Here is a 276,962-nt window from a genome sequence, read left to right on the forward strand (position 1 = left end):
CAACATACAGACATAAAAAATAACACCTCATGTTTTGAGAGGTCCCATCCTGGGCTAATCCTCATACTGTTGCAGCTGACAGGGTGTAGCAATTTTAGTTTTTATGCAGTTAGTGCAGACACACTTGATTTTCTTACTACATGAAAGTGGCAGCATGTCTACCACTTGACCAGAAGTGTTGACCAGAAGTTTCCCACTGGAGTTACTTAACATCATCCTCCAGCAAAGGAAAATTTTTTTCCTTCAAAATTAATATTTTCAGGAGAAAAATGTCCACTACTGGAAAACACTGATTTTTCCATCAAAGTGGAGAACAAGCACAGGGCAGATTTCTATTTTAGAAGTATAGTCACTGCAGAAGAGCAAGAAGCAGTAGAATTTCACTTTTTCTAAAGATCTAATTTTAATGTTTGGGTTTTTTTAAAAAATATGGTTTCATCTTTTATCCTGCTGTGGATGGAAGGGGGAAGCAGGTGTTCTTCAGCTTCCTGTGTACCCTAGAGCATAGCTCCCAACCACTTGAGAAGCGCACATACAAATGCAAAGCAGGTGGGCAAAATGAAAAACATGAACAGAATTGCAAACGTACGGCAGGACCATGAACTGAAGGAATCCTGCAGAATCTCTCCTTGGAGGAGCAGCTCTCCTTGCAGATCTACTCCTGCAGAGATTGGTTGGGGTGAAGGGGATTTTTTTGGTCTCTGTTTTTAATCCATTTCTTATGTCTCCATGCTTACTTACTCCAGCAATTTGGGAAGGACGTCAGGGGAAAATTGCAAGACTGGGAGTGTAATAAAAGTAGGACACACAACAAAGCTGATGCACGCTTCTTCCTTCAAGACCTGGATGTAAATGAGAAAAGGTTAACAACACTATCGAACGGCACTTGCGCAAGATTGACAAAGCTTGGCTCCGCTAGCGAAAATTCACGGTGTCATTTTTTTGAGTTTGTGGCACCTTTTTGAGAGTTCAGGAAGTGCAGAGTCAAGTTGCACTTCTCAAAACAGCACCCAGATTTAACTCCTTGCCCACACAGACGCCAACCCACAGGTCTGGTTTCTCTTTGGGTAAATTGCTTTGCCAAGGCAAAACAAACATACAGGCACCAAGGCCTCTTACAAAGTCCTCATAAATATCAGCTACCTACATGATCTGTTGGGAATTAGGACAACAAATGCTTTGTATTTCTGGATGTGACTACACAAGTGTGGGGCAGGAGGGGGAACCTGGCACGCAGGGGAAGAAAATCCACAGATGAACAGCAGATCGCTGTAGAGCTTTGTGTTCTTTCTCCTACGTCTCTACTGCAAAGAACAGTGATTTACAGATGGAGGAGGAGGGGAAGGTGGAAGATGAATTCTGTGTATTACCTGTCTGTTCGGTTTTAGTCCTAGGTGGTAAGATGGGAAAAACAGAGGATAATGGGAAAGATTTTAGGCAGCTGGAGACATTTATGTTCATATTCTGAGTGTGATATGCTGACATTTGGCTCCAGTCTCCTGCAGTTTGGTTGCTGTGGCTTCTCTCCCACTCCGTGACCCTGGGTAACTGATCAGCAATTTGTTGATGAGATGCAGTTTCTGTGCAGGGCTCCTGAACCGAGGAAAAGGATATGCTTGGAGCCATGTCCCTGCAGCTGGTGAGCTGATGTGGTGGGGACTGGATACCCGAGACACCAGCAACGCTGTTGATGGTTTCATCAGCATGATCAAGCCTGGTACGCAGATGTTTTCTGCAGGTTCTGCTGCTGCCTGCACGTGGGCACAGTTATTTTGGAAGCTTTAAAATAAAGATTTTAAGGAATGCGTCTTACCCTAGCTCCCACCCTGAGAGAGCAGAAATCTGGGGTAGACAGCGGAGAAGTGGTAGAGAAGGGCTGCACTCTCCTGGGTGAAGCAAGTGGGAATCAAGCGATTCAGGCGGTAGTTTCAGCCTTGCACTGATTTCTTTTTGTCATCTTTGGCAAATCGCTTCACCTTTCTGTGCTTCTGTTTCTGCTGTCTTACCTACTAGTAAATTTTGCAGAGCTGCCATCAACAGGATGACCCAGCAAAACTGGGGAGTTCAACCATACTACAAATTGCTAAGAAATGCCAGCCCTTACAGAGATGCCAGGAGGCCTGGCTCCCTGCTCCGCGTTGCACGTATGACATGCTGTTTCCAGGAGGTAATATCATCAATGACATAATTACTAATGAACTCACTCTGGTCCTGGTGACTCTGGAAGAGCAGCTCACTCAGCCCTGGGACCTGAGTGGACTCTGCTGCCGTCTGGGGCCCAGGAAAAACAGTCCCACCACATTTTTGGCACACAAGTTGCCCCACTTCTAACCCTCCCCAGTGCTCTCTCCAGTCTGCTCCAGCACACCCCAAACCTCTCTTTGCCACAGCAACTCCCCCAAACACATTCTCACCCAGCTCCTGCACCCCATCCCACGGCTGCACAGTCTGTCCTTTCCCTCCATTCTGAGCCCCCTCCCCAGCTCTCCTCAATCCCCAGACCCCCAGCCCTACCTCCCCCCAAAACACCCTGTGTCCCCAGATCACCTTCCCAGCATCTCCCTGTGTCCTACACCAGTTTCATGGGCCCCTCCAGCCCCCCCCTACCTGCTGTCAGCACCCTGGCTTCTTTGCACTAGTGCCACCACTACCCCCTCCCCACGCACACACCAGTGACCCCAGTATCCCTTCCCACACTCCAGTTCCCCCAAAGACCACTTTCTCACATGCTCCAGTACCCCTTCCCCACGCACCAGATGCCACCTGCCCACACACACCAGTGCCCCAGTACCACATTTGCATACACCAATGCTCCCAATATCCCCCTCCCACCACACACCAGTACCCTCCTCCCCACATACACCAGTCGCCCCAGTACCAATTCCCCCCATACAGCAGTGTCCCCAGTACCTGGTCCCTACACAAACCAATGTCCTCAGAACCCCTCCCACATACACCAGTGCCTCCAGTCTCCCCACACACCAGTGCCCCACACTCATTCCCACTCCAGTCTCCCCAGACACCCGTTCCCCCACACAGCAGTGTCCCCAGTACCCCCTCCCCACATACACCAGTGTCCCCAGTACCCCCTCCCCACATACACCAGTACATTCACTACCCCTCCCACCACACCAGTGTCCCCAGTATCCCTTTCCACCCCCAGTCCCCCAAGTACCCTTCCCACATATACCAGTGCCCCCAGTCCCCCCTCCCCCATACACCAGTACTTCCAGCAGCAATCCCAGTCTCCCCCCAAGTCCCCCCTCCCCCCATACACCAGTACTTCCAGCAATCCCAGTCTCCCCCCCAGTCCCCTCCTCCCCCCATACATCAGTACTTCCAGCAATCCCAGTCTCCCCCCAAGTCCCCCCTCCCCCCATACATCAGTACTTCCAGCAATCCCAGTCTCCCCCCAAGTCCCCCCTCCCCCCATACACCAGTACTTCCAGCAATCCCAGTCTCCCCCCAAGTCCCCCCTCCCCCCATACACCAGTACTTCCAGCAATCCCAGTCTCCCCCCAGTCCCCCCTCCCCCCATACACCAGTACTTCCAGCAGCAACCCCAGTCTCGCCCCCCAGGCAGCACCCCCTCCCCACACACACCAGTACTCCCGCACCAGTGCTCCCAGCAGCCCGCCTCACCCGCGCCGCCCGGGGCACTACAACTCCCGGCGGCCGCCGCGGCCGGAGCCGGGGGCCCGGAGGCGGAGCGGGACGGAACGGAACGGAACGGGACGGAGGAGGCCGGAGCCGGCGGGCCCGGGCCATGGAGAGCCCGGCCAGCAGCGGCTCCCTGCGGGGCGAGATCAGTGCGTGGGTGGCGGCGGCGCGGCCGTGGGGCGGTTGGGCTCGGTCCGCTCCGGGAGGAGACGCGGGCGTTGAGACTGGGGGGGCCGGTGTTAGCGTCGCGGTTTGGGGGTGGGCAGGATGGGTTTTGGGGTGGGCAGGGTGGTTTAGAGGTGGGCAGGGTGGTTTAGGGGGTGGGCAGGGTGGTTTAGGGGGTGGGCAGGATGGTTTAGAGGTGGGCAGGATGGGTTTTGGAGGTGGGCAGGATGGGTTTAGGGGGTGGGCAGGATGGGTTTAGGGGGTGGGCAGGATGGGTTTTGGAGGTGGGCAGGGTGGGTTTTGGAGGTGGGCAGGATGGGTTTTGGAGGTGGGCAGGGTGGTTTAGAGGTGGGCAGGATGGGTTTAGGGGGTGGGCAGGATGGGTTTTGGAGGTGGGCAGGGTGGTTTAGGGGGTGGGCAGGGTGGTTTAGAGGTGGGCAGGATGGGTTTAGGGGGTGGGCAGGATGGGTTTAGGGGGTGGGCAGGGTGGTTTAGGGGGTGGGCAGGATGGTTTAGAGGTGGGCAGGATGGGTTTTGGAGGTGGGCAGGATGGGTTTTGGAGGTGGGCAGGGTGGTTTAGGGGGTGGGCAGGATGGTTTAGGGGTGGGTAGGGTGGTTTAGAGGTGGGCAGGATGGTTTTGGGGGTGGACAGGGTGGTTTTGGGAGCGAGCGGTCTCTCCCAAGGCAAGGGATGAGAGGAAGGTGGAGATGCTCTCGGGAGAGCCCCTGCTTCTGAGCATGGGGAATTATCATTGTTCCTCCGTGAACTAGCCTGCGTGTGTGATCCGAAAAGGCAGCATTGGGGAAGCTGGAGGAGAGGGGATGGCTCCCTCCTCGGAGGGAGATGACGGGTGGGAGCCATGTAACACCCCAGAAGACCCAAACCCTGCCTCCTCCTACTAGGTTAACTCCGCAGGGCTGGAGGTGACAAAGCTGCTTGCACGGCTGCTGAGAAATCGTGACCCTGGGATGGGGCACAGCAGGCTGGAGCAGCGGGCCAAGCCCACGGAGGGACCGTAGTGGGTGCAAATCCGTGCTGCACGGCTGGTCCCCTTGTAGGGATGCTCTCGAGTTGCATCAGACACCGGCCGTGCTCCCCTGTGTCGTGCTTCAGCTGGCAAGGCTGAGCCCTTGAGTCTTGAGTGATGCTGTGCTGCAGATTTAGGAGGTCTGGCCCCAGCTGCAGTCTCCCTCCTGCTCCGTAACCCCAGGTGGAGCTGGCTGGATTGTGGATGTGTGAGCGGCATCCTTAGGGACTGATGATGTTATCTCTCACGTGAGCCTGCCCCGTAAGGAATTGTGCAGTAGGAGGGAAAAAAATCCGAGGAACCTGCAGTTTGCAAGTTGGGTTTTTTTGTGCTATATATTAAGCCCTTAATGCAATGCTGCTGGAGCTTATTCCTCCTATTCTTGGTCCTGTTGGTGACAAAGTGATGCTGCTCGGTGGCTGGCAATTTGACAGCTCCATCCTCGTTTGGACTTCTTGCTTCTCCTGACATAAACCGCGAGAAGCTCCAGGGAAGGAAAAACAGCCTGCCCAGGGATATTGGCAAAGGGAATGAGGATCTAACAAGCAAATAAAAAAGCCTGCACATACTGTGTGCTGTGAAAATGAAAATGCTGGTGCTCGTGATTGCCTTTCAGGAGGTGGTTTCAGTCCACCGTACACCTCAGCATTATGTTATTCTTGGACTCTGTGCCATCTTTCATAACCACTGGCTTCTGTTAGCATTTGCTGCTTTATGCTGGTAAATAAAACGCTGTGTTTAGGGATGGAGAGAGGAGGGATGGTCAGTGCAACTGAAATAAATAACAAGGTGTTTATTTTTTAAAAAATAAGGCAAATCATCCTTTTTCTCCCACTCCACAGCTGTGAGTGCCTGCCTTGAAATGCGGGTCTTACGGACCTTGTATTCAAAGGGCAGGAACTATAGCTGTGAGGTCTGTTTTGCCGATGGTTTTTAGTATTGACCTGTATGCAGACAGTACTACACTGTTCATATAACGCCTGCTTTTGCAGGGTACCGAGGCCTGTGTTTTTACAGGGAGGATGCATTTATCTTGCTGAAGGATGTGTGAAAATGTGCAGGGCTGTTCTTTACTGATTGCTTCCTTCAAAGCTAAACACACCTGAAAGGAGATGATATTGTCAGTTAGTACTGGGAAGCTAAGCCCAGACTTGCCCCGTGTAAGTGTAGATGCTCAGCGAAGACGTTGAAGCTAGCAACTTCGCTGTCGAAGCTCCGTTGACTTTTTGGGAAGGTAGTTTTTAGGTGGGCTGAGTTGCTCTCTGAAGGTGTCCTGTTCCAGTGATTTTAGATGGAGCCAGGAGGACCAGTGCTCCTAATGCTAAACAGTTAAGAGCTCGGCGGGATGAATATGGAGCTAATGAACGGTGCTGGGTTTGTACTTAGATAAAGTTTCAAGCAAGTACAGCAAAGCATTTCAGAAACTGTAAGGGAACCCAGCATTACAAACAGTCCCTGCAGGGGTAGTAGTCAATGGGGAACGCACAAACATGAAGCACCTAACTTAAAATCACATGCCGAGTGGGGACATGGTGTGGAATAAGTTTCTCGTTCCCAGCTCTCTCTTCTAGCTGCCCACCTGTGTTCCCCATCTGCTTTTCTCCAGCACAGAGACCGGTTTGCTCCACATGTATGCATTGTTTTATTTATTTATGTATTTATTATTTCCTCGCTAGGCTTCTGGGCCGATCGAACACCGGTTCATGAAGCAGCCAGGCGGGGAGAAATCCTGCAGCTGCAGCAGCTGATAGAGAGCGGAGCCTGTGTCAACGCAGTCACCTACGACTCTATCACCCCGTTGCACGAGGCGAGCCTGCGAGGGCAAACGCAATGTGTCAAGCTCCTGCTGGCTGCAGGCGCCCAGGTGTGTGTTCGGGTCTGATCCAACTGGGAACTTCATCTTGATGTCTGAAGTTATTTCTGAGATCTGGATTCTCCCCATCTAGGCTCTTCTTCATCACCCTGGGCTTTCTTGACAGTCAGCAGAGGATGGCAGGCCTTTTCAGAAGGTGTTTGAGCTTGATGAGGACTTAAAACAACTGCCTGGAAGTACTTCTGTGTCTCCTTCTCTCTTCACTGACTATCGACAGAGCCCGGGGTGACTAGAAATCTAGTTTAGATGACTCAAGTGTGTAAAGCTAACTGGGATGAATCAAGGCGCCAGAAGGGTAGCAGGGGACACGTAGCTCCCAGAGGAGACTTATATTTATTCTTTCATTTCTTCTGTTACTTTTATTTTTATAATGGAAACAAAAATCAGCCAAACAGAGTCTCTGGATGTAGCTGGCGACAACTGTCTTCAAGGGCTTGTGACTTCTCACACGCTGAAGACAGCTGTGCTCCGAGCAAAGCTGGCGAAGTGGAGGACGTGTACTGTCCCTAGTCCTTCTCAGTGCAAAGTCAGCCAGCTTGGCTGAGTCCACCGATGAAGCTGAGCTTTGCACTAAAGCAAACAAGGAGTTGCGTTGTGTTACTCAGCGCAAGGCTTGTAACCTTCAGCCAGAGAGTGGGAGAAAAATATAATGATGGAAATAATAGCCTAAACTTGTGACTTTAATGTGCGTCTGTGCCCTGATGGGAACAGCGTGAACCAGGTTGCTGGCAGTAGCAACCAACTCTTTCCCTAGCCCAGAATATTTCTAGGATTAAAAGAAGTGGAAATGTAGGCAAGAGAGTACTGCCACACAGCAGCCTGCAGGTACCTAATTTTTTTTTCTGCCTTGAAGGTGGATGCCAGGAATATTGATGGCAGCACTCCGCTCTGTGACGCCTGTGCCTCGGGTAGCATAGAGTGTGTGAAAGTGCTGCTGTCCCACGGTGCCAAGGTGAACCCTCCCCTTTACACAGCATCTCCTCTCCACGAAGCCTGCATGAATGGTAAGCCTACGTGGTCTTATCTTTACATGGTTATTTGCAACTTGAGGGGGAAAAAAAAGCAGCTGCCAAGTATCCTAAATTGACTGTAAGCTGTTGCTGCTCATCAGACCATTACAGCTTGCAAATATGTCAGCCTTACGTGGGCACATCTCCCGTTGAATTCCGAATGCAAAGTGCTGTGGTATCGCGTGAATAAAGCCAGCCGTTGTGTTGGGTGCTTTTATCCTGCATGACAGACACGGGATAAGATCTGAGGCAGATAAAACGCCAGCTTCTTGGTGGTCTATTAGAAAACCTTCAGCCAAACAAGTAGCTTTGCTCTTGTGAGCAGAGGGGAGTTTGCATCCTTTCCCTCTGATCCAAATTGAGATGGAATAAATTGCTCTGATTAAGACACGAGACCGTCTTAATCAGGTAGTCCTGTCCTAGACCCCTCCTGGTTGTTCAGAGCTCTTGGAGGAGGCTGTCAGGTGGAAAGAAGGTGCCAGGGACTGCTGGGCAGTGCTGCTGCCTGTACTGCTCCTTGTCCCTCTGACAGCCTTTTCCAGCTGGAGGGTCTATCCAGGGGATAAGAGAAGACTGCAGGGGCCAAAATAATGTCCCAGCTGGTGCATGCCAGCTGCTCTCTGCTCCCCCCGTCCTCTACTCAAGCCTCTTCTGGACATTTGGATCTGGGTTACGGAGCACGAGGAAGCATCAGGGGTGGCTGTGACAGCAGCAGAGGGGTCTTTAAGTGTAATTCCTCCCCTGAACTTACACTTGCATGGACTCAACAGCAGGAAAGCCTGGATGTGAGAGCAGCAATGTCCCTGTTAGATGACTGTGACCAAATATTTTAATCTTGTGCCTCGGTTTCCTCTTTGTAAGATGTAATACCTCCTCTCTCCTCCCCTTCACTGTTTTTGTTGTATGCTGTCCTGGACAGAGTTTCCCTTCGACTATGAAGGCTGTGGGAGACAGCATTTTTGACAAACAGGTAGTTACTTAAATACATAGCTGTGAGCTCTTGCTTAGCTTTTCCTCCTTAAGCCTTTTTCCTAAGGCTTGATGATGACAACTGCCTGCTTTCTGTTAAGTGATATTATTAGCATTGGAAAAAGTAAAGCTGGAGTAGTCTTGAAGGTGATCTAATCCACCCAGGGCAGGATCAGCAATACAACCAGCTCCACGAACAACAGATGATTTAGTACAAACCCTTGAATTCAGGTTTGTTTGACCTGACTCCCTGTGAGACCTGTTAGCTCTAGCTCAGTGCCGTGCAGATGTGACTCTCTTTCTTGTGTCCTGGTCTCCGTCTTGGTCCTAGGGAGTATTGTGTTGGCTCACAAGCATTTCTATTTTGCAGCCATCACCCCAAATACTAAACAGGCTGTTTGTGGGTCAACCTGATCTCAGCACGCCATATGCTCTCATTTGAGCTGCGTTCTTTCTTTTCACTCACGTCTTCCCTTTCTAAAGGTAGCTCAGAGTGTGTGCAGCTCCTCATCGATGTCGGTGCGAACTTGGAGGCTCACGACTGCCATTTTGGGACTCCCCTACACGTGGCCTGTGCCAGGGAGCATCTGGACTGTGCAAAGTTGCTGCTCAAAGCAGGTATGGCAGCCACAGGGTTTGCTTCTGGGTGGGCAGGAGATGGTGGTGTCTGTGCACGGCATTTCCCTCGGTGCCCCGCTGTGGCGTCCTTGTCGAAGAGCTTATTCATTCACAGCATAATATAGATGGCAAAGGTGAAAGGTTTTTGCCTTTATGCGAGCAAAGCTTAACGCTTAAGGTTTTTTTCAGTGTATGCCTGTCAATATCCAGTTTGTGATGTTCCCAGTGACATTCCCATTCTCTTATTTTAATAAAATTCAGATCTCTTCATCCCCCTAGAGCAAAGTTTCAACTTCTTCCCAAAAGTGGTATCAACTGGTGGGCATGTGTTCAGCTTTGGTAGCACAGTCTTACCGTTTTGGATAGGTGTTAGGAAGAGATGTTAGGATTTGATGTTGTACAGGAAACCAGAGATGAAGTCACTTCATACCTCGGGGAGATCTGGTCAGTGTTATGCCCAGGTGAGTTCGCTGGATGTTCAAATCAGCATTCTGTGCTCCAGGTTTCACATCCCAGTTTTCTTGCTGCTAACTCTGGGGAAATTTGAAGTTGGACTTCTTGTCTTTGCCTGTGCTTACCAGGGGGTGATTTGGCCCAGGGGTGGGGATTTGTTTTGTTGAACGTTAGTTGTTTAAAAATTACTCATCTAAGCTAGCCTGTTCCCAGCCCCTCCAGTTTCTTGTCTTGGGCACCCTTTAATTAATTCCACAGAAATGCCTGTTTCTCCTCATTAGTTATAAATGGAGTTCATTGTGGCTACACATATCTAAAAGTCAGTTGTTTGAATTCAGTGAGGTTCAGCTCACCTCCGCTGAACAAATCCACTGATAAAATGCAAGCGGTTGTGGGGGGGTTGGAAGAACTTTTTCCTGTCAGCTTATAAAAGCCAAACTTTCTTAGGAAAAAAAATCTGTAACTAAGACTTGATCCCGCAGTGATGTCTGATGGCGAGCTGCAACTTCTCATGGGTCCGGGTATTTCTGTTAAAATAGTTAACAAAGATGTCACTGTTAGCCGTGAGTGGGAGCACTCCACTGAGACAACTGGGAATGGCTCTTTGCTGGCTTTGGACAGCACAGATCAGGAAGCAATTCTGAACTTCGCACTCAGCAGCTTATTGACTCGGTAAATGGACTAAAATCCTTTCTCTGCAAGGAAAACATAAAGCCAGAGAAGAAAACTCGTGCATTGCCAGCACCGAGAACGTGGTCAGCAGTTTGGTTTCCTGTTTGTGCTGTTTTGTTTGGATCTCGTTCTAGTTGCTTGTGCGTGTTTTAACAGCATTTTTTTCTCCAGTCAAACCACTCTTTACGTTTGGGTCAAGGAAGGCTTTCATGAACAGGTTTATTTTTCTTTCTGGCCTCAGGGGCAAATGTGAATGCTGCTAAACTTCATGAAACAGCCCTCCACCATGCAGCAAAAGTGAAAAATGTAGATCTTGTGGAGATGCTGATTGAATTTGGAGGAAACATTTACGCAAGGGACAACCGAGGAAAGAAGCCGTCGGATTACACCTGGAGCAGCAGTCCCACAGCAAAGTGCTTTGAGTACTATGAAAGTAAGTGAGATATGATTCCCTGCCCCAGGAATTCAGTGACTGCCAACTCCATTGCTCCACATCATGATTCTCAGTCCACTTTGATTTGTAGGTCCCTGATCATTTTTCTGTGAAGGTGTAGAGTTCTTGGTGGGAAATGTACGCCAGCTGGCTGTAGCCTAGCTCTGCTTAATTGTGGTTGAATGATAGTGGTAAGATGGTCCAAATCATGCCCTCACTGAATTCAGGTCCCTCTCATGTGTCAGCATCAGCATTTATGCTTTGGTGCATTAAGTCATGTCAAGGAAATTGTCTGGTTGAAAACTCATTTTATTTGGGGCAGGAAACGTGTTAAACTTTAGCTGTGCTGGCTGTGTGATTTTTGGAGGAGACATTTGACTGACGTTTGAGGGTGGCTTTAAATCAATCTTTGTCTTGGTTACCCTTAAAGGACCTCAGAGGAGTAATTCACAGACCCTTCTGAGCATTTGCAGACTGCTGCTGCGCTACATGATCCTAAACATCATAGAGTCACAGAATCACAGAATGGTTTGGGGTGGAAGGGACCTTTAAAGGTCTTCTAGTCCAAGCCTCCTGCCATGGGCAGGGACATCTTTCACAATGTCAGGTTGCTCGAAGCCCTGTCCAACCTGACCTTGAACACTTCTAATGATGGGGCATCCACAACTTCTTTGGGCAGCCTGTTGCAGTGTCTCACCGCCCTCCTCATAAAAAAATTCTTCCTTATAGAATGAAAATTTTCTTCCTTATAGAATAATAAAAAATTTTCTGGCTTTGCAGTCCTTTGTGTGGTGAGCACCTTATAACTCCTTCTCCCCCTGACTTCTCTTCTTCCTGTAGCAGTCTCTCCTCCAAGTTATTCATTGCTCTCTTTTCCTAGAGAGCGGTGAAGTGTGCTGGTCTGGCTGCAGCTGAGCTGGCTGAAGAGGTTGCATCCTACGTGCCCATAAATACTCCTTATATCTTGCCAGAGTTTACTGCCCACTAAACCCAGCTGGCAGAACTGCACGTGTAGTTGCTTTTCAACGCAGACTGTTGCGTTGTAGCTTTATTAGTATTTTTTTTTTCTTTTGATTTGTATCATTAAAGTTGGGACTAGATCCAGAACAGATGCAGATCTTGGAGGCTGGTGATTGCCAAGGCTGTGGGGGTAGGGGTAGCAGCTTCTTCGAAATGACTGCTTCCAGAGCAAGGTGCCCGACTGTCACTGTAGGTCCGTGCATGAGCATCGACACCCAGTGTTGAGGCTGTGGGCTGCGGATTGGGGGCTGTTTGGAAGGGGCTTGGCGAGTTTTCTTGGAGATCTCAGCAGAGTGCTGAGTGAAAAGGGTTAATGCAGTCCCTCGATGGAGAAACAGAGCAGTAGAGAAGTGTTGGAAGCAGGTTTTGTACCTATATACAGTGTGGCTGAGGCTGAATACAGCATCACTAAGGGAAATCTGAAAGTCTTGGATAGCCCCAATGGATCAGAGCAGTTGATCCAGTGGGCACCGCTGGGCTTCAGGGGGTGCAGGCAAGGAAGGGAACTGGGAGAAGTGCACTGCAGCTGCGCTCGGGATTTCTGGTGGGATTCGCATCGGGATGAGCCTTGGGAGAGCGTGCCCGTGGCTCTGCAGTGCCTTCCTTGGGCCTGGGTGCTGCGGGAGGTCGAGCGCTCGTGAGCAGAGCCAGGCTTGTGACCGCAGCAGGGACGACGGTGCCAGGCGTCACCCTCCTGGGAGGTCTGTGCTCTTGTGGGAAGATCAGCTGTCCGCTGAGCTGCAGCCCTGACTTTGGATCCTCTTTTCTCATTTTAGAAACGCCTCTGAGTTTGTCACAGCTCTGCAGAGTTACGGTGAGGAAAGCTGCCGGCCAGCGAGCACTGGAGAAGATTGCCAAGCTAAATATTCCTCCGCGATTAATCCAGTACCTGTCCTACAACTGACAGGGGTGAAGGTGGCCAGGGAGGACGATAGCTTTAGCTCCCACAGTATGAAGTATCTGTCTCTTCTACCTCCCCCCAAGAAATTAATTTTAATTTAAGCAAACTGGTGTAAATAGTATTTATGAGGCAGCACTTCCTCTTCTCCGTGGGCAAAGACAGGCTCAGGGAACGTGTAGCACTGGCTTGAAGTTGTCATGTCTCCTGGGGTGATGCGTTAGACTGTCACTGTGTTTGAGGCTGTAGCGCTCGCTCTTTGAGCGGGATTAATCTTGCCTAATTTTACCTGTCTCTAGCATCTCTGTATGATCTAGCCAGACTCCCTTTGCAGCCAGCAAAGAGAAATAGATACTTCTGGAGCAGGGTTCATCTGTCCTGTTTTAGATGCCTGTGCTGGGATGACACGGTATGCCTCGGGAGTGCCTATCTCTGCTGACCGCGAAGGGATTTGGAGGTGATACCCTCGGGTACGGATGTCTGTGTTTCTGCAGTGGGAGCGCTGGATCCCACCTTTGCGTTAACAACTCAAGTGACGACTGCCTTGAGAGACCTGCGTGCTCTAGCCGGAGGCAAATTAAGTCCCCAGCAAGCTCAGGACTAATTAGAGGCACTGCAGCCGGTTACTGACTTTCCATGAACGTCAGCAGGCTTTGGCTCAACGCCAGCAGTGAGGACAAACTGCTGCCAGATCAGGGTTGACTTTGCCCATGCTCCTTCCTTGCTGAAGGTGAGCCAGCTCTTACCGTAGTCTTCCTCTAGGGTATCACCACGTCTAGTTCTCAAGCCCAAGCAGGAAGCAGGTCTCTCTGCACGTCCAAGGATGCTTCCCTCCAGATGGCTGGTCCCAAACAATATCTCTCCACTTGCTCTGAGCCACTGTGGCCACTCTGTTCGTTTTATGTGCAATAAGTGGCAGAGCTGCTGCCCGGTGGTGCCTGAGGTACGGCGAGGGCACGTCCCTTGTGTAGAGGTGCAGCAGATCCCTGTGGTATATACACACACGTGAAAGGCAGTAGGAGGGCTGGGCTCTGCCTTGGGTTTTAAGATTTTTATTTTTTTATTTTCCCCCCTCTGAATTTCTCTCTCGATGCTGGAGCCTCTCCAGAGGTTGGCAGCCCTGAGCCGCGTGCTGCTGAGCGTTGTTCTCGAATCCTTTGGCTTCAGCAGATGCAACTGCAGCTTCATCATTCGGTGATTTAAATCTTCAGGATGACATTTGTATGAGCAGAGCCAAAATTGTCAGCTGTCTTCCAGATGAGACGTTACATGTTGTCTGAAGGCAGTAAACTACCTACAGGATACGTGGTACGAAGGGGATGGAGCTCCCCGGTGCCCCCATGGCAAGTCTTAGCACTGTGATGAGAAGAAATCCCTCCTCTGAATGACAGCAGATGTTACAAAATCCGCTGTCTAATGCGGCATCCAGCTAACTCGGGGCTCTCAACATCCTTCACGCCGTGAACTAACGATTGAGAGCAGACGGTCGCCTGCAAGATCTCGTGCTCCCCCAGCCAGCACGATGGGGCTTGGCCTCGGGAGAGAGGGCGAAAATAGCGTAAGCACAGGGTTGAAGAGCTGAGATGGAATTGAATGCACTTTAATGGTGACCAGCAAATCACTTTGTTTTTTAATTTTTGGTTGGGTTTTTTTCCCCCTTCACCCCTTTGTTGGGTTTTTTTTGCTGTGCTGTATCCTATAGAGCTGGACAGAAAAAAAGTTCAGATCCTGCTCCTTGGGGGATTGTCTGTTTATAATTCTGATTTTTGTGTTTAAAGTATCAGAAATGTGAAATAGCCGAGAAGCTCAGGGAAGCCCTAGAGATGTTTATTGTGGGATTCATCCCTGTGATTGATAGGATAAAGGTTTTGTATTGTATCTTTCAAGAAAAGCTTCCTCTGCCCAACGTGCATGTCCTTACAGATAAATATGTATTAGGAAAGTGCACCTTTTGGTAATCTAGGGTGAAAACCTTCCCTCTTGGTTCAAATTCAAATCCCTTGTTAGGTTGCTTTTTTAACATTGCCTAAGCTGGTGAAATAATGAAATGGTAGAGTCCAAGTTTCCAATGTAAGAATAAAAGACTCCTCGAACAACCGAGAATAAAATTACAAGTTCCTATTTATGTGTATTGGGTCTGCGTGGCAAGGTTTTGGCAGTGCGGGGGGGGGGGGTTACAGGGGTGGCTTCTGTGAGAAGCTGCTGGAAGCTTCCCCTATGTCCGACAGAGCCAAGGCCAGCCGGCTCCAAGACGGACCCGCTGCTGGCCAAGGCCGAGCACATCAGCGATGATGAGAAAATATTTAAGAAGGGAAAAAAAATGTTGTTGGGGCACAGAAACTGCAGCCGGAGAGAGGAGTGAGAACATGTGAGAGAAACAACCCCGCAGCCCCCCAGGTCAGTGCAGAAGGAGGGAGGAGATGCTCCAGGTGCCGGAGCAGAGATTCCCCTGCAGCCGTGGGGATGAAGACCACGGTGAGGCAGGCTGTCCCCCTGCAGCCCAGGGAGCTCCACGGGGGAGCAGATCTTCACCTGCAGCCCGGGGAGAGAGGAGCCCACGCCGGAGCAGGGGACGCGTGATGAGTCCTGCCCCTGAGGAGGAAGGAGCGGCAAGAGACAACGGGTGATGAGCTGACCCCAACCCCCATTCCCCATCCCCCTGCGCTGCTGGGGCAGGGGGTAGGTAGAGAATTTGGGAGTAAAGTTGTACCTGGGAAGAAGGGAGGGGTGGGGGAAGGCGTTCTAAGATTTGGTTTGATTTCTCATTACCCTACTCTGGTTTGATTGGCAATAAATTAATTTTCCCCAAGTCAAGTCTGGTTTGCCTGTGGCAGTAATTGGTCAGTGATCTCTCCTGTCCTTATCTCAACCCACCAGCCTTTCGTTATATTTTCTCGCCCCTGTCCACTGGAGGAGGGGAGTGACAGAGCAGCTTTGGTGGGCACCTGGCGTCCAGCCAGGGTCAAGCCACCACATTACATCATCTTTATTTTTTTCCTCTCTTTTAAGTCGCCTCTCTGGTAGGTCCTAAAGTTTGTTTTGGTTTTTTTTAAAATCTCTTTTAAGAGGTCCTGCCGAGCTAAGCACGTCTTATTTGGTGGTGATAGCCAGACTCCTTCAGTAGCAGTTTTCTTAAGACACCCACTTGTTACAGCCCTGTCTGGAGGGAGAGGTGTTCCAGAAAAGTCCTTTGAGAGCCAACGAGCTACAAAACAACACCCAAGTCGTTCCCCTGCTACTGAGGCAAGTGGCCAGATCATGCCATGGCTGTTGTTGACCCAGTGGGTGTTTACTTGTGCATTTCTGGGTTTCTAAACTGCAAGTGAAAATTGAGAGTCAGATTCTTTTTAATCTTTTATCCAACCTGTCTAGCCCTTAGTTCTTTTAATCCTGCAGGGATTTCTCAGCTGGTTGTGAAGCATCTTCTGAGCTATTGCGTTTTACAGCTCGGAATAAAGGCAAAGTAGGTACCAAATTAAACCGATGTGATGTTTTGGCTTCCCTTAATATCTCAGGCTGCAATTTTTGTGGCAGTTCGTTACTGCACAAGTAGTGGCATCATCCTTGCTGCAGGTATAGTCTGGAGAGCTGGGAATGACTCAAGCCGTCTCAAATGAAGAAGAAAATTAGAAGCTTTGGAGGTAACATAGCACTAACAGGGGGGCTGGGGGCTACACTGGGGGTCAAATTTGGATTACGGTGTCTCCTGGCCTATGAATTGCTGAGAGTATCTCCACTTAATAATACAAGAGGCCGTGACAGGTCGTCGGAGAGCTTCTGCTAACCCGTTGCACTGCGCTGCCCTGCTTCACGTGAGCCACCGAAGTGGACAGCTCGGGATCACCCACGAGACATCCCAGAGGCCGTGGACACACCGTTCTGTATCCCATTAAGCTGTACCCGTCTCTCGTTGCACCATCACATCGCAGGTATGGGTTGGGAAAGGCAGTTGTGGTTGCCCCCAAGAGATTCCTCCTCTGGTTATTTTTTGCACTGGTTGTGGTTTTTTTTCCTACGTGTATAAGAAAGAAGGTCTCAAGAGGACCTTACCTTCTGGAAGTTTTATGCATCTTCCCTGGGTGATGTACCCTCTGGCCAGGTAGAATCGATTTCTCTCACTTACGGGTTAAAAAACTTGGAGATCCCAAGCAGCCAGTTCACTCTGAGTTTATAGGGAGCGGGTGCCTTTGCTGCAGCTGAAGGACCCGTGGGTTTGTAAAGAGTTTGGGGCTCGTTGGGAATGAAAGAGGTTGTCTGAATCACGGGTATTATTAAGTGAAACTCCTCGACTGACTCTGCTTGGGTTACACCCTCTGCTTTATTTTAAGTCAGGTTCTGGCTATTATTTGACTTCCTTCACCCTTTAATCTGAATGTCAAATCAGGGCATGAATCCAATGCAAACAAACCCAAACCCACCAGGCTGGTCCTGCTTTCATCCCTCCCCTTCCTGGGCTCCCCAAACTGCAACCCCAGTTGAGCATTTTGGGCCACCTTCCCTCTCCTGTGGGTTTCTCCACCAGCTTTGCTGCAGGTCCAGCAACACAGGGAGCGGTCTGAAATAACCCCGCTGCTTCGGGGAAGCCCAGGTGAGAACAGGGCTTTGCTTTCATGGGTGAAAAAAATCACCTTTTGGACAGTTAGCCTCGCTCCTGGGTGCTGCCGGCCGGGCTTCTTAAGGTTGGTTTGCAAGCAGGGAGCTTGATCATAGCAGCTTTTCTCTAACTATATGAAGTTTGTCCAGAAAAAACAAGGTGTGACTGAAGCCGATGCCTCGGAAGAAAGCCTCGCGGCGCTGAAGAATTAACTCCTTGTAACGCCAGCAGTCCTTTCTTTCCCTGGACGAGGCGGAGAGGAGCCACCCTTCCCCTCCGTGCACGAAGGAAGGATTTGTGCCGTTGGTTGCAGCTCCCCAGGTCTCAGCGTAAAGAAATAGCGGCGAAGGGAAGACATCAAACACAAACAGCGTCGGTGTTTCTATTTTTTAATATGTTCAGGGGACTTTGTACCAGAGAGTAAACCCCAAGAGCTGCCCTAACCTTAGCAGCAGCAAACAAAGACCTCGGTGTCCTCTGGAAGGTGACACCTGAAGATGAGTAATGCAGTGGTTGCATCACATTTAGAGCAAGCATGAGCATGAACTATCTGTTCTACCTCTTGATTTTAAACAAAAACGCTGAAGACCTTGAGTATTTCCTTGAGCTTTCACACACCCTGTTCATCACTTCCCTCCTTTCTTCACGGGAACAAGTGATCTTGTATGATCTTGCACGTGCAAGAAGATGGTCCCTGTCCCGCACGCTCGAGTGGGAGCCAGTGTCAACCGAGTTGGGGGGGTCTCTGCTGACTTGCGCTCGCTTGAGGTCCAACCCTGGGCAGCTCAAGAGGCTGGAGAACGTCCTGGTCCCTGGCCTGGGGGAGACCGGAGCACTAGTTGTTTTGAAATCAGGGTTTTTAAGGCCAAAGTTATTCTTTTCTAACTTAAAGCCAGCACCTAAATCCATAGCAAGGTAGCGAAGCATAAGGGATGAAAAAACCCCTACTGATATTTAGGACCTGTGGAAACCTTGACTGTTTCTACGTGGCACCTTTAGGTTTGCCTGCGCTGTTAGTTAACCCTAGGCTCTCCTCCCTGCCTGCCACCGGGGACAAAAACCTCATGTGTGCTGCAAAAAAATCCCAAACCAACTCACTTTTTCACCCAACAGCATAGATGCAGCTTGTACTTCAGTAGTTCCTCTGTAACGGTGATACCCTGATGCTTCTCTGGGTTTAGGCACCGAGACATCAAGCTCAGAAAGCGTTGACCTCTGTTTGGAAAGAGTACAGCCCGCTAGGAAGATGCTATTTATATTTATACGCAATTGTCTGATTTTTAATCATTCCTAGCACGCTGTGACGGTAAGATTTGGGCAGTTGCGAATGTGCTGGAGTGTTATTTGTGATGAAAATTAGCTCTGAAAGGTTTCATCTGTGCCCGACTGTGTTTCTTGCATAGACGGTTGTGGTGAGGGGTCTGTGCATTGCAGGGGGCTTGGACTAGGTGACCTTTAAAGGTCCCTTCCAACCCCAACCGTCCTGTTATTCTATAAAAATAGACTTGTTTTCATAGTGGTTACAGGCTTTTAGGGGCACACTGGCTGAGATTTTTGAGAGGACACCGAAATGGTGAAAAACAAGCCCTGCCATACCCCTCCCAAATTTTAGTCCTTGTTTCCCAGGGATGCTTGCTACATCTCCCTGAAACCTGGGGAGACGGGCTGCAACTGGGGAAACCTCTTTCCCCTGGGCAGCTTGCAAAGGGATTTGGGGAAAATCCCGAGTCCCGGAAGAAAACAGAGGCTGGAAACAACATCCCAAGGAAATTGGGAGGAAGGTGAGGTGGTCTGGGGACAAAGGGACAGTCCCTTCCCTAAGAGAAGCTCTCCAGCCATCCTGCTCACCAGGTCCTTCTTATGGACCGTGGGAGCCAGTTGGGGTGGGGAAAAGGTGCCTGTGGATTTTTGGGGAGGTGTTTTTGGGGGGAATTGGCACCGATTTGTGATGTGAGCGTGAAAAATCTTTAAAATCTGCAGGTTTTGTTGCAGCTGGGGTTGCGGGGAGCCTCTTCCCCCCGAGGTACCGCTTGGCGGTGCTGCTCCCCCCAGTTAAGAACAGCAAAACCTCCCTGGGGAGTGGGAAATATTTAACCAGCTGGGTCTGTACCAGTTTTTGCAGGAGAAAGACAAATCCTGGAAAAGCTTTGAAAAATCTGCTCCCCAAAACAAGCCCGGGCGGTTTTCTGTGGGCGGACAGCAAAGGCATCGTGGGTTGCCCCGAGCCAAGATGTTCTTTTTTTTTTCCAGCAAAGCTCTTAAATCTGCAAACACGGGCCCCATTTCACCTGTATTTGAGGTTCCCCCCCCCCCCCCCCTTATCCTGGGTAAAAATGAATAGCAACAACAAATCGCCTCCAGACGGCTCAATTCCTACCTCCGGGCTTCAATCCTCCCCATTGCAAAAAAAGCTTTTTTGCATTCCCCAGATCTGTCAGTAATAAAATTCCTCTGATCTCAGCTCGGGAGGGGGTATGCATTTTTAAGGAACAAAATGGGAATTGAGGGAAAGACATGCAAACCCAGCTTGGCTGAAGGGAGAGGGGGACCATGGGGCAGCCTCCCTGGATAGGATAAAAATAGGGCAAAAAGTAAGAACGGAGGGGTTGCGAAGCAGTTATTTTTTCCTTTCAGCTTTGCCTGGGCTCTTTTTTTTTTTTTTTTTTTTTTTGGCATCTCTTCTTGTGAGGGCTGATTTGGGGCTAGTATGGACCAAAGTGGGAAATTAAGGGTTGGTGTTTTTTTTAAGGTATAAGGAGGGGAATGTGCTGGGCTTTAAAGCTGCAGAGGTTGGGATTTTTTTTTTTTTAATTGTTTGTTTATCTCTGGGGGTGTTATAGAGCTACGGCACCATCGTCCTGCCTATCCTGGGGCAGAAAAGAAGGAGAAGACCCCAAAACCTCCTCCGGCTGGGATATGGTGGGCTGTGGTTACGTGGGGCCGCCGGCACGCCAGCGAGCAGGGCCGCGTGCGTGGCGGCTGAGGTCATGGTGCTATTAATTTCCCGTTAAAAGCCCCAATGGCTCCGGCACTGCAGGGATGGAAAATGAAGCAGCTCCGATTGCGGCTGCTGCAGTTAACCCCTGCAGGGATGCCTGACTTTTTGGGTTGAGAAAGCCAAATCCCGTGGTGCCGATGGTAGACTACATCCCTTGAAGGTTGATGGTCACCACCTTGGCCACCCTACAGCTGCTGCAGGTCCTTATCTGGCTCCTGAGGGACTCAGGATCCCTTCAGATGTCCAGGAAACCCTCCTGGCGCCTGTAAAGACCTCATCTGATTTAATCCCCCGCCAGCCGGCCAGGCTGGAGCCACATCTGCCCACCCTGCGATGCTGGAAACCTGGCCATGGCCGAGTGCCTGGGGGCCGGCGGCTGGTTGCATTTCATGCTCGAAAGCCCCCAGGGCTGACACGGGGGGCTTATTTTGGTAACTTGAACTTGGGAAACCCCTCGGCTGTGGAAGGGGGAGAGAGGAGCCCTGTGAAATGCGGTGGCAGCTGGGGGGTCCCGGCGTCCCTGCAAGGAGCCCCAAGCATCTTCTCAAAATCCCTTGGGGCTTTATGTTGAGCCTTGGGAACGCCGGGGAAATGAGATGGAGGGGCTGGGGAGGTGTTCCCCTCCTTGCAGTGAGGCACAGGGTGTTAGAGCAGCCCTGGGGCTGCTCTCGGCTCAGCTCATGCCCCCCCCAAACCTACCTGGCATTTGCAGAGCATGGGGGCCCCTGTCCTGGTCCCCTCTCCTGGTCACACTTGTCCCCATCTCCTGGTTGTTCTGGTCCCCTCTTCTTGTCCCGCTTGTCTCCTCCTCCCGCTTATCCCCAGTCCAACCACTTGTCCTTATCTCCTGGTCCCTCTTGTCCTTGCCCCCTGGTCCTACTCGTCCCTTCTCCTGGTCCGCTTGTCTCCATCTCCTGATCTCACTTGTCCTTTTCTCCTGGTTCCACTGGTCTCTTCTGGTCCAATTTGTCTCCATCTTCTGGTTCCACTTGTCCCTGTCTCCTCACGCCACTTGCTCCATCCTTTGGTCGCATTTTTCCCCTCTTCTGGCTCTTCTTGTCCCCAACACCTGGTCCCATCTCTTGGTCATGTTTGTCCCCAACTCCTGGTCTCATTTGTTTCCTTCTCCTGGTCCTGTTGGTCTCCTGGTACCATTTGTCCACTGTCCTTCTCCTACGCATCCCCATCTCCCTGTCCCACTTGACCCTTTCCTTGTCCCACTTGTCCCCTCCCCTGGTCCTGCTCTCAGGGGCAGTTTTGGTACAGACCCAGTGGGATTCAGTGCAGCCTTTTGGGGGCAGAGCCTTTCCCCATCAGGTGAAGCCCAATGCACCCCCCCAAGATTCATCACCAGATGTCCTGGCAAGTGCAGCCGAGAGGGTATCATGATTTTGGCCCAGCTGTGAGCTGAGACTGGGGAAACTCGTGTCATGCAAAGCAGCTCCATGCCTCGGATGCTGCTGGGCATCTGCATTGCAACGGTGCTTGTAGTCCCACATGGGGCAAAGGGGCTAATGCCAAAAAAAACCCCCACCGCTGGGTAAAACCAACTGCTCCAGTCCCAAAATCAGGCACTTTGCCCCAAAACAATTCCCCATCTAGTGCAACCTCAGGCTCGGCACTGGGTCTAGCCCCAGATGGCTCCGTTCAGCATCATCTTGGCCATCCCTGGTCACCATGGCCCATCCCGCCCCATACGTGGTGCCTAGTTGTGGGGCAATTTGTGTTGTGGGTTTGGTTTTTTTTTTTTCCTCCCCCAATACAGTGATTTCTCCTTTCACAGATGACATGAAAGTGGAAAATCAACGAGAAAAAGCACTTTAAAACAGGTTAAAAACCGCCCCTGAGAAATGAAACAGTTTTCTGCCAAACTAAATATTGGAAAGACATATTTGCAAAGGTGTTTTGGGGTTTTTAGGGGTTTGTTTAGTTATTTATTCCCCCATGCAGAACCTGGATTGCTGCAAACCAACTGAGCTTTCCTCTGCGGCCATCCCCTAACCCCTCACCTCACCAACTGGGATCAACCCCACTGCAAAAATCCTTTTTTCCCCACTTTTTTACAGCAGTCGGGTGTCGAGGGGCCTCCCCTTCCCATGGGCAGCAACATTTCCCAGGCAATACGTCATGTTTACTTAAGAGCAGAGTTATTGCCAGGGAGGAGGCAGGGAGCCGTGGCCCTGGGGGGCTGCGGGAGGGGGGGGGGAAATGGTGAAAATGGGGAAAAAATCCTGCCCCTCTTTTCAACATCCTTTGGGAGGGCTCAGAAAAGCTCCTTGGTCTCTCTTGGGGGGTGTCAGTATTGTTTCCCCAATGTTTAATTGATGTGTTTTTAAAGCCCAGTTCTTCAAATGTTATTTAAATGTCTTGTTTTGCTAAAATAAAAGGGATTGGGGAGAATTTGTGACTGATTCAGTAACCCTGGAGCAGAAGCATCTCCGGTCCCCATGGTGGGTGATGCTGGGGGGTTCATGAGCTGCTTTTCTCCTAAAAAAGTATCATTTTAGAGAAAAACTATGTCCAGGTGAAGCAGAACCGTGAGCAGGGAGAGGGGAGCGATGGGGGGGGGTTTTACGGTTGGACCTCTGTTATTGGGTGGTGCTGGAGTCCTTGGTGGCTTTTTTGTTGGAAAGGCTGGCGGAAAATATATGGCAAAGTGGTGGAAGATTGTTTGTCAGCCGTGGAGATGGGATCAGCTGCTACAGCCCGGATCCAGGCGATCCCCCCCAAGTCCCATTCCAAGAGATCTCCCACGGCCCATCCTGCAGGATCCTCTGTGTCCCACTCTAGATGGTGGCCATGTCCCATCCTAGATGAACCCCCAGGTCCCCAGGTGATCCCCCACGGTCCATTCTAAGTGATCCCTCCTCTGGCACCCCATGTGGTCGCCCCTCAGGTCCCATCTTAGATGATCTCCCAGATACCATCCTAGATGATCCCCCAGGTCCAATCACTTGGAGGACCCTCCAAGCTCCATCCTAAGTGATCTCCAACGTGCCATCCCTGGTGACCCCCTCCCAGGTCCCATCTCAGGTCACCCCCCACCCCCGGTCTTATTCCAAGGGATCTCCCAGGACTCATCCGAGATAATCCCCCAAGCCCAATCCTAGATGGTCCCTCATGTTGCATCCCAAGTAACCCTCCTCTAGGTCCCCTCTTGGCTGATCCCCCAGGTTTTATCCCAAGGGATCACCCAGGTCCTAGCCTAGATGATTCCCCAGGACCCATCCCAGGTGACCCCTACCCAGGTCCCATCCTGCAATCTCCCTCCCCAGGTGCAGGGGACCATCCCAGTTGGGTTTTGGGGTGGAATCGGCCAGTCTCTCCCTTACCACCCCATGCCCCCATTTTCCACCCTGCATGGATTCCACCCCCCCCCCCCCCCCAACCTCCCAGGCACCACGTGCACCTCCCATACTCGCTCAATTAATTTAATCATTAACCAACGCCTGATCCAAACTGCCCCGTGAGTCGTGGCTCTGCTGTGCATGGCAGGAGGCAGAGTGCGAGTGCTGGGCCAGATCCTGCACACCCCGTCAGCTCCTTCCCCTCCCAGCAGGGCAATTTGAGCCTGGAAAGCTGGATTTGGGAAGCAAAATCCCCTCCCTTGGCACTGCTGAAGCAAACGGGACCTTCCTATCCGTCCGTCTGTCCATCCCGAGCGATGCCGGCAGAAACCTTCCCGCCATGTTCCCGACCATAAAATTGGGGGAGAAACGGGCAAATGTTTCCAGTGCCAAAGCACAAATAAACTTTCTTCTCCAGGCCAGTGCTGCTGCTGCTGGGGCTGCGGGGCCAGCGCTTCTGGCCAGGGTCCAGCCTGCCGTGAAAGGCCGTCGTTAAGAAAAACCAGCTCAGGATAAGTGGCGTGAAAAAATACTCTGGTAATTAACCAACCCCAGAATAGAAGGAGAAAAGGTCAAGCCTAAAAATACAGGGTATGGTTTTGCACTGAAACATGGCATTAATAAATAATCATGTTTTCAGGAAGGTCTAATTTTAGTGACTCGGGTACAATAGTCTAGCGTGACCCCTTCGCTTGATCTTGCGGGATTTGGGGCTTTTTTTTTTTTTTTTTTTGCCTAGCTTTGCCCCGTTCTTGTCCCCTGCAGAGCTGCAGGCAGGTTGGATGCGCGAGCAAGAGGGCAGCACGTGGTGAGAGGTGCTGGGTGCTGGGCTGGGGGCCGTGCCTGGGGTGGAAGGAGCGTGGGAGTGCTCAGCCCCGCCAGCCGGCATGCAGGTACCTGCCTGGTTTTCCAAGCGTCGGGAAAACAACCGGGATTGCCAAAGATTCCGGCCCCAGGGATGGGCTGGAGGTGGGGGTTGAAGTCCTCGTGGTGGCTTGAACATCCCCGGAGCCACAATGTCCCCCGAGAAACAGCTATGCCCCACTCACGCCGCCTCCCTGCTTGCTCATTAGTGACTGAGCATTAATAAGACCCATTATAATTAATTTTCCTTCAAACCCCTCTGTGTAGGGAATCACCCCAGCCCGGGGCGGAAGGGCTGCTGCAATTGGGTTTCACCCTTTTTGTTGGGAAACTGAGTCACGCAGAGCATGACGGGGTGGATTATGGTCAGGAAAGGTGAATCCTGCTCTAACTTATCTTTGGGATGGGGATTAGGGCTAAATCCAGCTGCCAACTCTCCTCTTAGCTTGGGGGGAGGGAGAAAAGGGCCCCCAATACCCCGGGGGCGCAGACAGCAGACCCCAAAAGTGATGGGGATTTGGGGTGGGGACGGCCACAACCCTGGGGGCTGCAGCTGGAGGGTGCCCAGCACCCACGAGGGGCATTTTTCCAGCTTGTAGGGAAGAAGAATGGGGGGAAAGAGGGTGGGGGTGATGTGGGGCTTGACCCTGGCTGGGATGCGCTGATGTCAGTGATTTGGGGGGGTTGTTTTTTTAGCAGGGAACCCAAAGAGAAGCCAAAGGAAGAAATGGCAGCCACCAGGACACGGCGGGGGGACGACATTTCTTTATTGGACTCGGCGTGGTGCCGGGGGATGCGCGACGGCCACTGGCACCTCTATGGACATGAGAGGTGCGTCTCATGCGGGGGCAAGGGGAAGAGACCCCCCCCCCGTGTCCATCTGCACCCTGAGCCCCATCCTGCCAGGTAGGATGCCCGCATCCGATGCAGACGCTGGCTGGTGACGCTCCGGCTGGGATAAAAGAGGATTTTCCAGCCCAGAATGGCGGAGGGAAGGCAGCATGGGATGAAGGGGCTGGGGGACCACCACAACCTCTGTTTCCTATGAAGAAATTAAGTAAAAAAAAAAAAAAAAGCACCATGAACATAGATTTTTCCAACCGCCAGCAAGAGTTGCAGGGCGGGAGGTGGTCAGGATGGGGGAGATGCAAGATTTGGGGTGGCCATTGCAATGGGTGGGGTAGACCCCATGGTTTGGGACTTTCCATCGATGCTGGGTTGGGCATGAAGCCTCATCCCAGTGAGTTACCTGTGGGATGGGGTTGGAGGTGGGTGGCGGGGGGGCTCACTTCTCCGTCATCATCCTCACAAACTCCTCGTAGTTGACCTGCCCGTCATTGTTGCAGTCGGCCTCCTTGATCATCTCATCCACCTCCTCGTCCGTCAACTTCTCACCCAAGTTGGTCATGACGTGCCGCAGCTCCGCCGCGCTGATGTAGCCGTTGCCGTCCTTATCGAAGACGCGGAAAGCCTCGCGGATCTCCTCCTCGCTGTCTGTGTCCCTCATCTTCCTCGCCATCAGCGAGAGGAACTCGGGGAAGTCGATGGTGCCGCTGCCATCGGCATCCACCTCCCCCACCATGTCCTGCAGCTCCGCTTCGGTGGGGTTTTGCCCCAACGACCGCATGACGGTGCCCAACTCCTTCGTGGTGATGCAACCGTCTCCATCCCTGTCAAAAAGGGAAAAAGCCTCCTTGAATTCAGCGATCTGCTCCTCCGACAGCCGCTCGGCCATGGCGCTCCCCGCTCGCACGCGGCTCTGCCCCGGCACGCCGCGGTGCCGGCGGGGAGGCGCAGACGGGGCCTCCTCCCTCCAACCTGCCTCTCCCCGGATGAGGAGGAGGAGGAGGAGGCAGGAGCTGGGGCACACGGGAGAGGCTGAGACATGGGGTCAGCAGGAACTGTTCAGCCGGACCCCGGCGGATCGGGAAGGAGAGTTTTGGGGTGCTGGAGAAGAAGGGTGACCGCCAGCCCCCTTGGGCCACCCTGGCTGCCGTCCCGCTTGCTCCGCTGGTGGCATTTCGTGGGGCCGGCTCCTGACAAACCCCCTAATTAAGGGATTTGCGCTGTGGCTTGCAGCAAAGCGGTGGTTTCAGGGAGAGGCAGGGCGCTGGTGGAAAGGGGGGGGGTGATACTATTTTTGGCTGTTTTAAGGCAATTTTGGTGGGGTTTGGAGTTGTGCAAAAGCCTCCAGCCCCACATGGTTGAGAGGGGTCCCCTCAGTCTCCCCAGCCCCAGGGCCACCAAGAGCGATGCTGGCAGCGTGTCAAACCTGCCGAGAGAGGGTTCACTTGTGCAGGTCCAGGCAGAGCCTGGATCTCCGGAGCTGATGTGCTCCGCGCTGAGGGAGACCTGAATCAGCCATGCTGCCTCTTCCGGGCTCCCCAAAACCAGCTCCACAGTCCCTGGGGCAGCTGACGTGGTGGTGGTATCAGGTGAGCAGTGTCATGAGTCCTGCCCTGGTTAGTCAGGGGTTAACCCGGGGGCTGAGTGAGGGTTAACCAGGTTGTAATGGCCTGCTTTCGTTTTTACTCATCTCTTACAGCAGGGAGTACAGGAGGGTTCAGAGGCAGCTGATGACGAGGGCTATTTCTCTGTCCAACTGTCCATCCATCCATCTATTCTCACTACCTTCCATCCAACCCTCCATCCACTTATCCGTTCACCCATCCATGCATGCATCTACCCAGCTGTCCATCCATCCATCCATCCATCCATCCATCCGTGTGTCTATCCGTACACACAACTACATTACCAACCACCCATCCATCCCACCAACCAGCCCATCCATCCATATGTGCATCCATCCACCCAACCACATTATCATCCATCCACCCAGTTGCCCAATGATCCTTCCAGTCAACTATCCATCCACCCGTCCACGCGTCTGTCCGTCCATCCATACATTGACATTACCGTCCATCTACCTGTCCCTCCGACCATCCATCCCTCTTTCCTGTGTGCCCATAATGATCAAGTGACTGTCACCAGCCAGACCAAGGAGCTAACAGACCAGATGACCAGGCTCCACAGCAGAAGATAGTTTGACTTTCTCAACTACAGGAAAATGGCACCAGTTTACCCCAGTTTAACCCAGCGAGGAATTAGAGCTGTGGGATTTGGAGGGAAGGCCACAAAAAAGAAGCCAACCCATGGGACAACTGAGGAACACATGGGAAATGGGATATCCAGGTGGGACAAAGTCCGGGGGTGGATCACCGTCTTGAGGAAAACCTCATCTGGAAAAAACTCTGGGCACGTAAAACGCTGCAGTTGCAGGGAGGAAGCGGCTGAGCCGTGCCGAGAACCTGTCTGGCGAGAGGCACGGCACTACTCGCCCCGCGAGCGCGTTTCGGGGAGGGGAGGCCCTGGCAGCTCTTCTTGTGCAACAAGCTGCTTCCTAATTGTCTGTCTAATTGCCCACGCTTGCTGTTCTGCTCCAGATTTAATAAGATCGAATTAAAATTGCTGTGAAAGAGCCCTGGGCAGGCGAGCAAGGAGCCAAGAGGAGGGGGAGCTGGCTCAAACCCAGCTGGGAGAAGCAAACACCAACATTACCTGTGTTGTGTTTTCAAAGCCCGGGAGGGTTAAGGTGTTTGTTCAAGCTGTGGGGGGAGTTGTCTGAGCTCCAAAATGAGGGTGGGCTGGTGGGGAGGACCCTGGGTCACTCTCCTAAGGATGGAGGAGTTGCTCCATCCTGGGTGTCCCTTGGTGCTGAGCGAAGCTGGAAGCTGCTGGGGTTTTTTTCCCCCTTCACCACCACCATGATCTCCCCATCACGAGCACCTATCGCTTCCTCATCACCTCCCCATGACAAACACCCATGACATCCCCATCACTAGCACCCACTACCAGCACCCATCACCTCCCTGTCACCTGTACCCATTGCCTCCCACGTCTGCAGCAGCCTTTGGGAGAAGGTCAAGCCAACCCTTGATTTAGACTCTGCTTAACTGCACCTTCATTAGCACGGCAGGATAATTAACCCAATAAAACTTCCTACTGGCCCATAAAATCCTGCAGTTTATGGCCAGGTCCTATTTACGGCATCCGAGATGGGCCGTGGGGTAGGATGGGAAAGCGGTGAGGCCACCACGGTGGGAGGCAGGAGCACGCAGCCGCCGGCTGACGGGTATTTTGGCAGCTGATTTTCCCAGGATGTCTCCAGCCGGAGCTAGAGAGGTCGATGCTTTGACGAAGGATGTTGCAAGCGGCCAACGTTAAAGCCTCACACAGTGTTTTCCAGGCAGCGTCTCCCTGCTCAACCTCAGCGCCTGGCTTTGAGCGGTCTGATCCAGGTAATGGCTGAAAAAACCCCCCAACAAACCAGACCAGATGGTTAAAAGCACCCAGTTGGATTATCCTGAGCCCGCACGGCTTGTAACGCAAGCCCAGATGTGCGCAGATGTGTGCAGCGACGTCTGGATTTGCATTTGCAGACCAGGCAGTGGGGGCGAGGCTGATGAATTTGTGGAAAAAGAGAAAGTTGGAGGCGGAGAGGGAAACCGCTCCGACAGGGAAACCTCGGCGGGGCCCTGTGCCCCCCGCATGAGCCCAGACGCGCCGAGGCCGGCCGGTCCCGTGAGCACCCGTGGGGACGGAGAGGAACCTCCACAAAGCCCGGCGTAAATTGCGTCGAGGTTTAATGTGGAAAATGGGATTTTGCAGAGGCTGAGCTTGGCTATGATCCCGCAATGGCTGCGGGGAGCTCCAGGGGATAGCTGCTGGGTGTAAAATTTGTGTTTTAGTTTAGGCATCGTTTTAACGGAGGTTTCCAAAGCTGAGGGGGCAGCTCCTAAAGTCAGGCTTTTCTAGCCCAAGCGAAGGGACCCCAGTCCCACTTTTGGACCTGCCAGATGTCACCGTGGCAGAGGAGGGAGGCCGGCATCGGGGAGATTCTCAGGAGAGGGATGTGCCCAGCTCTGGACCCCGACTCCGGGAAGGTCTCACCTGTAAATTGGGACGGCGTTGGCTCCTCTTGGCACGTAGCACCTGAGCTGGGTGGATCCCCGAAGGTAAATTCGGGACCGGGGAGCTTCTTACTGAAGGCAGAGGTGCCCACATGTCCGCCAGGCATGGACACCGTGACGGGGACGTCACTACGGCCAGGGTGGCTGAGGACGGAGGGGCTCAGGTCCCCGCTCTACCCTTGGGTATTTCACCCCACTGCATCCCTGGGTCCCCCCGAATCTGGAATGGAGGGGGGGGGAACTCGGCTCAGCAGTTTAGCAGCGCGGGCGAGGAGAAGGTTGGCCGGGACCCGATGGGAGTTCGGCATGGGAGGAAACCAGGAAAGCCCGGCTTGTTTAGTCTAGCAAAGTGAGGGCTGAGGAGGCGGACGGCTGTGGTCTCTACATTCCTCCCGGAGGGACGGAGCGGGGATAGGAACCACCGGGAGTCGGGGTGGGGTGGGTTGGGATTTACTTTTAAAGGGAAGTTAAGTTCTTGGCTAATTTGCTGTTGTCTACAGGCCAACCAGACAGAGGTTTGGCCTCGGCCTGACATGCGGGAGGATAAGCAGGATCTCTGCAGGATTTCCTCTCTGTTGAGGACGAGCTGCGTGCCCCGGCAGCTCATTAATACCTTTTTATAAATGGCAAAAGGAGCCTTTTTTTCCAGCTTCTCCCTGCATGGGAAGGGCTGATCCTCCTCCAGATCAAAACTTGGCTTCATGGGTCAAAGCTCAGCTGTAAACCCTGTCCCTGTAAACTGAGCTGAGCCTTCCCTTCCGAGCAGGGCCCCGGGGGTGCAGGGGGGATGACCCAAGGAAGCACAGCCAGCCCGAGGGAGCTGGCCTGGAGCTGGGGCCGCTCTCCCCAGGAGCTGCAGCCATGCCCAGACATCCCCCTACAGCGTCAGGTCACAGCTTTTTGGGAGGGCTGCGGAGACCTGATGGTTTCGTCACGGTGCTGATCACCCGCTGCTCCCCACGGCCCCGGGAGAAGCTGCCCCAGTGGAGGGGAGTCTGCCCCGCCAGGTCCACCTTCCGCTCAAGGTTCTGAAGGCTCACCAAGGAGAAGACATTTTAAAATTATTTGCTAAATGGGGACCATTTCAGTTCTGAGGGGGGTGGTTTCTTTTTTGTAGCAAGGTGGTTTCAGTGCCCCAGGAGTGCAGGGATTATTGCCATTGCTCCTTTTTGCCCCAGAAAAGGAGAGTGATGCAAGCGCTGCAGTGAGTCACGCAGCTGCACCCTATTTTACAGCCACCGCCTGTTGCACACAAAGGGCAGCGGCTGCCAGGCCCCACACCGCACAAGGAGCTGTAAACCTCGGGCTCTTGTCCTGCCCGGTCACGGCGGCGCAAAGGGGAATCATGACAGAGAAGAGGGTTTTGAATAAAGCCACGGCTTCCTCCTGCGAGCTACAGCCCTACGAGCGGAGCGTGCGCTTCAGAGAAGTGCAGGTTCGTGCTTATCTGCTGCCATCCGGCAGCACCCACTGCACAAGCGTGTCCCTCCCAGGCAGCGACTCAGACGAGGCAGGCAAGAGGCTGTCAGGAATTTAATTGTACTTGGCACTCGAAACTGTACAATACATTTACAGAGAACCACACGTCTGTGTCTATGTACACCCTCTTCCCATTTCCAACGTTACTGGCCAAACATGTGACAGGCAATAACCCTTTGCATCCGAGTTACGGCTCCTTAAGCACAGATTTTGGGTAACGCTCAAGGACAGGTACGATGGGATTGCTGTCCTCGCCCCGCCATCACCAGTCGAATGACAGGAAGAACCTGTTGGCTGTGCTCAAAGCTGTCATCGCTTTGTTTCCTACAGCAGCGCAGTTACCAAGCTGGCATCTCTCACACAAATCTTTGGACCGCTAGAACATGGCAGTGTCGCCGTGACGAGTATATACAACCACTATCTCTTCTCTCCTTAAACCTTATCAGCTTCAGACGCTTTCTTTTCTCTACCTTTCTACCACATGCAATAAACCCTTGGTTGCCTCCAGTCCTGCCTCCCTGTGGAAGGCGTTTCATTTCCAAGAGGCAATAGGAACAAGAAAAATCTACCTTCACTCCCTGCTATTCCCCTCTAGCTGCTGCTCCTCTTCCCTCCCCAAACCCTTTGCAACGTGCCTAAAACCTTCCTAAACCCTGTTAGCAATGCAGTTCTCTTTCAGTAGTCCGGGGCGCACACAAGCCATTTATGTCGCTCATCGTTAATGGGGTACATTGGGCGTCTCCTCCCAGCCACCGGTTCGTTATGGCTTGCCTGCGCTCCGCAGAACTGTGGAGTGATGTGAGAAACGGTATGTACACGCACACCTCAGAGCAAGAAGGATCAAGTACTTGAAAGGAAATGCCAAGTCTGAGCAACAACAACAAAATACAAAAATAAAAAAAAAAAAAAAAAAAAGGAAGAAGAAAACCAAAAAAACCCCCAAACAAACCTGAAACAAAACAACTAATAAAAAAATTAAATATCTGGCAGGTTACAGGAGTGAAAATGAGGAATGTACAAAGAACACACTAAGATGAAAGATTCCAGTAGGTAAATTGAAAACCTGTTGAACCTGGGGTCTGTTTTTTTTGTGGTGTGCCCCCCCCCCCCCCCCTTTTTTAACATGTAAAGTTGCACAGATTATGATAATCATACACTGCAAAACGTGCTGTACAAGACAAGAAGAAAACATGAATTCAGGTTTCGAGTCCACTCTAAAAGGACCCTTGCAGTGTCAATCCAAACCCCCCCCCCCAAAGGGAGGTGCTGCCAGGGTTGCAGTGACGGCCCAGACTTCCGCTTTAGCTTTAACGTTTTCCCACCTCAAACACCACACGTGGAAATCTTTCAGAAACCAAAGTTTGCTCTTCAAATCTGCCATGGGCAGCCAAAAGCATGAGGGCTTGCGAATCACTCACAGCTTTAAAACCAGGTTCAAAGTGGCCACGTTTGTAAAAACAGACTCCAGTTCAACAGTGTTAACTGTATACCAGTAGCTGCCATTACAACATAAAAAACAACAACAAAAAATATTCTGTTCAGTAGAGTGAATCCAAACATGCTCACATTACAAGAAAAATGTACACGTTATTTATAAATAAACAGTCTTCCACCAGGATGTTGCTGCGCTCCTCTTTACACTAGCGTTTCTTTCCGCTTGCCGCTTAGCTGCTTCTCCCTCGTTTTTCTGTGCCCAGACGGTGTTCTGTGTGTTTTCAAGCCCTTGGCTTCCTCCGAGTCCAAGATGGAGCCACACTCGGATGTGCTTTCGTCTAGCTCCATCTCGGTTATGCCAGACATGGCAGACTGCCTCTTCTGGGCTTTGACGTTGGGCGCGGAGGGGTTGTTCTCCTCCGACTCTTCGCTCAGCTCCGGCAGCTCCTTCAGCTCTGCTGCAGCAGCAGTCCGCTGGAAGGGAGCAATGGCGGTTCGGATGCAATTAACCCATTGCTGCTTGTGGAAGACATCGTTGGCCTGCAGCGTGTGGGACTGGCCTGGGGAGGGATCTTGGAAACGAACTCGGAAGATATTTTTAGCTGAAGATAAACATAGGAAAAAGCAGATCAGTTTCTAGCTCAGTATTTAGATTCCATTGCTAGACAAGGGACCTGGACTGCACTGCTCTGCTTCAGTGAAAGCGTTCAAAGTCCCACCAAACCCCACCCCCCCCAACCCACCACAGACACGTTGAAATAGATGTTTTCTAATCTGAGCACCAGCTGCAAAGCACCATATATAATTTTATGGCCACCAAATATAAAACTGCAGGGCCCAGCAGTGACAGTCTACAGGTAAATGCTAACACGTGTCTGCTATCCTAAAGGAACCCCAGCCCATGGGGATCTATGCCCAGGTGTAATCTCTCCTCACCAACAGATTCCTGTGCAGATGAACCGGTTTGGTCCATACCTTTATCGGAATTGCCAAAAGCTCCTCTGAAGGATCCCCCCATTTTCACATCGCCATCCTGCAGGTCTTCAAGAAGCAGCTCCTGGACAGGGATCGGCTGCCTGTACACTTGGTAAGCCTGACGCTCATTGCGAGTGACCGGCCGGGTCAAAACCAGGATGTCTTGGAAGAGGAAAACGTAGAGTTTCTGAAAGAGAAAACACATTTGAATATGAGTAAAGCATTGTACTCTGTAGTCAAAGCAGTCACACACCTTCTGGGATTCAAGGTCACGTTATCTGAAGTTTCACCCATGTTTATTTTCTGTCAGTTTCCTGTTACAGCAACACAGGGCCCTGGCAGTGGTGGCACAGACCACAGTTGTATCAACAGGTTTATTGTTTTACAAGACCCTTAAAAAGTGAATTATCATTTACAGATGACAAGAATAGGATGATTAGAAGCAATATCTTTTCTGACAATACAAAACACTTCATGTGTATGGAAGTGTAATGGCCAAATTAAACAAAAAACCCCCTACCAAGCTAAAAAAAAACACCAAAAAACAACAACAAAAAAAAACCAGAAAAAAGATTGGAGGTTTACAACGAGGTTCCTCCTGCAAGCCAGAACAAAAGGCAACAGAGCCTTGAGTACAGCAGGGTCTTTCAGCACTGCTACAGTGGGAGATAAACTTCTGGCAGTTCATCTCAAAGCCAAACAGGCTTTTGCAGGAACACTTTTGTTTGGAAAAGCTGTGCGCCAGCGCTCATAATGGGGAATGTCAGAGCACCTGAAAGTAAACAGCCGGCAGGAAATCCCTTTTGATGGAGTGCTTGGGCACAGAGCACACTTTCTATGGTAATTTTGTGCTAATTATTTTCCAGCTTCTGAAGGCCAATTGTAAAGCTGTCAGCAGGAAACTTTCCCTTACACCCTGAAATACAGACTGCCATCAGGTGCTTTCTCTTCTGCTTTTTAAATTTAGCTTATTGTCTAAACTACCCCTACGGATGGAAGGGGCTCCTGGTCCTGCTATGACAGACAAAGAGTTTTAACTACCTCTGAGGGAACGTTTTCAAACTTGAGAATTAATTACCATGAACACGAGGGACTTACATGTCCATTTTTATTCTTCAGCTCCCCATGGCACAGTAAAGCTTTGCTGCCTTCAATCCTTGGGTCCTTCTGCTTCTCATCCAGGTACTCCAGCTTGTCAATGTAATACTGGCACTCCGACTCCCCCTTCTTCAGGTTGATGTCAGAGAGGACTCCTTGGATTATAGATATCTATAAACCAAAACATTTACAAATGATTAAATAGTGACGTCTGCTTCTGTATCCTCCCTTTAAGTGCTATTCAAGAACTCCAGATGATGGAATCCATGTGGACAGATCTCTTGTTTGCTTTCATGAGGGGTTACAGTCACAGATTTGTGTCCATGAAGAAAACCACCCCATAAAATTGCTGAGGGTTTAAGAAAGGTTTCTGGACCACCGGAATGACATGCTTATGTCAGAACAATGATCGTGACAGCACTATTACTTACGGCTTCTTCCAGAATCTGGATATCGGGATGGTCTTTGGGAGTGTGTCTCAGGATCTCTTTTAGGAGCAGCGGGTATTTGACCAGCCGACTTCGAGGAATGTCCAAGAAGCTCCAAAGGTCTAGCTTGCGGCTGAAAGGAGACTCAAGGCAGCGCTGAAGGAAGTCCTGCACTCTCCGGTCCTGCTTCTTCTGATCCAGAAGTGCTTTGGCTGCCAGCTGATTGCTACAGTAACCTTTGTAGGCATGGAGTCGTGGTAACTGCAGGAGAACAGAATAATATTCAGGAGTCAAATTCCATGTAGGAAAAGCAAATCAAATTAACTTGTCAAAACTCGGAGAGTTCTACTTCCCTTACTGCGATACTCTGCCCAATTAAAAAAAAAAAAAAAAAAAGCAGCTAACAGACTATCTTGTATGTAGCTAGTTTTTTGTGAGTAGAACAAGGGCAACCCGTGTGTGATGCCTTTGAAGTTCAGATGTTTGAGATTAACAGCAATAACGTTATTGAAATCACCTTAGTGACAAACAGTCCAGAAGATACAGACATTTCAAACATAAATCAGCAAGTAATTGCAGTCACACTAGTGTAAGTCTCCAGGGTGAAATCGTGGCCCATTACGGCTGACAGAGTCCCTTTGTTTTCAATGTAGCCAGGATTTCCGTTTCAATCTTTCGCTCAAGGCCACAAAAGCCCACAGCTTTTCGGCTTCTAGCTTTAAATGTTCTTTAAGCTCATTTTTAGCCCGCTGTCTCCAAGTTATGTACTCACCCACTTCACAAGAATGGGCCCAATCTGCTCCACTGTTCCATCTGGTTTTGTTGCTTCTCCTAAACTTGCCAACAAGTCTGGAATTGAAACACAAAAATAGAAATTGCAATAATGCCTCAAGTAAGCTGTTCTAACATGAGAAAGCATAGAGTTTAACTCTTAGTCAGCACATGATGTGAAAATGATCCAGTTGCTCTTACCTTCATGCAGAGGAATATAAGAATCCAAGTCCCCAAATATGTGGGTGAGTTCCTCCTCAGACATGATAGAGAGTTTCAGCATAGGATCATGATAAGCCTGTCAAAGAACATCAGTATTAAAATATATTCAAATCTCCCAAGCCCAAAAGCTGACAATTTAAATATGAGGGGATATATCACGTGCAGGACAGATAAAAAGTGAAGCCAACAGGAACAGTAACATCAACTTTGATCACGAAAAGATTCACCTCTGTACGAAGGTATCAAGACCTTCAAATGAAAAGGTCTTTCCTGTCTGAACTGTTCTCATCTGGGAGAGAAACTCCTCTCCCAGATGAGCTCTGTAACTCAACTCTCCCCCAACTAGCTCTGCAGGACTGCAAAGTGCAATCCTTTTTTGGCTGGGTTTGTTGCAATCAAACCAGTGCTGTAGGACTGCTCACGTCAACTTTCCAGGCCAGTTTTCAAACTGTGGATTCTGGGCCTGATAAAGCTGATATGTAATCTTTGCAGGTGCAAAGAAACTTCATTATTATCTGTAATATGATTACTGACTGCAGGAAAAAAGACACTCACCTTTCTGGCAAGCTTCAGGTCTTCGATTAGGTCCTGCTCTCCCCTAGACATTTCATATATTGCCTGTGAGGAAGGAGATAAAGCATCAAGAGTCATTTTTAATCCCAGTCTTCCTCTGAAAGAGCCTTTCAGCTCACATAATGTACATCCTGTCTCTGCAGCTTGAATAGGCGGCTTTGCCATCTGAATCACTGTATGCCACCTGGGCATGACAACCTCAAGTAAATCTGCTAGCTTTCCCAGCTCCAAGAAAGCAACATTACTTACAACTGTGTGAAAGCTCTGACGCTCATGCACAAGCCAAATTAAATATTAGCGCCTTTTAAATCACTGCTTTTACACAGGCAAGTACGAAAAAAACAAAACCCAGAAAACCACAGAGGTCAAATCCCAGGCGTCTTTAGTCAGCTTCTGTGTTGTCACTAGAAGATTTGTCTAAGAACTACAGGAAAAAGGCAAGCCAAGGCCTTGCTATTTGGCTTTCAACCAATTGTCAAGAGCTTTAAGAGAAAGACAGCTGGCTTTACAAGGAACCCGACTTTGGGTCTGCTGCAAAGCAACCAGGGTGGCTGGGTCTTGAATTTCAGAAATGCTGAGCGCCCCCACGCAAAGAGTTTGGCATCTCTGATCGTCAAACTGGGGAGATGAACTCCCTAGTCAAGAGAGAGAAGCCTACGTTTTCCCATGCCTAATGCAGAAATAAATCTAGCGGTTTAGAAATGAAGGTGCACAGGAAGATAAAGTCACCCACAGATGCTCATTACTCCCTTCCCTGCCAAGGAAACGGCACAAGCCAAGGCCTCGGCTGCCTTTCTCAGTCCTGCTGTTTAACAGAGAGCCTACCTCCTGGCGCTTAATTTCTTTGGTGCTCAAGGACTCTTTCATGTTGACATCTAACATCTCAGACCAAAGTACACTGTTTCTTCTTTTAGGAGGAGTAGGAGCAGCAGATCTGCTACATGACTTCTGGGCACAGCCAGGAGACTTGCTGTCACTGCGAAGGGCAAATGACTATAGGAATTAAAAAAAAAAAAAAAGAAAAAGAAAAAAAATAAAATAAATGTAGAGCCAACATTTTAGAAGTACAGAAGTATTATAGTATTATCCATACCCCTCCCAATCCTTCATCCTCCTCTGTTGTACAGGGCAGGAAAACACACCCAGACACTTTTCCTCAGAAAAAGGAACACTTTAATCAAGCTGCTGAGAAAGCCCCGAGAGCCCAGAGATTGGCAAGCTTTTCCATATGCCTCTCCCTGCACTGATCCAGCAGCAGCACTTGGGAGGAGGATGGGAAGGTAAAGCTTGGGTCTATTTCCAAGGTATGAGGAAGTAAATAAACTAGGATCATAATTCTACCTATAATGGGGCTAATCAGGAGCCACTTGAACTTTGCTCTCATGATTTGCAATGTTCTTAAAACACAGACACAGGAGCGCTCTTATCTGCAAGTGTGGAGTATAGTGTTCCTTAGAAAACACTTCTCTAACATTATTGAAAGGTCACTGAACAGCAGGGTCAGTTCACATTTAAGCACATGCTCCAACACATGTATCTTGAGTACTGAACAGTTTATCAACTAATTCTCCCTATCTGAATCAGTTTATTTTTTTTACTGCTTAAACCTTCAATAACCTGGTTATCTAACAAGCTACCTCTGAACTCGTGAACTCTTCTTCATCCCCAAGTCCCAAACAAGCTTTCTGTCCTTGCATAAATCATAGAGTAGATTTTCAAGAGATGCCTTGAAATCCCAGTGCCTGTTTTACCCCCATACAGCCAGTACCTTCCCCATATCTCTAGACGTCTAGGACGAGAAGGCTCTGCTATTTACCTGAATTGTCTGCCCAAAGCGCCGAACTGCACCATTTCTTACAGGAGAGATCAAGTTTGCCAGGGATGTGACCCGTGCTAAAGGCCGAACCCGCTTATTGCTTGGCTCCTGTAAATAAAGCAGAGAACAAATTGTACTGGCTGTGACTCCCACTTCATTTCTCAAGCTGCCCAGGCAGGTTTAAAAAGCACGAACACACTTAAGGAGTGGGAAACACAGCAAAGAGAGTGTTTTGAAGTAGCCATTCATCTTAAAAGGAAAGCAGAGGCTGTAAATATTTGTCTGAACTTTAAGGCTGAAATTAAACTGCAGAGACTTTGCCCAGTGTAAAAGAGGCAAGATAACATACACATCAGTCAGAATTCAAAATAGGGCTCGAGCAGGGACCGTTATGGTTTGAACATAAATAGACTGAAGCGTTCTCCTCTGCAAGGCAAGCGACTGTCATCTAAAGATGGAGCTGTGATCTGCCTCTCCATTTTATCATGTTTTCCTTTGTAGAAAGAATGTGTTTTTCCATTTTAATTTTATTTTGGAGAGAAAAGTAGCAGTCAGAGCCCAGGACAGCCTCAGCAGCTATTCTAACAAATAGCAAATGACCACATGCTGAACATTCCTGCAAGGGACATGCACACACGAAGTGGATAAAGTTTAAAACCGTCAGTTTACAAAGCTTCCTCCCCCTTCTGCTCCCCCACCCCCACCCCCGCAAGTCATTGTAATTTTTCTTATATGTTGTTTAGATTTGAAAGATAGAGCTTCTGCTTTTCTACACCACTAATCCCTGCTGGGAGCCCAGAGCATTTTCAATTCTGTCCTGACTAAAATGCTGCCAAGAAAGAGGAAACGCCCCATGGAAACCTCCTGCTGCTTAAGCTCAGATGAGTTTTTAAAATCATGCTGGCAACTCTACATATTTTACATCAAAAATACTGTATTGTAAGGACTGTACAGGAAAGGCGTGCACAATGGGATGCCAGGAAGAGATGGACTCGGAGCTTAAGGCTAGGAGAAAGACTAGATAAGGTGCCCTGGTGCTCTTAAACATCTGGCAGATGGTTGGACGTGACTCATCATCACAAGGAAGTTTCTTAGCATGAAGTTCAGATGAGTTGATGGAAGCAGCCTCTTTTTTGAGTTCATCTCAGCAGAAATTTTACCAAAGCTTTATTAGGCATTTTTGGTTAATTACATTTGACTCCCTCTGCCTACATTTCAAAAGGCTAAAAGGCGAAGACTGAGAAGAGTGCTTAGGACAAGCTCTCTGCCGTCTCTATTTCCAGTCCAAGATTGCAAGATAAGGTGCCCAAATGCTTTGCTTCTGTGTAGCAACAGAAGTGACAAATGCTGAAAACAAAAAAGGGGAATAGGAACACAATGGATTCCAGTCCAGAGACTGAAGAAGCATAAAAGCTACGTATGTAAGATCTGATTTCAGCAACATGACCCAAGGAGTGGCCTGTCTGTCTGCCTACACACAGAGTTAAGCAACAGAGGAGGTTAGCTCACACTGAATTAAGCCTTCAAAGTTGCAGGGGGGAAACATGAAAAGAAACAATTTATGAGCAATGCAGAACAGAAAGACCTCTTGGCACAGCACACAGCCTGTTCAAAGCTATGCTTGAAATGTTTTGGGTAATCTCAGAACTATGAGGGTACTATAGAAATGAAGAAAAGCTGTAAGAGAGTGCCCGCAGCCCCAGGACCCCAACCCTTAGCTGGGTTTAGGTACAGCACTGGGAACATTGCAGTCGCTTCTCTGCTTTGCCAACCATGAGCCACTGTACTCAAGACAGAGTCTGTCAGGAGAAGGATTACGCAGAAGGCTAGAAAGTTAGGCTGGGCTCAAAGGAAGACGAGGAAACTTTAATTATTCACGTTTCTGAGTGGAGGAAAAGGATAGGTAATTTACTTCTAGAAAAAACATGTATCAGTGTACTAAAATAAAGGGACACAAGCCAAGAGAAGCTTAAGAAACTGGAAGAATGTAAGCAAAAAATATACAGACATAAGCTACACAGCTCTGTCAAGGCCATTGATATAAATAGCATGGAAAAGAAAAACGTTGACACTGCAAATTAATAGCAAGAAACCTCAGTACTTTAAGACGCTTGTACAGTCTTTTGCGGCTTGCTGTTAAAAGGGTCAACTCTGCAGCCTTTCCAGATAGGAGATACAATGACACACTATCTGTGCTGAGGGACATGTGTGAATGCCTTCCCAGCACATCTGTGCTAGGCTGAAGCGACACATGCATATGCACAAGGTCTGGCATTCCTGCCTCTCCGTTTGGGACAGGCGGTACAAAGGGGCTCCCTGGGATTATAAATCGCCACTTTTCTCAACAGCCCATACATACTGAGACATGCAAAGGCAGGCTTGAAGTGAAAAGCACCGCTCTCTTGACAAGAGAGAGCACGGCTCCCAAGGAGCCCTCTTCTGCTTTGAGGAGGGAGGGATTTCACACAGATCAGCATGACCAGAGTGCTTTCTGTACATGCGATGTGCTCCCCTGGGGTGTTTGGCCAACAGAAAAACTTCTGTACGCTATAAATTCAGCTTAGCAAAAGGCCATTTCCTCTCTCTTAAAGAGAAACAAATTCCACTTTCTGTCCTGTGAGTGCTCTCATACATGAATGGCCTGACTGCCAAAAAAAAGCATCTGTTTCTTCTTCTTCTCCTTCCAGCGATATTGTTTGATCCAAGGTGGGTGGGTGGGGAAATATCCCTCTCCTTAGAAACCTCACCTTCTCCAAGATCTGCATTTCAGCTTGGGGTCATGTACTCCACTTACAGTCAAACTCAGTTGTGGTGTAAGCCGAGACTCAGCACAGTTCATACTATGGATAACTTTGGCTCAGTATTTTTTTTTTTTGTTCTGTACTTGCAAACAACGATTAGCCTGTCTCCACACTGTATGACTTACAGAAGCCCAGATTAGAATGAAGTCTGCAAAGCTTCTGTAACAAGCTAGCCGTGTTAAGCACTACAACACCGACAGATAATTAAAACCCCAGCAATTTCAACAGCACTTCTGCTTCCATTCATCATTTTTTTTTTTCCAGGGGTCTCTTTATTAAAAGTGAATATAAATATATCAGACATACACAAAAGCTAAATTTGTGCCTTGGTGCCTCAGCTGGCAGGCAAGACTTCACACCAGTGGAATTTCTTCAAGTGCTTCTAAGTGCTGGTTAACTCTTCGCATTGTGAAAAGATTGCACCTTGCTGCTCAAAAGAAAACCAGGCTCTACTTTTGAGCAACAAACAATTTCCTCTAGCAGCACGCTAGTCCCTACCTGGCTACAACCTTTCCCCCTGTGCTAGGTAATAATTAGTGGTTTTTACAAGGATCACTTACTAGAGAGCAATGTCCTACGTGCCAGTTCCATACCAATGCATACAAACATGGTGACAAATCTAAAAACCATGCACAGCAAAACTTTTCCTATTAAGCCAAATAAGCAGAAAGGGATTTTAGTCACCAGCTCAAATAATTCCTGCCAGAAATCGCCACCTGACTGTCTTATTTTAAGATTCACATGCAAGGAGCTTGCTGAATCTCAAGCTCTGTCCCGAAAACAGCTGTCTGCACTCAAAACTGAACCACCAGACTCTGGCTTGACACATTGGTACAGAGATTACAGCCCTCGCCTTTCTCAAATTCAAGAGGCTGTTCGTGACCAAGGGGGAAATCTAGCCTGGCACTCCGCTTATAAGTTCAGTGGCTCTTGATAGCAACTCAACACCTAGCACCGATAGGAGTGTTGGCTTAGGAGTCATTACTCAAGCCCAGACCCAAATTTTAACTTCAGATACCCAGCATGCTGGTTATACCCTACAGAAAATACACGTTTTAAGAATTAGAGGTGATTTACTCCCCCTGAAGAGATCTGGTTTATGTTATTTCTCTCCCAACATGTGGTTTCCCTTTTGCACAATGAGATTGCCCAAGTTTGGCTGGTTTAAAGCCAGGATTTCAAGAGGCTGGCGACTCAGACTGGAGCCCTCAAGCCCCAGAGCTGTCGGGAGCCTTTCTTTTTTTTTTTCCACCTCGTCTCACCGCTAATCTCGGCAATAAAACCCTGCCCAGTGCAACCGGTCCCTACCTGGCTCCTGAACTTTTGCCTTCTGTCGCAGCAGGAGGCATGCGAGCATCTACCAGGAATGCAATTATTCTCATCTACATAACAACAGATGATAAAAATAACAATGCTCCAAAAAAAAACCAAAAACCCACCTCAAAACCCCAACCAACACCCATGATTTTTTTTTTTTGTTTATGCAGCAAACGAACTCCCTAATTCGGAAAAACCTTGTCAGTGGAAAGAGCGCACAGAGCAACAGGCGTTTTTTAATGACCTCCCCGCTGGGAGGAGCGGGCTCAGGTGAGGCGCCGAGTTGGGTTTCGGCTCCCTGCTCCCGCTCCTCCACGACAAACCCCCTCCAGCAGGGGCTAGGAAGTTGTTGTTTCTTTTTAAAGACTTTTTTTTTTTTTTCTTCCCCCTCCAAAATCGCTGCCTGCACCTCACTCCGCGACCGGTTCTCCGCGGGCAGCGCACCGGGCTCGTCACCTCCCCTCAGGCACGGAGAGCGGGAAGGTGCGTGTGTGAGGGAGGCGTCTCCCAAACCCACCGTGTTCCCCTCAAAACCCAAACCCACAACCGACCCTTTTCTCCCCTCTCCGACGCCGCTCCTCCTCACCTCCTGCTCCCTGAAGGACTGGTTCTGCGCGTCGATCACCCGGATAGTCCTTTTGATGGGCAGCAGCCCCCCGAGCTCGTCGTGAGCCACCATGGCCGCCGTCCGCGGCGCCGCTCCCCCTCACTCCCTCCCTCGGCGGCCGCCGCCTCAGCCCCCGCTCATCGCCGCTCTGCGCCCGCCGCCGCGCCGCGCCCCGACCTCACCGCCGGGGGCGGGGCTACCGTCATGGCCACGCCCCTCCCGCGCTCAAAGCCACGCCCATTGGCGACTAGCGCCTCGTCGTAGCCCAGAGGCAAGCGTGCCCGGGGCGGGGCTGCCGTCGTGGCCACGCCCCCCCCCCGCCACGCCCACTGGCTGCTAGCCCTTCGCCCTGTCCCGGGGGCCGGGTGCCCAGGGAGGGAGAGGAGGCTCTGGGCTTAATTCCTGGTCGTTATTTCCTCCTAAATTCCCCAAAAATGGGACCTCCGAGAGGCTCCCCTTCGAGGCAGGGCAACGGGGGCACCCACTGAGGGTCGAGGGGACTGTTCCACCGCACCCCACAATGGAAAGCGGTTTGAAAAACGCAGGGCTTTTGCTATTTGCCCTGAAAAGAGACAAAGCCAAACGCATGTTTTGGGTTTTTTTTCCCCCTTTTCTCTTTTTCTTTACTGGCACTTGCAGCACTGAGGCCCACCGCTGCCTACGGCTGTCTCACAAGTGTGGTGGTGGGACGTGCTCCTCCTGATGGCGGCTCTCCTTGCCGCCGCTGGAGCATAAATTGTTTGCCACTGCAAGTCGGTTTTTTTACCAGCCTCAGCCCTCCTTGCTCAAAAAAAAAAAGAATTCTTGTCTAGACCTGTGCTTTTAAGTCTGCTCTCAGCTTTAAAGGTTGTGCTGGCACAGCTCTGTTAGCCAGGGGCTGGGCTGAGCCTCTCCCCCTCTTCTAACAGGGGAGCCTGTCCCAGCAGGCCTGGCTGTAGATGCAAAGGGTTTGTATTTTTTGTTTGTTTGTTCAAGTCATATTATTCCTGGCACGGCTACAAATCTCCAGAATAAAAGGTCTCTTGTGCTGGTAAAAAGAAACTGAGTTTATTTGGCGATAGGAGGGCAGCTGCGTTGCTGCCTACCTGTGCTAACCAACCTCCTTCTCAGAGGAGAAAAATTTGGGGTGGCTGGGAGTACTGCAGCGTGCCCGCCGAGCTGGTCCCTGGCTCCCATGTGGCCGCTGCGGGACCGGCAGAGGGTTTGCAACAGTAATGGACAAGAGGAAAGTCCTGCTGTCCCCTCCCCTGGCTTTTATTTTTTTTAGCTTTGTTTGCTTCTCTCCCATGGGGGGCTGCTTTCAGCAAATCTGCGCCTGTTTAACCTCTGCGTTGCGAGATCAGGACATTTAGGTTCCTCCACCACAGGATTCTCAGAAGCTCAGGATACAGTGAGTTTCTGTACCCTTGTTGAATGGACAGACTGTGACTCTTTCAGATATGGGTAATCCTTTTTGGGATTAGTGAAGTCAACCACTTTTAAGACAACAAAAGACCAAAGGGTGATGCCTCTGGGGAGGAGCAGGCAAACCCGTCACTGAGTCTGAGCATTTTTTGGGGGAGTATCAAACATACCCATTTATTTCTCCTACAATCTAAGATCAAAAATTTGTTAAACTTGGTCTAAATATTCAGGAACGCTTCTTGACCCTGACAGCGCATCTCTTTTCAGTGAGATGTAGACAGGCTGTGCAGAGTCAACTAAAAATAGGGGATGAACAACCAGGACCCGAGAGGGAAGGTGTGAAGCAGAGTCATGCACACAAAGGTGGCACTTAAACGCTTCTTGTTAGGACCAGAACGTGATGTCCTGCGTCCTGAAGCACTTCATGCCATATGAAGTGTTTTCTGTGACGTAAGTGTTAAATAGTCCTTCTCCTTCCCGAGCCCTCGGGGAAGGGACCTGCTGCTGGGCACCTGATTCACCGACGGGAGATCCCTGACTTTCTTCGTGACACCTTGTGAGGCTAACTAATTCATGGTGATGCAAGCCCCAGCTGATGCAGCCTGCTGATGTCACGTTGTGGACATGTAAAGCTCTGGCCTGATGCAACAGGGCCTGATGCAACAGGGCTCCCCGTCTGCCTCCTGGCATGGCACGTGCAAAGGGTTACGTGCCCTGGACACCTGCCCATCGTTCAAAGCAAGGGGTGGGTAAGGCCTTATAGCAACAAAAGAACCTAAGACAAGCGGTTCACAGCTGCCCCTATAGCAGATGGGATGATTTCTGTATGCCCTCTATATCTGTATAGATCATCAAGCGCCATTTCCAGGCAAAATCCACCCTGAGCAGTGGAGACACACACTGTGCAATGGGTACTCGCTGGCCAACATGCAACGCAGGGAAGGCAATAAATCTGGAGAAGCCTGAAGGCAGCAAGGGTAGAAGGTGATCTTGCACAGGTAAAGTAATCATTCCCCATGCCCACAGCATCCCGTCTACAACAATATAATCGGCACGGCCCTAGAGTGTCTCAGAGTGCACTGCAATACCTGCACGCTACTTACCTGCCTCTGCTCTACTTACGACACAGGGGAGAGGCAGGGTGACTATGACCTTTAAGTCAGTAAAGTTCATTGTAGTGTGAACGCCACTCCAGTGGGCAAACCATCCTGAACAAAGCTGTGGTACTTGGGAACCCTCTGACGAAAGCCAAAACAAATGGAAAAAGAAAGGAGATTGTTCCTTGTGCAGCAGAAGCAACAAAGACGGACTTAAGGGTTTTTACCCTATACACCCTGCACCATAATCCCATCTTCCCTCTAACTCAGGACGTATTTTTCTACCCAACACCATCTCCCTGTCTTCCCAGTGCCCCCTTACCCCTCTGCGCTGGCCCCAACCTCCTTCGTGCCTTCCCCTGCCCCTCCAGCCCACTGGGCAGGGATCAGCCCATGCCAGGGCAGCTCTGAAGCCACGAGAACGCAGCCTGGCCGGTCGCTGCGCTGAGCGATGGATAACAGACCAGTTCTTCCTGCTTTCCTGCTAGTGGGTATTAATAGCATTCCTCCCCTATACTCAGATGGGGATTTTCACTTCTAGGAGCAAAATACCTTGGTGACTCCTATCCTACTATCAAATTAGGGAGCTGGGAAGAGTTCAAGTGACAAGAGGAGTCACTCAGCCCTCATTGTTTTACTCTTATTTTTAGCTTGGGTTTTCATTTCCACGGAGAAGGGAGGACTGCTGTTACACAGAGCTGTTTGCCTGAAGTCCTGGGCGGCCTCATACCTGCAACATTCTTTGCTCCTGCAAGTTATTCTGGGTAGGGCTGCTACTAAGTAAAAATGCTCGCCGGGGTATTGACATGCCATTTTGTTATTTCAGCCCCAAAGCATGATCAAATAAATTTTAGATTAACAAATGATGAATTCCTAAGAAAACATGCATCCAAATTCCAGTGTGCAATTCCAGACTGATGTAAGTTTTCATAGTTAAAAATACTCAGTTGTTTAAGCGACACATGGCATCTGGCTAGTGCCAGGGGTTGCCAAGCGTGGCATGCAGGAATGCTCCCCTAACAGCTGAATATGTCCTCCAGCACCTGTGTCCAGGGTGGTCAGAACTCACAACCTGATCCTCCCTCTTCTCTTGGCAGTATTCGAGCGAATCATGTGCAAGAACAGCAGGCAGATACAGTTAATACAAAACCCTAGCAGGCCTGGATTGTGATTTTCAGCCTACCATCAGTGGAAGAGAGTCATTACAGCACCCTCAATATCCTCGTAGTTCAGGTCTGGCCAAGTTACACAGCCCAGGACGCTTCAAGGTTACTTTGTTTTATACCTAACCGTGCACGAAGGACGTTTGCTGCTCCTAACAAAACCAATGACAAAAGATCTCAGTTCTACCACTGGCTGAAGAGGAGAAGACTTGAGCTGGTGCATTAACAGAGCCTGGAGGCAGGGGGGTATTCCTCAGTGGGCAGTTTTCCCAGTTTTCACAGATCCTGGATGCCTCTAATGTGCTTGACATCTGGATTCAATTTCTTCAAAGAAAGAACCTGCGACATTTTAATCCCTTTGGCGGCTTGAAGTCTCGGGGAAAATGAAAGCATCCATTACATTCATAGCATATTCATTTTCATTGTTGTGCATGTACATTTTGAAATCCTATTTACTAGGAACTGAAATCCACCTAAAAACTCACTTTACAGCTATTCTTAATGTGGTATATATAGCATAACATGCAGAACACTCGACAACTGGAATAAATAAGATCTCCACATGCAATCATCTTCTCCCATACATGTTCATGCACCCAGGGCAGTCAGACCCCCTCTGCTGTACACAAAGTTGTTTACTGTCCATGAGCTGTGTTTAACATTCCACTCCCAGATATTTATATTCAGAGCCAAATTCAGAGCAGTATTCTGGAAAATGAGCAAAAGTAGGCTATGACCCATCAAGAGACTATTGGGTCATCTGAAAAGTTTATGAGCCGGTCTGGAATCCAGCATTTATTTTGGATGGTGGGAGGTCACTATAATTAGCTGCCATTCAACTCCATTATACAGTTACAAATACAAAAAAACGCCCAAACCCAGCCCACAGTGCTGAGGCACTTTTACTGAAATACAACCTATGACACTCTGTAGACCTCTGTAGATAACGAGTTACGTCAACGATCTCTGAAGTGAACATTTGTGTGCTCAGGCCAGAAAAGCAATTTCCATCTTATGAATATGAATGCAACACCAGAAAACATGAACTGTTGAATTTTGTGATATTATTAAAATAACATCTACCCTAACAACAGAGAAATGGAGCAAGAAGCTACAGTTGACTTCAGCTCATAACCTGCTCACGTGCCAAATGTTGTTTTTCAAAGTTGCCTGGCATAGTCAATGCCAGAGATGTTCGTTTTGATCAAAGTCTATTTGCAAATACAAATTTGTAACTTATGCATGGGCACGTTCTTGCATGAATCAGACACGCCAATAAAATTCCCATAAAAGTCCTCTAGAGCAGTTCTATATTTGGGAGGGGGAAGGGAAGAGGAAAGGAAGGTTTTTGTTGTTTCTTTAAAGCTTGTGGGTATATATTCCAAAGGAAGGAGTTACCACTGCAGTTTCTTGCATTATTTAGTGATGGTCTTTAGGCTGTGTTATCCTTGCCTGAAGCCAAGCTGCTTGTGGCGACTCTGACCATGGAAAGACACTCACTCACTGATGGTTTCAAATGATCTGGACCAGCAAGAATGCAGACACAGGGATTCTCTCTCCCCCTCCTCTTTTTTTCCAAGTAATTTTAAATATAAAAAAAAATTCAGTGTTTATCTGCTTTCCCTGGAGAGTTTGTCGCTGTCAGCTTTATTGTCGCAGTTTGTCTCTGCTGCCAACACTAGTACAACTCTAGGGCTTGCTTGGGCTGAACTCCTGTCCAGACTGAGTAATATTCACAGAATTGGTCCCCAAAAGGTAAGGCATCAAGAAGGACACAGCATGGTAGTTCATAAAAAGGGTCCTCACTATGACTTCACTTCCTCTCTGAAGTCCCTCTTCCTAAACCCTTACAAGGACATCCCATAATGAACAGAAAACACCATCCAGACGAGACGTGATTCTTACACATTACTCAGCCTGGCTTCATTTTGCCTCTGGTAAAATACACCATCACATCCGTCTGTTCCCTGTCATATACTGAGAAGTATTTATCTAGTTGCTAACAAACATCAAAATACACACACCTTCAAAAAAACACAGTACTGCTTCCTCCCATGAATCATTCAACACCTTACATAACTGTGGGGGTAATATAGAACCGTTTCATATGTGATCACTTAACAAAAAGTTGGGCATAAACCTACCTGAAATGCAAAAATACTCTCAGTTTTAAAGCATAAAGATCTGCTTAATAAATTCCTGTGCTCAATTTCTTGTTTCTGTCCCTGCACTGCAATTCACTCCCCCTTCTGTCTTACCCAGACAATTATCAACAGCCCACGTTGTAGTATGGCTCCAGACATGATCTGGGGAGAAAAAACCTTCTTTCTCCCAAAAGGAGGGTGTTTTGGCACAAGAGAAGGGGTGGCTCAGTGCTGAAGGAAGTGGATGCTGTAACTATGGTCTCAGGTTGTAACTTCCCACTCATATTTTGGTAATGTTTGGAGGGTTTTAGGCGTATGTCAAATTAGAAGCTTAACAGACCTAACAGATCTGGTTTGTTTTTGAGTAGGACTCTGGGCAGCAAGGAGGAGGTTAACAAGCCAAAAATAAACAAGAATAGCCGGGGCATTGCAGTCCGTCTGGACTGGCGTGATCTCCCCTGCCATTTTGCATACCATCTTCCTGGTATGCGGAACGACGATCTAAAATATATGAGGCTTAAACACCGTTAAAGGACTGCTCAACCTTTTCAGAAAGACAGGTACACATCCAAATTAAATAATCCCTTGCCCCTACCTTTACTTTAAAAACATACATTGGGTAGGATGCCAAGTCTAGGATACTAGGGTGCAGCTCCCTGCTCCAAAGCAGCCCTTCATGGGATCACCATGTACATGGCAGTTTTATCAGCACAATTATGCCTAGTAGGAGCACGAATGCATTATGCTGGCAAAAGTCCTCCATTATTATAAGTATGGTGACAAAACAACAGCTTGTTAGCTGAGCTATATTTGCTGGGGGAGATAGTGGAACTGAATAACAGTTACGCTGTGGAATTAGACACTTTATAGAGACAAACTCTGAAAAATCAGTTCCCCTCTCTAAGATGGGAATAAACAATATACGGTCTGACCTACATGTAACATTATTAAATTATCTTGATCTTCTCTTGTGACCTTATTTCATCAATGAAATAGATCTATCTGTGTCTGATGAAGCCAAATTTTAGGCTATTGATTCACCCTCACCAAAACTAGACAGAGCAAAGTATAATTTGTACCACAGCGTAAGAGCTTAATGAGACTCAGAAGTTATGGTAATGTGTTTTGCAAATCTGACTATAGATAGTTGATCATGGTGCTTTTGAAACTTTTAATAACCTTGAGAGTTGGTATTAAAAAGCCTGAAAATTACAATCCAATCAGTACCGTTAATGTATTTTTGCAAGAATACTGGAGTGTATTTGGTAGGTGCGCCTCAAACTCTCAAATGTCCAGGAGACCATGACCCTTTCAAAAGAACAAGTTAAAAAGCCAGGTTAAACAAAAGCTGCAGTCTGAATTTTGACTGCATTAGCCTAGGGATTTCCCTTTTTCCTTGGAAGATTTGTGTTAAAACTCTTAAAAGGTGAGTACGCAAATTACTGTTAATACTTTAGTTTCACCTGGAAGTGATTGGTTTGTGGGAGAAACCCTAATTCATGCAATTTTGTCCAACACATGAAAAGGTAGTCCAATTAAAAAGGAAAAAAAAAAAAAAAAATTCCTCTTCCCTGAGGGCAGATTTCCTAGTTGTAACACTCCCATCTGCCTCAGAAAACCAGAAAGACCTCAGAAACAAAACGAGCCCAAAACACAGTCATTTCAGGGGTATCAGCACTGCTGTGTCACAGCCCTCTGCAGATAATCTTTTTTCTTTTCCCTCCCCTACTGGGAAATTACAGGGGTGGTTTTATCTGGAACAGGAGATCTAGTCTAGAAAGGTCAAAGCCCACAGTTAGCCTGTTGGACAGGACAATGGGTCATGGAAAGCATCCAGCAGTGGCCAGGTTAAGTGAGGCTAATAAATAATGCACAAATGCAAAGTAAGTGACAACAACAGAGGATGCACTGGTCATTAGGTCAAACAGGAAATTCTCCACTAACAAATTACTTTTAATTCCAGTCTAATAAACCATAAACCCCACTTAGTTAACTCTCAACTCAATAGCTACCTTCCTAGGAAAAACCCCGTTTCTCTTCCTTCCCCTCTTCAGAGAAGTGTCTGACAGCGAGATCTTCAGGGCAGATGGACAGTGGGAAGTAGTTTCTCTTTCAGAAAACCACGTTTGGATAGTCCTTGGAAAAAGATGCAACTCTGCACCTCCCCACCCTCATTTTTATAAGTCAATTTAATCCATAGCTTTAAGAACAATTTACCACCCAGGCAGTCCAGCTTGTTTGCAATACAATGAAGTGCACTAACTAAAGTCAAACAAAAGCAACTTTTGAAGAGGCTTTGCACAGTTTTGCTTCCTGGCACTTGAAAATGCTTATGTTCTTGCTAAGCACGGGTTACACGCATTTATTTCACACAACATTAGAACTGTGGCAGATTTAGGATTCAAATGATTAAAACAGGAGATCACAAACAGTGTTGTGGATATCACTAGCAGGACTCAGCCCACCCCAGAGGTGTATGCAAGAGCAAACACAGCTGTACATGTCTCTAAACTGTTGATGGTGAAATGCAAACACAGAAAGTATGGCATTCCCCAGCAGAAGCCACTATAGTTGACAAAGTAGATGATTGCACAACGTTGTAGAGCAACGTGTTTTGATTACCTTAAAGTCAAGGCTACAAAGACTGACTGCATCATCATCTTTCTCTCGACGCTTCCTCTTCTGTAAGAAATGAAACAGAGTTATAGGTGTACACTCGATTTGCGTTCAGAAAGAAGGCTCTGCTTTTCATAAAGCAGACCAGAGATATTGTCTTTCTTTGCACCCCCAACTAAGTAAAATAACTCAAAAAACTAAAGGTTGAAAACAAATGCAAAGCATGTTTATGCTGTTTCATGAGGTTTGTCACCTGATCAATACCTATAAATTATATGCCCAGAAGCTTGTTTTGCTGTGCTCCCATAATTGTGGTTGCAAGTAAAGTCTTAAGTAGGAAATCTCAGTAGCAGGACAGAAAGCAGCAATTACCACTGTGAAATGATTTGAGATTCATTTAGTTAAATGAAACATCTTTTGTGGTTTCTGAGGTCAGCAATCCAGCAATAAAGCTGGGCTTTTTGAAAGAGTTAGGTACTAAGAGGGTCAGACTTGGTGATCAATAGGATCTGAGGTCTTTAGGGGACACCAGCAGATACTATGCCTAATTCTTATGTTTGCACACCAGCACGGCTGGGTTTGGGCTGGGGTCTGTGTGTGATGGGATCTACAGATTTCACCTTAGAGTCAGTGCCAGCATAAAGCAGTTTTGCACTAGGTTGGTTATTCCCGCTCCTCAGATACCCTCTAATACCCAAACATATTTTATTCAGGGAATTCTTACTGTGTGTCAGGGATCTATTTTATAGTGCAGCTCCTTAAACAGCTGAACGGGTGTACGTGAGGGCATTTCAATCACCTATCTAACTGATTACTTTGGACATGGTCAGTAGACAGCTGTGGCTGAAGCATCCCTGCTAGGAATGCAACAGGCTAAAAGAACAAGCATTTTTGTGGGAGAAAGATGAGGCTTTTGGCCAGGCAGCTCTCAACTATTTTCCTGTCCGAAGAAGAGCACAGGCCAGTAGAACAATGATCAAAGACATCTGCACTGAGCTTCCTGATACCTCCAACTATTTCTTTACTATCTGGGCTTCTACATTATTTTTTCATTACCTAGATAATGGAAAACCGATTGTGTACTCATCCTGTTAGACTGTGCCAGCCTGCAGATCACCTGGTCTCGAAAAAAATACGGGTCACGAGCATAAATTGTTTGGTCACCCATGAAACAAGTAGTTGATTTTCATCCTGTGTTTGACCCTTGTCCTTCAGCATTTCAGAATGAGTCAAGTTCATCCTCTTCCACTTCATTAAATACAAAGGCAAAAAGCTATTTTGTATTTTTATATTGGTCTACATGTTGTTTATCAGTTTAACAGACTAGGCATTGAACTAGGTGAAATGAGGAAAACACCCTTTCTGCAGCTGCAGAAGGAACTACTACCACAAGTCCACTCTGAACTTCAGCAAATTTCAGTTTTGTGCTCTACCAGTCCAGCAGCTTGACTTTCTGTCAGGAGCAAATATGTAATTACTGTTTTCTTAAAATTTAATAATATATTCAAATAACTTAAAAGTTTCAGCTTTAAAAGAGGTTTGCCTTCATCGTAAGTGTATTTAAAATGTTTGAACACAAGTATTCATTCAAATTATTTTTATATGCTGACCAGCCTAGTTTCTATGGTTCCTTTGAAAATCTGATGCTGTTGAGGGGATGTCCAGGTTCCCTGAAGGGTTTTTAGAAACGTGTTCTCTTGTTTGCTAGTCCTTTTGTACGATGTGCTTTTAGGGTCCGATATGTCTTCTCACCTGTCCACAGTATGCTGACTCTACCACTTAACTATTAAATACACACATGTAATGGTGAGATACTACAGAAGTACACTCACTAATTTCTTACATTTTGGGTTTTGGTGCCATGATTTTTTTTTCTCAGCTATTCAAACTAGCTACAGAAGTGGATTCAAGTACAAAGTTCCCCAGTGATTTCAGTTTTTCTGTTTTGTTCTTTTTTTTTTTTTCCCCTCTGTATTTGCAAAGACAAGATACTGATTGTCACGTGAGTGAGTCTTTTCACTGATAGATTTGCTAACTACAGAGGAAAAAATTCTCACATTAGACATTATGCTTTACCATATTTATAGCATTGACACTGAATTAATGTCACAGCACACTCCATACTTTTTGAACAGACCTTTGGCAGGCTTGAGAACACATGCAAATGCAGACATTTGTTTTTTTAGGTTTAGTAAAATATTCAGGGTTGGTTATTTATCAAACCCTGCAATAAAAGACTGCTATAACCACACCTTTTTGGTCTGCAGATTATTTTTCCCATATGTAAGTCAAGGATATTAGCATTTATTTAACAGAAGAAAACTTGCAATAAAGACAAAGACACCACGCCTTTTTGGTCTGAATATTATTCGTTCCTTATGTAGTCAAGTATATTAACATCTTTAACATACAGCTCCAGACCAAAGCCCAGACACGAAAGGAAGGCCAAAGTTTTGTTTTTAAACTGGCTAGACTTATGCAATAAGTATTGCATTGGCTGGACCCCATTTCCTTTGCCCAATATAGTTTCATACAAAAACTTAGACATTTCACTACAGAGCCAGCTGTGTCATTCCTGTGTGGTGCCAGAACAGAAACATATTCCAAGAAAACGGCCTCTTCAGACTGCTCAAATCTGGGTGTTTAAAGCCACATGATAGAAAAGCAACTGCTACGGTACTGTTTTCTCACATTTTTGAGACAGTCACGATCAGAGATCTGATACGTTAACCTTCTCACGAAACTCAAGTCATGTGGAAAAACTTACTTCTACGAAAGTTATTAAACTGTAAAAACCGTGAGACCCGATTTAGGCTCTCAAAGAGGTATTGTAAAGGAGAAGCATAAAAAATGCTAATCAGGAGGGGAAATCTAAATATTTTGTGACTTTATTTTAGAAAGACCTAAACAATGCCGTGAGCATGAATGTTAATTACATTTCAAGGATTCCAATTAAAGCTCTAGGAACCCTTTTTAAGAAAGTACTGGTTTTCAATTTGAAAACAATTCTAGCCATCTAGTTATCCTCTCTCCTACTAAGGGCTTTTGCCTAAAACCAGGATATTTTGTTCTTTAGGGATCAGTCTGGGTTTTGCTGCTTATTGCCCACCTGAAGTCATAAAACACCAATAAGGCTTCAGGTGAGGAATGTGCATCAGGACCGTTAAGTCAACAAAGATCAAGTGCCTGTTTCTTATAAACGAATCCTCCTTAATGAAAAGGAAGAAGGGAAAACAGACCATGATTAAGCTTGCTTCCAGTCAGAAGCCATCCAGGGGGATGTTTTAACCCAAACTGCATTAGTCTTTTCTTAGAATTATGCAGAACATGCACCAGTCCTCTTTAAACCCATCCCACCTCTGCAGGCATGAAAAGGACACTTGGCTTAGCTACCCACTTCCCCTGAGGCTCAGGCCAGGTACATTTTACAGACTTTTGGCCAAACAGCTGCACAAACTATCACATGAAGAGATGCTATTTGTGACTGGCATATGAGTACTTGGTGGTCATGGGGAAAAAAAGCCCTTGTGTAACACACTTACTCCAGCACGAGATGCGACACCGAGAAAAGTAGAATTCTTGCTTGCCTACAGCCTGCTGCCAAAATGCACTCTGGTCAATGTATGTCAGCGTAATTACACTGGCAAAGCCTCTAAGCAGAGACCTGGTCCCTGGCCGTGCAGTAAGTGTATGTCTACTGGGCAACTGTACTGCACAGCTATGCTCTCTCCTTCATTATTTTTTCTCTCCTGTATTTGTTTCTTTTCCACTGTTAAGTGTATCAGTCCCAGACTAAGCTCTAGCTAGTCACAGGAAAGCTTAGGCTCAGAGAGGGTCTGGAGTTCAGGGGTACCCACCATCAGTAGCTGCAAATGGAGCTACTTGGGATTGAAGGGAGAAGTGGTGGTGGATCAGGTTGATGAGGGACGTGATGGAGGAATGCAGATAAACAATTAAGTCCTTCAAAAACACTTTACTCATTTTTTGCAGTCTGTCATGTCATACAATATGTTCTAACTGTAATTGAGAGTTGAACTGCATATGCATATAGCCAAATAAAAGCAGATTAAAAAAACATGCAAAGAACAGGAATAACTTGAAACTCAAACAAAATGCTTTTAATTTGTAATGTTAGAGAACAATATTTTCAAATTTGAAAGAATATACCTTTCTAGGGCTTTGTAACATTCAAATGTATGTGTTTAATATAGCTGTAGTCACCAGATGAAAGTTTCTAAGATTAAGCAAAAGAAAAATCTACAAGAGATGATGGTTTTCTTTAATCGACTCCCACACTGGACTGGTGTTTGTGCAGCCTCAAAATTGCACATGGCTGCCATTCAAGGCACAGGCAGCAAAATGCCTGTCTAAATGCATGCTTTCACAAGAAAGTCCAGCTGATTTTAGATGGGATTTCCTTCATAAATTGTAGTCCTGTCCTTTTCCCCACCTCCAGACACGTTCTCACGCCCCTCCTTGTGCAGACACAGGCGTTCATACAGCTTGTGCAATCAGCTGGTTCAGCTCATCCAAAACTCTTTGTTTTCTTTTTGGTAAGGCAAGTTTTTCAGCCAGATCAGTTTGCTGGCCGAGAATAGGATCACCACTTCCAGGGGCAGTGGGGGACAAATCAGCTCAGGCAGCTCATGAAAATGAGCTTTAAGATGGGATAAGATCTATATACACAACACCAGGCACTATGCACCTACTTGAGCTGACTAATCGCTTTGAAATCCTCAGTACATGAAGCAGGACAGACCTCATGAAGCAGTTGTTTAGAACACAAACCCAGTGCTGGTCTTCTGAACCACTCTCCAGAGTGGTCCATCTTCAGCTGCCAGCTCTAGAGGCTGGCTCCGAACCACTTCCCTAGTATGGGATGCATGTTAAAGGATGAAGAGAACGGAGTACAAGGCTTACAGCAGTTAGGCCATGCACTTGCTCTAGGTGGTTTCTCTCTACCAAATAAAATACAGATTTTTTTATTTAATTAAAAAAAAAAAAAAAGGTTTATTTCTATACCATATTTTACACCTTGCCTATTGCCTTGCCAGCTTAGTTAGCAGGACTGCTGAAACACAACAAAAAATAAGAAGTTTTTAAAGAAACCACAGTGTCCAGGATATCCTGCCTTCTCTCAATCCCTGTGTGCAGAAAGCACTCTCCAGCTAAAGCTCAGAAGCCTCAGTGGCTCAGAAAATGTCTTGCCAGGTAGAGAGGAACGTGTTGATTTTCTCTCTCTTCCAGACAGAAGGACCTTCACCTCTGTATTCCTGCTTTTGTTTGTGTGCTTTTGCAATATGAACCCACCAGCTGTTTTACTCACCAGGGTGAAGTCCCAGTGTGGTCCCGGAGTCAGAAATGTGAAAGAGCTGCCTCGTCTCAGAGGGTACCTGTAAGCAGAAAAAAAGGAATAAGGTAAATAACTTACAGGTTGCTGTAGCAATTGATAAACTACATCTGATTTCCACAGCTTTGATGGTATCATACATCTTTAGCTGTTAGCACAAAAGTCACAAAGACAATGATGTAGCATAATCTTTTGGTCTCTCCTTCCTAAAGAGCTGCCAGTATTCCCCATGATGATTGCAGTTGTTAGATTAAAAATCCCACTTTCTACAATAAATGGCTCCATGCAAAAGAGGCAGGCAAAAACCTCCCATTGGGGCCTGCAGGCTGGTATGGAGGAAAATATCTCCTTGACCACAAACCTGCCAATCTGACCAAGAGGAAGGATAAAACAATAATAATAATAAAAAATAATAATATTGTGGCCTCATTTTCCAAGGTTAATGAAGCTGAAATGAAAGGAGGCAACAAGCTGCACCTTTGACAATGCAGCCTTGTAGTTTCCCATAAAATTACAACCAGGAATTGAGTTGTGGTCTTTCATTAAGTCATTCTCAATCCAAGAAAGTTAAACCACCAGAAAGCACTACACACAATAGACCGTTTGTATAATCCTTGCTCTTTGAACAATGGTAAACGAACTGCCTTATGCAAGTCATTTATTGTACTAGCACCGAGTTAAGCAAACAAGTTACGTTCCAACTTTCACTGTCTGGTGGACTTAAGGTATGTTTCCAGCAACAATTTTTTAAAGCTTATTCTGGCTGTAGTATGGAGAAACATTTTTGTCTGTCATTGGGTTTCTGCATGTAGAATTTTAGTCCCAAACGGGACACACGTTTTTTTTTCAAAGGCAGCCAGCTGCGTCACCTAATGGGGAGAAGATTTCCCCCTTGCTGTCACGAACTCAGACAGAAAAGCCATCTCCTCGCCAGCTGCACCTTTCTTCTTCGTTCTGAGATCCCACAGGATTATCAGAAACCTGGAAATAATGTAGGAATGCAAATCCTTCTGACTTTCAGGGGACTTGCGCTCCAGTATTGCTCAGGCATTAATGAAAATTCATCTCACAAAGTATTGGTAGTATTTAATGTCAGCAGCTCTCCCTATCGGAAGACAAAAAGCATTTGTCTGTAAAAGGTTTGGGCAGGGTGGGGTGTTCTGGATTGGTGTTTGGAAAATATAAGTCAACCACAGAGAAAATACTTTTGCATTTCTACCAGCTAGTGCAGAGCAACAAGATAAATATTTTATGAAGTGTACCTTATTGGAAGCAAGATGTGAATGAATACAAGATGCTTTTGGTGATGAGGCAGACATTTTATGCAGCAGATATAGACTGCACAGGTGACCTTATTAGTACTTTTCCTCCAGAAACACATTTCTATGCTGACCCTTTGCTTAGCATATGTCTGTTAACACACATGACACCATATTTTACTTCAAACTCAAATCTGACAAGAAATCTAACCAGCTGCTTAATGCCTGAGCTGGTTCTGTGCTCCTCACTGTAGGAAGGACCAGTGTCCGGGCAGTGATTTTGTTAATTGGGATGACCCAAGGAGATGACCCAAAACTGTTATTTGGCACCTGGTACAAAAGAGACAAGACCACTACATGCAAGAAGGGCATATTATCTTCATTCCCCACTCATGGTGAAGGGATGTGTCTGATACCTATAAAAAGCTGAAGCAGCCTTGGCAGAAAATTATATACTTTGATCCGGACAGGGAGTGAGAGTTGTTTGGCCACCTCAGTAGGTCCCATGGAATAGGAGTAACACTTCCCTGCAGCTTCTGGGGTGGCTGAAGTCCCCTCAGGACCTATTTAGGGAGCATTTCGCCTTCTCCAAGGGTTCAAGCAAGGTAGCTGCCGTGTAAGCAGTGAAAATGCTAAGCAAGCAGCATCTGCAGTGGAAACCCAGGAAGCAGGAATATTGTCATGGGCTTCAAAGTAGTTAGAATAGTAAATATGCCTTCTATGTTAGATATATACATGTAGACTTAGATACCTAAACATATAGATATCTAAAATAAATACCTAAAATTTATAAATATATAAGTAAAAAATAAGCTTGTTCAAAGTACCATATGCAGGAATTATGACTTATGTAAAATCAGAGGAAGCTGTTCCTCAGAGCACATGACCTCCAGGTACCTTAGGATCAGCTAAAGCCTTTTAATACAATCACTATGTCTGTGACACTGCTCCAGAAAGGAAAGTGGCATTTCCAAGAGCTGCATACCAGTACACTGATTGCTAGATGGAGAAGAAACTTCTGGAAGGGAACATTCTTTGGGATTTATAAAAGTACATACCGCTCGGGAAGAAAAATCTGGGAATGAGCATCGGATTTCTTTGAAATTTAAAATAGAGACATTTTTTCTCATGAGAAAGAAAAATCCTCACTGTTTAATCCCAACATCTAACCTGCTAGGCTGCCCAGACCAAAATTTATGAGTTTGATTAAACCTTCCTTGACTACAGATAGAAAAGCAAAGAGATAATTAATGGTCTGTAAACTGCGCCATGCACAGCTATAAAGAGCTACCAGAATGGACTAAGCCTCCGTCTCTAAGGCAGGCATGAGCTTTCATGCTGAGAAGCAGGAGAATTTTATAGCATGAATGTTGATCTCTGACACCAGAGGCAGCCAAATTGTGGCCTGGAAGCCACATGAGGCTTGCAAACTGTTCAGAATAACTCCCAGTCAGCCCAGTATGGATGTGGGTTGCTTGTAACTGCCCCAGCTGCATTGTCTGGGGTCCTGGGTGCACCTCAAGTTGTGCCCCCTGCCCACAGGCAGCAACGGGACTGGAGGTATGAAGCTGCCATTGAGAACAAGCAGGAGTTTGGCCCATTTGTACTAATGCACTCAGCTTCCAATCAAATGGAGATTTTATGGGGTATAATCAAGTGAGTCTGGCTACAGCAGCCTTTCAAAAAGCTCAAATTTAAAGGTATTGTACAGCTATCATCATGTCCTCTTACACTCATAGGTTTAAAGCAACCACTGTAGGTTTTCATTTACTGCCCAACGCGTTTCATTCCTATTATACAGGCATTATAATAAGGTTTTAATCCAAAGCAGTGTTTTATTTTGGCACGCACGCTGTAAAGCAATGTACCTCGTGGGACTGCCTATGCAGCATTTTACTTTCCCCTCTGCTAGAGCTGGGGTGGGACTCATATAACTAAATGCCCGAGATGCCTCCCCACTGTCCTTGAAAAAGGCTTTTTTTGGTGTCTCCTGGGAACCTGCCTGATGGTATCTTCCAAAAGACAATCTGCAGAGATGATCACACAGGTATTAACTTCTCTACTGCTACTGCTTAATATCAATACTACATAGCCACTATTCTTTCACGGAAAGGAGAAATGGTCACGTACGAGAGGCATTAACTTGGAAACCTCAGCATTTTGAAATGAGTTGTAGGGGTGAGGAGTACAAAAGAATTAAGGTTCAAAAAAATCTACAGGCAGCTTTGTTTCCAGTTGTCTACAAGGGTTGAAGAGAAATTTCTTCATCTCAGACTCCATCATCTAAACTTTCTCCCTTGGTCACTCAGCTGTGGGGAGAAATGCAGCTAATCCCTCCCACAAAAGGCATGTAATATAGAAATATCTGCCCCAGTTAAAAAGTTCCCTTCAGTCCTCCAAACACCCAACACAGATCTTCTGCAACAACAGAGCCTGTTATAGACCGGCTGTTCTTTCCTCCTCTTCAATGGTCCAGTGAGAGAACTCAATCAAGAGAAGAGGGCAAAGCAGAAGTCAGAAACTGCTCTTTCTCACATGCCACCAACATCAACAGTGTCTGGGAGTAGGAATTCTCTTATTTGTTCTAGATCTTGGTATCACAGGCATTTCCCAACCATGTTTTGTTAACAGGAATGAGCCTTTTGTGGTGTAAAGAGATCTTACTGATCCTCCTTCCTTTTCAAGTCTTTGGCCAAGTATGGGGAGCTGAGATCTGCCAGGAACCATAAGGAGTGGCAAACGGACAGATATCAAGGGAAGCAGACTCTCGTGCCAAGTGGAAAAAAGACCTTTAGGAAAGCATGCTCTGTAATCTCAAAGCTTCATCATATCTCATCCCGGTGTCCCCTCTCCAGTCACTGCTTGCTAACTGAGCCTTGATGAGGTACCATTTAAACAATGATCATTGGGATGATTACCTGCAGAACTGCTTGATTTTTTGCTCTGCCTGTAGCTCTGCTAGAGCCTGCAAAGCTCTTCAAAAGTACAGAGCCAAATTTAGTCACCTGCATGACTACCGCGCATATTACGTGCAAATAGATGACTCATGATTGCAGTGCTCAGCTGGGCATCTCTTGCAAGGTCTGTCAAGAATCTGAAGACAGCGCTGGTGAATTAAACGTCAGCAATGACCGTAAGAGCAATCCTGGAAGTTTTACCTAATGCATCTCACAATGTGAGAAAAAGCAGAGCTGTGTGATGGAGCACTGCACTGTTGGTCATTGGTCAAAACACTGTATGATTGATTGAAACAAGTGCAGAGTAGCCTGGATGTAATGTTTTAGTACCTGAAAATAGCAGAATAAAGTATTATGCTAGTGCCATACAGTTAATTGTTGTGTTTACGGCAAAGCTGTTGCAAGAGCCCAGCCCTATTGTAGGGACATCCATAGATATTCCTGCTGTGTCACCCAAACGAAAAGACTAAAGTTGTGTTCAGTCACTTCCTTGAAAAGATTCTTCTTGATAGACTGTCTCCAGCATAATTTCCTTGTTTAAGACAGGATGAGCAGATACAGACTCTTTTCTTATCTTACCAGGCTCAAGACAAGCAGAAAGTGTTAATTATAGCTGGCTGATTCATGTAACTTTGAAACCTATTTCAAAGTGATTAAGAACTTCAGGGTTATGAAGACAATTACGTGAACACAAAAATAATTTTTGAGTTGTAAAATGTTGCGGCAACACACTGGCAAAGCAAATCTCCCCAAACCAAGAGCAGGGGAAGGGCAATATTGTTGAGACTGTACAGAAAGTACAAACACTTCTGTTTTGGTACCCCCTGTTTGCTTCAAGAAATTAATGTTCCAGGCTGCCTACCAGCAAATTATGATACTGCCAGTCTTGCCAAGAGTAAATCTTTCCAGAGCCTGTTAAAATAGAGATTGCCATGCTGATGGTCCATAGGCAGGTTAGCTATGAAGTATTTTTTAACCTTAAAATTGAGTGTGTGTCATCTGTATTTTCGAGTAGGCCTGCAAACATGTTTAGAAAACCAGCTACCAACATTGAGAGAGGCAGGGGAAGTCCTGAACACAAAACCTGTTCGGCAACATAGCAAGGGAGGAGATAGGGCCCCAATAATCTTAATAGAGGAAGTTTGGGCAATTTAGTAGATAACATATTGATAAAGGCAAGTGGGCAGGCTCAATTGTTTCACATTGAAGCCAGACTAAGGAAACAGTCATTGTTCACCACCTTCCTTGAATAAACATCGGGATCCTCTCACCAGCACAGGACGGTATGGATGTAGCAATGGCAGTGAGCACTTGGCCAAATTTGTCCTCAGAATTTAATTTCAGGGTTAATGATTCCCTTCAGAGCTGGACACATTTTGAAGTTCAGAAGGGAAGGGTGAACAGCAGTGAAAACACACACCTAATCTTAAATCAATTTATCAAAAAGCAAATGTTTCTTTCAAATACTGTGTTGCTTCTTAAGCATCTTTTTATTGCTTGTCTTCAACCAGAGACAGGGTTTTTTTGTGTTGACTTTTGCTGTGTTTTTCTGAGGAAGGAGGGGGAAAAAGAAAAAAAGCCATAAATAAGATTTTGGGGTCAACAAAAATCCAAAAGACATCCACAAAGGGCGTGCTAGAATAGATTCCCATTAGTCAGACTAGAGGATAAAGCACAGAAGAGCTTCACTCATCAGGTTAGAGCAAGTTCGCATTAATGTGATTTGAAACATTTTTCTCCCTTTTTACTGTAAATCCGCACCGCCTAGTCAGCATCATTCGACAGTCTGCACTCTTTTTTTTACTTATTTTTTGATGACTTATCCAGGAAACTGCAGAAATGCTTTGATCTGGCAGTTCTCTTAACTTTTTAAAGTTCCAAAATACATTCTTCAGACTGGGCAGCAATTCTGTGTTTCCTTCCCCTCTGACTTCCAACCCCCCCTTTTTTTTGTTTTCAGAGCAAGCTGTTCTTAAATATAAACCACTTGCACCAGTTAAGTACTAAGATGGTGAATATTACAGCAACATGAACAGATTAAAAGTAAGTCTTTCCCCAAACGAGCACGCCACACTGGTGAATCCTGTTTTGAATGACAAGAACAGAAAAGCTTCACAAAGAGCCTTTTGAATTTTAAGTTAAAGCTTTTCTGCAGGGGGAAAAAAAAGAGCCTCTGGATTTCCAACTTACTATAGTTAATATTTCCACTTCAACAATATCCAGAGGCTTTGGCCAGTATAAGAGGCCTCCCAAGCACTATGCAAACAAACTCTGACTAAGGGCACTTACGGCAGTTCTTGTCACGGTTCCTTATCTTGAAAAGCTCCAGGGTAAAAGCCTTACTTGAAGAAAAATCTATTGACAGACATTTTCAATATCTAAAAGCAAAACAGAAGGACTCAGTACTTCAATGGCTGAGAGGAAAATGGTGCTGGTGAACTCCGCATGGAGTTCAAGTTTGCAGACTGCTTCTCTGTCATTAATGCTACCTCATTAATGCTATCACTGCCAATAGCACACAAAAGGAAGCGGGATACTTACAGCCGTAATTATATAGAGCGCAAAAGAATGACGGAGTTGCTCTCTGGAAATGTGGTTTAGAAAACTGCAATAACTTTCTGGCAGCATCATCATCACGGTTTGCAACACTGGTGCAATTAGTAATTCTAGCAGTCTCAGCTTTCAAATAGCAAAGCCATGAAAACCCATGGCAGTGGAGTTAAGCAGCAATCAAAAACACTTCAATCCATCTACCACTTGGACAGGACCGAGCAGTGCTACTGCTGAGCTGAGAACTTCTTGTACTTTTCAGACACTCTGGAATAGCCATTATTTGTTCTTTTATGTTGGAACAACCTCTGCTTCTAAAAGGAAGCGCCTTCAGACATTCTGGGCAGGTTTAAATTATACAAAGAACATTAAATTTTTGTTTAAATAGTTTTATGAAGTTCAGTGCAGGCTGAACGGGAAGAGTGATTTTCCATTTTAGAAGTGTTTGCTCCTCACAGGTATTGGTGGAATATTATAGCTATTTGTCTGAAGAAGCAATCAACGGCAGCACTGAACACGAGCAGATAAGCCCCAAGCAGATTAAACATGCACTGATATCCTTAAATAATCACGTCTGACCTCTCCAGAGCTGCACATTAACACTCTCACCACAGCCAACACAGCAACATCTAGTTTCATCTGAGGATTGAAGTGATATCTTTTCACCACAGACTTCCCTTATGACCCAAGCATCTTCCTTCCAGTTTGCCTTCACACTTCCCTCCCCAGCTGAGTATCTGCTCCAAGTCAAATTTGGTAAACGCTAAGCTCCTTAGCACTGTTGCTAAGGCTGGCAGTCAGACCTTTCTGTAGGAGAAAGAGAAGGACTTTTCAGTAGCACATGGTCAAGTCTCCTCTCTTCCCCACCCCAATCCATGTCCAACTGTTCGAGTTACTTCAATGTTTATGCTTAGCACACAGTGACATTTTTCAAAGGCTTCTAGTTGAAGGACACACCGCAACATACCATGACCAAGCACTGAAATGAAACAGATAACAATAGCCTTTTGTGAAGATTATTTGTAAGAGTACCATTTCAGTGATTTAGTTTACAATACGACTGTGCAAACATTTGCGCTGGCCAAACCAAGAGGTAGCAAACATAAGCCTGGGTAGGAAAACCTTCGGTCCACTTTGCATGCAAGCTGGCCTGCTGAGACAATTCTGCAGCTGCACAGACCTTCTTCAACTGCCTTCATGATGGGAACACTGTAAACATCCCAGAGAACGTATACTGCTGAGGAAACAAAAGAAAACCTGGATGCCTCAAGGAGTCCATGAATCCAGGCCATGCACAAACTGAGAGGACAGAAGCCTCACTAGGCACGAGCAGAAACTGTGGTGCTCTAGAAGTACGATCCCTCTTACAGGGCACAGGAGGGAGCTGGTGTCCCTACAGACTCATCAGCATTAGTGTTTTCATGCCAGTGATGCCCCAGAGCATCGCCCAGCTGTTCCCTCACCCAGGCATTCGTCCTTGCCTTGATCCGTGCTTTGCTTTGGAAGACAGCAAGAGCAGAGTCTCCTCTGCGCAGCCTTATGGCACGCAGGGGCAGAGCTGTACAAAGAAAGGTCCAGTTCTGTAAGCAGGTATTCTTGCCTGCAAGCATGTAAGAGAGGATTACGGCAATAACCCATCACTAGGAAGAGAAAAACTTTATTCCTCTATTAAGAGAAAAATGAAAGCTGCTGACAGAACTAACATCTTCTGATACATGATTAATCACGTGCTGCGTGTAGTAATTCTGCCCACTTCACAGAGCTATTTGTACTCTCATTTACAGAGATATGATGTAAATGCTGAAGCAGAGGGGGCAGGAGGACTGTAGGGAGAAGCAGTGCAGCTGCTGACAAAATATTTTGCTTGTCAGCAGCCGTGCAAGCGCTCTCACTGCTGCAGGATCATCTCTGGCAGAAGAGCACGGCTCCCTGTGGCAGAGCTAATGCAACCCCAGCTCTTGAGCCGCTGTTTCGTGCATCAGGCCCTTGTCAATCAGGTCTGTCGGCTGTGCACGACTTCTCGCATGAATGATGAGCTAGAAGATAATCCTACCAATTAAAAACCAGGAACAGAAATAAAACCACACCAACACCACATGCCAAACCTCGGCTCCCCTTTTCCTGTTCAGTCTATAGCCAGGCCAGGGCTCATCTCATCTGTCAGCCCCCTGACGGGAAGGCAGTTGTCCAGGCTCCCCTGTCACTCCTGGAGAGAGGCTGACACCTCCAGCCAGGCATTTTAAGCTGGCTTGGCTATGCCCTCGAGGCGCCTCTCTTTCTGCACCAGCTATAAAGGAACCTTGTGTGCGGCTCAGATTTAAGCAATCAGCTTTTAGGTGACCAAAGTTAGGTGAAATTAATCTTCCATGCAGTGCTTAGGAGATACCAGCTGACAAAATTTCTAGTTAGAGCTCAGATGCAATATTCATAAATACATTTTTGACTCATTTGACCATGTCATCCTAGCTGTACAGTTGATAGCAGGTACCTCTAAAGGCTTAGAGAAATCTTTAGTCAGGCTTTATTCTAAATAGTTCACACCCTCTTCCGCAATTTTGGTCCCAAGGTCAGAAATGAGCTGTGTTCCAGAGAAACCACCACCACTAAAAAAAATAAAAGCAGACTTCTCAAAGCAGAGATGTTAAACTTAATGTGACCAGGTGATAATGCACAAGCACAAAAATTGCCACAAATATCTGGACTGCATTCAAGGAAGAAAGAGAAAGGAAGCAAATGTTATAAACAATAGTCATGCTTACAGGAAAGCACTGTCTCATAGAGATTAGACTTGAAGATAAGGCCATCTTAGGTGGTTTTGTGTGCCAAAGTGAAGGCCACTGTCGCTGGGTGCTTTAATGAACCGCTGACCCTTTTGGATTAACTTTACCTGATTTTTTTTAATTCCCACAAAAACAAGCTCTTGAGGGCTCCAAGTAAACTTTAAACTTTTCAAACATTTCCAGGCAGGGAGCAAAAGGCTCCAAGTTCAGCTGAAGCTAGTTGTATTTAAACATCACTCTTTCCACTTAGTGTCACCCCCACAAGCCCCTTCCCCTGCGATACCTATTTTGAACACTCTCAGGGGAAAGCAGTCAGGACAGAAGAATTCCAAGTGCCCAGAAGCCATGGGAGCGAGCTCTGCTGCCCGGCAGCCATGCCAGCTGAGGAAGACTGCGTCGGTTCAAATCCAGACAACTATTTTGAGTTCTTGTGGGAACCAAGCTTAATCCAATAAATATTAGAAGTTATCACAAGAGAACATTCAGGAAAACATACATTTTAGTGCTGACAGGCACAAACTTTTCTATTTTTTAACTCTAAGCAGCTATACAAACAGTCACTTCAGCTGTATGTTTTTCTTTTTTTGTGCAAACTGTCGCTGCAGCCCCTGGTATGAATGCAGTTGTGACACTTGTAGGGCTTAAGAGCTGGAACAGCAACTTAACATGGTGTAACAAGTTCCCACTGACCAGCTGAAACACTGGCAGCAAACGTGAGGTAGTCTGAGCAAGAGTTCAGTTAGGCTTTTGCTCAGTGAAAGACAATCATCTTTGCTGAGGCTGAACACATGCATGTATAGAGTTATTAAAGAACAGCTGAAATGTAGTTGTTTGTACTAGCATAGCTTTTTTCTAGTATACAGGACCATACTGCAGCTCAAGGCTCTCTTAAAACTGGAGGAGATGGGGGATATGTAACAGCGGTGGTACTGCCACGTGTGTATTTAAAGGAAGCCATTTTGCCCTTTGCTATAGCACCAGTGTGGGGACTCATCAGCACTAGAATAATATGCTTGTAATTACTTATGATTCATAACAAAAACAAATCAAGCCACAGGATGGCTTTGGCTTGAAATAACCTAAGCCAGCATTTTTCCTACTGCTCAAGGCAGCTCTGCAGAAGCCATAAAATACAGCATAACTGGGGTGCGGGCAGGTTACATCCCTTTTCCTGCCCATTCTGGTGCAGGAGAGGCTTTTCTGGCTATGGCCCCACCAGGAACACCCCAGGTAAACAAATGACCTGCAGGACTCCTTGCCAAAAGCTGCCCTGGATGCAAGGTCCGCATGGGATCAAGACAAAACTAGACAAAGCCTTGGAAAAGATTTACTGGGGGCTACTAAGCAGACAACTTGAAAACTTGTGGAGACTGAGACAGTATAAGAGAAATGAGCTTCATAGATGTCAGTCTTTTTCTTACTTAACACCTAAATCATTGTTGGAAACAGTGCATTGGGTCAGAGGGACCCTTGTTCTGAACCAGTTCTTATGTTCTTAGGAAAGTTCACCTCCTTCTCATCTTTGTCAGGGCTATAAAAAGATGCCCCGCATTGCTTTGCAGGCTGAAGGAGATTAGCACTTATCCCACACAGCAAAGTAGAAACGGGGGCAGGGTTAGATTTGGGCAGAGCAGAGTAAGCCGGCAAAAGCAGTCGAGGAACCATGGATGAAAAAAAATGGAGCCATAGGAAAAACAGAAAAGAAGACAAGAGAAAAAAATAATCAGAAAATACCAAGGACTAAGGAGCTGGGCAGGAAATGGCTGCAGGGTGGAGCTGTATAATGTAATGTCTATACAATTAAATGGTAAGATCAGAAGAGAAACAGACCTTAGTAGGTGGGTGGTAAGGCGGCACTGAGTGACTTCATATTTTAAATATTTAAACATTACAAGGACTTGAAGGTGTACTTTGCTCTTACAAAAGAGATGTAAGGCTTTTACTTTTTGAAGGCACAGTCCCTTTCATTCTTTTCTTACTAAATGTAAAAATAAGTAAATACATTTAGTGTTGATATCCCAGGCACCTCTGCAAGCCAGTAACAGATCAACCTGTACTAAGTTGACACAGGCCAGTAACCACCCCAGGAGAGCTCATTTACTCAAACAGGGTTTGCACTGTTTTGTTAAATTCATTTAAGGCACTAACTAGTGTGCCTTCTGTGCTCAGGCAAGATAACTGTTCCTTTTCACTGTGACTACCTTTCTTCACACTACTTTAACTTTGAACTGCCTCCTTTCCCCTGCGAGTTGAGAGGCTTCAGATTCCTCTTTTCATGCAGCATTTCAGCCTTGCCATTTCCATGAGAGCTTCAGTAGTGAGTCCCAAGTGAAGTTGGTCCAAATGGTTGGTACCTGTGCCTGACCTAATCTCGCAGTCACAGAACCCCAACATAAAACCACATCAGTGTTTCTCAATCCTCCCTGACTCCATGCCCATCTGTATGTGTTTAGAACATACCTCACGATGCTTCCTGCTGAGGCTCTCCACTCTGTCTTGCTGGTAGGAAAGCATTAGAGGAGTATCAGCTCTCAAATGATTTGGTTCAAGTTTTAGATGACAATTTCCACTTTGAGATACCTTCCATTCTCCTAATGTGGCCAATTTAGCTCAGTTTGCACATGGATGGTGGTAGAGATTAAGTTAGACCTCAGGCTAGAAGCCAAATTCCCTTTATGGGGATGACAGTTTCAGATGTTATTTGGCTATCTGACCATAGGAGCTTTAGAGGCAGTAGCAGATAAGGAACAGACTAAAGAAAGGCCTGCAAGGAGAGGAAAAGAGCTTGAAACTCAGACAAAACAATACAGATGAAGGATTAAGAAATCAGGGAAAATGTAGTTACTGCAGTAGACAAGGAACTGCTGCCTCCAGGGATAATTTTATGGAGGCTGGCAGTGAAAGGCAGCTGCTCAGGGACCAAGGAAGACATATGAGCTAGTATGATGAGAAAGGGAGGAGAGTTCAGACACGAGCCTCTAATCTCTTTCCATGGGAGAAGTATAAATACACCTGAAGTCTATTTTCAAGCTTTAAACAGAAAGTAATAACAAAGTTTTATTAAAAGCGTTATAGTAATTTCCAGTTATTACAACAAACAAACAAACCACCCACACACAAAATAAATCTCACATTGCAGGGGGAAAATAGCACCTCTCTAGAAAGAATGTACAGTCTTTAGAAAAGAGAAAGTCTGCTAGACGTGTCCACAGGAAATCCATTATTAAAACTCATTCAGCTCAACCAGTGATTATTCATGTTCAAGAGAACATTCTTGGACAGTTATTACAAAGATTACTCTGTCTCTTCTAAAGATTATCCTGAAGCAATTCTTTACACAAAGAAAATCGATTTAGGTTCCAGAACAATCTCAAACCTGCCCTCTTATGTGTATGAATTAGTATTGCAACAGCCCCACTATACGCGACTACAAAGCGCAGGAGGCACAATGCAAAGAGATAATCACTAACAAATCAGAATTAATGTCAAAAAATGAGTGGGAGACCCATTAGTCAGCTGAAATAACAAGCAGCAACACAAAACATTACATATGTAAACCTGGTTCAGAAAACATGGCTTGATACAATGATAAGGACTATTGCATTGACAACATTGTGTATCTCAACCCTTCACCTACTACAGAGAGCACCTTCCTTCCCAACTGTTGATACAGCACAAGTTAAAACATCAACGCATTTTACTGATATAAACCACCTTAGGGAAGGGGACATGACACCAACAGCAGCTGGCAGACTTCTAGGCAGGCAAGCCAGGGGCCAGGCTGTGTTGTGGTTAATAGACATTTTGCTGAAAGTCAGCACTTCTGCATCAGCCTCAGTCTATCCTTAGCTGCTGAGTTTCAAAGCTGAACCCCTCTGTAAAACAGTTATAACAAAGTCAGCTGCTCAGGCTCACTGCTTTGAAAGATCACTGTACAAAGTGTAAAGTCTCATGAAACTAATGGCAATGTCATTTGTGAAAGACTTTGAGTACAGGCCACTAATTAGTTAATGCTTTGTAGCACTCTGGGTGATATTTTCCAGCCAGTTTAAGAGACTCATGAACACAACTGGCATTAAAAAAAAAAGTCACCCATGGGAATTAAACCACTTAGGCTCGCTGGAAAACCTTGCATGTAGAGATTTAAACTAAGCCAAGCACTATAACTGACTTCTCACTGAGCAAGGTATGGAAGCAGTTACAAAGTCTTAAGACCTTTACATGTGCGGGGGAGGGAAATCAGCTTAATTGTAACTTTATGCAGTAGGTTTTTGTGGTCTCTCTGATGCCAAAGACTAACATATTCTGGGTTCTCAGAAATAAATCTGGAACCACCCAGACAACTTTGCAGAAGAGCTTTTAAGTGAAGAGACAGGTGATGAACGCTCCCAGCCCTGCTGCGTTCCAACTCCAGCCCACCCACATGCTGAGAGCCCAGGGCATCCAGGATGTGTTCACATGCATCGGGTCCCTGCTCGCTTTTCTCCCCAGAAGTCACCTTTGAGCTAACTGAGTTTAAACGGGTTAGGAAAAGGACATGGTCAGCAGACAGTATGTCACAGAAGAATATTAATTCAGTACGGGAAAGGAAAAAAAGTCAACCTGTAGTACTCAAGAAATTATTTACTTTCGTCCTGGGTGGGGAAGCACTAACCATCTGACTCTGTAAAACGAAATTAATCCTAAATGTAGCCTCACCAGTAAATTTATTGTAAATAATAAGCTCAAAGCCGGAGTGAAAGGAGGAAAAGATCTGTTTCCCGATCCAGTGCTGACACCTAGAGGGAGACGACTTCATTGCGTGCTTGGCAGCTCCTGAGAGTACTGAAAAAGAAATGACAAAGCTCTGCTTGAGCCAGCATTAGCAGTGGCTCTGGAGTCCCTTATTCCATACTCTGGAGTTCCCTGTGTGCACTCCAGCACAGGAGGACAACAGTGAGAAGAAAGCTCCTGGGCATAACAGCAGTCCAGAAAGACACGAGAAAAAGATGGAGGAGAAAAGGGAGAAGCCTGAGCCTTTTCCAAACAGCACTGGAAGGGCTCTGCCTTCCCAAGAGCTCCTCTGCAGCAGCTCCTGCTGCCTGGCCACCCCACACATTGTAGGAAGAGCAAAGTATTTTGCACAACAGCATTAGCGGTATGCAAATCATGCTCAGCCACCTCTGGGATCATAGCCCAGGATTGCCCAGGCTCCAAACAGCGGTTAAGCCTGTTTATGCCTTTCCTAACAGACGTTACATTTATTCCCCAGACTCAAGGACTCAATCTGCACATGCCTTTTTTTTTTTTTAAACCTTTCTCTCTCAACTTTGCATGTTGTGAATGAACTGTTACACCTCAGCCATGGAGGTGAGGAGAAAAAGACATCAGAGAATCCAAGCACAAGCCAGCTCCATTGGAAACCAGGCTGCATCATTGTCTGTCCTTGGGACTGCTTGCTAAAACTTGCAGGAAACTTTAGCCAAGGTTGTTACTACTCCTCCACATAAGGTGGGGCCCACCTGGATCTGCAATTCTAACTACATTATTGGCTTTATGCCTTTTTTTTGTTGTTGAAGTCTGCATTTTCTTTGGCTTCACCAAAATAAAGATCAAGAGTAAAGGTGAGCAGTGAAGCATCCAAATGGAGCAGGGATGGTGCTTGCAGCATGAAGCCTGTAAGACTGTGGCTGCACAGATACACTTTACATCGGAGAACTTGTTGGCAAGCATGGGGTCCTGCTCAAGGAACAAAGAAATTGCCTTGTCCACCTGGGATCCATCCAAACATCTGACAGTCAGGTCTGAAATAATCTGTGCCTTTTTTCTCCCTATTAAGACTACTGGGAGGGCCTCTGTCCTTGCTTTAATTTCTGGGAAGACTTCAAAGTAACCCTAAATAAAGTTGCCTGAGGAGGGCAAGGCACTGGGAAGTCAAGGCCTGTGATCAAGCCTGCCTTCCTGTCCATTTGCAGGTAAAGTTGAAGGTTTGGTCAGATAATTGCTTACAATTATGTCAGCACATTTAATAAGGTACTTCCCCTCTCACCAGGATGTGGTAACTGTGGGACCACCAAGTCTATGGCACCGCAGAGTTAAACAGATTTGCTGGCAACCTGTAATTACAGGTGCAGAGAAACTGAAGAATTATTTACCTTTCTCACAGCAGAGGGATGAGGCACTCCAGCTGAAACAACGATGCTGCAAATTTTAAACAGTTAAAAGAACAGGTATGTATTTAGGCATATGAATACTACATGGAACTGCAGCTGCTTTCCAGGGACCACTGAAATTTGCCCTGCAGAGTCTAAAAGCTGGGCAGGGAGGAAGATGTACAGCTAGGAGGACAAACTTCATGACCATTTAAAATCCTATTTGGAAGCAAGTCACAAAACTTCACCTTCCATTTTCTCCAGCTCACTGGGTATGTTAACAGTGTGACACAGTTTACTTCTGAAGATGAATCTAATTCTGAAGCTCATGCCTGCCGCCTTTGTGTTCAGGGCTTGTCAGGGGGTGACAAAGTCACACTTGAAAGGGACACTGCCCATGTGTGGCTGAGGAGACATCCACAAAGTAAAGCAGTGGTTGCCCGCTGAGGAAACCCTCCTACCACATTTACCACAGGCCCAGTTCTCCATGACACTCCACTGCATGAACTATTTTTCCCCCATAAAATGCAAAGCAGAAATCCCTCAGCAACAGCCATTCCAGTCACTGTGACAAGCTCTGTGGAAGGTGGCACATTGGCCAACTCATCATAGGACTTGCTCTTGCAAGACAAAACTCCTTTCAGGAAGAGCTTAGGTGATACTGCTTGCTTCCAAGCCAAATTCAAGTTGAATGATCTACCTAGAGTCTCTTTCAGAACCTGGTGGGTGCATTTTCCTAATCTGGAGTATTTTATATTCAGCTGCTAGTCTTGATTAGCAGATGAAGTAATTCCTGCATTCACTTCCATTGCAGGTTTTTAGAAGGCCCTTCAATTATAGCAGTAAAAGGCATCAGTTACCAGGACACCCATGCTAAATAAAACCCCACACTATATAAGAGACACTATCTTCAAGAACAGCTCTGATGCAAACATGAGTACCCATTACCTGTGAGCAGAATATTGAAATTTATATAAAAATTCAGTGTATTTTGAATGTTTGCATTTTTTAACTCTCAAAAAGCAGCCAAACATTGCCAGTATAAAAGGAATACAAATAGTCAAATTCCATTAGCTTCCCTGGGAATTGTCCATATAAAGCTTAAGTACTGTCTAAACTTCATTCAACGAATTTACACTGGGGGGAAAAGGCTTTTCCATCCTCATTAACTGCTTTACTTTAGCAGCATCAGATCATCACCAGCTGTTTCCTCCCTGCTTATAAATTATTTTTTAGGGAAACTCATATAATCATTCTGTTTCTCTCACCCCATTGCTTCCCAGTGTTTGTTCATCTCTCACTATCATGTTCCTTTCTGGGAAGGGTTCTTCCTTCCACATATTGTCAGGGATGCCTTATCACTGCTTTCCTTTCTCAGGCATTTCAAAACTTTCCTTTAAGTTTCATTGCTGCAGTGGCTTGACACTCACCAGAAACCCCATGTTTCCTGCTGTTTCTTCGGAGCAACACCACAGATGATAGCAGATTTAAAGCTGATGCAGAAACGCAAGTATAAAATACACCAGCAGATCTGACAGGAAAAGAAGAGAAGGGGAGAAAGGGAAAAAAATAAAGAGAGAAGGCAACAAGTGCTTTTAGCCAACTGATAGCAGACCTAGAAAACAAGCATTCATGGTAGGGATGAAATTTTTCCAGTATCCAGAGAGGAAGTCCTTGCAAGTCAGTGGAGGTCAGAAGTTTCCGTGGCTGTCAAATTGACTAGCATTTGAAATAAATCCATTATACAGAGCAGTTTAGGGTAAAACCAGTGAGTTTACTGGCAATTTTGCCATCCATTTCAGTGAGGTCATATTTTCATCTTTGTATTGCTTTAATCTTAGCAATGTTTCAAAAGAAAAGTGTTACTGAAAAGCCCAACAAGAAAGGATTTGCAAATCAGGAAATCAAACACTAATGACAACTTCTCAGTACAACCAATGTCCATAAGAATTTGGGTAGTTCTAGGTCCATCCAAGATTTATAATTGTAAGATTTAAACTTTATCATTCACCAGTATGCCTCCCTCATTCACATACTTTCAGTCACAGGCTCCCAAACTGTGCTTGCTTACTACCACAGACAGCAACATCCACTACAATGGCCAAAAGATACCACTTCCATAGTTATCTCACACAACATATAAATAAATATATTTTAAAATCAGTTACCACCAACTGTCTTTCTCCAAGTCTCCAGCAAAGATAAGCCCCTATTTAGGAATCCTTAATTTATAAAATTATGTTAAAATTTTTTTATATTAGTGCTTGTTTATTATCTACAGAAAGATTCTGGGTTATCTGCAGCCACTAGACATGCACACTAAAATGCTCTAAACCATTTCTCCATACTTTTAATATATGTGAATCTAGACAACTGCTTATCATATTCCCATGTCCTAGATCAGGCAAAGACTGAGTAAATCTTTCTTTTCAGGCAAAAAAAAAAAAATTTACCTACAGCTTATCCTGAGTACTCTTAAAAAGATACTGGTAAAACAAAACCCCTAATATTTTAATAAGCTAAATTCAAGAAAAACATCACCCTCCTGAATACATAAGGAAGGCCAAGAAGTATTTTGCATTTCTCTTGTGCTATTGTGTTAAAAGAAACTGCTTCTGTGAAGCGGAAGAGGGAAAACAGCTTGGCAGATTTCTTACTTCATAAGAGCTGGAAGTGACTTTAGTGCTGGACATCTACTTTGACACTTCTGAAAAATGGTCTAAGGCATTTGCTCGCATCCTTCTGCATGTAAACTATTCCCCAAAATCAAGCCCAGAGGAAGAAGAAACATTTTAAAATCCTAACAGGTTGGGGTTTACTTGGCATAACTTTGGCAAGAAAAAGAGCTGGCCAGAAAACTGAAACCAAAATAGATTAAGCAAAAGCTTCCTAATACAATAGAAACTGAAAGCCTTGACATCTGGTATGATGTCAAATGTGAATACTGAGCATTTAGCTCAGTAGGAATAGGAACAATGAAAATAAAGTCCACAGCTTTGACATTTGAAAAGCTTTACCCGACAGGGAAAGTTGAAGACATCCCACAAGTTCTCTGTTAGTGAAACAGCAGCACAGTCTCATTCTTCTCCCATCAGACATGCGAATACCTCTTTTTCAGCCTGTACAAGCTTCTCCTCCTACCCCTTTATTTTCTCCATAGCCTTCCCTTTCACACAGATATCTGGGTCTAGTCCTGCAGAGAGCTGCCACAGTGCTACAGCACCCTGCTTTCTCAAACATACTCACATTTCCAACCCTCCTTTGCAGAATATCGCACATTAAAGCCTATCCATGTGACAGACAATTCTGCATGTTAACAACAATTTTGCCCCTACTTGACATGCCCAGCGCTCTATTGAACTCAGTCAAATACCATGTCCATGGAGAAGCAGAAGGGCTTTGAGGCTGTCAATTTTCTTCACCCCATTCAGTAATTTGCTTAGTTATGTTTATAAGAGGTTATGGTTCCTCCTTACATACTGATCACTGCCAGCCTTAGAGTGCTTTGAGATGTCTCTAGCAGGCACACCAAGAAGAGCATGAGGTTTGCTGGCTACCACCTGGAAACCTGCATGTGAGAATGAATGACAGGTGATTTGATAATTAGAAGCCTTATGGGTCCACCTGGGCAGGAAAAGATTTTTGGAAGCAGTCTTTACATTTTTCATCTCTTCTTTGACTTAAGAAAAAAACTTGTCAAGAAACTAATTTTTCAATTCTTTTCAATCCAAGATCTTGAAAACACTCTGGAAATAAGACTGGGAGTTTAAACCCTTTCAAAGGATTAAGGGCAGGCAATGGGAGCTGGTGGAATATTTCAAGTTCAACAGTTTCAAGGCTTTCATGTGAAGCTAGGGCAGTCAGGGAAGCAGTTGCACTGAGTCTGTGCTGTTTTTACATCCAATCAGCATCATGGAAGGCACCAAAGCACCAAGGTGCTGGTCTTAAGCATTGTCTCCACATTCCCAGACAGTTAAAGCTCAAGTTATTACAACTCCTTTCTATCCAGTAGGGATGCGAGTACAAGGTCTGTTACGTTCTTGGAGTTGAGGAGGGGATTAAGTAAATAAAACCAGGTCTTTTCACCTTCACAACTTAAACTTTTCTTTAACCTGTAGGCTGTTCTCATCTAAGCTCATTAGACTTAAGGCCTAATGTGGTGGCAGCATACATGGTACAGCCAGGCTGCCGCTCTGGCAGTGGAATACAAGTCTAGAGGCAAAATAACTTTGGTATGACTTGGACCTCACACTTAAGCATATGTCAAAATCTTGTTCTGGCAAAAATAAGTGTTTGTTTGGAATAGATGCGGCCTTTCCCAACACGTAAATTCTGCTCCCTGTTTGGATACATTACTGATGTTAACACTTTCCCTGACTTTAGCAAGTATATAGGACAACAACACACACTTCTTTGGCAAATGACTACAAAAATAATTTCCTAGTCCTCCATATCAATGACATTATTCCTCTCTGCATCATCCAGCTCCCTTTGGAAGATCCATCTTTTTCTATAGCACCACATACAGTTGCCTCCATTTTAAGGCTCCTTGCAAGACATCCACTGCTATCCTCAAAGCAGCCTGTGCCCACCATAGTTACTTAGAAGGAAGGCTGTTAACTTTCTGCTATTCTTGGTTTGCTGAACTCTGGTATTTCCCAATCTTGTCTCAGCCTACCTACCCTGTACAGTAACTAACATAGTAATTCTTCCATCTCATCCAACTTCTCCTTTTCTTGTGTTCCCCTGCCTGCCTTTACCTATTGCCTCTTGCATTACAGGTACAAGATTCAGTCCTTTGAGAAAGACCATCTTTATGCAGTTTCAGTTTCCTCTGATCACAGGGGATATAGTCAAGACATGCAGAGTCTCCTCCTAAAATTAAGATAACTGAGGTAGATGCCTGGATGGTCTCTCACTTGCATGATTTCAGTAAAATGATTTGCCTCGTTTGGAATCAGTCAGTTCTCCCCTCGCCAGGTCAGCAAGATGGTAAGGATTAGTTGCTTTTTCTTGGCCTTTCCCTGCAAAAGCAGCAAGGCCCATTTCATAAAGCTCTTCTTCACATGTTAATCTTTCTAGGAGACAAACAGTGCCATTGATTTTTATCTCTTCTCTTTCCACAGCAGATTCCAGGAGATCAGCGAACATAACCAGCAGCTGCTAAACTTGCTCAAGGGATCTGGAAATGTGTGTAGTCTGCAATGAGAGGGCACAAAGTGGACATTTTGTAGGCTTTATTGCACTGTTACTTGTAATTGCAAGAAACACCACCACTGTGCTCTATTCTTATCCAAGTAGGAAATGTAGGTGTTTGCCTATCTTGTTATTTTGGAAAGAATATTTTAACAATTTGCATTTTAGATACCAGGAGAGCAATACCAATCTCTGCTTCAAGTGCATTGGATTAAGTGCTTTGTTTTTTTTTTCTTAAGAACTACGGCAGCTACTCACAAATAAAAAATGTGGAAGAGGGAGGTCTTCTCTCACTCATCCATCACACTCAACCATTTCATTGCTATGGACTCATACCAACCTTTGCCAGTCAGAATAGACAGCTGGAGTTAAGAACATCCCTAATTGTAGAAAAGATACCTTCAGCACACACAAAGATTATTTCACTGGATGCAAAAGCCCTGAAGTGCTCATTCTTATCATCAAGGGACCATGTTTACAGGAGAGATGCTATCCTTATCTTTTGACTCACAGGACTGAAGTTGTCTAGGCTTGGCGGTAATATCCTATCTTCATCCACAGCAAGCTACTTATCTGAAGAGAGCATTCTGCAAGGCATCTGTGATGAGCTTGCCCTGAAAATATTAATTGAAGCAGTAATAGCTAGGCTTAAGCAACTGGATGTTGAGGATAATGATTTGTGAGTGAAGATAATTATTTAGTAAGTGTAGCATGACTTCTGTTTTACAAGACAATAACAAGCAGGCTATCATCAGCATATAGTAATTTAGAGACTGATGTTACCCACAATCAACATTCACATAGAGGGATGTTGAGAGTGCTGAAACGTTTTAATAGGTTTTAATAACTGGCTGGTGGCACTTGCCATGTAGGTTGGGAAAGCAGCAGTACTACAGTTTAGAAAAAGCAAGTTCTGACTGATTTTACAGTTCTTTCCTTTTCCCTCCTACCCTCATCTCATCTTCCCTATGAGAAACTTCATTCATTTCCAGCATTTCCAAGCACTGAGAAACACCAAGCTGCACTGGGAACACACTGGGGGTGGAAGAGCATGCCACAGGTACTACCAGCATTTCCTAGAGATACCTGTTCAGAGGCCACTGAAAGTACATGAAGTGTATAGTTCAGCTTGTTTAATTAATTCTGCCTTGTGTTTTAACACATTTTTCATGTCCTAACAAAAAAAAAAAAAAGGAACTATTTCCGGAGCTGTGAAGCTGACTAGTCAGGTATGCTCACACCTTCTTTGTCCCTTGCAGAAAAACACCAGGTACAAGGCAGTTCCCCCTCACCAATAGTTGTTAATAGATGCCCAGTAAGTTAACAGGTGTCTAGTAAGGTCAGGATTTCATTCCAGTTTGCTGGATTTTAATAAGCCTTCTGACATTCAAAGTGTAGGGAAAGGTAAAGATGATCTTAAACGGGTACTAGCTTTCATTGAGAAGAAAGTCTATAGAGGAAGAAAATACAGCCTCACAAGATCACTTTTATCAGCTTAAAGCCTCTCAGTTTTAGGGATACTTTGTTCCTAGCCCTCTCCCAGTTGCTGAAACATTGTGGAATTCTTGTGCAAAGGACAGCTGAGGAGAAGCACAAGTAACAAAGTACACAAGTGGGGTTTTAACCCTTAAAAAGCCCAAATGCTTATTTGGTTTTTATGAACGACTGCTAAAGTATCAGCATTCCCTTAGAGCAACTTCGGGCCAAAATATGGACATACAATTTAGGGTACTCTCCTATGAGCTGTGCGTTAGAGGCCTCTGGAAGAACTGATTGAAGTGGTTGCATATAAACCTGCTGTGCCTTGAACACATTCAGACCCAGACACTCACAGCCTGGTTTTGGAATAAAAACCAGTGGTAATAGGAGAGCCTCTAGACATTTTCTGAAAGCTACACTGTAGCTTCCAATTATGTTCAAGTGATGCATTTTAATAGCTACCTTCTTCAGTGGAGTAAAAATTTCCATTTGTGCTAACTTTGATGTGATAATAGGAAGGAAAAAATGTATGTTTGCACTCTTCATTACTGTTTTACCAGCCCAAGAAAGTCTGATGGAATATAGGCTTTAATCACAAGAGAGATCAAGAGCAAACAAACATTCACTTCAGAAAAGCCATAATTAGGGAGAAGAAAGGAAAGAGCCATCACCATCAAAAATACTTGGCCTTCACAACAGAGCATTAGGTCACTGGCCAAGAAACAACTAACTTTAAATAGTATAAATGTGTATAGTGAATAAATAAAAGCCAATTGAAGAGTTCACTGCAGGTTGTGCAGAACAAGTGGATGATCAGGGTAGATTTTTAAAAGCTTTTATTTTTTTTAAATATGTAAACATATAATTGAGGAAGGACTCTCTTCAGACACCTCCTTAAAGTCTATCCTTCTCCCCTGTGGACAACCAGCTGCCTTGCTCCTGTTTCTGCTACAGAAACAAATCTCTTTTTGACAAGCCTCCTACACAGGCTGAGTGAAGGGTCTCGCTTTGCATTACACCTCTCCAGCATGACTGCAGGCTGCCACCAAAAAAGGCCTTCTTTCTCTTCCTCCCAGCCAGACCCCGGCAAGTCTAATTCAGCAATCCCATGGCCATAGGGAAAGGTTGTTCAGCTGCTGATTAAGTGTAAAACTTCACTTTTTGGGGGGTAAGGGTTCAACAGAAAACCAACTACCCAGTTGACCCTGCAGCCACACAGTGACTGAGACTGCTGTATGGAAAGCAGCAGCAATGGAGCTGGTTTGGGGAACACAGACCCCACCTTTGGCAGCAGTTCACAGTTGCAGCATCTGTGAGAAAACACAAAACCAGACTTTCAGCTCTCCTCCAACACCTGCTACCCTACCAAGCTCCTTTGTCAGCCTCATCCATTGATCACAGCAGACAGAAGCTGTTTGTCCTTGCTTTCTCAAGTCAACACCAGTCAGCCTGCTTCAGACCACCTTTTGCTCAGGGGCTTACCGTGACACCACCCTTGCTTGCACAACTTGGACAACTGAGCATCTTTTCCACCTTCCACCCTAACATGACCTACATAAAACCACTAGTTTCTTTTAATCCTGCCATACAAAGTCAGCCAGTTAATTGGGATTAATCCCATTTGTATAACTACTGAGAAGTGACAGTTACAATTAAAATATTTACAAGTACATGATTATATATGATCAACTGTGACTCTCCTTCCCACTGCAGATAGCTTGTCTCAAAGTGACACATCACTGTCTCTTGTTAAGTGCACTGTTTTTACAAGGTCTGGGACCCCAGGTGCCAAGCAAGTACCAACAGATCACAGAACAGGCACAATACCACATGCAAATCATAGGATCAGTGGTTGAAAAGAGCTGTGGCTCTGTACTACCAAAGATGCAGACACTCAAGAAGGGGAGCATGAGGTAGGGCTTTAATTAGAAGTGTGACAGGACAGAAGCTTCTACCCTCAGAAGCTCAGCACAGCAGTACTCCAACCATGCATGATTGCCTCAGGGTACTTCTGCAATGGGAAAGCTACAGAACATTTCTAGATACCAGAGAGAACAGTTGACTCTGGACAAAGATAAAAAAATTTTGCAAGCTCCAGGCTTGCCAGGGGTTGGAGGGTACCTGTTTCCTCCCAGCGGGGTGCTGGGCCATCCCAGCTGGAGGGAGCTCTACACCAGTCCTTGCAGCTTGGTAAAAGATGTATGCAAGATGCAAGCCAGGGTTAGATAGCGTGTCTGGGGCAGGAGAGAGGACTCACTGCTTTGTTTATGTGTGTTACCTCAGAAGAGATAACATGTCCCTGAGCTGTCAGCTTCACCTGAATTCACCTTGAGACTTGATAAACTATGAAGTTGGGTACAAGATACAGAGCAGACAAACCCCAAAACAAAGTTTCTTTTATCTGTCGCAGAAGCCTATGTGCAATTTTTTTTGGTAGTCTTCTAGCTGCCAGAACTGGGGGGACAAGGTTCAGAGAAACACTCATCCGGCAAGTAGTAATGCTGTCTGATTCTGGGTCAGAAACTAGCTGGCAACAGAGAGAATGCATTCTTGGTAAACCCATTCCTCTCTCCCCCTTCAGGACTGCTCTTCTTTGGGCACACTATAGCTTCCTCTCCCTCTGTTCAACAGAGCATTTACCTCTCATGTTTATTCCTTAAACCTGATTCCCATTGCTGCGCAAGAGCTACAGTTGTATTGCCAAGGGGGGGAAGGGATGAATGAAAAATAAGATGTTAAAGCAGTCCCCAGATCAGAGCTCTCAGAGGAAATATTTACTGTTCATAACTGTGTGAAGTCACAATCTCTAGCATGCTATCAATTGTCTCCTCCCTTTTTAGACACAGCTCTGGGATTACACAGACAAGCGGCTGACTAGAAATACTCTGTCCAAACCACATCCCTTCACACCTCCCTGGCCACATACCCCTGTTTTGGAAGGGTCAGGAATTCTCTAGCATCACAGAAGTGAAACTTGATGCTTCCTATGAAAGTCAAACTAATACTTAAAAAAACCTCACTGAAACAGCAGATTTGAGACTACTCAGGAATGTTGTAGCCATGAGAGTCCAAGGGTACAAAAGCAAGGCAGGGTCTGCAAGAGGACATGTCTAATAAAGGATATTACTTTGCCCTCAAACATTGCTGAATGTATTTAGTGCATTCACAGAGTCTCTCAATCAGAGGCCTCATGCCTGCAACTGGAGCTCCATTTCTGCCTGGACAGATATTTGACTAAAATCAGGCTGGTGGGCAGAGGACTCCTCCTCCAGGGTCAGATTACAGGGCTGGAGACAAAAGCTTTTTCATGCATGTGTGCGCACGCTCAAAAGTTTAAGGCAAATTAACAGGGGGAGAGAGGTAATTTATCGAGCATATGTTTAAATATATTTATGTTCTAGTGCAAAAGTTCTTGCTTAGGGAGTAGGGAACTTTGCTTAAGTACTCTATGTGGCTTTCCTGGAGGCCCAGCTGAATTCAACCCCCCAGCTCATAGTTTTTCTGTTAAAAGCAGCCCTGCACAGCAGGCTGGCTGTTCAGACCACAAACATAGTGCAAACAGTTGGAGTTCTTGCCTGTCCTAGCCCGGAGACTAAAGTACTGATCCTGCCCACAACAGGTGGATAGATGCAGTCACCATTAACCAGGGGAAAAAATCACACACTAACCTATACCAGTCCCTGCAAGGTTAGACTGGTTTAAAGCCCAGGAATTGAGGCCAGCAGCAGGACCACTCACACATAAGACACAGATTTTTGCATGTTTGGCTAAAGTGCTTCAAAAAAACCAAACCTGCTTCCAGGTTGTGTATGGGGTGTTTGTTTGTTTGTTTTAAAAAGCCTGTCGCCTTGTCCTAGTTTGCCACTTCCCCAACAGCTGAAGGGATTAAACAATTTAAATTCTGTTATCAGTGGTCTGCAGCAAGATGGTTGGCTCTGCATTACTAGGGTGGCAAAACCACAGCAAGCAGGTCAAATGATGCCAGTCAGTATTTGTGAGACCCCATCTGGATACTGGGCCAAGCTCTGGGCCCCGCAGTACAAGAAACATTAACAACTGGAGCATGTCAAGATGAGGGCAAATGAGTTGGTGTTGGAGCTGGAGCACAGGATTAATGAGAAGAGGCTGATGGTGGTTCACTCAGCCTGCGTAAGAGAAGGCAAAGGGGGATCTAACTGCTGTCTACAACTATCTAAAAAAGGGTAGAGAGAAGACAAAGACAGATGCTTCTTGGGCACACACAGCAGAAAGAGAAGAGGCAACATGCACAAGCTGCAGCAAGGAAAATTTCCATTAGGTAGAAGGAAAAAATATTTTCCCCTACAATAAGTGTGGTCAAACTCTAGAACAGGGACCCAGAGAGGTAAGCAAATCTCTGTCCTTGGAGGCTTCTGAAGCTTACCTGGCCAATGCTTTGAGCAACCTGACCTAAATTTGAAGTTGGCCTTGCTTTGAGCAGATGTTGAACTGGAGACCTCCCAGAATTCATTTCCAGTTAAAATTTGCTATTATTCTGTGAACAAGCCTCAAGCCAGTGACTTCTTGAATTGCTCTATCTACATCACAAGACCACAACTAGGTGCCAAGCTGCCATCATCTTGTTTTGGAGTCTCCAGATGAAGGTTTAATACATATATGTCTTATCTGCATAAACTCCTTTCCCAGTTTTATCACAATTTCCCTGGGCCTCTTTACACAGACAAGCCTCACAAAGGAATGTGCGACCATCCCAGAAACTGAGCCAGTGTGTTTCATCAACTCACTGAATCACTGAAGCCTTCAATTATGCTATGCTTTTCAAGTGCAGTAATTAGGGAGCTACAACTTGATCTTCAAGATGATACTGCAGATATTTTTTCTATGAAAAAAATCTATTTTTAAAAGTTCATTAAATTGTTCTGCCATCCAGAACACACAATGGTTACTAAAACCAGCCATTACAAAAACCAAGCTCATTGATGTTTACCTTGCTTTAAGCCACCTAATAAAGAACATCCACTCCAGCCTGTGGGGAGTTTCACCGGGTTTCAAAACAAGGTACTGCCCCAGTCACCTTCCTCTCACTTATTCTCATGGCACAAATTAAGCTGGAGGAAGAGCAGAAGCATCTCTCACCATTCCAACCCAAGCAGCTGCCAGGCTGGGATGCAAAGGGCTGCAATCCCCCATCAGGTGTGAAGAACCAGGGCAGCGAGGAGAAGACCCTGATCACATTTAAGAGTGAACCGCTCCCCAAATACAGCATCTGGAGGTAGAAACTGGGCTGAGTTAATTAAAGCCACATTTCTCAGAAATGGGTGGTTTCTATATCACCTGCACACTTGGAGAAGTCATTTCCTAACCTTGAGGGCAACAGAAAACACAAGCCTCTGCTGATCAATCTGGGTTTGTCTAGATAGGAGTCAGCAGGAGATGGGTCACTCAGGGATCAGCTGCTGATAGGGCAGGAGCTGCTTATAAACACATCCAGATACCATTTTTGGGGTCAACACAGATAAGCTGATCTTCAAGTTAACTTAAGAAGTAACAGTTTCTTTCACTCGGTGGTCTTGGGAAAGTGTCCCAAGTTCAATATATCAAAATAACAGCAATAGATGGCATGCACAGGGATTTAAAAATCAGACTAAAAGCCAGGGCTGACACTGCATCTGAGGCAGGTCTCCCCGTGCCCAGGAGAGGGAGTTGATCTGGTGGTACAGCCTGCAGAGATCCTGGAGGCTCAGCCAATCTCTCCAGGAGATGCAAAAGACACCCCACCTCCAAATTATTCCCACACCGAGGAGCAACAAGGATCCTCTCCTCCTTCTCCCGAACTGAAGTGGGCTGTAGGCAGCCCGCCAGACACCCCTACAACAGATAGGGGAAGAGGAAAGTCTTCGCACGAAAGCCTAGGGGTAGTTTGGCACGCAGGGGTGGAGATAAGAGAAGCTACCCCCCCCCCCCCCCCTTATGGGACAGGAACAGGCAGGGAAACCGGTTATGCCCTGAGGAACGCCCTGCCCCAGTCTTACCGTGTAAGATGGGGCGTTGGTGGACCCCTTGCCTAATTACAGGCGACACGTTCACCTTATAAGACAGAACGGAAAAGCCTGCCGGGGGTGGGTCAGTAAGGGTCGTCTAAAACCTCGGGGGGGCGGGAAGGAAAGACGTGTCCATCTCGTAAGGTAGGAAAGCGTGGGGTCCCTTACAGCCTGCAGGAGAGGAATTCCCCTTATGAGATAGGAGGGGGGGAAGGGGGGTCCCGTACAGCCGGAGGGAGGGAATTTCCCTTGTAAGACAAGCGGGTGAGGGGTCCCCCCCAGCCTGCCGAGGGTTTGCCCGTACAAGCCGGGAGGGCACGAAGTCCCCTTCAGGCTGATGGGAGCCCCCCCCCGATTTATAAGACAGGAGAATGGCGGGGTCCCCGTTTGCAGGGCTCCAGCCCCTGACAGGGGGGACGGGGAGGGATCGCGGCTCCTACCGGCTGCAGGAGGCGGCCGAGTCGGCCACACCGGGGGTGCTGTCCGCCGGGGGCGAGCGGCTGGCGCGGGCCCCCGCACTGGCCCTGCCCCGTCTCCTCCGAGGGGGCTTCTGACCCACGGGCTCTGCCTCCATGGTGACACGTCGCACCGGGGAAGAGCGGGGACAGGACCAAGCCGTACCGCGGATAATGGCGGCAGCAGTAGCAGCGGCAGAGGCGAACCGGCAGTTTGAAAATGGCGGCGGTAGCGGCGGCGGCCAATCAGCACGGCGGGTGGGGCGAGTTGCCAGGAGACGCAGGGGCGGGACAAGCGAGGGGCGGGCTTCTGAGGGAAGAGGGGCGGGGGGGGGTGGGGAGGACCCCGGCCTGAGGGGAAACTGAGGCAGGGAGCCGTTATGTCCGACCATCGCCCGCCCTCTCCGTCTCGGCCAGGGCATTGCTCCCTCTCCTCCCGTCGTCCGTCCTTCCCTTAAGCCTTTTCTCCTCAGCGAACACAAGGCCAGCACCCCGCGGCCCCCGGGGGAGAGGAGCAATGTCATCCCAGTCAGAGAGGCAGATATCAACAAAGGCGTTGGACGAGAAACAGCTCCCTACCTCAGAAATCAGCTCGAATCTCAAAAATTTACCTCAGACACGCCCCCTCAAAACACATACGAGCAATCTTAACGGGCGGTGAGCTTAGTGGTGTCTCCTGGGTGTGGGCATGGGGCTGAGGCAGTGGCTTCCCTCACAGACCATCCTGCCCATGCCCCCCAGACCGTTTCCCCTCTTTTACAGGGTTTTCCCTCTCCCCAGATGACATGGGATGTGCCTGGACCAAACCATCCCTGTGCGGAATCATGAAGCCACGCAAAGGGATAAGGTGGGATATTTGTCTCCCACTTGCTGGCACGGGGAGGGTGGGATCTTGCAGGCTGTGGTCTGTCATCCCTGAGCCACGTCCCAGCGTGAAACCACTGTGTAAACCATTTGCAGCGGGGTCTTCAATTCTGATAGAGAAGCAGACACCTTGGCTAGACAGACATTGGCTAGTAAACCCCAGAAACTCTGCCTGGAAAAGCAATCAGGAGCCCTCACGGTTCCTCCTGTCCCACTTTGGGTTAAGTGGTGCTTTGGGCAAGACACTGGGTGAACATTTAGACACGGTCAGGTGAGGGTATCAGCTGGAAACGTGTCCCACTTGGCTGAGATTTTTCTTGTCCTCCATTTCAGCCCTTTCCCTCTGTGGAAAGTGACTGTCATGTAGGGGATGGGGTCTCTCCCCTCATGGGGTGGCAACCCCAACCAGTCCCAGAAGAGAGGGTGGATTATGGTGTATCACTGCTTATAAATTGGAAGTACCTCCTCTAGAGTGCAGATCTGCCTTTAGACCAGACGGTTTTGGCAGAAAGATCTCCCTTTAACAATGCTGGCACCCCAGTCAGCTATGCTGGAATGGCCTTTCACAGTTTATCATGTTCATTTCAGTCGCAGGTTGTTCTCAACTTCTGCGTAGCAGTTGGATGAAATGCTTTGAAACCCATTAAAAACCCCACATATGCACAAGGCATTTCACTGACTTGGCTCTATTTTAGTAATGCATCAGAAATGGATTCTTCAGAGATACTGAAAAACAAGTCTACCTTTTGAAGTGGAACCTGCAGCTTGATTCAGAAAAGTAGGTGCCCCCTCTTTAAGCTGAATACAGCAGCCTGCCAGAAAGTTTAGCACAACCATATGCGAGACAAAGATTTGAAGGTTTTTAGAAAGAAGTTGTGCTTCTATTTTGAAATATACCATTGGGATGGGAGAAAGACTAAGCATACCTGATACACCAGGCTTACTCTCAGCAGAGTATGCCAGAGGAGTCAGACTCAGCACTGATACTACGCCAAAGCTAAGGGAATTAATTTTGCTTATTTTATTCCAGTGCAGACTTAACAAGACAAAACTGTGAAGTTTCTATTTTTGTTCAAACCTAAACAGTTTAGCAACTTGTATTGCCTCACTCGGTATTTCATTTATATTGATTTATAGTTACTGATAGACATTCAGCACACTTGAGACATTCATACACTTCATCTCTACCAGCCAAATTCTTTCACTTCTTTCCAGTCCTCCACAGCTGTGTGCTACCTCAGAGACCTCCCTTGCTCAGCTGGATCCTGGTTTTTGCAGCAGCCATCCACAAACTGGTGTGTCCACCTGGTTTTGAAAAGCTTCCAGTCTTTCAAGACCTCCTGTTTTTTGCATTCTGCAGTGGCTGCAGCTGCATCCCTGAGCATTGTATCCTCCCCAGTACAGCAGGCAGTGAGCCATGGACTTAGCAAATGACTTTTCCACCTAGTTGGAGTACTTGGCACAGACATTGGTGATCTGAGAGGTATTTGTGGCAGGCCTTCTCTGCTGAAACTATAGGAATGAAGGTCATGAGGGTCATGCATATCTGAGGATGCAGTCACCAGATGTGTTTCTCTTGGTGAAGTCAATACTGAAGGTACTCCTAAACCAAGGATGTGATGGGAGAGGACACCACCCCATCAACAGGTTCAAGTGGGATGCTGGGTATCCAGGTTGCAGTTGGTGATGTCATAGATCTATGACATGGCCTTCTTGTCTCCTGTGGAACCTGAGTGCTCCGGGGTGGGGTGGGAGCTCAGTGTGCAGCTGCCTGTGGAAGCTCCCTGTCTTCAAGTTGATTTGCAGAGCTACAGCTTGGATCTGAATGACCAGGAACCCTTGCAGGATCTACCCATCAGCAGGCAGTAGAAGGAGGTTCTGAGAGAATGCTACAGATGAGTATTCAATCCAAATGTAGATTTTTGAAGGCCACACTTCATTCGGAGTCAATTACAATCAGATTCAGCTGTGGCCAGACTGGGGAGGGAAATATACCCTGAAATCTGAGTCAGGTCTTGTTATTGATCTCTGTTACATCCATCTGTCTGCCTTTCAGTTACATGATCAAGACAAAGAAAATCTCCATCCATCTTCAAGCTGCAGAAGTGTGGCAGAACCCAGACAGCTTCGGCTCTGCACCCATTGTGCTTTATCTGCCATTTTGGAAGTCTCAACAACCTGTGCCCAGATGCAGCATTAACTTCCCAGGGGTGCAGCAGTCCCAGGCTGTTGGCATCTCTCTTCCCACTGACATGCCGCTCACTGTGAAAGAAGAACAGTGGACACCAAACTAAATTTCATCTGTAGTGAAACATGTTTGCTGGAGACCATAGTAAAAGGGAGGTCAGGTGGCAGTGGAAAGAGAGGAACAGAATAGGGAGAAGTAGACTGAAAACCAGAGTCACTGTTACCTTTCTCTAGAGAAGACTTAAGTCTTTATAATAGATGAATTTAAATTACAGAGACTCACGTACAACTCTCCTAGGACTCACATCCACAGTACTCACAGGATTTGCTGAACAGTGGAAGACAACGGGGAACCTCAAAGCATGGGCCACAGTTCAGAAAGGGGAAAAAACTCTCATTGTGGGCAACAGGATTCCTGGTGCAAATATTTTAGGAAAGTTGAGAAGCTAGTCCAGCTCAGGGATCCATTTCATGTCTCTTGTAATCCTCTTTATTAGATTTCCACCAATTTTTGGTATCTCTCTGGTGATTGTGGGTTCTGGAGCTAGATGGATGCTCTGGACAGCTGCTCCCCGAGTCCTCTCTCACTAATGAAGGACCCAGAGGAGCTTGTTCATTTCCCTGGTTTTGAGAACAGGGCCTTGTCGTTGGACCCCATGTTTGAGGCAGAACTGCACTGTCCATCTGCACACCACCCTGCCCAGCAGAGACAGAAATGCAGAACCTCCAAGTAGGACCAGGGAGGTGGCAAACCAAGACACTCTGTGAAAGAAACCTTTCTTTTCACAGTGTCCATTCCCTGCTGAGAGGCAGTAGCAACAGCAATGATTTCCTCAGAGGAACCAGAGGCTGCACAAGAACATCCTTCCTGATGCTAAGGAGATCTGCCTCTCGCATTCCTCCCTCGCTCCGCCATATGGCAGTGCCTATCAGACTGGAGGCATCGTGCCCAAGGGGATCCCCAGCTTCTCATCACAGGCAGCTATGAGGGCAAGCACTGGGAAGGAAGGGTATGTGACTGCTAATCAGCACATGAGCAAGAGTCTTCAGCTAGACACGCCAGCCTCGCCCTGTGTCTTCTTCCCCTGACTTACGCGTGAGACTCACCAGCTGCATAGCACTGGTAACTGCTATTTGTGTAGTTTATGTGCTCACCAGAGCTTGGAATTTTAATAAGCATAAGTGGATTTAGGATGCTATATAAAGATACTATCTCAAAGTCAAGCATTTAGCTCAGTGCTGGTGGTACAGCCTCTTCCGTGATGGTCAGGACAGAAGCTCTGCCTTGCCTCAGGCCACACCCTGACTTTATGGCTGAGCCCCTGGTGGCATCTGAGACTAGTTACACTGCTGAAGATGGACTTGGGTAGCCCAGTGCCCATCGAAGACAAGTAATTGTTGAAGATTATGCCCACATGATATCTGTGGGATCTCATGAGTGGTGCACAACTAGAATTACTGGCAGCACAGCCTCTCAAGGGCTTGCTAAGAGGGTGTTGAGAATCCCACTGATGCTACAGCACCTACCTGCTCTCAAGTGCTGTCAGGGGTTGCAAAACAGTTTCACTGCATTTTTGGAAGGTCATGATGCTCCAGGAGAAATTTTAAGTTTGAGCTTTGCTCTGTGCTTCATCTTCAAGGCCAGAAAAGATTTTACTGAAAGGAGGGCTTTTGCCTGCTAGGCTTTCTCCTCCCCACTCTCAGCAAGGAGTGGTAGAGACTCTATTGACCTAAATGTCTGTCTTGTTAGGACTATTCCCTTCCGGAAAGATTTTTAGGATTAGGCAGGGGATTAGTAACACATGCATTAAGGACTTGTGGTTCTCAAACAAGCAGACTTAATTAGGCAAAGATTAAAGCACACTTCATTGACACCAATCTCTTTCAGGATTCAAAGTGTCAAGTTATTTTGTAGAATTTTATACACTTGGCAATGTTGCTCATTTAAGCACTTGCACTACTTCGAAAGTAGTCATCTGGAGGATTCAAGGCAGCTTAGACATTTATAGGGCCATAAAACTTTAGGCCATAAATTGCACATGATTAGGGTGTCTGTCACCATCAGTATTTAGAGACATTTAAAAAAACACACCGACCTGTCTTGTATTTTCATCTAGGAAGAAAAAACCCTAGAAAATAAGTGCCATAAAACTACATGAAAATTGCCCGTGCGTTCCAGGTAGTCAGCAAGCATTAGGCTAGATAATACATGTGGTTCACAGCCATGACAGGAACTCTGCCAAGTGACACAATCAGCTCATGAAAGGTTTCAGAGCTCTTCCATGAGGCTTACGAGAAACCCAAGCTGGCCAAACTGCCGCTGTAAGCCTCAAGTGATACATTTCCCAACCGTTGCACACCATGCAGAATTGATTACTTTTAGAAACAAAAAATTAAGCAAATTAGTTTGGATAATCGAGTTACTCTGCTCTTCCGTTCTCACTCGTTGCACCTTCTACAAACATTATAATTGGGCCTTGCTTGTGTTTTGTCTTAGCCAGAGAGCTGACCAATGTAAAAAAGCCAGTTTTAATAATAGTGCAGCCCCATGGGTATTTTTACAATGCATTCCAACTTTCTGAAGATGAAGGAAAAAGTGTTTTGCTTTTACATCTTCAAAATGACTGTTTATGTAGGCTTAATGACAGCATTTATCACTGTCAGAGATTTAGGACCATTAGAAAAGCCCTGTGAACTGCAAGTAATCAGAATTGTCAGTCGTCTGTTAGCTTTGTCTGTGGCAATGGGAAAGGCTCTTGTGCAGCTCAGCACAGCAGGGGAGCAGGTCTCTAGCTACAACATTACAACGCCCTTTTGACACTGCTATGGATTTGATTTCAGCAGCTCCAAAACAATCCTTTTCCATAAAGGAGCAGGGATGTGTGGAGGAATGAGAAGATCCCATGCAGCCAAGAACAGCCTGGACAATCAAATGTGTCTACCTACCTTTTCCAGCCATGCAACAGATCTCTGCACACCACACGTTCAAATTAATCCAAATAATTCAAATTAAGCCTGTATGCTGAAATCTAATTCTTCTAAAACACTTGATGCAAAGCTTCAGGTTTTGACCCCACTAAAGGCAGTGTTGGTAGCTCTGACATTAAACACGAAGGGAAGCACTAAGGCCAAGTTCTTAAACTGGTCATGAATTTGGCAAGAGCTTTTCTAATCCCATCTTTGCTCTCAATGTTTCCTATGTACAGACAGGTGGGAAGGAAAAGTCTCACTGAGAAGGGCCCTTTGCAGAGGCTCAATAATGAACTGAATCAATGCAGAAATACAGCACCGGGCAGTTCCATGGTGAGGGCTAAGAGCAACGCCCTAGTGAATGATAGGGATTCTGGCTCAGCCTCTTCGATTAAAACAAAAACTTGCAAGACTGATAGTAGGGTCAACTACTAAGAGAGCAGAGAGCTGCTAGGATCCTCTGCAGATAAAATCACTTTACTGGCAGAGAAAAAGATACAATTCAATTTCCTCAAGAAGTGTGTACACACACATGCTCTTGACTGATGAGATGGTTTCAGCTTTGTGGACAGGGAAATGCAGGAGAGAGATCAAGAAGAAAAAAAAAAGGGTATTGGAAAGCTGAAAAGTCACTCAGCAGGAAGTTAGTTCCTTGGAGTCCTGCTGAACAAACTGAAACTAGAAGTGCCCGTGAGCTGACACTAACGTTGGACAATGTTCAAGGGCACGAGACAAACTGGTAGCAGGGAAACGCATTGAGGGTTATTGAGTATGTAGAAACCACATGCAGTTTGGAAAGTCCCTGAGCTGAATAAAAATTGGAGGAGAGACTTCAGGGGATATGTTATATACATTTTCCTGGTCCTTTGCACTTCTCCAAGCAGCTGCTTGTGGCCACGGCTGGGAGCAGGACACTGGGAGGCAGACCTTTGCCTGACACCTTACAGCCACCCTGAAACTCATCAAAGAATGTAAGTCCATCTGTCTTCAAGTTATTTTAGAAGAAAGCTTTTCCTTAAAGCATTTACCTCATTAGTCCTAAGGCAATTAAAGGGAGAAGAGTGGAATTAACCCTTTGCAACTGGAGAATAAATAAAAATACATCCTTGTGCGCTCACTATTGCTATAGCCTAACCTTGCCGCAAAGAAGCTCGTACCCCACAGCTGGTTCCTATCTGCTTTAGGGAATGCAGAGGAGAAGCACAGCTGTGCAGACACAAATAAAGAGATGGTGCTTTCTCCACCCTCAGTTACAGGAACAGCTTTGAGGCAGAGCTGGTTGGGGGAATTCTGCTGGAACTGTGTTCTGCTGAAATATGCAGTTCCACTCCAATTGAGCCGTCTAGCAGAATGAGATGGGTCTGCCAGGGTTTTATTTGGAAAGAAAAATTAGGGGAGTGGGGGAGAAGCTGGATTGTCAAAACATCCCATCCTGATAGCCTTGAAATGAAGGTTTTCAGTTTTAATCACTTTTTGCTGTAGCTTTTTACATTACAATAGAGAATGCCAAAAGTTCCTACTGATGCTGGATGCTTCTTTTGACAGTACTATATTAGAAATTTACTTTTGTCGTGAGTTTAATTCTTTTTTTCTGAGTGTATCTGAATGAATCCCCCCGCATCCAAATTGCTCCACTGTCTCACACTGCAAGGACGTGTTTGCAGATGGAGTCTGGCTGAAGCAAAATCTGTACATTGGAGGGAGGGGTAGGAAACCACATAAGCAAAACAAGTGGAGTTGTCCCTGCTTGCATCCTTCACGTGCACGAAGCAGAAAGGGCTGATGCCAAGGCCAGAGAAAGAGCAGTATAAAAACAAACCGTGCATGGACAGAAACACAAACAGTAAAACGCTAGAGATATGCAGGCTAATGCTTGGGTAAATCATCTCTGGTTATCAGTAACAGATGCCTGAGCTGAGGTTGGGGCCTCACTGCATGATAGATAAAGGACAACCACTATCAGGAGCAGGGCTTCAAAGTCAGCCCTAGCAAACCTAAATTAGGGTAACAGTGGCCTGAGGCGTCCCTACAAGGAGAAGCGGGGGTGTCCAGAGGACTAGTTGGCTCATTAATAAGTGGGTGCCCCTTGGGATGTTCCTCATTTGCTCATCAGACATGAGGCTGACAGCAAAATTTGCAGGGCCACCATGTGATGGCCACCTGTCCTGGTTTTGGCTGGGATAGAGTTAATTTTCTTCCTAGTAGCTGGTATAGTGCTGTGTTTTGGATTTAGTATGAGAAGAATGTTGATAACACACTGATGTTTTCAGCTGTTGCTAAGTACTGTTTAGCCTAAGTCAAGGATTTTTCAGCTTCTCATGCCCAGCCAGCAAGAAGGTTGGAGGGGCACAAGAAGTTGGGAGGGGACACAGCCAGGGCAGCTGACCCAAACTGACCGATAGGATATTCCATGCTGTGTGACATCATGCCCGGTATCTAAACTGGGGGGAGTTGGGCAGGGAGGGATCGCTGCTCAGGAACTAACTGGGCATTGGTCAGCAGGTGGTGAGCAATTGCATTGTGCATCACTTGTTTTGTATATTCCAATCCTTTTATTACTATTGTCATTTTATTATTGTTATTATTATCATTATTAGTTTCTTCCTTTCTGTCCTATAAAACTCTTCTTATCTCAACCCACAATTTTTACTTTTTTTTTTCCTGATTCTCTTCCCCATCCCACTAGGTGTGTGTGTGGGAGTGATAGAGTGGCTGCGTGGTGCTTAGTTGCTGGCTGGGCTTAAACCACAACACCACCAAAGCTCCTGAGGGTCGCAACAGTCTTGTGAGATATGAGCTCACAGTCGGTTGATCTTTGGGGACTGTGGGCACAGGGCAAGTTCCTCCCCTATCAGAGGCTTGTTGGTCGATACTGGTATTAAGTGGGACAAGCCCAGGTTTGCCCACGTCATTGGGGAGTTCCCTTTAATGATATTAGTGGCTTTATGCCTCTGGAGGACAACGGAGGCAGATGGAGACCTGCTGGGGAATGGCATCTGGCAGTTCAGGCTAAAGTGGAGGATGGAGATCTCTAGGACTGTTGCTCTGCATATTTGGCCAGTGCTGAATTCACTTGAAAAGACAACAGCTGCCTTCGGGGGGGATGAGGGTGTGGAAAGTTGGCAGCTTTTACTCCCCAGAAAAAGGCATAATGAGAGCCAGTGGCTGGAAGCCGATGCTAGGGAAATTCACATGTGAAACAGGGAGCAAATTTAACTAGGTGAACAATTAAACTTGGGAGCAAATTATTTCTGAAATTGCGGATTTTGGAACTACAGGAATCACTATTTTTTCAATTCAGCCAACAAACCAAAAATACTGAAAACTCCCACATTTGGCTCACCCTGAAGCAAAGTGAGATTTTTTTCCCCCCACTTTTTCCTGCTTCAGCAACACCAACAATTAATATTGAATTAAATAGTTTCTCTTTCCAGGGCCAAAATCTTTTGATTCCATGGGGGCACCTCTAACAAAAGCAAGTGATAGGCCTGAAGGGTGACATTTAAGTGCTGTTCTCCAAAGCAGCATGGCAAAAGCAGGACCTTCTCTGTTCTTTAGTAGCCTGATGAGTCAAGTGCTTGCCCAGACCGTGGCCACAGATCAGTTCCCCCCTCAGTCTCAGGACACTTATCCAGCATGTTTTGGGACACCACCCACATCCTCATGGGTATGGACTTGCTCCGTAGAGACAAACAGCAGCTGGTACCAGACCACATGGTGGGGACAGCAACAGGAAGACCAGGAAGAGTGAGGAGGAGATATTTAGGATGTGGGAGGGGGAAGAAGGAGGCAACAGCTGTGAGGTCTGGCTATAAAAAGGCTGGGAGCTGCAGCAGCAGGTCCTCTTGGGGGTGGTCTCTGTCCTTCTGGCTGATGCCATTCTAAATATGTCTTGGAGCTGAGATCACGGGCAGGTTATCTCTGTCACCACCAGACAATAGCAACTCTCTCCTTTGCTTTCCATTTCCCAAGAAACAGAAATCAGACCCCAAAATTCTTGACTTGGGGTTTACTGAAAGCACATCATTTAGTGAATAAATGCTTCATGCTCTAAAGTCTCTGAGTTCCTAATTTTCTCTTTTCTCATTGAGGAACAGATGCCTCTTGGAAAGAAGATCTTGTCTGACCGGCAGGCTTGGTACACACATTTCAGGAGGCTCTTGGTTTAGGCCAGAAATGAATAGCTTCTCAGAGGCCACCTTTATTCCCAGCAGAGGTTTGGAGGCCACGACGCTGACAGCAGTGTTTTTATGATGCTATATCTAACAAAAGAACCTTGCCTGACCCAATTACGGCTGAATTCCTCCACTTCCAAAACAGGCATAGCCGTGTGCCCAACCTGCTTGGCTTGAATTCCCTAAATCCATGGCATAGCCCCAAGCAGGAACAAGGCAATGCTCCCATCTGCCTTCAGAGGCAGAGGTTGGGCTGAACATACCAGTGGAAGAGAGCTCTTCCATAGATGCCTTCCTCTTGCAGGTCAGCTCATGTCTTTTTGTTCATCAAGGCTGCAGTCTTGTCCCCATGCCTCAGCGGAGCCGGGGTTGAATACTGCTGCAACGCTCCAGGCTCAGCTGAGCCCATACACGGTGCTGACAGTACAAAGGGAAATGAAGCTTCTCTAAAGAAATTTACCCTTTGGCTGGGGATGTTCTTACAATCAGGTTGGCGCATACAGGTCCTTGGCGAGAGAGTTTATTTTGCCTCCTAAAAATACATTGAGGTTAACTTAGAACAGATTGCTTGAGGACTTGCGCAGGTGAGTTTTGAATACATTCAAGGATGATAATTCACCCATTTTTATGTTTCTGCTCTAATGTCTGACCACCTTCATGGTGAGTTGAAACATCCCCTTCCTGAGGGTCAACAAGCCCCACACTTACTCTGTCCTCTGTACTACAAATCTGGCCAGCTCAGCAGTCTATACTGGACTTGCTCCAGTATACCAATGTCTATCTTGTACTGGTCAGCTCAAACTGGACCCAGTAAGCTGAGGGGGTCTCACAAATGCTGAACAGAGGAAAAATTCCTGTCCTTGACTGCCTGGCTGTGCTTGTGCTGACAGTCTGTGACATAGTTGTCTCCCCCAACCCCAGAGCTGTCAACCTGTTGCAACTATGGCTGAACCAAGAAGGTTTTGGAACATTTTAATGGGAGAATGAAGAGGTAAATAAGGGAATTAGTAAACAAGTTACCACTAACCACTCTTGTCTACCTGCTGCTAGTAACCACATAGGCACTACTGAGACTTAAGGGCAGGTCCAGAGCAGTCTTAAAGACGTACCTACCCATTTGCAGGATGGGGCCAAAACTGGCTCAGAGTCCTTATGTCAGCTCTTGGCAAGAGGGCAAAATGAACCCTAAATGCCAGCAGGTAAGGCAGACGGAGGGTCTGAGCTTACACCTGAGTGTTCCAGAAGTGCAAAAGTCAGCAGATTCCCCCAAAGGTCAGTGGGGATACAGAGAAAAGACCAAAAATTGTGTCTAAAAACAGACAAGATACAGGATATCAGTGGCAGTGCTCTGAATAATGATAAGGGGAAGATTGTTTCTGCTGGATAAAGTGAATCATATGGGGTCACACAAACTTCCCCAGAGTTTCCTTCGTTTTAGCCAACCCCAAACTTTGGCATCTACTTCCCTGCCCCCCCCCCCCCCCCCCCACCAAGTTGAGGCTCTTCCAAAAAAAACCTGAAAAAATTTCATATTGAACTGTACCCAAGGCTGTTTAATCACAGAAATCACACCAGCTAGACACTAATAGATCATTTTACCCCTTGCTATTTCTAGGGATGCAAAGGAAAAAGAGCTCTGCTCCTTTAAGCTAGCAGAAAGCTTCTTTATATTCAGGTGGAGTCAAGCCTTCCTGGGCTATAAAGTTGCAGGGAGAGGCAGGGGCAGCAGCTGTTTTACTTAGATCTTAGCAAGCCTCCAGTCTCATCATGGTAAGAGCATGCCTTGTATTTGTATTAGTCTAAACTTAAAATATAGTTTGTGTATTTTGCAAGTGTACTGAGCTAAACAGCTTGCTTGCTCTTTTTCTCTCTTTTTTTCTCAGGGATGTTAATTCCAAACAGCTTTGTTTAATTGCTGATTACCTTATGGTTTATTGATTCAGTGTTTGCTCCTTATAAGGGAAAAGTGAGGGACTTGGTTGGAGAAGAGCTATTTAAGTGGCCTCTTGCTGCTTTTCACTCTGAGTCTGCAGCTCCTGAGGTGGGGTCTGTAGAGTTGCAAAGTTTCTGTCTCTTTAATGCAAGTTGGGTTTTACTTTTTTGGGGAAACCAGCATATCTCGATACACAACTATGTGATAGACTAAAGCTTAAATTTTGATGCTGCTGGCCCTTTTCCCAAAGTTTAACACTTCAAGTCTTGCGCTGACACAGGGAACTAGTGCAACTTGCAGAGACCTTTAGGGTTTTTTTTCCTTGGGAGTGAGCTGCCATGTTGCCTTTGTCTGCTACAAACCCTTGGGATTAGATATTAAATGAATAAAGTCCCTCTTCCTTCTAGCTTTTTAATTGAATCTTTGCTCTAAAGAGTTTGCAGCTGTGAAACTGAAGTGGATTGATCTGAACACTGCAACCCTGAACAGTGCTGGCTGATCTTGCTGAAACTTTATGTAAAGAATAACCCAAGTGTCACCTTATTGTGAATGCAAAAGGGTAACCTGTTGGAAAATTTGATGGTGTCCCTTTGCATGTTGCAAATGGAAGAAAACTTCAAAGTAACTCCTAGCAAGCCAGCTTTTGAACTTTTCCTTTTAACTGCTGGCTTCTAGAGTCTGTCTTGGCTATAAAACAGTTAAACATTTACATGGTATTTCCAATGGGAAAATCAGCTGGACAACAATAGGCTGCCTATAGCTGGAGTCTGTAAAATGCAGTTCATATTGATGCAAATGTTGGAGATCTGGGATCTCAAAAACCTTCTGGCATATTTAAGGCGGGGTGGGGGGGGTGAAACCTGGAGAAAAAAGCTGCACTTTCTTCCTTCCAGCAGGCCCCTCTTTTTTTTTTTTTTTTCCTTCTTCTTCTCTTTCTTTCTTTTTTTTTTTTTTCTTGTTCCCATTCCCTGTGTTCTGGGCTGAACATACCAGTGCTCCCTTGAAGCAGGTGCTGGGACTAGTGAGCTGGGAGAGGATAGTGAGTAGAGCAGCTGTCCCAGCTAGCACTGGTGAAGTGGCTGTGGCGCTGACCCTTGCAAACTGTGGCGAGGAGCTATTGCAACCATCTTGCTGAGAGGGATGGGCAAATGGCAGTCAGCATTTCCCACATAGTGCAAATATCAACTCGGAGAGGGAGGACTTAAACACAGCCTCCACACCCAGCAGAACTGACAGTCTCAGCCCAGACCGGGATTAAGCGGTGTTTGGCCAGCTGTGGCTTAAAGGGTTGGTGTCCCTCTGCGGTACCAGGAGCATTCATCCAGTTGGTGTCTAGCTTTATGGTGGATGACCTGGGCACGTGGTGGCCGTTGGAGTCACTTGAGGGCTGAGAAATGTCTTGGCACATTTATGCTTGGAGACTAATAGGGGAGAAGTTGCACTCCATCCTTCTGATGGCTACTGCCAAAAGTGGTTGGTGCCCAGGACTGTCTAGCATTACCGAAAGGGTAGTGGCTTTCAAGGGATGGAATCTGGCAGGATAGTTATGCCTAGGGGTGTGTGCACACAGAGTATCCTCTCAGCCCTGAGACAACGGGGCTGTGGGTGGCATTTGTTATGCTCTGCTCAGAGTGGGCTACTTGGAGCAGAGGAGCTGGGCTTACGTGTGGAGACCCCCAGCTCTGGGTAGGACTGGTCTGTGGTGTGAAATGAGGTGAGACCTGAACCAAGCTGCCCATCGATGCAACAAATAATGGGATCAGCCACACTGCTTGCCACCGCCAGGTGGGATTCACCAACTTCCTTTCATGGTGATCCCTTGGGAAGCAGCACTGCCCCATGCCATGCATGGCAGTAGTTGGGAGTCTCTGCTTGGGAGCTCTGTCATATTGCTGCAGCAGTGCTTTGATCTTGCAGTGGTGGAAATAGCAGAGATGCCAATTACCCAGGGAAGCATGCAACCATCAAAAGTCTCCAGAAGATGCCAGTACCTTCAGTACTGCCTTGGAGTTAGTTAGAGGCTCCTGGAGGGTGACCTGGTTAAATTGGGACTCCGAGCCTCTCCCCGGGTGTCAGCCTGCCCTTGTTCTGGCCCTGGGTGACTGCTGGTTTCCTCCAGCCTTGTTTCCTGCTGTGACTCCCATCTTGGCTGTGGGTTTCCCAAGCTTGGCTTCTCCCTGTTTGGTGCAGAGGTGTTTTGGTTTGGTTTTTTTTTTGATCAAGGAGCCTGGAGCTGTTGTCCCCCATGCCCCATTGCTCTGGGACCTGGGGGATTGACATCTGCTCTACTCCATGGCAGGGCCAGTTGAGCATTGAGTGAGGAGCCAGCGCTGCTCAGCTGCTTCCTGGCTCAGCATGAAGCCCCTCACCTCCTTCCTTCCTCCTCCCCTGGGCTGGGAAAGCCCTTCCTAGGGATGCTGTATGTGTGGCTCGGCTGTGTCCAGCTGCCCTGCAGATCACGGTTTGATCCTCACTCCAAATCCCAGCGGTGGGCGGAAGCTGCCTGTTTCCCTAATCATCAGCAGTAGCAAATGGCTCAAATGAGAGCTGCGGGGGCTAGTGCTAAGTCACAGGATGTCTAAAAATCGCCTTAACAAGCCGTTTCCCCCTTCCAGAGGGAGTGCATTTCCATCCACATCGGGCAGGCTGGCGTGCAGATGGGCAATGCCTGCTGGGAGCTGTACTGCCTTGAGCATGGGATCCAGGCGGATGGGACCATTCCTGGCCCCAAGCAGATGAAACCTGCGGAACCAAAGTCCGAACAAGTGGATTCTTCCTTTGAGACCTTCTTCTGTGAGACAGCATCTGGGAAGCACGTGCCCCGAGCAGTGTTCATAGACTTGGAGCCCACTGTCATTGGTAATAGTGGGGCAGTTGGGTGTTGTGGCATCTTCAACTGTGATTCCTGACCCTTCTTACTTGGGACTCATGTTGCTGACCATATTGCCTACAAGCTCCCACTCCTCTGCTCTAGTAAAATGTCTCCAGCCATCAGAAGGAGACAGTTTGCATTTCTAAATGGACCTGGGAGTGACAAACCTATTACTCTTACTACACTAACTTGTCTTTAGTTGATCCCTCCTTTTAAGAGAGTTGCCATCTTAAGCAGGATCCTCAGCAGGTGTAAAGTGGTGTGGGTTTATTAACATCAGTGGCTCTGGACTGAATTACACCATCCTATGACCTGATGTGGTACATCTGGTTTTAATGCTACCTGTGAAAGATCTTTGGGTGCTACACGTTTCATGGTTCTGTGGAAACTAGGTGTCTTGCTACTGCAAGCTTTCTACTTCCCCTTGCAGCCCCAGCTCCTTTAGTGATGTCTGGGTGTTTGACTCGATTGTGGCACTTTGATTTAGAGTACCCTCCTAGAAAACAAATTCTTTTTTTGGCTCAAGGAACTGGTAGAAATGGCTCCCAACCACCTGCATCCCTCTATCTGTTCTGTGTTCTTGGCTTCTACCGAGTGTTTGCTCCTATCTTACCATCTAGGTAGGATGTGTGCCTCATTATTTCATCTAATGGAAGGAATGTAGACTTTTGTTTTCGTTCCATTTAATTTTTAGGCACCTTATTAAGGCATTAAATTGGGAACCTAGTGAGCAAGCCAGTAGAACATGAAATGTATCCAATATTGAGACTGAGTGGGTTTAAATACCCTCTGGAGGTACCTCCAAATTTGTCGACTGCATGGAGCCTAGAGAAACTGCTCCTAATGCCTGTCTTCATAAGGTGCCTGAAGCTGGGTCAGATACGTCTAGGAGAAATGTCAACACTGGAGGCACCCTGTCTCTTCTCCAGGGTGCTGTAGAGTAGAGGATGGAGATAGAGCTTTCAGCCACCTCAAGATGCTTTGCAACAAGTAGAGGAACAAATTGTATGTGGTAACTATAATTCTACAATAATGTTGGAAAAGTAGACAGTGTCCTAACTCTTTAAGCCAAATTACATTAGGATCTCAAGGTAGCTGCTGGGCTAATATGGAGGAGGTCTAGTAGGACCCTCCTAAATTAGCCTGGACAGGGTTATTCTTACCCCTTCCCCTATTTCCAGTCTGAACTAACCATGCCATGACGCCATCTCATGTGGGCTCCTGGTAGATTTGATATGTATTTTACTCTGTCACACTAATGTCCAGAACCTGTAACTGTGTGCTGCTGTTCATGACTGCCTCTCCTTCTGTAGATGAGATCAGGGCTGGCACCTACCATGCGCTTTTCCACCCAGAGCAGCTCATCAGTGGCAAGGAAGATGCTGCCAACAACTATGCCCGTGGCCACTACACCATTGGAAAGGAGATTATAGACACTGTCCTCAGCAGAATTCGCAAAATGGTAAGAGAAAAGACAGTCTTTCCCTTAAAATAACACACCATGGACAATACAATTAAAATTTGGGTTTGGGGTAAAAGTCTTAAAAGAAAAAACCCTTTATGTGAGCTCCAAGGGCTGCTGCTGTGATTAGGTTTAGGGCTCAGTAAAGCAAGGGGCCATCTGAACCTGTATGCCTGCCCTAAAAGCAACTGTTATTGCATATTGTACATGTATGAATTGACACAACACCAAACGTAAGAGACAGAAGAGAAGGACTTTTGACCACAGGGAAGCCACACCTTGGTTGTGCAATCGCAGTAGCCAGGCTGGGGAGACCAAACTCCACACTTGATAGGAGTGAAGCAGGATGGTAGCAATGTACTTGGATGCTTGTCAGTGGGATGTTTTTGAGATGTCTCCTAGGGCTCACATGCTACCTCTCAGGTGATGAGGTATGCACTGAGCTGATAACGGAGCAATTTGCCAAGAGTTTCCATCCGACCATAAAGAGCGACCTACGGTAGCTCCATGGAAACGCTGCAATGGATTAACAGATGTATACTTGGGATGCTCAGTAGGGTGAAACACTGAGTGAATCCACTCTAGGGATTGGGTGCACTCTGGCCAGTAAGTGCTCTAAGCAGAATTTATTGCTGCCTTATTTGGGATAGTTATTCCTGTCCTTAACAGAAAGGGGTAAATATACATTATTCTGCTGCAGGCTGACCAGTGCAGTGGCCTCCAAGGGTTCCTGGTGTTCCACAGCTTTGGGGGAGGCACAGGCTCTGGGTTCACCTCCCTCCTCATGGAACGGCTCTCCGTGGAGTACAGCAAGAAGTCCAAGCTGGAGTTCTCTGTGTACCCAGCCCCACAGGTCTCCACAGCAGTGGTGGAGCCCTACAACTCCATCCTCACCACCCACACCACCCTGGAGCACTCAGACTGCTCCTTCATGGTGGACAACGAAGCCATCTATGACATCTGCAACCGCAACCTGGACATCGAGCGCCCTACCTACACCAACCTCAACAGGCTGATTGGGCAGATAGTCTCGTCAGTCACCGCCTCTCTGAGATTTAATGGTGCTCTGAATGTTGACCTGATTGAATTCCAGACCAACTTGGTGCCCTACCCACGGATACACTTCCCACTCACCACCTACGCACCCATCATCTCGGCAGAGAAAGCTTACCACGAGCAGCTGTCGGTGCCGGAGATCACCAATGCTTGCTTTGAGTTCTCCAACCAGATGGTGAAATGTGACCCGCGCCGTGGCAAGTACATGGCATGCTGCCTGCTGTACCGGGGCGACGTGGTGCCCAAGGATGTGAACGCGGCCATTGCGGCCATTAAAACGCGCCGGTCGATCCAGTTTGTGGACTGGTGCCCCACGGGCTTCAAGGTGGGTATCAACTACCAGCCTCCCACGGTGGTGCCTGGGGGAGACCTGGCCAAGGTGCAGCGGGCCGTCTGCATGCTGAGCAACACCACGGCCATTGCAGAGGCGTGGGCCCGCCTGGACCACAAGTTTGACCTGATGTATGCCAAGCGAGCCTTTGTGCACTGGTACGTGGGGGAGGGCATGGAGGAGGGGGAGTTCTCGGAGGCCCGGGAGGACCTGGCTGCCCTGGAGAAGGATTATGAGGAGGTTGGAAGGGACTCGGGAGATGGAGAAGAAGATGAGGCTGATGAGGATGAGTATTAACAAACTGCAGTCTGTTCTTAGTGAAGTCAAACCTCGGATGAAATACAAACCTTCTGTCATCAGGCTAAACTGGTCCTGAGTGCCTGGAGGTGCCAAAGGACTGTCCTGAACCTCAACGCTACCGTTTGACATGTTATACCTTTTCTGCTTGCATAGTCTACGTGCTCATAGTGCACCTCTATAGCATGGGTGTCTCAAGCTTTATCACACTGCTGTTTATTGATGAGTGAAGCTGAATAAGTGCCTGACTTAGTGTTGGGGATGCATCCTGCCTAGGCAGAGGATCATGGTTTCTAGTCGAGGGGAAAGTTGCAAGCTGCCTGCTTTGGCTGAAATAGCAAACTCTTGCTGTGGCTTTTACTGTAAAAGCACCTTTTAATTAGAAATGCACCTGTACACTTCTATGCAACTGTCTTTTTGTATTTGAATAAAGACTTTTTTTTTTTTGCTCTGAGTTCTTTGGATTTAACCAGGGTGTTTGTGTGGTGAGGTCCCTACCACATGGATGTTGTCTTTGGGAGAACAGTAAGTGCTGATAAGGGTGTGCTCTGGGTAGGCCACCTGTGAGGATCATCAACTGTAATTTTTGCTGTGAGGGAAGTGTCCTATATCCTGCAGGCTCTTGTCTGTTTGGAGTTGATTGTTGTTGTTCTCACCTCCAAGAGCAGCCCTGGGGATGCATGTCTGGGAGCAGGCAGGGAAGCCCCAGTTTGACCAGTGCTGTAATGGGGATTGGTGCCTGGGTAAAGAGCACCTTTCTCACGGCGTTTTGCCTCCTCACCATCTTTGGTAAAGCTTGTTTGCTGCCTGAGCCAGTTCCGGTTGTTGGGGTAGTGCTATAGCTCTGGGTTGGGGGTCTTGCTCAGGAGTTGGTGTGGGTGTGAAACCAACCCCATGTGCCTGGGGGTTGGAGTTTGCCTTGGGGAGGTGAGCCAGGCCCATTTGATGGGGTGACTCAGGAGGAAGAGCAACAAAATGCCCCTGATAAGATACGGAGAGGGAGTGTTCATAAGTCAATGGGAAAGGAGAACAGCTGGCTCCATGCTGAATTAAGTCTCTAGGTTCCCTGCTCATGGCTGTCGCATTATACTTTGTTGGGTACCATAGCCTCACATCCACCCTTTATTTCAGTGTTGGGCTCTGTCTCAAAGCAGAGTCAGTCTTTCCCCCCAGACCTCCTCTCTGCCTTGCAGCTTCAGCTGCCCTCTCCCCTGATGGGGGTATGATTCTGGAGATGTTCCCAAAGTGATGCATGGGGAGGTACAGCCAGGGCTGGTTAGAGGGATGGGGGGTTGTTGCTGTGTCCTATACTTGGAAGATGGAGGTAGAAGGAGCCCAGAGCTCATTGTTGGCTGCAGTTAGCCTGAAAAGCTGGGGTACTGACAGCATTAATGGGCAGTAGATGGACCCCTAGGAAGATCCCTGTTGGGCTGAAGCCTCCTCTGTGCTCAACTCACTGCTGTGAGATTGCCTGCCCTAAAGTGTTAGGCATGGCCCATTGCTCTTGCAGAGGCTGAGCATCAGACTACCTTCTGAGGTTGGTCCTTCTGAGGGTAGTAACCAGCTTCTGCCTCATCTGATGGGGCCTCTCCTTCATCTTCAGCTCTGCTAGAGCGGTGGAGCCCATGGAGATGCCCCAAAGATGACCAGCCCAAGGACTTTGGGGCTGAGTAGGTCTCCTCTCCACCCTGGGTGGCCACTTTCCACCCCCTGATTCCTGGGCACAGGGCCAACCCCCCTCCTGGGTTTCCAGTTGGTTGTCCCCACACCATGCCCCTCGCACCAAAAATAACCCTTCACAGGGCAACAGTAACTACCCCATTTGCCAAAAATGAGACTGTTCAGGGCTCGAAGATGCTTTTTGAAAGAGCAAAGATGACTTCTGTCTCTGCGCCCACAGGTAAATGTGCTGGGAAGTTTCCAAGCACGGCCCTGAGGGCTGCCACCTTTCCCTGGTGGCTCAATTCCCCACAGACATCTGGAAACCACTGGTTAAATCCCCCCAAAATGTGAGTGCCAGCACCCTGGGGTGGACACAGAGCAAGCGTCGCTCCCACTTGAAGCCACAAACCAACCCAGAATGGCTGAGCAAGGGCAGGAGAGCAGCCACATGCTCCTGCAGCTTGGAAAGCAATCAGCACAGCACCAGGACTCATGTAATTGGAGCAGCTGTTTATTACTGAAATCAATTACTCCAGTATGCCTGTCAGCACAGACCTGCTCCTGCCCTCCCACAAACACAGTGAGGAAGGGAAGGAAAGGATTTTCCTTGGAGGGAGCGTGATCCCATGGCTTTTGGGGAGTTGGCATCTCCAGCTTGATCACCATAGGCAACGCTTTGTCTTTTCCATGAATGGTGGATCATACAGACTCACACCCAAGAACAGCACACACTTAATTGCACAGTTTCAGCTTCATTTTTCCTACCCACATGCTGGAATAGCAAAGCTGGTCTCATAAAAAAAGGTCCACTAAACAGCAACACATGGAGCAGCCTGCAGCATCTGTGTTTCCACCACATCTCTCCAGCCCATTCACCACCATTTAATCAGTACTTCATTACTGCAATAAGGGTAGATCACAGGGGTCAGGGCAGATTTGTTCATTATTGTCCTGCAGGGAGGACACTCAAGATGCCCACAGAGCTCTGTCACTGACTTCTTACAAGGTCTTGGGCAAGTTCCTTCTTCCTTGGTGCTATCCAGCGGCACCTGCTGCCTCTTGCTTCCATCCCACAGCCCCAGTCCAAGCCAAAAGCTGCATCTGGAGAAGCAGAGCATGGTCCTCCTGGGGCCAATGGCAACGAGGCTGCTTAAGGGGGTTAGTCTTCAGTACAGGGGGACAGGGTCTTCATCTGGCTAGGAGACAAACTCTCTTATTCCATTATCACTACTGGGCCCCGCTTAGGGCCATCACACAGATGTGGTAGAAAGGATCCTTCTGCCATTGCATGCTGACAAGCCTGAAGCCCACGAGCATTCACAAAAATGCCCTGATGGAGCTGCAAGGCTGTCAGGGCAGTGGGCAGGACCATGCTGTGGCTGTAGAGATGCACATGGCCCAAATGGGCCAACAGCCAGACTTTCCCTCCACTCCCAGCATGGGCAAGCTGTGTACCAGCTCCCACCATACGGCTCTGCCTTCAAGAGCTATTGGGCACACAAGAAGATTTAAAACAAGAAAAAAAAAAAAAAAAGTACCTTTTGCTAGCCGGAGGTCAACCATCCAAGAATGCAGAGCGTTCAACAGGTCCATGGAGATTAAGCCTTTCCAGTATCACAAAATGAGATGGTCTAGATGCAACCTCAGGCCACCAGACTTGGTTCAGCCACTCTGGCTGCTGTGCCTCCCTCCTCAGCACCCAGCCTATGGGCAGTGAGATGACCTGCTTTGCCACTGGGCCACAAGAAGGGCAGACCATGAACCCCAAAACAGAACCCCTATCCCAGGACACCTGTGCTGAGCAGAAGAAAAGCTCCCACTACCGAAAAAAAATAATCAAGCAACCCTCACTCAGCTGCTGGCCAAGTACCCAGGAAAAGGAAGGCAGAGCTGGCATTGCACTTGCCCAAGCTACTTTTTCTGCTCTGTCCCCTCCTTCTTTGCTGGAGGGAAGTTTGGGCATCACTCTGGGGTTTGCAGCAGCCCTCCGCAGAGAGGCTTTTCCCAGCACATAAAACTGCATCTGGTGGGGCCAGAAGGTTCAAAGGAGGCACAGGAGCGCTCATTCCCTCTTCTGCAGTCATCACATTGCCAGTCCCACCAGTCCAAGCAGTATCACTCCCCCAGGCAGAGGGCAGCTGGAGGTGAGACAGCCCCCAGGAGCTCCCACCTTGTTGACCTTGGGACCTTGCCAGCCCCAGGAGCCCAGCAAGTGGAGACAGGCTTTAATAAATCCCCCCCCCCCCCCCGCCCCAGGTTGTTTAAATCTTCCTCCAGTGCAACCCAGAGCCAGCATTGTCAGCTCTTCAATTACAGCCTGACTGCAGATCCAGCTTCCCTACCACATCCCAGCCAGCTCCTTTTCTTGCATCACCTACTGGGATGAAAGTCCCCCGTGAGTAAATTACCTGCTGCAGTCCAGGGGATCTGCAGAGATCAAATTAAACCCCGCTTTTCAGTTCATTAGCTGTTTGCAGGGATTCTTGCAGCAATCACGTCTGGGGAACAGCCATCACCCAGCACAAGAGGGATGAAGTCTAATTGCAGAGACAGCTCCTTGCTTTAGAACTTAGAGCTAGTACAGGGTTTGGGTGCTTTTATAGGAGACTGACAGACAGCCAAGGTATTTGAATTCTCAACTCTAGTTAGACTTCCAGGCATGCCTTGCCCTGGCAGCAGGACACAGGTTGCTTTAGCAAGGCTCTGTACTGCAGCAGGACACCAGAGAAACTGGACCCCACTCTCTGCTACTCACTGGAGCAGAGAACAGCACAGAAACCCCACTGCCAGCTGTTTCAGAAAATGGACAGACCATGGGCAGCCAGTGCCCAAGCAGGGTTGTCACCCCAACATTTAACACAGCGGTTCCACCCCAGGGCAGATGGCTCACATCATGCTGTCACCCACCCCAGTTGGCAGGGCTCACCCCTGCAACTAGAAGCAGGTAAAACCTACAGGTAGGACTGCAGTGACCAAGGCAACATGGGAACCACCACCCTGCAGCCACCACACACCCCCACCCCACACCAAGGCCCCCCCATGAGCCATTTAGGCAGCACATCAAGACAGGAGAAGATGTTTTGCTGGTTACCATTTATTCAGCCAACACTGTGCACATACAAATCTTGACCAAAGAGTTGCTTTTGGCGAAGCAGCAGGGTTTCCAAGTCACATTTCCTCAGACCTAGCCTACAACTCCCTTCTCTGGAAGGAATTGCAAGACTAGCATACAAATAGCTCCATCCAAGCTGCCTTCCCACAGGTAAAAATATTATTCGTCATCATACTCTTCTCCATCTCCCGAGTCCCTTCCAACCTCCTCATAATCCTTCTCCAAGGCAGCCAGGTCCTCCCGGGCCTCCGAGAACTCCCCCTCCTCCATGCCCTCCCCCACGTACCAGTGCACAAAGGCTCGCTTGGCATACATCAGGTCAAACTTGTGGTCCAGGCGGGCCCACGCCTCCGCAATGGCCGTGGTGTTGCTCAGCATGCAGACGGCCCGCTGCACCTTGGCCAGGTCTCCCCCAGGCACCACCGTGGGAGGCTGGTAGTTGATACCCACCTTGAAGCCCGTGGGGCACCAGTCCACAAACTGGATCGACCGGCGCGTTTTAATGGCCGCAATGGCCGCGTTCACATCCTTGGGCACCACGTCGCCCCGGTACAGCAGGCAGCATGCCATGTACTTGCCACAGCGCGGGTCACATTTCACCATCTGGTTGGAGAACTCAAAGCAAGCATTGGTGATCTCCGGCACCGATAGCTGCTCGTGGTAAGCTTTCTCTGCCGAGATGATGGGTGCGTAGGTGGTGAGTGGGAAGTGTATCCGTGGGTAGGGCACCAAGTTGGTCTGAAACTCAGTCAGGTCAACATTCAGAGCACCATTAAATCTCAGAGAGGCGGTGATTGACGAGACTATCTGCCCAATCAGCCTGTTGAGGTTGGTGTAGGTAGGGCGCTCGATGTCCAGGTTGCGGTTGCAGATGTCATAGATGGCTTCGTTGTCCACCATGAAGGAGCAGTCTGAGTGCTCCAGGGTGGTGTGGGTGGTGAGGATGGAGTTGTAGGGCTCCACCACTGCTGTGGAGACCTGTGGGGCTGGGTACACAGAGAACTCCAGCTTGGACTTCTTGCTGTACTCCACGGAGAGCCGTTCCATGAGGAGGGAGGTGAACCCAGAGCCTGTGCCTCCCCCAAAGCTGTGGAACACCAGGAACCCTTGGAGGCCACTGCATTGCTCAGTCTGCAACACCAAGGAAGAGATTAGAAGGACCAAGTTGGAAGTATTCTAGTCTCCTTGGACTTAAATTAAGCTCAAGTACTATGTTCAGCTATCAAGTTTAAGGCTTTTTTTTTTTTAACTACTGCTTACACAGACCTTCCACTCCTAACAGGTGAGATCTTTTAGACACAGCAAACACCACTGCTTTTAAATTATCTCCTCTTTTAGGAGGAATCAAAGCCTGGTTTGAGTGACATATTGGGTCAGATAGGGACTCATGATACTAGCAGTCATGAAGATTAGGAAAAGTCTGAAAGCCACTAAGAGGTTCTACCTAAACCAAGAGTATCTTAGCATTATCACAGCAGTTCTGAGGGTCTACATGGGTGAAACCTTTTATTCCAGAGGCAACCACACAAGGGAGGAGAGGCCTAAGGGGAGACAGTAGCCAGAAGCTGAGCTGTGACATGGTTTGGGATGAGATGTTGGATCAGGACTGACACAGCAGACACTACACCCATTAGGAGAAAGCCATCTTGCCTAGACAAAACACAACTGCTTGTTTTCCTCCTTAGGCTGGGGGCATCTTTAGTCCCTCATTTTCCCCTCAAGTCCCAACCAGCAAGAAATACACCCACATGTATCCTGTCATGTTGTTCCAGGTCACAGTGGCATGGTCAAGCTGACCAAGATCTGCTTCGCATCCCTTGATGGCCAGGACAACAGCAACAAGACTGATAATACAGAAGACCCTCCACAGGGCTGTTACCATTTTACGAGTCCTGTCAACCACCAAGTCAATGGTTTCCTTCCCAATGGTGTAGTGGCCCCGAGCATAGTTGTTGGCAGCATCTTCTTTGCCACTGATGAGCTGCTCTGGGTGGAAGAGTGTGCGGTAGGTCCCAGTCCTTATCTCATCTGGAGGAAGTTGAGGTCTCATGAGTGTCACTGGCACAAGATCCACTGTCTACCAAGTTACTTGTACTAATTTAGATGCAGTTTCACATGGATGCTGGCAGCCCCAGCAACAGTTTACGTGGCCAACACCACCCTTCAGGTCAGAGAAGGTATCTTCCCCCCACCCCCATGAAGTTTGGAGACCTTCCATGACTTACCAATGACAGTGGGCTCCAGGTCAACAAATATTGCTCTGGGCACATGCTTCCCTGATCCTGTCTCACTGAAGAAAGTCCCAAAGGAAGATCCTGCTTGCCCTGAGGATGCAGAGATGATGATGCCATCTGGCTCAATCCCATGCTCTAAGCAATACAGTTCCCAACAGGAATTGCCCATCTGGACACCGGCCTGGCCAATGTGGACAGAAATACACTCCCTCTGCACGGGGATGGGAGAGAAGAGGAGGTTAGGAATGCGCACTGAGGAATTAGACCGAAGTTGGCACATCAGGGTGTCAATAGAGCATGTGGCCAACAACCTAAGGACAAGAAGAGCATTAGCCCAGCTCGGTGGCAGCCAGGACATTTTCTCCACAGCAGGCTCCCAAGAGCTGCTGAACAAGCAACAACTAAGCATTAGGCCTTCAGAGAGATATTGCAATCTCCCACCAAGGCAGATACAGAGATCAGGGCACCACAGTAGGTCCCTCTGCATCCCAGCGCTAATCAATACATTGCTCAACAGCCCTGTTCCCAGGAGCAGGCCACCAAGTCCAGCTGCTCATGGTTTCTTCTCTCTCTTCTGCTGATCCTGCCTTGGGGTAGAAGACAAGGCACAGACAGCCTTCCCAGGTACTTCACCTGGTGCTCTCAGCTTGGGAGGAGGAGGGAATGATTCAGCCCAGCCAGCATTAGACAGCAGTGCAAAGCCCCCCCCAAGGAGGTAGAGGCAGGCCTCCCCCCACCCAGACGGGCGGTAGCAGAAGACCTCTGCCTCTCTCTGATGGGAGAAGCCTGTGCTCTTGGGCTTCGAGTATTGACTGTCAGAGCAGTTTCTCATCTCCATTTAGACTAGGTACAGCCATGCAGGTTCAGCTGGCTGAAGACAGCTAGAGAGGATCCAGGCAATCATGGGCAGTGACCAATTCTTCATCTTCTCCACACCAGACTGGCAGTTGCCCCACGAAGCAACTGCTCTTGGCTTAAACCAAAGGGAATAGTCCCTGTGCAGAATGTGTGGCTGAGCTGTTGAACTGCTTGACACAGGAGGCTGTGAGAGCCAGGCTTTTTGTTTCAGAGACTGGAATAGAGACTCTCACAGAGGCTTACTAGGGGGAAAAAACCCAACCCAAAACCATATCCAATTTGGGAATCCCTGAGCTACAAGATAGAAAAGTTTCAGATGTGCTTAGCCTGCCCTCACCACCTGCTTTTAGCTGTGGCCTGGAGACCCAGAACAGCAACTCCAAATTACCTTTATGCAAGAAGCCTGGCACAGCAAGAACTTTACCAAGCAGAGACAGGGCAGCAACATCCTACACCGAAGCAGAGGGGCCTGCCCAGAGGACTGATATCCAATGTATCAGCCCACAGCCACCACTGCATTTCTCTTCCTACACAAACAGTCCCAGGACAGCCTTAATCCCCCACACCAGGGATGCTGAGCCAGTCTCCACAAAGACAGACCTTCATCCCCAGCTCCAGGTCTGCCTCAGCTCCACAGCAACATCAGACGGGCACCAAGCTCAGCCTTGTATCAGATGCCACCAGCAAGACCTTCAAAGTATCTTCACACATGAGGACAGGCAAGTCTGAAGGCATCTCAGCAGGGTAGTCCTCCCCAGGCCAGGAAGAGGTGGACACCAGGCTTCCAAGGCCAGCCCAGCTCTGGACACCACCAAGCACAAGCTCTGCACCCCCAGGAGCCCCTTCTCCAGGGCTCACATTCTTCTCCAGAGCCCACAACCACTTTCACCCCCAGGGAAACCCACAGCCAAGAGCAAGACACCTAACCCCCAGCCAAAAAGAAAAGCTACCTCCAGCTCCATCCTCCTACAGAGCTGGGAAGAACCAACCATGGCTGTCAGAGAGCAAACCCAAGCCCCACAGCTACTCACCATGGCTCTGCCCCACCTGAACTCCCCACCACAAACACAACCACCTCACTAAAAACACACTGCCTGCCTCCCTCTTGGCCCTTTTATAGCAGGTAGATGGTGCTAAAGGAATCCCTCCTCCTGAAGGCACCTGCTGCCAAAGGGTTCAGGTGTTTCTGCTCCAGGAGGAGTAGCAGCTGTGTGGGGTAATCAAGGTGCTCTGAAGGGCTTGCACCTGCAGAGCCACGGAGTTTGGAGTTTCTTTGGCTTTTAAGTACTCCTTCAGCATTGCTTTCCCCATGATGTCTAAGAGCGCTTTCTGTAAAATCAGGAACAGAGCTTTGGATGGGTTTTTTTTTTTGTGTGTGAGGAGTATCTGGGTTATTTTATTACTGTTATTTTTTAAATTTAAGAATTCTTATTTTAATTTAAGGATGCTCATTTTAAAGGTTTTCTTCAGGGCTGGAAATATGCTTTCTACTTTCCATCCCCCTTTTCCAAATGCAAACAGCACATCTGCTGAATCTGCTGGGAATGGACAGGAGTTGCAGGATGTGGATCCTGCCTTGGGGTAATGTCATGGGGTTGGAATGGCTTCTCCAGCACTGGTCCCACAAGAAAGCCAGGCTCTCCCAGTTCCAGGGCAGCGCTGGCTCATTGAACACAACCCAGCTACCCAGGCCATGCCTGAATTTTGCAGCATAGAATCACAGAATGGTTTGGGTTGGACGGGACCTTGAAGATGATCTAGTTCCACCCCCCTGCCATGGGCAGGGACACCTTCCACTAGACCAGGTTGCTCCAAGCCCCATCCAACCTGGCCTTGAACACTGCCGGGGATGGGGCAGCCACAACCTCTCTGGGCAACCTGGGCCAGTGCCTCAGCACCCTCACAGTGAAGAACTTCTTCCTTACATCTAACCTACATCTGCCCTCTTCCAGTTTAAAGCCATTAGCCCTTTTCCTGTTACTACAGACTCTCTTAAAAATTCTCTCTCCATCTTTCTTATAAGCCCCCTTTATATATTGAAAACCTGCAATAAGGTCTCCCCGGAGCCTTCTCTTCTCCAGGCTGAACAACCCCAACACTCTCAGCCTGTCCTCACAGGAGAGGTTCTCCGGCCCTCTGATCATCTTCGTGGCCTCCTCTGGACTCGCTCCAACAGGTCCATGGCCTCCTGATGTTGGGGACCCCAGAGCTGGACACCGTACTGCAGGTGGGTCTCACCAGAGCGGAGCAGAGGGGCAGAATCCCCTCCCTCGACCTGCTGGTCACGCTGCATTTGACGCAGCCCCAGACACGATCAGTTTTCTGGGCTGCGAGCGCACATTGCTGGGTCATGATGAGCTTCTCGTCAACCAACACCCCCAAGTCCTTCCCCGCAGGGCTGCTCTCAATCCACTCATCGCCCAGCCTGTGTTTGTGCTTGGGATCGCCCCGACCGACGTGCAGCATCCCTCTCCCTGGCCCCAGGCCATCAACAGTGCAGAGACCAGAGCTCTCCCCAGCCGGCCCTGTGGAGCTGGGTCCCACTGCCTGAGAGGAGCGCAGGACCTGTGTGCCTCTGGCACACTGGTGGGAGAGGGGACTTCTCTGTTCCTCAGTGCCCTTTCTCTAAAATAGGGATAATAGCTGTTAGGTGGCAAAACTTCATCAGAGATGCTGAGGCTGTTATGTGATGTGGGGTTGAGGGATGCCCTGGAGGACCTGGGACAGCTGTGGAGAGAGGTGACAGTATACGGCATAAGGCCAGGACTGAGAGGTACCAGTGAGTCCATCACATTGCAAATAGACAATGGTTTTATTTTCCATGCAGCATACACAGAAGCAAGAAACTCACTGACACGGGATGTCCCAGAGGCCAGAAATCTGAGTTTTAAAATCTGATGTAGACTTAAGACACGGGTACTGCCTCTATGGGAACTATTAAACCTCAAGGTCTAGTGCCCTGGACATGGGTTCCCAATTGTCCCACCACCCTTCTCAGGTTCAGTGGGAGGGTTGGGGTCTTCTGAGAAGGAGAGCAGAAAATGGGACTCTGCCAGGGCACAACCCCCAGAAAATGGTCAGGAAGGCCACAGTCCAAGAGTCAAAGCAAAAGCATGTGAAAGGGACATGGAGCAGAGCAAATCACATGTCTACCAGTCAACGGGTTTGGGGCTGAGAGTGGGGGCAGTTTCTCACTCTCCTCTGAAGAATGGGGTTGACTTTTGCATCTTAATGTACTCCTGTCCATGTCACAAATTGTGTTGAGGGGGATCCATGCAGAGCTCCTGGGTGGCTGGGGGTGGCTTTGTTCCTGGGTAAGCTGGTCACAGCTCCGCCTGACCCAGCTTAGAGCAGGACAGGACATCCCAGGAGTGGGACAGAACATTCCAAGAGTAGGACAGGACATCCCAGAAGCAGCAAAGGACGTCTCAGGAAGAGGGTCTCACGCCACCAGGGATGGTTCCCTGTAGGTGTATCTGCAGCCTGAAGTGCATATCACCCCCCTGCTTGGGTCTCAGCTCCTAACGTAATGCTCTGCAAGGCCGCCGTGTTCCTGTGCTCTCTGTCCCGTGGGGCATGAGCTAACTCTGCCCGCGGTCGCTGCTGGAAATTGGCTTTATTTTTCTAGCCAAGACCCCATGGATGTGAACGTGGGTACCTCCTAGTGCATTTTTGGCCAGATGCTCAATGTCCATTGAGTTACACTGCCTGAACCCCTTCCTCAGCATTTCTTATGCCACTGCAGCACCTCAGGTTTGCTCTGATGTGGGTGAAGGAGGCCTTGGAGCATTGGCACGTGCAGGAGGAGTAGGAGGATGAGGAGGTTCCTGGAGGCCAGGGAAGAGCTGGCTGCCTGGGGAAGGATTATGAAGAGGCTGGAAGGGAGCCGGCAGTGGAAGCAGAAGGATATGTTGGCCAGAGTGAGTGTGCAGTGGCTGTGCACCCATGACTGAGCAAACCACTCGTTTTGAGTGCAATACCGAGAGTTCCTGCATGAAATGGCAGGAAAGACCAAATCCACACCTGGCTTTTACAGAAATGAACATATCACCCCAAACAACAACACTGTCCTTCCCAAGCACGGCAGCCTTGGCTCCACATGCTCCCAGAGCCAGGTGGGTGCTGGTGGAGATTTCAGTGCTTCAATTTCCATCCAGCTTCCTCAGGAAATCTGGCTTCTCTGACTTCTGCCTGTATCTCAGCCCCTCCAAGCAATCCCTGGTATTGCTTGGCAGAGGTTGAGAAGGAGGATTAATTTTGGAAGGGTTTGGGTGTGGGTGAGGCTGCAGGGTTGCAGCTGGGGAGGGAGGATCTCTGCTTTCCCCATCACTTGCTATCGGCTGATATCTGCTGTTTCCATCTCAGCTTTGCACATGCAAGTGCAGCCTGGTGCCAGCAAAAACCTTGCCTCATCTGTTCCCATGGTGTCGCTTCAATGTTAATTGCCTTCATTAAAGGGGAGCAGAGGAAAGACCCAGCGTGAGCCCCAGGGATGTGATGTTTTGATTTCCAGGCACTAGAACAGGGCTGAGATGTTCCCCTTGTCTAACCTGGTGCTGGAAAAGGATCCCAACCAGGGCTGGTGCAGATTCCCCCTGGCACCTGGCGGTAGGGAAAAGCCCATTCCCAGCTTTGGCCAATGCTTTACTGGAGCTTACTGGGGAGCGCAGGGGAAAAAAACCTCTTCAGCACTCTGCTCGAAGCAGTAATTTCTCCCTCAGTTGTGAGCAAATCCCTCTGTTGCTCCTTGCTATTCCAAGGCTCCTCTAGATAGCCCTGTGCATCCGAAAGGCTGAGCCTGGACAACCTCGGGGCACCTCTGGACAAACCCACAAAGGGACAAGGGTGCATCCAGCTGGGTACCTGGCCAGGTCTGACCTTGCGCTTCCCTGCTTTGCCTGACCAGATCTGAGCAGGTATGTGTGCCTCAGTTTCCCTGGGTGTAAAATGGGGACAATGCCTACGTCGTGCTGAACGAGAGCTCAATGTACCCAGGGGGGATGGATGTGTAAGGTGTTGGGCTATAAAAATGCAGACAGCTATATACAGTGTACATGAAGGGCCGTATAGTCCAAGGGTACAGCAGACTGCAACAACTCACTGGGGCTGAATTTGGCTGTGTTGCCTCCTCTGGGTGGCCAGTGGGGAGGAGAGGGAAGGCTACCAGCTATGTCTCTGCAAATGGCTGATGGGTCCATGTGCCAACCCTTCAGCTGGAGATCTGTGCCTCATAATGTCCCACCTGGAATGCTCCCCATGGCCATGGCCTGGATGCGGCTGGTGGGACCTGCTTTCCTGCTCTTGGGAAACGTCTCCTGGGGAGGGAGGGCCAAATATCTCTCCACCTCCCATGCCTGCTACATGAAGGAATGGAGGCCAAGAGGTGCAGTTTCATCTTGGAGCTGGGCTGGGAGGTGAAGAGAAAGGGAGATTTAGGGGAAGGGATAAATAGTCCAAGGTGAAGGGGTGGGAGCTTGGTGAGCTGAGGCTCAGTGGAGGGTGGATAAGAGCGGGGTGAATGGGGACAGTCTGCGTATGGGGACCCGAAGTTGTAGCAGCTGAAAAACCAGTAGAGAGGTCTACCAGGAAAGGGACAATGGTGGAAAAGTGGGCAAGGTTAGACTGGGCAACATGGACAGACCCCATGTGGTGTGTCTGGAGCAACCAGGGAGGCACCTGCAACTCTTGGGGTCGAAACTCACCTGAGGCCATGAGGTGGCCCTGGCCAGGGCCAACTGGTGGCCTGGGGACACTCACGAAGGGCTGTGTGGATGGAGATGTTGATACTGTCCCAGCTGCGACTGCTGAAGGTGCTGGTGGGGAAAGGGGTGGTTGCAAGACAACCTTAAAACCTAGAGAATCCCCAGGAGGAGAAACTGGGAAATCCCTCTTGAGGTCCCCTGACCAGTGTTGCTTTTCCCTTCCCAATGCAGTGATGATTGTGCATAGGGACAGCTTGTGTATGGGGACTTGGGAGGGAGTGGGGTCTGGACCGTGGTGGGAAAAGGGCTGTGAGGTTGAGCTGGAGGGATGTTTTGGAAAGGCTATGGGCCCAGACACCCAACCGAGCACCCGGTGGAGGCGAAGGGAGAACAAAGCATGGGAAACGCAAGAGATCGTAGCTTTAATCATGGACCTTCCCAAGGTGACACGTCCCCTTGCCCTGCTGTGGACACGAGCCTCTTCCCCATGCGTGGAAATGTCAAGGAGGAGGGACAGAGGAGATCAGTAAGGAGAGAAGGAGGAAGAAGAGATATGAAAGTTAGGTAGCTCTATGGGTCAAAAATATACAACACTGATATCATACATGGCCGTTAGTCCCCTCTGGCCGGCAGGCTGGGGCTGGGCGGTGGCCCCACTCAGCCAGCCTTGCTCCGAGTCCCCCCTGCCCCATGGGGGGGGTCACTTTCGCCGCCCTATTTGGGCCATGAGGTGTGCATTGGCAGCGGCCTTTGCCCGCAAGTTCTTGGCTTTGGCGATGTTGAAGAGGATGTTCATGATGTTAGTGGGGACGTCGAGGGAGAGGGTGACCTTGGTGCGACGGTCGCTCTTGGCTCGGTTTTGGTACGTCTTCCCCTTCACCTGCGCCTGGGAGACATATTTGTAATGGCCTTCCCCCGGGAACGTCCTTTTCCCCATCTCTTCATCCACCGCGTCCCCCTCCTCCTCTTCCTCCTCCTCAGATGCCTCCACTGGCAATGGGGAGTCGAAGCTGCGCTTGTCCAAGATGGCATTTTCTTCTGGGTGGCTCTTCTGGGCTTCAGCGAGGGCTGCGTTGAGGCAGCTGAAGATGGAGGCGGCGTTGTAGAGGTGGAGAGCCCGGCCGGTCTCGGCGGCACAGAGGAGGGCGAGGAGGAGCAGCAGCCTGGTGTGGGGCATTGTGGTGGCCTGCCCAGTGGAAACAGCGAGGGGAGGGCAAAGATGGGCATGAGCTTCCCGCGGGGCCCAGGGCAGAGCATCGCTGTCCCGCCATCCTCCCACATCCCATGGACCTGGGTTGACCTCCCAGGTTCCCCTCAGGTCCCGTCTAATGGTTAGGGCAGGTGGGAATGAGTTGCCTTGGGGCCTCCTCCTCTAAGCTGCAACACCTCAGCCCTCGGTTTTGGGGTGCTGGGTGGGAGGTAGGATGTCCAAGGTGCTTTGCAAGGCTGCAGCCTCCATGGAGGGGAGGATTTGGTCATGCCTTTGCTGAAACACAACTGTGTGGTGCAGGAGAGCTGGTTTCTATTGTGGGTACCTCCTTGCCTGGGCCAATCTCACTGCAGTCCCCATGCAGCCCTCTCCACCTTGCTAACGCCTCCATGGAGTAACCATGGGTACCACCAGCTGCTGTAAAGGTAGGTTTTCCTTTCAGCTCCTCTCCAGTCAGCCTAAAGCCACCATGTTTCTGTGCTCTCCGAAGCCAGAAATTGTCCATCTACCTGCTCACACAACTCTGAAAAGGGCATGGAGGGTGGGGGACAGTCAGCCCCAGTGCTGGGAGGGTGATCTGCCACCTGTCCAGTGGGATGGCCCTATGTCCCCTCTCCAGCCCTGGATTGATTCTGGGATTGCCTGTTATCCCATGGCTCCATCCCCAGGACCCCTCTCCACCCTGGATGCAGGACAGGCTGCCCCATCTGATGGCACATTTGGGGCACAGTCCCCCTGTGGACAGCCCTGCCTGGGGACCTGGGGCACCTCCGATATCACAGCTCAGCATCATCACTCCCTGCTTGAAATACAGTCATTTTGGGGTCTCGCAGGGACTGAAAACTTCAGGATAACCCTCCTGCTCTGCAAAACCTCCCCGTCTCCGAGTCCCGTCTCTCCAGGAAGCGACCCATCTCCCTGTATACCCAACCGACTGCTCAAAAAGGCCACCAGAGATCTCTCGGTGGGGGTCTTTGGCCGTGTCAACGTCAGACAACTGTCCCTGGGGCCAGCCCCGAGGGCACAAGGGCCCTCCAAGAGCCTGGAGGCATGCTGGCATTCCCAATCCTTGGGCCCCATCTTGTGGCAACCACATCGCACGGCAAGCTCTGGCCTGGGGACAGTCCCCAGGGGTGCGGGACCCTGTCTGGAGCTGAGGTTTCACTGCTGGTTTGGAGCTGTGAGCTGCTAAGTTATTATTTCCCATGGGAATGGGAGCGTAGAGGGGTCAAGGAAGCTGGGAGAAGCCCTTAGGAAGCTCTTGCGGAGCAGGATGGCTCCTGCAAGTCTCCATGGATGTCTGTGTCTTGGGCTTAGTGCTGGGGATGGAGGCTGTGCCTTGCTGCAGGAGGGGCTGTGGGGTGGGGGAGATGTCCTCACGCTGATCCAAAATCAAATCAAATCAAATCACTTCTCCCCAGGAGCTGTCACCCTGGACCTGCTCTTCTGCCACTGAGCCACAGTCCCTGAAACTGCTGTCACCTTAACTCTGCCCTTCGCTGTCCCGTGGCGAGGAAGACCAGGGCAGGTTTATCCCCTTAACTCTGCCCTTCGCTGTCCCGTGGCGAGGAAGACCAGGGCAGATTTATCCCCTTAACTCTGCCCTTCGCTGTCCCTTGGAGGGGGGAGCTTGGGGCAGGTCATACAGGCAGGATTTGAGGGAGCCACTCGATTGCCACTTCTTTGCTTCACTCGCCCCTGCGTAAAACCCCACAGAGCTTCCCCAGGCAACAACCGTCCCCTTAACTCTGCCCTGTGTCCAGACGACGTGCGGCAGCCATGGCGCGACCCAGGCAGCACCAGCAAAGCCGGCGCTGTAGGATGGGGGAGGAAAACCCTTCCCAGGCACATAACTCCCATGTGAAGGCGATTCAGGGCCAAAACTCTCCTTCCTTCAGCCCCGAATCAGACATTTTAATCCTGGGACTTAGATTTTGCTTGAAAAAGCTTAACGGAATGAAGATCTTTCTCCCACCCCAAAATCTCCCCCTTTGCAGCTGCATTTCAGTCCCAGACGAAGCAGCTCTCCCCCCACCCCAGCAAACTCCTTGCAGCCCCTGCTAGCAGGATAGGGAGCTTGGGGGGGTGAATTTAGAAATTGCTAAATTTCTCGCCCCTGCCTGCGGCTCCTGCTTTCCTGGGGACACTGTTTGGCCCTGAGCTGCTGGATGGAGAATGGGAACAGCACCGACAGCCCTTGCAGAGCCAGTACCGGCTGCTGGGAGAGAACTGAGCTGGTTTGAGCTGCCACTGCCCTCTCCAGAGCTGCGGAGCAGCATCTCCACCTCGACTCTCCCCGACAGCTCTTTCACCACCGGCTGGAACAGGTGGCTTGGTCCCACAGCCAGCTCAGGCTTTTTCTGCTTAGCAGAACTCTTTAGGGACTTCAGCCGAGCGAGAGGAAAGGCAGAGCAAAGGTGGCTGAAAAGCATCCGCACCCAGCACCTGGTTTCCTGGTCCTTGGCTGTGGGGTGGATATCCTGACAAAAAGAGCAAAAATCAAGGCAAAGCAGCAGAAAAAATGCAGCGTCCACGTGTGCTGGCCAGAAAGCAAAAGCTGATTTTTTAAATTTTTTTTCCATGGTTGTTTTGTGCCCAGGCATGCCAGAAAGGTTTTTCTGGACCAGAAAGCAAGCTGGAATTGGGTTTTTCTCCCCTCCCCACCCTCCCCCAAAAAAACAGGAAAAGAAGAAAACCACCTGCAGCAGATCCGAGAAAGTTGGACTTAAATCTGCCGCTGCCGGAGGGTGACCTGCGGGTGCCATTCCCCGTGGGTGGAAATTGCCTGGATGCCCATGAACAATTTACAGGCATTATATTGAGATGGTGCCGACAGCCACGGCAGGACCATTTGTATCGGCTGAAGATCTGCCTCTCAGCTTTAAAAGAGAAAAGTCAATCGCTCCGGCAAGGCAGCTCTGCAAACTGGGACAAAGCTATTTGCTGCTTATCACGGGCTCCTCGGCATGGGATTAAGTTCATTTTTTCCCCATCAAAAAGTAAGTCTGGAATAAAATAATACTGTGGGCGAGACCTGTAGACTTTGATAACTCTTTCTGTCTGATGCCGCCTCCACTTTCCTAATGAATCCCTCCTGATGATGCTGATTCCCAGGGCTCCAAAATTCAAGCTAAGCCTGTGGGGATGGGGCTGTGCCCTCCTCTCCTCCCCATCCCTTTAAGCACAGCAGTGATTTGTATCCCCACATTTCGATTTCCCAAGATTTCCAAGCTCTACCCATGCTGCCCAGCCTGATCTGCCTCCAAAAATTGTTATAATAATAAAAAAGATATTTGGTTAGGAGTTAGGAGGGAGGGTGGGGGGAGACTCTTAACACAGTATCTTGAACTGCTTTTCCCTATCCTGCCTTTTCTTTTTTCTTGCAGAGAAATGTGGGACCTGATCTCTCAAGGAAAGCACTGAAATATTTAATGCTTGTGCAAATGAAGCCTGCTGCTGGTTAATAAATGAAATCCAGGTACTCACCTGGTAGTCCTCGTTGGTCGGGATGGGAGGGGGTTGCTGCGGTCTCACTCCAAGTACAGAGGCATCAGGCGCGTTCCCCTGAACTTCTGCACCCTCGCTTTTCTTTTATTGTTATTAAGAGGGCTGTGATATTTTTTCTCTCTACGGAAACGCTTTTCCCCTCCCTCGTGTATATATAAAAATGAGCGATCACGGGGTTTGAGTCGTAACTCCAGACGTAGAGCCTTCGTTTGGGCATGATTTCATTAAAATGAAATCAGAAGGAGCTGGCAACGTCATGGGGCTGCGGTGCCTCTCCCCATTCAGAAGAAAAAAAGGGGGGGGGGGGGGGGGAGAAGACATCTGAACCTGACAGCCTGGTGAGAGTCACCTGAAAATGGGGCTGTCGCCAACACCGGGACTTTGCAGGATCATGCAGACACACTTTCCCCCCGCTCCTCCAGGTAGCCAGGCACTTGGTGCAAGGATATTTTAAATGCAAAGATTTTTATGCCCCCTAAGGATGCCTGTTGGGGTTTTCAGTGTTGATTAACAGTGTTATCCCAATTAATGTGTTTCTATTTGAAGAGTGGGGCTGGTGCAGCAGCTTGGCAGGGTTTTGCCCTGGGCCACTGCTCATAACCCCCATCCACAGCAAGGACAGACTTGCCCCACTCACACTGCTCTGCCCTCTGCCTGGTTTCCCATCTCTGGGGGGTTTTGTCCTCCCATGCAGGCAGCGAAACCTGTGGAAGATTGAAATTTTGTAAAACTTCTTCCAGGATGTGGTAGCACAGTCCCAGGTGCAGCACGGAGGTAGGGATAATGTGTGACTCGGAAAAAAAAACCCCTCAAGCTCCCCAAACCCACGGAGATCGGTCCAGCAGAACTTACTCAGATTGCACCGAGACAGCAGCAAGGCAGGAAACCCTCCCAGTCTGGGCTCCCAGTAAGACTCTGATCCTGGTGTGGTCAGAAAGAGATCTCCTGCAATACCTCATGGCACTGGTTTGCAAGCAGAAGTGCTTTGTGCTCTAAAGAGGATGGGGATGGAGACCTCCCTGCTGGGAACGGGGGTTGCTCTGTGTGATCTGGGGCTGAGACACCCAAAGAAGTCAGGTCTTTGGTGGAGGGTCCTTCCAACAGCAACTGCAGATTTGTGGCTGGGCTGAGGGCTCCTGGTGGCCCCAGGACCCTACTCAGCCCTGCTTGGTTGTCAGAGCTCCTCTCTGAAACCCGCTTTGAAATGCCGTTGTCACCTTCTTCTAGCAAAGGGCTGGTGGTGTGCGGTTATGCCTGGAAAGGGACATATCCTACCAAAAGTGGAGAAAATCTTCTGGGCAACCCCACAGAAGTTAACAGCAGCCAATAGTGACCCTGGATGGGCTCCAAGTTAGGATGGGGAGATGTTCTCTCTTGGACCACACACCAGCGATGGTCACAGCAGCTCCTTTGGAGAAAAGGAGCCATGACTGTGGATATTTTGGATGAGCATCTTTGAGCTTCTCACCCAGCTCCTGAAGATGCTGGCCATTGTCTGAGAGGCAGTGACTGGTAACGCTGAGCGGTCCCCTTTGGCTTCAGTCCTGGGTAGAGTGTTTTCCCCTTAATCACCTCCAGCTGTTGGCTGAGACACATCAGGATCCACCGCTCCAGCAATTCACTCCTCTTTCATTTTCATTTGAAGCTTTCATCTCCTGGACGGAGGTTTTCTTTTCCCCTCCTTCACTGAGACCTGGAAGGCGGTTTGGTTATCCAAATCTTTGGAGCCTGTGGTCATATTTTTGGGCAAGCAAACCTGCTTGCAGACTTCAGTGCAAAGAGCTCGGTGGGAAACTCCATTAGATGGACTTCTTCCCATCAAGAATGAGAGAAATCACCATCTGGCCCGCAGTCCTCGCTCCTCTCCCTCTGGCAAATGCTCGTGGGCTCATTTATTGCAGTGGGATGAGCTTTCTCTAAGGGCCGCAGGGTCCCTGGAGCTGATGAAACCCTTGAGCTCATGCTCTGCAGTGAAGAAGCAGTGATAGATGAGAGCTATTTCCAACCCATCCCTTGGGGTGGAGGTCCATTAAAAATGATTTCCCCTTGTGCTCGTTGCAGATGCGCGAGTGCTGATTCTCAGCAACCTTCATCTTCCCCCTTCTTGGCTTGTGTCCTGCCTTTCCTCAACCTCCACAGGGTAAGAAGGGCTTGAGTCAGCACCATTACGCAGCAGCTTAATTAGTGTGGTGGACCAGGGGACATCGCAGGGCAAGGCCTGAAGCTTAGCAGGAGTTCTTTAACTAGCTTTTTAACATATACGCAATTCTTTGGGTGGTGCTAAGTTTCACCCAGGTTTGACTCAACCCGGGTTTGACTACCCATGGAAGAAGGCTTTGTGCCTGGGGTGGACAGCGAGGGCTTCACCAGCATTTCTCTCCTATTGTGCCTCCTTGGAGAGATGTGTTTTGCATCCTTTTGCTTCTTGAGGGCTGCAGATACTTGCTATCATCCTTGCAGAATGCTCAGGAGACCCTTGGGCTCTGTTTAGCTCAGACCACTGATAGCTCTGCATGCTTCAGAGCTGGTTAAGGATTCACCTCCCCTGATTTTGTTGGTCTGGGGATAGAAGAAGGGGGTTGGGCACCTAAATATGTGTGGGATGGGAGCTCTGGGTGCTAACCTGCCTTGTGGGTATTTCATGAAAGATGTGTGGGGACTCAGAAAGTGGGTCCTCCCCTGCCTACCAGAGGGGGATGTCTCCATCCCATGCCCTGCCATCAAGTCCCATTGGGGTAGAGGAGCAACTTAAAAGGGCCAGGAGAACCGCTGAACATATCTCTGGTGGCATTTTGGACTTAACTGTCACCTGCTCAGCCAAGAGATCAGCTAAGGAATATAAAAGATGTGGAAAGGTTATTGCTTCTGGCATTTGGGCATCCCCTGGCCCCAAAGGCAGGGCAAAACTGGTACCCCAGAAATCAAGGCCTGGTGCACCCCTCTGACGCAAGGACCTGGGATCCCTGATCACCTCCAGGAGTTTCAGGTCGTCAGGCCACAAGTAAAGCCCTGCTATTGCCAGAATCACTGGGTACCTGTGATCGAGGTACTTGGGAAAGGGAATATATGTTAGGGAAAGATGTGATGTCAATATAGATTAATGAAGCCTTCCTAAAGCCCACTTTCTCCCAGAGGTGATGGGGTCTTTAACTTATTTCAGTGCATCTCCAAAGTGAATTAAACTGTATGAAGACTATAGCTTGGTACAGGGTAAGGTCTATTTAGCTGCATCCACACAAGTGACGGCTGCTCCACTTTTACAACCATCCCATCCCTTGTGGTGGTCTTCTCTTACTGAAGCTTTCCCGGGTTTGAGAGGAGAGGGTGTGTGATGGAGGGATTCAACCTTTCCTGGTTGGTGGCTGCAACGACGTGACCCAGGGACATTGGGAAAGGGATGACCCACATACTAGGATGTCCTGTAGGACTTTGAGGGGATGTTTGTCAGTGTCAGCTCCCACTAGGGCTCTTTGGTGTCTGCAGCTACTGCTGCAGCCTTGCATGGGAGGATGACAAATACAACTACCCACCTCCGGCATGGGTCTGTCTTCACATGATTGGGGTTGAACCTCACCCCACTTGACTGAATTGGGTGGCAGTGGAGCTTAAGGGTCTTGGGACCAGGGCACAAGGGCAGCCTGAAAGACAGGGAGGCACTCAGTGCTTAACAAACTCCTTTCCTGGGCAGCCGTGCTCGAGACAGATTATCCCAGTGGCTGCAAAGATGAAAAGCAATCAAAGTAACCCTAAAGACACACTACATTTGAAGGAATGGTGTATACACATGGGTCCCCCTCAAAAATCAATCCTGCTGCCAGAATGATGCATATAAATTTGAGTCTATTTGGTTTTTTCCTGCAGATGACAAAAACTACCTGAGAGAGAAGCTGGAGCATGGAGGTGAATGTGTTTCCCATCATTCAGCAGGTCACCACTGGATCCAGGTGGTGAAACCCATCTCCATCTCCTGAGCAGATACTAGGGTGTATTTCTGTTTTATTTAACCATAAAATGCTTTGCTCTTGGGAAGGGTTGGTGCACGACAATGTTCTTGTAGGAGGCAAATCCGCACGCCAGACATGGAGTCTTCACTGTGATTTTATTAGGGGAAAATGGGAAAGGGAAGGCAGCGCCTAAGAAAGATGAAAGAAGTCGAACTGCCTGATTCATCCCTATCAGTCTGCTTTAAAACCAAACTAGACTGTTTTAGCTGGCTGGCTACTGCGGCTTGCAGATCCCTGCTCCAGTCTTTGGTTTTGCAGAGGATCAGAGAGGAGATTTTGCTGCAAAACTGAAAATGTCACGGCATGAAAATTACCCCGGCTGACCCTGACGACGGAGGGAGCCATACTACAAACCTCCTGGGGCACCCATGGGAGCCGGATGGCGGCAGACGGGACTCAAACTCCCAAAAGTTTCTCCCCAGATTACCAAACTTATGAAAAATGCAGGCTTTGTCATGAGCATCCTCGCACGTCTCCGTCATGCATCTGTCTTTTCAGGAGCAGGACACCTTCTCACCTCTCCACAGCCTCTCTCGCTCTTGCTAAGCTCAATTTCCTTCTGTGAATCATCATTTAAAGCCCAAATGTGGGCAGCTGAAGAGGATATTATTAAAGTTTCATCACTACAACAATTCCACTACTGGGAAAAATAAGACACAGCGACTTGTGGTCATATCACACCAGAAGCCTTGAATGCAAAAAGCATGCCCCAAATACCAGCACAGAAGTTTTGCCTGGCCCAGGGAAGCAAAGGCAATGTGATGCGAGATCGTGTTTACTGCTTCCAGTACCAGACTTGCATAAAGGAGTTGGTCACGGATGCGCTGTAGGTCCACAGAGGGGCATAAGAGAGTTTTCTGGTTTGCTTTGCCCCTTCTTTAATAATCTCTAAACTTAATTTGCATTTTCACGGCTGCAGAGGGAAGAGGACTTTGCTGTGATATGAGACTGCCCATCTCCCATCTCTCCATAACCCTACAGCGAACGGCCCTTCCTCTCCTGTGAGGCTGTTTTTTGGTGGGTTTCTCTTCCCCATAACCCCATTCTGGGGGTGATTTTCACTCCTTCCAACGGCTCAGCAGCAGCAAGACCCTGCATGTCTCTCCAAGGTGGCTGTAGAGCAGGGACTGGGGGTTGGAAAGCCCTGTCACTTCGAGCTGGGACCTCAGCAGAGGGAGAAGAGGAGCTGGGGACATGGAATTTGTTAGTTTTGCAGGGGTTGAATTATTTTGCCTTTCTTGCCTTTTTTTCACCTTTTTGGGCCCCGAGCCTCTTGCTGCTGCCGCAGGGTCACAGGGGATTTACAGCCCTGGTTGTACGCAGAGCACTTGGCTGCCTGTAACGAGCAGTTACCCGCCCCACCTTCAGTGTTTCATGTTCCTGGCAATTAATTAACTCTGCTTTCAGCTTTCGATGCAAATGTAATATCAGAAAACCTCTTTGGGATAAAATGTGCTGGGGCTAATTTGCAGATTGCTACGTACTCTTCTCCAAGAATCGCTTGGGCCAAACCCAAAGACCAACTTCACCACTGACAGCCTTCAGGCATGAAATAAAGCTCGGTTCTTGATGTTTTCCCTCCAAAGGAAGAAAAGAAAAAAGCAATGGAGATGAAAACATAACCTTAAATCCTCCATATTGCCTTCCCCAAGTATTTTCTACAATGTTTTTATCTGCTATCTCTCTGTTGCACCTCCTACCCCTTCTCCAAAGAGGTATTTGCACCTAACTGTACACATGGTATGTGCCTGCAGCTATGTGGGCATCACATCTCTGGTTGGAAGGAAACATCTAAAATCAAGAAAAAATGGAAAGGGAGGCAGCAGGAGCCTGGATCCACACGCAGGAGCGGTGCTGGCCTCGGGGCGTTTATCCTGATAGCAGGTCAAGACATAAAACCTATTTATACCCTATGGAGTGAAGTATAAAAAGACCTGCTTCTCCTTTTTCCTGCCTTGATAAGCAGGGATTGATCCCACTGGTAAGGCTACAGCAGCTGGACGAGGCGGGTGGGAGACTTTGCTCAAGAAGTGCAATGGTTTCTTCCCTACAGATGGGTTATATCGCTCCTCCGGCATTTCTGTGCCACTGGGATCATGGCCGTGGGTTGGCCCCTTGGCTTCATGATCCATGAGGAGGTGCTTAGGGTGGTTTCAGGGGCAGGGTGAGTCACATCTGGGGGATGCAGGGCCCATTGGTGCTGCTCAGGGCTCAGGGTGCTGGGCTAAGGGATGGCCAAGGCCGTCCAGAGAAAGCCCGAGGGATCCAATGGGATTTACTGGGGAAGTTTGGGGTGCAGAATGGGGCAGGATGGACAGCCTGAGGCAGCTCCCACAGGAGCACCGGCTCCCAGATGTGGAGAGTTTCTCCTTGCTTTTCCTCCTAACCCACAGGGCAATGATGTCAGGGGCAAATTCATCCCCATTTTTGCTCCTGCTTGTCCCAGCTCAGATGAGCAGAGCTGCCTTTCTGGCACAGAAGGTTTTTCAGGCTTTTTCAACATTTTCCCTCCTTCTCAAGGGTGTTGTGGCTGTTGGGTTGCAATTCCACCTTTGCAGTGGGCAGGGGATAGTGCTCACCAGCAGCCTCCCAGCGATGCTGGCAAGAGGCTCTATATACCAATACAGTGATGTAGTGATTACTATTGCTCCAAAAACCAATGGATATCACCCAAAAGGACTGCAGACAGCACACAAACCTCCGCCACGTCCCATAGAGCCGGAGCACAGAGGATGAGGTGGAGGCTTTTGCAAGATGGACTTGCTGATGCTCAGGTCCAGCCCTGCATTAACTCATGGCTATTTGCCTCCGCAGCATCTCCAGAGCCTAAATTACTCCTGCTCTAAAAATATGCACAATTAATTAACCTAGCTGAGTGCAATTCAGGCTGGTGACATGGTTATGAACTTTTTTGTTGCTTTCAACTCCGTCAGGAGCAAAGACAGAGGCTTTTGTCAGCTCCCTCCCAAACAGCCTGTCCGCTCCAATCTCCTGGACGCAGACAGAGGATGCTGGATGATGCTCGGGGCCCAGCTGTCAGCACTGGCGGCCATTTCAGGGACTGTATCATTATCAAATTACTAAATTACGCTGGCCCAGCCTCTTCATCTCTCGCGATCCATTTTCTTTTGTCAGGGTTGCTAAGGAACTGCCCGCGGACATCAGATGCCGCGATGAGGCGAGTTTTTCCTCTCCACAACTCCTCGCAAGACTTTGCTGGCTGGATGCACAAGAAACCCCCTCCTGCAAAGGGGCTGAGCGTGCTCAAGCTATAGGTGCATGTATACTCATAGATGCAGACCCGTGGGCTCCACTCTGGAACCGCGTGATCTGTACGAAACAAGTGATGGGGTCACTTGCGCTCCAAAATTGCCCTCCACTTTGCAAAGTCCGCAAGGATTAGTGAAGCTGGTTTTATGTGCATTTGCATTAAAGCCTCAGCTCTTTGCATGCTCAGGGCTGACTGCTTGTAGTGATGTTCTTTGCTTTCTAAGGCCTTTCTCCAATGTGTGTTCAGGAATCTTCTGGCTTTGCCCTGTTTGGAGCAGCCCCAGCTCCCTGCGCCTGGAAAGCAGCCGGCTCGCCAGCAAATCATTCAGCCCTAAAAGTCTCCCCCACCCTGCAATCAAATAATTTCAAGAAACTCAATTAGAGTGATATGACATTTCCAAGGAAACACCGAGGATGCATTCCGGTAATATTTTGGCCCTGCCAAAGCGGTTCAAGATGGCAAATCAATAGTAAACATTTAAGGCTAGATGTATTAAAAAAAAAATCAAGTTATCAATTTCCCATTATGCCTCAGCTCCCAGAGCACTGGGAAATTCAAGCTGCATTTAATACACCTAGTAGAGGACTGAACAGCTTGATCTTATATACTTGCCCACAATATTGGTTTTCACTTCTCAAGTCTTCCAGCTGCTTTGCAAATATGAATTAAGTCTCCTGGCTCCCTGGTAAGCTGCTGCTTTGGCCTGTGCCATAAGCACGGTTTATGGTGAAGGGTCTTGAGCCAAATCACCCCCACTGAGAGACTGCCCCTCTCCTTTGGCTACACCTTGACCATGAAAAGCCAAAAGCTGTCAAGAAATTCTGCACGTAGGGTGGTGAAGTCCTATTTTAAGTGATGTCACTGGTCTTAAAAGGAAAACTGGAGGTCTTGTCCCATTTATTTGGTGTCTGGGAATAATGAAGTAGAAAGAGAAATTCCTCATGTTCTCAGGCAGGTCTCAGGTCCCCCAGGTCCATTTGCTCACCTACAGCTGCCTCCAGATCCTCACTGTGCTGCTGGTTCACAGCTATAAAAGTGCTCTTCATGCAATTACTATTGCTTCTTGCCTCCTTACATGACTTGATGTCAACTTAACATGCCTGCCAAGGGATTAACCAGCCCACAGCGATGCACCCTCCTCTTCTCTAATGCCCTGGTGCAGTTGATAGCTGGAGTGGGTCAATGAAATGCGGGGCTGGGCTCCCTGGAGGAGCAACCAAAAGACGGAGGAAGGCTTTCTCTTCTTGGTTTTGGTAAATAAGTGCCACTTGGAGTTATTAATGAGCTGGCTGGTGGCAACGGTCCCCAGGAGGGTATGCTGTTGCATCCCGAACTGGAGAAAGGCTCCTGGGAGCATCTCCATTGTGCTGGTGGAAACTCAACATTGCAGCACACAGGGAGGGCAGAGACAGGGTTTGGGGACAGATGCCCAAGAGGAGATGTCCTGGGAGGGTTTGGGGAGCCGAGGGAGGCGAGGGGAGCGTGCACTCTGCAGGGCACTGCGATGCCAGCCCAGCTGTGGGATAGGGACAGGCCACCCGGTGACCCCGAGCCATGTCCTGGGGACATCAGGTGATTTGCACGCCAAATCCACACGAGCGGCAGGTCTGTAGGGTGGACATACGCCCCATGCACCACTGTACCACCAGAGATGGTGTAGCCACGCACAGGCTGGCTTGGTAGGACGAGGCAGTAATGAGCAGTCTGGCGTTTCCTCTGATGGCCAGCCTGAAGCCTTTCTTCTTAAATCCCTCTCCTTGGGAAAACCTCCCTACCTTGCTGGGCCAAACCCCAGAGCCCTGGTCAGGGCTGGCCAAATGCTAGACCGTGGGTGACATCCCAAGAGGAGCCAAGGACAGGGAGGCTGCTTTGTGGGGACATCCAGAACTGGGTCAGAATAGAGCTGGTGCAAAGTTACTACAGCTCCATAAATATATATGTGTGTGTATATATATATATATATTTATTTTTGGTTTTTTTGGGGTTTTTTTTTTGCCATTGCTAGTAAACCACCGTAGGTTTGGAACTGACCTGACACCCTGGGTCAGGGTGCGACTCGAGTATGACAACCCCATATTTCTGCTGGACGCCACTTGTGCCTTCACTGCAGGGATGCTGGCAGGGTGAGAACCACACCAGAGAAAAGGGAGATGCTAGGAGGGTTTTCTTTCTTATAATAATAAATATTATTAATGAGCTTTTTCCTGTATTAATTAAAGTGAGAACTATGACACTGTTAAAGTGTTAACTGGGCTACTGGTCATTTCTTAGCACTGTGTTTACAGTGTGCCCCCTTTTGCCCATACAGATAATTTTGCTTCAGTCCAGCTGTGGGCTGGTTTGCATCAGGAAGGATCATTTGGGGCAAAGGGGTTTGCAAGCAGAGATGTCCCAAATCAAATTTTTATTTGATATCCCACTTGTTGGATTTCCACACCTCTCCAAGCACCAGCTCCAAAAGCCTTGAGGACCTGAGGGTGGCATTTTGCAAGGAAAAGTCTGGTTTTGAACCCTGTTTTCTTCTTACTGTACAGTTCGGGACGGATCATCTTCACCTGTCCAGGGAATGGTCAAGTGAAGGAGAAGGTTGGACTTGCTAAGGGCCATGGGGAGTTTAGGGTCAAGCTGAAAGCCCATGGGATGGGGCTCAGCCTGCCCACCCGGTCCGACATAGGGAAATAGAAATTCCCACCTTTCTCTCTGCCTTTCTCAAGGGGTTACTGCTTCCAGGTGAATTATGAACTAGAATTAAACATGGCAGCATTAACACACTTTTATTTTACAAAAATAAACTCAGGGGGTATGTGTCACCTGGTTTTGCACAGTAGTCCCACAGGGCAAGTGGTGCAGTCGTGAGCCTCTGGACATCCCTGCTTTCCTGAGCAACCAGATGTTTCCCTCTCCTCACACCACTTCATTTCCTGCTCATAATTACAGTTTTTCAACATCTTTTTTCAAACATCCCTTGCCTCTTCAAGTTAAATGGTTTGTCTTGCTTGTCCGGTGTCTGAGGTGTCCTGGAGACACTTCTCACAGCTCCGTTCCTCTTTCTTTTAAACAAGACAATTGCAGCTGATCACCTCCTCCTGACTGGTTTTTGAAACCGAGGAAAGAGAAAACAAAAGGGACATTGGAGCTTGGCTGCAGCGTGGGCTTCGTCTTGGACCTCCCATGCTCACAGTGGCTCAGGAAGTCCCTGACACCATGGGATTGTCTGTGCCAGGTCATAGAATCATTCAGGTTGGAAAAGACCTCTGAGATCATCAAGTCCAACTGTAAACCTAATACAGCCAAGTCCCACTAAACCATGTCCTTAAGTGACACATCTACACGTCTTTTAAACACCTCCAGGGATGGTGACTCCACCACTTCCCTGGGCAGCCTGTTCCAGTGCTTGACAACCCTTTCAGTGAAGAAATTTTTCCTAATATCCAATCTAAACCTTCCCTGGCACAATTTGAGGCTCTTTCCTCTCATCCTGTCACTTGTTAGGTGGCAGCAGAGACCGACCCCCACCTCACTACACCCTCCTGTCAGGTAGTTGCAGAGAGCAATCAGGTCTCCCCTCAGCCTCCTTTTCTCCAGGCTAAACAACCCCAGTTCCTCAGCCGCTCCTCAGAAGACTTGTGCTCCAGACCCTCCACCGGCTTCATTGCCCTTCTCTGGACACGCTCCAGCACCTGAAGGTCTTTCTTGTCGTGAGGGGCCCAAAACTGAACACAGGACTCGAGGTGCGGCCTCACCAGTGCCCAGTACAGGGGGACGATCCCTGCCCTGCTCCTGCTGGCCACACTATTTCTGACACAAGCCAGGATGCCCTTCGCCTTCTTGGCCACCTGGGCACACCGCCGGCTCACGTTCAGCCGGCTGTCGACCAGCACCCCCAGGTCCTTTTCCAGCCGCTCTTCCCCAAGCCTGTAGCGCTGCACGGGGTGGTTGTGACCCAAGCGCAGGACCCAGCACTTGGCCTTGTTGAACCTCATACAACTGGCCTCGGGCCATCGATCCGGCCTGTCCAGGTCCCTCTGTAGAGCCTGCCTACCCTCCAGCAGGTCAACACTCCCGCCCAACTTGGTGTCATCTGCAAACTTACTGAGGGTGCACTCGATGCCCTTGTCTAGATCATTGATAAAAATATTAAACAGAACTGGCCCAAATACCGAGCCCTGGGGAACACCAGGGCAGCAAATCCCTCCTTCCTGGCCAGTCAATACGTGCTCCTTCTCCCCAAAGAGCACTTCAGCTCTACAGGATGTCCTTGCCTGTCCTAAACTGGACTTAGAGCAATGAATATTTGCACTGCCTTCTTCCTCACAGACTAGGAAGCCCAGGCTGTGCAAAGTCCCTTGCATATCAGTAAGATTCGAGCAGATTACGGAAGACTGTGTGATGGTCTTGATTTTATGCATGACAGGTGCCAGCCTAAAACGCAACCAACAAAATACAGACCACCTGAAAACTCTGAAATTAGGCTAAATTCACAGATCCCTCCCTTTAATTTCTTTCTCTTTTTAAAAATGCCTTTGAAGACAGAGCGGATGAATCTCACCAGGTTTTTTTTTAATGTACTGTTGAGAACTAATGCATTTCTCCTGATGCCTGGAGGGGTTGTCTCCATGCAGAAGAAAGGCTGGGAGAAGAGTTTCTTTCTAGGAAGGCTGGTTTCAGCCACAGCTTGTGCACTGCTCGGCAGCAGTAGCGTTTGCATTACTGTCAGGGCCAGCAGGAGACCATTTCCCCTGTGGTGAGCTACCACATGCCTGGAGAGGAGGAAGAACCATGCAGGCTGACCCCACAAACTCTAGATCAGGCAACAGGATCTCAGAGGGGCTTCCAGGAGTGAGTTTTGCCCATTGAAACCCTGGATGAGGTGTAACCCCAATGCAGGGCTGTTTGGGACTGCTCATGGTCTAGATCAGGGCAGCTTTACCAGCTTCAGGTTCTGCCTGGAGTCCTTGGTGGCTGGAGAACCCAGAGAGGTGCTTGGATGGACCAGTTCAGGTTTCAGAGGGCACTAGCCCCCAAATTCCTGCAAACCTCAGCCCTAGGAGTACATGAGGTGACCGAGCTCCAAGTGTGCAAACTACAAGGACCCAGTGCTGGTGCCCACAGGGACCTTCCTCATCACCCACAGGTCCACCTGCATTCCATAAGTAGACGTGGCCCAAGGGAGGAGATGTCCATGAGCTCCTAGGAGGGGCTGGGGGGGAACAAAGTGAGCTGGGAATGAGAGGGGAATGAGACCTTGCAAACTGGAGGCATCCCTCCAACTTCTTTTTCGGTCCTGGTGGGGCACCATAAGGCAATGGAGGTGGGTGGATCATGGATGGGTTTTCCTGCTTTGACCTCACTCCTGGTTGGAGGAAGAGGATTGTTGGAGGGCTCAGGGGCTGCCTTACCTGCTGAGGTTTTGCACCGCTGCTCGCATTTCCACTTGGTTTCGAAGCGGTTGCTGTTCCCTCGGCATCCCCCAAAGATGAAGGGCCGGCAGGCGTTTGCCTCTGGGTGGTAATACCAGAGCAGGGTGTAATGCTGGCAGGAGCCCTCATCCATCGGCTGCAGGCAGGGGGCTGCAGGGAAACACCCCCCCCCCCCACTCTTGTGTTGGACCCAGGTGGGAAAAGGCCACGCTCTGCCACCCCGATTCCCACCCTGGGCAAATGCGTGGGGCTGGTCCAGGGACTCCCACTGCCCCCCAGTCAGCATCTTACCCCGAAGCAATGGGGTTGTCAGAGCAAAGGGGGCAGCAAGGACCAAGGGGGGTGGGGGGGGCATCCAGCAGCGGATTTCTATAGGGGGACGAGCATGAGGCTCCCTGTTGCTCCATGGCGCTCTCTGCCCCTGTGGTGCCCATCATGGTGTTCTCTGACCTTTGCAAGGGGGTGATTAACCCCTGGGAGGGGGTCTTTGCAAGGGTAGTGGCATTCGGGGTGTTCCCTGGGGGACTCTCACTGTATTTTGCTGGTGGGGCTGGACCACACTGGATTGGGTGAAAACACCCCCCAGGTTTTTCACCACCAGCTCAACGCTCTGGGGCAAAAGCAGCTGCTTTAAGGCAAGTCCAAAACGGAGTTTTGAGACTCTGTTTGCCGGCATGTGTAACTCTTCCAGCGCCACGTCCCCTTGATCCCAGTGCCAAAAAGCACTCCCCACCCGGGAAGTGACTTCCTTAAATGTCACTTAATTCAGTGCATTTCACCTGGTAATTGACTGTGGGCTTCTCGGCGCTTGTGCTGAGAGGGACCCGTTATCTGCTGTGCCCGGGGAGCCGCTGGGGAAGCAAATGGAAATCACACGTAATGAGGGCACGCAAACAAATTAGCTACCATTTAAATATATATCATTGGAGCCTTACATGGCTTTCCTCTGGCTAACAAGTTCTCCTAATAAATGTCACAGAGCAATTGGGGAGGGGAGGGAGAAACCGGCGGCAATAAAATTCTTAATGGTGTTAAACAGCTCAGTCAGAAAGGTTGGGTGTTAGTCAGAGAAAATGGAAGTATTTGTGGTTGTTTGCAGGAGATAAATGTCAGGCCGGAGTTTTGTAAATCTGCGAGCTTTGAAAAGCCAGGAGCGATTGTAATCTGGCAGTAATAACCCTCCGATTGCAGAATCCTGTTAACATTTAGAGCGCCTATCCGCACTCATCATTTAGCAGAACGATTTATGAGCCCTCCTGCCTCAGACCCGGGCTTTAATGGGATTGTCGGCTGGCGACGGCTGCAGCTGTGATTCAATAACTTGTGGTACGCCCCATCGATCTGAAACCGCCCAGATCCCAAATGCTGCCTTGATATAAAGTGAGTTTAAACCCAGATGGATGATGTCTTCAATGTACAACAGACAACAGGAGAGTGCTTGGGGGTGGGCAGGAGGAAGGCAGGGATGGCTGGGGTCCGGTTCTAGGCTTAGCTGGATTTGGGGGATTTGTTCTATCCTTAGCAGATTACACGGGGGGAAAAATGGAGGTCACCATCAACGGGTTTGACTTAAAACTCTTCCCAAAGCTCCGGGAAAGGGCCATCATGGGTAATAAAGGTCAACGCATATAAACTATAGGTCAACAGCTTGTATAGGCTACAACTTGTTTTGGGGTGTAAACTTATGTAACATTGGGGTGTCTTGCTCAGTACGAAAGTGCAATGTGGGGGTTTTTTTTAATTATTTCAAGAGTAGAAGGACTATTTGGCCAACCCATGTGCTGATTGGCCAACTGGTGAGCTGACTGGCCAGCTTTTGTGTTGACTGGCCACTTCGCTACTACATGGCCAAGATGCATCTGGCCCTGTGAGTGCCTTTTTCTCTGAGCTGAACCATTGATGCTGTCCCCCTGCCTGTGTCAGCAGCAGCTCCATCCATGCTACCCAACCCTCCTCCTCCTGATGACAAATCCTGAGCAGACACATCTTAATTTCTGACTTGCTGAATTGCAAGAAATGAGCCTGAACTCTCCGTCCTTCTGAGTCCTGCCCTGTCTCACAGCGTGTTTGGACTTTGAGCACCAAGTGCAGAAAGCCCTTCACAAGCAAACCCATAATCCTTATTCTGCCTCCCCCCAGCCCTTCTGCATCATGTTTTCACTCTATATGTCACCTATAAATCACGATTCTTCTAGTGGAAGGTGTCCCTGACCATGGCAGGGGAGTTGGAACTAGATGATCTTTAAGGTCCCTTCCAACCCAAACCATTCTGTGATTCTATGATTCAAAGCAAAGCCCTGATGAGGAGGTCAGAGGGTCCATGGGTGGCTGTGGCATGGATCTGGGGATGTGATGGACCTGGAGGAGGGCAGCTTGTATGGGTACTTCTGGGTAAAGCTCATTTCCAGGTTGCTGCTAAAATTTAGGGCAGCGCTACCCAGAAACCCCTCAAACCAGTCATGTCAAAGGCTGCTTGATGTCTCCATCAGCATCTCAGGGGATGGGCAGGCCCATAGGAATCGGAAAAGCCACCCATGAGCCATTATCCCTTGGGGACAGGAGGAGGATATCCAACTGGTAGCTCTTCTGTGCCAAGGGGAGTATATCGATCGTCAGGTCTGCAGGAAGCTGGGCCAAGCATTCCCTCACAGTAATGCTCGCTACAGTGATTCACAGTCAGAAGAAAGGGTAGATGATCTGAAATGCAGCTAAAACTGCCCCATCCTGTCCTCTCCCTGGAAAGATAGCCATTCTCAGCCAGGCATTAATGGATTTCCCTGTATCCATCAAGCTCATCTCCTGGCCTTTTCCGTCAGGACACTGCGTCCCAACGCATCCCATGGTGGTCCTGGAGCCTCCTAGGGAACCACCCCATTGGCTGTGCCTACAGAGCGGGCCATGAACCCATGGGCAAGGACCAGGACATAGTTCACTTCCCTATGGCTGAGCAGCCTTCATCCCCCAAAATGATGGTTGCACCTCGGCTACCTGATGCTGCTCAAGATCCTAATAACGCTTAATAATGCCTAAAAGTGTGGCCAGTCTTGGATCATGCTTTTCCTCTGTCCAGTTGCCTGGTGTAGAGGTAGATGCAGTGTGAGGAGATGCCACAAACTCACTGGTGTTGGTGTACAGGCAGGTCTGTACTGTATGTGTCTTCAGCGCAGGACCTTGGCCCTGCTCTTTCCTCCTCTCTCTTGGGCAACACAAAGGGACAGAAATAGAGCCGGTTCTTTTCCCATTAGCTGTAATCAGTAGTTTTACCCATTAAATGGTTCATGAGGCCCTAGGCAGAAATAGTCTGTAATTGCTCAAGTGTTTGGTCTCAGAGATGTAATTTCTGGCTGGTAGGAAGCTTGACTAGAAGTTGCAAAGGACATGGTGGGGAGAGGGGGACAAAATCAGCCTGAAAACGGCTGCCACTTTCCAGCATTTCAAAATGCATTCTTTTGAAGGTGGTGAATCATCGCTGAGACCACACATATTTGGCTTTTTCCTCACCCACCGCCCCTGCCAGGGGCATCAGCTCACCTCGTCTCCAAGCCACAGACCAGCCCTTTTCAGCACAGGGGCATCTCAGCGTGGGATCCCTCACTGGCAATCCCATCACTGCCTTCTTTCTGCCCAGTCCCAGGGAAGAGAATTTAGCACAGGGTTCATGGAGTGCTCCAGAAGATAGCGGCTGCCACAGTTGGAAGGGTGGAAGGCATGCAGCTGCGCTTACCTGCATTAAGTGAAGGTGGCTCCATGAAGGGCTTCACCGATGTCACCAACGTGGTCATGCTCTGAGTTTTGTTAAGCATTTCTTCCTGGCTTTCACCATCCCTTCTGGTGTGTTCCCAAGGCTGAAAATACCCTTGGAGCCGCCTGTTGATTTCAGCTGCCTCCAGACCTGCGGATTTAATCGCTGGGTCAGTGAGGATGAAATCTGGTGCCACAGTTTGAAAGCCACCATGCTTTGATAAGTAGGTTGTAGCTCAACAAAATTACTGCCACTGCACAACACAGTGTGGGAGACAAGTCACAGCACAATGTTTCATTGGCCAAAGCCTACAGACCCCTGGGGTATGTGGTCAAGGTAGGCAACTTATTTCCAAATGACATATACTCTAGAGAAGGGCAAGCAATTAAGGAGATATTGTACTGTCTACCGTCTTCTCAAGGAAGGGAGTAGGGGATACGGTAAACTTATTCAGAATAAAAGCTGTTTTTGAGGAAGTGGTTCCCAAGAAGTGTGCTGGGCTTCCTAGGGACCTCCATGACTGCATGGACATGTTCCCATTGTCACTTGGGATGGAGTTGTAATCAAAACTACATGGATAATTAAATGCTGCTGGATCAGCATCTCCGTGAGATAGGTCCCTTGAAGTGCTGAGCACTGCCAGTCTTCTCAGGTAAGACTTGTTTACTAAAAGGCTGGGAATCCACAAAAAGAGTTAGCTAAGTTATGCACGTCCAGCTGTATGTCTGGATGTGTGTGAGGCTGTGGGTCCATCGTCCTTCATACTGGGTATGTCTGATGCCCAGTGCCTTGAGGGACAAGCATGATCTGGACCAGACCGGCAGGCACATTAGTGGATCAGCTGTTTTAGGAGTTCTGGTTTTATGGTGGATGTACAGCATTTGCAGGTAGAGGACAGTACATCTAGTGGAGTCTGGCTGTGCAAAGTTAACCCAGAAACCTGTTTTGAAGCAATGTGGACCAGCAGACCGAATCCATCCCAGATTAATGATCTGTGGTGTGGTCCACTGTGGTTTTGATCTGGCTTTGCTTTCCTTTGCTGACTTACTGTTTTACCTAAATGATGCTCTGAGCATGAGGGACGGAGAGGACCACATGCTCCTGGCTGAAGGATTGACCAGCCAGATAACAGGCAGGGCCCTTGGGTAACACCTGAGTCATGAAGGCAAAACACTTCAGCGAGGGTTGTCCTTTGCAGGAGCATGGACCCTACTGTGTCCAAGGGCGTTCACCGCACAGGATTTATTTGCTCTGATTTATTTACATTTCAGAAGCAAATGGAGGCTGGGGTAAGGGCAGGATCCCAGGTATGGGACCATGGATAGACATCAGGGAGAGCTGATCTCTACCCTGACAGATTTGCTTTCTAAACACAGAGCAGGACGGGAAAAAGAGCCCAGAAAAGACTATCTCATGTGTAATTGGGAATATCCCACAGCAACAGAGTTCCCAGCTACTCCAGGCACCTACGACTGTACTGGTTTCTTACATCCAGGGCAAGGATGTTGCTTCTTGACACACCTCTCTGTTTAGAAAGTCCTTGCTTTGTAAAATGCTCTACTTTCATACGCTATGAAACAATGTGTTATGAAGGCTAAAAAAAAAAAAATAAAATCTAACACTTATGAAGGAAAAATTAAAGCAAATCCATTCCTGGAGAACATGAATTCACTGCAATTTAGAGTAAAATCGGTGCTCTGAAGTTCCTCCTTTGTGATTCCTGTTTAAAACATTAAAAACAAGCTGTGGTGAGGGACACTTTCCAGGTCTAATGATGACCTTGAAATGTAGTAGGAAAAATTCAGGTTAGATGAGATGTCCCAGGGCAACCAAGACATCAAAGCTGGGTTAACAGATATGACACAGACCTATGAGACACCTGTGCCCACAGAGAGGATCCAGCAGAATAAGTAAACTGGCTTATATGTGGGCAACTAGATCAACACCCAGGGATGAGGATGAGACCCAGAGTTGGAAACTTTCCTCTAGGTGCCTTCATGTGAGCTGAGCATCTCCAAACCCTACTATGGCCAGCTGAGATCCAGAACCTGGTTCAGTATCTGTCATGGAAAAAACCTAGACCCTGAGTCACCTGCACACATGTAGGCAAAGACACGGAGGAACCAAGTCCTCCCTGAAGCACAGAGGATGAGCCCCGGATTGAACGGGGGGATCTACCTTGGTGTTGGCAGATTGCTCCTCCAGACCCCGTGGACCAGATGGATTAGATCTCTGCAATGAAAGCTTAAATGATGAAGACACGTGCACCATAGGCACCTCACTGGAGCTTATGTTGATGGTTTGGGATGGCAGAGCAACAGCATCTGTTTCATGGGCAGGGAGAGGTATTCCTGTGGATGCAGCTTTTAAAGCTGGGTGTCAGGAATAGCTTTGATCCTGTTTTGCAGTAAAGAGTGGAAACAGGAGACGTCTTGGTGTCCCTCTCAACCCTGTTTTCTCAGATTCCTCTCAAGGCCCCCCAGAGCCAGGGTCTAAAAGCAGTCAGTGACCCAGGGTCATTTTCTACACTGAATCACAGAAAAAAGCACTTATTCTTAACAACATCGTTTCACTTGCAGTTTCAGGCTGTTTTGGGGCAAGGAGAACATCCTTTACTCTACTGCATGAACTCACATGCATTGCTACGTAGATACTAGCAGACTTACCCCTTTCCACGAGCATCCTTCCCAACTCACCTCCACAATCTGCAAACGTAAGATAGACAGGGCATAGTTTGTTTGCTACTTCTTTTTTCCCTATGTAAATAAGGTTTTTCAACAAAATCGTTATTTTTACAGGCAGCATGTGCTATCGTGGACTATTTTTCATCCTTTTTTTCCCCTCTTCAAAGCGTTCAAATGCCCCCTACCACCTCTAGGCAGAAATGAGTGTGACTCCAGCTTAACGGCTGAAGCATCTCAGCTAGTGGTGGTGAATCCAAACCCTCCTTGGCCATAGGCAGACCCCAGGGAGTGGGGCAGGAGTGGGGCAGCTCTCTGCTGGTCATCAGGTAGCTGGGCCTCTGCAGGGCAAGGAAAGCAAGATCCCAAAAGCCTGACACCCTTGTGATGTTGTGATTCTTGGATAAAAACATCCCCAGTGTGGTGTTTTTTGTTACTGTTGTGGTGCCGGTTGGTAGTTATTCACTGCCAGAGAGGAGAGGTCTGTGTGTCAAGAGGTGCCGCAAAGGAGACAGGAATTAGAAGGTTGTTATTAGGCAAAATGCAGCTCCAAACTTTCCCCCGTGACCCAGCACCTTTCACCAATCAGTGGGGAAATGGAGATGACCAGGGAGGAAAGCTTTGCTGACAAAACCACGTGGGAAGAAATGGGAAGAGAGAGGGTTTAAAGGGAAAAAAATTAAGAGTTTGAGTAGGAGGTCAGGACTATGGCAGAGACCTTGCGGCCCAGAAGCCCGCACTCGTCTCTGAGTGTGGAGAAGCGACACTTCTCCACTTGCTGCTAATGGGGTGATATTTACTCTGATGAGCCAGCATGTGCCAGCACTCAAATTGCTCCAATTTAGTTGCTGGTAGGTGTCAGCGCGATGGCCCCGAGCACGGCTCGCTGGCTGACTTACCACATCTGCCTCTCATCTCGCTCCTGACCACCTCCTTCACATCTTCCTCCTGTGCCACAGGGGGAAAGCAGAGGTTAGCAGTGATTTTCTACCCCAGCACCATCTCCCTCCACTCTGTGCCCCATCCCAACTCTGCTTGCCCCACTGGAGGTGGCCTCTGGTGAAACCACCTCAGCTTGGGTATGGCCAAGACCAGAGATGTACATTTGGTGTCACAGAGACCTTGGTTCAAGATTTGTGGCTCATTAGGAAAATGATTCCCTTTGCAAATTCATGGCCATCCTGTAGCCAGCTCCTCTTGCCATGAGGAGCTGGGACCCCCAGCCCAACATGAGGACCATGGCACACCTCAAGTCCGGGCTGGCTTTCCAATGAGTGTCTCCACCCTTTTGGCATTGTCCCTGAAGCCATTGTCTCTCAGATGTCCCTTACCTCTGAGAAGCTTCATCAAGCTACTTGCATTCATGCAAAAGGGCTACTCAAATTATACTGCAGGCTTGACCCATGGAAATGGGCTGTAGCACTAGGTTTAGATGAGATGTAGCTGGACCTCATTTTGTTCTTCTCTGCCTCTTTACCAGCTAACGCCGTTCCCCACAGAACAAGACATCTGGTCTTATGGATTTTGAGTCTGCCCTTCACCCTTGGGCCAGCCAACTGCCACTGTTTCAGTTGAGCATCTTCCATGTGTGATGTTTCGTGTCCTACTGAACTTCACGTGGCCACCACCTCTTATCGTTTGCAGGGATGACAAATTCTGGGGCACTTTCTACATAGGACCTGGGCTTTTCAGCAGCCCACATATAGGACACTCTTGTCCATAACACCCATGCTAAAACTAATCCTGCCTGGCCTCCACACACTGGAAAGATGGAAGTACTGCGTTGTATCAGTCAAGTGGCACAAAACACATTTGCTCAGGCAACAGGCTGGAGACCCTAATGTTAGGGGAGCTGCAACAGGGATTTTGCCCTGACCCATGGGGGTCAACCACTCTTTCTTCAGGATTTATAAACCTAAAGCAGCAGTTTTTGCAGCAATGCCAGCTCCCTAATCGCTTTGAAATTGGGGCACATTTCTCTCTCCTGCTCTTTCTTTGTATTTGATCAGCCCTGAGGCATTGGCACTGATCCTATCTGCTGAGCACGACTTTGAAGCATCATGGGGAGGATGGGAGAGGGGAAATGTGCCTCGGGCTCTGGGTCGTTGTTTGGGCTCGGAATCGCACAGCCCAGCACCGCTCCCACCCCGGCCTGTGCATGTCTGACGTCTCTGGGTAATGGCCAACACTCTCATTTCCCAGATATTCTCTGAATGAATCTGTTTCTCAGCATTTCCCTCCTCCCCTATACCTCTTAGGGGCAGTTTGCCCTATTTTCTCTATTCAGGTCTCTGTAATAGGATGTGATCTTGGGCTAAAGTACTCACAGAAAGACCAGGATCTCCCTTTTCTCCTTTCTGGCCAGCTGGACCATTTTCACCCTGTTAAAAACACTTAAGTCATTACAAAAGCTCAGTAGATTGACCATTAAATGCTCCGAGAATAAGTGCACCTTAGAGAGGAAAGGATATGCTAGGAAGGGAGATTGGGAAAAAGGCTTACATGTATTCCTATAAATTTTGGGGATATCTGCGAGTAGCTCAGTGAGCAGAAAGGAATGGGCTCATCCACGTGCAAGGAAGCAAGAACAAAAGTGCTTATCAGAGAGCTGGGTTCAGGCTCCCAGAGTTTTTTGGGAGCTCGGCTCTATCCATACAATAAGGATGTTAGCAGCTACAGGTAAAGTCAGGTTTTGCCATTTGTAAGGGACCACAAAGGTTGAGGTGGAGGTGTGGAGAGGCTCTGGCCTCCAGAGAGTGTCTGGGAACCAGACCAGGCAGAAGATTGCAACTGGGATTGCAATCCCAGTGCTGAAAACATGAAACACAGGGAAATGCTGAGGTTTGCCAATGGGGCTCTCTGCCTCCTAGGAGAAAATGCCTTGAAAAGTTTACCACTCCAAACTGGTGAAAACTGGATTTGTTGATTAAAAATGCTTAAAAATATTAAAGAAATAGGAGCACAGGAAGAATGATCTAAATTAAAGCTGCAATGGTCATTTTTCTCAATCCATGCTCACTTACAGGGGCTGGAGCGCGAGGAGAAATCACATTACCCTCCACCAACACATGGAGCTAATGCAATGCCATCTCCTGATGCGAAAAGCCCTTGAGTCAGTGCCGGCAGGACCTGCAGTGTGTAGGGACTGACCAGGAACATGGGTTGCGGGTTGGGATCTTGAGATTAATCTCTTGTTTGTATTCTCCGATGTGCATTAGAAGGCTGAGCATTGCCTCTCTGTACTGAAGTACTGCACTGAGCATTTGTTTACTCCTGGTCTGCCATGGCAAGCACAGTTGAGGATGTGCTGGCCCAAAATACGATGTTTTCCCAAAGAAGTCTTATATAAAACAACCGGCAGCCCACAGGGCTCAGAGCAGTTGTCCCAGCTGGAGACACTTTCAGGCAGAAGTGTAGGCAGCATTGCCCGTGTCCAATGCCTCGTGCTCGGGAGTAAAATGCCCTCTGTGTTTTGTTGCTGCAAAATTTGGAGAGCCAAGAAATGCAACCTAAACCCGGGGTTCATCCAGCCCCCATGCAGAGCTCTGCATGCTGCAAGGGAGGTGAGGAACCTCGCTGGGAGGCGAGCCTGGCTCATCCCCATACTGACCATTTCTCCTTTTCGCCCGTCCATGCCTGGGGGTCCCCTGAGGCAGAGCTGAGGTCTCCCTCTTTTCCCTCGTGGACCCTAGAGTGGAAGAGGAGAGCTCAGTTAGCAGTGCCCACGCACCCTCCAGAAATATCCCACACTGCTGGTTGGTATTTTCCCCCCTAAAGTCCAGCCTGGTCATCAGTAGAAGATACTCAGAGCCTTCTGGATCTCAGATGCTCCCCAAACAAATCAGATGTGATGGGTCAGAGCCTGGGCTTTGCCCCTCCATCCTGGGCAATCATGAGGCATTTCCTATGGTCCCTCCCTGCAGAAAGGATGGATGCTGCAGGAGCAGAAGGAGCAGAAGGCAGTTTTCTCCCTCTGACACTCTGTCTGTCCTGGCACTAATTTAAGAAACAGTGTCTCAGCAGGAGGAGAAGGACTTGCAGATGGACATAATACCCTCCCACGTTAGAAATGAGGGTGGCCTTGCTGCTGCAGTTCAGACCCAGGGACTTTCTCTTTTAATTTAGGGAAAACAGAAGTAGCAGTGTGGGTGTAGAAAGTGGCATCTCACAGTCTCTCTTTAATCAGTGTCCAAACAAAAGCCATTCATTATCTCATACACGGCTTTCTGAGCATGCAGTGCTTGTAACTGCTTATATAAAAACTTCCAGCCTTTTTAAACATACATGAGGGGATCTCGTACTTTCAGATCCTTCCTCCCTTCTGTGATTCTTTTGATACATTTTTCACTGCAAGGTACACCCTGAGGAGCAAGGGAAAGAAGAATAAAGTTGCCGCTATGGTCTGAAGCTGGTTGTAGTCCATTTTTTATTGTTCTGGAAGGATCTTTCTACACCTGCACCCCTTTAGGGGAAGGCTCGGGGGCAGTCCTTCCTATAATCACCCTGTCAGTGGTGAAGCACTAGGTGGGATTCAGCTGTAGCTACAGGCTGCTGAACAATGCTGGAGGCCCAGAACGTCCTCTGTGCCCTTGTACTACAGACCAGATTGCTCTAGGTCAAGCCTTTATTTAATGGGGTCTCAGGACACAATACAGATGTTCAGTCTGACCATCAGTGCAACGTGGAGCTTGCTGCACCACCTGCATTTTCCCTTCCTTAACCACTTCTTCCCTAAGACTTAAAACCCAGTGTTGGGTCTTTTTTGTGACTCCAAAGAGCAGGGTATAGGCTTTCCCAATGTGTGATGCTCTTCTCTGTATGGGGGAAAACCAGGTTGAAAATCAGTAACGCCTACATAGACATGTTTATACTACCCAAGTCAGAAGTCCTGCAAAGGGCTCTAGGACAGGGTGACCTTTGAGACCCAGGAGAGCTGATTTAATGAGGTCCAGACTCATTCAGACTTTCACACAAAATTGGGTCTGAATTGCCCCAACTTCTATCCTCAAAAGCCAAAGCAATTTTACCGGTGTATCTTTACCAGCACAGTCCTGAACTGTCAGATGCAGCTACACATCAGCTAAATTCTCCTCACTATTGAATGTGCTTCTCGCTTGGTGAAGGATTATCACTGGTGACTGGAGTTTGGATTATTTGGCTGAAATAATTCAGCAGGCCATAATAGATTAAAGAAGAAAATTCTGCCAGAGTCTCTACCTCCTTTCCTTGTTTTCAAAGCAGCAGCACAATCTAATTCCCATTTAGCAGAAAACTCAAGTGTTTTACAAACCATATGTGTGTGTGTGTACACGCAGTCTCTACATACATACATATATATATATACACACACACATGCTCGAGCATTAAATGCTTGCACACACTTATATAGGGATACACCACTGAAGGGTGAAACATGGCACACCAAATATCTGCCAGACTCACAGTCTGGCATTATGGATACGTTCAAGGAAACATCCAAGGTCAGGTTGGACGGGGCTCTGAGCAACCTGATCCAATTGAAGATGTCCCTGAGCACTGCAGGGGGTTTGGACTAGATGACCTTTAAAGGTCCCCTCCAACCCAAACCATTCTCTGATTCTATGATTCTGTAACAGTTGGTCTTTAAGGTAGTTACCCAACTCCAGCTTTTCTTTTGTTCTTGGTTCTTTCATGTTAATTTATCTATTCTCTTGTCCGAGCCTGAAACTCAGCTGGTCCCACCAGCACAACTGAGAAGTGTATTTTCATTTCCAGCCCTCTTTGACTTGAAAAGTTCTTTGTTACTTAATGGATGCTGTCTAAGGGCAGGTGATTAGCATTAATCTCTAGCATAGTCCCTCTGCATTGTGTTGGCAGCAGCAAGACACTCTTCATTACCATAGAATCTGGGGGCAGCATGTTTCTGCTCATAAACAGTATTAGCATGTCTCATTTCCAAGTCTTTTTGTTACATTTCAAAAGGTGCCCAGCATGTCTTGCATGCAAAAACACTTATTAAATATGGCCCACAAACGGGGTCTGAAAGCCACCAGCTCCTTCCGAAACCTTGGCATCCGGCTCCCCAGATAATTAGCAACAGGAGGGGTGCACTTGATGCCCTGCTAATTTGAAATTATCAGCCTTCCTTTCTTCACTGAGAGATCTCATCTTACACTGCAGATGGGAAAAGAAGAGAGGAGAGGGGAAAAATAAAATCTCTGCTGATAAATGCACCAAGAGATGAAGTAAGTTGACCAAGATCCCACAGAAAGACAGCAGACTTTGCAGCCAGCTCACCGTGGGTGACCTCAGGTGCCAGCTTGTAAAGGGGGGGGGAGATGTATGGTGACATGAGGGGACATATCTGGGGTGCTATGTCACATGAGGATGTAAGGTGCCGATCTCACCAGGGTTCAGGGCATGTTACAGACCACTTGCTGCTCACCTGTGGCCCTGGTTCACCCTGTGGCCCTTGAGGTCCATCGGGTCCAGCGACTCCAGTCTTCCCAGGCCATCCCATTTGTCCTTTGAAGCCCCCCAAGCCAGGAACTCCCTTGGCTCCCTGAGAATGACCGACAGAGCAGTTCAAGCACGGGTGGGTTTAGAGATGGGCCAGTCAAACATTACCCAAATGCATTGGCATATAGGGGAGACCATTTACATTCCACTCTGTCTGCTGTTGTGCTATTCACAGAGCATCTGTAGGTTGGTAGAGATACTTCAGCTTTGCTCTCCACATTTACTTGTCGAGAAGGCACCTCACTGCTTGGTGACATGGACACCCCCTCTCTGGGATGATGCCCAGTAATTTCTAATGCCCAACTTTTCCTGCAGAAGTAAGTGGAGTCCTTTAGTCTGTAACCCTGGAAAAAACAATGACTCCTGAGGAGGAGAAAGCAAGTTACCAGGAGCTGGACTATAAATTTCCCACTCATCTGGACCATTGAGCTTTCTCCTGGAGCTTCTGTGAACAGAAAAGGCTCCCATAAAACACAGCGGAAGGAAAGAGCTCCAGTCAGCCTGACAGCCAGCCTTCAGCCGTGGCTGAATGCAGACATTTGTGGGAGAGGAAAAGAACAAGAGAGGAAAGGAGTGATATTTCCCCAGAAATAATCTCTGAGCCTCCAACCATACGCAGTTCAGAGCCTTAGTGAGCCAGAGGTGTTGCTTGACAAGAGAAGAACCCTTAGTGTTTGACACAGATGACCATCAGGGGACGAGGACCAGAAGAGGTGTTATCAAAAAAAGCAACAAATTCTTTAAGATCCCAAATCAGCTGGAGACCAGATGGTGGAGTTGAATGCGAGAAAGGCCTGAAGGGCTGGAAAATGCCAGAAGATTTGATAGAGGCTGCTGGGATTATTGTGTTGTTTTCTTTTTCTTTCAAAACAGTTACTGCTTTTACTGAAACCCCATTTTTTCCCTCTATGGAAAGGTACAAATTTTAGATTTGTTCTTTTAGGGAAGAAAATGGAAAATTAAGCAACGCAGAGAAGGAAGATCAGTGGGGAGCGATCAAGGTGGGGACTCCTCAGGGAGCTGAGAGCAGACCCCGGGAGCAGGTCACCTTGGAGATCTTTCCCACTCCCATGTCCAGCATGCCCAGGAGGCAACAGCATTATCCACTTCTTCAGCCCCACAGCATCCCAGGCACCCTTTACCCTGGGCATGGTAGTGTTGAATAAACTCTCACAATTAATCCCACTTCAAGGGTTGGATGGCTTTTCCTCATACTAAGCAGGCACCCTCCTGGGGTTTCATACATCAGCAGAGGGTGAATTTAAGGAGACCTCCCTCTCCTGCCCTTTCCAACTGCAGTCCCAGGCTTAATGCTCCAGACAGTTGACATTTGCCCACTGGAAAGGGTACCTATGATGTAGAGAGTGTATAATTTTGTTAACGCGACCTGATGGATGTGGGATTTATTCTTTTATAAATGGCAGCTCGATGCAGTCTGGTGAGTACTAACCTTTTCTCCTTTCTCCCCAGGAATCCCTGAGGCACCATTGTCCCCTGATGCTCCTTGTTCACCCTGGAAGGAGCCAAGATAAAATCACGGCCAATGCAGACTTGGCAAGGTTGCAGTATGCTGAATGAACCAGCTTTTCTTCAGATTACAATATTATTTACTGAGTGTGACCCAGCAGGGTCTTTCAGCCTGAGCATTAGTGCAGTACTCAAGGAGATGGAAAGAAATCTCATTCAAATCTCATTACTTGACATGTGCAATAGTGCCTGTGGAGCATCAGGGCTGGATTGGATGAACCCTGTTGAGTCTTGCAGTGGTGAGTGAAGGGGTCCCCACCCTAGTGTCCAAGCATCTTCACCCAGATCTATGCTGGTTTATAGGAACAGATTCAGAAAAAACTCATTTGTGCACTTTGAAAGAAATAAACACGTCGCAGAGGTGGATTTGCAGAACCTGCAATGCTTTTTGGAAACCTCTTACTTGTAGGCAGATGCATAATTTAGATACTCACCTTTGGTCCATACGGTCCATCCGATCCTGGGATCCCTGGTTTTCCAGGACTGCCAATTTCTCCCTGTGGATGAAAAAGCAGTGGATGGGCTGTAAGCACAAACAAGCCCTAAAACATTGGGAAAGCTGGCTCCGAAAAGGCAAGGTGAGCAGTACTTGAGGGGGGAACATGATGACGACACTCCTGGTAACAGCAAGCCTAAGTATAGGCAAAGTCTTACTTCAGTATAAATTTTAGACTGTCCCGACTCCAAGCCCACCTACATGAAAGTAGGTGGGAAATTCACTGAACAGTACTTCATTTACCCAATAGGCCAAGTCTGATAAAGGAAGATATTAATAACAACAACAACAACAACAACAACATACCCCCTTGGGTCAGCTATCAATAGCTCCCTTACTTCTTATCAAGCTTTTCAAAATCCTTCGTAAAAAGACCATTAAGGGTCATTATCCCTGTTTATAGAGGAAGGGCTAATTGTGCTGACAATGGGAGTGATGTGCCCAGCAGTAATTGCGAATTAAGTCCAGGCAGTTGCTAAGCCACAGACCTGATGGGGATTTGGGCAGGGTCTGTTTTTTTTTACCCCAGATTATCAAAAAGCTCCCTGCAAGCCTTAAAAACTCCCCATCCATGGCTCCCTGCTCTGCATGGCCACGTCTCTCTGTGCTGCAGCCTGCAGCTCTGTGCTACCAAGAGGGACTTCTCCTGCCAGAGTTAGGGTGGCTTCTTCATGCATGATGCTATCCTGGGGATGAGTGGGAAACGGTCCTCGTTTTGGCTGCAGTAGAGTTAATTTTCCTTCTAGTAGCTGGTATAGTGCTGTGTTTTGGATTCAGTATGAGAAGAATGTGGATAACACACTGATGCTTTCAGTTGTTGCTAAATAGTGTTTAAACTAAGTCAAGGATTCTTCAGCTTCTCCTGCCCAGCCAGCGAGAAGGCTGGAGGGGCACAAGGAGCTGGGAGGGGACGCAGCCAGGACAGCTGACCCAAACTGGCCAAAGGGGTATTCCAGACCATGGGATGTCATGCCCAGTATATAAACTGGGGGAGTTGGGTGGGAGGGATCACTGCTTGGGAACTAACTGGGCGTTGGTCAGCGGGTGGTGAACAATTGCATTGTGCATCACTTGTTTTGTATATTCCAATCCTTTTATTATTATTAATGTCATTTTATTATTGTTATTACTACCATTATTAGTTTCTTCCTTTTTGTCCTGTTAAACTGTTCTTATCTCAACCCATGAATTTTACTTTTTTTCCCCCAATTCTCTCCCCCATCCCACTGGGTGGGGGCGAGTGACTGCGCGGCTGCGTGGTGCTTAGCTGCTGGCTGGGGTTAAACCACGACAGAAACGATGCTGGAAATGGGGCAGCTAGAGCAGGATGGAAACCTGGGCTTAGCTCACCTTGATGCCTTTGGCTCCAGGAGTGCCGATGTGTCCTGGAAGCCCTCGTAAGCCCTGAGGAGAAAGCAGATCACAGGTGGTGACTTTAAATCAAGGTGAGGGCAGGATGGAGGAACTCTGCGTGTGCACAGGGCTAACCCCAAGGCAGCGCTGCAAACTCTTCCCTTGCTCACAGCATCCTTCCCCATACGCCTCACTGCAGCCTGGAGCCTGAGCTCTCTTCTCTGCTTGTCCCAGCCTTTATTTCCCAGAATCACAGAGTGGTTGAGGTTGGAAGGGAGCTCTGGAGGACATCTTGTCCAACTCCCCTGCTCAGGAGGGAGGGGAGGACCCTCTAAAGCTGGTTGACCAGGACTGTGTTCAGACAGCTTTTGAGTATCTCCAAGGATGGAGATTTCACAGGATCTCGTCCATCTCCTACCTTTGTTCCTTTCTGCCCGATGTCACCAGTGGTGCCAGGATCACCTTTCCCTCCCTACATAAAAAAGACAAACATACGCACAGCCTGAAAGGTGAATCATATAGCCCTGGTGATAGCATCACGTTGCATTTATATTGTGCTTTTAACCACCAGAGGCTTCTTGAAAATTTGCAGATCATGGTCACCTTGTCGCTAGAAATGCAGCCAGCTCTGGGATGGGACAGGGAATGACCTTGCAGAAGATGGGTGACTGCGACAGGGCTGCTAGCGAAGTGGGACCAAGTGCTGTGATGAGTCACCACAGGGTCTGTAGCTTACGCTGGGCAACGTTTGGAAAATGACCCTTAAGGACCTGTGTGTTGGAGTGAACGCTACTGAGGTTTGGGAGCTAATGGAGTGGCAACAATCATGATGACCTGCACTGTGGAGATGTTAGATGGTTTCCCTCAGTGATTTTGTTGGTCACTGCCCCTGAAAATTGAGTCTGTCATTCAAAGCCTGGGTCCTTCAGGCACTACCTGAATGATCTAGAGGAAGTTCATTAATTTCAGTGAGGTCTTCCTTTGCTGCATCCTCCCAAAATCTCCTAGTATTTTTTTTTTCTCTCATGGGAAAACAAAAGAGAAAAACCAACAGCAGATTTCAGCTTGTTTCCAGAAAGTAAAGTGAAAACATGTTCCCACCAAGCATCACTTTGGAGATGCGTTTTTCAGTAATAAGGAGTCGAAGCTGGATCCATGTGCAGGAACTTATTTGAGGACGAGGGAGGCATCCTGTCATGACAGAGAACCAGCTCGTCCCAGGAAAGCGAGGTCCATAAGGGCTTTAGCAAATGATTGCTTTGTTCCCTGCGCTCTCCATGAGGCAGGTCAGCATCAAGGAGAATTGGACTTGGTACATGACGGAACTTGAAATTTGAGCCTTGGCAAGTAACAAAGGAAAACTTATGTTGAAAAACATGGGAATGCTTAGAAGTCTATTGCTAGAGACATGGACAGATTCTTTGCTGGCATCCAGAGAATGGATCCTCCTAAAAATCAGGCCAGGATGTGCATTAGAGACTTCTCCAGGAGGTTTAGGGAGCGATTTCATCTCTCTTTTGGAAAGATTCACCCTGAGCAAGACCCGACTCCAGTAATGGGGCAGGTAAGGTGCAGGAGGAGAAATGAACTTATGAACTTGGGGTCAAGAAAGGCACAGAACCTCCTTCCACGGGCCAAATGAACCATGTCCTTTCTTGCTACTCACCGGCTTCCCCTTCTGCCCCTGAAGACCTCTGTCACCTTTGGCTCCCTTGTTTCCATTCTTCCCATCAAGACCTGCTGCACCCTGCCAGAAAGATGAGAAAAATTAATTTCTGTGTCAGCTCTTGCTGGGAAGGTGGCTGAGGACAGTCATGAGGATGGAAACTCAATAGTAAGACCCTGGGTTGCATGTTGCCACAGTCAGAGGTCAGCAGCTACACTAATACTAGCACCATGAGCTGAGGCTGGGATTTAGCACTCATTCCTCATGGGCTTGTAAGCCACTAGCAAATGTATTTATAATTACAGCTCAGGAAACAGAGGTAGGTGGCAGCTAAAAAGTAGTCCTGGGCCAAGAAAATTTAGGTGGTGATGGCTGCGGTGGAAAACAGGAGCGAGGGCATTAAGCATGAAGCATCACACTGCGAGTGGCTTAGAGGGACGGACACAATCTTGGGCACTGGGTCTGCAGCTTCAGACCCAGTCAGCTGAGGAAAGCAGCGCTGGGTGGTGAAATTTGGTTTGTTGAATGAGTGGATCCAGGCATGGGATTGCTCACAGGTGCAGTTCAGAGAAGGTCTCCCATCTGGGGACTTGAGACCCAAAAGAGATATCCTCATCCAGCTCAGACTTGTGAGCAATGCTGGACAGAGGTCCTCCCCCAAGAAGACCCCTTTTGGCCACACTTTGGAGCTTCTCAGCTTCTGAAGCCACCTTGCAGCTCAGCTCAGCGTGGGACATCGGAGCCACCTCCAGCATCGGGGCCTCTTTGCATGGGGTCTCCCACTGTTTCAGTAGAAACTAAAAGCTACTGGAAATGCCCCCCTCCCCCCCAAGGTTGCCACACTCTACTCATCCATTCTGACCAATTTTGATGGCAGTTTTCAGAACCTGGATGTGAGATGAAATTGGATTTATCCCCACTTGAGACACTGATTGCACAGGGCTCAGCTCACTCAGAGGAGAATGAATTGGCTATTTAAGCAGATCAGGAGATGAACAAGTGGCATTCTCTACTCGGAATTAATTTGCAGTGGGTTGTTGAAAGGAAACACACTTATTAAAAAAAAATAAAAAAATCAGCCACCAGATTTGTAAGCCAAACAGACTCATCACCTCTCCAATTACTCCTCCTCTCAGTGACGAATGGACACTTCAAACACCATCACGGTGACAAGCAGACATCCCAGTGACACACAGGTGGGACGGTGCTGTTCCTGACAGTGGGTCGGACTGCAAGGACAGACCCATTACCTTTTCATTCCCAGATATAAAAATTCAGCTCCTCCTCTGCGGAACACGTTGCTTCTTCAAACCCCTCCCCAAGCCTTGGCACATTTTACATTTCAGAGTAAGAAGAGTGTTTGAGAGCCAGCCAGGTTCTCTTCCATGGCTCTGCTGGTCATGTCTGGATCAGGTAAAGTCCACGTTCCTCAAGCACCACCTACACTATCAGGTACAAACATCTCATGCAAGCTCTTTATTTACTAGTAACTACTTATTGACACAATCAATATAAAGTTCCATCTGAGGAAGTAAATGGACCATAAACCCCCTAGCTAACTACGGTTTCTCTGTTTGCTAGGACAGATTGCTTACTTGGAGGGTAATAAACCTTTTGGTTTGATGGTTAATTCTCACAAGCCCAGGATACCTTCAAGTGCCTGGTGTTTTTGAACTAGCTTTGAACTGGGTACAGATCCATCTGGCTGGGGTTTTACACACCTGTATCCAAGGGGATGGGCTAAAACTCTTATTCTTGAGCACTGCCTGATCCTGAAGGAACCTGACACTAGTTAGAGATTTCCCAATTAGCTTTAATATTTCTCTTGGTTGTCTCTAGTGCCTCCTATCTCAAAGAGAAACCTTTCCTTGTTTTCCTGTGCTTCCCTACCTGCCCGTGTCCAACTCTCATCTCTTCTGTCTGCCTTAGATCATGAGATGCTTCTTGCCTGCTCTTGACCTGAAAGGAGCCCAAATGGCTTTAGGAAGAGTTAAGCTCACAATATGTGCTGGTGGGCTGAAAGGTAGCTGGGTCTAAGCCATGCATCCTCGGTCCAGTAAACATAAGCAAGTTTTTGACCTGGGTCTTATCTCACCGTAGGTGGACTCCTACTCATCCTGGGCTGAAGAGACTTTGTCATATAGGCTAGAAGGTTTATAATAAGGCTTGGACATGACAGCAGGTCTTTCCCTGCTTCAGCTGTGGGGGGAAGCAGGTCAGAGAAGTGATGATTTTCAAGGCCCTCTGTACCCAGGACAAGATAAAGATGGACTAGGAGAAAAAAAAAAAAATAGGAGGAAGGGGAAAACGTTTGAGAACTAGGCAAGGGAAGGAAGCTGAATGGAAATTTGTTTCCTCAGATTTACATTCCGTGTTCTGCCAGGCAAATAGAGGCTGGGCAATAAAAGCTAGTAAAATGGCAGTTTAAAGGCAATTACTGGTGGAGTACTGGAAATGGCTCTCGCTATTTGGTTCTGTTATTAAAGTGTTTCTGGAACAGGCTTCATTTAACTGCAAAGACACCAGGTACCACGAAGGCACGTCAACACAGAGGCTTAGTCATAAGTCCTGAGCGCTGGCTGTGACGCAAAGACGTCTTTAAGCAGGCGAGGATCTCTGCTTCCAGGCACAAATTCCCACGAAGCTTTGGGCCGGAGCCAGGGAGGAGCCTGCCTTGTCTCCAGGCTCATCGTTTCCACTCAGATGAACGAGCTGGGGAATTAGCTGGGTCACTCTGGGAAAGTGTGAAACCCATCAGCAGAAACATTGCCCCAGCGGTGCGCCCCAAAAGGATCAATCTGTCTGAAGACACACATCAAAGGGTTAATGCATTTCCAAACCATGATGTAGGCTGCAACCTCTGTAAAAGGTTTCCCACCTCCTGGGCTTCAGTGCTCAATATTTGATGGGATGATGCATATGAAGTAGCTGGGAGTTTCAACCTCAGAGTTACATCTGTGTTTTTATCCCTTCCCTGCTGTGTCTTTTGTCTAGACTGTCCTGCCCGCAATTACTCGCTGCAGTCCTGAGCATCCTCCCCAAAAAGTCCGTTCTTGGTGTGGGACCTGCCACTGGTCCTCACAGCTGTAATGAGCATTCGTTCTCAGGCACTACATCTCAGAGATGGGTCAGCCTGATAACCTGCTGCAAAGACTCCAAGGTGCCCTGGGCAGATATTTCCACCTGTGGCCAGAAGATCTGGCTGACTGACTTCCCTTTGACTGGCCCGGACTCATCACAGAAGTGCTCAGGACTCTCCCAGGGCAAGAACTTCTCAGGAGATGGCTTTTTCCACGCTGAGTGGCCAGGGGCATCTCTTGTCAAGCCCAGGACAGACCCCCACATCCCACCTTTCCTCTCCTCTGGCTTGAAGTGGCCCACTGCTCATCGGGCAGGAGAATTGGGATGCTGTAGGGGTTCACCTAAGTCCCCATGCAGCCGGTGGAGGGAGGTAGGGTTTTCTTGTCAGTACCTCTTCAGAGATGTCATTGCGCCACTCTTACCTACATCAAGAGCTCTTATGCTCTTAATATCTATGGTAAAGTCAAATTCCTGCTTATAACCATTCCCACACCTACCATACTCTGGGTTATAGGGCCTTAATTACCACCTAGTTTTCAGACCCTGCGGAGTGCTGTCTGGTTTTGACTGTAGCACTGTGCTGTGTAAAGGTGGTAAAAGACTGTCTTTTAGCCTTCCATTAGCCCTCCTGGCCCGGCCTTATTTAGCATCTGATTGTCCCAGTGTTAATCAGAATCCCCTGACTTGCTCTCCGTTCTTTCTTCATCTTCTGGCGTATGGCTTTGTTTTCACATCTTGCGAACTCCATCGCTCTCAATGATCAACGTGGACTGAAAAATCCTGGGTTTCTCCCATCCTTCCCCCCAGTCACGTGCTGGTGGCTCTGCCCCAAGACGGGCTTTGGCAGATGTGCTCTGGCAAGCGTTGAAGAACGAAGCGCATCAGAAATGGTTCTGAGGGCAAAAGCAGAAGGTCCAGGGAGCTGGTGGGTCTCCCACCCTCCAGGCAAGCTGAAGCAGGACACCCTGGGAATAAGCACATGGCTGTGGGGATGGTGTTACTTCACAGACCCTGGCTTCCTCAGTTATAGGGCAAGGATCCACAGGCTGCTGGCCAATTCCAGAGAGCCCAGCTCACAAGAGGAGGCGAAGAACATCTCTGAGCTCCAACTTGTACACCTAGTGAGGAGGACTGCAAATCAGGATGGAGAGGGCCAAGGAACACTGGTAACTGTAGACCCTGGAAACCCCAAATAGAGAGTAATGGCAAGAGAAGGGGAGAGAGTTATTCATAATGGAGCTTTAGTGAGAATAATAGGTTAATGTGGCAGTATATTAATGCACAAAGCATGGGAAATAAAGAAGAGGAGCTGGAAACCTTAATACATTATCAAGATGATGACTTAATAGGCATAACACAGACTGCAATATTAATATAAAAGGATGAAGCACGGCAGGAATATCAATGTAAAAGATCACAGTGCTTTTCTAAAAGAGGAAAAAGGAGGAGGAGTTGTCTTGAATATCAAGAATGCACTCATTGGCCTTGAGGTCCAGTTGTAAAGTCAACTAGATCCATTGAAATTCTCTGGGCAATGATTACAGGGAGAAGGCACAAATGCTGTCAACTTGGTTGGGAATTCCTATAGAACACCAAATCAAAAGGGTAAAGGGATGAGACTTTTTAGAAGCTGGTTAAATTACTCAGAGTGAATTCAGCAGGACAGAAAGGGACCAGCAAATGTTTACGACGAGTTGGTGGCAATTTGTGGATATGAAAGATGGAATTAGAGAGAGCTGAAGAAAAATGAGAACCGCTAGCCATTACCTTTAAGACTTTGCATAGGACAGATTGAGTACAGGTAGACTGGACCAAGTAGTGTCTGTCTTCAAGAAAAGGGGAGAAGAGGACTTGGGGAATGACACATGAGGCAGTCTAGCCCACCTCTCCAGAATAACTTGGGGAACAAAATAATCAAAGGGCCTGTGAGCACTTCGAAGATAAAGTGATACATGAGTTTGTGAAGAACAAGTCACATCAGGACGTTGCATCCTAACACAGGTATCTGAAATAGATGATGTGAATCATGCTCTGAGACTACCCTAAAGCTGCCAATAAAACAAGCCAGAGCATGGCTCGCTCGGATGTGGAAAGTGAACATGGCAGACATCCAACCTGAGGTCAGATAAATTTCATCCAGGATGTCATATATCATGGCTCTTCCAACAATGCCCCAGCTCTAATCTGACTTATGCAATTTTAGAAATTTAATGAAGGACCAAAGCTAAGCTCTATTATCTCAGTCTAGCTCCAAGCACAGCACAGATAGCATTAACCTGCACCAGCAGAATCCTGAAATATTTCCAAAGGAAAGATTACTTAGCTTTTCTTAAATATTGACTGACGAGATACCACTTTCTGGTAGTTAACTGCATTACGTGCCAAACCCTGCGGGTGCTAGTAGAAAGCAGCACATCATCCAACCGTGACTAGGATGGTTGCTGGCCCGGATGGTGGAATCCAGCTGTGCTTCCTTTGCACTCAGCAGCCTCAATGAACACCTTTGCTCTACTCCTGCACTACTACTGGTTGTCACCTATGGATTCAGGTGTTCGCTACAAAGCAATTTCGAAACCACACTCGATCTAATGCCTGTGTGGTGATCCCAGATGATGAGGGCTTACAGCACGTTACAGCCTCATTGCTTTGGCAAAGTGCTCAGAAGGTTGTTTACAATTAGGCAGGGATTTAAATACTTAACTGAATGAGGGCCTTTTTCTTAGTGAGCAATTACGAGTCTGGTTTATGAGCTTGTAAATAGTTACACAGCTGTGACCAGTAATCAGTGAGCAGTGCTGAACAGCTGTGGAGCCTTCACAGCAACAGATAGTTGCTGAGAATTGCCCACTCACACACAAAGAGGCATAACTGGGGAACAGGTTAAGAAAATACTGATATTTCTTATTGCAATAAAACAACTGAACATGCTCGTATTTCCATAACCTGAGAAAAAGTCCCAATTACCTTTTGGTGTTTCCCTCCCTTCTATTCCTTCCTTTCCCAGATGAAAAGAAATCAGCAGGGACTTTTTTCACTTTGGACAACCTTGGAGACCGTTTTTTCACTGGGGGATTTTTCCAGGTGAAATGGTGAAGTTCAAAGGCATGTAAACACTTTAGCAAGATTGCTTTTCTTTTTTTTTCCTCCCAATTGCAATTTTTCAGGAATTGCAAGGTGAACTCAGAGATTATCCAGGCTGTCCAGCATAACTGTTTTCCCTCTGGCCAGCAACATGCACCCACTGAGCACTGAGAATAGCCACTTGTACTCCAGTCTTTTAAGGATATATACATTTCTCATGGGATATACAACCTGTAGTCACAATTCTTAAGCCATTTGAACATGAAACATATCTGTTCATGTCTGGCAATGCCTCCCCATACACTAAAGGCATTAAAAATAATAAATAAAGGTGTATTTAATGTGTTCCTTAATGCAAAATGCAACATCCTATTAAAACGTAAAGCTGGCTGTGGTCCCCCATACCCACGGCTGCTTTTCCAGCAAGGCCTCTTTGAACGTTGGCTTTGTGGAGCAGCACCGAGCCAGAACCACCTCGTCGCACTCCGCGACCCACACACACGGCTGTGGGGAGAGGACCAGCAGTACATGCCCAGCTCCGCGCCCGAGACTGGCAAAGGCAGAGAAAGATGCTCCAACTTACGGCAGAGCCCAGCAAGCCTGGTTCTCCCGGCTCTCCCTGCAAGGAAAGGTAGTGATGAGTTACCATGGCGAAGAGCTGCATTTCCTCTGGAAATGGGGATTGCTGTAGGAGATACCTACCGCTGTGGAAAAGGAGACAAGGGGACCTTTGGGGACCTCTCTGCAGCAGCAGCTGGAGGGGGCAGGTAGGATACCCCAAACTTCTCAGCTGAGTGACTGAATGGAGCTCTACATCTCCATTGACTATAACTGGAGCTTAGACAGCAGTTCACACCTCACGCCTGAATATTGACATTTTAGCGAACATTGTTGACCATTTTAGCCCAAGAAAGATGCCAGAGAACTCTGCTGCTTTATAAAATGGGAGAAATCTTTAGGGCTCTCCTGGAAAAGCACAGCTACTTCTGCTCTCTGGTAGCCCCATAAGATTTCAATCAGCGATTTTGGAGAGGGAATGCAGAATTATATTCTGTGTGGAAACTGTGATAGGATATTAGACATCAGTTTTTGCGTGATTTTACACATCAGTTCTTGCAGGGGATGCCTTAACAGAGTTGCTCACTGTACTCACCTTCTGTCCCACTGGTCCTCTTGTTCCAAAAAGCCCCATCACTCCCTTGGAGCCAGCTTCACCTTTGACTCCCTAAAATTTTAAAATCCCTGTCAAAAACATTTTGACTACCTACTGCTCTTAAAGTGACACCCCCCCACCGAGTGAGGCCAGCAGAAGAACCCATAGACATGTCAGAGAGGATGATGAAAAGCACCATTTCTATAGCAGACTTCAGCCCCAGGGAGCCCAGAGGTCTGTAAGGTAGCCAGTGCTAGGCAAGAAAGCCACCAGCTGCAGAATGGCTTGGCAGAAACCTCCACGAACTGTCTCGTAAAAGATGTGGTGCCCAGTGATGGGGATTGAATTAAAACCAAGTAGAAAAGGGTCTCAAAGCCTCTGGGTGAGCTGCCTCCTTGCAAACACTCAAGTACAAGACCCTGCTGGGGTCACTGGTGGTGGAGATACTACTCTGGGGCTCCATCCAAAGTCAGGCAGATTTTCAGCCAAGAGGTGTTCTTGCTTTAGGAGATGTTTGCGTTTTATTTTCTTATTAGAAAGCGATCTGACAAGTATGTATGGGCTTTCATCTGACTTCTTAAAAAAAACAGGTACCATCCATGGGAAAAACTCCATGGGTTTCCTTTACAGTCACTGGGGACCTAATCAGTGCAGTCAGTCGTGGTGAGGACACAATCTGCCTCTTCACAAGAAAGATGCCCACACTGGGTCAGGCAATTCCCACCCTGCACTACTCTGATTATACAGGTCCCCGTGGGAAATAACAGGAGCTGGATGTCTAGCTCAGACAGGGATGCTGCTGTTGTAGATACTTATATTTGTTCAGCAGTGTCCCCATCCTGGTTCAGACTTCAGGAGCAAAAAGCATTAACATAATAGGAAAATAGGTATGATTAGTACATGGAGATTTAATCTGTGACTCAGTCTGAGAGTGGGAGAGTTACGTGATTCCTCCCAGAGGAGTGGCGATGGGTTGAGACCCGAGATCTCCACAGGGTGCTCTCAAAGAAAAAAGGCAGATGGAGGAGCAGAAGACTCGCTCTGCCACCACCCAGGGGACAGACCTGTGTGAAGAACAGGAATGGAGGAACCAACCAAGCCTTAACAAGAATGTCACAAGAGCTGCAGCGTTCGAAGTAGCACGGCTAGCTCTTGGAGGGAGACGGAGATGCGGGACTCTTACAGTGCTGCAGTAGTTGAATGGTCACTTTTCCCAGAGTGATCCTGTACTGCAGACTTGGTCCCAGAACTACAGACTTGACATCTGGTAAACTGGTTATGTCTCATGTTCCCAAGCCCCAGACCAGCATCCTCCTCTCCCTTTCTGTGGTAAGAGCTGGGCGAGTGTGTCCTTGCACCGTGTTTTCCAGCAGGCACGTGGGAAGGGAGGATATAGAGAAATTGGTCCCTTCCTCACACAACCAGTGACCTTTTGCTGTCTCAGTCACATTGGGAGGTTCATACCTTTTCTCCTACAGGCCCATCCTCTCCCTTCTCGCCTTTGTCTCCGTCAAAACCTGGCAGGCCCCGTTCACCCTGAAAGGTAAGACAGAAAATCAGTGGATTGTGCCCCCTCTGCTAGAAGGACCCAGCTCTCAGCCACTGGCTCTGGACCAAAGTGCTGGTTTTCAGTGCTTAATCCCAAGCCATGCTCGGTGCTGATGCCACCAACAGTGGGGAAGGGACAGCTTAAAAAGTCACTAAGAGTCAAACTTACGGGATCTCCTTTACTGCCTTTATAGCCCTGGGGTCCAAAAATAGTCATGGGCTCACCCTAGAGAAAGGAGACACAGAGAGGTGTAGACACCTGGTGACACATCAACTCATGGGTCCCACTGGATGGAACCACCCTTGCTTTGATGGGCAAAATGGTAATTCACACATCTGCAATGAAGGTAAAAATTTCCCAAACTGTGGTCCATATGCCTGGGAAGGCACATATGCTCCACAGCACAACATAATTGTTAAAGTTAGTCGTCCTTAACTAAAAGCTGGATGATGAACGTGCACAGAAAACTACAAGAAGTCCTGAGGTTTGACAGTGACTTCTTGCTCCAAAAAAATGTTGGGGCCCACCAGCATTACCCCAGTCTAGATGTCATGGCTTGAAATGGAGCTGTGCACAGTATGACCCTGAGGTTCAGTTCTTGATCTGAGTCTGTCAGTGGTGGGACACGTTCATATCTGACATGGTGGCTTGGCTCCTTCATCACTGCATGTCACTCAGAATGTCAAGGTTTGTATCTCTTTCCCAGGTGTGGGAGCTGACCATAGGCAGGATGGTAAACAGGTCTACTCATGGTGTCCTGATTTATGGACACAGAGTTGGAGCTAAGGAAGGGGAGTGGCACTTAGGCTATCCCTCAGAGGTCGTTTTTGGAGGGTCAGACCCCCAAACTGTCATCCTAAGAGATCCAGTAGCTACAGGCATGCAGTAACCCCATGGACACATCCGTGTAAGTCTATTTATCAGCTCAGCAGCTGAGGAGAGACATTTTGCTCCTCAGAGAGTGAAGAAGCTGTGACAAGGCTATTTGCATGCAAGAAATGGCTCTGCTCTGGCAAAGTGATGGTTCTGTCTCCAAAGTGGTGATGCTGTCCATAGTTTGGAGGGAAGAGGGCTGAAGCCACCTTCTAATGGGCGACTGTAGCCCATTTGAAAAGGACACCCTTTACACCAGCTCTCTTCAGTGTTCCAAACATCCCTGTTTGGGGGGAATGTGCCTTGCTGCTAGAGTCTTAACAACCACGCATCAATCAATATTCCCCAAACTTTGTCAATCTTTTGCAGTTTATCCAACCATCACCATCACCACCGGACCCTGATCAAATTCTGGCTTAATATAGACTCCTGCTTCCCTGCTCTGGAGGGTATCTAGCAGAGACGGGATGGAGCTCAATCAGTTTTGGGAACAAAAGGGAGAATAAAGATCCAGTAGTTTAATCCAATACATAGCACAGGCCCTGGGATTCACACAGTTACTCCTGTATTGATCATGGGAGAATTAGAAAGAAAGTTAAGCTGCAACCATATGGAACAAATGCAATCTAATTATCCCCGACCCGCTCCTGTTTTATCTCACACTCCACCTTATATTTTATTAAGGTATTCTTTGGAAAATGCATTACACATTCCTTCAGCTTGGATAGTGTTTTGGGGCTTCTTCACAAAGCAGATTAAGAATTGATTCCTCTCTGGAGCAAGTCCCCTTTGAAAGTAGCTTCCTCAGAGACAAATCGGCCTTAATCATTTAATACTGCATGACTCAAAGGCAGAATCGTCATGTAGGTTTTCTAAAACTCATTTTCTAACAAGCCATTTCAGCCAGGAAGGAAGTTAAGAAAACACTGGGCAGAAGTTCAGTATTTTCTGTGCATTTTCCAGAAGCGCTTGGGGAATTATTTTTGCATTACCTGCTCAGGCTTTTTAAGATTGCGGTATGCTTTAGGGTGAGCTGGTTATACTAAAATCACTGGAAATTTTCTTCCTCCCTGAATTCACAGGAGGCATTTTTGTGCCCCAGCAAATAGTTGCCAAAATGACTTTTTTGGTTGTTTTGTAGGAGCAAGCTCAACCCAGAGTGGTGTCCCAGTGCATGGATGGCATTGACAAAGGATTGAAACTCCTGAGAAGGAAGGGGGCATCTATGTGTTTTCTTCCACTACCTATATAGGTGTACAATGTAGAGAGGATGGATCCAGGCTCTTCGGAGGCACAGGGTGAAAAGACAAGTTGCAACAAGGGAAACTCTTATTAGACAGAAGGAAAAATGTCTTCACCCTGGAGGTGGCCAGATGCCTGAACAGGGACACAGAGAAGTGCACATGAGGCCCTGAGCCTCAGGTGCTGAAGATTTCATTGGCAATGGGATCTTGATCCAGGCACATAGATGACACTGCATGCAACACCACGGATCTAAAGCAGGATTTAAAATCCTCTTCAATGAAAGGCATTTGCACCCCATTATCTGGGAACCTTGCTCAGCGCTCCACGTTGTGTGGGCTACACTCATCCACATGTAATGATATGAATCCTACAAAATCACTAAGACCCCAGATATTTGAAAACACGTATAAATATTTTTTACCCTTTATGCCTCTACCTTGTATGATTACTGACTCATTTAAATAATTGTCCATCTGCTCACTGGTAACTATAAAATCCTGAAAACCTTTTAACCCATCTGCCCCAGAAAGTCACAATCTGGAATGTCCTTACTCTTTCTCCCTTGGGTCCCAGAAGTCCCCGATCACCCTGAACACAGGAAAGAAAAAACAGATGGTGAATGGTTCCCTTTTTACTCACTCTTCTTGTGTTGCTCAGTCCACTGATTCACACTCCAAGCCACTAAGATTTATCGCAGCTGGAAGTCAGTTCCTCTGGGCACTCTGCAAAATGATTAGCTTACCACAAGAGACTGCGTACAACTAGAATTTATTGCATGGACAAAAAATAAAGACCCAGAGGACTGAAGCGGTTTGCCTGACTCGTATGCTCAGCACGATGTGGAGCTATTGATAGATTTCGACCTCCCAGTGGGATGTAGCATCTCCATGCTGCAGGGATGTGCCTACACGACATCTATGGTGGGATGGCATCCTATATAATACAGGATTTCCCAAATTTCAATCTCAAATCTGGCATACTTTACTGGGAGTGTATGAAATAGTAGCTGTTCCTGGAAGTTTTTTATAGTGGGCATGGTACATGAGGCTGAAGGGTAAGACTCATTCCTGATGGCATCTTATAAACTTCTCCAGTGCTCAAGACTGGTGTGGGGACAGCAGGAGAAGGGGGGGGCCAGGTGGGGACAGGAGAGCAGAGACAGGCTTTAAAACTGCACTTGACCTTCTGAGCAGCAGAGCTGTATGCAGATATCTCCCCCGGTGTCCCATTGCACAGGAGGGGAATCCTGCTCACTGATGCAGATGAAAGGGTATGTGTTGCCTGGTGGGCAGTCATCGTCCCGCCGATGCTGTAGGACATCTGCTCCCCAGCCCTCTTCCCCCAGTTCTGCACATTTGGGGATCAACCAGAGTACCCCAGCGGTCCCTTTCTGTCCAAACTCCCAAATTTCCTTCCAAAAAGACCTAGGCATGCATAAAGACAGCATGCACCCTCATCTCAGCCCAGCCATTACAGGGGGCTGTTAATGCCACTTCCATGCACTGACTGAGGTCCCCTCCCAGCCCGCCCCCAGAAGATGCTGGGATTATCCCCACTGTTTTAACAGGGGCATCAGCACTGTGGGCTGCTGCCACGAAAGGCTCTCCACAACGGTGGCTTCCTCCGAGGCACCGTGTAGATAAGATGACTGTTGCTTACTCTTTCGCCTTTCACACCGGGGAAGCCTTTTAGACCCTGCAAGAACATAAAACAATATGTGAAGAGAAATACTAGCAGTGGGAAGGTGTTAGGAAAGAGCAGCCTCCACTCAAAGGCAGAGCTGCCTCCAAGGATGGGCTCTACCATGGAGAAGCTGCTGGTAGGACCAGCGTAGGAGCATCTACTCTCCTTTCCTTCCCCCCAGGAGCAATTAGAGGAGAAGTAAATCACACTGGTGCAAAGAGAAAATTTAGCCTTAAGCTTCTGCCCACCATTGTGTATTGGGCACAACTCAGGATCTCTTGGCAGATGTATAAATTTAGCCAACTTCCCCCATTTTGCAAGCCATGTACTGTGATTTTTGTACTCTTAACGTTAACAAGAGAGAGTGGAGGGGAAGGGTTCCTCTCAGAGGACTCCTCCTAAATGGAGGGGATGGGGATCCCCAGATGTCCTCCAGGGCAGGTCAGAGCCCCTACAGGTAGAGTCAGGATGGGAACCACACCTGGAGAGCCGAAAAGCCACTGTGGTCACCCCAGGTGTAACGTGTTTGCAAAACTGGGGAGCGTCGACCTGCCATGAATATGCAGAGAGGTGGCACCTTCCACCTGCAGAACTGGCAGCTCATCCCAGGGATGGGCATGGACAGGATGGGTGAAGAGGAGACAGAGTGCAGACATTTCCCAAAGGGCACAAAACCTTGGCTTTGCCACCCCCCCCGTGCTCTGTGCTGCTGCTCTGACCACTGGGACACATCATCTTGCAAGCCCTTGTGGTGTAAGGGCCAGTCTCGCTGAGAATCAGCCCTTCAGGGATGTGATCCCAGGGTGAAAGCTGGTACCGCAACCAACCTTGGCCTTCTGAGGAACTTAATAAAGGCCCATCCTGTTCATAATAACAGATTCATTCCATTAGAGATAACGGCCTAATAAATAAAAAGGTGTTTGTCAAAATACCAGCTGTGATCTGCGTCTCCCCTGACTCAGTCCCCTATCAGTGAAAAGCGAATTTACAACAGAACAAGACCCTGAAATTCATGCAGGCAAGCAGACGTGACAAAAAAAGAACAGAGAGGGAGTGATATTTCAGGAGGACTTCAAAAGCAGCCTGTAGATGAGTCAGCCAAATGGACAAGAGCATAAAGCAATTGTGCTCTGCATGACACCTTATGTCTGACAGCTGCCTCCAGGATTTACACTCACTCATCCCAACACAACATCGGAATTCAGGTTCTCAAAGTCTCTTTCCCACTGAAAGCATCAACTCATTTTATTTCTTTCATTGCTCATGGGGATTTTGCCAGCCCTGGGCCCACTGTTGCCTGTGCCGTAAAATCATCCCTCCGTGCTATTTTAACACTCACCATTGTGCCAGTGGGGCCCCGGACTCCCACGATGCCCTCATCACCCTGTTGGGATGGAGAGGGGTAGTGGTGGCCATCAGCAAAGAGAAATGCAACACGCACAGTCCCAACTCTGCAAACCATCCCACTGGGGACAACAGGAATTAAGCATGCAGAAGTCCAGATCCTCGGAGGAGTTGTCCAACCTCTTCACTTATACCTCCATCGGGATTAATGCTCTTATGGATCTGGATCAAAGAACCTAAAGGGCTTGAGATCACCCACATGTTACTGCAGGTAGACACCGCAGTGTTTAGAGAATAATGTTTCGGTCAGATTGAAGCTTCAAGCTTCAGCTTCTCCTCAGTCCCTGAGAGAAACAGGCATTTGTGAGATGATCTGCACCTGATTTCGCACGATATAAATCACTCCCAAAAGGTGTCTCTTCCTCTCTGTTGGTATAGGGCTAGCTCAGAAGAAGCCATCCGAGGCTCGATGACCTTCTGTGTCCCTCCTCAAGATATACTTACATCTGACAAAGGCATGTGCAACAAGGGACAGAGGTCTGAGAGGTTCCTGGGACAGAGAGATTTCTTCCCCCTGATTAGAAGGCTCAGTAGCTTTTCTGCACATTAATAACTCATTGCTGAACATGTTTTCAGCAGGACTCACCACAATAAGGAAGACATCCAGGAATTCACCTGGAACTCATACCGTTGACTTTCAGAAGGAAGAGGCCACCAGTCAACTGGTCAACAGTAGCTTGTGCCTTTGGAGGCCAATGTGAGGCTTATCTTCACACCCAGCTGTGGTTTCCAGATGTTGCAGACCTTCCTCTGAGCCTCCAAGTGTGCTATTGGCTCCTTATAAACCTTGCTAGGAGGGATAGCTGTGCTGGTGGGTCTATGAAGTCCTTTTATGACCTCCCTAGGTAGGTCCCACAAGACTTACCCGTCTTTAAGACGCCTAGACATAGGCATCGTCCTGTGAGGCCAAATTTAGATCTCTCACATAAAGCCAATGTAATTTAAGATTCTGTGATTCACTTTAGATTTATGCTGGAGTCAGAGGAGCAGAAACATTATTTCATCATTTCCTTCAGATAATGAAGCTTGAGCGAGGTTTACCCCAGACCTTTCACAGCTGTTGACATTCTCATTAAGCGTTTTGTCTCAGGGGCCTCATTGAACAGTTCTGCTGGCAGATGGGGAGTTTGTCTACATGGATTGCAGCATAAAATCAGTTTATTCGTGAAACAGCCACAGAAGCAGCAAATTGAAACATGGCCTCTGATTACAACTCAAGAGGGTCTCCCTAGGGTCTTTGCCAGAAAGAGACCAAAACTTCTCAGCAGCATGAGGAAAGTGAATGTTGCTGCCGCAAGGATGATGGGAGCTGGTTTCCCTCTGCCAGGACAACAGAAGGGAAGAGGGGCATGAGGATAAAAAAGCTGGAGGCAGATTTCTGAAGGAACGAGCTTACAGGTAGCGTCCCCAAAGTATACAAAACCGAGGTGGCTCCTCACCAAGCTGCTAGGATTAAAACATGCAGATGTAGGGGTGCAGATATTGCCTTCAACACTCCCATCTAGCCAGTGAGAGCACAGCCGACACAGTCAGTGGGGCACGATTCACTTGGCCATGCAGTTAGCCAGTGTGACCTGCAATGCTTAAGGGTGTCTAATTATGGAGGAGATGCTAAATGCAACCTGTGGACAGATTCTGGTCAGTGTCAGCTCCAGCTGGGCATGGCAGTATCCATCCCCTCCAAATCTGGCTGGTGAAAAATTAAACAGGGTTCTGAAATCAACCCTTTAGGCATCTTCTAAGGTGGGTGGGTGGGAGATGATGGTATAAAGCTGCCTCCAAAAGAGGGCAGGCTGCAAGAAGCCAAGCCAGGAACATTTATGGAGGGACCTACCCGAGGGCCAGGCAGTCCGCGAGGACCTCTTGGGCCAGCTGCTCCAATGCCAATTTCTCCCTGCAGAACAGAGAACCCCAGAGGTCTTATTCGGAGCAAGGACACCGCATGACATGACTGCTGATTAGTTTGGCCATGATTTAAAAGTCACAGAAAGAGTCAGGAGACTCACTTCCATTGACCTTCTGCTGCTTTTTCTGGAGGATGCTCCAGCAGCCATGGGGAAGAAGGGCATGAGGGTGAAGGCGGGATGAAGTGGCTGGGTGGGATCAGGGATAAGGAGCCAGGGGAGGGCAGTGGGCTGTCCCATTGCCACCCCAGGACCTCAGCTGCTTGTGATCTGCCGGGAAAGTTGGCACTGACCTTGTTTCCTTTGGATCCAGGTGTCCCGGGAATACCCTGTAGGGCAAGGAAAACAGAATAGAAGGGAGCACTTTGCTTTGCGGGTCCTCAATGCTCTCTTGTCCCAGTGCTCCAAGAGGGTGAAAGCACACCCAGCCCAGGTACCAGGGTCTCAACCTCTCCCTTAGCCATCCCTCTGCTGCTCAAAAGACACAGCGGAAATGTACAAAAGTCACCTCTTTTCCTGGGGATCCTGATGGTCCCATGGGCCCAGCAAATCCATTCCGGCCTCTTTTCCCACGCTCCCCCTTGAAAACAAAATCCTTTAAGCAGGAGAATCCCCTGATGGGAAAGGTCCTGCTTTCCCCCACCCAGACAGAAAGCAGGAGCTGGTGCCCCCAGGTGTTCCCTGCACTGGCAGCTAGCAGGAGGAATAACCTCCTTGTGTGGGCCTCTTGTTGTTGAGGAGAGGGGACTCCAGCTTCACCAAGACTCTGAGTTTAGCCACATTGCTGTTCCCCACCCCACCTCCAGCTAAGCCTCCATGACCCTGCAATGAGACTTACCCCTTGGTCCCTCTGTTCCCAGGGGATAATGACCCCCAAACCCCTTGCTGACATCCTCTGTGCCATTGCCACCCCCTTTTTTTCCCAGTCGTCTCACCAAGTCACACCACTAAATTTAAAAGATCAACAGGTCCCTACCTTGCTTGGACCTCCACTGTTTTTTTTTTGTTTTGTTTTGTTTTTTTTTTTTTTCTCCCCAGTTTGAAGGACATTCTTCTGTACCAAATCTTTTGGCCTATTTTTTCCCTAACAACATCAGTTGGTCTAATAAATGCTGTTACCTCTCCTTTTGCAATCAGGCTTTGTTCCTGCTTCCCTTCACTGACTATGTATAGGCTTAGGTTCTGGAGATCTGGATAGGTGGGGGCTTGACCCACAGTGGACACCCGGCGTAGACAGTCTCAGTAGGGATATCATCGTTCTCACCTTGAGGTGGCTAACACAACACATGCTGTCCCTTCACCGCACACCACCTACCTTCTGTCCTGGCATCCCAGGCAGACCTGGAGCCCCTCTGTCCCCCTGTGACCCGGGGGTGCCGGCGTTGCCACGAATGCCCTGGATGCCCTGAGCTCCTGGAGGTCCTGGGGCCCCTGGCTCACCCTGTTGAGTGAACCACAAGGAATTTGGATCTTAAGTGGGATTAACTGCCCCCCTAAAGGTCCGGGAGAAAGCCTGGGGTGTCGTCTTCAATTCACATGACCAGTACACAGAAATGGACACAGCCCCTCCAGCCCTGGTCCATAAGAGAGGTTCTAGGGCTGGAGAAAGGGCTGTACTGTGGCTTGCGCAGTGGGGACCCCTTACCTGCAGACCTTCAGAGCTCCCCAGTGAATTCAAACTCTGCAGACCTGCCACATCCCAAGGGATCACAGAAGTGCATCTCTGCTGAGACCACAGTTCCCTGGATTTTTTTCACAGCCATATTTCACAGCTTGATCTAGCTGAAGATGTCCCTGCTTGTTGCAGGGAGGGTTGGACTAGATGACCTTTAAAAGCCCCTTCCAACCCCAACCATTCTATGATTCTATGGTATTTATCCTCTGGACCTCACCTGCTTTGAAATGGCCCTTTGGAGGACACAGAGCACTCCCTCTGACCCAGACCCATGTGATGGTGTTCCTGCCTTCCCAGGCTGGGACCGGCTTTGGAGCTTTATCTTTGTAGCCACAGCCAGTTTTGTGCTCCACAGCCAGCAGTGGAAAGCAAGGACTACAAAGAGAAAGACCCAGAAAAAACCAAGTGAGATCATACCTAGAAGAGAAAACAGGCTTACCTTAAATCCAGGTGGCCCAGCCTGACCAACAGGACCTCTGAACCCAATTCCAGGTTCTCCCTGTGAAGAGAAGAAGGTCAGGAAACATCAAGATCACTCATTCCACCGTGGGCCCGTCAAAATGAGTTTGCTTCATGCTGCTCCCTGGACACCCAGCTGAAGTCCCTCAGAGCTGATCCTACATTGAGGGTTTCTACAGAGCCCTCACTGACCATCACATCTCCTCTAGATGCTGTGAGGTCTTATCTGACCTGGGGAGACAAAGCTGCTGAGAGCATTTAAAAAGCTTTAGAGAAGAGGAAGCTGAGTTGCAGGAATATTACCGGAGATGGTATCAGAGGACTCTGGGAGAGACCCTCATCTTCTGACCCTACTCATTTATAGGGTGTTATTCATTTACAGTGTGTCCTGTCTGCGTGAGCCATCTGGAGTCCCTCCTTAGTCAACAGAGATATGCTGGGTCCCCAGTGAGCGACTGGCTACAGCGAGCCCACATCTCAGGAGGTTACCTGGACACCTCCCCCTGAGAGGCAAAAGGAGGAGGGAGAGCAGGAGGCAAGCTCTCACAGTGTCAGAAAAGACACCCCTGACTGTGGTACCAGCAGTGTTCTTTACCTTTTGACCATTTTCACCTCTGTCTCCTTTGGTGCCCTATGAAATAAAGAGAGAGTTACCAAGCCTGCGAAAGAGGTCCTGTGAAGTACCAACTCAGAGCGACCCTCAGCAAGAGTAAAGGTTTCTTGTTGTTCTCATAGCCTACGGCAGCACGGAGCAACCGGCCCCTCTGACCTCCACCTCTTTTCCCCAGAGGAGGTGGGCAGAAGCTGCGTGACCGAGGAAGAGCCAAATTCCCTAACACAGACCCACACTGCTCTCAGGAAGGAGACGAGTAATGGGTTGACCCAGCAGATTTTGACTGTCCTATGGCAGTCTCCAGTGATTTGGGCCACTTAGCTGGTAATGCTGTCCTGCTCCAGCTGCTGATACTGACTCCACAGCTCACCTTTTCTCCAGGTTCCCCCATCTCCCCAGGCTGCCCCTGCAAGACAAAATACATCCATCTTCCAGCCACCTCCACTCCTTCCCTCCCTCCTTTCTCATGCCTACGTCCCCAGAATGCTGCACCACACGGGTGTTTAAACAGTAGCCCATGCAAAGTACCCCTTCCCCATCTGGCTGTGCCTTTTAACAGCAACCCTGCCTTGTTTGCCTTTCTCCTGAATAACTGGATCCCACCACCCCGAATCTGCCGTTTGGTCCCTATAAGCCTTTGCTGCCAAAAGTGTTCATGAAATGATGTTTCGTGTGGCCCTTCTTCCATCCCTGTCCTTGTCCCAGGGCTGGCTTTTGCTTGTCTATCACCCGGTTTAGTTCACTGATCCAGCAGAAAACGAACATCAGGAAAAAAACCCTTGAATTTTTGCATTTACTCCTGAGCGCATGGCAGATGCTTGTTAGCATTGCTGGAAGGGAGGGAACAGAAACATGCAGCCAGGTTCACGGATAAGGTGGGACTGTGGCAATCCCAATTTACACCAGCACAGTCTCTCATAAACCCTGAATGTCTTCTCCATCAGCACATCCCCAGCTGCCTTTCCCTTTCCAGACCCTCTCAGCACAGAGAGCCTTCTGGTCTCAGAGGCTCAGGCCAGAAAAGCACTATCGCTACCTTTTCTCCTTTGTCTCCACGGACTCCTGGAGCTCCCATTTCTCCCTGGAAAACAACAGGCAACCCCTTCAGTTGCAAACATGCATTGCTACGAGGAATTTTTCGTTCCCTCTTTGGACCAGGTGGGTGCTGCCCTCATTTCTGCATCAGCTTTTGGCAACCATCTGTGGAGGAACCCCTCATTTCCACCACTTGCATTCCCAGAACAGACTGGGGATGTCCCTGACCCCATCCCTTCTATCTTGTGCAGTAGAAACGCAGAGAGAGAAAACACAAATTGCAGAGTAAGGGCCAGATATGAGTGGTAAGCTGAGCGTCTCCCTGCCCCAGGGTGCTGCAGATGTTAAAGGATGCCATGAGTTTGAGAGAGACGGGAGAAGTCCACAGAGGACAAAACTATTGAGGATCCCCAAAACAATAAACTCATGTTTGGATCAGCTGTGAAAGGTTCAAGCCTGGAATCTCTGCTCATTACCAATGGCTGAACCTGTTGATTACTACTTCTTGAACCTATTGGCCTGGCCAATTTTGACCCATGATTTCTCAGCCTCCAAATGAGACTGCTCTGGGAGATGGATTGCTATCCTGACTTCCCTCAGGTGCCGTTGGGTATCTGCATTAAAAGGTGAAACAAAAGCACTGACCTTTTGGCCATGGGATGGTGGATCTGCTGGGCCAGTTTCCTCCTTCTGTAAGAAAAAAAATGCACATAGAGAATGGGGCTGGGATGCGGTGTGATGGGAGAAAGGACCAGCTGCATCCTCACCGTGCACAGCTGCGATAAGAGGAGTACAACATGAATTGCGTACCTTAATTCTCCTCGGGTGATGAGGGCCTGGGTATGCCTTGAATCGGAAAAGAAAAGAGGGAAGTGTGAGAGCAGTTGGAGAAACTTTTCAGCCTTGAGCCATCGAAAAGACATCTCTGAGCAGCGAGATGTTACGCAGCAAGTGGGGAGGCTGGAGGCATCTCACAGGGAAGCCGTGTGTTACCAGGGATCACGAGAACCCCATTGAAGGGCTCCTGGTTGGATACGAAGTGGCCTCCAGGCTCCTTCTGATCTGCTCCAGCCTGGACAGGACATCTGAGAACTGGTGCTACTCATTGCATGTGGGCTGCCAGGGTCCATGAACCAAGAAATGGCCCAGTACCAGGCTTTTGGCAATGGCACAGATGACCCACCTTAACCCTGGCCCTTTATAGAAGGCTATGAGAAGATAGATGTGTTTTCTCATCGTGTGGATGAGCTCAGGTCAGTGCTGTCATTCCTCCTGGGAGCGCAGGGTGAGGGTCACTCACTGCTTTCAAAGAAATTGATTCAAACTTAGGGGAAATCTGTCGTTCAGAATTTTTCATCCTTAACTCCTGGAAATAGGTCTTTCTCGCTTAAATTTTGTAAAAATCTATTCTTTGCACCTTCTGTTTATGGCATGTTGTGTTAAAGTCAACAACGTAAGCGTGCAGGTGTGTCAGAGTTGTATGTGTTTATAAACACACAGATGTATTTACACATTTAAACACGCAAATATCTTCTAAACTCTCAGGACACAAACCACCCTTCAGTTATGCTGCTTTCCCCATGAACCAGTTTATTATGTTCCCTCATTGATTAAGTTTGATTTTCCCCACTTCTGTTTTCCGAGCATTGCGTTTCCCTTGCCAGATACAGGGAGAACAATCTGCTCTGCCAAGAAATATGGCTTCTGCAGCAGCTGTTTCTTTCTTTCTTTATTAATATTTATCACTAACCTTTCACCCTCCCTCTACACTCATCGTGACTTTGCACAAGTGGGCAACTGGGGTTCCCCTTGCGTCCATGTGTTTGAAGACACCCTTGTAGGAGTCTTCACTCACCGCGGATCCGGACGGGGATTTCCGAGCTCCTGGGGCTCCGGGGGGATGAACCTGTGATGGAGCCAACAAGGAAGGCTCATCGCTTCCTCCTGGATCGCACCGATGGCTCTGCTCTTGACCACAGGCCAGCCCAAAGCCGTCGCGGTGAAACAGGGTCTTTACCGGGTGTCTCTTGGGCTCGGCAGATCTCCTGGCTCTCACGTGCCTTGGGAGCGCAGAGCCGTCGTCTGAATTCACATTTTCCTGTGGGAGGGGAAACAGCACGCTGCTGAGCACCTAATGTTATATATATAATAACATATATTATCTAGCACTATGCAATTAATTTACTGCAATTCAAAAGAAATAAAAAACTTTGCAACTTTGAACTTTAAAAGCCTCCCTGCACCAGCCATGCCCGAGTAACACACCTGCTGTGCATTTAATATACCCAGTATATCTGATTGGAATAAGACAACCATTAATGCCTATTAATGTCTACATGTTAATCTGCCACTTGGTGATGTTTGCAGTGCTCATGATTTTGGCCGATATATATTTAAGGCACACACAGTAAAGCTTGTACAAATAGTTACTGGCCTGGCTCATAAATTGTTCTTTTCCATATTAGCAACAGTATATTATCTACTTGCTGCGGTAAAAATTATAATATTCCTAGCTGCTGGATATCTCAGTGTACAGCCGTTATTCCCTGAACCACACAGTGGAAGCACTGCAGTGTAGCTTTGATGAAGATTTTTGATATGAAAGCAAAATGCAGTGAATTTATTTATAATGAAAGAAAGCTGGGCACCTCCTTGCACCCAGCCCCCAACCCTGAGACCTCCCAGGAGCACATGAGGGAAAAATCAGGATGGGGTGCAGTTATTTAGCACGATTCCCGCCTTTTTTTTTTTTTTTTTCAGAAACAAAGACCTGGATTCATCTCAATTCATTTCACCTAGAAGTATGTGTCAAGACTTTTAGATGGTTAAAGTTAAGGGAAAGTGAATCCTAAATGAAGGACTTCCAAGAAATGCTGGTCAGTCCAGGCCTGGACATTATGCTGTCAGGTTTGCAGGGATGATAGTGCTGTTTTGCTGGATTTTAACTAGCGAGATGATGATTTCACCTAGTGGCTAATGAACCCAGAAAGTTTCTGACTCACCAAAATACATAAAGGAAAAAAAAAAAAAAGTTCCAATTAAAATTGAAATTCCGTCCTGAACAATGGCAAGGATGACAAAAGGAAGAATAAAAGACGTCTCAGTGATGTGCTGGCACAGATTGGGGAGTGCCCATCTAGGGTGTGTTTTGTGGGAGAAGCTAGAGAAACATCTCCCAGGCTTACGCAGAGGTCAGCTGCGTGGGTTGGATGGCACCATCAGGTGAGACCATGTGGATGTTCCTGTCCATCCTGCACTGGGTCACAGCTCATCCGCGTGCCGACTGGCTGTAAAATGCTGCTGCTCTTTAGCACGGGTCCATGTTCCATTCGCAGATGTGCGAATAGCATCACGAGGCAGCGGCGAGGCAAGCCCACGGGTTGCCAAGACCTCGTCGAGGTTTTGAAGGCGACCCGTATGCATGCGATCTCATAAAGCTGCCATTTACTGGGGTGGTGGGAAATTGCAGGGGGTAATAACTCTCCTTCATTCTGCAATTCCTCCGCAATTTTAGCAGTTTCCTGCTCTGAGATGCCAGCAATAAGGCACCTCAAAGAAAAGCAGAGAGGCTGCTGCTTTCTAAAGGAATGATTTACTGATGGCAGGTGGCAGTGTAAAAGAAGAAAGGAAAAGAGAAGGGAGGAAAGGAACAGATAAAATTAGGACAGGAAAGAGAAAAATGGAAATAAAAGGGGCAGTTAAAAAAAAAATATTCCTGCAAAGAAAGAGGTACAGGAAAGAGAGAAATAGAAAAGGCCAAGAAGATATCAGGTAAGAAAATTAATAGACTATGGGTTTATCCACATGGAGACAACCAGGGGCATTTATCTGAATTAACTTTGAAAATGAGTAAGCTTAACTGCAGGGGAGCTGGGAGATGGAGGAGGGAGGAATTGGCTGGTACAGTCCCGTAACACCGAAGAAGTGGCTCATCCATGGAAAGAGTAACCAGCCACCGCTTCTCCCACGGGCACGTGTACCTGGGCTCATCCTGCCTCTTTATATCAGTTAATTTGCTTCCCCCATTAACTCCTGCCAGCCAGAAATTGCACCTCCGAGATGAAGCTCTTGGGCTATTACAGGCTGCTTCTCTCTAGGGCCCCATGAACCTTTTAACAGGTAAAATTCGTGATTACAGCTGCTGCTGACAGGAAAACAAGTGGCTCCATTTCGCTCCCTTTGCATCACTCTCCACAGAGTTCAGTTTTGCTGTGGGAGCCACTGGGGATGAGAGGATGCGGGAGCTGCAGGGAGAGGGGGACTGCTGCTGTTTCCCTGCCTTTGGACCACACTTTTTCCTCCTCCTGAGGATAAAAGGGATTTTATGCCAAATGCAACCAAAGAAAAGACCCTTGGTGTCCAGATCCCATCGTGCTGGGGGGGTCTGAAGTGCCCTAAAAAACTTGTGGCAGTTGTTCCACTTTTACAAATGCCCCTACCAAAATGGGGATCGTTGGACGTGAGAGCAGGAAGGGTGCTGCTATCTGCCCATCTTTCAAACAACTCTTCATTTGATGGGGAATCCTCTGGGCTGGGATTCAGGAAAAGGTGTCTGGCAATACCACGTTGCAGGATTACACCAATAACTATTGCCAAACACCTAGATGCAGCATCGCTGTCGGATGGCACTGATATTGCACACACTAATCTATAGGGCTCTTGAAGACCAGCCCCTATAGGGCAGGAGATCATCTCTATAAACCCAAAGTGCAAACTTTCCCCTCCCAGCTCCCCGTGCTCTGCTCCTGATAACTCATGCAGCGACAGGCAGGGAATCGCTGCCTTGTCCCATCTCTCTCCAGCCTGCTCCCAGGGTTAATCAGCTTGAGCTCTAATTTCCCATTTGAATTATAAGCTTTCAGTTTCCTCCCTCCAGCTCTCCTGCCTTTCACTGCAAAATTAAAGAGCCCTTTAACATTTGGTATCTCCTCCCTGTGAAAGCTCTTCGATGCAGAAACAAAGTCACCTCAGGCACCCTGAGTTTGGCTAAAAAACTGTCTGGCCTTAGGTCTGTTGTGATAAAGGAGCCTGCAAGCCACCTACAAATCAGTTTTGTGGCTCTGCTCTGCCGTTACCATTGTTTTTTTTTTTTAAAAAGTGGCATCCCAAACAGGACACAGAAGTCTGGTTTTGGTCCTTGGGATGCAGGGATTAAATTAATTCTTTACGTCCCTGATTACTGAGGACAGTACTCCTTTCTGCCTAAATGTCACATTTGGCATGTCCGCATTATCCCTTTTCCTTCCCGGTGCCATGGCCACGGTGTCCGGGCACATGGATGCACTTAGCTCCCAGACTCCAAACAAACAGCGCGGTCCCTCCCGTTTCATCGAGGAAGATGTTGTGTCTGTGGTGGGCCTGAGTTATTAATGACTCCACACAGGGGCACGTGTGAAGCCAACGAGGCATCTGCTCACAAAGAGCATCCAGCACGGTTAAAGTCCACAGTTTCAAATGGAGCCACAGTTTTGGGACCCCCCAATTTCATGACCTGCGGGTGCAGGTCCATAGGGACTGAGCGCTACCTGCTTTCGAGAGCAGGACACCAAAAAGCTCCCACCTCAGCCAGGGTCCTGCAGCCCAGTCCCCAAGAAAGGAGAGGGTTTGGGCTCCATCCTTCATGTTTCCAGGTCTTTCTCCATTTTAACCAGGGCCAGCCAAGGGAAATGGTGCATCCAGGAGAGGAAACAAAGCTGATGGATGCTCATGGCACAGGCCACCGTCTCCAGGGCTGTGGCTTGCACACATACACGCGTGTGTGGGGTGTGCGTGTGCTTGTGCTGGGAGCCCTCTCGTGGCTGCTGCACCATCGTTTGTTCCAGCTTCGTGATTCAGTGTGGTGTTAATTTGCCAGCCAAGAGACGGCTAAAGCAATAGGAGCAGAAGCAAGTGTTCGGCAGACAACCGAACAGCGAGATTTCCTCCAACAAGTTCTCCCCACTTTCAGCTACTCCCTCACTGCTATTTGTAGAAATATCCTTGCTAATGCTATTCCTAGCAAACATCCAAGGGATTTTTTTTGGTTCGCTTTTTAAGGCTGTTGGTATCCTGTCTGAGTATTTTCAAAAAGAGCATCCCCTCCATCACACAGGAATACATCAGTATGCAAAAGTGTTAAAACAGCACTGGATGAATGGATTTTCCCTCTCTCCAAACTGGGGCTTGTGTTACTCAGTGCATTGTGTTGGGGTAGGATCTCCCAGCTGGGCTGGACTGTGCACTTTTAGTTACAAAGATGCTGAAACTGGAGGGTTCTGGGTTTGATACATGGCAGTGGAGCATGGTTTGGGCTCTCAGAAGAAAATGCATGTCCGAGAGAGCAGAAAAAAAAAAGAGTGACATGGGATGTTAGGGCTCAGACAACCATATTGCAGCAACACCAGAACTTATTGCCCATCAGCTGAGCTGTGATAACTGCTGCTACCAGGCTGGATGCACCCTCCAACTTTGCTGAAAATGATATAATGTGTCTTAGAGGGTATGTACATATGCACTTGTAAAGCAGGTCTAGCTCCTGGCCATGGAGGAAACCTCTCTCTTTGTTACTGTCCCTCAGCCGAGGTGCAGTAACAAACCACTTGAACTTTTTTAGAGGCAAATGTCTTGCAGACCTTGGAGGAAGAGGTAAAGTAAGTCACCCTGCATTGTTTTCTCTGAGACAGTCACCTTGTCTCAGCTGATCCACAAAGGCTTGTTAAATTACAATTTGCTCTTGAGTCCTTAAAAAGGAGAAAGTCCCCGAATTCCTGCTTAGACCCTAAAATCCTCTTCTTTAAGGGTCAGGCTCTGCACTCCAGAGCTGGGCTCAGGAAGGTGCATACCAAGGTCTAAAAGACAAACACTGTGCAGGGAAACCTGAGGGTCTGTGGACTATTCTGAAAAATCTGTGGAAAGTAAGAAGGAAAAGGAAATATCTTGTCAAGAGGCATATCTTAAAATCACTGTCTGGGGTCTGCACCGTCCCTAGAGTATTATAAGTCTGATTTTAAAGAGTATTGAGAATCATCAACTATTCTGTCAACCAAGCCCAAATAATAGGATGGATGCTGTAGCCAGATGGATTCAGATTAGAAAGAGATTGTTGTTCCCCGCTCCCCGCCCCCCCCCCCCCAAAAAAAAGTGGGTAATTAACCAACAAAGCATTTGCCAAGGGCTCTGGGGAGTTCCCACTTCCCTGCCTGTATGCAAAGGACAAGGTTGGCCATCAGCCTCCTGCCCAGGTCCCACGTCCGAGCAGTGGTGTCCTCCAGGGATGGGGGGGAGCCGCTCCAGGACTGAGAGCAGTGGGTCAGAGATGTGCAACCCAGTCCCTTCTGGTCTGTCACTTATCTGCACACTGGTCTACTGCCCAAAACTGCTGGGGAAGACATACATGGCTGGTATCCTGCTGCGGTTGTCCTGCCACCCTCTCTTCCAAGGACTCGAGAAGCTCCATGGACTGGTTTCCTTGCAGATCATCTTCTGGATGTGATGGGGGCACAGCCAAGCTCTGCAGAGGGTGATGTATAAGGAACAACGCAGTCTCACTAATTACCAGAGCAGAAGATGGAAAGCAAGACCCTTTTCCAAGCTCTGACACCGATTCATGCAGAGATCCTTATCCTTTCTCTAACTTAGCTTTTCACTGCAGTAAAATAGGGGCAAAACTCACAGAACTGCAATGATTTGTCCAATCAAGCTCTGAGAGATGTAACTCCTTTGCATCTATTAAATCAGCACAAATGTAAAAGTAATTAAAAGTCACTGAACAGGCATTTACATACACTGCTGAGAGAAGTGTTTGCCCCTTTTGAGTCTCTCTCCTTCCTTCTTTCCTCAGATGTTTTCTCCAAGGACTCAGGAGGGTTTCCGAGGGACTGGTACTCAGGTTCAGAACCACCAGCAGATGGACCCTGTGAAGACCAAAGAAAGTTACTGCTTTTTCTAAGTCGAGACATCATCCACAACACATTGCTTTACCAACACCACCATTTATTCAATAGCATGCTCAGAGACAGCAGGACAAGGCTGGAGAGCCAAGGTGCCAAGACCTCTCTTGCACCTTACTTGGGAACTGCCAACAAGGGGGGGCTGGGGCACACTGCAAGGATCCCCCGTGGGTCGGAGGGCTGCTTTGACCCCCTTTGCTCTCTGGTTGAAGTCCAGCCTAGATAGGTCATCCCAGAGGAGCAGAGAGGTCCCCAACCCTTTACGGCAGATTGGGTTGGGCTCCCAAAACCCAACAGAGACAGCTTTGGTGGCTCTGTACCCCAAATTCCAGCACTGCTGGCTCCAGGGTTGCTGGCATACATCCAGTTTGTGTCTCGGCGCAAACACATCTACTGGTGAGCACTTCATTCCCTCTCAAGCCCCTAAAATGCTATCATCCAGGTTGCTATGATCCGGAAAAGCAACGTCTCACCTGAGATCACAGCAGCAGCCTGGAGCTGAGAGGGGATGAGCCTGTCTCACCCTGTCTAAGTGCCTGAGCAACTGGGTCATCGCTGAACCAACCACAGAGCAAGATAAAATCATCAGGAGCTGGCTCCAAACACCCCCACAGCTCTTGTGCTCCAGTTAGAGACAACATTTCCTACCAGTGACCTGCAAGCGTTTATGCAGAGTGAGTCACTTCTTGGCTGTCATAAAAAGAGGCCAAGAAAAGCCCCGCCGCAGCTGCAGGCACTATTTCCTAGACTATCTCTTAACAGGACTGTCTAGTACAGACAAATTAAGATCCATGACTTCTCCAGCAGCTATGAGAGGTGACCTGCATACAGCCCTCTGCTGTTCCTGGAGGTGTGCTGAACCACATTGGAACTTGGGTCCAGCATGGAGATTAAGCCTTAACATTGCTAATAAATTCCTAATTGCCATAAACACAAACTATCTGCTACTTGCAATTGCAAAGGATGCAGGTGGCTAGACTTTCTCTAGCAATTAGCCTGGTTACTCAAGCAAATGAGGGCTCTGGAGTGATGGCAGGAACTCCTCTCTTGGGCAATCCCAATCCAACCTGACAGCAGGATAGGATCCATCCCTGCCAGGGCAGGAGAGATGCACCTAGATTACAGCCACCCAGCGAGGGCAAGTTCAACAGATAACCAGCACAGGGACAGCTTGAAACCAGCCCAATCCGTGCTGGTTTTTGCCTCAGAAGACAAGAAGGAGTTGTGGTTGGGTGGAAAGGAAGGGAGGATGAGGATCAGCAGGAGACATCACTGGAGCATGGACTGGGAGCTCAGAGGCAGCCAATAAACATTTGGTGTGCAATGTCTTAATATTATTGCTGCAGCAGACCAGATGGACAGGAGAGCAGATCTACATAACTACACTTCATCTTCTCTGCTGTTTATTTTCACCTTAGGGAGTCCTCCAGACACTGTCACCCTAAACTGAGCCTCCACCTCCAGGCTCTGTGCTGCTTCTGTCACCTCAGTGCTGGCCAGGGCATCTGGAGAAGTATCGAACACCAGTGAATCCTGCAACATCAAAAAAGGTGGGTTGGTGTGGCGATGACAAACCTGAGCTCCCAGGATCCACACATGTGATGAGCTGGAGCCTGACGGGCTATTTCTGCCTACTGCCCCGTGCCTCCAGCGTGCTCTATCCTACCTGGTGGCCTTTCTGAACCAGAATGGAGTGAATAGTCAGCAGTTCCCTGCTGGCCACCTCCAAGCCTTCCTTCCAAGCTAGTCCTACCTTCCTGGGATCCCTCTTGCTTTTGAGGCCACCCTTGTGATCGCTTCTTGTGCTGCTTCGCTCCCTGAACACACCCACCACTCCAACAACCCCCAGCCCTCAAAGGGAACAAGGAGGCTGATGGCTTTAGAGGATGGCTTCTAGCTACCTCCATCAACAACGAGGGTTGACCGATTTCTTTATTTCCACTGAAAAAAGAATGCTTTGCAACCCCATCAGTTTAACCTGAAGATCCACAATCCTGGTATGAACCTTGAGCCTCCTTCCAGCCTGTTTCTTACAGTGGCTGGAAGTCACCGTCACCTGCTTGATGACAGAGGTGGCCCTGAAACCTTCAATGATTCATTTCTGGCTCTCATTTCCTTCGAGGTCTGTCTGCCCCCTGAGGATCCCAGATGACGATACTCACGCTGTGCTCGGTGGCGTGCAGAGCTTCCTGCTTTCTCCTGGAGGTCTTGCTTATCCTGGAGCCACACAGCTGCTGCACCAGCCCATCCAGCCCATCCCACAGGAGCGCGTTGGAGAGGTCCTTCAGCAACGCCAGCTGCAACCGGTGGAGACCATTAAGGCAGTAGCCCAGTGCCACCCTCCCGTTCCTGACACATGACAGTGGAAGTGCAGCCATCCCCCAAAAAAACGACTGATGCATTTCCAGTGAGGCTCACAGGGCGCCTGGTAAAGCGACGTGCCCTGACAGCCAACGGCTTATTTAAAAACAGGTGTCTATGGTTTGGGCATCTAGGAGCTGATCGATGGTGCTTACATGGTGCGTCTCCCCATCCTAAATAAAACTCCTACATTTGATCGGATCAGTCAGTCCCTCACCTCCTTCAGTCACATCTCCAGAGCTTATAGAAAGGAGCTGAAGGTAACAAGCACAACTATAAGTACCTGCCTGGTAGATACTAGAAGTTGAGCCTTTTCGCAATTCCTGAGCTTGATGGCAACCTTGAGAGCGGAGAGGGAGGCCACCGGTCTAGCACTACTGTATTGCACAGTGATTATTTACTATTACTTGTGTTATGAGCTAAGGAACAACCCAAATTGGACTTTGCGCTAAACAGGACACACGGCATGGCCAGAGCACCCAAAGGGCTGTGTGGGTCTCCTCTTGCTGGATGTGCAGACCCAGTGCTGAAGTACAAGCCCACCCAGATGGTAGTACCAAGCTCTAAATGGGTATTTGCCAAGTCTCAATGTCACATGGGCCTCAAAGTCACTATCCACCCCTTAACATAGCAACAGAAAAGCTGTCCAAGAAGAATTTAAATATGTACGGTAAGCTGTAAAAGGAAATGTAATAACCCTGCCTTCTTGTGAGTGCCATAGCTGGACCTGGGGCAGCACGCATCATCTCCAGAAGGCCAGATGGAATAGATGGAAAAGCTTAATTACAATCACCTTGTCAGAAGGAAGGTCAAAGTGTTACCCACCTTGATACCATTTGCTTCAAAAAGCCTCTCCAGATCCTGCAAGAGGAAAGAAGGGTCAGAACTTCTCCTCTCTCCTCCAGCCGAGGAAGCTGGTCCTGCGGGTGGTTGATGGCTAAGCCTGGGGGCACACACTGGGTCCCCGCTGCCATCCCAACCCCAGACAGAGAGGGAGGTGTTTCTAATGTTAATATGCTCTATATTTTTTATTTTATTTACCTTCATTTCCACTCCTTTGCCTGGTGGACCAGGTTCTCCCTTCAAATGAACAAGAACAACTCATTAATCAAGTCATTATCCCAATGAGCAGCCAGAAGAGGAGCTCTGAGGAGGGCCAAGAGTCACATATCTGGCCATTACTCTGCTCCCAGCCCGCGCCGTGACCCCAGACAAATCCCTGTAGGCTCAGAGAGGGGGTTTGAATCCCACCCCTGCTCAATGGGCTCCTCCACTGGACACAGCTGCTGGCTGCATTTTGTAGGGCAGGCCTGGACCAGAGCCAGACATGAACATCATCAAAGTGAGGTTTGGACCAGGGCTTTGCACCATCCCCTTCTCCATTTCTTGGCCATGTGCAACATGTAAAAAGCAAAGGTTTTTGAGGCCACTCAGTGCCACCGATGCTGTCACTGCTGTGGCAGCTCTGAAGAGGTAGCAGCAAGGAGGAGGATGGCCAAGGTGCCCCCATGGTTGGTGGTCCCTTCTGGAGGTGGCTGTGGTGCTGGTTGCCCACCCTACAGCCACATATCTCCAATGGGTTGGACTTCCAATGGCAAGTCGTGTAGACGGGCTGTCCATCTCTCCTTGCCCTGCATGGTGACACTCTCCACGGTGCGTGATCCTGGGCCACTGCCACAGATGAAACTACAGATGAGCTGCAACAGGTTGGGAGGTTGAGCGCTGGGGTGAGGAACATCTGCTGAGGCAGGGGCTGACCTGCCTCTCTGACGGGCTTCATTTCACTGAAATCTGGTTTCTGCATTGACAGATTCCGGTGGAATGAAGGGCGCCAGGAAGGCCCCGATGGAGAAGCATCTTCATGCCAAGGTGTGCCGGGGTGAAGGAGCTGCAATGCGGGGATGCGCTGGGTACGTCTGAGGCACAGCCCGTGCATGTCACCTGGATAAGTCCTTGCCTTTGTGAAGACTTGGATCTTGTGCCAACCAAGAGATCTACCTGTACCCACTGAGGCTGCTTTCTGCAGCATTTTCTTCTCCATTAAGTGAAGGTGTTGGTCCCACCTCTAAAGATCTCTAGATGTGTGTGGCATCAGGAGCCATTTCTCCTTCCATCCCTTTCTGATGTGCTCTTCAACTTGCAGGGGACAGGAAAGGAAGGAAACATCCCGAACATTTTAGAAATTTATCCCATCCAACTTCTGAACCACATCTTCCTACTTAAATATTCTGTATCTGCTTAATTGAGTTGTAGGACTACAGCGTCATTGTGACCACAAGTTTACAAGCCCATCTCAGAAATTCTGCTTTGGAAACCCAACCTTTAAGAGGGTCAGAAGAGATCCATGCTCTTCCCCTCTGGCCAGCCCAACACAATGGTACCAACAGAAAGATGTCTCCATGCATTCAGGACATACCTTTGGGCCTGGAGGACCTCTTTCGCCTTTCAAGCCATCCTTCCCACGATCCCCCTGTAAGCCAGCAGGAACATGTTAGTCCTTTGTCTCCTCTAAAATTTCCAGTGGAGGTGATGGTTTCAGCATGCATTGCGGCATTTCTCGTGCACTGGCCCATGCTGGCCCCAGACTAACATCTTTTCCAGATAGAACAACCAGACTTTTCTTGTAACTATCTCACTGAATCACATACTTAAGTTAAATTTGGAGCAACTCTGTTCTTCACTTGACACACCCTGCTTCGGATCTGAAGAAGGAGTCATGCTCCTGAGCGCTTTTCTGCTTTTCCTTTTCCCCCTGCTACCCCACCTGAGCTAGTAACGGTATGACCTCTCCTTGCAAACCGAACTTTGCCTCTGTTTCCCTGCCATCACAGCTTGGCTGATGAAGCAACACCATTTCTTTAGTAAAGCCTGGGACTGGATGCTTTAAGCGGGTTTTGGGAAGGTGACAGACCCACGGTGATATTGTTTGCAGCCCTTGTTCTCCCACAGTCCATTGTGTGCTTTGCTTGTGACTCGTGACTCACAACTCATGAGTCCTGCAGGTAAATCAGAAAACTGGCAGGGCAAGCCCAGGTTTGCCTGAAAAGGACCCATCTAGATATACACTCTGCACCTCTCTGAATGAGCCTTTCCTCCCAGCACAGCAAAATGTAGTAGAAATTGATGCTGCAGCTGGTCTGCCTCCTCCGCGTCTGCCTTGTGTCCTTCCCTGTCCCCAGCTGCAAGATGCACAAAATAAACGGCCAACTCACAAATCTTGTTAAACTGGAGGAGGGAGAGAAGGCAATTAAATACATTTTTTCATCTTATTATACTCTTTGATTACTCAAATTACTCCATGACTCCACCTCTGTTCCTGCACTGGGGGGAATCCGGTGGCACTGTGGTTTGCATGCGGCCAAAGCTGCATTTCTTTGCCATTTGCTTTGCTAAACGGACCACGGAAAGGGAGGTGGCAGGGGGTAAGGAGCTGCTTTGATATTGATGACTACTTGGGCATCCCTCAGATAAGATTTAGGCAGATTGGCATGAAGTCATGAGGGGCTCAGTAATATTGTCAGTGATCTTTTTCACAGGGTTGAAAAAAGGATGGAGTGAATCCGTCTCTGCTGTTTCCTGTCACTGGAATTTCCATCTGTGCTGGATCCATGCTACTGTGATCCAAGTACTGGCACTAAATAAAAGCTCTTCCAAACCTATCAACAATCAGAGATATTGCTATAACCAGGAGCTTCTGTAACAGCCATAGCCTTGTTGTTCCGGGCAAACTACTGGAGTTATTCCAGCATCCAAGCCACCTTATTCCCTTTCAGCAAAGCAGTCAGGCTTTCAGTGAACTTCAGCATCTGAATGGATCCCTCTGATTTCTGGGCTGAAACGTTCACTCTAGTTTGCCCTGCGGAAACATGAAGACTTGGAAGGACAACTAAAGCTCACCTCATCTTGGCATGACCAACAATGATACATTGCATTTGGAGAACCTTTGTTGTTGGAGGTGGGAACAGCAAGAATTTGCTTAAGGAACTTCTGAGTTTTGGGCTACGTTTGCAGACTTTGACTTATAAAAGTAATGAAGCTACAAAATACACAACATGTGCAAAATAATCGCATATTCTGCTTCAACACACATCTCCAGCAAGGAGGCGATCTTACCTTCTCCCCTTTCAAGGTGATGGTGTTCTCCAGAGAAGACATCTGCAAAAGGAAGAAACTTTGCTCACAAAGTGAAGGATGATGTCTTTGACACAAACTCTCACCTCCACCTGCCTTTTATCCCCGTTAGCCCTTACCCATGGGCGCAGACCCAGCTGCTTCCTCCCAAATTAGCCAGCAACCTGAATCTGCTATGTTTGGACTCAAACCAACAGAGAGCTTGTGCAGCATCTTTGCTCTCACAGGTTAAGAGATTCAGGGTGGCTGTGATGTTGGGGTCAACGTGCATTTCTAATGAAGGCCTTATCAAAGGGAACTGGGGTCACACAGACACCACTTCCCTGCTGCTCTGGACATTGCTTGGGTCCCTCTCTGACATGGGCATTTAGTGCCATGTTTCAGTAGCCACTTGGGTGACGGCATGGGCGAGGATAAGCCTTGTGAACCCTAAGACCACCTGGCTGGGTGATGGAGTGAGATGGCTATGCATTAGCAGAGAAGGATCTTGCCATACCCTGGAGCAATAAAGCTCTTCCCAGTTCTGAAGGGAACAGGGGGGTGCTTGGTATCCCCATGTCCCGCTCCCAAACACACCAGAGTCCAAGTATTGAAGAATATACAAGAGACAAGTGAACAGGAGCCCCAGTAGACAACAACAACTGAAAATGGGGCTGGGACCACAAAATGGGGTGGTTTCAAATGGCATATTGGTAGGGTTGGGAGTGGACAGCTGCAATATATGGAGGGAGGCATCACTGGAAGGCAATGACTCCTTGCTCCTGGCTTTTCCTGAGTTCCAAAGTTGGCAGAAACCACTGTCTTGTACAGGAATGATACTGCTGAATATGGTCAATAGCATTTTGCCCACTTTGAGGCAGCCTCTTACTCAGATCTTGCCAATGCCTTATCCCTGGGGATGGAAGATAAAATCTAGCACAGCTCTCCCGAGGGGCTGTGGTTCCTGGTCCTAAGGCAGTGGTTTGGTTTTGCACTGGGGTGGCTTTACCTCCATTGAAGCCAATGGGGTGAAAAAAATGCCTCCTTGCACATTCATGTACTAAACCACCTTCCTGATCACCTAAATGCCCTTTCAAAATCTCTTCCAGCCTTATTTTTGATGAACCCAAGTTGGGTTTCTCTCTCTTAATCTGACGTGACTTGGTGTTAGGCCTCTTATCCAAAGGAAAACTCCATGCAAAGGCAGACGGGAGTCCTGAGCACGAGTCATCCCATGTGCCTAAGCACCTTTCCTAGGAGGCATCCATCTCTGCCTTCACTATAGAAGGAGCCCAGGTGCCTCGATTACACAACAGTTAGTGATTAAAGGTATCGGATGGGTTCATAGCTAGGTTTTAGTCCCTTCTATGTCACAGTCTTCTTGCATCATCAGTGACAATCCATTTGGGATGGATTTATGCATATATTTGTAGAGGAACTAGATCTGCTGCTTTGCACCTTTGATAAAGCTAGGAGGGAAATCCACTCTACAACAGGCACTGTTGAAAGCAGTAAGTTCTGGCAATGTGTCCTCCATGGTACCCAGGATTTATAATCAATCTCAACATATCCCTTCCCTGAACAAATGTGTAAGACAACAGAATCAGGCATTACTCACAATGCTTCCAGGAGTCCCAGGCAGCCCAGGCTCACCCTGTGAAGATACAACACCACCATACCCCAACCCCCCACCCCCCAAAAATAGTGAGTGGTGCAATTCAACATTTTAGCCCCCAAACAGACTCCCTCTCATGCAAGGTTATAAATGGGAATGTGCAAACCTACAGATTCGCCCTTGTCTCCCTTCTCTCCAGTGATTCCCTAAGAGGTGGAGAGAGAGGCAGGATGAGAACAAGCCGTGGTAAGGGGTCTCAGCAGTCTTCCCTCTTCTTGCCAGCTTAGCATCCAATAGACTAACAAGCCCATCTTTGAGTAGCTGAGCTAATGAAATCAGGATTTCAACATCTCTCCTGCGGAGGAGTTCTCTGATATTTAATAAGGGGTGAGATTATTAGCCTCTTCCTCAGTGGGTGGGCTCATTAGGGACTTTCCTCTAGTCAGCTGCTCAGTTTCACAAAGTTTGTAGAAACACCGTGTCTTTGAGACCTCTGACAATGTAGCTGGTCTTAGACGGTGTTTTCCAAAGCTATTGGAGGGAGATCAGACAGAGAGAGCATAAGTGCATCATTTCCCTTCCTTCCCCACCAGACTGAGACAGTGTTAAGTATTTCATTTCCAGCAGTGCGTGGCTGGGGAAGTTTTTGCACACTCAGAAACCCCAGTACACAGTCCTGCTATTTAACTTGTGCTCTAGCTAATCAAACAAGAAGGGAGAAACAGCCCTAATCTCCCCTTTGAAGAGGAGATTCCCCCCGCAGGATAGGTGGAGGGAGCTTTCTATGCCTTGCAGACTGTAAGGCAGAAAAAAAATATGGTTCTTTCTTTGATTGGCATTGTACTATCCCAAGTCCACCCTCTCTCAGCTGCTCCTTTAGGGATTGCCTTACATCCTTTCCAGGTTGTCCTGTATCGCCTTTTATCCCCTGCTCTCCATGCCGTCCTGGGAGTCCAGGTGGACCCTGCACGAAAGGATTTGGAGAAGCAATCAGAAATAGAGCTTGTGCAGCAGCTCAAGAAAGTAAAGCAAACAAGAAGAATGTTACCCGCTCTATGATTTTTTCACGCAGGAAAAGAAATACTTGCACATGGACGTTTCTAAGTGAGGACTCTTGTTGGGATGGAGAAGGAAGTCTTCTCCTCCCACACAGACCAGAGGTGCCTGGGCAGCAGCAGAGCAGCCTCCCCTGATGCCCCACCACTCACCTGGGCAGAAGATTATAATAACAGCAATTATTACCCTGATTCCTCTCTCTCCTGGTTCTCCAGGGACACCAACTTCTCCCTAAAAGACAGGAGCAGTAGCTTGTTTGCTTCCATCAGGTTGAACCTTCATTGGTGATACCACTTTTACTGCACTTACACCTGGAGGAGTTTAAAGGGAGAGAACCAAACCAACCTACCATTCCAGTGGCTCTAATGCAGGTTAGATCTCCTCTTTGGCATTGCTTAATGCTTGGAAAGCCAGGACAAAGGCAGGTTTATGGTCATCTGAGATGTCTTAAATTAGGGGTGATGTTTTACAGCAGTCCCATAAATGAAGTAAATGGGGCAGAAGGTGTAGGGTGTCAGTATTCATATTTAGGGGTAGAATGAGGTTATTTCCACCAAACCCCACTATTATTTGTGGCATATTGTTTTCTGCATCTGCTGCAGAGCATAAAGAACTATCTCTCAAAGAAAATACAGTTTATTTCTTTTTAAGCCTTTCTTTTTCAACATTTAGCTTTGGAAGATGAAACCAAAGCTAAAATAAGAGAAAGAAAAGCCAAGGGCAAGGTGAAGAGGATTCTTCATAGTCTCACCTAACCTAAGGACAAGTAAACAGCAAATGAAGTGAGCAGGGGTCAGCTTCAAAACAAATCACATGGTGTAATTTTCCAGCTGCTGTTTAATTAACATCTGCAATGCCTTGCCCAGGGGGTTTGAGGGTGTTAAAGGCTTATGCGAGGTGACTAAATTCATGGAAGCAAAATCTACCAAGAGCTATCAAGCCCATGAGACATCACCTCTCACACAGGACATCCTACTTTTGCATTGTTCCCAGGACCTCCAGGGAAGTTGGTCACTCCCGGAGGTGAGACGCAGGGCTGGGTTGACCTTCACTCTAACTCAGTGCAGCTCTTCTACACTGCTGTACCCAGAGCTCCAGCTCTGAGTGAGCCTGCTGCGTTTGGTACCTATGTAACTCTGGAAGGTGTGGGCTCCCCATTGATTACCTTGGTCCCAGAGATGCCTTTCTTCCCTGGTTCTCCCTACAACACAATGCAAAAGTGCTAGGTTACATTTCCACCTGTGAGCAAGGTTTTTTACCCTAATTTCTTATTTGGGTTAAGAGCTCTTATTTTGAAATCACCGGTGGCTCTGAGGTCAGGGTTGTTGGGCAGCAGTGCCTCAGGATCAGAAAAACGGCTCTGCTTTTTTTTTTAAGCCTTCCCTTAGTGATCCTATTCCACTTGATGTTCAGGGATCAACTCGGCCCTTTGAACTGAAGAAAGGTCTTCACTGACTGCGGTTAGGAGAGGCTTTCCAGAAGCCAGTTATGATGCTTTTGTGAGGGGCCACCTTGCTTGATTGCAAGAAGGAACTACTATGCCCTAAAACCAAAAGCCAGCCCTTCAGGGCTGTTGTGGCTGCACACTGTGCTAGGTCCCTGCATGGCAGACAGAAGTGACTCAATGACGAGAACTCATGATGTTGAATAACGAGTAAGAAATGTTGCGTCCAGGCATTGCGACACAAATAGCATGGTGCTACGCATTTGTTCCTCCCAGACCAAGGGTAAAGAGAGTCAGCCCCGAAACATAGCCTAAAGCACACCCTAATGACAGTCTGCACGGGATCTACCTCCTCACTCGCAATGAAAGAGCAAACAGAGCAGATGAGAAGCTAGATCCCTTGATGAGCAAACCATCATGCCTAATTAGATGTAGTTTGTCCAGTCTCTTTTGTTGACCACTGTTGTGCTGAGACCTGTCTCTTCCCCAGCCAGGCTTGTATAACGTGCATGTCTCTGACTGGTACCATCTTGTCACTTGTTCCTACTTGCTATTGCAAGGCCAAAACCCAGGGCTGTTAGCTTGGTATGGAGTGGTGTACCAAGGGGTTCAGCATGACTGACTGGACTGTTAGCTTCTACTTACATCTTTACCTCTTAGTCCGGTCTCGCCTGGTTTCCCAGGTAATCCTGGTTCACCTTTCTCTCCCTTCAGACCTATATCCCCCTAAAGAAAACAAGACTGTTGTTAAGTTCCTCTTCTGCATTTCACAGTCCTCACGTTTTAGACATTGCAGGGCAGATTCAGACAGCCTGCCAGGCTCCATGGCTATGCAATTGCTTCCACACTCCTGGCTGAAGCTTCAGCTCAGAGCACCCACCCTGTGCTAGGAAGGACTGTGCTCATGGTATCTGCTTAGCGGGCTAGGGTGAAAAGCATCCATCTCTAATGCAGTCCATCCAGACCCCATGCGCAGCCTTGGCCAACACTGCAGGACAGACTCTTCTGAGGTTCTCCACCGCCAGGAAGCTTTGCAGCTCAAATAAGGTGGCCCATTAGCAGTGACCCAGGAGATGGGTCCAGTCTTGAGAGAGCGGTGTGGCCACAGGTTCAGTCCCCCCTCCATGTTTTAACTTCTATTCCCATGTAAAATCAGTTGAGCTTTCACGCATGGGTACCTACGCATCTGTTCTGCTTGATGTTTGTACAACAGAGACCTTCCTCATCACTCAACCACCTCACCGTGCCTTCTCCCAACCCAAAAATACCTCTTGCTGCCTTCTCCACTTTGCAACTGCATTAACACATCTTGTTAACACAGCCTCTCTTGGATGTCTCTCATTTATCTCTTTTGGCATCCAATTTCTCCATGGCCATGAAGCTGATCCAACCTAAATATTCCATTCACTGGGCTATGTATCATGCTGTAATATTTCCCAACTCCATACACTCCTTCGGCCAAGCGGGGGAGCAACTCTGAGAAATGTACACAGCAAGACAGATTCACTGAACAAACACCACATTTGGGATGTTTTCCAGACATCTCTTGGCCACTTTTGAACCTTTGCTAGGAGAAATCCTACAAACTAAGATTTTCAGAATTTTTTAAGGCCTCATTTCTTGCATCTTTTCATTATTTTTCTATGCAGGGCTCTGCATGTCATAGAGAGATTCCAGCAAAGCAGGATCTGTTCAGACCTTTCAGCTTTTGAACACTGCCTATGTTTTGACACTAGCCCCGTGGCAAAGATAAAACCCCACTGACTCAAGTTGCTTTGGGTGACACAGACATCAGTTAAGAGACAATGCTTTACGCGTTGCAATCACCGCACAGACTCACCTTCTGACCTGGTTTGCCAGACAAACCTACATTTCCCTGCAGAAATACAGACCGTTAGTCACAAAACAATAATGATACAGGTAGAATAATTTCAGGTTAGGGTCCTCTGTTGTATCTAAAGGGTGTAAACATCACTCTCAGTTCTGCAAAGCTGCTCTTTGGTTGCAGGTATTAGCAGCTGAAACAGCGTAGTAAAATGCAGGGAAGGGGAAAACACATGGTGTCCTAAGAGAAGAGGGGCTGCTGTAAGCACACACTGTCTAGATACGTCCGCCTTCCCCACTTTGAAACCATTAATACTTTGATGACGAGCTTTGATAGAGGGGTGGGGACCTCAAAGATGTTAGGTTTTGCAAGTTTTTTCTGCTTTAAAGTGAAAGGGACTATTAATATCCCCATAGACGGGAACACCAAGCCATTAACCCAACCCTTACTAGACATCAGTGAACTCATGTGGGAGCCACCAGAAGCTTGCACCTTCTTAGACACAAAAGTCAGGAAGATAAAGGTCAAGGTCACCTTCAGGACACAAAGCCATTGGAACGGGGGCTTCCTTGGCTTTGCTGTTCACAGAATTACCAGTTGAGCGTTGACCACCTATGCTTTCTTCCAGACTCATGAGGAATCCTCTCTCTGCATTTCGGAGAAGCCCCCCCTTACCACTGTCTTCCACAGTCAGGTGAAAACTACCCTATCACACAAGACCACCACGGGATCACCAGCCACAGGGTAACAGCCCAGCTCCTTGTGACCATCCCAGTATTAATTTGCTGGTGACAGGTTTCATGGGTGACGGCCAGAAAAATTCACGTGCATGGAGGTGCCAGAGAGATTTTGCCTCTGAACCTCCTGATTTGCCCCCTTAGGCCTCCCCTTTCCACATCTAGCATGTTGCCCCACTCACCCTGTCGCCTGGATCTCCCTTCAGCCCAGGTTGACCAGGAACGCCAAAACCTGGACTTCCCTGCAAAAATCAATGATGATGTGTGTCTCAGTGTAATGCCTGGGGAGCTTTTCCTCTCTGCACCTCTACGTATGACAGAGAGACAGCTAGGGCTAAACCCTGTGCCAGTCCCACCTCCCAGATTCCACCCCCTCTCTTAACCACACTCCTCGCCACCTCAGAGAGATGCTGTTGTGGAGACCCAACTTTCACTAGAGCGCTATTTGGGGAACCTGTCATGTGCCTCAGTTTACCCATCCCAATCTTGCAGATCTTGCCTGCAATTCTTCCATCGCCATGCACAAGCTGTGGTGGCATGACCCTGCTCCTCTCATTATCTCACTCCTGGGGACATGTCCTGTGCCATTGCTCACTGTTATCAGTCTCCACTCCACCATGACTTTGCGGCCCCCTCAAGGGTCAGCCTGCTTCCCATCCTTGCTATAACTGCTGGGAGGCAGTTGCTGATGCTGTGTTTGATGCTAAGCAAGATGCAGAGGGAGATACAGCGTCTTGCCAGAGCAGCTTCCAAGCTCAGGACATAAATCTCCATATCTGAAGCTGGCAGAAAAAGACAGAGAAGATCCTAAGCATTTTCATCGACCACGGGAAGCTGGGTGAGCTGAGCATTGGTAACGCTGCATCTCTCACTGATGCGGGAAGGAATTCAATCTGCCTCATAGATTCCTTTGTGGACACAAACAAAATAAACCTTTCTACCCATAAAGGATGTGCCAAGAAAAGCACGCGTATTACCTTCTCTCCTTTGTCTCCTTGTATTCCTTTGTCTCCTTGTGGTCCCAGGGCCCCTGTTGGCCCAATATCTCCCTGTGAATAAAGACATTCTCAAAGCTAATAATATCATGCAGGAAGCAAAGCCCTGTTCATGTGGCTCTCTAGAGATGCATTTTGCACTTCTAATACACCCACAAAACCATTCCCTTGCCAACCCACTCATCCATCCATCTTTGGGTTTACACTGAAGCTTTCCCTGCGGTACCTGGGCTTCTGCAGTACAAACCCCGGCACAGTAGTTACACCCTCTCCAGCCTTGCAACTTGTATACCGTAAAGCATCGTGTATACATTTACAGTGACATAAGCAGGATAAAATTCAGGTCCCAGGCCACCACCTAAAGGCAACCAACCTAAAAGGAGACATTTTTGCTAACCAATGTTAAGCGGTCTAGACAATAAGACCAATGAAGGGAGGTGGCTCCAACATCCAAGCCCAGTGAAAAGGACAAAACTCATTGTCTCTAAGGGGCGAGGGAGGTATGAAGCACTGAAGGGTATTTCATGAATGTCAGCCATCAAAAAAACAAGAGGATTTAGTCCTGCAGTAAACACACCTTACATGGATAAGGGAGACCTTTTATTTCTCTGCACGTTGGCAAGGAGCTATCAAGAATTAAAAAAAAATAATTAAATAGGATATTCCAGGCCACGTTCCACCACGAGGCCACTGCAAAAGTGAACTGTATCTGCTGTGCTATAAAGCAGATGTACAATATGGACAACCTAGGCAGGTAACAGCTCTGTCTCAGAGATCTCCCTGGTTTGAGAAATTCAACTTCCTCCAGACACAGGGAGGACAAACATTGGGTCAGGGACCCAGAGAGGTGGGGAAATCTCTATCTGCTGAGATGCTCGGCACACAAAGTCCGGAGCAACCTGCCCCAGCTTTGAAGCTGACTCTGTTTTGAGCAGGAGGTGGGACTAAAGACCTCCAGAAGTCTGCTCCAGCCTCAGCTGTGCTTTGATTTTATGTCAATGTCTCCTTTGGCTGGAACTAGCTTCTCTGAGTGGGCTGGATCTGTGCTTCAGTGATCTCTGCCTTCTAAAACTAGCACGTGGAAATCCCAAATTTCCCCACAGACTGAGGCTAGGAAGAGAATGACAGGCACAAATGTTAATAAAAGCGAAAGAAATATCAGCAGGGCAAGGCTATTGCTACTTTTCCAACCTCTCCTCTCCAGGCAATCACAAGGGAGATACGATTCAGACGGTGAAACATGGTCCAGCCCACACTTTTTCAGGTGAAGATCTCATCTAAGTTTCAAGCAGTGCTAATTAATGGACTTACCCTGACACCTTTTTTGCCTGGAGGTCCCAAAACCTGAGGATAAAAAGAAGTCACAGAAATGCTCTCTTATCTGGAAAAAAAACTCCCTTTCAAAAGAGGTTCTATTCAAGTTACCTTTTCCAAAGCAAGACAATCTCAGCCTTGCTACGGGATAGGAAACCCATCACCTGCACTGGATCATAAAACACCAGAAATGGCTACAAGCCAAATCCCAAACCCCGTGAAGCTTGTGAAGGAATCCCACCAACTTCAGTAGGTGTTAGCTCCCAGGATGGGACTGAACGACCACTCACATGCAAGGGGTTACTGGCAGATACCTGCTCTAGCCTTTGCTAACACACACCAAGGACCAACCTTCGGACAGCCACGAATCTTAATGACTGCACTACAAACTTTCAGACAGCCACAAATCTTAATGACTGCACTACAAGCCAGCGGAGCAGCCCTGAGCTGGGTTCAGACACTACAGAGCTGCCTTCCTACCTTGTGTCTCCAACACAATTCCGTCAGCGTTGCTAGGGAAGAAACCTAAGGTGCCCTGGCTCATTCCAACCAGGACACATCAGTCTGTCCTGGTGGTGGGTCTCAGTCCTTAATGAAACCTCCAGCTGCTCCCACAGCCCTTACAGCAATGCTGTGGGGCACGCAGAGATGGCCACCAACAAGGTTTCTCCTTAAAGCTGCCCTAGCATTTGGAGGGACATGAAGAGGAGGCTGTAGAAGCCCTGTTTCCGCATGGGAATGAGGCAAATAAGACCCATCAGCAGTGCCTTTTCAGCAGGGACCAACACAATCCCACTGTGAATGAGGAGCTTGAGTGGGGGACAGGCCTGGAGCACAGGGCTTCAGTGGTGGGAAGGCTTTATCTTTATGTTTCCTACGCAGCAGCGAAGCTCCTTTGAAGAGCCAGTGGGCAACTGTGGTGCAGGGCTGGGCATACAAGAAGAGGAGCAAGGGAGCAGAAAACATAGTTGTCTGGAGGGTCAAGGAAAAGGTCCATTAGTTCTTCCTGCAGTTCAGTGGGACACATCTCTCTTGGTCCTTGGTCTACTGGCACCACTGGTGGTGATGCTGCACGGCTATAGCACAAGAAGGACGGTAATCCACTCATAGTTACCCCCATAGCTGGAGCACCTGGAAATCCTGGGTTCCCCTGCAAGGCGAGAGGACATAAAATGAACAGTCTGTGGCAATGAAAAATTTCTGCTCATTGCTCTCCCCCCTCCATTCCCTAAACCAGCTCAAAACTTATCACAGAAGTACAAGAACAAAACAGAGAGGAGACGCTGAGCTTGTGGTGAAGCTCAGGTGCATCCCTGCTGGCTTCACCTCCGCGTAAGCCCACCATAAACACACTCAACTGCAGTTGCAAGAGCTGCACATGGGGAACAAGCTGCAGAAAATCAGGACATCTTCCCAAGATAGTGAAACATGTTGTTCTCATACTGTTTGACTTACTTGGTCACCCTTCTGCCCTGGAGGTCCTGGGAGGCCCTGTAAGACATTGTTGGGGTTTAACCCCAGCCAGCAACTAAGCAGCACGCAGCCGCCCGCTCACTCCCCCCCAACCCAGTGGGATGGGGGAGAAAATCGGGGAAAAATGTAAAACTCGTGGGTTGAGATAAGAACACTTTAACAGGACAGAAAGGAAGAAACTAATAATGGTAGTAATAACAATAATAAAATGACATTAATAATAGTAAAAGGATTGGAATATACAAAACAAGTGATGCACAATGCAATCGCTCACCATTCGCTGACTGACACCCAGTTAGTTCCCAAGCAGTGATCCCTCCCAGGCCAACTCCCCCCAGTTTATATACTGGCCGTGACGTCACACGGTATGGAATATCCCTTTGGCCAGTTTGGGTCAGCTGTCCTGGCTGTGTCCCCTCCCAACTTCTTGTGCCCCTCCAGCCTTCTTGCTGGCTGGGCAGGAGAAGCTGAAAAATCCTTGACTTAGTCTAAACAGTACTTAGCAACAACTGAAAACATCAGTGTTATCAACATTCTTCTCATACCGAACCCAAAACACAGCACTATACCAGCTACTAGGAAGAAAATTAACTCTATCCCAGCCGAAACTAGGATAGACATCAAAAGACAATTTCCATCAGAGTGAAAACAGATTCAGCACTTTTGGTCCCTGCTGTAGTGAGAACCTCCCAGCCAGAGGGAGGGAAGAAGCTCTTCAGCCCAATTTTTTACTGACTACAAGACACCTCTGACAGAGAGCTATAAGGGCTCTTGGGCGAGAGATGGAAATCCCCACGCCTATCTCTAGCACACCTGGCTGCCATCTACCAGGAGACCAAGTGCAGAGCAGCAAGCTCTCATCCCAGGTAAAGCTATCAAAGATGGTCCTTTGCAAGCAAGAAAAGGTATGAAGACAGCCACGGGATGCATGGGAGCTACCAGACCAGGTCAGTGTTTTGCCTAACCCAGCCCCAGGGCTCTGCTCGAAGCTGGAAGCTGCAAGTACACGTACCCGCTGTGCTTACAGGGCCTTGCTCCTGAAAAGTGCGCTAGCTCGAGGAAGACTGGCAGCCTATTTCCATTTTACGCTACCACAGCTATTCTTAGGAAAAAACGCGGCCGTCTCTTTTGATCTTTGAGGTTATAATCAAATGCATTTACAGAACAAGTACAGCTGGGGGAGCTGTAAAAACAGCAAACATGAAATACAGCTCAATAAAAGCAACCTGCGAATACTCAGTACGGACTGGCAAAGAGTATTCAAGGTTTGTTTGTCAGTGTTTGCTAGTCCCAGACTGTCCCGGGGATTTACCATTGCTGCATGCGAGCTCCTTCAGCAGCAGCGAGCACCCCAACCTTGCAGGGATGTGGCATACAGCTACGTGGCCCAGTTACCTCTTGCCAGACTGGGAGAAGCCTTTGGTGGGACCTCAAATTCCCTCCCTCTGGATCTCCAACCGGATACCTCAACTGCTCTGTTCTGAGCCCAAAAACAGAGCCAGGGCTTCCTCCCCTCCTACTCTGTGCTCCAGTGCTGGCCAGTCTCACCTTTTCCCCTTTAACACCACCTTGCCCTTTGTTACCCTGGAAAACAGAAGATGTTTTAGTTAAGACAAAGATCCACTAGCACAGCAGGATGAGCCTGGAAGCTTGCGTGCTGCAGAAGAGTGTGCTGAGCATGTGCCCTCCACTGGAGATTGTGAAAGCAGGGGGAAAAGCAAATAAAATAGAAAAAAAAATATTTTTTTACATATATGTCATATATAGTATATAGCATATTTTATATATATATAGTCCATGCATTTATAGATTGTATATTGCATATTAATTACCTGTATAGTATCTATACAAGATATCTATCTAGATATCTTGTATAATCAACATATCACTGTATATACTTTATTGATAATGCCTAATATTAAATTGCAAGTATGTTATAATATATAGTTACTATATAGCTGTATCATAAACATCTAGTATATAATATACATATATTACAATATGTATATATGGACTATCCTGAGCTTGATCAGCCTGTTTCCTCCCAAGGAGCTTGAAAGCTGAAGATGAGACAGTCTCTTGGACAAGTTGAATTTACAGCACAGGTAATGTGGAGGTCTAGGATTGCGGGGTGGGTTCAGGCTTAGCTCAGAGGCTGAACATAACCAAGAGGAGCAAGGTGAGATACTGGTCCAGGGCCCAGTTACAGTGGGTCCTATATTTACATATTCTTTTTTTATCTTAATTTTTAAAGCTTCCTTCTGATTCGATTCATTTGGAGGCACACCCTTCGCCCAGTTGGTTCTCCTTTCCCCGGTGGTCCCGGCCCAAACTTAAACACAAGAGAGCAGCTGTGATTGCCTCCTGCAACCCCTGCTGGCACCTCAGAAAAAGCTGAAGAAGCTCATGGGCAACATCAACCGTTACCTCACCAGTGAGCACCTTGCCAAATTTTGCTTTTTTCGCAAGGGGAGTCCATGAAACACCCAGCCACAGACCGATATTTGTGTGGATCAGGACTGGGCGATTCAAGGAGGTATTTGCCCTTGTGAAGAGCAAGATGTGAGCAGCAAACTGGCTGTTAGCACTTGCAAAGGCTTTACAGATTTAAGGTTCTTTCCATTTTATGAAATAAAAAACCACCACTGCAAAAGAAAGCAAACTACTTTGTTTCAAGCTGAATGAATAATTTCCTTGGATATTATTTTTCCTTAATTTTCCAACTCTCTTGGAACTATGAAAATAATTTATTTTGGGTTCAACATAGATGTTTTTTGACCTTAACGGACCTGAAATAAATCAGTGACTCAGATCCATTTGGCCATCAGTAGTAACTCAGAGAGTATATCCTGAGTTACGTGGAGAAGGGGGCGAGCAGAGAGCCACACAACCCAATCCTGAGTGGTTGCTCCTCCAAGAGCCATAACAACCTGGGACCATGCTGAGATGGTTTATGGACCACCTAAACCCATGCCTGGCACTCCCTGTACCAGGGAAAATTCAGGCCCCCTGACACTTTCTCAGGTGTCAAACTTCCAGCATGAGCTCAAGCCAGATGCTTCAGGAAAAACCAAACATTGATTCAAAACTGAATTTAGAGACATTTCTCCTGGTTCAGGAGAAAGTCTCCTTCCTCCTACAGCAATTGTCCCTGTACGTGCCAAGACCAAATGATTCCTCCTGCACCCCCAGCTTTCCAGGTATTTTGCTGCATGGAGAAGTGCTGGAGTCAAACTTCCACATCTCCATGAGTAGCAAGAGCTGGGAGATTAGCAGCAGTCTGAAAGAAAATCTTCCTGCCTGCTGTAAGTCCTGTCCTGACCAGTCCTTGCCACGCATCGTCTTCCCTGGGGGCATGACAGAGTTGTCAGGTTTGGACTGGAGCTACTTCTGTCCAGTCCTTTTCCTCTGGCAGCACCAGGACACCAAAATCATTCCTTCCCACCGACCCCAGGCTCTTAAGGAAGGTGAGAGAATTGGTCAAGTCAAAGTTTCCTTTTCCCCCAACAGTTGGAAAAAGATGGGCACTTCCAGAAGAAAACTCGAACTTCAGGATGGGTTGTATCACTTCTCACAGGGCTCATCTTTCTCCACCGAGAGAGGCATTCTGGCACTATGACATTAATTGATTCAGGCATTTAATTACATGGGAATGAGTCTGGGCCTAGATGGTTCAGAGGAAAGTGTCCAAAATGCAGATGTGAGATAATCTGCTCCTTACATCTTCCTACCTCCTTATCCCATCAGAGCTGGGATCAAGCCCTGGTGCATGTTCCTCCCAAGCACATTTAACATGAATTACTACAGTTCTGCAGAGTCTCACTGGCCACAAAAATGTCAGTTATTATTTTATTAAAATACAGCATCTCGCTGTTATTCCAGGTCTCTGCAGCAACCCTGCAGCAATGACTTCCACAGACCAGTGACTGCTGATATGTAATATTATTGCTTTTGAGTAAGGGGCCAACATTCCTGCACCCTATGATGATAGTTAGAGCTAGATGCTTTCCTTGGCACCTGAGTACCAGGCACAGGGACTCAAGTTCAGCATTTCAGTACCCACCTTTGGTCCTGGTGCTCCTGGAGGTCCCACCACCCCCTGAAAAACAGAAGAAACAGTGAAAACTCAGAATTTAAGCCCCAATATCTTCCCTTCTCTGACCCCTTCCATTTGTAACCACAGATGGTCCCTCACAGTAAAACATAAAAAAGAGGTATAGGAGGAGACTTTGGAGACACTGAGCCATCCAAGGGGATTTTAGCAGCAAATCTCACTGCAAAATTGCCAACTCACCTGCTCTCCTTTTTCCCCCTTTGGGCCAACAGTGCCAGGATTGCCAGCTCCTGCCATCCCCTGCAAGGTAAGCACAGCATTGCACTCAAGAAAGTCGATCCCCAAAATTGTAGAGCATGATATGTCCTACCCAGCTATCTGCTTCAGAGCTCTGCTCTTAGCCATCCTGCAAAGCAGGAGGGGAAAAATTTGCTCTGTAACCATTCAGTTAAGACATATGTCTAGCCAGTAACCTTCAGGCAAGATGCAAACAATGACTTGGAGAAGAGAATTAAAAACAAGGGTCTGTGGACGTTTCCCATGACCATTTGAAGCAGCGTGGGGCATTCAATGAAGCAGCCCTATCCAGGGGACAGGGAGCATGCAGGGCTTGGGCTGTGTGTGGGAGAAAACCCTGCTCCTGACAGCAAGAACTGCAAAGATCTTCCACTGGGTGGAAACAAGAGGACTGTGAGGAAAACAAGGGCTTGGATGGAGATGGAGCATCTCTTCTGCCATGCACAAACTCAAATGCATATGAGCAAGGAGTGGAAGGGAATGGGGGGAAATCCCTACATGCCTCCACTTTATTTGTGCTCTCTACCCTGATATTACTTTGTCTCAGCTATTCTCAGTTCCTCCTCGGGCTGGTGGATTCACCAAGCATCTGATACAAGTAATGACCTTCTCTCCTCTTGGTCCAGGCAGTCCAGGAACTCCGTCTAGCCCTACAGGGCCTGGCAATCCAGGTTTCCCCTAAAAAGTAAGATACATCATCAAATCTTTTTCTTCTGAACTGTTTGTTACCAGTCATACTAAAGAAACAGTTTATTTTTAAGTCTGCAAGAAACACAAGCAGAGAAATGTATATCCTGATGTGCCCATCTTAACAGTACCTTTGCAACTCAGGATTTATAGAGAAGTTTATGTATTCCCAAATTTCCTTTTTCCTCACAAATAGGCTATGGATTTACTCAGGAAGGGAAAATAAAGATGTGTTTGCTTGTTACATGGGAAGATAGAGCCTGGGTACGCATGTTGATTTGGCAGTGGGTGTCTTCTCCAGTGGCTCTTCATGGCTGCGTTGCTGTAAGAGGGTGACTGTAGTGATGTTTCTGGTGTTGAAATGGTGAAGACTGTCATATGGAAATGGCTGCTCTGTGGGATATAGCTCTGCAGTATGGGAAAGGTAATAAAAAAAAAGCACCCATGTACGATGATGGAGAGTAATAGGCACCTTGGAAGGGATGCAAGAACAGGACATGCATATAGTCCCGGAGTAATCTTCCAGGTTTGAGCTATTTGTCACGCAGGGACTTCCCAAACCAAACATGGTTTCTTCTACCCTTAGTAGTCCTCCATGGACTTCTTTTCTTCTCTCATCTCCCCTTGAACTCAAACTTCCTACACCTCAGATATCCTTGCGGGACTTCTGTGAAGAACCAACTCCTTTGGTTTGTCTTGAATCTGCTGCCTGTTTGGTCCATTTGTCATCCTAAGATTTTGATCCACCTTCTTGCCCTCCTCTGGACCTGCCCTAGTTCTTCTCTGTCCTCCTGAGACTGGGGTGGGGGAGAATGTGGGAAGAAGCAGGGTTGCACTCAGCTCCTCCATGGATGATGGAGACAGTGGGGGTTCAACAGTGAATCACTGTCACTTTGGAGTAGCCTTCATCAGGCGACATATGTTATTGTCTGCCAACATGATTGACTACACCATAGAGTTTATCATCAAGGTGAGCACTGTGATGGATGCACTTCTAAGCGCTTTGTTCTGTGCCATGAAGAAGAGCATGTCCTTGCTCTTGGCAAAATGAACGGCTGTTATCCCATGTCTTTGCTGGGTTTCTAACATTTCCCTTTTGGCAATTCCAGAGTGACAGGTCAACAGGATGAAGCTGACAAAGTGAGAAATGCTTAATTGGCCCTGCTTAATCTGCCAGACCTCATCAGCAGAGTGAGGCATCCCAAAGCAGTGGCTGATGAGAACTGGCAGTAGACATTGTGCCTCTACACCCACCCCATGTGGCAGAGGGCATCCCGAGGCCAACAGCCCCTTCCCACTGTGGCTGGCAGCTCTTCCTCAGCAACTGGCCGTTGGTGGACCACTCACCGGCTCTCCTATGCCTCCTCTGTCACCCTTGAGGCCATTCCTCCCACGAGGGCCCTGCATGAAGCACAGGACAGTCTTACTGCATGTCCCAGCAGCCCTTTATGGGTCTTGATGGACATCTGGTAAGTGTGGAAACTGGAGCCTATTGGGCAGCTTAGAAATAATAAAAAGGCTTTTCATCACATGTAAAAGTGAATGGCAATCTCAGGTACTTACCCTGATACCTGAATCCCCTGGTTCACCCTGAAACACAAGGGACAAGGAGAATTACCATGGGGTGGTAATTTAGAGAGGGGGGTCCTTTCTAAATTTAGTCCCAGCAAAAACCTCCTGCAGGCTGACAAGCCCAGAGACTAAAACTCCCATGCCCAAGGAAGACAGAGCTTTACTAGAGGTGTCTGCTATCTTGCATGCTCCAGACACCTCAATCTACAATATCTGGTGTCAACCCCCACCCTTAGGGGAGAGGAGGGGATTTTAGGTCTCTTGGTGTCTGCTGAGACTTTTTGACCCACCCCCAGTGCAAGGAGACACTTGGTGACGATCATCAGTCCAGTTTTGGCTGTGCACGAGTGATCCTATGAATTTCACTCCAGCCACCAAACAACCCTCCTAGTGACCTTGAGCTGGAAAAGTCTTAGTGACCACTGAATCTAGTCCCTTGTCAGACATGGGCTGACCATAACCTTTTCAAGCTCCATCATCGATTCTTGCTGTGTTGAACAGCAGGGCCCTGGTGATGGGAATATTTTGCAGAGTGCCTCCTTTTATGCCTCAATGGCCGAATGCCATGATGGAGAGAAGACACATGTGTTCCCAGGGCCCTTGAATGAACACAGTGTCCAGGGATTGGGGTCTATGCCGGGTGTCCTCTTTCTGCGGTACATCACAGAACTATGCTTCAAATAACCATGCTCACCTTGATGGAGATCCCTGGTGGCCCCTGTGGCCCTGGTAAACCTGGTAAACCTGGTGGTCCAGCTACCCCAGGAACCCCTGGCTGCCCTTTGTGTCCCTGCAACAATGAAAACCAAGAGAGGGAGGGATGTGGGCTCTCTCCCAGCTCCCTTTGTTTCTCTGCCAGCCCTTGAGAAGCTGAAGGGTCCACCACACCTGGGATATGATACTCACGGGGGGACCAGGCTGCCCATTTCGGCCAGGAATCACCTCCACTCCTCCCAGGACGTAGCCTGGTTCGCCCTGCGCACAAAGGGAAGAGGGGACACACTCAGCTGAGCTGTGATGGGAGGTCTGGGTGCAGACAGGCAGTTTCATGACATAGGTGCAATTTCATGATCAGCGTAAGCAACTTTAAAACCAAACAGCCCCTCCCTGAGCTACAAACCCAAACCACCTGCTTGCCGCAACTCTGGCAGAGGTACCAGAAACCACACGGCCATAACATAAGCTTTGCTTACTACCACGGAAGAAAACTAATCCTAGGGAAAAAAAAGGAGGTTGGCTTTCAGCAGGATCCATTCCCTGATCTGTAGCCATACAGGCAGCTCAGGTGGATGCAAGGAAGGAGGAGGAATGTGCGTTGGGTGTTGAGGGAAGGACAGGACAACTGCTCCTAGGATCTGCCCATAACTGATCTTGAAGTCTTACCTTTTTGTGTCCTAAATATATGCAAACAGGCTTGTTCGTAGTGGAAACTCAAAGGCAGAATGACACAACTAAGTGCTACCTTCTTCTGCAAATAACCAACTGAAATGTGCCAAGGGCCTGTGGTAAGGACTGAGCACTTTTCTCCATAAAGACATTCGTTTCCTCCTAGCAAAGCCGAAGGACAACTCTCCAAGCTGAAGACTGGCAGTGTAGGGCTAGCTACATATAGCTCAGAAGTTCTTATTCACCAAAGGTCACTGTGCAAATTCTTAGAAATTAGAGATCAGGGTAATACAATAGCTTTTTTTCCCATTGAAACCCAGGAATGAAACTCACTCTGTCTCCTTTTGGCCCCACTGGTCCTGGATAGCCAGGAGATCCCTGGAATTAAAAACAAATCCTGCAGCATTAAAGAGCAAAGTACCCGCAAGACCACCATTGTGGGATGTTCAGGTTACAGACCTGTCTCTTAATAAAATTTCATTCACTTTTAAAGTGGTCATGAAAATAGGTTTTGGTCCCAATGTTGATGAGAATCATGGATTATGCAGTAGGACTGATATATATGACTGAAGGCAGAGTTCACAGTCCTTGGCCTTTTTCTGAACAGCTCTGGTTCATTGATGGTTACTTGGTTAGAAATGTGCCCACGTTGTGTTGCATTATTTTCCAGATCTCTGAACAGAGGGAAACCTGTCTAGAGCTATTTGATGACAGCAACAGCCCCTCATAAAGGCAAAATGGGTCACTTGGTCTTCCTGTCTTGTTCAGGAACTGGCCTTTGAAAGCCTTGAAAAGCAAAGCTTTAGCATCTCACTGTATTGATGATCTTGCTGCATTCAAAATACTTACAATATCACCTTGGATGCCAGGGAGACCCTGCAAAACAGGAGAGAGAGATCCGAGAGCCACGCTCACTCTTCTGTTAAACAGCACTTTGACAAAGTTTGTTAAAACAAATACATACCATGAGTCCAGGGGGACCAGGAGGACCTGTCCGCCCCGGTCTGCCCGGCAGACCGGGAATGCCGTCCTTCCCAGGCAGACCCTAAACATATGGACAGTAACAGCATGCAGGTTATGGCCCCAGACCGGCAAACCCAAACAGCTTTATGCAGAATTAGCTTTCTGTACCGCTTGAGGGAATCCCCAATTGCCAGCACGCACAGACACACACACACACACACTAGTTTCCCTTTTGCCTGATTTTCAAAGCCAGCATGGAGCAAGATATATCAAAACACCAACATAAAAGATCTGAAGATGATTCTTTGCTAGCTCTCTTCCTTGGTTCTAATCATTTAGTTGCATATTAATTAACCGAGTGGATGGTTCATGCTGGTGGACTCACCCGCTCTCCTTTCTCTCCCTTTGTAGTAAAGCTGTATGGGTCATAGCCTCCATGAGCCAGTGAGCCCCTGACACTCTTGAAAGGAATAGGAAAATAGAACAAATGATCAGGAAATTATTATCCACCAAAGGATGGCAGATAAACTCAAACCAGAGTGACTATGAAACACAGACTAGCACAGTCCTTGGCTTACGCAACAAAAGGAAGAAGCAAAGTTGACCATCCAGGAAACCTGTTTATATCCTCAGACTATTTAAAGTCCCTTGGAGGTCATGTATTATTTATTTTGTCTCTGGCTTGCACTGAAATTGGGAGAACAGGATGGAGAACACAGAGTTGTGTGAGGACAAAATGCAGTCAGGGAACATATCGATGCCTCAAGAAGTCTTGGCCCATGTAACATCTACAGTTCAGGATCTTCTTTTTGGCTCAGAGAGACTCTAAATATTCTTGGTTACATATCTGCAAGACTTCAGGGTAGTGTCAACACAATTCTTCTCCCCCATGGAAGAAACTGTGGAAAGGAGTTTGGCAGAGATGAAATAAAGACCCTAATTCAACCATCCATGGACAACATTCATCTCACTTCATTTTAGACCGCCACAGCATGAACATCACCATCTGAGCTATTCTGCCAGTGTGGACACCTACCTCTGAACTCAGTCGTGACCAGACTTTGCTGACCACACTGACTAGCTGTCCACCAACTACTCAGAGACCCTCACTTTCTCCAGTGGAGCTAACACAGAATGTTCAGTCTTGCTGGCTACAGCCACATCAGTAAACTCACTGGACCAGCACATGGGCTCTGAGGCTGTCCTACTGTTCTTCATGTCCTCTGGCTTTCTGCTTGGTAGGAGGAGTGGGTAGATTTGCCTCCCAACATTTAATTTCTGAAGTAAGGAGCAGCGGCAGCTTGTTGGTCTGTTCAGTGGCTCACACGGAGTCTAGATCTATCTGAGATGCCACAGAACATCTGGGACGTCTATATGGGGCTGGCAGATACGAAGCAGGATTTGTGGAAGACCTGCATTTCATTGGTTTGCTAGGAAGGAGCACAGGAGGCTGCTGCATTTCCCATGCTGAAATAGCATCTTCTAGGATGACCTCCCCAAACATGGACATGGTTTTCAAAGTTAAAGGTCTTGACACTGATACAACTCCACTGCACACCACACAGGTACCAGAAGTGACCTGATCAGAGCAGTGATCAATGTTTCTTTGAACAGACACAAGTGAACTAATTCTCACCTTTAAACACCAGGGACCACAAGCTTCTTCTTCTTTTTGGATATGTGGTTCAGCTGATGATGGATCAGGGACGTGTGGCTTGGTCTCTGTTTCACCAAATGGCAATTGCTTGTTGGCTTCATGTCTGGCAACCTGCAACGTGGAGTTTGGCTTAGACTAGTGATCCTCCAGGTTTTGGAACCAGACATCAAACAGCAACCTTCAATAGGTTTCAAGAGGTTGCTGTGCTTTTATATCACCAACCTTTTCATTGAAACAGCCATAAAATATCTTTGCTGGAGATACTCTGCAGACAAGCTCACATCCATACCAATGACCCATCAACCAGAGTTAGAAGAGGGCAATGAATTTATAATACATCTGAATGCTTTGCTCCCACAGTAGCCTTATGCAACGAAACTTTCAAAGCTGTATTCTGGCTTCCCCAGTTCCACTCTGTTCATTTCAAAGATGTTGTTCCTTATCTCTAGGGTTGGACAGTAAGTGAGGTCAGGATTGGACCCAGTGTCCTAAATCCCTTCTGATGTTGCTTTGAAACATTGCTCAGGGAAGAAGATTGCCCTAGTGCCTGACCCGCACCAAGCAAGCTGGCTTATATTCAAAGGTCTGTGAAGTAGCTCACCTCCTCAGGTGGTAGCTGGGCCCCTGAAGGCTGAGGGCCAGAACAAATTACTTCTATCAGCTCTCGGAGGATCTGGGGGAAGTCATCGAATGTGCTGACGTAGAAAACGTTCTGGAGGTTCTGCTGCAGCAGGATGCTGTTGAGCTCAACGGGGTCAGCTCCTGAGACACCCACAGCAATGACGCGGATCCCTGAAACACATCACTCACTCAATGGAAGCAAAAATGTTTGAGATCAGAGTTTCCAAACCCCTCATCACAGTCTTCCTGTCAATAACCTCTGCTGGGATCAGGTACTCCAGCAGCCACGCGAGAATTCATCTGAAGCAGCATGTGTGAGTTATAGCAAACCAAGACACCCAAGCTAGGAACAGAAAGAAGAAAGGATAAAGGAGTGAAGAAAGCCAACACTGCACTCAAAGTGCACACATCACATAACGTACCGCCCTCAACCCCTGGAAATAAGACCTCAGGGAAATGCAACAGGGCAACTCTTACCCAAAGCATGGGCTACTCTGGCTGGTGGCAACACGTCATCCTGGGATTGCCCATCAGTCACGAGCACCATCATGTGAGGGAAATCTGGTCTCATCCCTCTGGAGGACTGAAATAACTCCTTTAGCATGTAGGCTATACCACGACCTGAGCAAACATGGAGAGACATGGTGTAAACCTGCCTAAGTATTAGGTCTGCAGGTGGGCACTGTGGGTCTCCTTCCACAGATGGAGGAAAAAGGGCATTCAGTGTGGCTGCATAAATGGGTAGTAGCCCCTAGGATGGGGCAATGTCTTTTGAGGGAAGACAGCAATAAATGAGATATTGGCTGAAATGGTTCAAGCTGAATTCAGCAGATAGTTTTGGAAAGGGAAAAAAACCCCCAAAATTCAGGAGATTTGAAGCCAGGTTGGATAGGTCCTTGAACAACCTGGTCTAGTGGAAGGTGTCCCTGCCTAGTTGGAACTAGATGATCTTTACGGTCCCTTCCAACCTAAACCATTCCACAATTCTATGTTTACTGCTTGTGTACCTTTAGGGAATCACGTATAGCCTACTGTCCTGCTGGGAATGAGCAGGTGGAAAGTGCTGTCTGTCTCTGAGCTTTTTAACTACATAAAACAAAAGTGTCTGAATTTCCAAGACACTGAGCTAATGAAGAGCTCTGCTATTTGTGCAACAGAGGTGAACAAAGGAGATTATGTCATGACACACCATGAAAATAGGACGGGCCCCATTGTTTTGTTGTTAGGGTAACAAAGCAATAACCATTGGAATTTGCTGATTAAAATGTGCATATAGTGGGCAATAAGGATGCTTCAGCATCAACTATTCTTACCTAATTTTTATGGGCTTTGTCTCTAAGCCAGGTATAAAACCTCCCTCAAGTGCAGGCAAGGTTATAAAATAATGCAGAGAAACCCAGCAGTAAAACTAGGACATGGATAAAGGACATCAGGCTAGTTGGAAAGACCATCCCTGGAAGTAAACTAAATTCAATCCTCTGTTCTCAAATTTTAAAGAACTTCGGGCCATAACCTTCTAACCAAGTTAATAGGTTCAAAACACTCAGACAAATATTTTCCATGGCCTCCAGCCTCTGTCTTGGGCCAGAAGGTCCACCCCATGTGTGCAGCTCAGCCATACACACCCGTTTTTGTGTTGCCTCCAGCATAGCTCAGTCCCTTGATGGCTTTCAGGGCACTGTTGCGGTCACGGTGCTGGTTGAAATGGAAGGCTGCCCTGGGCTCCTCACTGTATTGAGCAACAGCAACCTGCCAAAGAAAAGGGGGTTAAAAAATGTGGAGGCCTCAGGCACACAGCAAATATACCTTCACTCAATAAACTGCCTTGAGTTAGATAATACAACTAGTTGCGTTGCAACAGGAGTGGAATGAGGTTGTATTTCTTGCAGGCTGAAAACAGGCACAAAAATGGCTGTCAGGTTGGCAGGCACATAGGGCACAATCCATATGCTTAATGATGAGCAAAGTACTATTTCAGACTCTCTAGGGCATCAGAGATTTCTGCACCAGCTGGTGGATACAGCATAGGACCGATGGGAGACCGGCACACTTTGGCAGCTCATGGCTGGCTGGGAGCATCTCCTGCTGCAGCACCCATCCCTCCTGAATTAAACTCTTGAGATCTGTTGGCTGCACAAGGAGGCCAGCTACTCAGCTCATATGATAGCCACCTAAATTGAAATGTCTTCATCTCCCCAGAATTATTTAGTAACCCAGGGTAACTTCGTCATGTACTTAAACATTCAAGACCATCTGCAAGCAAAGAGTGGAAGAAGTTCCCATTTCCTGATCAACTGAAAGTGAGCAATGTAGGTCTCCCTTTCAGAGGGCTAGTTCAATTATTACATTAATTAAACACAAATGACCCAAACCAAATTATCTACTGAGTCTTCCCATTGGCTTTGCTGAGTTGTCCTTTAAAGCTGTAGGCTTCCTTTGCCCTTGAGGTGTTTCACAGCGTGGCCTAGGGGTCTGGTCCTCTGCTTGTCTAGAGGAGGCAGCTGCTGGCGTATGCTGCATCTCCCACCTGGGATCCCACCTGGGTCTCTAGCCATTAGCAGTCTGAATGTGGTCAGAAATGGGGTTCTAGAGGGGGACACGCACCTGACACATCCCCGGGCTCCATAACCTAGACAGCATTTCAGTAGGTGTGGAATTTGCTTTGTTCCTGATAACTCGGTCTTGGAAAAATAACCAAGAAATGGAAATATATCCAAATGAGTAAGCTGACATTTAGGAGACTTTTATTCATGTCTTTGTTGGACACACACATGTCTTTAGGCAGAGCGCTTAGCCTTTCTGATCCACGACATGTGAGCGAGCAGACTGCTCTCATTGGAGGGATGAGCAAAAGGTGAACGCTTGGAAGGAAAACTCCTTCAGGAAATAGAATAACAAAATCTTGCCTGTGTCCCTTCAGGCCCAATCTTAGGGAAATAGGAAATGATCCGGAAGAGGAAATCCTTCACTTTATTGAAATTGCTCTGGCCAATACTCGAGGACTCGTCCACCAGGAACCCAATGTCTGCTTTGAGCTTGCCACAGACTGCAGAGGGAAGAGAGGATCTCTGTAAGCTGGGGGGTCCTAAAGTAGAAGCATGTTTCTTTGTGTTCAGAGCAACAAACCAAACCCAATCCCTCTTGTGATACCAAGTGCTGGTGAGTGAGCAGGCAGCACCTTCACCCCACAGGGTAGCGCTGAGAGCTTCACTGCGTTTTGTGGGGTTTGTGTCTTCCCTTTCCCTGACATTGTCCACTACTCAATGAATAACAACTAGTTTTGGCTCCTGAGATCGGAGAAGACCATGGCCCATGGTGGTTTTGACCTACTGCTACGTCATCATCAAATCACACGGGGATACACACTCACTTGGTCCAGGGAGAGTTGTCAGCAGTGCAGACACTACAGCGGTCGATGGTAGGACCTCTGAGGTTGGTGGTAGTGTTGTGGTGGTGGGCAGTGGAAGAGGAGTGGTCCCCACATTGCTAGGAGATAGGGATGGGGATCTCATCGTATCCAATTTTGTAGAAGTCACTGGAGCGATTGGCGCAGGTGACTCTCTGTGAGGTCCCACTGTAAGAGGCAAACAGAAAAGGTGTTTCTTAAACCTCTTTTAGTTATGGTGCCACTATCTAGCGAAGTGTCAGAAGGGCAGAGAAGCCAAGAAGTTAGCCTCAATAGCAGTTACCTAGATAAAACTGCAACACAAGTCTCCAGCCTTCATACCTGTTTGCCCAAGGAGTGTTGTCTCTGGTCCCTCCGTATCTCCAAAGACTGGTCTTATAGAAAACAAATACGTTTCTTTGGCACTCAATCTTGTCACTCGATATGATCTAGAAGCTGCTGATAACAGTTCCTGGGAAAGATCAGAAGCTGTGAAAAAGGAAGAAACATGCATTGACCGGGAGCCAGAGAAACTCAAAGTAACTCCCATTTCTGTAACATCCCATCTTTTAATGACACCACCTTTGGCAAACAGGAGACTGGGGACAAGATGAGTCCTGGGCTTTGGAGCGGAGGCTTTTGGTAAGACATGTTTGCAGACTGCAATGGTTAGGTCCTAAACCAGATGAAATAATGTTGTTTGCACCTGACAAGGGTGTTCTTGAGTACATGAACAGGAAGAAAAAACAGGAATTTGTACAAGTGTTTAAGAGAGGTCATTTGGTCCAGGTGGTGTCCAAGGCTGAGCTCTGTGATAGACCAATGGTTTGCAGTGATTAGCATGTATAGAAACAGGATTCTGCTTTTTAACGAATGGAAAGCTTGCTGAAACGTAGAATCAAACTTAGTTGAGAAATTTTGTCGCATACAATAGATAGTTTTGATTTAAAATGATAGGAAAAATATATGAAAAAGTCATAATAATGTTTTGACGTTTTATAAGTGTCTTATTTTGGAAATACTGAATGATGAGTTTTGATGCTGTTCAAAGTGAAACTTGCACCCTTTCATTCTGAAATAGCATTTTCACTTAAAATTTTTTTAAAAAGCTCAGTTTTTACAGAAAGAAATTAAATTGATGTAATGTGTTTCATTTTCATCAAATGTTCTCAATTACCCCCAAAGGTTTTGGAAAGGAGGTTTTGCTCCTTTAAAAAAAAAAAAAAAATAAAAAAAAAATCCCTCTTGCAGTTTGACTCAAACTCTTCCCCCCCTCCCTTTGGGTGGGGAAGTCAAAACAATAATAATTGGTTTAGATGCTCTGCTACCTTGTCTGAAGAGATTCTCTGTAGGAAACACAAGCTGACAGCTCTGCTGAAGCGCAGATCTCTGGCAGTCCACCACCCACCCTGGTCTCAGGGCACCCCGAACAAAGAAGGCTTTGCTGGCGGACTGAGGTAGGAGGTACCTGGATCATACCCAGGGAGGGCTGCCCAGCACGAGACTGGCAAGCACATGCAGGAAGACACCTGTAACCTTTGGAGAAGGAAGATGGTCTTTGCTGGGGTCAATTTTCTACGAAGAATGAAGCTGGGACAAGAGGATGTAAGGGACGAGAGACTGTGAGGTTCAAGGTGCAAATGCAAGACTAAACAAGCTTCTGTTGATTAGGTGGATAAGAAAACCATGACTTTGGTGCTCCAAGAACAGTCAAGAGATGGTGGAGAGAAGAGAGAGGAGCTCAACGTCCAGCTGAACTTCTCTGAGGTCCTTTCTGTCACGTGGGGGAGGAAGGCTGGCTCTGGATGGAGCCCTGTTGACATACCTGGGTTTGGTTTTGTGTAACAGGGGACAGAGGAGGTCTACAGCTGGGATGACGTCGAGCTGCGTGGAAGGGGACCCCATCTTTTATAGGGCAGGCTGGCTAGAGTTGGCCAGCAGGGAGGAGGGCATTAAATGAGCTTAAAAGGGGGGCAAGGGAATTGGGTAATGAATGAGTACTCATTTAGAAAAAAAAAATCAAGTTGTGGAGAAGAAAATTAATCAAGGCACCAAGAGACAAAAAAAAAAAAAAAAAAAAAGCAAAATTCTTAATTGCCTTTATACAGTAATGCTGGCAGCCTGGATAATTAAACAAGAGAAATTGGAATTACTCACTTATGAGCATAAATTTGATCTCGTTGGTACCATTGAAGCGTGGTGACAAGATTCATCTGATTGGAATGTTAAATCAATAGTTATAAACCTATTTCAGAAGGATCGATCGAGTGAGGGCACAGGGGGACTGTCAGACATGGTATTATCCATTTCTGGGCCTCTGACAACTCTGAAACCAATGATTTTTGAATACTTACAGATCGATATTTTAACAGCATGGCACAGGAGGGGAACAGTTGCATTAGATCACTTAAATCACCCTGGAGAACTGAATGTTCAGTTCCCTAATCACTTATCCATAATATGTAGAGCAAAAATATGATGTTACCACAGGAGACTTCATCCTGAGTGACATATGCTGCAAGTCTTAAGCTGCCAATACCAAAATGTCCTTGGAGTTAAAAAAAATTAAAGCTGATGACCTGGTAACTCAAAAAGCACTGCAGGGAGCACAGGGGAATTGTGTCAGATTCGTTTTCTTTATTGACTTGTGAAGATGAACTGATCCCTAGGAAAAAGTTAGTGGCTGAAGCAACAATGACAGGAAACTTGCTCTATTCAAAGAGGTTTAAGCCCACTCCAGGAAAAAATAATATAGCTGGTGCTTTAAAAGGGCAAACCCTGTAAGGCCAAATCAATTGGAAAAAGAAATATACACTAGAAATTGTGAGCAATGATTAAGAAAGTTTTAAAAGTTCTTCACCAAATAGCAAATCTTTTAAATAGATAAGAATTAAGGTTGTATGGATGACCAAAAGCAACGTTTTTTTGGTTCACCACAACCATCCCTGATGGACAGGTAGTGGCTCTAGAGGAAGAGACACAGATAATGCCAACCAGCAGGCTTTCTCCTAAGCAATTTTCACATCTCCTTATTCTTCCACCAAGGATTTTGCAATGGCCACATGGGTCATCTCGTGAGCCTCCTCAGTGAACCAGCTTCCATTTCCCCCCCGCCTCTTTTTCACCCAAATGAAGAAGCTGAGGTGAAGGGACATGATGTGTGGCAGCCCTCAGTGTCAACCCTCTGTTCTTCTGCTAAACAGCATCCAGATGGGTTCAAAAGAAGGAACAGTATTGGTGCCAACAGTGACAACATAATTTACCCCAGGTCAAACTGGGCAGCTCTTGGAGACACAAGTCATGACACTTGAAGGAAACAGTAGCCACTTAAGGCTGGCAGTAGAAAGAAATTTCCCCTTTAATACCTGCCACCTGCACCTTCTGCAGCATCAGCCAGCTCTAAGACCAGGTACTGAATCAAACAGACCACAGGGCAAGCCAGATACATCCATGCTCCATCCTCAAATCCCCTTGGGCGACAGGGCAGCTCACACAGGAGGGGACCAAATTACAAGCCATACTTCCTCCCCAAACACAAAAACACTTCCTCCCTCGACACAAAAACCATTACCTGAGGACAAGCGCCATGTCAATAGGTACGTGGATGCTCCAGGAACAGCCACCCAAGTCAGCAAAACGCTGGTGTCCGCAGCCTCCTGCACTGTGAACTCAGTCACTTTGGGTAAATCCACTGTTGGAAAAGAAAGAAACAAAGCTTAGGGTGGGTAGAAGCTACCACCAAAAGCTTGATTGAGCTGAAAGGAAGCTGATGCGTCCTTTGGGAGGCGTAAATCCTGGCCCCACCGAAATCAAAGGCAAAAAGTCCAGCTAGAAATGATGAGCACGAAGCACATCTCTGCTATACTTGTCCACAGCCCCATTTGCTGGTGAATCTCTCAGATGATATCTACCCCAGGGTGCAAAGATGCGTGAGCCAGGGAACACATCTTAGCCTGCAAACAGCTTCAGAGAGCTTCTGCCTCCTAAAATACCATGTTTCTGGTGAGAGGAAGGAGTCCCTACAGCACTTTAGGGGGTTTCCAGAAAGCTGAATCAGATCAGATCCTCAGCTGGTGGGATTTGGTGGAGTTTCAGCAAATAACTGTTGGCAGATCTTCAGCTTGGACTGCTGGCTGTTTCTTTAAACTGAAATTTGAGCTGTTGGGATGGGCAATGAAGGTTTTGCCTGCTCACTTGCACCAGATGCTAGTGCTCCTGCAAACCACAGCGCTGGCTCCACACCCCTGACTTTCTCCACCATTTGATCTCCAAATCTGCCTATTCTGCGGCGTCAGTCAAGTCGCATGATGCCACAGTGTCATGAGTAATGTGTGCTTTTATCTATGTCATGGTTTAACCCCAGCTGGCAACTAAGCACCACACAGCTGCTCTGTCACTCCCCCCCTCCCCCCCACAGTGGGATGGGGCAGAGAATCGAAAAAAAAAGCAAAACTTGTGGGTTGAGATAAGAACAGTTTAACAGGACAGAAAGGTAGAAACTAATAATGATAGTAATAATAATAAAATAATAATAATTAAAAAAAGATTAGAACATAGAAAACAAGTGATGCACAACGCAATTGCTCACCACTCACTGACTGATGCCCCGTTAGCTCCCAAGCAGTTATCTCTCCCTGTCCAGCTCCCCCAGTTTATATACTGGGCATGACGTCACATCGTATGGGATACCCCTTTGGCCAGTTTGGGTCAGCTGCCCTGGCTGTGTCCCCTCCCAGCTTCTTGTGCCCTTCCAGCCTTCTTGCTGGCTGGGCATCAGAAGCTGAAAAATCCTTGACTTAGGTTAAACACTACGTAGCAACAACTGAAAACATCAGTGTTATCAACATTCTTCTCATACTGAACCCAAAACATAGCACTATACCAGCTGCTAGAAAGAAAATTAACTCTATCCCAGCCGAGACCAGGACAATCTACTGGAAATGGTCAAGATATTGTAACTAAAGAGGTAATTCCAAGATAATGTGTCACAAAATAGCATCTCATGGTGATTATTGGCAGGGGAAGACAGGCAAAGTCCCAACATTTCTCAGTAATAAGAAAGGACCAATGCATCTTTTCTGGCACGCTGGCTGGTGGGACCTGAGAACTAATAAGGTGTCTACCAGGCAATATTGCTCTTTTTCCATCCTCACCTCCCATCACAGCCCCTAGGAAGGGACAGCCCCCAGCACTAATGTGGAGATGCTCTTGTCCCCTTCCAGCAGTCCTGTACTCACAGGTTTTGGCTGTGAGGAGCGTGGGGCTTCCCTCCCGGTCCCTGATCATTGCAGACACGCAGATGGTGTACGTGGTGCTCTCCTTCAGTCTGGGGATCGTGAAGGTGACTGTCTCTGCTGCAACCAGCTGGGAGGTTTCCAAGCCACCTAAGAGGAGACATTAAAAAAACCCCACTCTGTACATAGAAAGGGCAAGGTAACTGCTATTAACAATCATTGTTACAGAAGGTTCCTCACACAGATCTTATGGGACCTGGCCAGGGAGGAGTGTTATGAGCTCATTTTGCATATGGGGAAACTGAGGCAAGGGCAGGCGAGAGATCTGGTCACAAAGGCATCACATGGGCTGCTGGAGAGGAACCACTTCTTTGACTTCCCAGATCCCAGCTATGCCTATATCCAATGGATATCTTTGTTAGAGACTAAAACCTGGCTCGGTTACAGGGCTTCAACCTGCCCCAGTAGACATTCCAGTCCCCATCCACCCCGATCGTCTGTGGGAAAAGGAGTGACCTGAGCTAAGCTCCTATTTTCTGGGGTTCCTTGTGCTCTGTCCTCATACCCCACCTGACTAAGAGACCAGGTTGCTTACCATTAAATGGCACCCAGGATATCTTATAGTGAGTTACGCCAGGAAGCCTCCTCCAAGACAGCTTCAAACTATTCACTCCAGTGTCAGTAATCCTCAGATCTTGGATGGTCTGGATGGGGTTAGAGTCTGCAAAAGATGCTGCAAAAATGAACCGGGATAAGATGTCTGAAGTAACAGCTCAAGTTACGCAGCACCAGGTTTGTGGCCCGAAGCTATGGCGCTGAAGAAAGATTTGGGTATTCGTGAGTGTCTGCTTTCCAGATATTATCCAGGGATGGCAGGCTGCATCTCCTAATGAATCCATGGAGAGGAGCACTGTGCAGTTGAGTTGAGGAATCTCATCCACATCTCTTACTGCCTGCACCAAACTCTGGTGATGTGACACAGGGATGTGAGAAGGGGGCCAAGAGAGGACAGATGCATCTTCAAACACCATAGGAAACTGTCATTCAGATGAACTCATGTGAAAAAGACACTGAAAGAACCCAGGACCCCAAGTTTGAAGAGGCAGAGCCACAAACCAAGGAATAGCAAACCTCAAGAATGCATGCTGGTGAGTTAACCCTGAGCGGTGCCTGCAGAGAAGCCCCTACCTTCCTGAGATGGCTGTGGATAAATAAGACTGGGGAACGTGCTAATATGTCCGGGGTTGCCTACCTATGCCAAGCCTGTTTAACATGCCAGAAGGACGTGTCCACTCCTAGCCATGGGAACAGCCATGGATTATTGCCACCGTCCATGAAGGCTGCTCATGTCACTCCACCATCAACATACAATGCACAAGACCATGAGTCCAGCCTCTGCGTCCCAACACAAAGAGGGTTGATCTACCAGGACATACCTGTGCGGTGAGTCAGAGTCACCTCTGGCCCCTCAGTCTTGCTGAAGACAGCCCGAACGCTGACTTTATACAGAGTGTTGGGCAGCAAGTGGTCAATCCGGTAAGCCAACACTCTACTGCCCAGGTACTGAGACTTGGCAACTTGTTTTTCTGTAAGAAAAGGGATACTTCAGAGCCTGTAGCTCACCAGTGAGGCTGGTGCCATCTCCTTCAAAGGAAACAGCCATTCCTTGCTGTACTATTGTTTCAGAGCTTTGGGGATTATCTTCATAAATACAAGAGCATGAATACAAAGAGAGAAGGAGCCATTGCCCATGGGTGCAGGCTGAGGACCACGTTTCTCAATAGTGAGATCTCTTTCCTACCCCAGGCAGTAGATCAGGAGTTTGGAAAGGTGCTTCCCATGGCCGTGGCCACAGACGTGAGTCTGTGCCAGGAATGAGCATATCCACCCTGTCTCTGCTCACCTTTGCCTGCTCCCACAGGGCTCCAGGTGACTTTGAATTTGGTGGCAGCTGCTGTGGCACTCCACGCCATAGACAGGCTTGTGCTGGTGTAGGACATCACTTTGAAATTGGAGACGTAGCCAAGAGGAGCTGCAAGGTGAGGACAGCTTTAGACAGTGCCCTGACTACTGTCCAACAGGGCTCCTCATTGGCAGTATAATGAGACCAAAATTATATAAAAGGGTTAAAAGCAGTATCTTTGCTTATCCTCAGTGTCTCATCATTCTCACCTGGAGAGATGCCAGTTTGTACTGCTTGAGGACTGGGCTGTGCTTGTACACCCTACCTCCCTTAGCACCAAGGAGCATATTCTGCTCTAGATCCAGGTGGGAGCACCTCTGCAAGCCCAGGACAGGCAGTACAGGGATCCAGGGAATCACGAGATCCAGATCCCAGTGCCCCCACACTGCCTGCAGGGTGAAACATCCACCCAGAGCTCCCACAGGTGCTGAACATCAGTGTTTGCCTGTGCTCTTCTTCACAAGGGTCAGCCCAATATCTCCATAGTGTATTCCAGGGTTGCTAGTCACCTTCTGCCACTTTTAAACCTCTCCAGGGATACACCTGGTACTGTGCAAATCTAACCTCTGCGTTCAGATCATCACGCTCAGCATTGCTGCCTTCCCTCCCGCAAGATGCAGCAACCCAGAATTTTGACACGGAGGGACAAGCTCTGGCCATCAACTAGACCATCATCTTTCCCTATTTTACATGAAGAATTTGCATCTGCTGCCTCTTGTCCAGGCAACCTGATCTTCCAGCACAGCTCTTTGGAGTCTCCCCTTCTTTGAGGCAAGGGACAGCCCTTGTCACCAGGCAGAAAGGACCACATTAGGATGTTCCTCTCCCTATGGCTCCCTACAGCAGAATTTACCCAGGTCTCATCTCTTTTCCAGCTGGCCTCTTTGACAATTTGGAAGACTTTGGCCATTGGTCTGGATTTCGGGATGCCTGGAAGCTCAGTGAGCAGTTTGGGCAGTTCATATCTGAAGCTGTGCCCAAGCCTACAGCACATGAGCACACATGGACTCCAGTTTGCACCTGAAGACTCCCAGGCAGAAAACCTAGAGCCTTTGGGATTCACGGTCTCACCCACCAGGCACAGCAGGTTGGCAGGGCAGAGGACCACCACCACCATGGTGCCCCTGACACGAGAGGAAGATGATGGGAGTGGGGTGCAAGAGGTACAGTGTAAGGCCTTTGTAGGGATACACGAGGTTGAACCAGATACGCAAGGGTTGTGTGCTGTGGTAGCCACTTGAACGTCCTGCCTGTACTCACATGTCCTGGCTGAGGTCGTGATCCCTGGTCCCTCCACCGAGCCAAAGAGCACATAGAGGGAAATCACGTACTCGGTGTCATGGGCCAGGTTGCGGAGCTGGTAGGCTGTGATCGACTTGTTGAGGGCCAGCTGGCGAGGTCGGTCTTTGCCAAAGAACTCTTTGGAAGACAGAAAATAAAATAGAAGAGGATAAACACTGAAGAATCTGGAAAGCAGCTTTGTTGCATACTCAAAGACACCATATTTTCCCCCACAGTCCATCTCCGACCCAACTGAAACTCTGTTATAGGGTGCCCGTGTGTGCACTGGGGCAAGAGAGAGTTTTTCTATGGTTATTTATTTGGGAATTCAAATGACGAAAGGATCCAAACCAGGTGAGAGGAACCGAAGGAACCAAACTAGCTCTCACATCCAGGGCCCACAGTAAGGGGGGCATGTGCTCTGTGGAGCATCTGCAGGGAGTTGCAAAGCCCCTGTGCTAGATGACCTGCATCCCCATCTTCCCTGAGGACCAGGCACGGTGGTGTGTGTAGGATTCTTGCTCTGTGTTGGGCTGGGGTCAGGCTGAACATAGTTGCTGCAGGGACCCTGCCTGCTGGCACTGCGGGTCAGGTCCAGGAATAATTTCTGGTTTTGGTTCATGCCCTGGAGTTGTGGAAGAGGCTGCTCAGAGCAGTTAATGAGCTGGACCTGCCCCTGCACCACCATCCCTGAGGTTCCCAGTGCCTTATCTCCTACAGAAGGACGTAGAGCTGAGGCAGGCTGGAGGAGAGCAGGATCTTACCTGGTGTAGGACCCCAAGCTACTCGGTACCCGGTGGCCCCAGCAACCGAGTCCCAGGAAACCAGAGCACTGTTGATGGATATCTCACTCACTTTCAGCATCTGGACGGTGCTCGATGCCACTGCAAGAGAGCAGAGTTGCCCGGTTGCATCAAGTTCCCAAAACCTTCTAAAAGTGACTCCCCAAAACTGTAATGACCCAGACAGCTTTCTGCACCAGATGACAGGCAGGGTAGGGACCACAAATGACACCAGCACAGCCTGACCCCCATCCACGTCTGCTTGGGCTGGCTCCCACCCCTCCCGCAGGGCACTCACCCGTCGTTGCTTTCCCACGCACCACCGGCCCCTCGACATCCCCGAAGATAGGGTTGATGGTGACGGTGTACTCTGTGCCAGGCTGCAGCCCCTGGATCATGTAGTAGCTGTAGGTGTTGCTGAGGTTCACATCCTGGACGCTGCCCTCTGCAAAGGGAAATGATGTCTGGCTCCCTCGGGTCAGACCAAGGAGGACCACCTTCCTTGGGTCAGACCAAGGAGGACCACCCTCCTTGGGTCTCCTTGTCTGGGAGGGCGGTGGGCAATCATGCAAACAACCACTTGAGAACAACACAGTGCATCAGATTGAACGGCATTTCATCCTCCTGGCTTGCACGTGTGCTGGCAAGGTCCTCGAGCAGAAGATGGTAGGGGTAGGGCTTAGTGCAACCAAGCACAAACCTTGGTTGAGGGGCTAATGTATACGCAGGTAGAAATAAACCACAGCCGCTCAGGAATTCCTCAGTGATCACCAATAGATCAAGGCAACTCAGGGCTTTGCAGGCCAAAGAAAATAAATCAGGTAACAACACACAAATGGCCACGTATGTCTGCGAGCAGTCTCCTAAGAGGGTCCGCACTCTGCCCAGCCCTGGGTGATTTGGTGCTGGAATCATCTTGCCTTCCCTGCAGGACACTGGAGCCAACTGATGCCACAAAAGACATTTTCTCATCCCTGTGTCCTTGTTGTGGACTAGAAACTGCTCAGCTAAACCTCTTGGCACGGCAGGAGAAGAGTTAAAACCTAATCCCTGGGGATTACACCCCATTTCAGAGGGGCAGAGAGGTGCAGGCAGCAGTACGTTGGGGTTTTGGGAGAGAAGCTGCCATTTGCAGTTTGGTCACTGGAGGGTGCCATGTCCCCATCTTCTGCTCCACCAGCACCCTGAGCCCCATCCCCCTTTTCCCACCCCACGCCACGGACTTTCCACATCAGCCCTTCGTTTATGTTTATCTGTTCTCCGCCCTAGAAGTCAGAGAAGAAAAATCAAACCCCTCCAGTGCTTGGGACAGCTGCATAGGGAAGGACAGAAGGTGTCTGGATCCCAATGCCACCGCATCGGTACTGCATGACCCGGGATGGGATGGAGCGTGGGAAGAGGACCCCACAGCGAGGGTGGGCTGCCCCTTGGGATTTCGCCACCCCTAGATTTGGGGTGAACTGGTACCAGGTGAAAGAGCTGCTGGGAAAGAGCAAATCCGGAGTGGAGGTGACGTGCCCTTGCCGCTTCATCTGAGGATGTCCCGCACCGGCCCCTCAAGAAGGGGTGTCCCCATTCCAAAAATGTGGCAGGCTGGGCACGTGTGTGCTCCATTTCTAGCTGGGGTATTGAGCAAGGACTGGGTGAACAGCTGAGTTTTGGGGTGTGCCGTGATATTTTTCCGGAGAGACATTCATTAGAAAGCAATAAAAGCAGTTTTATATCTTCCCTGTAAAGATTTTTCTCTTCGGTGACCTTTGGAGTGGCTCTCCAACTAACCCCCCCCTCCCCCGGTGGGAGATGTCTCCTTGTTTCACAACCAGGGGAGCTGAGCCAGAGGAGAGTGTGCTATTTATTCAAAGCCTGTGATGAAGCCCAGGTGTCCTGACATCCCATCTCATCTTTGAACTGCAGAAACATCCATTTCCCAAGGCCAAATTACACCATCAAACCTGAATTTCTAACTTCTGCTCCCCCACACCAGCATGAAAATATGTTTGGGTTTAGGGCAGGGGAGAGGCACCAGCTGCAAATGCAGATCTGTCTTCAAACACCAAAATTTGTCTGAGAATGAGGATGCATTATGGGATGCTGGGAGATGAAGCCAGGTCTTGGCTCTGCAGAGAGAAAAGCAACAAGCACAGGCACTTCCAGTCTGTAACGTGGTAGTGCCTGTCACCCCAAAAAGGGGGTAACCCCAGATGCTCAGGGGCTGTGGATACAGCTCTGCATGGAGTACTTCGCCAGCTTCTCTCCAGCTATTAACCCTTTCCAGAGCTACTCAAGTCCAGTAAATCCGGCACTAAGACCAGGTTAACAAGGCTGGATACCCGTCAGCCTTCTTTATGCAGAGCCAGAGCAGATATTTTTGCATCCATGGCAGAGTTTACCATCGTGGCCCACGGTATGGCTCTCTGTTGCAAGCTGCTGATTTATCCCCATGTACAGAAAACCACTACGGAGACAGACCCCCAAAAACCTGGTTCCCTCCAGCTTCTTGTTGCATGGCTGGACACAGAAGGTGTCGGTGCACCCAACATCTGGGGACCTCACAGCTCCTCTCTCTGCATCTCCCTGCTCACTGATGCATGCACCCCATTCCTGAGTCTCTACCTGCTGATGACCAGGTCAGCCTGTACCCCGTTGCTCCCCGGACGGGGCTCCACCTTGCCTGGACTGTGTCGGTGGTTTCGTTCTGCAGCAAGATGCTTTTCACAGGCAGGAGCTTCACTGGAAGGGGGACAGGGAATAAAACTTTTAGAGCACCCACTTGCCAGGGAGGACTTTGCTGGCTGCCCTCCCTGCATCACTGTTCTTCCAGCCCATCTGTCAGAAGGAGAGAGATTTCCAAGGGCTCCTGCCATGCCAGACAGGCTGAAGGCATCTCATAAAAGCAGTGGTGAGAACCACCAAATCTGTGACCGTTGCTTTCCAGGACCAATGCCTCTAATGCACCAGCCTTGCTTGCCTTATACAGCGTGGGTCCAAAACGGGAGGGCAAGCGAGGCTCTGGTAGATCTCCCACCCTTCCTCCCGAGCAGCATGATGGTGTTCAAGGGTGTCCATGTCCATGCGTGTCATGGGGGAAGAGCATGGCTCAAGGTTGGAGTTAGGAAGGACCTGTTGGACGCTGTCCCTTCGATGGCCATGTTGCTGCAGCACCCACCAACTGTGAGGTGCTTATCAACAGCAAAGAGTATGAACACAGCACCCAGGGCAAGAAGGGACCAGCCACAGAGTCAAACTTCTTACATGTTCTCCCCACAGCAGCCACAGGCTGGCTTGGCCCCTGGGGGTACACTGCGTAGATGCTGATGTTGTATTCTCTGTCCTCCTGCAAGTTATCCAGCACATGGGAAGAGACATCACCCCCCAGAACCTGCTCGTAGGTCATTCCTGGTCTGTTGGCTGCAAAATCAAGGAGAAGAGTGATGGTGATGCCTTCCCACTGCCTGTCTACATCCCATGGTGGTGTCTTCACAACGTGGTGAAGAGCATGCATAGCAGCTGGTTCAAGTGCACGGTTGAAGTCCCCCAACCCATGTGATATTGCTGAGAGTTATGTCTGTAGCTAAGGCTTGACACATCCATGCTGTCCCAGCCCTCCAGAGCACGCAGAGGTGAGCATGAAACATACTGAAAACTTGAACTCACCCCACATCCACACCAAAGCAGGCACTTGAGTATGAAAAACATCCAAGGTAGGTCTGGACGTGACAGTGCAAATGAGTACAAGGCATCCACAGCATCATCCCCATCTTGCTCTTCAAAAGAAAGTCCTTCAAAGGACTCTCCTCCTCTGTCCTGGAGGAACCACACTATCTGGAAGAGGCTAACCTGGCCTCCTTCCAGAGTGATGCCATTACTGTGGTGCATTGTTCCTTTGACAAAATGGCACCTTTCCTGTCCTTGGGTCACTGCTCCTTTTAAAGCAAACTCCAAGAACAATTAATAAAGTCTGAACTCACCTCTGGGGATGTAGACCTTGTAGCCCTTCAGTTTGCCCAGTGGAGGTGTCCAAGCCACCTTCAAGCTAAAAGGTCCTTCTTCTACCACACGGAAATTAGTGACTGGAGGCACAGGTGCTTTGGGGTATAAAAATATTGCAGAAATTGATGTGACAGTGCTGTAATAAAGCGCCATGGCAAAGACCCTTGGAAAATCTTTTGTCTTCAAGGACAAAGAGGCACACAGGTGAGCAGCACCAGTTCTCCCTATTCTCCCAGCTGAATCCTCAAAAGCAACCACCCCTCCTCTACCAAACCCGTGTCTGCTTGAAAAGTGAGCTGAACCCCCCCCCCAAGGCAGAGTGCTTGTGGGCTTCCTCTTTGAATGGTGTTGGGAACTGTGAAATATCTACCCACAAAGCATTTCCTCCTGAGCAGAGAAAACTCTGCAGTGGTTTCATGCAGACTGAGCAACGACACATGAATCAAATGCTACTTGCGCCTATGGATGCAACTCTTGCAAAGAGGAGCCCATTTTGATCCAGCCAGCCATGGCAGACAGATTTATAGCTTCTGCCTCTGGCTTCATGTTGGGGATAATAAGAAAAGAGATCAAATGACTTTATTTCCACCCATAAAGACATTCTATCTTATTCCTGGCAAGTATATATGAATCAACCTCATTTAGGTGCTTTATTTATTCATCCTGTCGGAGATCTTCCCTCAAGAAGACAAACAATTTAAGATATTGCAGGGGGTGGGGAAGAAACAAAAGACAAGGAAGAAAGGAATAATTCGTTTCAAAAGCCCTTGGGCAAAGCAGACTTGGCGCTTCATGTAAGACAGGGAGGGAAGCAGAATTAGCGCACACCTTAAACTCTTGAAACCTCTTTAAAGAAGTGTAGAGACTTCTGGGACAAAACCTGCTCCATCCATCACATCTGACCCAGCGTCTTGCACTCCAGAGTTTGGCCAAGAGTGAATTTGCTCTTTTGTTTCCAAGAACCTTGCCATTACAGCCAGCCATGTGACAGCAAAGGAATTTGGCATGGCAGATCACAATCCAGAGGAAGCCTAGATCATTGCATGGGACCAGAAATCACTACTTGGGGCACTTCCTAAAGGCCATGATCATACCACCTTGGTGTTCACCCTGAGTGAAATGAAGCCCAAAGTACATGCGTAGCGCCAACACAAACCTTTTGGACCACCCGCTTCTGAAACAAGGTGTTTAGAATATACATCTCTCCATAAAACTCATGTCTCTGTTTCTCAACCCATGGTCTCCAAAAGCTTTCTCATCCCAGGTACATGAGTGTTACATTAACTGAATCCCAGCCTGGATTCGTTAAATCTTGCTGGTTATTAAATCAGATGATGTGATCTATCCAGCAAGCTGCACCCTCTGCTCTCAAGTGGGTTAACCACAGCGGTTGCTCTGCACCCACTCACAACCCTGCACCCCACACCATGGACATTTGCAGAGATGTTCCTCCTACCCATTTCTACCCATCTATCCTTCACTCCTCACACGTATGGTTTTGAGGTGGGTTTTTTCCTGTGCCCACACAGATGAGGAACACATGGGGATGACTGTAGGGGAGACACTCACTTGTTTTTCCCTTGACAGCTGCTGATTCCCCAAGGACATCTGCATAGACGGCCCTCACCGTGAAGACATACTTAGTGTTGGGTTTCAGATCAGTCACCAGCACGGTGTTCTTGTCACCATCCACCACAATCTGTCACACAGAGGACAAAGGACATCGTTACACCTCTATGACAGTAGAAGACCCCCATGTTAGCAACAGGTTAGGAGCACGAGGCTTCACATCTGATGCAAAGTGACTTCCATGAGTAGGAGCCTCTTAAAACTCACTAACTCAGAACATCGCGATCCTCAGTTGATATCCAGGTTCACACTGGACATAGCACTGACGCGGGATAGTGCCAAGGGTGGGTTTCATGGGATAGACCAGAAAAAAACTCCATGAAGACAAAAGCGTGCATAAGGGTGAGGGTGGTCCCCAAACCCCTTGAAGAAAATGGAGGAAAAGCAACCATCTTTGACAAAGAAAGTTTCTTTTACGCTTGTAGAGGGAGATTTCAATGTAACCTGAGGGCAAGAGAGGTGGAGACATAGTTTCTGTTTTCACTAGGTTCTTATGAGATTCTGAAGCAGCCAAGGATGATCATTCTTGTTAAATACAATCTTAATAATTAATACAATTAATAATCTTAACCTTAATAATTTATGCTTTCATCGCTTAGTTCTATTATTAGAAATCAAAGCTTTTAGGCATACATCTCCTATCCTTCAATCTTGCTCTCAAACTTTGTGCAGTGACCAAGCTGAACCGAAGCGAGCTGGCACACACGGCAGCATCCCTCACACAAGGACTTGGCAAATCCCAAACCAAAACACACGGAGGTCTTACCAAGATGAACAGTCTTGGCAGCAAGAGAAACACGGGATGCTGCTGGGGAAGCTGGATGTGTTTATTGGAGAGGATCACAGAGGTAAGGAGAGAAAGGAGTGCTTCCCATTGACCTGTTCCTATCAATCCCAATGGAGTTTGTGCCAGTTCACGCCATATCCTTCTTCCACCCTACCTTCCCCACCATCACTCCCAGAAACTCCATCTCACCACAACAGCAATGACAAAATTAGCATAAGCAATCAACACACCTGCAAATCCAATGGTCTATCTATAGACCTTCAGTTCAAGCTTCAGGAATTTATGTCAATGCACTGGGCTGCGACCGGGACGGCTGAGGGACATGGTGCCATCTCCTAACCAGGCTGTGCCATCAGCAGCCTCAGTGGAGGACGAACCCCAAACACCGGGAGCTGCAAGTGGTACTCTGCAAAACGGGAACGCAACTCTACCTGCCGCTGGTGCTCCGAAATCAGCTGCCCCGAAGGCAGCAAGGGATGCAGATGGACACGGTACCCTGTCACCTTCCCTGTAGCTGGCATCCACGTGAGTCGCAGCGAGCTGTGGCTGTGCTCACTGACATACAAATCCCGGGGGCCGATGATCTTCTCAGCTGCAAAAAGAGAAAGGAAAAGTCTTTGGTTTGGACGTGATGGCACCAGTGCTGGATGTGTGCAGGCTGTTCATCGATGGGGTCAACATATTCAATGCAGAGAAAGCCTTGGGTATAGACAGCACTCAGACGGAGAGCATGGGAGCCACTGGGATCTGTTTCCAGGCCAGAGCCACACAAGCAGGTTTTGTTTTGGCAAATTGCTTGACAGCACAAGAAGGAAAACCAAACTGGTTCTGGCTAAATTTTCCCTGTGAACACCTGCTTAATGCATAGGGCATCAGCTCCTTCCTGCCCTTCTTACTGTCACCAGAGAGTATTCGGCCAGAAAGCTTGAACTCTCCATGAAATATCAGAGGAAGCCCTGAAGTGCTGCAGAACCACGGAAAAACCAAAAAAAAGACCCTCTAGTGACTTGGATGAAGTTCCCCCAAGCTCTGGCCCAAGCTTTTAACTCATCTCCTCATGAGTTTGTGTGCCAAGAGCGGTGCAGGAGTTCATTGCCCCACCTCTGGATTTGCTGCAACATCAGTATCTGTTTAGGGAGAGATCTAGATGTCTTTGGAAATCTCTTTAGCTGCTCTTAGCACCTTCTGCAAGGAATGAAGTTCCTCCTGGGACTCTGAGCTGTGCTGCTGGTGTTCACCATGAGAGGTCCATCATAAAAGCCCCCAAGGGGCAGAAACGCTGCCACAGCCCATTGCTGCTCCTTTTGTTTGAACCAGCAGCAAGACTTTCGGGATCCGGTACCACCAGACAAACCGTGGAGACGCAGACACAAGCAAAATGCACAGGACCACTGCCCCCAAGCAACAGATGCTCCATGAGCTGGCTGCTCCTCTAGGGTCATCCAACCCCTAAAACTCCCTCGTGATGAACAGAGGGGATGTGGGAGGTCCACCTCCATGGTGTGGCTGACACATCCAGGGACTGGGAAGGAGCTGGTTCGAGCAGGTGGAAAGCAGGATAAAGCGAGAGCCCTGACGCACCTTGCACAGTCTGTTTGACGGGTCGTGGTGGCTCTGAGGCAGTGAAACAGAGCCTTCGAGAGAGTTTGGGGGCCAAGTTGTGGAGCAAGTGGAAATCTTCAATGTAAAGCACATGCTCTGCAGCAGGCTCTGAAGCTATTTTGTTCAGTTCATTCTTGTCAGCGTCCTTAATCCCTAGAAGAAGGAAAGAAGAGGAAAGGAGGACATCAAACACCATCCCTGGGGTGGGCCAGGTATTGGCAAAGGCTGTCAAGAGCAAGAGAGAGCGATGTGCTGGCCTTTGAGTTTACGCCAGCTTTGCAGTCATGCTGCCCATGATGAAGGATGAAACAAGGCATGGGGACTCGAGCTGGATGGGCAGTGGTGAAGCAGATGAAGCCATCAAGAAAAAGAGATCAAGGTTTTCTCCAGAGGCATGTTAGAGATTGACACAGGGCATTTGGCTGCTAATGGGCTGAGGGGTGGAAGGCTCTCTTGGGGTGGAGAGTGAAAACAAGCAGGGTAGGATCTGGCCTTATTCTTCCCATTGGATACAGAGACATTTCTGCCCTTCTGATGGATGAGCAGGCAACGGAACTTTGGGAGGCTTTGTAGGGTTTTCCTGTGGTTGAATTAAAAAAAGGGAGGTACCCCCCCCACCCCCGCCAAACCAACCCTCCCTAATTTTCACCTCACATTTGTCCAAATCAGCTTGGTTGCTCTCTATAACGAACCACCACCACCATCATCCCCTTCTTCTCTCATGAAATGTTTGGTGAAGGGAAGGATTTGACTTGTAATAAATGGCTGTATTTAGCTCTTGGGGGCACAGAGGTGCTGAAACTTTTCCTTGCCCATGGAATTATTCTGATGGACATTTTTAACATAGCTGAAGTCAGTCTCTGAACCCCATTAAGAGAAAGCTTCAAAAGTGAAAACATTTCATTTTTGAAAATGTCACATCAAAACATTTTGACTTTTATGGAACTATTTATTGAACTCCTCCTGAATTCACAAGTAGTTTTGACAGATGCAAAACCGCAGGTTTCCACTGAATAAATCAGCTATCGACAACAACAAAAAAATACCGAAGCACAGCACAGATGTGATTTTCCTGTACTTGCAGTAGTTGCTAGTGGCTAAGCCTGGGGATGGATGCAGTTTTTAGAGGAGGGGGGTGTTGTGCGTCGGGAATATTCCCCAGCACATAGACCATGTCTTGGTGCACACACAGTATTTAGCGGTAATGCTCCATGTAACTTAGCGTGTCCATACGTACCTACAGCAAACACCGTCACCCCCCCATCCTGCAGGACCCGGGCTTCGTCTTCAACTGAGTCACCGGATTTCCCATCCGTGATCAAAACAACTACCTAAAAGTATTGGTGTAACAAGCCAGAGAACGAAAGAGCACAACATGAGAGGTCACAGAGACAGTTGCAGGATTTTCACACTGACAAGTCAGACCTTGGATGAAGTCTCTCGAAAGGGATGGGCACTTGAAAATAAATCCTTCGATAACTCACACCTCTGGGGTAACTCACATGAAATCAGCTCTCACGAGCATGAGCTGGGAAGGAAGCAGAGCATAAATGCTGCTGCTCATGTCGGCATCTTCTCTGCATGTCTCCTTCTGCCCAGCTGTGTCTCACCTCCGCTTGGGGCAGTAACTCTGAGTCCAGAAAGAGATTAATGCCAGCACAGAGAGAGTATTCACCCCTACAAGTCCACAAGAACAGCTCTTAAAGGAGGACTCAGCTGCACCCTGGACAACACACTTGGCCACTGGCACTCGGATGGTACTGTCGGGTGGTAAAAAATTCCCTCAGCCACAGCCTGGGTTTAAATGACAGCCAACTCAGCAACTCCAGACCTTTCAAACTTTTTGGGCAGTCCCATGTCAGATCACGTAGCAGGAGATATGGCTGGCGCATCGATGATATAACGAAGACAAACCCTGCTGCAATACCTTTAAGCAGGCAGTTGAGGTGGTTAAAAAATCCCACCCATATCATCACGTTCTCCCTCCAGCTCCGTGACCCAAAACGGGTCTCATTGACCACGTTGATCACACCACACTGACAGCATGGATCACACAGACTGCATTTGGCACGCAGGGTCTCAGAGCAAAAGAGAAGGTGCAGCACTGAGCTGCAAATGTGGGAGGCCCATGGGAGGTGAAAGCTGGCTATGGAAGTTTGAGACTTAATGCATGGGGTGTATCTACTTCCCACGCAGCTGCCCCCTTCTTGATTTCAAGGCTATCTACCATCAGAACAGAGCAGTGTGAACTGCTTCATGCAGCCTGCAAAGTGAACCAGAATGCAGCTCCTTCTCTTTAGCATCCTCAGCACCCCTTAGAAATTATGAACAAAATAATTTAAAAAAAAAAAAAAAAAAAAAAAAAGCTGAAGAAACCAATGACCCAGAACCGATGTCTGAAAAATAAAGACACTGCAACATATCTGCTTTCTGAGCAAGATGCTAACTGTGCTGCCACTCTTTGTAACCAGAGTGGGTCGGTACAGACTTAGCAACAGCTACGTGCACCAGTGTCACAACTTGTCTCCTTGTCCTTATCATGCCCTGAGCCTGCTCAGTTAGTTTATGCAGCAAGTGCCCCAAATTTGGGTACTCATCTGGAGGCATTTAAGACCAGAATGCTGGTCCCTCTGCAATCCATGGGGAAACATGAGCATTTTACAAAAGTAAGACAGTCCTTTGAAAATCTGGAGGTGCCCGCCTCCTTCTATCACCAATAAAGTGACCTGAAGCTGAATGAGGTCCTAAATGCGGTACCTCGATTCCAAGCTAAAAATCAGATGGGATAAATAAAAAGCAAATGGCTCCTTCATGCCTTCAGGTGAAGAAGTTAGAGGTCTGATCCCTACTAGGGATTGCACTAGGGGAGCCATCGCAGAAGGTCACTTACCTTTGCTGCATCCTCTCGCAGCGTGTCCAGGCGAGACATGGCATGAGCCGCAAACGCCAGGGCTGACCCTGTTCTTAAGCTGCTGCCTTTGAGGGAGAGATCCTGAATTGCCACCAGCATTTCTTCGATGGTCACGTAATCTGTGAGCTCAATACTCATCCTGGGAATGAGAAATGGGGGACTATGGGTGAATAAGGAGCAAGAAAACACGGCTGTTACAGCAAGGGTGCACTGATAATAGTAAAGACCAGCAATAATGTTGACATTTAGCTGCTCACACTAGGCTTGTATGTAGGCAAGGAGCCCTCTTCACAGTGGTCAAGGGAGTCCAGGATGTGAGCCCCAGAGCCCTGTTACCATAAAACACTGTCTAAAATGGATGGCGGGGAATTTCTTGTGGCTGCATTAAATACCAGCCTCCCTGCCCTGAAAGAGTTCTCCATGGACAAGCACCTCTAGACTCTGGTGACAATGCTGGGGGTTGCTCTTGCTCTGCTCTCATAATGGTTCAGCAGAGCAGCAAGAGGTCTTTAACCACGGGGACATGGTTGCCCATCTAGAGCCAGAGGGCTGTAGAAACCTGGGTGCTGGTGGTACAGGATGGATTGACCCACCTTGGTTTCTCCCCATAGAGTGCCACAGCCAGCCGGATGCCTCCTTTGCCCATCACCACGTTCTCAAAGGAACGGGCCATGCTGCCGATGAAGTCCTTGACCAGCCGGGAGCTTTCCCTCCCTGCGCCCTGGGACTGCCCCACGAGGAACAAAACGTCGGCCACCTCCGCCGTCCTGCATGCTGAGGGAGAAGAGGAGCAGGAAGGCTCATCCCACACCATGCAACGAGCCAGCCAGGAGATAAACCCCTCCGAGCCACGTGAAGCCCTGAGGTACTGCAGCTAAAGAGTATGGCTTAGGCCCAACGAAGTGGGTAATCAACAGGCTGCTTTGTTCTCTTTAATTTCCTCCTAAATCCCCATCTTGCTGTTCTCACCCAGGGGAATATTCTCATTTGAAGCACAAACACTGAGACCCAGCTCCATCAAGTCATGCAGGTCTGGGGGACACGCTGGAAGCAAAGGGATGCCTGGAGGTTTCGTATGCCCAGAGGCAGACATTGACACCTGAGCCACGCACAACTCAAATTTGGGAATGTGGCAGCTCTGCCACTCCACCAACCATCCCGGGCTTCTTGCATCAGGGTCTCCAGAGCCAATGTGAGACACCCATGCAGACATGGGGCCATGTGGCCACCCATGCTTTGCCAGCCCTAAACCAACCAACTCTTCCAGTCTTGCATGGAGAGAGCTCGGGACGCTCTGTGCATTCAGCTCTGGAAGGCTTCCCTCTTCCCAAGCTGCCAGTGGCCCCAAGCGTGAAAAGTATCTTGTGCTGAGAATGAACAATTTGAGCTTTTTTTTTGTACAAGCCAGAGGTATCCAATGACAGCTGGCAGGGAAGGGACAGGTGTACAGGGAAATTTGTTTAACAAACATCAAGGCATATTTCCCTTTACAATGTTCAGTCTCAATTTAATTTAATTTTCTTTAGGTATCCAATAAATATATTTTATGGACAGAAATCTGATGACTTTTAGGGATGCTTAAATTAATGAAGGCTCCACAAGGAGTGTTCAAAATTTATATTTTCTTTGGTGTTTCTCTCCCTTGCAGATAGATGCTGATTTATTACTGTAGGGCTGCTAAAAAGTAGACTGCGCTGACTGCTGGAGGAAGGTGATTTTTTTTAACTTGCTCACCAGGACTGGGCTCAACCTCTTCACATTTTTTTTTTCATTTTGTGTCTCTGGTGCTATGGACTTTACCCAGCCACTGCCTTGACTTTCAGCTGCAGGTCTGGAGACCCAACTCGCACCCAACCAGGCTGCAGCATTTGTTCCAGCTTGCTGGGGAGATGTGCTAGGCGGGTTTCTCATGCTTCTGCTGCAAATGGAAAGCCTGTATTAGTTCAACTTCTTCAATTTACCTGACTTTTTACCCCATTTCTAGAAGCAGGCTCCTCAAAGGGCTTGGAAAGATGCAGGTTTTGTGCTCTCCTTCATTGCTGTGTCCCTGATCAATCCCCTTTGGCCCCACAGCAGGACAGAGGATCATTTGCAGGCTGTTGGTGGATGGCAGTCCAAGGGTCTTTGTTACTCAAGGCTTTTGGTTTCTTCATCTTTCTTTGTACCTCCTGACACTGAGCTCTTCGTGACTTAACAGTTTTTCCAGCAGAAAAATAATGACTGGCTCTTTTTAGTTTTACTCGTAGCCAGCTGGGAATATAAAGCATTTTCCCTTGACAAAAATGGGAGACAATTATTTCAATTTTCCTTCCTAGAGCTCTCTGTTGAGATCTCCCTTCCTTTCTCAACCCTCCGTAAGTGATTTTCAGCTGTCAGGGGTGTCTTGGAGGCAGCTCAGCTGCTAACAGCAGATCATCATAAGCTCTTTTCCCAGTTGCTGCTTCTATTTTGGGACCTACCCCTTTTCCCTAGCTTGGGCCTCGATGTCCCTGTTCCCCCAGAAGGACTTGGAGGGAAGGCAATGCCAGTCCTTGGCTCTGACCTCAGAACTGGTGGAAATCATTCGACAGCTTCCCAGGGTAACCACAACCTGCATTACCATGAGAAAATCCCAACAAAGGTTCAACAAGATGGAGAAGACAATCCGCCAGCCCTCCCCAAATCACCCACCTCTTGGAGCTACTCAAGGCAGTGCAGATAGCTCTTCCTGGGAGACCTGCATTTTTGGCCCTGAGCTGGAAAACAAGCTGAAAATGCCATTGGAATGGCACAGGGACCTTTGCTACCTACCTCTCCACACCCCAAATCCCCAGAGAGCCTCCTCCATCCGTGCCTGGCTCCTGGGAGCCTCGCTTACCCTGCACAATGCTCCTGCCTTCATTTGCATCCAGGGATAACGAGGAGAAAGACAACAAGAAAGAGCTCCATGGGATTAAAAAGGGCAGGATGGTGTCCCTTTATAAAGGGGCAACCAGAGCCCATTCTGTGAGATGCTGAGCCAGGAGCTCAGCACCTTTCCTGAGTGGCCCAACTTGGCAATGAAATCCAAGAGTGTTTGCTGCTCGGATCAGGTACCTGAAGCTGTCATTGGAAACATGTGATATTAAGCATATTTGGATTGGTACCTTCTTGAGAAAATACCAACACAGACAGCTATATTAATCACAGGGGGATATGATTTTATTTGAAATTTTCCATGCACCTCCAAAATTACCACGTTTCATCAATCACAGGTTTGCCAGAGACATCTGTAAATGTTGATTTATTGCACTGTTCCCAGCTTTGAATTAAATAGCATTATAGTCAAGTATATTGGCTTAATTGATGGACAGGAACTTAATCAAGTTAATTTTGTAGCTGATGCCAAAGCCTCCATTAACTCCTTGTTGAATTTACTGGATTTAGTCCAAGTGAATTTACACCTTCAAAGCCTGGGGGCTTGTTGCTGCAGAACAATTTGAAGAGGGAGGACCCACTGCCTCATACCCAGCCCCACGGCCGTCCTGAGAGCTCTGGATCAGCTCTGTAGGATGCTCACAAGGAGCCTCCCCCTTCTGCAGGACCCAGAGACTAGAGACATGCCATGGATCATGCTGTAACTCCATGAGGCTCTTCTCTGGGGTCCTTTTGTCTCCTGCCCTTTCTTCCCAGAAGCTCTTTGTGGGCTTGCACAGGCAACAGGGAGCCAGGGAGGAGGGGAGCCCCTGGGCCATCTTGACTTTCTAAACAGCAGCAGGAGGCTTTAAGGCTCCCTGGAGGTCTTTTCTCTCATATCCTCTGTGTGGTGGCTTGTACCAGGTCTTGGAGATCAGAAGAGGAATCAGGAGGGGACATGTTTTCCCTTTCTCCCCACTTTCCTCTGGAGCAGCTGAGGTGGAACAGTATTAGATGCAGGACACTGAGCAGAGCCCTGAATTCCCCCTAAAACCTAGTGCAGCAAGTCAGGTCCCGCCTGCCTGCCTTTTGGGGCCAGCTGAGCTGCTCTGTTAGCCAGATGATCCCAACCTAAAAGGACCCTATGCAGAAGTTAAAGTCATCAGCACTACAGCTCCACTGTGACACCATCTGTGTATGTATCCATGACATTAGCAGAAACAGCTGCTTGGAAAAGGTCTTTTTTTCCCTGATGTGTCTCAGCATCACCCCCAGCTGCTGCATTCGTGGTAGCCCACTTGTCACATACCTTCATGAACGGCCACAGCTTTGCACTGCACCACAACCACCGCCAGGGCAAGGATCTGGGCATACATTTTCCTTTTCCTTGGGAAGAAGCTCCTTGGTTCCTGCAGTCAGCACACAGCCTGGAGAGTCATTCATCTGCAGGAGAAAAGAGGCTTTAACACATGCCGTCTGAGTATGATGCTCCCACCTGCCTACAGTGGCAAGGGAAGCTTTTCTCCAGCTACAAAGGCTCATCTTGGCTTAGGCAGTTGGCACTAAAGTCTATAAACCTACTAATTCCTTCATCTCTTTGTGGATATTGGCTACAGAGGAAAGCCTAGCTTTGCTCCCCCAGCACCTTTCCCTAACGGCACCCTTCTTCAGGCAACAACAAGCTTAGGCAATTAAGCCTAAATGTGAATATTAGTGGTGTGATTAAAGAGAGAAGCATCTGCTGCCTCAATTACGCAGGGAGGAAAGATCACTAGAAGATCACTGCAGATAGCAATCACCTGCATCCAAGTCTTTATTAGCCCATTTTGTGACTAATCTTCAGGTTCCTAAATCCAGGATTAACTGCCTTGCATTTACTGCCCTTGGAGGCCCAGCCCACCATCACAGAGCAGCTCAAAGGGGGCTGAAAGCTCTTGTTACTGCCTATGGATGGTTTAGTAACTTCCCCCAGATTGCTACAGAAGTCTTCCTCTGTGAAGCAGGAACTTCTCTCTAGGAAGCAACAACTGCAGCAGAAGTGGTGTTGTCAGAAGGGGTTTTATTCTTTTTAATTGCAATAAAAAGTTCTTCTCCTGTTCTGAGCCTTACCTGCTTTTCTCAGGCTGAGCAGATTTCACAGGGAGACATGGACTACTTCCAGGGTGGAAATTACAGATGTGGGGAAAAGATGAGCTTGATGACTTCATCCAGCCTAGCTCTTTTCCAGGGCTGGATTGTTCCTTCCAGTTAACAACATGCAACCTCAAAATTCACGTTGCGTTATAGGTCGGGTCCCTTTTGGAAAACAAGGCTGAGTTCCTATGCGCAGCTTGGAATAACCCCACCTAAATGAATCCCCAAACAAGCAAGATGAAGGTCAAGCGCCTGGAACAGCCTGGTATGTGTCTAGACTGGAGGGGCATCTGGGTTGTGGTCACCTTGCCCATCACGGAGCTACACTCATCTCTGAGACCCTCAGGACTTAAGACCCCCTAACGTGCTTTCTGTTTCTTACTTTCTCTCTCTCTTCTCCTAATTGCTGGATTTACTTGCATGTAGTGAAGCTCTCTGCCGACCAGCAGTTAACCTGTGCTGTGTCCTTCCTTCGTAACTCCTGTCAACACCTCTGTTACAGTGCTGCCATTAGGTGCTGTGGAGATGGCTTCAAAGCAGAAACACAAACCCAAAGCAAAACAAGCAAATACAGGCTTTTTGACCACAGGAGTAAACAAGCTTCTAGAAAATCAAGTAATGGAGGAGAAGTGCAGAGCTGAGACCCAAGAAACTAGGTTTTACCCCCAACTCTCTCACAAGAGTTGTGTTATGAACTTTGGCAAGATCACGCCATCGCCCCTCAGGTCCCAGCACCCTTCTTGCAATGCCAACGTGGCAGCATCCCCTTTTCCCTTCCCATTTAATCCTCAGCTCCGTGGGGCAGGATCTGTGCCAGACCATAGCAGACCCTTCATGGAGCACGAAGGCAGCAAAACCTTTGACTGGGTTTCTGAGCTCTGTGTTAATATTATTAAAACATATGTCTTTCTAGAAATGTTCCTGCAGACACCCTTATTTCAATGTTTTTTTCAAAAAGTGCCTCCTTCCATCCTCTCTTCTCTTCTCCCCCCACCATCATTCACACCTCTACACTTCCTCCTGCCCAAAACACAATTAAAGTGAAGGATAATTTAGCTTGTAAATACAACGCACTGTTCTGAGAATTTCCATATCTAAAATAACACCAGAAACGCAATACAATGTGTACTGAGATAGCTAATGTAGATCCTTCGAGAGCACAAATCTGTCACAACACCTGGCACTGAAGCCTGTCCTAACGGTCTTACTGGTCTATATGGGGAAGGCTCCCCAGTTTCTGCGAACAGCACTGTGACCAGCTCACCCAATCCTGCCCCAAAAATACCAGCTGCCGCATTGAGACAGCAGAAGAACCTCCAAAATGCTGATTTTCCTAAGTGCCTCACGGATCCCTGGTGCTGTACCTGGGGCAAAGGAACCTGCACGTGTTAGCACGTCCACTGCCACGTGTCACCCCACGGGGTCCTGCCTGGCGTTGAGGTCCTCTGGCACACACACCATCCCTGGAGACCACCAGTGCTCAGGGCCCTCGTTGCCTTTGGCAGTCACCAATCCATCCCATCTAATCAAGAGAAGTTAGGCAGTAAATTAACAGGCTCCGAACTCATTGCCTTCAGAACAGGTTTGTAAGTAGCTGCTACCTTCAGACATGAGGCTTGATGTTGGACTCAAGCTAAATCATACCTCCTGCCTTTCCAAATGTGACATTTTATCCTCTCTCACCTCATCCTCTCCATTCCTGCCCTAAATTAAGGATAAAATTTCCTTGCTGCTTGACCTCTTCGGATAGACTGAGCCTGAAATGCATGGGAAAAAAATCATTCAGGAAAAGCTTAAATGCTAACAGAAATCTCCATTCCTCTTTGTAATTCCAGCCAAACACCAGTTTATTCTTAAAGAACAAGAGTCCCTCTAAGATGCACGTGTGATATATGACAAGGCATGTGCCAACATCATCCCACAGCAGTCTACTCCAGAGCATTGGCTTCCTTGCACCGCTGGCCAGAGCGCTGACCCATGGGGCAGGAGAGAGTGATACCTTGAGAGGATATGGATCCAGAAAGGGACGAAGGACAGAAAAAAACCCACCTCTGAATCTTCAGCATTTGTCGCCCAAATTCACATATATGCAGGGGAGAAAAAAAAGGCCTAAGCAACAAAAAAATAAGTCTGAGCTTCTGTAGTCACTTTGGGCAGCTAAGCCAAAGCACGTTTTTGCAGATAAAAATTTAACACGTGATTCTTCTGGTTTTTTTCCCAGCTCTGATATTGTTTAATGCTTCAGCACAGAACGAATACAGTAAAGAATGCATATTAACATAGCAATAGGAAAATAGTCATATAAGGAATAAATCCTAGAAGACTCTGCAGAGGCAAAGAAAAAGCACAGTGAGCCCCAGGCCTTCAGTGAGTAAATGTTAACATTCACAAAACGCAAAGACCCTGTGGGTGTAGAAAGGCTCCAGCTCAGAACAGTCACACCTTGAATTCACATTGCAAAGGTGAGGAAAAGGATTCAAAAGAGTTTCATAATCTGGATGCCACAAACTAAACACATTTCCTGGCAGACCTGAATTCATATATGCACACGTGCATGCATGTTGAACTTGTACGTGTTCAGTTTTTGAACATATTGAATATTTCTAATTTTTATTACATACATTTTTAAATTTTTAGTTAAAACTGTGCTCTGCCTTCTAGCAGTGAGCTGCAAATGCTCTCGCGGGGTGAAACCCCACCCGGCTCCTGCTGCTGGGTTGCCAGCGTTGGTCCTTGATGGATGACCGCAGCACATCCAGATTACAAATGATCCCAAATTCAAGGGCACTATTCTCTGACTTTGAAAGGAAAATGAGTTGTTTTCTCTCTTGTTTTTCCCCTCCCTGATTCCTTCAAAAATCACACTGCATTTAAGGATTCACCTGGGTATGAAATACCAGCCCTAGGTGAGAAAAGGCAGTGTGGGACACGTATATCAGGGTGAAGAGCTGCTCTGCACCTTCCAGACACTCGTTCCAACACCTCCCTCCATCCACAGCCCACCTGCAGGCCAAGATCACACCGCTGGGCTTGCTCCTTCCATGTGTTCGGTCTTTCAGGATACGATATTTTGGGTAACGAGGCTGATGGAGGACTGCCATTTGCTCTACCATCGTTGTCCAGCTTAGGGCAGTTCAGCTGACTTAGAGCCACCAGCTCACTTTTAGGTGCCGTCACGATGCTCTTTATATACATTGCATATTAGCAAACTTCAATCCAGCAAGTCTTAGCTGATCTTTGCAGACACTGGCTCCCATCAGCCCCTGTCAAAGACCTCCTAAACCGCTACAGCGATCTTTAGAGAAGCCTGGTAGGGGCAGGAAAACGACCCCATAAACTTCAGGGTTTTGCAAGGAATCCCAGCAATTTCCTTGATCTTTTACTGCCCCGGTAAATAATTTATAGGGGCAACTTCTCCGGGTTTTACAGTTCCTTGAACAAATTGCCTCCAAACCCCATAAAGCTGATGGACCAGGTTCTCCCTTTACCTCACCTGGATCAGATGACAAAGCTATGCGAAGCTTGGCAAGATGCAAGAGGGTAAGCAAGGAAAAAAAAGCAGGTCTTACATATTTGCAGTCATGCCAGAGGCTGGGCTGTTCCCCTCCATTTATTCTTCCTGTGTATATGTTTGCAATAAACTCTTCTTCCTTTTTTTTTCCCAACAAATTTTGGGATAAATAAATAACGCCTGTCAGCAAGGTCTGTCTAAAAGGGATGAGACCCAGTGGATTTGCAGTCTCATCTGGCTGGTGCCTGCATCCCATCTGCCTGTGGCTCCAGCTGGATCTCACGCATCCCTTGCCCCAGGATCAGCCGTGCCAGATGCTGCTAACTCCATCCACCAAACATCTATCCCTGTGGCACATAGACACAAAAACTACATTACAGAGCTCTGTCTGGGCACGCATACATAGCTTTCCCAGGGGATCTGTGCGGATCCACGTCCGAACACCCACCTCTGTGCCATAGCACATGTCACACAAGCAGACAGACCCTCCGCCTCATGACCTAGTGAAATCCTGACAGTTGGAGCCAAACCTGACAGAGGGAAGCAGGTCTCAAATGTTTTCGTACAAGTGTCCTGAAAACAGCCAGCTGGACAGAGGAAGGATACGCTATTTGCTGTTCCCTCTGAAAGACTGCAGGCTGAGCATAACCTTATATTAGCCAGCAGAGAACACAGAGGGGCACCTCCTTACCAGCATTAACAGGTCACCGAGATCCCAGCACATCTACATATAATTTTGCACGATATTTGGATGGGGAAAAACAAGGCACAAACCGCACCGACTAAAGCGAAGGACAGATTCAAACCATTGAATTTTGGTGGCAAGATGAAAAATAAAAATAAGGGCTTGAGGCTTAAGACACCAGCAAGGAGGCAAAGGATGGAGTAAATCCTAATGGCTCACAGAGGTGGAGAGCAAAGTTCACAACCACAGCCAGCTCCTAAAAGGTACCGACAGGTCACGTAAAAAAAACCTCAGGAGACAGGATGAAGATGCAATAGCTGGTGTCAATTAGAGGGTCTGTCCATTTTGCAAGCAAATGTATTCATAATTCACTACCAGGGAAATGCCAGTGCTCTCCTTTAGCTTTGAAATGTTCACATGGAAAAGCCTCGTCGGGGCATTTCTGCAGCCCCTCTCCCATGATTAGGCACCATGTGCTGCAGGGGAGTTAAAGACATTTTCAAACCCCAAGGAGAAAGGTAGATTTGGATGGGAGGAAAAATCTGGTTAAACACAGGTTGTTCCTTGCTTGACAGGAATAAGCCTCAGGGGGTCAAAAGTTTACAGTTTCGTTTTTAATGGAGTTAATAGATTTTTATGGTAATTGATTTCTCTCTAAATCCCTTGAATACAGATTTTAAGCTGTTTTTGTAAAGAAATATGAATGCATTGACTTGTTGTCCATCTCTAGGACATGTTTGTACCTACACTTTCACAAGCCCTCCTGGAATGACAGGGTGATGCAGGCTGGATCCAAGAACCTACTTCATTTCAGCTAAGAGAGGGCCACAGGCATGAAATGGCCCCAAAGCGCTGTGAATACCCACACGAAGGGAATGGCATGGAATGGGTGGACGTGGTCCTTCCCAGCTCACACCAGCTGAAGGACCTGAGTATGTTCACACGGAGTTAGTGCTCCTGATCCACACAGTTAAGCCTGAACACTTTGGACTGCGTTAGTATAATCCCAGTTTAACCTGAGAGGTGTCCAAGGGGCTTTCAAGAAGACTAAGGAGAGCATTTTGCATAGCCCCCATGGTTTCCCTCCCCATATCCTCTATTGCCACAACATCTGGGCAATCCCCTGGAAAAGGACACCGCCTTGCCCAGGGCTGGTAGGTCACACAGAAGTGGGGAAGGAAGCCGAGCTCCCCAAAGAGCCACGGTGGGGCCCTGGCATTCAGTCATCGTGCAGATTTGGCGAAGAAGGTGCAATGGTCCCTGCGCGCCAAAGATGACCACAAACACCTTCTAGGCTTCTGGTTGTGGTTCTCTCCACGAGGGGCTAAATGAGGTTTTGCCCACATGACAACCAGCCCCTTGATGTCCCAGGTGGCTGCATTTGGCCGCATGTGCTTTTTAGACCAAAACTTGAATTCTGACCCAGCACCAACCTGGGTCGAGGTGTGCCTAAGATGAACATCCCAGAAAGAAGCCAGAAGAGCCAGGAGGAAGCTAGAGGAGCACGGGTTAGGGTGTCCCTCATGAGGGTGCACACATGGCAGAAGCTGTTGGTGGCGGCGCAGTGACAGTGTTGGAGGCAAGGGGTGACAGCTCTGATGGCCAACGGACCTCCTTGGAGGCCCAATAAACACTGCGTCCTCCAAGCTGCAGCTCCCCTCTACTTCTGAAGATGCATCGAGGAGGACCTCCCTCTCAGCTCCAGGCAATTCTGCCATGAAACAGGAGGATTTTAAAGCAAGGAAACCTTTTCCAAGGAGCATTTTTACCCACATGCTGCAGCATGGAGCCCCTTTAAACAGCAGCGTCAGCAATCACGAGAAACTGCTGCTCCTTGCGGAATGGGTAAATGGCTCCCCTCCCTCTCTCGGAGCAAGTGCTTTGAGAAAGTGTTTTGTTGGGTCTTTTTTTTTTTTAATAAATACCATTGATTTCCTGATTTAAAGGGGTTGCACTGCGTAGTAATGTTTAACAGAGATGATGGGGAGAGAAGGGGGGTAAATCTTATGAGGCTGCTCAATAAAAGAAGATGAAGTGAGAGCTGGAGGAAGCTTATTTTCCGCTTCGGCACCCAGCTGAACGTGCCTGGTTTGTTCAAAGGCAGTGACCCACAAGGGCTGCTGGCCTCCCAGTCCCACCAACTCAAGGTTTAGACCCCAGAGCTGTTGTTTCCCTAGGAAATGTGGTGGGGAGATGGGGGCCATGTATAAAAGCAGTTGGATTAACATCTCAATAGGTCTTCTGAGAGCGTGGCAAGGGTTAGCCATGACTCTCTTCTAGGGTGGCAGACGAGACGTGGGGAGGTTTCTGCCCCATCCTCTCCCCATCCATCAGGCTCCAGCACAGCTCCAATATCCTCCTGCACAAATCCTGCAGTTGTTCACATTGGGGTCACGCAGCATGGAACAAAGCACAGGTTAGGATTTGCTCAGATGTGACAGAAACAGCCGGTTAAGGGCAAAACTTCACGGAGGAGAGACCTCCTTGGATTTTTGGCCATTTCCCACTGGGGAGAAGACAGCAAGGCTGATGAAAAGTTGACAAGTAGTTGGAGATAACTGCCAGGTGACAGCTCTTCCCTGGTATGGGACAGCTTGCAGAGTCATGTCCAACTGGGGCTGATTTTGCCATCTTCCACCTCCTGCAGAAATTATCCAAGAGGCATCTGGGAGCATTGGTTGGAGCATTTCAGCTTAGAAGCACCAAGGAGAAAAGCACAAAAATACCTTAGGAGTCCTGGAAATGAAAGCTAGACCTTCCTCTCCCTTCCTCCACACCATGGTGACTCCCCACACATCAAGTTTTCATGTTAACAATAGTAAAAATACCTTTTTAGCTAAACTTAGAAACCTTTCCAAGCAGAAAGTTACAGTCGGATGGTGGTTGTAAAGATTGTCTCCGCCAGCCTCTTTCTTCCTCTCCAAGAGACCCAGTTTGGAGGCAGGGCGGGGCGGGGGGGGAATTGATGTTTTTGCTTGTGTAGCTGTTGCAAACAGCAAAGGAGGGTTTGCTGCCCACCCCTAATCTCTCATTCTTGCAGGAAATGGCAAGAGCGCAGTGAAGGTTTGGGGTGGATAACTCTGAAGGAGAGTTTTGCTGGAGATGACTCCTCATTGGAGGTCTACATGAAACGAATGGCCCTACTTCAACCCCAGCAGCTTCCCCACTGGGCTTCTGATCTTAATACAGCCTTTGATAACATCACCTGGGCATGCACCAGCTGAGAAGCATCACAATGTGAATCCTACTTAAGAAATGAATAATACACTCGAAAGGGAAAAAGCTAAAAGAGACGCAAGTAATAATGGGCAAACAGTCATTGGGTACATTCCCAGAAACGGGGAACACCTGGAAACCAACTTCTTTCTGCCACCTCTGTCCAGTTTAATGCTCAGCTTTGAAAACAGTCACCCTGCTTCTGGCTGCAAGGCAAGGGGGGATCCCTCACCACGCGTGGCACGGGGACATGAGCTGCCCACCGAACAGCTATCACAGTTTTAAGGACATTTGCAGTTTCTTCACCCTACTGCCACCTGGAGCATTCACCAGACGATGCTCATTAATCTGTTTTCCCATAACGGAGGTGAAAGGTCTGCCCCACGGGATTATGTATTGGCAGAGTCAAAGGCAATATTTCCAGGTGGGCAGGCGGATGTTACAGACAAGGAGATCAATAGATGGGGGGGGGGGTTTGGGGGGGTGTGTGTGTGTGTGTGTGTGGAAAAAAAGGGTTAGGAAGTCAATTGATCAACTGATTGACTGCTTGGCTGGCAGCCAGGTCTGCATTTCTCAGGTTACTCACACTCAGGCTGGATCTTTTCCAGGAGGTTATTCACATTGCAAAGTGCTCCTTAGCATGACTGAGGGGACTGGGAGCTGGGACAAAGAAAACAAAGATCCCAGCCTGAGGTCCCGCATCCCCTGGGAGCCTCTTGGTTTTGTGGCAGGATAAATTCTCCCAGCAGATTCTTGTTGCCTCTGGGCCGATGACATTTCACTGCCTCCAGCCCATTCGATTCGCTTTGCTCTTGCCAGAACAAGGACCGCAGCTGAGCGCGGCAGAAGCAAGTAAGGGAAGAAGGGCTTGTGCGTGGGACTTGCACGTCCCCATCTCCTGCTCAGGACCCTCTGTGGGCAGCCTGACCCTGCCAATCTACTCCTCCAACCCCACGCAACCCCACAGAGACCCCCCCAGGACCTACAGCCTAAGTCTCTGCCTCCTGCCCTGGTCAGGAGTCAACCTCAGTGCCGTACCAGAAGCCCACGATAAAAGATTTCCCCTAGGGTCTGCGCTTGTACAAAGCCTCCTGTGATGAGGATGGGCCCTGAATCTCCCCTGTAGCCTCTTGACAGGATCATGATGCAAATACCAGCTGCCCTCTTGTGTTGATGGTCCCCGCTGAAAGGGATGGAGCCACCATAATTCTCAGCTTCAGTTTCTATTAAGCAAGTGAAACCCTTCCCAAATGCACCTTCCCACATTTCCCTGGCATTTTCATGCTACTGAGATGGTGCAACTAGATAGGCATCTTGATCTGGACTGTTTTTGTCTCCCAGGGCTCATGTGCAGCACTGGCTGAGATGCTGGAGCACTGAAGCAAGTGTGTTTTGACAGACAGACATCTCCCTAAACAGACACCACTGGCATAATTTGCGATTTTTACTATATGCCCTTTTTTTTTTTTTACCTCTCTACAAACTTGCCATCTGGTGCAATCATATTTTATACCCGCCATAAACTGGTGTTAATGATTAAGAAAGAGAGAACTGGCTCCCCATACCCACCTAGAGAGGTTAGGCTTTTATGGACCGACTGTACAAACAAAATCAGTTGATGAGGTGCTGAGGGGTACGCTGATGGGCAAGTTGTACAAACAGGAGGGCTCAGGTCATGGCAGCAGTGAAACCTTCCCAGAAAGCACTTACCCATGGCACAAGGTAACAACTTGGCCCCTGCCACCAGGATGTCCGGGTGACTCTGGTCCACTTGCACCACTCACTCCTCTGGGGCACTGCAGGATGCCCCCGTGGATGCAGCTAAACCCGTTTTGGACACTTCTCTCTGTTCCTCACACTCACCCAGAAGTTGCTGCTGTGTCTGTGCTCCCTCAAGACACAGGGGAAAGAGGATTTATGGACAGAGAATTGGAGACGCTGTGCCAGAGGCACCCACTCCCCAGCCAGGGTAAGAGCATCTTCCCCCAGGCAGGGCAAGAGCACCCAGTCCCCGAGCTGGAGCCCTCAGCAGCCAACCCCCAGGGTCCGTGGGAGGATTTGAACCCAAACCTCTCACTTTTTACACTATTTTCTTCGTTGTCTGCCTTCCACTCGAAGGTAAGGCCCGAGATGAACACATCACCCACCTTTCACCACCACCTGCAGCACCTCCCAGGCGCTGCAGCAAGCTCAAAGCATCATTCATCCCAGCAAACAGTCACGCTCTGCAGCTACGCTCATCCATCCTTCCCCCGCTCCCCTGACGGGCTTTCCGTTTACGCCGACCTGTGCTGCCTGGTCCCTGCCACCTACGAAATGGTTCCTCCAGGGGAAGTCCTTTTCCAAAGCTCAGACCTGAAAGGTCCCCAAATTCTATCTTTGCTCTGGTTCCCTCCGGCAGGGGTTGCAGGTCTGCTCCCCACCATGGCTGCAAAGCCTTGGGTGGTGACGGGGTGACCTTTCCTATAAGCAAGGGGGCATCATGCTTGGACAGATAAGGGAGTCAGAGATGTCCTGCTCTACTTCTCCTCCTTCCCTTGTCCACCATCTGGAATGAGCAGGGTCAGAGGAACAAATCTGTCCGGGAGGCACTATTTGGGACAGGAAGACCTGAGAACAGCTGAAACATGAGACAAGCTGTGCTTGGGAAAGGTAGGTGGAAAAAGCAGACAAGCTTTCATGCACATAAATCCTCCCTCAGTCGTGAGCCTCAGTACACCAACATTTAAGACCAAGGAGAGCTGACCGAGCCGCTCCAGTGAGAACCCCCTGAGCAGCTGCCATTCAAACAGCCTCTGGAGAGGAAATCTCACCCCCAAAATTCCCAGTCCTGCCCTGTATGAGCATCGCACCCTCAGCCAGACTAAGGACAGTGCCAGGGCCCGCAAGTGAAGACGTGTCCCCATATTCACGTGCCAACCCTTGAAACACAACCTCAAGCACCTCTGGGCCCAACACATCTCCTCATGCACAACCTGGCCTAATGCTGCTCGGGGCACTGGTGAAGAGATGTCTGCAGAAGGGGCCACACTGCAGAAGCACTGGGGAGCCCAAACAGCATCATCCGTCCCCTTTTTTCCCCTCCTGATGCATGCGATAACGTGCTGCGCAGAGTAATTTCTGCAGACTCTATCCTACAGACTGACCTCTTTGTTAGAGCCACAAAGACTTTTCAGACACCCCATGAATCATCTGCCTGGTGGCTAATTTTCATCTCTCCCCGGAAGAAAGGCATTTTCTGTAATTCTTGATTGCAAGCAGAAATTACATTATTTTGGGCCTACGATGGATAGCAGCCAAACAAAATTGTTAATCACCGCTGTTCCCTGCGAGACATCGTTTCAGCATCTACAGGGGGAGGCGGGAATGGGCGGTCTGATGCTGAAGGATCTCAGTCACTGTAACCGCTGGTGCTACTGAGGCAGGAGAACCTGGGTTGGGTGACTTGTTGCTGGGTCGGCAAGACTCCCAACTCAGAGCTGCATGCACGTGGTTTGCAGCCGAGCAGCCACTGCACTCATTGCAAGGCTACAACTTTTGCAGACCCTGTCTGGCTCAGCTGCAGGAAAGCAGAATCCCACCCTGAAGTATGTAACTTCTCCCCTTGAAATCATCCGACTTCCCTAGCCAGGAATGGCCCCAGACCAACCCTTTCTGCTGCTTCTCCCATAACCCACTGAAATATTCATTTTGTCTGGAGTTATAACCAGTCCCAGGGGGGTCTGCTCTGTTGTTGTTATAGCTTTGATCCAGGACTTGCTTTCAGCACTTGCTATTTCCACTTTGCACAATCCAACTGAACAAGATTAGAAGAAAAATAGAGCTCCTTATTCCACTAGCGAGAAGTTTACTGGGGCCAGATTCTGCCCATTGCAATGCTTGGACCTCCTGGGTGCATTAAAGGAGGCAATAGGAACTGGCTTCCTCCCAGAAAGCCTCAAAAAAAAACCCCAAAACAACCCACCATGTGCTGCACACGACAGCACTTCTTCACAACCTCTCCCTGCCTGGGAGACCAGCTGATGCCCCTGAGCCACCTCCTATCACGGGAAGTGCAAAATCACCCCAAAATTCAGATTTCAGACAGGTTTGGGGCATCTCAGGCACTTCCGAGACAGCGGCAAGGGGTTCGCTTGTGCAATGCATTGGGAAGCCGGGAGGCAATTTGCAACCCCGGGGGCTGCCACCTCCTCATCCTCCCCATCGCCCCCGGCCCACTCACACATCTTTCACACACCACGGTTCATTTAACTGCAACCCGAGAATGGGGAAAGTGGGAAAAAAACCCACAACAGAACATAGAAAACCCGATACCTGGACAGATGGACAACTAGTTACAGGAGGCCGGTGCTGCTTACCTGGGCAAAGCTGCCGCGTGTTGGCTTCTCCGCGCAGGCGAGAGGGTCCAAAAACCCCAGAAACGGGCGTCCGCGTCGGCCGGGCTGCAGTGAAACTCCCTGCACGCTTGGAAGAAGTTATGAGGCAGGAGGAGGGGCCGCTCCGGGCATCCCCCCCCTCTCCACCTCCGAATCCTTCTCTGCGGGGCCAGCAGCTGGGACCGAGGCGGCGGAGGGGAGGCTGGGACAGGGGATGCCACCCCACACGCTTTCGGCAGGAATGTGGGAGTGAAGGGGGGGGGGGGAGAAAGGGAGAGGAGGGGAAAAAAAAAAAATCTTTACCTCGTGGGCACAAAATAATAATAAAATAACTGGGATGTTTGCAAAGGAAGGGGCCGGCTTGGGGAAAGGGTTGGGAGGGGGAGAGAAAGTCTCTGTTTCCAGGGGGCCAAAGGGTCCAGGTTGGTTATCAGCACCTGGACGTGACGGGAAACACCAGAAGTGGGGCACAAGACTGATTTATGGTTCAAACGCAGGGGTCTGACAGCGCTGCGTGGGTGCCGGAGGGGTATGGAGGGGCGTGAGTCAAGACATCGCAAATGAAATCGTGATTGCACTTTATTTGTCTCATCTCATAACAGCAGAGAGCTTTCTAAGGGATGGTCTCTTAGATGGAGGATGGTAGCAGTGATACGAAGACGCAGCAAGAAACTGAGGCATGGGGGGTGAGGGGAATGCAGGTGTCTTCAGTGTCCAGTCCCCGGGTTCAAACATCTGGGAAATGACCCCAAAAAGGACACAAATGCCACACTTGCCTTCTTGGCGTGGGGACGGTGGGGTGACCGCAAAGCTCTGGGTGAGATGGACAGACTCTTTTTGCAGGGCTGGGAATGGGTGAGACACTGGAGGATGAGGCTCCCCGCTATTGGGAGGGAGATCAGCCACAAATAGGGTAGCAGGAGCACATCTGACATCTCACCCTTACGGGAGCAGAGGGACCCCCAGCTCCAACCACCTCCTGCACCCATCAAAGCCCGAGGAGCTGCACCTCACAGCAGCCCAGCAGCAGGGTGAAATCCCCCTCCAGCCACCCTGAGAGCTTGCACCTCACAAATAGAGGAGACTTGAGCTCAGAAAAAACTCAGAGGAAGAACCAGGGACCCCACATTCCAAACAACAAGGAGTTTTGCTGCTCAACGTAGGGGATCACCTGGGGCTCCTTCCCATACCACCCGTTATTTTGCAGCGCGTGGGGTCCTGGGAACTCCAGACCTGATGAAGACCAGGTCTTGCCCTGGTAGGTCCTATCTATCCCTGCAGCTAGCGATCCTCTGGCCATGAGATAAGCAGGCCAAAAAGGTCAAAGGCAGAAAGGAAGACTGAAAGACAGGAACAGAAACACACTGGCTTGAAATGCAAAATGTGGAGGAATCCCAGCCCCATCCTGACCCTGACAGTCCAAGTGAAGCCAAAGGGGATGGGGGGGGGGGGGGAGGGAACAGGAGGCACAAAGTGCCCTTAAGGCTCCACATTTTACTGCTTATGGGACCATCACAGCCCTATTAATAAATAAGAGTGGTCTCAAATGGCTGCTAAAAGACATTCAAATTGTTAATCAGCCCCTGCTTCCAGGTGTTTAGGCACAGGTTTAAAAGTAAGGATAGGTGCAGCGCAGCTCTTCCCATTCCTCCGCACCAGCCTGAACCCGCAGGGAAAACACTTAGGCTGATGTTTTCCCACTCCAGCAAAACATCCCAGGAATTAACTGCTTCATGTCCATATATGCTTACAATTTTTTCTTCGCACTCAGACCATTCCTGCCTGAAAACACTACCCAAAGCTCTCCAGGATTACACCGCAGTTTTAAGCAGTAGGATTGCCTGCAGATCACAGACTTCAGAGGAGCACTCCATAAGGCTCAGGCTTAACAATTGAATCTAATTGAACCATATAAAACTCCTAAATCCCTGAATGCCTCATTATGGGGCTGAATAGGCTTAATTGCAATTGTATCTGCATTCAGCAATTAAATCTATTCACAACCCCATAGTGGGGCAATCAGGAGATGTTTGTGCCACACTGCTCAAATGAATTTCCAGCATGAGCAGAGCTCCAATTGCCATTTGGAGGTACCCGAAGTGATGGCAGGCCACCAAGTTGTGGTTTTAATCGAGGTCCATCGGGGTTTCTCCCGGGCATATTTGGTTTCTTGCTGTTCAGTAGAAATGCAAGGAGGAACCCAATGGGCTCTCTTGCCCTTCATTGTCTCCAGGACACTGACAACAAGGCAGCGTGCAGCGTGATGCAGGTCAGTCTCATCTACAACCTGCAACAGGAGTCATGGTTCTGATGATTCAGGCTGTCCTACGTGTCCAGACCTCATGGTCGGCTTCTCCGTTGTCTAGTAAAGAGTGAACACATAGCGCAATGTCGTATTGCACCATTCACAGCAGATTCCTTTTCAATATGGAAAGTGTTGAGCTTTCCCTCGCTTATGGGATTTTTCTCCTCAGACTCAGCCAATTTATTCTCTCAAAATGATGCATGTATGAACTTTCTCAAACAGATATATCCCCACATCAACTTGATCGGATAGACCTTGTTCCTTCAGGCAGCCAGAGACCTCCCAGCCTGTATAACCCACCAGGCTATGACAGCAGGGATCAAGGGGGATGACAACTACGTCATATTGTCATCATATTGTCATCAATAAGTCATATTTAAACTCATATTTAATTATGACACCTCAAAAGAGACCTAGTTAAGTGCTTTGGATATACAAGTCTGCACTCAACACAAGAGCAGAGCTGTAACACTCACGTGCCTTACCCTGGCTTTAATTAATGTGTTTGGTGTTCAAGCACAGCAAGGCTAAGGACAGAAAGCAGCCCTGTGGAGAAGGACTTGAGGGTGCTGATGGATGAAAAGCTGGACATGACCCAGCAATGTGCTCTCGCAGCCCAGAAAGCCAACCATATCCTGGGCTGCATCAAAAGCAGCATGACCAGCAGGTCGAGGGAGGGGATTCTGCCCCTCTGCTCCGCTCTGGTGAGACCCCCCCTGCAGTACGGCGTCCAGCTCTGGGGTCCCCAACATCAGAAGGCCATGGACCTGTTGGAGCGAGTCCAGAGGAGGCACACCAAGATGACCAGAGGGCTGGAGGACCTCTGCTGTGAGTACAGGCTGAGAGAGTTGGGGTTGTTCAGCCTGGAGAAGAGAAGACTCCAGGGAGACTTTATTGCAGGTTTTCAATATATAAAGGGGGCTTATAAGAAAGATGGGGACAAACTTTTTCATAGGGCCTGTTGTGATAGGACAAAGGGTAATGGTTTTAAACTAAGAGGGTAGATTCAGACTAGATATAAGGAAGAAATTTTTTATGATGAGGGTGGTGAGACACTGGCCCAGGTTGCCCAGAGAGGTGGTCGATGCCCCATCCCTGGAAACACTCAAGGTCAGGCTGGACGGGGCTCTGAGCAACCTGATCCAGTTGAAGATGTCCCTGCTCATGGCAGGGGGTTGGACTAGACAACCTTTAAAGGTCCCTTCCAATCCGAACCATTCAATGATTCTATGATAAACTTGTAACACCAATTGATCTATGTGGTACATAGAGGTGCTAGCTGAGGTGGCAGAACAGCTGAAATTTCCCATTCTCAAGCCTAATTTGCTTGGCACTAGCTCAGGGATCTCTGCAGGCACCTGCACCATGTCCACATTCAGCTCCTCTGTCCCAACCCACAAAGATGACCACCCTGAGCAACGAGAAGAAACCAAGGGTGTCCAGCATCTCCAGCTCAGTGTTGGGGCTGTTGAGATGAGGCCCATTTAGCCCATAACCTGTTTGTGTGATGGGCCACCTTTCCCCGAGGAACTGGTCTCAGGCCACATGGTAGTCTCCTGTTAGGTTGTTGGGCAGTAGACGGGTGGAGCTGAACGGTGCTGGAGCTGAACGGTGCTGTATGTTGTTACCAAACCCTAGAGCCAAACAGGTTCCATCAAAAGGATAAGGCAGGGGTGAAGAATGAAATTGGTTCTTTATAATTGTCAAAAAAAAAAAGGGGGGGAGGGGGGAATATCAAACCCAGGCCAAATGAAAATCATAAAAATAAACTGTGCTGAAGCATATTTGGTAGATTTCCAAGAGAGGCTTCTCAGCTACTTGAGCAATCAGCAATATTTTAAAGCAATCAAGTGAGAGTAAGGGAAGGCAAACAAAGAGGATCATTCATGTGCAATCGTCACTTGCCTTAATGCCAACCTTTCTGGAGAGGAAAGACTTTCCATTTTCTAAAGTTCAGGCTTAATATTTAGCAAAATGTCTCAGCACCCACACATAATTCATCAGGTGAAAGCTGGGAAAGGTTCAGCAGTGTTTTCTGATTCCCAACCACTTCTGCCTTCAAAAACCTATAGGAAGGAAACCAGCCCTTGTTTCTCATGCCCTCGTCCTTCATTGGCCTGAGGTCTAGAAAGCAGCGATGGGGCCACTGCAGACACAGCAGTGCTCTCATGGGCCTGAGAGCCTGGACACAGTCCTTGGAGGCAAACAAGAGCTTGAATAAAGATGCTACGTGAGGTCTCATTCAGACCAGTTGTGCCTTGAGGATTTACAGTTCCCAGATGGCCCTAAAATCAATGGAGTAGGCTTTCCTCTTGACCAAAATTAGCCTCCCAGTTGTTTTCCTTGCTGAGCTTTCCCACTTTGCTACTACCCCTTGCAGATCTCTCCCCTCTGTTCCTATCCGCCACTTTGCTCATCTTGCATGAAGGTCCTTAACAGCTTTGGCCTCTCCCTCCCCTTCTCTAACTGCTTTTCTCCAACTTCCTAGGGCAGCTCTACAGCTCCAGAAAGGCCCACCATACTTTAACCTGATCCTGTGTCCATTGAACTCAGTGGAAATAGTTCCCCACGACAAGGACACTGATGGCATGTCATAGCTCCAAATGGGGACAAAACCAGTTGCAAACATTGGGACTCATCTCCACTGACTTGACCTGTTTGAGAGTCATGCACGCTGAGCCTGATTCAAATGAAAGCACACTGGCATCTGATGACACCTGAGGTACATTTAGCTATCTGGGACATTGACTTGGTCACTTCTTTCATGGTTCTTTGTACCTCTGCACAGCCAGACTTTTTAAGAAGCACCTGGACAGAAATAAACCTTTTCTTATTTCACTCTCAACTCCTCTCTCAAGAAGGACCAACAAAAGCTAGGCAAAGAGGGACACAGAAATGGAGAAAAGCTGACCTTGCAGAGAACAAGTCTGCTCCTTGTGGGATCACCTCCAAAGCATGAGGTTGCACTGAGACATGAGGTGGCCCAGGACTTCTGCAAGAGAGGCACTTAATACCCTGTAGACACTCAATACCCTCAACAAAAGTGGCAGGAGGGTTACTGCCTTTTTGTAGTGACCATGCCCAGGGTAGCTACATGTCAGCTCCCATCCTCTTCCACCAGCACCTGGTAGAGTTGTCACCTTGAACCACTTCCAGCTGCTTTCACCAGTCCTGTTTGTCCCCAGGCTCTCACAGGAGCTACGACATGAGGAAATTTTAACCGTTTTCAGTTGAAAACTGTCTGGGCAGGAAAAACCTATTATTGAAGCTTACTAGAAGTGATAATCTATCTCACTAACCAGCATAACACGCCCAATAGAGGCAGATGTCCACAGCTGAGCAGATGTGGGTACTGAAGATGGGACAACTCTACAGATCTTTGACAAATAATGATTATGGTGGCTTTCCTGAGCCCGCGTACTTTTGGAAATGACCCAAGCGTTAATGCTAGAGCTTGCACCAAGGTTAAAAAGAAGAGAAGCCTAGGGAGCTGCCTGACCTCACTGCGACCAGACAGAGACCTCATAGCAAGCTCACAGTGACCTCATCAGGAGATGTACCTTGTTCCACAACCCCTTGCAGATTCTGAGAGCCACAGGCAGGGGCTCAAGGGCAGAAACCATGAGATGCTGTGGGAAGTGGTAGAGGGGTTAGATTGACTTTCAGTGTGGGATGAAGAGGCTGCTGGGTGGAGAGGGTGGAAAGCACCAGCTCCTCTCCCTGGCCATCTGCTGCTGGGCCACAACGGCCATGGGTTTTGCAGCCAGTTTGGTGCCCGCTCCACTGGAACATAGCTCAGGGATGGAGGGAAAGCACTGGGAAACAGCAGAGCTCACCTTTCGCTCCCTGCCCCGTCTCGGCTTGGGCAAACCATCTTGTTTTGACGCACCTTGATTTCTCCAGGGGTGGAACAAAGATGATTTAACTTCCTTTGGATGCACACCAAGGTCTCTTGATGAAAAACATGGGGGTGAAACATGGAGCATTGCTTAGAGATAACAAAATACACACATACAGGTGTAAATGGGATTACATGAAGTGGGTCCTCCTGATCACTGCAGTTTTAACTGGCTCTCCCTGCAGACACGTTTCACCCTTTCATTTATTTATTACCATGCTAAGATGTTCTCATTTTGCAAAGAAAAATGCCAGTAGCAACTTGAAAGATTGAACCAGTACCCACGGAGACAACAGCTGCCCCCCTTAAAGCAGTGATGTGGCTTTGGAGGAGAAGGGGATTGTTTCCATTCTTTGGAAAAGTAATTAAAGAATGAGAAGATATGACCAAACCTACTTCCCTGCACTGTCGGCAGCAATGAGCCGCATTTGATCTCCAGCATGAAACCAAGCGCAGCCACTCACCGCGGGATATCAGGGCAAGCGTGCACAGGCCGATTAGTTAAAGGAGGCAGAGGTTTGGTATGTGACACCGGTACTTATCAAAGCGTGACCCTCATTCTGTGCCCTGTACAAGATATATTGCAAACAACTTTAAATGGTCCCACTCTGTACAATTCATCAATTTAAAAAAAAAAAAAAAAAAAAAAAAGAAAAAGAAAAAGAAAAGCCATGTAAACGATCTCCTTTTGACCATCAGTACATTTTAGGTTTTCTAAATTTAGAATGACATAAATCTCACAGGAAATGTGGTTTTTCTTTTTAAAAACCAGAAATAGCTGTTAGAGTACATCACCAGGGACCCTTAAACATGTGTGTTCAGGAAAATGAAGGCAAATCTATATCACGCCATGCAGGACTGAAGGGCAAATCTCCTGGTAGCGCTGAACCAGTGGATAAATCACAGCATAGCACCCAGAGACACTGACTCCAGAAACACGAGCAGCACATCTGCATCACATCTGCATCACTAATTGCCAGGTTGGGATGCACTGCTGCCAGTCCCAGAGCTAACTGGGGATACTGGTGCAGAGCTGCGTTGCAATTCAGAGATACGGTCCAAGTAGGCATGGTGGGCAGGTGGCAAAAATACTGCCAGGGATGAAAAAGTCACCTCATTTTGGTAACAGAGCACAGAAGCAGACTGAGCTCCAAATTTCCAACCCAAAAGTCATGCCCTCTTGTCTCAACTACGCAATGTTTTTTAGTCCAAGAGGTCCTGCCTGGCATCAGTCCTGTGCACAGTCCCAGTGGAGTCCTAGCAAAGATGGCCCCTATTGGAAGCAAAACGCCAAAAAAGAGAAGTTCAAGAGAATTTTTGCTCTCGAGACAGCTATGCATCGTGGTTGCAGAAACCATCGATGTTGCCAGATTGTGGCAGCGAGGTCTGGACTCATCCCACTTCAATGAGGAGTCCAGTTCAGGAGCCTAGTTGCTGCCAGGACTGCTCTTCAGTTTGGAACACTCCATCATGGGAGCAGGACAAATCCGGGCAAAATTCTGCTGTTAAAAAAATATGTAACTTTGGCTGGAGAAAAAATCAGAAGAGTTGAAATATTTAAAGTTTTGTCCACGTGATATATTTTCACTTGCCATTTCATGCACATTTTTGAGTCCAGGACAGGGAAATCTATCATTTGTAGATGTTCCCATCCTGAAACCAACAGGATCCTAGTCCCTGAAAACATCCTTCAGCAGCACAGCAACACACAGAGAAGCTGTTAATACAGCACTATTTGCAAGTGGTACCTTTGCCCCTTGCTGTTGTACAAAGGTCTTCCTTGCAGAGTTAAGGAACTGAGGCTGATTACTTTCCCACTCAGGTTGGAGATTAAGACCATTTTCCCATCTCTTCTGAAAGCTGTTTTCTCAGACTGTTTTGCTCTATGAGCTCATTTTAGTCTGGCACACAGAGCCAGATAGTATTACGCTCCAGGAACGGATATGATTTGCAATTCAGTGCATTAGGGACCACAGTAATTGCAGAGCAGGGTGACCCTTTGCTTATAATTCAGCAGCAATTTTGCCCGTCCCGCTTTTGTAATAGAATAAAGTCACGTGCAGCCATTTATTTCAAGCCATTTGCAGTTAGTCAAAAACGTGTTCAAAATCTGCCTCTTCCCTTTTTACCATTTACTAAATAAAAGAGGAAATAAACCAAAGAAAAGCCTTCAAAGAACTCAACTGTGGTTAAGCCTGTAAGTACCTATAAGTTAAGCCTATAAGTACCAGCCAGACAATGAAGTGCAGAGACCCAGCCAAAAACTTCCCCTTGACTCTGCCCACATTTATGCAAGCACTGCAATATTATCTGCTTTAAATATACAGAAATGTTATGTATTTTAAGCCAAATAACATTAAATAGATATATGTTGCACAGATGGGGAGATTAAGGGCTTAGCTCCATGAGCAAATTACCGTGGTTTAACAAAACACAATGCACAAGCAGAGAGGAAGCCTTTCAGTAAGAAAATGCTCCTAGGCCAGTATATATACAAGGGGAAAAATGTTATTTTTTAGGCAGAGAGGAAGAGGTATGAGCTCATCTGCTTTAAATCACACTGGCCATGGGCAGTGCAGGATCACGCACACAGGAATACACACAATTATTGAGGCTCAGCTGATGCCCAACGACTTGTTAAGACACAGCGGGTTTGGTGCCTTTGCCTAAAACCAGGCATTTAGTGCCTTAAGAGGTGCCCGGGGCAGCCGAGACATGCATACGTCTTGTAGTTATGTCTCAGGAATTAGGGGAGGCCTCCGCCCTCCCGCAGAGGCTTTTGGAGGCCTGGAGAGATAATCCAGAACCTGAAAATACAGTAAATATTTACATGTTCAGGCCATTGAACCCATCCCCACGTCTGACCCCTGCGGCGCTGGGATCGCTGACAGCAAATCCTCCAGTCTGGCACGTCCTACGTCACCGCCATAGGATGGATCACAGGTGTCTGTGGTGTTGCTGTGGGCACTATTTCTCTTTAACTCATTAAAACAAAACCAGAGAAGCCCATGTTTCCCAAAAAATCCTTACCATCGGCTGTTGAATTTTAATAACTAAGCAGCGGCCACAAGGACCATCCCGGAGATGCCACTGCTGCGACACACGACAGCTCCTGCAGAAAGCAGCAAGGCACCGGTGGACCACTGTTGTCCCCACACGTGCAGAAGCACTGTCCACAGCCTCTTTATCTAGCGGTATCCCACCCTGTTCCTTGGGAGGATTTCAAATTTTGAGCCATTTCACAATTTCCACTCCTGCAAACTAGAGTTTTCCAAAAGAAATGCGTACGGAGCACAGCTTGGAACATTTCTGGTTTTCTTAAAAAAGAACATGATCCAACTAATTCTCATATCTGATAAAATACTTCAAACTTCAGTAATTTTAAAGCAAATAAATGAAAATGATCCTTTCAGAAAGCAGCCACACAGCACTCTCTCACTTTTCCCTTTGCAGCATCTAAACTCCTGAGCTTAATGCTCTGAGGTGTTGTTTTTAAAAAAACCCACGATTTTAAAGATAACCTCATCATCTCCGGTGGCCTGAATTACAATTTTGGATATCTGGGAGCCGGTAAGAGACTCAGTTACAGCGCAGAGAAGGACGGCTCTTGCCCAGGGCACTGGGTATGCTGGGGGCCCTGTTAGGCTCCATTAGCACAAGTCGCTCCAAGAGTCGGTGGGAGAGAAGACAGACACGCAGCTCATCTTCTGCATGGGGCCCTGCGAGCTTCGTGCTTGCTCTGACGGGCAATACAGCACAGCCAAAGGACCGATCAAACGTCACTGAACTGTAAAATCACCGTTTCGGTTGGGAAAGGAGCCCCAGAGGACCGACTGCCTTCTCCAAGGTGAACAGACCCAAATCTCCAAGCACCTCCTCATACATCATGCTCTCCAGCCCCTGGCCAGCTCAGTGGCCTCCACTGGACTCACTCCAGTATATCAGAAACTTTCCTGTACTGGGGAGCCCAAAATTGGACATTGCATTCCAAATGCCATCTCACCAGTGCCAGACAGAGGGAAGGATCTCTTCCCTGGCCCTGCTGGCTTCCCCCTTACTAATGCAGCCCAAGATGCCTTATTTGCTTCAAGGACACACTGCTAAGCACAGCGTCCACCTGTCCTTGCTCATTCTGCAGGGTGTTTTTTTAAAGATTTTTATGTGTATTTCTTGGAAAGGAGGCATGTGCTGGTGTGTTGTATCTCAGCCCAGGGCTCCCCATTTACAGAGATCACATTTTACATCAGCTCCTTCCCCCTCGAGCAGCAGACACTGCCTGTACTTGACAACCTTTCCATCCATACCTGTCCCATGCCAGCTTAAAATTACAACTTCAAAACTCAATTTGGAGATGCGGGGAGAAACAAGGGAGCTCCTGGGCTTTTTTTGTATTTAATGTTGCTCGGCAAGTCCATTTATCTTCCCTGTCAAACCACACATTTCAGCAGCAGGCAGCCCCTGCCATTCCTACACCCGACAGGAAAATATTAAACACCTGAATACTCCAAGACCTCAGAGGCTCCTCTTGTTCTAGGATATAAGTATGGAAGGGGTGGGAAGGGTCAGGCATCTCACTGTCTTCACATATGCCCTGGAGAAGGGCTGGGAAGTGACTCACCAAGAAGCCAGTCCCTGCAGGATGGGGAGGGCAGCTACATTTGCCCTCAAATTTGTGCAATGAATGCATACTCAGTCCAGCACCCACAGCCTGGTGCATCCTGATTGCAACCAACAGATGTTCAAGTTTCACTAGACGAGGGTCTGGTCCCCACTGGAAGCACCTGAGCACACACACACCCTCCCACCAGCAACATACACCAGGTTCAACTGCTCATGTCCCACTTTGCTCATCATCGACACCAAAAAGTCTACCATTCCTCTGCCAAGTTTCATGGTAATCCCTGCCCAGACCTCTGCTTTTGAGGGAGAGAGGGCTGGAGGCACCAGATGTTGGAAATCACAGCCAGCTTCATCTCGGGGCAACACAAAACATCTTCCAGTCCGCAGCAAAACCACACAGCAAGGGAGGTGAGTCAAGATGACAGCTGAAAGCAGAACAAAACCCAGCAAAAATCGAAGGTTCAGCATTTTAATATCTCACATCTTCCCCCTGCATTGTTTGGAGCACATGAACCAAATCAACCACTTCCAGCCTGCGCCAGGTCACAGGCTAGCTGAGATGTTTTCAACAGGCAGCAAATAAAACAGTCTGTACATACTTTCTTCTCGTACCCATTCTGCTTAGGCTCAGGCTATTAAAGCAACTGTAGCGTGGCTCTGGGGGCTGCCAAGGGGTTATGAAATATCTCCTCTCTGGACTTCCACTTCATCTCTGCTAAAAGCTGAAATCCATTAGCATCTATCAGGTATTTGATGCCCCATGTGAGGGGAATCCAGTGGCTAAAATACCACCCGCACATAGGTGGTGATGGACCAAGGAGGAATGGTCCCCCAATTTCTGATAGGAAGGCCACTCAAAAGGGAAGAGAACTCACCCTGCTACTCCCTCTAAATGCTGTCTGGACCCAGGCAGGCTGTGCAGCACCTTGTTGTGAAAAGTCACATCAGTAGAGTACATGCTGGGTCAAACCAGACCCTCGTGAAACCCTCTGATGGATCGTCACCTCTGGACCTAGGCTAACACCACACAGCACAGATTTGTGGGTAGACTTCCCATGCAAACTTTCTCTCCTTAGAGCATATCAGGTTCATCAGTTACCCAGCTAAAGAAGCTTTCTTTTCAGTGGCAGACCTATAGGGTGCCAGACTTGCCCTATACAGATATAGAGGGCCATACCTTTGGGCACTGATGTTCCCATGTCTGGTATTCCGTGATACCAACCCCGCAAGCACTGACCACGAAGAATGACCAAAGCAGAACCCTAGAACCATATATGAAGTGGTTTCTGCCTTCAAACCAGTGTCACCACAAGCACTCCTTTCACTGAAAAGGTGAGAGATGACAAGTGTGAAGGGCCATTGGCCTGAATGGGCCTCCAGCGAATTACCTGGAACATCTCTTGGTGCTGCTGAGTTTACCGTAGGGAAGAAGAGGACATTTATCTCTTGTGATGCTACGCCAGATCTCCAGATTGGCATATGGCTCTCTCTGGAGGTACCCACATGCTGCCTAGAAGCCGTCAGGATGCTCTATAGTTCCTATCCCACCATGATCCCGCTCTTCCCACAGGCAATCTTGCATTTCCCTCCCCATCCAACCTCTGCCCTTCTCTTGCAGTGTCACCCGGAGCTGAAGGGACCATCCCTTTGCTTTCTGTTAGAAACACCTGCAAAGACGTCTTCATATGTCTCATCCATCCCTTTCTGCTGTTGCTAAAGGGCTCCGAGTCTTTCCTCAGTACCACAATCTTTGAAAACACTCTCAGAATGATTTACCTGTGGGAACAAAGCAATTATGGTCAGTCTATTTGTAGACTGATACCTGTAGATACCTGTGTCTTTGGGTTTTTGCCATCTTCCCTACAAAATTCCAAGCCAAATTTTAGAGAAATCAACAGCCAGGGAGGGTCTGTAAGTGTCTTGGCCTAAATGTCCCAATACCATGGAGGGGAAATACCCCTTATTAAATTCCAGACGAATTAGGAACCACTTGTTCAGTTAAATCCCACAATGTGGAAGGCATATGTGCCTATGCTGGCCAGAGAAAATGCCTTGAGATTAAAAAAAAAGTCCTTTAAACAAGAAGTTACTAAATAAATGAAATTAAGCCTGATCAGAAGAAACAGAAACCTCCCCCACGCCTACCCCTTGGAAATAATAAAGAACATATTTCACTGACTGTAGCTGAATGCTCTGCAAGAGGTACAGGGAAATACCCTGTGGGGATATATTCCCTTGCCATCAGGATAGCACAGCAAGATGGGACTGGGAAAGCTGGGCTGGAGTCTCTGTTATACTGGTCACACATCCCATTTCAATTACTGGCACTGTTTGGTAGCCCAGTTCACTCTCATGTCAGGCAATCGGATACACGGCAGATGTTAGAAACTGGAAACGCGGCAGTGAAGAGGTGGTAAGTGCCAAGACTACACAGGGACAGCTATGCGGGGAGCGTAACATGATGTTTCCTCATGTGATGGCAGCATTTTGTGTTTCCTGGTGGTGCGCTCTCCGTTAGGGACATCTAATCTAAAGCAGCCGGGTGGTTTTCACCAGACAAGGATGTGGTTATGGTATGCACCTACTCTGTTCATCCAGCCTTCAGCAAGGCAACGCGGACACACTTGGTAGAAAAAGAAGTAAGACCTTCTCTAACTCAGATACAAATTCTTGTCCCAATCTTGCAAGATGCTTCAAGTCCAGAAAGTCACTGTCTTTCAATTCCCAGTGGTCACCACCCACAAAGATCCATGGGTCTTAAAAATGACAGCAACTGACAGATCAGAAGAGTAGGGGATAAAATACGCAGTAGATCGTGGCTTGCTTGGAAGTACTCTCCTGAGTTCATTGAAAACAAAGAACCAACTTCTAAACACCTCCAGCCAGATATGGACCAATCACTAAGATGACCAAATTCCCCCCAAATATTAGTGAAAGATCTGATGGTTTGACCTTATTCATCAAGATCTCAAAATGAATGGTGAGTGAAAGATAACCTGTCTCCATCACAGGCAGACATTGAAATGAATGTAGCATGCTTGGTCACTCAAAAATAGACCTTTCAGCTTAAAATTAACTATCAGCACTCCAAGGCTGGAAGGCAGCAAGATGCACTGTTAAGTTGCCTCAGATACAAGTCGTGTAATTTGATCATATTTTTCATTATTTAGAGCAGACTTTTTAAAAAGTCTGTGTCTCAGCTAAGTTTTAGGTAAGTTCCAGCAGTTTACACAATTTTGAGGACAGGCATAGAAGAAATTAGCACCTTCTTCATCTGAAGGGGGACAGGGAACAAAACCCTTCATGGTTCAGAGGTGTTGCATTGGGAGTCACTGGGCTACATGCAATCCCACAAATTGGTAATTAGCACCCTAGCAATTAGTATCCTTGCTCTCATGGACAATACCCGCTGAACTTCACACAGTCACAGATTTACCTGGAAAGCCCTAGAGCGGGCTTTACCCCAACCACTACTGATGGCCAGCATGGCAAATACATCATGCGACACAGTTGCACCACTGTCCAGCTGCCCTGTCCCTGCTCCCTCCGGGCTTTTATTGACCGCAGGCTTATGTCGTGGTAGGAAGCATCAAGTCCCTTCCACTACGGCTGGTTAGGGTGGGTGATGGGTTAGGCTGGGCTTAACTACCGATGAATCGTAAGTATGGCAGCCTGCTCGGAGATGTCTAACCTGGTGGCAATGACAAGAAAGCAGGATAAAACACTTTTGAGCTATGGAGCATCATTCCCAGACCATTAGGCACTTTGGTGCTAACAGCATGGCAGGCTAAGAGTTAACAAAGGATTTTCTTCCCATAGTGTAGCAAAGGCAGATTTCGTGTCTTCAGCAGGAAGCTCCTTGCTCTTGCAGTGGGAGTGTTCAAGAGCTGTGCCTGCAGGACAGCGGTTTCCACATAGGATCATGAGTCTGGAAGCACAAATGGATGTGGGATCACAAACCTTGGAGTGGGATCACAGAGGGAAAAGTGTGGGCAGCAGGAGCGTACAAGGGCCTTGCAGGAGCAAGTAAGTGTACAGGGCAGTGCTGTGCAGTCCCTTGTATTCTAGAAAGCAAGCAAAGACCTACCTAAAAATCACCATAATTTTTTCTCAGATGGGAGTACCTACAGTTTAAAAGGCAAGAAAGGGAAAAGCTTTTTAGTGCATCCCAAGATCAACTCCAATACTCACACATCTGCAAAGTGAGCAAAGAGGAGCCTTCAGTGCTCAGCCTGCCGAGGTGTAACTAGTGAAAGGATGCTCAAGTGGTCGGATAATCAGGTTAGGTAGCTCTGCTCAGCACCATTAATTTTTCCAGGAGCAAAAGGGAGCCCCAAAGCACAGCAGATTCCTGTCACAGCTGCATTCACCCCAGATGTCTCTCAGAAGGAGCAAATCCTCACCTTTCACTTGGGCTGGCATTTCTATTTCACACTTGCACATACACACCTGCAACCCGACGATCCTGTGGAAGCACTTAAAGGTAACAGTAAACTCAAAGTGATTGATCTACAGATAATTTACCTTGGCAAGGAGGGCTACAAGTCAGCTATCGAGTTACTGACAGATGCTGCACTCCCATATGCAGGAATGAATAGATTTCCTGGATACTGGCATGTCTACAGCATCAAGAAATTAAATTATCAGGAGCAAAGGTAGTGGTGCCTTAACATAGAGACTGATGAGGACATGCTCTAAAAGGACCCCAAAACCATCAGCCAAACTAATGTTCCCTCCAAACTGCATGTCGTCAAATGCGGCTTTATTCTGGATCTTTTTGTCAGAATTAAAAGAAGTCGTTGAGAGAGAAAAGAATAAATGGCTTCTTGCGTTCTTGTCTATGTTTCTTGAACAGAGAAAGGGTGTCCTCTGTTATCAACCCTTCCTGGGGTCACGGAATCGCTCTTGGTGTCACTCTACCATGCAAAGAAGTGATTGTGGCTGCACTACAGGGAATTAAGTGGACAGCAGAGGTGAAAAGAGGGATAAAAGCCATTTATGTCACGAAACACCACCAGGCTGAGACTGCTACTTTGGAAGAGAAAGAAATGGGGGCAACATAAAACTGGGTGCCACATATCAAACTCTCCATGTGGTCGAGACCTGTTTGACCACATACCTTGCATGGCCGAAGGGTGGGAGATAGTACCGTCTTCCCTGGCCTCCCACCACTCCTCAGCAGGGCCCGGGAAGACTGGGCATGCCAAAGGGCTCCAGGGCAGACTGGTGGGTTTGGCTTGGGCAGACTGGTGGGTTTGGCTTGCTCCTCCCCACAGCTGGGGACCCTGCTTACTTGCCAGCCCCTGTGCTATCAGAGCTTTGATGACAGCCACCTAACACAACGTTAGTCCAGGACCCCAACTGCAAGCCAGGCGCAGCCGAGAGCTATACATAGATTGCAATTCTGACTTATGCAAATAGAAAGAATAGCCAGTGATCATTAAAAATAATTAAAGCCACTCTTACACATGAGATTTTTTGCCTCCACTTCAGGTTTTATGTATCTTGTAAATATTAGGGTGCAAGATTAGATCTAATGCCGGGGTGGGGGGGGGGGGGGGGGCAAATTATTCCTAAATGTGCGTCATACCCAGTACACATCTCCTGAATCCAAGTGTCCCAAAGAATATTTAGGGGACCTCACAGATCTCCTCTTTTTTTGCCCTTTCCCAAATGTGTTTTGCTAAAAGTAGGATTTACAAAACTGAAAATTCATTAGAAGGTCACAGTATAAAACTCCAGCACAGAGACAATAACAAGACACAGAATAGCCCTCACTTTCCCCCTTTGCAGTATTTTTTGCAGTAGTCTGAATCAAAATGAGTCACATTATCTCACCTCCTCACTTTGGACTGTGACCCACAGTGGCTACAATATAGCTCTTCCATTTTCACTTACCTTGTCCATAAGAGACAAAATGAAAGGGGAGAATCAGAATTTCAGCAACCCACGCACCTGTAATGCATTTCAGACTGCTTCTTCCTCTGAAGCCTCGCCAAAAACTGAGACAGAGCTCGAAAAGGGAAGATGAAAACTCCAGCCTCTCTGGAGGACACACTGAAAATCCTGCAGACACTGGGAAAACTAAGATAGCTGAGAGTCTACCCTGCTGACTCTCGTTCTGCCAGAGAGCTGCAGCTGGTGCCAGTGAAATATTTATGCAAAGACAGCAGATGTTGCGAGCAAAGTATGAAGAAAGACATGAGAGCTGCAGTATTAGTTTGGGGCATCTAGTGCAGTGTTTGCTTCCTACAATGGCCAACATCAGATGCTTAAAAAGAGCCTAAGAGCAGGACAAGCACACGGAGACACCTCCATCTTTCCTGCCTCCAGCGACCTATAGCTTAGGGACCTTCTGACGGACAGACTGCATCTTGGAAATGTCTTTGCATTCAATACCCTGTACAAACCTTTCTTCTATGAAACTTCTTACTCTGGAAACCATTTAAATTTTTAGCATTCCCAATGTTCTGTGGCAATGAGTTCCACAGGTTTACTACATGCTGCATGAAAATGTTACATCCTCCATTAGTTTTCAACCTCGATCCTGCTTGTTTCATTTGTTGCTACTCAATTCTTGTATAAGAAGAAATATTATTTTTTTTAAAATCTGGGAGAAACATTGACTATTTCTTCCATATCACCGCTGCCATCTCTAAGCCTTGGGAACATTTGTCTGTACATCAACGGCAAGATCAGAAATAACATTTAAGCAGCAACAGTGCAACCTGGATAGTACTGAAGTGCCTGTGCTCATGGAGAGACTGAAGAAACCTGGAAGATCCACGTGAGCATCTCTTAACACAGAGGGCAGCTCAGTTCAACACAGACTTTGGCCCAGCAATAAATGCAAATGTAATGTTGACCCAGCAATAGATGCAAATATTTAGAGCCCCTGGAAATCCCCAGTGTCTGCCTGGCATCAGCCCCTTCTCAGAGACCTTGCAAGTAAGCAAAGTCCAGAAGAGCACAGTATGGCTGGTGCCCCAGGAGAGCTAAGCTCAGCTCTCCCATATGCATCACAGATGATGGCTGGGGCTCGAGTCTTCAGACGGTCAGCAAATAGGCTTCCCTTGGGGTTGAACCACAGGGAAGCTTTACCATGAGCCCAGAAGACAAAGGGCAGACTAATTCTTGTACAACTGGAGAGGAGACTAAGTGCCCCGTGCTAGCAGCAAGCATAGCCCTGCTGAGAAACCCCCACCAGCTTTCCCACTGCCTTCAAACCATTCTCCCAATTCATAGAATCATCGAACCATAGAATCATTTAGGTTGGAAAAGACCTTCAAGATCACTGAGTCCAACCATCATCCATGCCCACTAAACCACGTTCTGGAGTACCTTGCCTATGCGCTTTTTGAATACCTCCAGGGATGGTGACTCAACCACTTCCCTGGGCAGCCTGTTCCAATATCTGACAACCCTCTCAGTAAAGAAATTTTTCCTAATATCCAATCTAAATCTCCCTTGCCGCAACTTGAGGACATTTCCTCTCATCCTATTCTCCACCCCTCATCTCAAGGCAAACAAGGATCATCCACCCTCACTAGTGCAAAAGCCCACCATAACTGCCCTGTACAAAAGAGGAAATAAATCTCAAATTGTTCATTTCAGTAAAAAAAGGCACGAGGGAGCTGCTGTACTTCTAGCTGAAGGGTTAAATGTGGTGCTACCCAGAGATAGCTCCTTTCCTAGCTCATCTCCCAGCTGCTGGGCTCTGGCCTGTTTAACGAAGATTGATTGCCTTCAGGAGGCCACCTCTGTCTAGACTGCCTATGGCCCCTTTTTATTACCCCCACCCACGCAAGTGAACCCAGGACCCAGGCACGGAAAAATTCCAGGCAATGGAGCAGCAAGAGAATAAATTGAGTTTTCTCAGAGCAAACAGAGCCAGGTCTTCCCCAGCCCTTTCTTTTGAGCATGGATTCTCTTGGGTCTCATAACAGCTGAGACACTGACATCGTTTCATCAACGGGGGCCCAGAGAACATTTCATTTTTCTACCCTCACTTGTATTCATGAAGTTTGCAGTAATCTGCTTCCTCCAAGGCCTCTTGACTTTGGGTTATGACAGCACTAGGAAACTCATGTCCTCGCTGCAGCAGCCTCGCTGAGCTACTCCAGCCCCAGACCCGCAGCCTGTGCACACCAGTCTGCAGAAAGGCTAAACGTCTGCTGGGTCTGCTGCAGAGAGCTCCCTGGAGTGCAGGATATCTGCTTTACAGCCCCACCATGAGCCAGAGACAAAGAGAACATGAGATTATTGATGACCTGGCCAACTAAAGTCCTCAGACCATGCCTATGCTATTGAATAAGTGGACCAAGGAAATGCCTTCTAGCCCCAAGGCCAACAGATAAAATACAGTTTTCCACAGAGCTAAATTATCTTTATACCTCCATCCCCAAATAGGATTCATATCTACACACTGCCTGGTCCTTGGTCCACGCTCGCCCCAGGTTGGACTTGTGCATTGTTTGGGAATGTGATAGTTTGCTTGGATTAAAGCCGTGCCAGGGACAGAGCTAATAGTGGAACAAATTTTCCATCCACCAATCTAGGAGCCCCAATCCTGTGGCATGATATGTCATTGATCTCCATAACAGGAGTGAACCAAAGTCACAGGTGGAGCAATAAATAAGGTGGACCTAGACACCACGTCTGTTCTCTGAACACACTCTTGGAGACAGTAACAGCAAAGAAGGGGAAGAAAGAGCATTGCACAGGAAAAGATGGATGAGAACAAGACATGGGTATATTTCATGTGGGGAAAAAAAGATGTTTAGGGTAGTAGAAGGTTTCTAGCCCTCTCAGAGGGATCTTGGAGCAACTTCCCAAAACCTTGTTGGAGCCCACATGAAGCCATGTCAACTTACTCAGGGAGTTCTGTGATTTCAAAGGTCTTTGACCATGAGACTTCTTCCAAATAGACAGGTAGGTCCGGTTTTCAAAATCCCACATGTCCTGCAGTGCACTGAAACTAAAGCTCAGTGCCATGAGTTTGGGAAGAACTCTAATTCCCATGTTGTGGGAGCCAGATCCAACGCACGTTGGAGAAACATTAATAATGGACACAACAGCTAGATAAAAACATATTAGTGATGGTTTTCCTGACTTTCACTGAAGGAAAAGTGAATTTGGGTCCAAAATTTACAACACACTGAGTCAAAACCCCAGTGCTGAACAAAAGAACGTCTGGGAGGCAGACTGCAATGCTGCAGCTTGCAAAACTCTTTGATACCTAAAGATGTATTCCCTTTCAATTTCCTCGTCTCCAAAGGCTTTTAAAGGAACATGGTCTACCTGGGGTGAATGCATAGTTTAGATGTTTAATGATAATGATTCCCTGATACCTTGAGGGAATAGCGAATTAGTGCATTACTTCTTCATCTCAAGGCATGAGGGGGGCCAAACCCGGTCTTAAATCATAGAAAATATGAAAAGATTTGCAAGGAGGGAGTGTTGGCAGAGCTTAGCAGGCAGGACAAGCTGAGCTCACTGGAGTGTTGCTTTCCAGGGGGAAGGTGGATCAGGACTGAGCGTACGGAGGGAAGCCAGTTAAATTTTAGGCTCCAAAGGAGAAGAAAACATGCCGACATCTTGATATAGATAACTCCGATTCACTTTCTGGACAAGACTAAAAACAGTAAAAAAAAAAAATAAATCCCTTTTCCTCCTCTTTGCGTGTGTTTAGGTTATTTTAATTGAAAGAACATTTCTATGAGAACCCATCAATCACCTCTGGAAAGTCATGTTCACTTGCCTAAAGCATGGAGAGACATATCCAAAGCAGAGAGACTCTCAAAGGGGAAAAGCGCTTCAGGTTGAAGTTCTTCCAGCTCATTTAAAGAGATGTCAAGTTTAACGATCTTAAGGAATGAGGAGGAGGAAGGGGGAGAGGGCTAAAAAAAAATAATGAAGCTATTTCCAATTTTCTCCCCATCTCCCCCCAAAATATGCCTGGAGTTTTTAGCCTTTACCATTTTTGACAAGTAGCAACACACATGGGCAGTTCCAGCACCAGTACTGTTTGATCAAGGAGTTCTGCTTTGGAAATCACCCAAATAAAACTTGGCAGAGAAAAATCAAAGGAAACAAAAAGGGGGGAGTTTAAAATGTGACAAAGAGGAAAAAGGAGACCAGATCCTCAGCAGAGCAGTTTCTTGCATCTCCTTTTCGTCACAGGAGATCTGCTGCTTTACGCTAGTAAGGGACAGGCTCTGAGTGTGTCAGAGAAACATCTGTAGGTGCGAAAACTAGCTCACGTACCTCACAGAAAATGAAATGTTTGAGACAGCAGGAATGTCTCCTGCTCCATCGAGAGAAATAGTGATCATTTCTGAAATGCTAAGCTGAGAATGTGCAAGGTGCTAAAATGCAATGCATTTAGCAAATAACTGAAATTGCTGAGAAAACATCTACAGAGGAGGGGGTGGGAGGAATATTTGGGGACCTGGAAGTTTTTGATGGAACACATAATCCCAAGAATGTGACAATTTATGTAGAGGAGACAGACATACCCCTTCTAACACACCTAAAAATACGTCAGTGATTTATTTTAGCTATTTTTAAAAAGATGTGATAGCATAAAAGAAAGGGAAATTTAAAGCTGACTGCCACAAAAGGCTTCCCAACAGAGAAGCAAAAGACTCCTCCCCCAGCCAAAGCTGTAAAAGTCCAGGGGTTGGGGGCACGTCAAACAAAGATGGTGAAAGAGGAGTAGCACTTCTTGAATTTCCGTTGCTGCACATTCCCAAAACAAAGGTGAAGGAGCTGAGGTGGAAAGTTTTGGAGAGCTGCACAGCAACAAGACGGCTGCTGGCAGAGTGGACTGTTTTAGGACACGAATGGTCTCTCCCAACAGTACTTGTTAGCACCTGGGTTAGATGAGTTTAGCTTTCAGGCACACAAAAAGGACCTATTCCTTACCATTGCTCTCCCACAAATATACACCTACTGTAAAGAAACATAATATTGGAGGGGACAAATCGAAATCCCGGGATCTGTTCCCTTCCTTTGCCCCGACTGATGTGACCTAGTCTCTGCCTGTGTCTGCAGCTTAACCGTCCCCACTATAAAATGAGATTAATAATAATAATCTGTTGAGGAAAAGCACTGTCAGACCTGAGGACTCTGAATGAGGAGTTCAGGTTGGAAAAGCTAGGGCAGGTGAGAAGTCCCCATCTCCAGCTGCATGTTTTCACCACCACAGTCTGAATGCTCCCAGTTCGTACCAGTGGGGATCTAGCTAAACCTCACCTAGGGCAGGTTAAGCTACAAGGGTCTGCACTTTGGGAGGTGCTCAGATGGTATCTTGGCCATCGGATGACAAGAGTTGCTCACAGGTACTGAAGAGGTGTGGGTAATAATTCCCCTAAGAGTAAAAGCCTAACTCTCAGCACTTCAAGTCCCACAATTGGTTGCTATCCCACTAAAATCCAGTGTGCTCTTGCCTCGTTTACCCGCACACTATTTCACAGAACAGGCTTGTGATGAAAAACAGTGGAAATAAACCCAAGAGTTCACCCTCTGCATATCCCTTCCCAACTTGTCAGAACTGTCATTCGTTCAAAATCTCTTCTTTATCTTGCAGGGAATTCGGTTATGGGGAACAATTGCCTGGAAGAGAAAACGAGTTCAGTCTTGTCTGCACAGCCAAATACCACAGGAGTTCTTAATCTTTTAGTAGGAGAAGCAGCGGGATTGGATTCAGACATGAGCAGGGTCACAAATGGAAAGGAGAGGAGTGAGATGAGGTATCTCACTTCAGAAGGAACCTTGCTGGGTCTTCAGAGAAATCATTTATAGGGGTCTGAGTGTCTTTTTTAACTGCTACTTATTGAGTTATTCAACCCCACTACAACCAAAGCCCTAAGCCTGACACCCTCTTCCCACACTGTGGATCTTCAATGTGCTCAAAACCTTTAAATCATCAGGAGTCATCCTACCTCGTCTCTTAAGAAAACTGTTGAGAGAGAAAACAGTAAAGTCCAGGTCATGTCAGATGCCAGTTAAAAGGCGGTGAGTCCATCACCACTGCTCACCACTTAACAGTCTGTCACTTTACCAGTTTTCCCACTCTTTGGAAGTGCCCTGAACACAGAAACACAAGTCCATGTGGGTTGGAGAAAGCCCAATTGGCCAGTTCTGAATTCCTTCTCTGGAACGTTCACCATGAAAAATATCGTTATGGTTGTCATAATGATGGTGTTAATGGAGATGACATATCACGCTCCGTTTCAGCGGAGACACCATTGCTGGTCAGGAGAGGAGAGGTTTGAATGAACAGTGTAAAATATAGATAGACCAAAGATGCTGGTAAACAAAGGAAGGCCACAGTGGAGCTCAGGTGTGTTAAAACTTGTTAATGTCTCCACTTGCAGTAATTCTGTCTAATAAATGGCTTCTCTTTATCTGTGGCACCTCCATCTGACCACAAAGTCAGGCGTGAAGTAGTCTGAGGTGAAATCTAAGGTGAAATAATGAATTATTTGTAAGTTGTAGTTTATGTAGTTCGGAATCAGGCATTTCGTTAGCTTGCTCTGTTTGCACCTTTCAAAACCTGCCAGGACTGCAGAATTCACCGTCTCAGAGATGTTTAAATTAAACATGCTACCTTTGGCAGATCTGCTTCAGAGATAGTCACACAATACCTGTGTGACAGCACTGCCACCACCGAGACCCTGCGGTTTGAATAGGCATTTGCAGCACTAAAAGTACAAGCAGTCTGGAGCTGAGCCAAAGGTCAGTAACTGCTCTGTGACAGATTCACATCTTCTGTGGACCAGGCATGGCAGAAGCCCCATAGCCTCTGCACATCAGTGTTTATGTCAGAATTACCCGCCTTTTCCTGGCACGCGTCACATACATATTGATTATGAAAACAGGCAAAATTGGTTTGATTGATTTGCTTCCCACGCATTAGAATATGATTGTTTTACTTCTTAGAAAAAGACATGCTGTAGAAAAGAAGAGAGCAAGAAAGCCTTTCCGGGAAAGCTCAACCTTGAGAAACAAGATTTTGCCCACATCACAACGTCAAAGTCCCTGGGGTTTTGTCAGATTTTGCCACACCTAACGGGCTCAAAAAAATGTTTTTCTGGAAATGGAACAAGAGAACTTTTCACGCTGCAGCTCACAGCTCTGTCTGGTTCCCCCCATCACTGTATTTGGTCCCAAAGCAAAGACCAAAAATCTACAGTCCTTTGGGGAATCAAGGCCTAACTGCATATCAGGGCTGGGAAAAATGGCAAGCTACTAAACAAATCTGGCTTCCTAAATTCCCTGTTCTCATTTTCTTGCTGGCATGTACAAGATGGCTCACAATGTGGTTCTCGGGCAGAGCTGAAGGAAGGATTTCTGATGCATTCAGTAAGTCAACGCAAATCCCTTCACCCACCCTACTAAGAGCCCACAATTTTGCTTTGAACTGCATTTCAGAAGTCAGGAACTCAGAATGCTGCCAGGGCTTATTTAAACCTTGAAGCACTACAAATTTGTACTAGAGAAGACACCACCACCCCCCAGCCTGCTTTTGGGGCAGAAACAGACTCCCCAGTCTTCCCATGATGTGAAAACAGGTTTTATTTTATTTCAGCCATCTCGGAAGAAAATCAAAATAACACTGGCAGAAGCAAGACGATGTTTGTAGGTAGAAGTAATATCTTTTATTAGAGCTGTCATTGGAAAAAACAGGTAAGCCCTGGGCTGTTGAAGAAAAGCTTTTGTCCTATAGCTGAAAGCTTATTTAATTTTCCAGCTATATTATTTCATCCTACAAACCTCATCTTGTCTGTGTCCTTAGGCCATCCTTACTGCAAGAACATGGCCTCAAGAGCACTGCTGTCCATTCACAGCTTGCAAGACAACTTGGCTGCATTGTCAAGTGTTAGCATTCACTGCTGGTAGAGAGACAGGGCTGAGAAATCGCTCTTGCTCATCAGATGCTTCCACTGACATCACTGGGTGTCTGCCTTTCGATACAGTGAAGGTGAACTGATTTTTAAATTACTTTCAAAATGGTATTTTTTAAAATATTATTTTTTTCTATTTTCTGCCAGTATTTTGTCATTCATTTCGATATCTAGAATTGATGTGAACTGAATTTTGGATGGATTTAATTTTTATTTTAATGGGAGAGAATTGCACTGTTAGATCTTAGATCTGTGATCGGGATCACTTGTGAAGAATACACCAACCTGCAAACAAGGTGCTCAGCACGTTGGTCCTGCATCACAGCTGGGACGAACCAATCTCACTCCACGCAAAGGAAAAAGGGCACTTCCAGCAGCTACATCTCTAGCCTCATATTGAGGTGACCTGGAAGTTTCTTGCAGTGATATGAGCTCCCATCCCCTAAGAATTAGACCATGAACTCTCCTCAGTCAGACAATTCATCCCAGAACCTATCTCGCAGTTATAACATTAGAAAGGATGTTAAATACTGACTAGCCCAGACAGGACTGCCCTCCCAGAGGTGCCAGGCTACAATGAACAGCTCAAGATGCTTTATGAGCTGACATTTTGGTTTTACTGTTACACTGGAGCAGTTCAAAAGAAGCAATTTGTTCTGTGGCTTAATGCATTTAGGAACCAAGGTGCAGCACATTTATTGTGGCAGAAAAACAACCTCAGCCCCCCCCTCCTCCCTTTGAAGCACAAAGAAAGCGAATGAAAAGCGAAGAAGTGAGCACCCAAGGTAGGAAAAGCTTATTAGTGAAGGGAACAGAAAAAATCGATCATTCTGACCTGTGCAGCAGCTGAGGATGTGGAAGCAGGAAACCCTGGAGACGTTACAAAGTGCCAGCAAGCCTGAGCAATCGTCTTTGTTTGTTGCTAATGAGCCATGGTGCTTTTTAATAATATATAAACCATTTAAAAGGACTTGATGGGAAGACCAAGGAAGTCAGTTGAAGCGTTTCCACCTAGAGCGAGGTCAGAAAACACTGAAATGTTTTGTGAAATGGGGGAACAATGAACTTCTGCCAAATACAGAACAAGAGCTCAGCAAAACTGCTGGGGCTCCCAGTGGTGTCCTAGAAGCTTGGACCCCCAAAGCATTATTTTTTGGCAGACCATCCTCCCAGAGGTTATGTCCCAAGCCGAAATTCCTGGAAACATCACAAGGGAGGCCCCAGATCCCTTCGGTCCGTGATGCTCTTATGAAGAAGCCACGGGGTTTCTATCTGTGGGCAAAGCCCACAAGGTACCCAAAGATTCCTGGGTGTCATTGCTGTAGTTTCCAGGTTTTCAGCCATAGCTCATGTAAGCCCTGAGGACACATGCTGCATCCATGCCGGGTTTCCAGCCCCCCCAGGTAAGGAGTCTGGAACTGTGGGATCTCCAGCTTGGAGACAAAAAGCCTAGAAACTCTCACAGCGAGGAAAAGAAATGGGCAATCCTGGCAGTTTCACCCCCATCATTAGCTGCTTTTAGCAGCAGAGAAGCTGCCAAGCCTGTCACATTCCCTGAAGAGCTGGAAATTACAAAAAGAAGTGCTTCATTTTTGGACTGACCACAGTTCTTTGCAATGTGTTCATGAGATTTCACACTTGTGGTATTCAAAGAAAAAAAAAAAAGATCTGGGTCTGATTCAGATAAAAATTTTATTAAAAACAAAATGAAATATCTACAGCATGAAAATCCCACTTTTTGATCAATATGGCTTCCATTGATCACAGACTGCTTTGACAGACGCTTAGCAGGGATTCTCTATACAACTTTAGAAGAGGCTTCACCCCTGACTGATATGCAGCTATATTAACAGCAGAAAACAGGAGATGAATTGCTCCAACTGCAAGAATGCAAAACCACTCTCTAGGACACAGGGATAAGGATTAACCGGGTGTCCTGGTTTTGGCTAGGATAGAGTTAATTTTCTTCCTAGTAGCTGGTATAGTGCTGTGTTTTGGGTTCTGTATGAGAAGAATGTGGATAACACACTGATGGTTTCAGTTGTTGCTAAGTAATGTTTATACTAAGTCAAGGATTTTTCAGCTTCCAATGCCCAGCCAACAAGAAGGCTGGAGGGGCACAAGAAATTGGGAGAGGACACAGCCAGGACAGCTGACCCACACTGGCCATAGGGCTATTCCATACCATATGACAGCATGCCCAGTGTATAAACTGGGGGAGCTGGCCAGGGGGCCGGGGGGGGGCAGATCACTGCTCAGGGACTGACTGGGCATTGGTTGGCAAGTTGTGAGCAACTGCATTGCGTGTCATTTGTTTTGTGTATTCTAATTCTTTTAGTATTATTATTATCACTATTATTTTCTTCCTTTTCTGTCCTATTAAACTGTCTTTATCTCAACCCAGGAATTTTACTTTTTCCCCCCGATTCTCTCCCCCATCCCACTGGGTGGGGGGGAGTGAGTGAGTGGCTGCATGGTGCTTAGTTGCTGGCTGGGGTTAAACCACGACACAAGGCAACAACACAATCTAATCGGGACAACATAAAACTGAAGGTGTCATAGACACTGTATTAAGCCCTACAGAAAGTCCATGCCAGACTGGAGAGTCCAGATGTTGGGGCTGGATCCTCGGAGTGGTTGCACTGCTTTAATTGATGTTTCTACCATGACTGACAAGACACTATCTTCATCCTGACAAGAGAAGCCAAAGTACCCGGTCATGAAGGCAGATTAGTAAATACATCATTGCAGATGGTGTTAGCGCAGCACCTCAGGGTGCAGTTTGTCCCCGCGCTGATAACCCTCCCACCCAAACCTCCCGTCTCCAGCACCACAGTGCCCTTCTCTCCCACCTTGATGTGTGCAGGATCACGGCCAGAAATACCACCTCACCCCTTTCTCTGAACAGGTTATTTTTATCTCCATTTCCCCCTGCGAAGCTGCCTGCTGGTGCTGTCGGATTCCCACAGTCCCCAAGGCTCCCCGTTTATTCCCCTTTCCCTCCCTTCTCCCTTTCCCGGACCCTCCTTGCAGCCCTCATCTCCTCCCCAGCACACAACTGCTTCTCAGACCCAGTTTTGCTGCCTCAGTACCCAGTGTTTCCAACACCACTCATGGCGGACATTGACAGCGGCCTGAGTCGGGCCTGCCTGCGGCCCCGAGAGCACGGGAGGACCTCCCGGTGGGCTCCACCACAGGCCTCAGGCAAGGTGGATTTCACATCGAAGCCATAATTT

At 47.9% G+C, this 276,962-nt stretch overlaps 7 protein-coding genes across 8 annotated transcripts; 2 read left to right on the top strand and 5 right to left on the bottom strand.

Moving 5' to 3' along the window:
* The first annotated feature begins 3,711 nt into the window (after positions 1 to 3,711).
* On the top strand, positions 3,712 to 14,956 carry ASB13 (ankyrin repeat and SOCS box containing 13). The gene is made up of 6 exons (XM_049813788.1): positions 3,712 to 3,809; positions 6,530 to 6,717; positions 7,580 to 7,730; positions 9,189 to 9,323; positions 10,690 to 10,881; positions 12,678 to 14,956. Exons 1-6 carry the CDS (start codon positions 3,767 to 3,769, stop codon positions 12,803 to 12,805), a joined length of 837 nt encoding a protein of 278 aa, XP_049669745.1. The 5' UTR covers positions 3,712 to 3,766; the 3' UTR covers positions 12,806 to 14,956.
* A 10,585-nt stretch (positions 14,957 to 25,541) lies between these two features.
* On the bottom strand, positions 25,542 to 26,337 carry LOC126044338 (calmodulin, striated muscle). The gene is made up of 2 exons (XM_049813790.1): positions 25,852 to 26,337; positions 25,542 to 25,644 (listed from the first exon to the last, which is right to left on the bottom strand). The coding sequence occupies exon 1, from the start codon at positions 26,335 to 26,337 to the stop codon at positions 25,888 to 25,890; it is 450 nt and encodes a 149-aa protein (XP_049669747.1). The 3' UTR covers positions 25,542 to 25,644; positions 25,852 to 25,887.
* A 4,755-nt stretch (positions 26,338 to 31,092) lies between these two features.
* On the bottom strand, positions 31,093 to 85,825 carry NET1 (neuroepithelial cell transforming 1). Of its 2 annotated transcripts, XM_049813765.1 has the most exons (12): positions 85,680 to 85,825; positions 56,844 to 56,910; positions 51,524 to 51,583; positions 38,369 to 38,476; positions 37,378 to 37,545; positions 36,535 to 36,597; positions 35,959 to 36,055; positions 35,759 to 35,835; positions 34,990 to 35,247; positions 34,559 to 34,729; positions 33,461 to 33,647; positions 31,093 to 33,087 (listed from the first exon to the last, which is right to left on the bottom strand). In XM_049813765.1, exons 1-12 carry the CDS (start codon positions 85,811 to 85,813, stop codon positions 32,687 to 32,689), a joined length of 1,791 nt encoding a protein of 596 aa, XP_049669722.1. In that variant the 5' UTR covers positions 85,814 to 85,825; the 3' UTR covers positions 31,093 to 32,686. The 2 variants fall into 2 exon arrangements, with proteins under 2 accessions (XP_049669722.1, XP_049669721.1); XM_049813764.1 differs by lacking the exons at positions 51,524 to 51,583; positions 56,844 to 56,910; positions 85,680 to 85,825 and adding an exon at positions 43,073 to 43,236.
* Positions 85,826 to 97,615: 11,790 nt separating this feature from the next.
* Positions 97,616 to 104,288, top strand: LOC126044327 (tubulin alpha-3 chain). The gene is made up of 4 exons (XM_049813766.1): positions 97,616 to 97,660; positions 100,439 to 100,682; positions 102,009 to 102,157; positions 102,858 to 104,288. Exons 1-4 carry the CDS (start codon positions 97,658 to 97,660, stop codon positions 103,839 to 103,841), a joined length of 1,380 nt encoding a protein of 459 aa, XP_049669723.1. The 5' UTR covers positions 97,616 to 97,657; the 3' UTR covers positions 103,842 to 104,288.
* A 2,770-nt stretch (positions 104,289 to 107,058) lies between these two features.
* Positions 107,059 to 111,687, bottom strand: LOC126044607 (tubulin alpha-3 chain-like). Its single transcript, XM_049814520.1, has 6 exons — positions 111,587 to 111,687; positions 110,841 to 111,160; positions 110,495 to 110,643; positions 108,791 to 109,746; positions 107,355 to 107,446; positions 107,059 to 107,237 (listed from the first exon to the last, which is right to left on the bottom strand). The coding sequence occupies exons 1-6, from the start codon at positions 111,685 to 111,687 to the stop codon at positions 107,059 to 107,061; spliced, it is 1,797 nt and encodes a 598-aa protein (XP_049670477.1).
* A 6,422-nt stretch (positions 111,688 to 118,109) lies between these two features.
* Positions 118,110 to 118,586, bottom strand: UCN3 (urocortin 3). Its single transcript, XM_049813789.1, has one exon. The coding sequence runs from the start codon at positions 118,584 to 118,586 to the stop codon at positions 118,110 to 118,112; it is 477 nt and encodes a 158-aa protein (XP_049669746.1).
* A 7,736-nt stretch (positions 118,587 to 126,322) lies between these two features.
* Positions 126,323 to 236,470, bottom strand: LOC126044322 (collagen alpha-1(VII) chain-like). The gene is made up of 89 exons (XM_049813751.1): positions 236,382 to 236,470; positions 232,792 to 232,972; positions 232,178 to 232,337; positions 230,525 to 230,618; positions 229,267 to 229,440; positions 228,117 to 228,277; positions 226,839 to 226,968; positions 225,248 to 225,364; positions 224,532 to 224,687; positions 223,893 to 224,009; positions 221,578 to 221,724; positions 221,262 to 221,381; positions 220,477 to 220,635; positions 219,157 to 219,285; positions 218,690 to 218,839; positions 217,849 to 217,986; positions 217,257 to 217,403; positions 215,591 to 215,710; positions 212,362 to 212,508; positions 212,005 to 212,208; positions 211,541 to 211,680; positions 210,260 to 210,383; positions 209,112 to 209,255; positions 208,615 to 208,805; positions 207,993 to 208,124; positions 206,742 to 206,816; positions 206,358 to 206,438; positions 206,243 to 206,269; positions 205,727 to 205,771; positions 204,914 to 204,982; positions 204,702 to 204,797; positions 203,999 to 204,025; positions 203,783 to 203,836; positions 202,355 to 202,426; positions 201,692 to 201,751; positions 201,461 to 201,496; positions 198,946 to 198,981; positions 197,380 to 197,415; positions 197,039 to 197,074; positions 195,922 to 195,954; positions 194,593 to 194,664; positions 193,798 to 193,857; positions 192,894 to 192,929; positions 191,699 to 191,779; positions 190,775 to 190,810; positions 189,796 to 189,840; positions 189,446 to 189,517; positions 188,724 to 188,759; positions 188,557 to 188,592; positions 186,942 to 186,983; positions 185,245 to 185,298; positions 183,870 to 183,908; positions 183,654 to 183,689; positions 182,630 to 182,764; positions 181,881 to 182,000; positions 180,303 to 180,431; positions 179,912 to 180,028; positions 174,395 to 174,637; positions 173,350 to 173,385; positions 173,185 to 173,229; positions 172,541 to 172,585; positions 171,875 to 171,910; positions 171,487 to 171,522; positions 170,872 to 170,931; positions 170,073 to 170,198; positions 169,266 to 169,337; positions 169,051 to 169,086; positions 168,688 to 168,747; positions 166,789 to 166,833; positions 165,426 to 165,461; positions 164,319 to 164,354; positions 161,817 to 161,873; positions 161,564 to 161,635; positions 160,100 to 160,171; positions 159,530 to 159,565; positions 152,785 to 152,865; positions 151,537 to 151,590; positions 151,116 to 151,169; positions 149,704 to 149,766; positions 149,193 to 149,255; positions 147,669 to 147,785; positions 144,855 to 144,932; positions 143,572 to 143,625; positions 142,144 to 142,192; positions 141,260 to 141,268; positions 138,546 to 138,713; positions 135,601 to 135,672; positions 134,801 to 134,971; positions 126,323 to 126,417 (listed from the first exon to the last, which is right to left on the bottom strand). Exons 1-89 carry the CDS (start codon positions 236,446 to 236,448, stop codon positions 126,323 to 126,325), a joined length of 7,755 nt encoding a protein of 2,584 aa, XP_049669708.1. The 5' UTR covers positions 236,449 to 236,470.
* Positions 236,471 to 276,962: the final 40,492 nt, after the last annotated feature.

This window comes from Accipiter gentilis, chromosome 11 (assembly GCF_929443795.1).
Source record: "Accipiter gentilis chromosome 11, bAccGen1.1, whole genome shotgun sequence".
Taxonomy (NCBI): domain Eukaryota; kingdom Metazoa; phylum Chordata; class Aves; order Accipitriformes; family Accipitridae; genus Astur; species Astur gentilis.

Excerpts from the sequence above, each read along its gene's own strand:
- ASB13 (XM_049813788.1), top strand. The coding sequence starts at position 3,767 with ATGGAGAGCCCGGCCAGCAGCGGCTCCCTGCGGGGCGAGATCA. Across the intron at positions 6,718-7,579 it reads TGCTGGCTGCAGGCGCCCAG|GTGGATGCCAGGAATATTGA; the intron begins GTGTGTGTTCGG and ends TCTGCCTTGAAG. Across the intron at positions 10,882-12,677 it reads GTGCTTTGAGTACTATGAAA|AAACGCCTCTGAGTTTGTCA; the intron begins GTAAGTGAGATA and ends TTCTCATTTTAG.
- LOC126044338 (XM_049813790.1), bottom strand. The coding sequence starts at position 26,337 with ATGGCCGAGCGGCTGTCGGAGGAGCAGATCGCTGAATTCAAGGAGGCT.
- NET1 (XM_049813765.1), bottom strand. The coding sequence starts at position 85,813 with ATGGAGGCAGAGCCCGTGGGTCAGAAGCCCCCTCGGAGGAGACGGGGC. Across the intron at positions 38,477-51,523 it reads TTTGTAGCCTTGACTTTAAG|GAGCCAAGCAATAAGCGGGT; the intron begins GTAATCAAAACA and ends CTTTATTTACAG. Across the intron at positions 35,836-35,958 it reads TTATATTCCTCTGCATGAAG|ACTTGTTGGCAAGTTTAGGA; the intron begins GTAAGAGCAACT and ends TTTCAATTCCAG.
- LOC126044327 (XM_049813766.1), top strand. Across the intron at positions 100,683-102,008 it reads CTTGGAGCCCACTGTCATTG|ATGAGATCAGGGCTGGCACC; the intron begins GTAATAGTGGGG and ends CTCCTTCTGTAG. Across the intron at positions 102,158-102,857 it reads TCAGCAGAATTCGCAAAATG|GCTGACCAGTGCAGTGGCCT; the intron begins GTAAGAGAAAAG and ends ATTCTGCTGCAG.
- LOC126044607 (XM_049814520.1), bottom strand. The coding sequence starts at position 111,687 with ATGGAGATGAGAAACTGCTCTGACAGTCAATACTCGAAGCCCAAGAGC. Across the intron at positions 107,447-108,790 it reads GACTCGGGAGATGGAGAAGA|CAAAGAAGGAGGGGACAGAG; the intron begins GTATGATGACGA and ends ACTTCCCTCCAG. Across the intron at positions 107,238-107,354 it reads GGTACTTGGCCAGCAGCTGA|TGGCAAAGCAGGTCATCTCA; the intron begins GTGAGGGTTGCT and ends CTTGTGGCCCAG.
- UCN3 (XM_049813789.1), bottom strand. The coding sequence starts at position 118,586 with ATGCCCCACACCAGGCTGCTGCTCCTCCTCGCCCTCCTCTGTGCCGCC.
- LOC126044322 (XM_049813751.1), bottom strand. The coding sequence starts at position 236,448 with ATGTATGCCCAGATCCTTGCCCTGGCGGTGGTTGTGGTGCAGTGCAAA. Across the intron at positions 210,384-211,540 it reads TTGGGCCTGAAGGGACACAG|GTTGCTGTTGCTCAATACAG; the intron begins GCAAGATTTTGT and ends TTTCTTTGGCAG. Across the intron at positions 144,933-147,668 it reads AGGGTGAACCAGGGCCACAG|GGTCCACGAGGGAAAAGAGG; the intron begins GTGAGCAGCAAG and ends CTTCCACTCTAG.